Source organism: Lepus europaeus, chromosome 17, assembly GCF_033115175.1.
Source record: "Lepus europaeus isolate LE1 chromosome 17, mLepTim1.pri, whole genome shotgun sequence".
NCBI lineage: Eukaryota > Metazoa > Chordata > Mammalia > Lagomorpha > Leporidae > Lepus > Lepus europaeus.
In genome coordinates this window covers 61,162,474-61,450,831 of record NC_084843.1, presented here as the reverse complement: position 1 = coordinate 61,450,831, position 288,358 = coordinate 61,162,474, and the positions used below count along the sequence as shown (strand labels likewise).

The window sequence follows — 288,358 nt, the reverse complement described above, 5'->3', positions numbered from 1 at the left end:
GAAGAATAGCAGCCAGGACTAGAATCAGCTCCCATGTGGGATGCCAGCACCACAGGCAGAGGCTTAGCCTGCTATGCCTCAGCACCAACCCTGGCTTGGAGTGTTTTATGGAGTTCTATCACTCCTGATTACCAGATTCCACCCAAGAGTCCAGCAGCATAGTTTGGTCTTTGATTTCTATCCAATTCCCAAGTTAGGTTACTTTGTAGGTGAAGGGAGAACCCTACATTCCTTAAAGGCAAGTAGCACTTTCCTTTGATTGTTCAGTCATTTGCTATCATTTTTAAGCTTCAAGTTTCAGCTTAGCAACTGCTCAAAACTCACTTCAAGGACCAACTCTAAGACCAGGCTGCTAGACCCCTCCTGGGGAGGTGGACACTGTCGTACTATATTCTTAGTTACTGACACATGTGAAACTAAGAACAAGTGCATACTCACCTCACCCACAGAAGCACCACAATCATTTCTAATGCAACAGTGCACCCAGCCAAATCCAAAGGGCAAATGGGAAATATTTTGAAGTAAAACCAAAATCAGGAGAAAAAACAGCAGGAGGGTATACATTGAGAACAATCTTTCCACAAAGAGCAGATTCAAAGATAACAGGTTCCAAGGGAGCAAGCTTAGCCATAGCACGAAGGTCCTTGTAACTGGGAATTTTAGAAAACTTGCATCATGTAACTATAATTATTATGAAGTTCGTGCGCTCAGAAGAAGTAAAACACTTTCAAAGGAGAAGGAGAATCAGGATGAAGAGAATATGGCAATTTTAGGCCTGGTGGTGTAATTGTCTAAATGTTTGTGTCCCCCCCGAATCCACATGTTGAAACCCTATCTTTCCAATATGATGATGTCACCATCTCTCTCTCTTCATAAAGCCTCCAGGATTCAATTGTTGGAACTCTATGAGAACAACCTAGTCTAATATAACTTCCCGAAGGCCCTGCCTGTGAACAGCATAATTGGATTAAATTTCTACCTTCTTAGTACCATTGATCTAAGACTTTGGGGACTAAGCACCTGTATGAGTTCAGGAGCCAAATCTTTTTTTTTTTTTTGACAGGCAGAGTTAGAAAGTGAGGGAGAGAGACAGAGAGAAAGGTCTTCCCTCCGTTGGTTCACCCCCCAAATGGCCGCCACGGCCAGTGCACTGCACTGATCTGAAGCCAGGAGCCAGGCACTTCCTCCTGGTCTCCCATGCAGGTGCAGGGCCCAAGCACTTGGGCCATCCTCCATTGTCCTCCCAGGCCACAGCAGAGAGCTGGACTGGAAGAGGAGCAACCAGGACAGAACCGGCATCCCAACCGGGACTAGAACCTGGAGAACTGGTGCCACAGGCAGAGGATTAGCCCAGTGAGCCATGGCGCTGGCTCAGGAGCCAAATCTTTATCAAACCATAGCAGGACCCTCACCAGAACCTGTCCATGCTGGTAATGTGACATTAGGCTTTCACCTTCTAGAACTATCAGAATAAATTTCTGTTGCTTAGAAGCCAACAAGTAATGGTAATTTGTTAAGACATTTTGAGCTAAGATGGCAGGCAGAAGGGTCAGGGGGCAGATTGATTTTCATTTTTAGACAAAACATATTCAGTACTCTCTAGGATGAATCATTATGGCCTGAGAAATAATAGTATTATTACTAACAGTAGTAAGAGTTAGTAATTATTGAGCACTTATTTTACAAGGTACTTACAGTGCTTTACAAGTATAATGCCATTTAATCCTCAGGACAATCCCAATTACTTTTATTTCCATGTTCTTCACGAGAACAATGAAGTTTACAGAGTTTGAACAACTTGCCTAGGGTAACACAGTTTATCAGTACTTAGGCTGGGATTTCAAACACAGACTTTCCTGACTCCAAAACCCATGCCTCTAATCACCGCATAACTCTCTGTCCTAATCTATGGCTAGAAATTATATGGCCATAGCCATCAGGCTCAGAAAGACTTCTACTACTTTTAAGATCTTCTTAAAAAGATTTTATTTTATTTACTTGATAGGTAGAGTTACAAACAGTGAGAGGGAGAGATAGAAAGAAAGGACTTCCATCCACTGGTTCACTCCCCAAATGGCAGCAACAGCTGGAGCTGGGCTGATCCGAAGCCAGGAGCCAGGAGCTTCTTCTGGGTCTCCCACAAGGGTGAAGGGGTCCAAGAACTTGGGCCATCTTCTACTGCCTTCCCGGGCCATCATCAGAGAGCTGGATCAGAAGAGGAGCAGCTGGGACTAGAACCAGTGCCCAAATGGGATGCCGGTGCCGAAAGCAGAGGATTAACTTCCTGCACCACAGCACCAGCCCCAACTTTTAAGACTGCTGTACCTTATGCAGTTTCCCTGGTGTTCTGCATCCTGTCACCGGTGATAAGAAAAGCTCTAATGGTTATTAGTGCATTGGCAGGCAGTGATGAATAGGAACCAGTCTGTAGCTGCTGGGTGTACATTGCACAAAATTTGAGGGTTCCAAGTTCTAGCTGGGCATTTAAAGCAAAATCCATCAATATAAATTATGATAACTAGTTATAAGAAAGACTATTTCAAAGACTAATTGTTCCAACTTTAAAAAGTTAGAAAGCTATAGATGTTAAATACCTATCTTTTTATTGAAAAGCAGTAAACACACACACACACACACACAAACAGGTCCTGATTATTTCAGACATTGTTAGCTTAATGGGGAAGTTAGATGTTCTGAAGTATCCTCTATTGGGACAAATTATGCTATTAATGTGATAAGGAAGTAATAATTTTCAGTAAATAATTTTTAAAAAATGAAGTTTCTCTGGTAACATCAACTCCTTTATATTGCACCAAGTGGAATAAGCTGACTTCAGTGCAGTTGTGAGTTACTAATAGACAGATTTTAGTCCATGATATACTTGAGCAGTTGACATGCATCCAGTGTAAGTCTCCATTCAACCTCTGAATTTTAAAACCTCTTCTATTCAAAATTCATCACTCATAACTTCAGGTTGAACATATTTCCACGACATTTAACTTCCATGCATATATTGGAAAGGTTTTTTTTTTTTTTTTAAATCACTCAATCAGGAAAGAAAGAATAGAATTTTCAGTGATAAACTGAAGAAGTTAGAAATGTGCAGATGTGGGGCTGACGCATGGCTCACTTGGTTAATCTTCCACCTGCGGTGCCAGCATCCCATATGGGCACCGGGTTCTAGTCCTGGTTGCTCCTTTTCCAGTCCAGCTCTCTACTGTGGCCTGGGAGGGCAGTGGAGGATGGCCCAAGTGCTTGGCCTCCTGCACCCACATGGGAAACCTGGAGGAAGCACCTGGCTCCTGGCTTCAGATTGACACAGCTCCAGCCATGGTGGCCATTTGGGGGCTGAACCAACAGAAAGAAGACCTTTCTCTCTCTGTCTCTCTCTCTCTCACTGTCTATAACTCTACCTGTCAAATAAAACAAACAAAAAAAAACCCTCAACTCCATCACTTATTTAAAAGAAAAAAAGAAATGTGCAGATGTTTAACTTGCTTTGTTAACCTCTAAAATATTCATACAAGGAAACATAATCAAAAATAATCAAATAATCAAAACAATCAAAAAAGTTTTTGATGAATATTTATAGAGTGCATTGCTTATATCTGAAAATCCAGGGTCACACCCTCAAAGTTGATGTTGCTGCCAGGTTCCACAGTTCCACAGTGGCTGAACCCAAGTGTGGTGACACAGAGAGGTTACAGTTTAAACACAGGGCTCTGGCAATGGCAAGTGATCTAGAACAGAGCTTCTCACACTTCAGGCTGCATAAGAGCCCCTTGGAGAGCTCGTTAGAGCAGATCATTAGTCCTTACACCACAGACTCTGATGCCATCGGTCTGTGGTGGGAGGAAGAAATTTGAATTTTTGTGAAACAATGCAGATGAGATGGAAGCAGCCTATAGAAAAACCACACCTCGAGTAGCATGGATCTAAAAGTATCCATAAATTTAAACTTCACAAATTCTGAAGTTCTATCACACTTCTATCTGAATTCATCTCTTGACTGTAGAAGGTAGACTCTGGAGAAAGTAGAAGCTAGTAAAAGGTGCATATCCATTGGCTGGATAGAGCCATGATTCTTAGGATGGCAGAAACCTACAAATCTCTTTTTTTTTTTTAACTTTTATTTAATGAATATAAATTTCCAGTGTACAGCTTATGGATTACAATGGCTTCCCCCTCCCATAACTTCCCTCCCACCCGCAACCCTCCCCTCTCCCGCTCCCTCTCCCCTTCCATTTGCATCAAGATTCATTTTCAATTCCCTTTATATACAGAAGATCAATTTAGTATAAAGATTTCAACAGTTTGCACCCACATAGAAACACAAAGTGAAACATACTGTTTGAGTACTAGTTATAGCATTAAATCACAATGGACAGCACATTAAGGACAGAGATCCCACATGAGGAGCAACTGCACAGTGGCTCCTGTTGTTGACCCAACAAATTGACACTCTAGTTTATGGCGCCAGTAACCATCCTAGGCTGTCGTCATGAGTTGCCAAGGCTATGGAAGCCTTCCAAGTTTACCGACTCTGATCATATTTAGACAAGGTCATAAAAGACAGAGTGAGGATAGTAACCAATGATCCTAAGAGTGGCATTTACCAGGTTTGAACAATTATACAGCATTAAGTGGGGAAGAGGACCATCAGTACACACAGGTTGGGAGTAGAGCCATTGGTGGTAGAGTAGAGGTTATGATTACAAAGGAATGAGGCCCAAGTGCACTAGACAGGGCCTAGAACAAAGGACAGAGTCATTATTAGAGGAGCTAGGAAAGGTGCTGTCTAAGCTACAATTAAGTTTTCTGATTGAGAGGCAAATAGAACCTGATAGAAGGGGCTTGATAATAATCTGGTGGGCTTTAGGCCTTGTAAATTCAGAGGCCCAGACCTATCTATCTCTTCACATGGGGTATATCCTAAGGGAGGTGTGAACCTCCTAGGGGAAGGCACTCTGTTGACTTTCATTACTTGGCTGGCCTGGGAGGAGAGCTGGCCAGGTAAAGGCAGGGGGCATCTCTAACAAGAAATTTACAGTTCTGCCTGCAATGTTGCTGACCCTACTTGACCATCCCCTCAGCTGCAGTGGTCACTTTGGAAGTTGGGCTGAGTGAAGGGCTTTTCAGCTTAGAGCCAATAAGATCTGTGGCTCTGACCTGGGCATCCTTCGACTCCAGGGCAGGTCCATTTCCAGTGATCCAACTCTTGGCAGAGCTGCCAGGGCTCTTCACAAGCTGACTTCTGCTGAAGCCCAGGCTTACCTCATTGAAAGCCACTGCAGTGGACTGGCCTGTTGGGTCTCCTTGAGGGCAGATCACTGTACAGATCAGCCATTAATAGGCCTGCCACCCATTGCTTCTGATGCCTAGCTTTCTTTTCCTCCTGGTTTGTGTTAAAGCAGACCAGAGGATGCAAGTCAAGGGAGTGCCCAAGTCCCATCTCTAATCTTCGGTGGCCTGAACTACAAGTCTATAGTCACAGGCATGTTCTGTAGTAGTTTTTCTAAGGTAGACAATGCCCATGAGGAAAATTATATTCTCACTTTAAAACTTTCTTTCCCTTTGGTCTGAAAGGGAGGTTTTTTCTACTTACTGTATACTTCGCTGATGGCGAAGTGAATCTAGCTATGAGATTATTATTTAAGTTCTTATTTTGGCTATGCTATTATAGAAAAATGTTAGCCATCTCTTTTATAAGGTCTAAAGATTAAATTGTGCATCCTACAGATTCCTTCATAATAGAATTAGTTTCCTACCTTGAAGAGAATAGAGAAATGAAAGAACAAGTTGGGCTTAGAATAGAGAAATGAGGGAGCAAGTCCTAGATCGCTTGCTGACAATAGCAATATCACATGAATACTTAGCAAACCGTTTCAACCACTAGATAACAACTTAAGAAAACATTTACCAGAAGGTCCAATGCCTTCTATAAATTTTAAGAATCATGTATTTGAAAACACCTCTTAAATATCTAACATGGTATAGTTTGTTTAGCCAGTAAACTTAAGCACAACCATCTAAAATGTTTTTAGTTTCTTTCTACCAACACGTTTAAAACATATGATACACAGATTCAGGTCACTCAAATTAAAATGTATCTTTGATTGATTTTAGCAGCTTAAATTTATGGACAATCTTATCTATAAGCCATTTAAAATAAAACTCTTAATAAAATTTCCCCATGTGGACATACAATATGTACACACATATAATATAGCATAATAGACCAATATAGCAATTTTAATAATAGCTTTTAAAATCTTTAACTCTTTTTGTAGATTGCCAATTGATTTGAATTGCTTTTTCTTTTTAGTAACCTCAGTTAACCATACTTTCTCTCAGTTGGTACTGTTAATACATTATTGGCTTCATCTGTTTACAGAGCCATCCCAAAGTACTGAATACAATAAAAGTGGCTGGAAAAAGTCCATAGGAACCTATAGGAGGACAGCTAAACACAGAACCAACAACGCTTTAGTTTTATGAGCAGCAGATCATATATAACTGTGGATGACAAAAGACTTTAAGTCGCCATGTTTAAAATTATAAACTCATCAACCAACAAGAGGCACTTGCTTACTTCACAGTATTTTTGAAAGCACCTGTAGGATTTTACAAGTATTTAACCCTTTAGGCCTCTGGGGCTTTCTCATTAAGATAACTATCATGTCTAGTAACACAAGATCATTAGACTTTTTAATTCTCAAACATTTGTATTAATAGCATTTTCCATTATAGAAACTTAAAGTCTGGTACCACATCACATCTTGACAGTCCTTCTAATATAATCCAAATAGACTGATTAGTTGGTGTCTCTATAAGATGAGAGACATAGGTCCTTCGATTTTTTCAGTTGGGCCCAAACTGGAAGAACCAAAGTCCAGGATTTACTGGAAATTTTAGAGACCAGATTGTTTGAAACTTTGATTTTTTGAAGAAACCTACAAATCTCAAATAGAAATACTCCTTGACACAATTAACATAGGTCTTTTAGCTACATGCAGATGCTGGTATAACAGAATATTGGAGACTAAGTCACTTATTAAACAGAGATTTACTTCCTATGGTAATGGAGCCTGGGAAGTCCATGGTCAAGGGGGCCACATCCGGCAAGGACCTTCTTGCTGCATTATCCCATGGCAGAAGGCAGACGGTTAAGAGAGCACAGACACACAGAAATGCCCACGGCAGAGGAGCAGAACACATCATACAGAGGATGCCACTCCCACGATAAGGAACCCATGCCTGGGATAATGACATTAATATATTCATAAGGGTAGAGCCCACAGGACATAATTGTCTCTTAAAGGCCCTACCTCTCAACACTATGTACTGGGAATTAAGTTGTTAATACAGAAACACTGGGTAGGGGCACAATCAAGCCACAGCAGATCATGGACACAGAGATCAACGAGAGTCTTTTTTTGATGGGTGGGTTTAAGTCTAAATTAGAGAAATAATTCAGTTTGAAGCAATTATCCTGATTCTAAACCCTTCACAGTTGTAATCTGAAGTTACTTGACCAGTATTGGGAGACCTGCAGCAAAAGCATCACTTGGGAATTTATCAGAACTAAAATCCTAGGCCCCTCCCCACACCTAACACTTAAGATCACTGCCAGACTAGCAGTTCTCAGATTTAGTGTGCATCAGAGTCAGAATTACCAGGGAACACTTGCTTATTTTTGTAAAAATTTTTTCTGGTTTATTCTCTAAGACCTTTTGATAGCTCTACTTTTTTATGATTTATTTATTTAATTTATTTGAGAGAGAGAGCAAGAGTTTCCCTCTGCTGGTTCAGTCTCCAAATGCCCACAATAGCTGGAGCTAGGCCAGGCTGATGCTGGGAGCTAGGAACCCAATCTAGGTCTCCAATATGGCTGGCAGGAACTCAACTATGTGAGCCATCACCTGTTACCTCCCAGGGTGCACATTAGCAGGAAGCTGGAATCAAGAGTGAAGCCAGCTAGGACTCTCTCTCTCTCTCTCTCTCTCTCCTCTCTCTCTCACATACACACACACTTACACATGTAAACACTTCTGGGAATTCCAATGTAGACAACATTTTGATAAACTCTGCCCTTAACCAGGGGCTGTCAACCATTTTTTTAATCAGGACCCACATTTTGCATGAGGACTCACTGAATATAAATACACTTGTAATAAGAGTTTCCCAAAACAACACTTATTCTTACGCATGCAATGCACTCTGATGTTTCTGTTCTACTTTGTTTTAAAATTGCTGATGAGAGAGCCACCAGACTCATTTGATGACCCACTAATGGGTTGCAACTGTAGCTTGAAAAACACACCCTGGATCTTGCTTCTCAAATTTTACAGTACATTTGAATTACCTGGAGATCTTGTTAGACTGCAGATTCTAATTCCGTAAGACTGGAGTGGGGCTTGAGATTCTGCATTTCTAGCAATCTAACCTGTCGCTAATGCAGCTAAGCCATATATTATGCTTCTAATAGCAAGGCCTGGACCATTGGGAGTGCCAAGAAGTGACAGCACACTGTCATGAACCCACCTCTCTTTACAATAGTAAGCTTTAGAAGAAATTGCAACTAGACTAACGGTATTGTTCTATCCAGATGTGTTGGGCAGTGAGCTGTCCTTAAGATCATTGCACTATTTATTTTTTTAAAAGATGTATTTGTCTATTTGAGAGGCAGAGAGAGAGAGAGAGAGGGAGAGAGAGACAGAAGGGTCTTCCATCTGCTGGTTCACTCCTCAGGTGGCTGCAATGGCCAGAGCTGGACCCATCTGAAGCCATGAGCCAGGAGCTTATTTCGGGTCTCCCACATGGGTGCAGGGGCCCAAGGACTTGGGCCATCTTCCGCTGCTTTCCCAGGCCATAGCAGAGAGCTGGATCGGAAGTGGAGCAGTCAATCTCGAACCGGCACCCATATGGGATGCTGGCACTGTAGGCGGTGGCTTTACCCGCTATGCTACAGCGCTGGCATGCCCCTATTTATACAATTCAAACTTATATAGGTATAAATATACCGATTCTCTGCAGATTGCTCACATTTATGCATTCCTGAGCACCCAAAAGCAGATTTTTGTCTTTATCTTCTACATTATTTAATCTTGGAGTAGGAAAGCCTTGCTGACTCTTGGTCAAATGCAAGAAATGGAAAAATGAAAAAACTTGGATCATGCAGTTCTAGAACAATGATATGTTTTGAATCACAATATTAAGATACTCCTTCAGGTAGGTGTTCAGCCTTGTGGTTAAGGCTCTGGTTAAGACACTTGCGTCCCATATCAGAACAACCAGGTTCAATTCCCTGTTAGTAAAATGGCACAGTCTTATCTATGGCGTAATCTATACCCTGACACCATCCTAGGCTCTAGCCCCCGCCGCCATTGCTGGAAGCCAGGTGGCCACTTGGCCCAATCACCAGTGTCAAGCTCCACCCCCATCCTAATGGGGCTCACTACTCCCACTTCCTTTCCTCTGCAAAGCTATGTAAGACCTATTCTCCCAGCACAGGCTGCTGTTCTCTCTGTGCACCGGGAGGCAGCCTGTCGGGCTTCCCCCACTCGACAATAAACCTTTTCCCTTACTCAGGTGTGTGGTGTGTTTTGTGGCCTTTCCTTTCAGCCCCTGACTTCAGCTTCCTGCTAAGAAGCAGTGGTGATGGTTCAAGTAATCAGTTCCTGCCACTCACATGGGAGATCTGGATTGTATTCCTGCCTCCTGGCTTTGGGCCCAGCTCAGCCCTGGCCGTTGCAGACATCTGGGGAGTAATGAGTGGACGGAAGATCTCTCTCTCTTTGTCTGTCTGTCTGTCTCTCTCTCTCTGCTTCTAAAATAAATAAATAAAAATAAATAAATGCTCCCTTCATATATAAATGAGAAACTTCAAAGAAGGACATGGTATTGTCACAAGCTGGCTGCCTGAGCCTGGCAGGTAAGAATGCAGAGGCTAGGAGCTGGCCCCGAATCCTGTGCCTCAGAGGCCTGATATGTCAGCCACATAACAGTGCCGAGCCTCTCAGAGGACTGACGGACACTAACTTTGCTCACAGAAATGAGTGAGAATATGGCACTGGAATCCTTTATTTTAAAATGAAAAGCCCAACTGCCAAGAGGACTGACACTTTTGCCCTTAGACTTCTGTTTCTTTCTTTTTTAGGAAGTTTCATAAGGGAAGGAAAATTCTGTAACTCCAAGGTTGCAGGGTGAGCAAGGAATCAGAGGCATATGCATATCTCAAAGGCACACACATCGGGTCCATAACAGAGAATCTTCTGAGTCAAGGGCACCTTTCCCCTTGGCCAGCCCATGGAGGGCCCCCAGTGCACCTCTGAGTCTCAACTTTCTAGCCTTCTGGGGGGGGGGGGAGCGGTCCAGCTTCTGGCTAGTGCACGGAGGAATTGAATTTTTCTTTTACCATATGAGTGCATTTAATCAGTACTTCAAGTATGATAAGCATCTGCCTTTGGTTTTGATTTTTTGCATCTCTCTGTGATAACCCATTTATGTGTTATTTGTGTGGTTTCCCAAAGGGAAAATGTAACTTATTTTTAAAATTTTTAAAGGATATTTCATTTACCTCCTTTTATTAATTACTACAGGTTTAACTACTGGATTATTGGTTTCAAGGAAATATTCTCACCCTACTTCCACCTGACTATTTTCCAGCATTTTTAACATTTTATTTTTATGAAAGCAATGTGTTACATAGATAAGAGGGCAGTAGTGGGAAAGATTAGGCACAAAGTAATGGGACACTAGCCCTGCGGATGAGCCAGGCCAAAGTCGGGAGCCTGGAACTCAGTCTGGCGTCTGACACGGGTGGCAGGGACTCAGGTACTCAGGACATCGTCTGCTGCTTCCTAGGTGCACTAGCCAGAAGCTGGATTGGAAGTGGAGGAGCCAGGACTCAAACCAGGCACTCTGATATGGGATGCTGGCACCCCAAGCAGCAGTTAACCTGTTGCTCCACAATGCCTACCTATCACAAAGTTTTATTTTAAGTCACCGAGTAATGTTTACATTATGAGCGTTATATGAATTCTATTCACTACTTGGCCATGGGAAATACAATGAAAGGATTTCCTCTTCCGTAAAATTTCTTGACTTTCCTGAAGCTCATGATTGCTTCTTCCTCCTTTCCACTCCCATTTCTTTAAAAAGCACACACACACACAGACCCAGATAACAGGTGCACATACTTCCTCTCGCACTCTCTCTCAAGTGGTGTCTTAAATGTTGTTCCAAATGCCTGCCCTATTGTTCATCTCTGTATTCTTGTGTTGCCTTATAGGAAATTCTCTTAAATTTTTAATTTTATTATTAGGTGTTTAGTTCATTCGAGCTGTTTGTTGCTCTTTATATATATATTTTAAAAGATCTTGGTTCCTATTTCATGAATACAATATCTTTTTTAACTGAGGATTCAAATTCTTAAAAATGTTTTTTCTCCAGGCCAGCGTTGTGGTGCAGTGGGTTAACATCCTGGCCTGAAGCGCCAGCATCCCATGTGGGCACCGGTTCGAGACCTGGCCACTCCACTTCCGATCCAGCTCTCTGCTATGGCCTGGGAACGCAACAATGGAGGATGGCCCAAGTCCTTGGGTCCCTGCACCCACATGGGAGACCTGGAAGAAGCTCCTGGCTCCTGGCTTCGGATTGGTGCAGCTTCGGCCACTGTGACCCATTGGGGAGTGAACCAGCGGATGGAAGACCGCCCCTCTCTCTCTGCCTCTTCTCTCTGTGTAGCTCTCTGTGTAAATAAATAAATCCTTTAAACAATGTTTTTTCTCCACACGTTCCCTGAACTCTGCATTTCCTCCAAGTTCCTTTTCTCTGCATCTGTTTCTTTCTTAGCAGAGCTGCTTCATTTCTATAATGATCCCTTGTTGCCCATTTATATTTACGAGTAAGGAACTGCGGGTCAGTGTTGTGGCATAGTAGATAAAGCTGCTGCCTGTGTCCCCGGCATCCCATATAGGTGCCAACTTGTCTGGCTGCTCCACTTCCAATCTAGCTCCCTGCTAATGGCCTGGGAAAGCAGTGGAGGATGGCCTAAGGTTTGGGCTCCGGCTGCCCACATGGGAATCCCAGGTGAAGTTCCTGGCTCCTGGCTTCTGCCTGGCCCATCCCTGGCCACCATTGTAGTCAGCAGATGGAAGTTCTCTCTCTCTCTCTCTCTCTGACTTTCAAATAAAAAACATTTTAAAAAATTTTCAAATGAAAATAATAAAAAAGAGCAAGGGTCTAAAAACCTTGTGTGCAAGTTTGTTGAGTACAGGTGAGACTTACTGCCTGGTAGGCATTCCCATAGAAGAAAGGTGGGTGAGAGGCTTCTGCCTGGGGCCACCTGACTGGCTCCTAACATTCCAGGAGCAGAGCACCAGCTGAGCAGCTGGGGGTAGATTCAGATTTGAGGAAACTCTCACTCAATCTTCCTTTTAAATTTTATGCCTTCTACCTTGCCTCACATCTCTGAGTTCAAGGCCTTTCTAGTTCAATTCAAAGGGAATCGCTTGGGCACAGGAGATACTTCCAGGGGACAGCAGGCCCTGTCTATGCACCATGTACTCCGTGTCTATGCACTAGCCATTATGCACGTATCTTCAGTTCACTCAGCTTCAGAAGCACTTAGAAACTCCAATTGCTGAATCATTTTTCAAAAATCTTCCGGGTAGGAAACTTAATGACTAATATTTATTTATTTTTGTTTTTTTTTTTTACAAGATTTTTTTTTGAAAGGCAGAGTTACAGAGAAGCAGAAACACAGAGAGAGAGAGAGAGGTCTTCCATTCACTGGTTCACTCCCCAAGTGGCTGCGCCGATTTGAAGCCAGGAGCCTGGAGTGTCTTCCGGGTCTCCCACAACGGGTACAGGGGCCCAAGGACTTGGGTCATTTTCCACTGCATTCCCAGGCCATAGCAGAGAGCTGGATCGGAAGTGGAGCATCCGGGACTGGTGCCCATATGGGATGCTGGCACTGCAGGCGGCAGCTTTACTTGCCATAGCTCTTGGCCCCTACTGAAGATTTTCAGCACCTGCAGCATCACCAACTTGCCTTTTGCATTTTTCCTTTGGTAAGGTGTTTCCATTTCTCTTTCTCTGTTTCACAAAATTGACTACCCTTCCATCTATGTTGCATCAGCTTGGTATCCTGGGTTTCTATCTTCATCCACATCCAATAGATCACTTGAATCTTTTGATTCCACCTCCTGAATTTCAATGAAACTATCCTCCCTATCTCTCTTGTTCAGTTGTCACTGTTTTAGTTTACCCCCTTATCATTCCTCCCCTACATCATTACAACAAAAACTGACCTATTTTCCTGTTTTGTGTGTGTGTGTGTGTGACAGGCAGAGTTAGACAGTGAGAGAGAGACAGAGAGAAAGGTCTTCCCTCCGTTGGTTCACCCCCCAAATGGCCGCCGTGGCCGGCACGCTGCACCGATCCGAAGCCAGGAGCCAGGCGCTTCCTCCTGGTCTTCCATGCAGGTGCAGGGCCCAAGCACTTGGGCCATCCTCCACTGCCTTCCAGGGCCACAGCAGAGAGCTGGACAGGAAGAGGAGCAACCGGGACAGAATCCTGCACCCCAACCGGGATTAGAACCCGGTGTGCCAGCATTGCAGGTGGAGGATTAGCCAAGTGAGCCGCGGCCCTGGCCCTATCTTCCTGTTTTTAATCTTTACCCATCTCCATAGCCTAATCCATTTTTATCTCTCAAAATTTTCTCTCTAAAATAGATATCTAGGGCGCCACTGTGGAGCAGCAGGTTAAGCTACCATCTGGGATGCCTGCATTCCATAGGGGAGTGCCTGGGATCAAATCTAGCCTCTGCTTCTAATCCAGTTTCCTGCTAATGTGTCTGGGAGGCAGCACATGATGGCCCAAGTACTAGGGTTCTTGCCATTCCTGTGGGTGACCCAGATGGAGTTCCCAGCTCCTGACTTCAGCCTGGCCCAACCCTGACTGTTGTGGGCACTTGGGGCGTGAACCAGTGGAGGGAAAGTCAGCCTGTCTGTCTCTCTCTCTTTCTCTCTCCACTCTTTCAAATAAATGAATGAATAAATCTTTTCTTTAAAAATGACAAAACATTCTTGTCAGAAAAATCAACATAATTTTAAAAAATGTACAAAACATAGATGCGATTTTTTTACTTCTCTATTTAAAATTCTTTACAGGGTTTCCTGCTACTTCCTGGAACAAAGTTCAAAGTCTTCATGCATGACCCTGTTCAGAATCTGTATGCCGCACATCTTTCCCCTCTCTCCCGTCTTATCCTTGCCACTCTCCCCAAGGTAGAGCTCTGGTCACACAGCTAAGCAGATCACTTGTCATTTTTCTGACACACCTTTACGACATTTTTCTTTTTTCCATTTTACTTGAAAAAGAGAGAGAGAGAGAGTGACAGACAGACAGACAGTAAGAGATCATCCATCTCCCAGAGCTGGGCCAGGTTTAAGCCAGGAGTCTGGAACTCCATCTGGGTCTCCTGTACGGGTGGCAGGCACTCAAGTCCTTGAGCCATCGTTTGTTACATTCCAGGGTGTTCATCAGTAGGAAACTGGATAGGAAGTGGAACAGCTGGGACCAAACCAGGCATTCCATTATGGGATGCAGGCATCCTAGGCAGCAGCATAGCAGCTGCATGAAATGCCCACCCCAGGATATTTTATAAACGGCTTCTCCTTACTAAGCATCCTTCTTTTTTCCTCTTCTGGCAAAGTGATAATTATCCATCTAAACTCTGGTCAAAAATCACCTCTAAGAAGTCTTCCTGGATCGCCAAAATGAGTTGGTGCTTGTCTTTTCTTTACTCCCAGAGCCCTTCCCACAGCCTCTGCTGTAGCCTTTCTGTATTGTGCAGTCCATGTCTCACACAACCCGTCCCCCTCATTTGTGTACACCCTGTCTCTCCCCACCCGCCACTGCTCAGTACACGGGATGACACCCAGAATAGAACAGCAGGCAGCTACCCTGTGTCGAGAACACAGGCAATTGATGCACATTTGTTGAATAAAGGAAGACCATTCTTGAGAACTCTGCGAAAGTCTAAGGGAATTCCTGCTCTTAGGATTTCCTGAAGCCCTAATTATAGGAGCTGCCACAAAAACCTGCTTGCAGGCACATGTGTTCATTTCCTTAATTGGGACTAATGACAAGAAAGGCACAGAAACTTCAGATGGGCAAGCTAATAGCTACGCAGGTATCACTGCGAGGCATTTTGAAATTGTCTAAAATGCAGTCTCCAGAAAGCAGGGATTTTTTGTTTCTTTGTTTACTGCCGCATCCCCAGTGCCTGGTACATAGTATATTAGGGCACCAGCAGGAAACAGATGGCGCACTCAAAATAGGCTAACTTGAAGAGAGACCGTTTATAAAGGTGTAGGGGAATCACGCACCACAGTGAAGTAACCAAGGGCTTCTGACTGCGGGGAGCTGTGACCAGGGCCCCGCCTGAATGCAGGAATGACTGACCTGATGAGGGCAACGTTAGTCCAAATCAGACAAACTCAAGCTTACAGAGCTGGCGTCAAAGTATAAGGAATCCAATCCAGTACGGGCAGCAAGCAGCAGCAGCATTGGAGCCACGGCTGGCAAATGTGTGGCATGTTTGCCACCATTCTTCCCTTCCACATTCCCCAACCTGGCTCCAAGGGCAGATCTTTTAAAAAATCAGATATGATTCTTTTTCCTACTTGACCCAAAAAAGTCCCTGTGGTACTTCTCAACATAGTGTTCCAAGCAGTGACTACCATTGAATTACTGTGACTTCACATAAAACCTACCAAACTGGCACTAGTCAAATAAGGATACTACCGGGTGTAGAGGGTGGATCTTTCTAATTTGGAAACAGAACCCCAGCCATTAGCTGGGGAAGTGGAGGTTGGGTCAGCTCCCACGAGAAAGGACTGCCAAGTGCTGGAAAAGTAGATTTGTGTGTGTGTGTGCATGTGTGTCCAGGATAACGTTCAAGTTAGGATTCTGATCTTAAGCAGAGAATTAAGAATGCAAATCAGCAAAGTAAAAATTCTACAGACTGGTTAAAGCAAATGAGAGTTGAGGGAGCAAGACTCATTTCAGACTCACGCTGGCAGAAATGATGTTTCCAGTATACGATTAGGCATAATGTGAACTGACTCTGAAATTTGGTCCCACTGACTCATAATGATTATTACCTCTTAGGCACCTGCAGCTGAGCAGAGCAAGATAGGGAAAGGACTAATATGCTGCTTTCTCCCTATTTATTCCCTCCCTTTTCCAAACTTTCTAATTTAAGCTGAAAGCTTTTGCTGCAAATACTTAACTAAAACAAGCACATGGGATCACAACCACCACTTATTCAGTATCTACTATATTTTATGCTTTAGTTGTATTCAGTAATCTAACAACTCATAACATAGATATGATTATTCTTTACTAATGAGCAAATGGACATTTAGAGTAATAAAGCATATATTGCAGCTCCAGGGTTTCAATCCAGGAGCTCTAAAACCTGTCTGAATCCTGACACATCAGCCACCTCTGATCCTGTAGAGATAATGCTTTCAATCAACCTCACATCTTGGATTTGTCAGGGTCATCATAAATGTGCAGGCAAGCTGCACATCATAACATCATAGGATGGTATAGATTAGGTTACAAACAAATATATAATGATGTAATACATGGTTAGTAATAGACTGTTTTAGTCATCTTTAAATTTTTTCACATCAATTATTGTACCTGCTATAGTCAAACTACTTCTTAAGAGATGTCATTGTACTCATGATCTTAATATAAATATATCAGTAAGAAGGGCCAAAAATGAAGATCTGGTCAATCATGGCAAACCAAAGCAGAAGTCCTGAGATTAAAAAAAAAAACTATAAAATCAGCCACAGATGGTCCCCAATTTATGATGGCTTGACTTATAATTTTTCACCATCATGACTGGATGAAAGCATATCCAGATAGACATTCTGTTTTTCACTTTCAGTACAATATTCAACAGACTACAAGAGTTATTCAGTAGTTTACTGTAAGATAGGCTGTTAGATGATTTTGCCCAACTGTACATTAATGGCTAATTTTTTTTTCAACAGGCAGAGTTAGACAGTGAGAGAGAGAGAGAGAGGTTAATGGCTAATTTAAGTGTTCTGTGTTTGGCTGAGCTATGACATCCAGTAGTTTAGGTATATGAACATTTTCTTTTTTAAAAAAAATTATTTTTAAAAAATTTTATTTAAGTTATACAAGTTTCATGTATTTCATATATGCAGATTTAGGAACATAATGATACTTCCCACCCTAACCTCCTTCCACCCACACTCCAACTTTTCTCCTCCCTCTCCCATTCCCATTCTTAATTTTTACAAGTTCTACTTTCAGTTTATTTAATAATGGCAAAGTTAACCCTATATTAAGTGAAAGAGTTCAACAAATAGTATGAAGGAAAAAACCACTGTTCCTCAACAGAAGAGACAAAGGCTATAAACTGTCATTGAATCTCAAAATGTCCATTTCACTCCAATACATTACATTTTAGGTACTCTGTTAGTTATTTCGGATCAGGGAAAACCTATGGTATCCATCTTTTTGGAACTGGCTTAAGAAAATACATTTTCAACTTAATATTTTCAATGCAAAATGGGTCATAAATAAAGGAGCATCTTATAGCTCAGGGTCCTATCAGGGCACAAATGGCATATGCAAATCAGGATAAATTGAGGAGAGCTTATCTTCAAAGATACTAAATACAAATGTGTGGGCAGGGTGTAGGGATAGTGGACACAACAGTGAATGAACCAGGTCTAAAGAGCAGATTTGAAGGAACCCATAGACCTGAAGCCATGAAGTGGGCTTCAAGAGGTGGGGAGGAGAGTTTTGTAGAGGGAGCCAGCTTGAGAGGAGCAGTGACTTTGGGTTGAGGGATACAGCTGCCTAAAGTGACCTTCCAGGGAGGGAGCCAGGAGAATAAATACACTGACCTCATTCTGCTGCTCCAATCCACACCCACCAGGCTGCCAGGAAAGAGGGCACTGTGGAGAAGGGCGGAGAGAGATCTGCAGGGGCAGACTGGAGGTGGCTTAGGCACAGCAAGATGCAAAGAAACTAAACAGTGAGTAGATGGAGGACAGAGTGGACATGCAGAGAAAAAAAGTGTTCTATACGAGAGAGCGGGCAGGTGTCTATGAGAGACTCTCCAAAAAGGAAGCTCACTCCCAGCACGGCCTCAGAGCCTGACGACTTTCCAGTTTGAGATCCTCTTCCGGTTTCAGTCGGGCAGCTCTACAACAGTTCCCAGCTATGATGTTCATAGGATCTGGCTCCCAAACTGATGTGGACCTGAAATCCCAAAGTCATGAACTGATGGCATTAAGATCATGGAGACTTAATGCAATTATAGTGTCTAAGAGGTGCACCTCGTGGGAGGTCCTGGGTCTCTGGGGGTGTGTCCTCAGCAGGGAGTTCTCACAACAGGTTGGGTCTAACCCCTCTCTGCTTCCTGGCAACATGAGATTGTCCCACACCCTTGCCCCACCATTGCTGTTCTCCAGCCTCACCAGATGGCTGAACTAACGGGGCTCACCGAGTCTTAGACTACAAGCCTCCAAAACCATGAGACAAAATCAGCCTACTTTCTTCCTCAGGAGCGCTTGTCGGGTATTTGTTACAGTGAAGAAAACTGACTAATAAAACCCTTATCCTTTTAAGTACACTAAGACTAATTTTCTGTTCCCTGCAACTCCAAAAGTCTAATAAAATGCTGGGTACAATTAGAATAGTTTATTCCTCTTAGAAATGCAAAGGCATTTCAGACAGGTAGGCCACTGACTGAGAAAGAATTATAACACTCTCCTCAGCTTTTTGTAAAGTGTCCAAATTTAAAAATAAAGGTGCCAATTCATGAAAACCACCCACTGTCAAAACCGAGAAATCACGATGCTGACCTAATTACATGGGCTCCTTTGGATTATGGAAAACACAGGCCACTCTTCGAAAGAATCACAGACCATGCTGCAGAAAGCTGATGGTACAGTTTCCCTGTGCTCACCTGCTCCCCTCACTCCCTCCTCTCAGATTTACTGGCTAACTGATAGGCTAAACTACAAACATTTAAACTATACAATTTGATCAGTTTTGATATCTATACTCATCACCACCATCAAAATAATATCTCCATCTGCTCTAAAAGTTCTTTGATTAATTCAAAAGTTTTACTGAATTTTTTTTTGTTTATGGTTTGCCTTATTTATTTATTTATTTGAGAGGCAGAGAGCTCCCAGCTTTTGTTCGCACTGCCCCAGATACTTGCACTGGCTCAGGGGATGAAGCTTGGAGCTGGGAACTCCAGTCTTTCACTTGGCAGCAGGAAGCCAACTGTTTAAGCTGTCACTGCTGCCTCTCAGGGTCTGCATTAGCAGGAAACTAGAATCAGGACCTGTAGTCAGCTACCAAACCCGCGTACCCTAACATGGGACACAGGTGTCCTAACCAGCATCTTAACCAGTGGCCAAACACCCACCCTTTAATGTATTTGAATTGACAAATAATACTTCTGTGTGTGTATATATGTGTTTTATATATATATGGTACAATGCAATGTTTTGATATGTGCATACATTATAGAATGATCACATCAGGCTCATTAGTATATTGGTAAATTACCTCAAATACTTATCATATCTTTGTGCTAAGAGCACTTACAGGGAAGATTTTATGGTCCCTATTAGCTATTTTTGAAATACAAAATACAAAATACAAAATAACAAAGCCAGCTCTCCATAACTGCAGGCTCATTGTTGGTTAATTCAATCAACTGTGCATTGAAAATACTGGGGGCGGGGACTGCATCTGTATTGAACATGCACAGATTTTTTTTCTTGTCATTACTCCCTAAATAATGCAGTATACCACCTATTTATGTACATTTGCATTGCATTAGGTATGATAAGTAACCTAGAGATAATCTGAGTATATTGGAGGATGTGCATGTCTTCTATGCAAACACACCATTTTATATAAGGGTCTTGAGCATCTGTGGGCATTGGAACCCATAGCGGGGGCATCCTGAAACAGATGCCCCACAGATACTGGGGCATATTACTATTAGCAATTACTGTTAGTAATTATTTAGTCACCCTGCTTTACAAGAGAATACCCTAATTTATTTTTATCTACAACTTTGTAACCAAAAGTTTCTTTGTGTACCTTCATTATCCCTCCCTCCCTCTACTCACATCCTGATACTAGGGACTCACTTTCAGTCATTACAGATTAGTTTCCATTTTCTAAAACTTTTTATAAATTAAGGGGGGAGGGAGGAGGGAAGGAGGGAGGGAGGAAGAGAGAGAGAGAGAGAGAGAGAGAGAGAGAGAGAGAAATAGGGCTCCCCTCCACTGGTTCACTCCCCCAAATGTCTGCAACAGGTGGGTGGGGCTGGGCCAGGCCAAAACCAGGAGCCCATAGCTTAATTCGGGTTTCCCACATGGGTGGCAGGGCCCCAACTATTAAAGCCATCACTGCTGTCTCCCAGGGTGCACATTGGCAGGAAGCTGGAATCAGGAGTAGAAGCAGAGGACTATAATAAGACACTTTGATATGGAATGGAAATGTCTCAATGGACGTGCTAACCTCTATGCTGAATGCCTGTCCCCTGTATACATCCTTTCTTGCATGTTTTTTCTCTTAGCATAATTACTCTACGATTAATCTATGTTGCTAAATGTATCTACCAAAACCTTTTAAAAATGTTATTTGTTTATTATTTTTATTTGAAAAGCAGAGAGAGAGAGAGAGAGAGAGAGAGAGAGAGAAATTGATCTTCTATCTTCTGGTTCACTCCCCAGATGCCTGCAGTAGCCAGGTTGGGCAATGTCTAATCCAGGAGCCAGGAATTCAATCCAAGTCTCCCACAGGGGTGGCAGAGACTCAAATGCTTAAGCTATCACCTGTCACCTCCCAGGATGCACATTAGAGGGAGGGTAGACTCTGAAACAGAGCCAAGACTCACCCAGGAACTCCAGGGTGGGATGAGATATCCCAAGTGGCATCTTAACTTCTGTGGCAAACAGCTGCCCAGTTCCTTCCTTCCTTCCTTCCTTCCTTCCTTCCTTCCTTCCATCCTTCCTCCCTCCCTCTCTTATAAGATTTATTTATTTATTTATTTGAAAGTCAGAGTTACATGGAGAGAGAAGGAGAGGCAGAGAGACAGAGAGAGGTCTTCCATCCACTGGTTCACTCCCCAATTGGCCACAAGTGCCAGAGCTGCGCCGATCCGAAGCCAGGAGCCAGGAGCTTCTTCCGGGTCTCCCACGTGAGTGCAGGGGCCCAAGGATTTGGGCCATCTTCTACTGCTTTCCCAGGCCACAGCAGAGAGCTGGATTGGAACTGGAGCAGTTGGGACTCGAACCAGCACCCTTATGGGATGCCGGCACTGTAGGTGGCAGCTTTACCTGCTACGCCACAGGGCCGCCCCCCCCCCCCTTTATTTTTTTTTAAGATTTCAGTTCTTTCTTTTTCATTGCTTGTAGTATTCTTTGTATGGGTTTACCTGATTTTTCTACTCCTCTGTTAATGGAGTTTTGGGTTGTTTGTAATTGAGCTATTACACAACTAGAAACTAGGTACACAAAGAAAGGTCTTCCATCCATTGGTTCACTCCCCACATGGCTCATGGGCTGGAGCTGGGCTGACTGAAGCCAGGAGCTTCTTCTGGGTCCCCCATGCAGGTGCAGGGGCCCAAGTACTTGGGCCATCTTCTACTGCTTTCCTAGGCCTTTAGCAGGGAGCTGGATCAGAAGTGGAGCAGGGCCAGCGCCGCAGCTCACTTGGCTAATCCTCTGCCTGTGGGAGCCGGCACCCCAGGTTCTAGTCCCGGTTGGTGCACCAGATTCTGTCCCGGTTTAACAAATAACTATAAGGAGTATACTTTGAAATTAGGTTAAAAAGTATAGCTGGTTGGCCAGCGCCACAGCTCATAGGCTAATCCTCCGCCTGCGGCGCCGGCACACCAGGTTCTAGTCCCGGTTGGGGCGCCAGATTCTGTCTCAGTTGCTCCTCTTCCAGTCCAGCTCTCTGCTGTGGCCCGGGAGGGCAGTGGAGCATGGCCCAAGTCCTTGGGCTCTACACCCACATGGGAGACCAAGAGGAAGCATCTGGCTACTGGCTTCGGATCGGTGCAGCGCGCCAGCCGTAGCCCCCATTTTGGGGGTGAACCAACGGAAAAGGAAGACCTTTCTCTCTGTCTCTCTCTCACTGTCTAACTCTGCCTGTAAAAAAACAAAAGGAGTGGAGCAGCCAGGACATGAACCAGCACCCATATAGGATGCTGGTACCGCAGACTTAGCCATAGTGCCGGCCCCACAACTGTAAATTTTAAGGTAGAACAGGAATGGTAATTTTCTAAGTGACTTAGAAGCAATTCCTCCAGTAAATGGAAATTCAGATTTGGGTTGGTTCTTTACTGGTTGTGGGGATTGGGGGCAATAACTAAGTTTTCTGAGCTTTGATTTCCTGTTCTGTAAAAGAAGATTAATAATACCTACCTTCCAGTTTTGTTTTGGGGATTAAACAAGACAATGTGTATGTTTAACCTAACATTTAAATATTAGCTATTGGTACTGAAGAAGTAGGAAGCAGTGCATTGAGAAGTTAGGGACTGGGCCAGTGCCATGGCATAGTGGGTAAAGCCTGCATAGTAGGTGGCATTCTGGCCCATCTTCCACTGTTTGTCATAGGCCATTAGCAGGGAGCTGGATCAGAAGTGGAGCAGCCAGGACTCAAACCAGTGCCCATATAGGTTGCCAGCACCACAGGGGGCAACTTTACCCACTATGCCACAGTGCCAGCATGCCAGGCTCTACTGTCATGTTTCTTAACTTGATATTCTCTCAGATACTCCATGAACATTTATTGAGACAACAATAGGTACTACACGGTGTTCTGTAGATACAATGCATTTGTAGATACATGATCTCATTCAGTGTCTCAAAGTTCCCCAGGAAACTATTGTCTGATTATCAGATGGGGAAACTAAGGCCTGAGATAATAACCCAGCTCCTCGAATCCAGGCCAGATCTTCCACCTTCACAGCCCCCATCTGCTTGTTCACTCCCCAAATGACCACAACAATCCGCGCCCCTGACTGGGGCTGAAACTGGGAGCTGGGACCTCAATCCAGGTCTTCTATCTGGTGACAGGAATCCAATCACTTGGGCCATCACCTGCTGCCTCCAGAGTCTGCATTAGAAGGAAACAGGGTGAGTGGCTGAAATTAGGAACTGAACCCAGGCACTTTGATGTGGGAGGTGGGTGTCTGAACTGTGGGCCCAGTGCCCGCTCCAGCACCATACTGGATGGGATTCAGGTGAATGCTTTGGTCTCCAGTTAATACAGCATTTCTTACAAGATAAAAGACCAAACTTTATTTTTAGAAAACTAACAGTTGGTGGCATTTTGATACTTACACTGAAATATATGCTTTCACGTGGAAGCACAGGAGATCTGAAATTGTCAGGATGTAGTAACAGGATTTGTAACTATTTGCCAAATTTGAAATAGATATAACTATTACTCTCCCTCCTCCCAGATACAATTCTGGGCTGAGTAAGAATTTAAACTTACTATAAATACTCCATACCAGTTACAAGTAATTTCTTTCTCACATACTGTTTCTAATTTAACCAGAATACTAAACATTGTCTCAAGATTAATTATTTCCCATTTTTTCTTTGCTCCTTTGAAATCTTACTAAAAATAGTTTTTTTGGTTTATTACAAGTGTGTAATAACTGACAACATACAGTACATCTACTTCACATTTTTATCTGTGTCGAAAGCTCAGGTTTCCAATTTTCTTTTGGGCTGATCATCCTTTTCCTCAGTCCCTCTTGGAACAAAAAAAAAATTCTTTTTCTGTAGATAATAAAACAAGAAACAGTTGGTGATCCTTTTTAGACAGTCACTCCTATTACTATTTCATGGTCTTAAATTAGATGTTATCTCATAGGATCTAAATTGGTATCTTTTGCGGTTAGCACAGGACAAAGGGCTTAGCAAAGTGCCTGGTACAGGATAAGCTGGATTGTGTACTCCTCATACTTAAAGCTCTGGAGATTATTATTATGTATTCTTATTTTGAAAATATAATCTGAATGAACAATAAAGAGGGAGTTAGTCTACCTGGATTATAATAATTTTTATCCTTCTCTAATAAAAGTGAATTGTTACAGAGATATAAAAAAGGTTTTTGGCATTTTCTTATTAATTTTTGTTTTTTTAAGGATAATTTATTCATAAGGCACACACACAAACACACACACATAGAGAGAGATAGAGAGATAGAGATAGAGATAGAGAGAGAGAGAGAGAGAGAGAGGCAGGCAGCTTCTAACTGCTGGTTCACAATGGCCAGGACTAGGCTGAGACAAAACCAGGAGTTGAGCACTCAGTCCAGATCTGCCAAGTGGATGGCAGGAACCCAGTCACCTGAACTATCAATGTTGCATCTCCAGGTCTGCATTAGCAGGAAGCTGGAGACAGGTATGGGCCAGGCACTCCAATACAGGACATGGGCATCCTAACAGCATCATAACCACCAGTCCAAATGCTCATCTCTATTAATTTTCTTATGAACAGGATTTCATATTTCATATAGAGTCTAAGTTGGTAATATATTAAATTCTTCTCAAAATCTAGAAATGCCATAACCTGAGGTGAATTTTTGGTTAGTTCAACACTAAGAGCTTCATTATTTTAAGAATACTAATAGTATTCAGCTTTGTAGAATTACTGCTAATACTTTGAATTTTTATTCTTTTAATTTGAGAAGCAGAGAAAGAGAGAGGAAGGGAGAGAGATATAAGCATGTATACAGAAAGAACTGCCATCTATTGGTTCACTCCCCAAATGTCTTCAATGGATGAGGTTGGGCTGGGACCAGAGCCAGAGGCCTGGTAAACAATCCAGGTGTTCCATGTGGGTGACAGGAACCTAATTACTTGAGCCATCACAGGCTACCTCCCAGGGTCCATACTACCGGAAAGTTGAAGTTAGGATCCAGAGTTCAGCTTTGACCACAGGCATTCAAATATCATACACTGGCATCTTAATAGCTAGCATAAATGCCTATCACTAAGTATATAACTTACAGTTATAAAATAACCTCTGGAAGAACAAAACAAAAACTGAAGGGAGAAGGAGATAAGGAAAAAGGAGAATTTAAGAGTGCTAAATTTCATATGTTGCATGATTAACAATAGATACTACTGAAAGTTGGCAAATCAGGGAATGGAGATATCTTTATTTCACACCTCATAGTATTATACAAATTAGTCACATGGGCACAGGCATTTGGCACAGCAGAAAAAAACACTGGTTGGGACTCTCACATTCCTTATCAAAGTGCCTGGGTTGGAATCTCAGCTCTGCTCCTGATTCTACCTTCTGCTGATGCACACATTGGAACACAGTAGCTACTGGCTCAAGTGAGCCTTTTACCCACATGAGAGACCTGGATTAAGTTCCCAGCTCTTGGCTTTGACCTGGCCCAGCCATCCATTACAGGCATCTGGAGTGTGAACCACTGTATGGGAGTTCTCTTTCTCTCTGATAAATAAACAAGTCATGTGTACATACTACTTTCAGAATTGGAAAATTAAAACAGATAATACTACTATGAAATCTAAACCTTATTTGTTTTTTCTTTTTCTTTTTTTTTTTTTTAAGATTTATTTGATTTATTTGAAAGACAATTACAGAGAGAGGTCTTCCATTCGCTGGTTCACTAACCAGATGGCCACAATGACCAGCATTGGACCCGGCCAAAGCCACGAGCCAGGAGCTTCTTCCGGGTCTCCCACATGGGTGTAGGGGCTCAAGTACTTGGACCATCTTCTACTGCTTTCCCAGGCCATAGCAGAGAGCTGGATCAGAAGAGGAGCAGCCCGGACTAGAACCAGCACCCATATGGGATGCCGGCGCCTCAGGCCAGGGCTTTAACCTGCTGCACCACAGCTCTGGTCCCTTACTTGCTTTTTCATGACTTAGGTAGGGTAAGTATTTTGAGCTCTAAATTCCCATCCCTAAACTAATTCAGAAGACAGGAGGGTAGCTTCCCAGGGAACATGGTTGTACTTTAATCACTGCTGAGAATAAAGTCTTATCTAGATTGCAGAGTTATAGTCATTACTCAGCTTCCCTGAGAAATTAAAGTGAACTTTGCTATCTCTTGGCAGTGAGCAGGACAAATGGGAGTGATTTGTCAGTCTCTGATCAAGAAATACCAGTCACCTGGAAAAAAAATATGTAGTGCTCTTGCAGAGAACTAGGACAAGCAAGAGATTGAGGTTCCTACGTGTATGTGGTTAATATTGCTGCCTACACAGCTTAGAAAGAACCTAAGTTTTGGACAGACTGAAACTGTAGAACAGTATTTTGCACAAAATGAGCACCTAACAATTTTCTGTTGAACTGAAAGAGGCATGCACGATGATTGGTAATGATGCTTACACTGGGCCCATCCCCTTGGATCCAAAGTCACCTGAATTAAGAGATGAACCTGAGAGGCTGGTGCTGTGGCATCCTGGGAAACTCACTGCTTGTGACACCAACATCCCATATGGGTGCTGGTTCAGGTCTTGGCTGCTCCATTTCAAATCCAGCTCCCTCCTGGTTTTGGAATGGTGCGGCTCTGGCCATTGAGGCCATCTGGGGTGGCACAGTTGGAAGACCTCTCTCTCTCTCTCTCTTTCTGCCTCTGCTTCTCTGTAATGCTGTCTTTCAAATAAATAAATAAATCTTTTTTAAAAATGTAGCACCAAAATAAACTTACCTTTTAATTTCATTTTCCATGAACTTTTAAAAATACCCTTCATATACTCAATTTTCTCTAGAGTATCCCCATAAAAATGACTGGATTTTTCATGAAATTTGTTATAATTTTTTCAGGATGGTCACCTTTATCTTGGGTCTCTTATCCTGCTGGGATTTATCTGTGTCTACACTATGAGGTAGGGATCTGAAGGAGTAGGGAAGAGGGAATTTTCCCCTCTGCCCTCTGAAGTTTCACTGGAATAAACTGTCAAAGATTGGGGCTGGTGTTGTAGCATTGTGGGTAAAGCAGCTGCCTGCACTGCTGGCATTCCATATGGGTGCTGGTTTGATTCCCAGCTGCTCCACTCTGATACAGCTCCCTGCTTACAGCTTGGGAAAAGCAGTGCAAGATGGCCAAGTACTTGGGCCCCTGCACCCACATGGGAGACCTAGATGAAGCTGCTGGCTCCTGGCTTTGGCATGGCCCAGCCCCGGCTATTGCGGCTATCTGGCAAGTGAATCAGGAGATGGAAGATCACTCTCTCTCTCTCTCTCTCTCTCTCTCTCTCTCTCTCTCTCTCTCCCTCTTGTCTCTTCCTTTCTGTATGACTCCGTATCCTTCCTTTATGATCACTAATTAACCACATACTAAGAGTAACTCAGTGAATTGTGGAAGCGGTACAACTGGCCCTGAAAAATGTTCCAATAATTAACACTTTGGTGGTCAGTATTGTCTCAGGGGATTTTGTTTCATGGAAATTCTGGCACAGGGCAGGATGTAACTACTACCTGCATGGAGCCCCCAGATGGTCTGAAACCCACTTTTCCATCATAAAGAACACAGAACCACTGACCAATCGAGAAAGGCCATGAGCACTGGGAAACTGAACATGCACTGAGCACACACCCTCATCATCCAGCTTTGAACTATAAAATCCACTGCCTTTACTTCCTCTGGGAGTCGGAATTGAGTGATGCTGCCCAGCTCTTTGAACTGAGCAAGCAATAAACACCTACTTTTTCCCACCATTTCAATGTCAGTGATTGACATCTGTGCATCAGGCAAGTGAACCCCGTATGGGGGTTATACAGCAACTCTTCAGTTAGTTTTGGGAGCTGTTTAGTATCATCTCTGATTTCTGGGTCACTATGTGGCTGTTCTGTATGCAGTCTACCACTGGCCTCCACTGCCCTCATCTGAGGCCAAACCAGTGGGGCTGCTAGTCTTGGACCTGAACCTCCAAAGCTATGAGCTAAATAAACCTCTTTCCTTAATAAATTAGCTTGTCTCAGGTATTTTGCCATAGTTATGAAAAGCTAATTCAATGTGCAAAAGGGGAAAAAAATCACAACACAGGGAAAACTCATAGGAGTGTGATTACCTACCAGCTCAAATTTATTTAAAAATGTATATATGACGTTACTATAGGAGAGGGAATAATAGAGAACATCAGCAATTTTTAGGGCTTGTGAATGATTACCGGGGGAATGAATGGTTGAAGGATCTTGATTCTGAACCTAATTTTAAGGCCCTTTGACTTTCTTTGGATCAAATGGATGTGGGCAGCCAAGGAGCTCGTGAGCAAAGAGGAGCTGAGAGGCTGCCAGCAGCCTCTGTGCTCGAGTCACACACTGCACAACCCGCCCCCTCTGTGCAGATCCAGCGTGGCTGCAGGTGACACATACCCATTTCCCATCATGCAGCTGAGCCTCATATCCCCTCATGCACAAGCCACCACGATGTCCACATGTATACTCTAGACCTCCATGGGGATGCCATGATGTCTTCAGAATTACCACCACCACCACCCCAACAAAGGGGGGAGCATGGAAGTGAGTGGTACTCAAGCCCTGTCCAAACCTCTCCCAATTTGAATATTCAATTAGGGTACCACCCCTTACCCTATAAAGTAATAACCCTAACTTCAATGGGAACTACTGCCCTTCCTTCTTTATGGAGAGAGGTTGCCCACACTCATGTCTGAGTGTAATATCCTTTTAAATAAATCCTACTTTCCTGTATACCTTTATTTCTCCTCTTTGAATTCTTGCACACTTGGAGAAAAGAACTTGGAAGAGGCCCAAGAGAGGGCCTCATAGACTACAACACAATTAGTCAGCATGATTTTTAAATGCCACATTTTGGGGCCAGCACAGTGGTTCAGTGGGTAAAAGCCATGGCCTGCAGAGCTGGCATCCCATATGGATGTCAGTTCAAGTTTGAACTGCTCCACTTCCGATCCAGCTTCCTGCGAATGCACCTGGGAAAGCAGCAGAAGATGGCCCAAGTACCCGGACCCCTGCACCCACATGGGAGGCCTGGAAGAAGCTCCTGGCTCCTGGCTTCAGCCTGGGCCAGCCCCAGCCATTGCAGCCAATTGGTGAGTGAACCAGTAGATGGAAGGTCTCTCCTCTCTGTAACTCTTTCAAACAAAGAAATCTTTTTTAAAATGCCATCTTTTTATACCATCTTTTTGATGTGTTCTCTGACCCCCAACGTGATCAAATTTTATCTTTTTCTTTATGAAAAAAATGAAACATTTCTCTTTTTCACATGAAATTGAAATACTACAGAGAAGTGTGTCTCTAATGGATAGATTTAAGCATAAATATAGCCACAATGCCATTATTATACTTAATAAATTAATATTAATTCTTTAATATTATTTAATCTATGTACAAATTTTCTAAATTTTTTTACTTTAATGTTTATATATTTTATTCATTCGAGAGGCAGAAGGACAGAGCTCTCCCTTGAGCTGGTTCACTCCTCTAAATGCCTGCAACAGATAGGACTGAGCCAAGGCAAAACCAGGAGTCAAGAACTCGATAGGATTTCCCACAAGGGAGGCAGGGACCCCAGTATTTGAGCCACTGTCACCAGCTAATGTCTAAGCAGCACAAAAGCCTTTAATGCAAGCCATTTCAAAAACCTAAAAGTTTCTGATGTTCTCCAAAGTTGTTTTTCTGGTTTTCAGTTACATTTCAGGGAGAGATGCAATCACCAGCCAGCCTGAACTGGTCCTACTGTAACAGCAACACCTCACAGAGGGTCAGAAAGTATACAAAGGTCAGTCACCCTTTGCTCCATTTTCATGCTAAGATTTCTGCCCCAGGAGAAGCGTAAGCCTTATAACCATATCATACGACCTATGTTGGAGCATGTTTCTGAACTCTGCCTAAGTGGGCTTACAACCATGCTAGCTGTGAGGACACGACCTTTCCTCTCTTACACACCCATTTCCCCATCTTGAGGAGGAATGCCTTTGGAAATGACTCCTGGTGACTTCCTCATGTGCTGCAAATAAGTCACTTTGCGTGATAACTCCTTCTGCTGCCTTTCTAGAACCAGGAAGCAGGCCCTCAATTCTGGGTGAGGAATACCATCACCTGCTGACTCCCAGGGAGTGCACTAGCAGGAAGCCGGAATGGGAAGTGGAACAGAGACTCCAATATGGGATGCATACATCCCAAGCCTGACCCTGCAAGTTTTTGTTTGTTTGTTTTTGTTTTTTTTGTAAAAGATTTCTTTATTTATTTGAAAGGCAGAGTTACAGAGAGGCAGAGGCAGAAAGAGAGAAATGTCTCCCATCTGCTGGTTCACTCCCCAGATGGCCTCAACAGCTGGAGCTGGGCCGACCCGAAGCCAGGAACCAGGAGCTTCTTCTGGGTCTCTCATGCAGGTGCAGGGGCCCAAGGACTTGGACCATCTGCTACTGCTTTCCCAGGCCATAGCAGAGAGCTGGATCGGAAGTGGAACAGCCAGGACTTGAACCAGCACCATAAGGGGTGCCAGTGCTGTAGACTTGGGCTTTAACCCACTCCACCACAGCACCAGCCCCTCAAATATCTTTTTGTAGTTGACTTCTTCAAATCAAGATTCAGACAAGATCAACACATTCCATTTGGCTGATAACATCTGTGAAATCTTTAGTCTACTTTCAACTCCTCCTCTCCCAACCATTCTTTAAAAATTGTATTTATTTATTTATTCATTTATTTATTTAAGAGGCAGCGAGAGTCCAACTCTACAGAGAGCTTCTATCTATTGGTTCACTTCTCAAAGGCTGCAGCAGCTGAGGCAGGGCAGAAGGTGAAGCCAGGAGCTGGGAACATAATCTGGCTTTCCCACACGGGTGGCAGGAGCCCAATTATCTGAACCGTCACTGCTGCCTCTGAAGGTCTGCGTTAGCACGAAGCTGAAATCAGGAGCCAGGGCTGAGAAGTGAACCGGGGACTCTGATGTGGGACACAGGAGTCTTAAATGACAATCTTAGTACCTACTCTCTCTCCCTGAACTTTAAAAAAAAAAGATTTATTTATTTATTTGAAAGAGTTACACAGAGAAGGAGAGGCAAAGAGCGACAGAGGTCTTCCAGCCGCTGGTTCACTCCCCAAATGACCGTAATGGCTGGAGCTGTGCCGATGTGAACCCAGGAGCCAGGAGCCTCTTCCCGATCTCCCACGCGGGTGCAGGGGGCCAAGGACTTCTACTGCTTTCCCAGGACATAGAAGAGAGCTGGATCGGAAGTGGAGCAGCCAGGTCTCAAACCGGGACCCATATGGGATGCCGGCACTGCAGATGGCAGCTTTATCAGCTATGCCACAGTGCCGGCCCCCTACCTAAACTTTTATGCCACTTACTTAAGACACTAGGTCATTTGTAAAAAACTCACATTCTGGACTTAATTGATTATGTCCTCATGGTACTATTAACTTAGTCATTTGCCCATTGCTTTTTTCTATTTGCTATTTAATTGATCTAGAAGCTTCCAATACTTTTGGCAAGAATACTTTTCAGGTTGTTCTATGTATTTCATATTTTACTAGTTAGGAGAAACATACTATCTGGTTTTCTACATTTTTTACTAATGGACTTTATTTTTTATTATAGTTTTAGATTTGCAGAAAGAATGGGCAGATAATATAGAGTCCCTATATCACCCTTCACCTCAGTTTATTACTAATATCTTGCATGAGAGTGGTATATTATGAACCAACACAATACTGATACTGTCTATCAATTCAAACACAGAAATTAAAAATAGAATGGACTTTATTTAGAGTCTTTGGAATTGCAGTTGGGGAAACACTGGTTCAGACAGCTTTGCATCAGTGTTCCAGGGAATAGCAGGAAAAATGGGAGCTTATATGGACTATTTAAGGTTAGAAGGTGAGACTATGGGCAAGAGATCCTCCACCCTTGTTTAACAGCAAATTTCCCTTAGCTGCCTAGCATACTAACAACCCATAATAGTCATTCGTCTGCCCGTTACATGGTAACTTGCTATCTCACAATAGTTAACATTGCTAAAAATTTGCTGAGCTGTCTTAGTGTCCCTGATAAAACTAGACAAAACTGGCTGCAGCCAGCATAGTACCTGAAGCCTGTACAGGTCCACTCAAACAGACCAGAGGTACCTTACAGTTCACGATAATGTTAAATGACGGACCTTCCGAGACATTTCCGCAGCCATCTTTGAGCATGCAATGTGCCTAAAAGCATGACTTGTGGTGCTTGTGTTGTGGTGCAGTGGGTTAAGTCACTGCCTGTGATGCTGGCTTACTATAGCAGCAATGGTTTGAGTCCTGATTGCTCCACTTCTCATCCAGCTCCTTGCTAATGTGCCTGGGATAGCAGAAGACAATCCAGGTACCTGGGCTCCTTCCATCCATGTGGGAAATCTAGATGGAGTTCTAGGTTCCGGGCTTTGGCCTGTCCCAGCTCTGACCATTGTGGCCTATTGGGGAGTGAATCTGTGGGTGGTAGATATCTCTCTCTCTCTCTCTCTGTAACTCTGCCTTTGGAAATAAAGAATATTTTTTTTAAAAATGCATGATTTTTAACGTGCATGCTCAGAGGACCTTCCCCACTCCTTTTCTCTGCACCAATCATGTTCTGTACTATATTTTGCCCAGTTACTCCATTTACCCTAACTCCATAAATTCCCAACCCCCTTTCTGAATAGGGAGATTGATTTGAGCTTTGATATGACTTGCCCCTTTACCCTTACAGGCCTGCATTAATACAAGTTCTCTTTCTCAGAAGATTAATTCAGTGTTTTTGTAATAATAACAGTGTGTGCAAAAGTAGTAAAACTTGTTGTCTGATAACAAAGGAACAGGGCTACATGACCTGTAGTAGATAAAGAAAATAATGTATAAATGGAATGGAGCAAGAGCCTGATAACCTACTGATATGCATCTCGAGCCTCTGCACTGTATGATGGTGTGGTCCTCCCAGATGCCTGTGGTCAAAGTGCACAGGCAGCAGCAGGAATCACCCCTGAACCCTGTTTCCTGACAGCCGGCCTCCCTATTTCCTGATGGCCGCCACCAACTCCAATTTGAAAGGTTCTTTCAATGATGCTTTCATCTTGTTTTTCCTTTTCTTCACCAAACATTGTTACAAATTAAAAGTCCATAGAGGATTCAAAGTTCCTTCAAGTTTACCTAATGCCCTTTATCCGTTCCAGGACCTCAACCAGAATACTAGTGTTAGAGTAGGCAGCTAGAAAACCATGAGTGGGGCTCCCAGGCTAAGATACCTCATTACAGCTAAACGTGGTTAAAACTGCAACCAATCAGGAGCAAGGGAGGCCGGCGCCGTGGCTCAATAGGTTAATCCTCTGCCTAGCGGCGCCGGCACACCATGTTCTAGTCCCGGTCGGGGTGCCGGATTCTGTCCCAGTTGCCCCTCTTCCAGGCCAGCTCTCTGCTATGGCCTGGGAGTGCAGTGGAGGATGGCCCAAGGGAGACCAGGAGAAGCACCTGGCTCCTGCCTTCGGATCAGCAAGGTGTGCCGGTCGCGGCGGCCATTGGAGGGTGAACCAACGGCAAAGGAAGACCTTTCTCTCTCTCTCTCTCTCTCTCTCTCTCTCTCTCACTGTCTACTCTGTCTGTTCAAAAAAAAAAAAAAAAAAAAGGAACAAGGGAGACGGGGTGTGTAGTCAGATCTTCTATCCTCAAGGAGGTCTCTACCTTCAAAATCTCCATAGGCTTCTCCTCTTGTTCCAGGAAATCCTGCCCCATGGGAGGAATATCCCACAATTGAGATACAGGCAATAAAAGACACTCCCTGGTAGCTGACTGAGGCAGCTTGATCCTGCTCACTCAGCTCTCCCGAGTGCACTCCACTTCTTATCTTCCTCAAACTGGCCAAGATCAAGAGCAGAGGTGATGTCTTCTTTGCCTAAGATCCATTCTCACCTTTAATGATGTGAATTTTGATCCATGGGTTCAAGTGGTTTAGGTGGATGGGTCCATTATAAGGCTTGCATTCCAACTTTTCTTTTAATGGTTTCAGCATTGATCACTGCCTAGGTCCATTATTTCATTAGGCGCAGCAAAATCATGGCTTTTAAAATTCTGTACTTTTCTGCAATTATTAGCAAGAATTATCCTACAATGAACTTTCTTTCCCTTTTCCATTATTTGGTTGCTCTGAAATACTGTATAATTTATCTTGCATATATTTTAATGGTTTTCTAATTGTTAATGATTCTAATGCACCTCAATGGTATGTGTAAGAAATTCCAATTACTTTGAGATTTTAAAATTATTTTTACAAAAGTACAAAGAAAATATTCTATTTAGCTAGTCAAAAAGTTTGGTTTTCTTTTCTGTGATATTGTGAAATGCATATTTGGTCTTTACTCCATTTCCTGACTTACACATCTGAAAATCCTTGGAATTCCAAGAGTGAGGAGTGTCTTGTATGGTAATGAGATGACAAGTCGGAGCAGCCGCTAGGTGACTGTAGGGTAGGGACTGGGCACAGCAAGCACCAAAGCATGATTAGAGGATTGGGACTTGTAGGCATCCCAACCCCCAACCTCTGCAGAAGGGAAATATGCAGAAGGGGAAGTTGATCATCAACGGCCAGTGATTTAACCATTAAGACCTTACAATCAGAGTTTCTATAAAAATACAAAAGGATTTAGAGAACTTCTGAATAGCAGAATATGTGGAGGTTCCTGGAGGTTGGTGTACCTAGAGGCAGCATGGAAGAGCTGACCCCTTAGACACTGCCTAGAGTGTGGTTAGATACCCCAGTCTCCCAGTCTCCCTCCCTTAGCTTGAAGTTATCATGACCGATCAACCACTCACTAAAATTAACTCACTGAATTGAGCAAGCAGTACAGCAGGCCCTTACAAGGTTCCTGGTCACCAGACCTCTGAGGTCATTTCTTTCTCCCAAAGATAACATCTTGATGTTCAAGCTTGTCTTGAGGAATTTCTTTACCAGGAATTACAGGCCTAGACCAAAAAGTAACTACCACCTGCATGTAGCCCCCAGACATACTCAAGTCCACTTTGGCATCATAAAAATTTTCTAAAGGACGTGATATTGTGACCAAATGAAGGAAGGTCATGAGCACTGAAGTCCAGCCAGTCTGGACATGGTCTGAACACGTATTTCTCAGGCCCAATTTCAATATGTAAGAGGGGCTGACGTCTGGGCCGCTACTGTGGCACAGCAGGTTAAGCTGCTTCTTGTGACACCAGGATCCCATACTGGAGTGGTGGTTCAACTCTTGGCAGTCCTGCTTCCAATCCAGCTTTGTGCAAATATGCCTGGAAAAGCAGCATATCATGGCCCAAGTATCTGGGCCCCTGCCAGCCACGTGGGAGACCCAGATAAAGTTCTTGGCTCCTGGATCCAGCAAAGGGAAGCTTGTAGTTAATTCCACTAATCTTCTAAGTTTTCCCTTAGAAAAAGAAATTTACGAGAGCCATGAAAAATCTACTTCCAGAACAGATATGGAGAAATGAATCAGTGCAGAACAAAAAGTGGGCTTTGCTAGCCATGGGGGTACCTCACCTAGACCTCTCTTCAGGAGTACCTGCTGCAGGGAGCACAGCTGATTGACAGCTGACTACTCGTTGGTTTCATTGGTTCATGATAGGCAGTGCTTCCCCTGGGTGGCTCCCAACCAATGACAACACAATAAGGGGTAATAGCCAGTCCATTCATGCACTAAGATTCTTCCACTCTCACTCAGGAAATTCCCACTGGTCTGAGTAAGTTTTGCCCAGAACTGCTCTAAGATCTAGAGCTCTAACCATCTAATCCTTTCTCTCCCGTCTTCTGTTACAGATGTTGGACCTGCATTACTCTCCCTCACTACTACTGTTCCCTTCTCCTTTATCTTTCATAAGCATTTTCTCCAATAAATCTCTTGCATGTCTAATCCCATCCTGGGGTCTGCTTCTTGATGAATTCAAAGCAATATGGATGGAAGAGCTGTGTCTCTCCCTCTTTCTTTGTAACTCTGCCTTTCAAATAAATAACATAAATCTTAAAAAAAGAATGTAGCTTTAATCTTACTAGGCTACATTTCAACTGTAGATAGCACATCTAAAAACTTTCTAGGAAAATTAAATCAATAGATGATTAAGATCAAAATATGTACTTTAATTTGAAAATAATATTAATACAAATTTAATATAAATTATTAAATGAGAAATGGAGTATGTGCTGGGCCTTTGGTCTTTCAAGGTAAACCTTTTGACTATATAGGTACCATTCGTTATTTTATTTATTTTAAATTTTTTTAAAGATTTTTTTATTTTATTTGAAAGTCAGAGTTACAGTGAGGCAGAGAGAGAGAGAGAGAGGTCTTCCATCCGCTGGTTCCATCCATCCCAAGATGGCTGCAACAGCTGGAACTGCACTGATCCAAAGCTAGGAGCAAGGAGCTTCTTCCGGGTCTCCCACGTGGGTGTGGGGGCCCAAGCACTTGGGCCATCTTCTACTACTTTCCAAGGCCATAGCAGAGAGCTGGATTGGAAGTGGAGCAGCCAAGACCTGAACTGGCGCCCACATGGGATACTGGCACTGCAGGCAGTGGCTTAACCCATTGTGCCACTGCACTATCCCTGCTATCCTTCTTTAGTTTCAGGGTGGTGTGGTTATGTTTAATAGAAATCTCCTTCTAAAACTTATAATGAATTTTCTACAAAAAATCAATTCAGAATTCACAACCATTTTTTCCCTTAAGGGCATATATTTCTATGTGCTGTTAGGTAAGCATATTAGGAAAAGTACAAAGAGAGGCTAGCACTGTGGCATAGTGGGTGAAGCTGCCTGCTAATGTACCTGGAAAAACAGCAGAGGATAGTGCAAGTGCTTGGGCCCCCAAAACCCATGTGGGACACCCTGGATGAATCTCCTGGTTCTGGCTTCAGCCTGGCCCAGCCCCAGCCATTGCAGCCATTTGGGGAGTGAACCAGTGGATGGAAGATCTCTCTCTGTCTCTCTGTAACTCTGATTTTCAAAAAAATAAATACTCTTCAGAGAGAGAAGAGAGAAGCAAAGAAAGAAAAGAAAGAAAAAGAATGGAGGAGTTCATTCATAGTTTGTGGCTTGTTAACAATATTTTTCTTTTTAGCAAAAATACTTTAACTTGAGCTTGCTTTTCTCCTAGTGTAGAACAAAGATGGAAATAACCCCCAGGCATCCACAAGGAGAACTTACCTAATGTCTCAAATATTCTATACCATGCTTAGAAAGCTCTAAGATCCTGGAGTATTTTTGTTCTGGTTTATTGAAAAGAAAAACAAGGCATTTTTACTTGGCTTTGGACAAAAATCATTTGAAATGCATCAAGAACAGTGAAACAAGGGCAAGGGTTTGGCACAGCAGTTCAGACGCCTGCCACCTGAGACACCCATGCTCCATATCATAGTGCCTAGAGTGGAGTCTCTGCTCCACTTCCAATTCCAGTTTCCTGCTAAGTGCACCCTGGGAGGCAGCAGGTAATGGGTCAAGTGGTTAGGCTCCTGCTGCCTATGTGGGAGACCCAGGCTGAATTCCAGACTCCTAGCTTTGGCCTGGCCTAGCCCAGCTGTTGTAGGCATTTGGGAATTGAATCAGCACATCAAAGATCTCTTTCTGTCTCTCTCTCCACCTTCCAAATAAATATAAATAAATAAACATTAGGAACAATGAAATACAATTTGATTTGGGGGAAAAGGAGCTGTTAATTATACATTGTTTACTTTTCTTGAAAACAAAACCAGATTAAGCACAAATTTTAAGAGCTCACTGTGGCCAGCACCACGGCTCAATAGGCTAATCCTCCGCCTGGGGCGCCAGCACACCGGGTTCTAGTCCCGGTTGGAGCTCCGGATTCTGTCCCTGTTGCCCCTCTTCCAGTCCAGCTCTCTGCTGTGGCCCGGGAGTGCAGTGGAGGATGGCCCAAGTACTTGGGCCCTGCACCTGCGTGGGAGACCAGAAGGAAGCACCTGGCTCCTGCCTTCGGATCAGCGCGGTGTGCCGGCCGCAGCGGCCATTGGAGGGTGAACCAACAGTAAAAGGAAGACCTTTCTCTCTGTCTCTCTCTCTCACTGTCCACTCTGCCTGTCAAAAAAAAAAAAAAAAAAAAAGAGTTCATTGTGTATTAAAAACCATTCACAAACCAGAGACTCCAAACCAAAAGTGCTAAGAAGCTTGGTTCACAGCAGTTACAGCACAGCTTATAAAGCGTAAATGAGGAGACATATTGATCTTTATTGTGACTGACTATTGAGACTGTCTCCTTTTTTTTTTTTTTAAGATTTATTTATTTATTTGAAAGTCAGAGTAACAGAGAGAGAGAAGGAAAGACAGAGAGAGATCTTCCATCCACTGGTTCACTCCTCAAATGGCTGCAACAGTGGAAGCTGGTCTGGTCCAAAGCCAGGAGGCAGAAGTTTCCTCTGGGTCTCCCGCGTGGGTGGAGGGGCCCAAGCACTTGGGCCATCCTCCACTGCCTTCCCGGGCCATAGCAGAGAGCTGGCCTGGAAGAGGAGCAACCGGGGCAGAATCCGGTGCCCTGACCAGGACTAGAACCCGGTGTGCCGGCGCCACTAGGCAGAGGATTAGCCTGTTGAGTCACAGCGCCGGCCTGAATTTCATTTAAATATCTGATTTTTGGGGGAAGCTGGAGTTGAGGGAGCTCAGGTGGGACGGATCAGGGATCAAAAGGTTTAGAGGATTTGGAATAATCAGATAGCAGAAGGGTCTGTAGAGCCTTTAATTTTTCACTACTGTGCGGGGAAGAGTCATTTAGAGAGGTTGTTTTCTGGTTATTTGTCTTTTGGACATCACTGAATATCAAAGAATTCATTCCATTGTTTGTGATATCCTCTTTTCAAGAGCACCCTTAATTTGAACCATATTGTTTAAGTTGAAGGTTCTTCAAAGTGGCCACGGCAATTCTACATCATCCATTTTAAAGTTCACCTATTTTTCCAAATGTGCACAAGTCTTTTTTTTTTTTTTTTTTTTTTTTAGATTTTATTTATTTGAAAGACAAGTGGACATAGAGAAAGTGAGAGACAGATCTTCTACCCACTGGTTCACTCCCCAAAAGGCTGTAATAGTAGGGGCTGGGACAGTCCAGAGCCAGGAGCCTGAAACTCCACTCAGGTCTCCCACAGGGGTGGCAGGAGCCCAGATCCTTGGACCATCTTCCACTGCTCTCCTAGGCACACTAGCAGGGAGCTAGATCAGAAATGGAGCAGCCAGGACTCGAACCAGCGCCCATAAGGGATGCTGGCATCATAGGTGGTGGCTCAACCCATTGCATCACAAGGCCAGCTCTCTGGAACAAGATCTTGTTCTACAGAAAGCAAACATATAGGGAGTAGGAGGCGTTTAAGGAATGTGAGAAAAAGGGCTTGGATCAAATAGAACACATTTTTGCTTTAGATTACCTAAAGCAACCATATTTAAAGGGAGACTAGTAGTTCGGCTAAAGTCTAAAATCCAAAACATCATAATTTCCTTCCTGTATAAACAGAAGGGTGACTTACCAAGAAGCTTAGCAAAAACACAGGTAAACACAGTAACATTAGAAATGTCAAAATCCAAAAACATCTGAGCTTAGATCCCAGAGAGACTTACCCTAGAACTCCGGAGTCAGGGAGAGAGCCGCGAGCGCTGTGGCTCATGAAGGGTCTTTTGAGGTTCCCATTTCTGACAGCAAAACTGTTAAAAACAAAATGAGATCATGTCCAAAGTTTCCAAGATTATCGCACATAAAAAACAGTTCACTAACTGGGAGAATTCAAAGTGACAGTGGTTAAGAGGCTTGGCTCACCTCAGTTCCAGTACAGCTTATAAAACATAAATGAAGTAATTTGAGACCATTACTCTGATTGCCTATTATAAACTTACATTTCTTTGAGGGCAACTAGAGGCATAGAAGCTTACTTGTCTGCGGCTGATTTATCCAATTTTAATAACTTACATTACTGATAAGAAAGAACTGCATCAGTTTTGTCTGTGTTGAGAATAGGCATTTTGGGGGGAACTCAGCATACATTTTTGTTACATGGCAGTGGGCAGTTGGCTCAGAGGAATGTCCAAACTGTGCCTTCAATTTTAGATTTTCTTTAATACATTTAACTCCTCACTTTGAAAAACATACAGCACAATCAAAAAGCTTTAATATTACATTGTTGACAATATAAAAATAAAACCAAAATGTTGAAATATCAAAAATGATACATTTTGTATAGCAGCAAAATAGCTCCCTTCCCCCTCAAAGTAATAGTGATTTGTGGTTACAGATTGACACAGAGAACATGTAACAAAAATGTAAATACTAGATCTTATTATTTTAAATATTCTAAAGGAAAAAATGGAGGGCTTTCTAGAGACAATACTGGTTGGTGAGTGGTATGTGTGCAGTATTATATTCTATTATCTAATTAGTATACTTAAGGTCCAATGCTTGTGAAGGATATCCATTCACTAAATTACCATTTAGTAATTTTCCATAATATGCCAGATACTGTCCTAGGTTTTGGAACACTTGAAGATTACTTCCTGTTTGGCTTCAAAGATCCTTTTAGTTCAGCTATTCCTAGAGTGACAGCCTACTGATTTTCCCTATTGCAGGATATGTATGTACGTATTATTGTTATAATTAAATGTTGGAATATGTTGTTTCCTTCAATTCTCTTTCTACACTACTGAACAAATATCTAATAAATAATTGTGACACCAATCTGCCAAGTCCTTTTGAAAAGAGATGTCATAAACCAAGGAAGAAAAACCAAGGTATACAAAGATTAGTTGAACGGCCAGATCATTAAACAGGAAAAGGATCCACAACATGGCACATCACTTTCTGGCAGAAAAGAAGAGAAGACTCAGAGGTTTCAGAGGGTAAGAATGTGGTACAGCAGCTTGGTCATTGCTTGGGACATCCTTATCCTGTATCAGAGTGCCTGGTTCAAGTCCTGCTTACTCTGCTTGCAATCTAGCTTCCTGTTAATGCACACTCTGGGAGGCAGCAGGTGATGGGTCAAGTACTTGGGCCCCTGTTTCTTGATTGAGTTCTGGGCTGCTGGCTTTAGCTTGCTGGCCCAGTACTGGCTGTTGTAAGCATTTGAGGAATAAACTAGCACATGCAAGATTTCTCTTTGTTTTTCTGTCTCTGTGTGTCTCTGTCAAATAAAATGAAAATTATTAAATCAATTTTTGAAAAGAACTTTCAGAGAAACAATATTTAAAAACTAAAGAATCAGGGGCCAGTGCTTTGGTGTAGAAGGTTAAGCCTCTGCAGTGCCAGCATCCCATATGGGCACCAGTCAGTCCTGGCTGCTCCACTTCCCATCCAGCTCTCTGCTATGGCCTGGGAAAGCAGTGGAAGATGGACCAACCACTTGGGCCCATGTCTTCATGTGGGAGACCTAGAAGAAGCTCCTGGTTCCTGGCTTCAAATCGGCTCAGCTCCAGACGTTGTGGTCATTTGGGGAGTCAATCCGTGGATGAAATCTCTCTCTCCTTCACTATTTCTGCCTTTTTTTTTTTTTTTTTTTTTTTTTTTTTTTTTTTTTTTTTTTTTTTTTTTGACAGGCAGAGTGGACAGTGAGAGAGAGAGACAGAGAGAAAGGTCTTCCTTTTGCCGTTGGTTCACCCTCCAATGGCCGCCGCGGTAGCGCGCTGCGGCCGGCGCACTGCGCTGATCCGATGGCAGGAGCCAGGTGTTTATCCTGGTCTCCCGTGGGGTGCAGGGCCCAAGGACTTGGGCCATCCTCCACTGCACTCCCTAGCCACAGCAGAGAGCTGGCCTGGAAGAGGGGCAACCGGGACAGGATCGGTGCCCCGACCGGGACTAGAACCCGGTGTGCCGGCGCCGCGAGGCGGAGGATTAGCCTACTGAGCCGCGGCGCCGGCCTATTTCTGCCTTTTTAATAAATAAAATAAATCTTTAAAAACAATAACGAATCAGAATTACATTGCACTCCTAGAGATAACACTAGAAGCTAGAAGACAGAAGTATGATATCTTAAAAATCCTCAGGGAAAAGGTTTTTTTTTTTTTTTTTTTTTTACTTTTTGACAGGCAGAGTGGACAGTGAGAGAGAGAGAGAGAGAGACAGAGAGAAAGGTCTTCCTTTGCCATTGGTTCACCCTCCAATGGCCGCTGCAGCCGGCGCACCGCGCTGTTCCGAAGGCAGGAGCCAGGTGCTTCTCCTGGTCTCCCATGGGGTGCAGGGCCCAAGGACTTGGGCCATCCTCCACTGCACTCACTGGCCACAGCAGAGAGCTGGCCTGGAAGAGGGGCAATCGGGACAGAATCCGGCGCCCCGACCAGGACTAGAACCCGGTGTGCCAGCGCCACATAGCGGAGGACTAGCCTGTTGAGCCATGGCGCCGGCCAGGGAAAAGTATTTTCAATCTAGATTTCTATACCCCGTCACACTACCAATTAAGCATACGACTGAACTAAAGGTAATTTCAGACGCAGAAGGTGTCAAAATTTTTGCTTTGTTTCTTTGGAGACTACTATAGAAAGAAAAAGAGAAGAGGAATGCTTATTGAAAAACAAAGAATGATGATGACAAAGAAACAGAAGTAAATTATTTACTTATTAAGTAAGTATTTAATTTTGGCACAAAAATTTTGTATAAAGATTTTATTTATTTGTTTGAAAGGCAGAGTTACAGATAGAGAGAGGCAGAGACAGAGAGGTCTTCCATCTGCTGGTTCACTCCCCAAATGGCCGCAACGGCCAGAGCTGGGTCTATTTGAAGTCAGGAGCTTCTTCTAGGTCTCCCATGTGAGTGCAGAGGCCCAAGCACTTGGGGCACCTTCTACTGCTTTCCCAGGCTATTAGCAGAGAGCTGGATCAGAAGAGGAGAAACCGGGACACAAACCAGTGCCTACACAGGATGCTGGCTGCTGCGGGTAGAGGTTTAGCCTACTACACCACAGTGCCAGCCTAATGGTACAAAAAATTTTTAAAAATTCATGCAAACAGGCATCTTTTAAAAAGTTCATGGAAAATGTGTATTATGAAAAATCTATGCATGGATTTCAAAATCACTTTACACCAAAAATAAACTTTAATTTATTAGTCTTTAGATTATTATTCATTCATTAGATAGGTAGAGAGATAAGAGCACCCATCTGTTGGTTCACTCTCCAAATGCCTGCAATGGCTGGGACTGGGCCAGACTGAAGCTTGGAGCCAAGAAGTCAATCTAGGTCTCCCATGTGAGTGGCAGAAGTCCAATTACTTGAGCCATCGCCTGTTGCTCCCAGGATCTGCATTAGCAGGAATGCTGCAATCAGAAGTCAGAGCTAGCAGTTGAATCCACACTCTGATGTAGAATGTGGGCATTCTGACCTTTTTTCTTTTTCTTTTTTAAAAATTTATTTATTTATTTAAAAGAGCTACAGAGAAGGAGAAGGGAGAAGAAGAGAGAGAGAGAGACAGAGACAGAGAGAGATTGTTTTTCCATTCATTGATTCATTCCCTCAATGGCCTCAAGAGCCAGGGCTGGGCCAGGCAGAAGCCAGGAGCTTCTTCTGGGTCTTCCATGTGGGTGCAAGGGCTCAAGCACTTGGGCCATCTTCCACTGCTTCCCCAGGCACATTAGCAGGGAGCTGGATTGGAAGTGGAGCAGGCAGGACTTGAAACAGCGCCCATATGGGATGCCAACACTGCAGATGGTGGCTTAACCCATTACTCCACATTCACCAGTCCCCTAATTGACATCTTAACCATTAGGCCAAATGTGCATTCCTAACCATGTTTCCATTCTACCCTCCATGAATTTCTTGAAGTACCCTTGTATGTTCATTCACAGTAAATATTTATCGAGTATCCACTTTAAGTCACAAGCAGGGAGTCATTTTCATAGAGCTTTCAGTTTAGTAGAGGAAGATAATTAATAGTTATATAATATAGAAGAAGGCAATGCATGCCATGAATAAATTTAAAAAGTAAAATAGGAGGTGGATTAAAATTGCTATGATTGGTAGGAGAGTACAGTGTGTATTATAATTTAAAATAAGATGGTCAGCGTAGAGCTCACTGTGAAGTAACATCTCATGGCAGACCTGAGAGAAATTAGGGAATTAGTCACATGGTACAAAAAGAAAACCAGTCACGTGGTGTGTGCCGGTAATGGTGGAGAGTCATGAAAGCAGGAGCCCGTGGAAATGAGGACAGAGACACAGTGGGGAGGGATGTGACAGTTCCTGGAGGGCCCTCGCAATCACCAATAACTGGCTTGAGAATAGACTATAGTCAGTCAAGGGCAGAAATGGGGAGATTACAAGTGGGCAGTAGGATTGCCTCATAAGGAAGCAATTATCCTGATAATTTAGGCAAGAGATGTCTGTGGCACAGACTACAGTAGTACATCTGTTCAAGAGTTGGAGGAGAATTGGTGCCAGACACAGAGAAAACAAAGCATATTAAAGAAATAAGCCAATTGTTAACTGCAGGAAAAGAAGAAAATGGTGTAAGAGGCGGTAACTATAATAGTCCACATGACTCAGTTGTGAATAATATTTACATAACCATAATATTTTAAACATAAAATGTTAGTTTAACAAAATATTATATGGTTAGATTGGGAGCGGGTATGGTGAGAGTATGGCTAATTTATCTAGCATAAAATTTCTATATCTCACTTAAAATTTTTTAACACAATAGAAAAATGTGCAAAGAATATAAATGGACAATTCAGAGAAATACACAGTAAAAACACATATGAAAATTCATTTAAATTCCCTTAAAAATGAACATTTTTTTAAAATAGGGGAAATGGGCTAGCATTGTGGTGCAGCAGGTTAATCCACTGCTTGCGTTGCTGCCATCCCCTATCAGAATGCCAGTTCAAGTCCAGCTCCCTGCTAATGATCTTGGGAAGTCTGAGGAAGAGCCAAGCACTTGGGCCCCTGCACCTATGTGGGAGACCCAAATGGAATTTCTGGCTCCTGGTTTCAGTCTGGTAAAGACCTGCCTGTTGCAGCTATTTGGGGAATGAGTGTATGGAAGATCCCTGTCTCTTCCTCTTTCTCTTTGCCTTTCAACAAAATAAATAAAACCTTTTTTAATAAAAAGGAAAACTAAAAACACAGCCATGAGTCTCTTAATGACAGATATACCTTCTGAGAGCTGCATCATTCGATAACTTCGTTGCTGTGTGAACATCACAGAATGTACCTGTACACACCTAGATGGTGTAGGTCACCACGTGAAGTGGTCTCTTGGTACAATACACAGATACAACAAACACAAGATGTACAAGGCTGCTGCTGTAGTAAATGAGTATATGTTTCATGATAAAATAAAATAAAAAAATAACTATAGGGGCCGGCGTTGTGATGTAGTGGGTAAAGCTGCCGCCTGCAATGCCAACATCCCCTATGGGTACTGGTTCAAGTCCTGGCTGTTCTATTTCCAATCCAGCATCCTGCTAACAGCATTAAAAAACAGCAGAAGATGGTCCAAGTGCTTGGGCCCTTGCCACCCATGTGGGAGACCCAGAAGAAGCTCCTGGCTCCTGGCTTTGATCTGGCCCAGCCCTGGACGTTGTTACCTTTTGAGGAAGTGAAACAGTGGATGGAAGACTGATCTCTCTCTCTCTCTCTCTCTGCCTTCCAAATAAATAAAAAACATATTTTAAAAAATAACTATAAGGAGTATACTTTGAAATTAGGTTAAAAAGTATAGCTGGTAGGCCGGCGCCGTGGCTCAGTAGCCTAATCCTCCGCCTGCGGCGCCAGCACACCAGGTTCTAGTCCCGGTTGCTCCTCTTCCAGTCCAGCTCTCTGCTGTGGCCCGGGGAAGGCAGTGAGGATGGCCCAAGTGCTTGGGCCCTGCACCCGCATGGAGACCAGGAGAAGCACCTGGCTCCTGGCTTCGGATCAGCCGGTATGCTGGCCGCGGTGCGCCGGCCGCAGCGGTCATTGGAGGGTGAACCAACTGTAAAGGAGGACCTTTCTCTCTGTCTCTCTTTCACTGTCCACTCTGCCTGTCAAAAAAAAAAAAAAAAGTATAGCTGGTAAATACATAAACCAGTAACAGAGCCATTTATTATCAAGTTTTATGTACTATAGGTAATTGTGTGTGCTATATTTTTATACGACTGGCAGCCCAGTAGGCCTGTTTATACCAGCCCTACCACACACATGTGAGTCATGCTTTGTGTCACAACATTAGGACAGCCAGGACACCCCTAGGCGACAGGAATTCCTCAGCTCCATTACAGCCCGATGCAGTCCACTGTTGACTGAAACGTTGCTGTGCACACACAGCTGTACAATGAGATATCACATTTCACCCAATGAGACTGGCAAATACAGAGAAGTTTCACAGCACATTATGTCAGGGAGGATAATGGGTAAACAGACACACTCATGCATTGTTTGCAGAACATAAATCTATATGGCAATTTGGTAAAGTTTATCAAAATTACAAAATGTAGATACTTCTTTCCAGAAATGTCTGTTGCCCAGACTGCTGGGAATTCTGTCAGCAGATAACTTTCACTGTCAGCCGCTTCATGATTTTCTGGGGCAACCCACATCCAGTGACTGAGGTAAAGGCCCGGCCATTCCTACCCAATGCAGAACAGCTCTCATGAGTCAGTTCGTTCCGTGGCTTCCCTCTGGGGCTAACAGAGGCTGAGCGAGTGCATCACAGGTCAGCTTCTTCCTCTGCTTAATTCTGCCTCTGCTTCCTCCCTCCACAGCTGTTGAACCCGAGGGCAGCCTCTCATAAACAATCTTAAACTTGAAAATCTGCCTCAAAGTATGTTTCCCAGAGAAACCAGGTTGCAGAACTTCAGACTCTACCGTTCTGGCCAGGAATTAATTCCAGTTACTCGCACACAGCCAAATGATGTATTTTCAAGATTATTCATTGCAGATTATTTGTAAGAGCAAAGATCAGAAATAACCTAAATGTTTAATGACATAAACCAGGTGGCTGATTAAATGAAGGTATAGGTGTGTGTGTGTGTGTGTGTGTTAAAATGTAACACTATATACTAACAAGAAAACCTAATGAAGTCTGTTATCCAGTGATATGAAGTGATTTGTGTGAATATGAATGAAGGATGCATAAAAACTAGTTTTGCTGGTTGCCTATGAGTAGATGTGATGTCTCAGGGACAAAGGTATGCAGATTTGTACTTTAAAAATTTTAAAACTTGTGAATGTGTTGCATAATGAGTAGAAGAAAATTTTTTCTAGTTCCATTTGTTTCATTTTTTTTTTTATTGACAGGTAGAGTTGTAGGCAGTGAGAGAGAGACAGAGAGAAAGGTCTTCCTTCCGTTGGTTCACTCCCCAAATGGCCGCTGTGCCGATCCAAAACCAGGTGCTTCTTCCTGGTCTCCCATGTGGGTGCAGGGGCCCAAGCACTCCACTGCCATCCTCCATTGCCTTCCCAGGCCACAGCAGAGAGCTGGACTGGAAGAGGAACAACCAGGACTAGAATCTGGCGCTCGTATGGGATGCCAGAGCTGCAGGCGAAGGATTAAGCAAGTGAGCCACGGTGCCAGCCCCTCAATTGTTTCACTTTTAAAAGCTGGGGCTGTCGCGCAACAGGTTAAAACCTTGGCTGCAGCACCAGCATCCTATATGGGCACCGGTTCGAGTTCCAGCTGCAAGGCTTCTGATCCAGCTTCCTGCTAATGTACCCGGGAAAGCAATAGAAGATGGCCTAAGTCTTTAGGCCTCTACACCCACGTGGGAGACCCTGAAGAACCTCCTGGCTCCTGGCTTCAGATCAGCTCAGCTCTGACCATTGTGGCCATTTGGGAATGAACCAGCAGATGGAAGATCCCTCTCCCTCTGTCTCTCTTTCTCTACCTCTCTCTGTAACTCTTTCAAATAAATAAAATAAATCTTTCTTTAAAAAAGGAATAATATTTTTTTAAAATGTTGCTTTGATAAAATAAAAATTAATAGGCCTGTCAAATAATAAACAAAAGAACATGTTGTACAGAATAAGTCCCAATTAAAAGACAAAAGTTGTGTATATTTACAGCTACACACACTGATAGAAGCTTAGAAAATGGAAAGACACAAAAACTTAGCACCGATTATATTTGTGGGTAACATTAGATTGGAAAAAAATCATTTTTTATTTCAAATGCTTCTCAATTGTTTAAATTTAAGGGTATGCTACCTTCATAATTTATAAATGTTTAAAATTGATAGGGCCATTAACATTTTTTTTAAACAGGCAGAGTTGGACAGTGAGAGAGAGAGAGAGAGAGAGAGAGAGAAAGGTCTTCCTTCCGTTGGTTCACCCCCTAAATGGCCGCCACGGCCGATGCGCTGCGCCGATCCAAAGCCAGGAGCCAGTTGCTTCCTCCTGGTCTCCCATGTGGGTGCAGGGCCCAAGCACTTGGGCCATCCTCCACTGTCTTCCCGGGTCACAGCAGAGAGCTGGACTGGAAGAGGAGCAACCTGGACAGTGCTCCCTAGGGGTGTTTTATGGTGGTGAGCAGAGTTGCCTTCCAAAGTGTTCTTTGTTTTTCAATGCATGGTTACCACTCTGCCTTGCAGAAAATACACAAGCTATTGGGGGATAGTTGGAAAACATGAAATATCCTGCTTCTCAAAGAACTTCACTCTGCTCTTCCTGACCGGGATTCATTATCCATTGATAATGTTTACCCAAACAATCATTACTATGATAGTTGTAAAACTGTGATTTCCCTACTCCACTACTCTCTCTAGATTTATCAACAGGAATTCTACTTCAAGGAAAACAGCACTCCCCCCCCCCAATTTTTTCTATTAGATGAATGGATTTTTAACTTATTCAACTGGTTGTAATTCATTATTCTTATTTTAAAACCCCAATTATCCTAGATTTGGCCAGTGAGAAGTACTTTATACTGGCTTTTTTTTTTTTTAATTTACTTGAAAGGCAGAGTGGTCTCCAACATGGGTATCAGGAACTCAAGTTCTTGAGCCATCATCCATTGCTTCCCAGGCACATTCGCAGGGAGCTGGATCAGAAGTGTTGTGGCTGGGATTCCAACTGGCACTTTGATAAGGGAAGCAGGTGGGTGTCCCACCCACATGGCGACTTAACCTACTGCACCACAAAGCCCCAAGCTGGCTACTTTGGATGTGCCCCCTTTTTATTTTGTGAGTACTTTCCTACTCTGTGCCCCAACTGTATGTTCTAGGTCTTCTTCCACCTTCCTGCCCCAGCCCTGAAGTCAGGCATTCCTCCATGAAGCCCCAGTTCCTTTTTGTGGGGAAAGGTATTTAGAAATGAAAGTCTGGGCAGGGTTTCTTTAACTCTGAAGTCAGTTTCAATGAAGAATATGCTTCCACTTTTGAAAATCAAATTTATGGTTTATTTAGCTATTCCTCCCCCCAATCCTCTTTGTAAGGATTTGAAAGGAAGGAGTTAAGCTTGTTTTTAGTTTTTTTTTCTTATTTATTGAATATAATTAATTCCAGTCACAATTATTAGGAAAGAACACTCATTGTAATGGCGACTATGAATAATAAGTCTCTAGGTAGCTTACTGGAGCATAATACAATCCTCAAGAGAAATCTGTGATGGGAAAACTGCATAGGTTTTGAAATACCATAATCTACAGAACCTCAAAGATAAGCATAATGAAAAAAGGGACATCTCACTGAACTTATTTTAAACAAGTTGAATCAAGCTTTATAAATGAACATTTTTTTGATAGTTAAATGCTTGTTGCAAAAGTTGTTTTGCTTTTTCCAGTGGTATAATATGTTGGAGACTGTTCATCAATGGATAATATCTCATATTTTTATGTAATAAAGGTAGATGAACTATAAAATTTCAAAAATGTATATCAACTTGCATTTTAACTGAATGAAATTAAATACTCTCTTTTGATAGCACAGGTCTTTCAACAGAATTTACTTTTGAAATACCAAAGATGAGACAGAGATCATATTTTATGTGAGACAGTATTCAGGCAAAGACCAAATCTACTCCTTTGTGGCATATAAGGGATTTAAAATTCACTCCCAATGTCATCCTTGCATGGAAATTACCTGGGACTTTCAATATCCCGATTGTTTTTTTAAGAAAGATTTATTTTTTATTAATTTAAAAGGTAGAGTTACAGAGAGGGAGAGAGAGGGAGAGATCGATTTTCCATCTGTTGGTTCACTCCCCAAATGGTCACAATGGCCAGGGCTGTGCCAGGCCAAGGCCAGGAATCTAGAGCTTCTTCTGGGTCTCCCATGTGCATGCAGGGGCCCAAGCATTTGGGCCATTCTCCACTGCTTTCCCTGGTGCACATGGGAGACCAGGATGGAGTTCCTGGCTTCTGGCTTTGGCCTGGACAGACCTGACTATTGTGACTACCTGGGGAGTAAACCAGCAGATGGAAGATGGGTCCCTTTCTCTCTCTGCCTTTGAAATAAGTAAATAAACCTTTAAAACCAAAACAAAACAAAACCCAGCATTATCTCATAATCCAGTAATTTGTAATTTTTAAATCCCCACAGATAATTCTGAGGCATCTGATCACCAAACTCATTTGGAAAATATTAGGCTTGGCAAAAAATAAAAAATAAAAATAAAAATTGCACTTATACCAGGATACAAATCTCATTCCATACAGTTGTCCTTACGTAAACTTGGTTTCTGCATCCATGATTTCAACCAACTGCAGATTGAAAATACTTACTTCTGTATTAAATATACTCATATATTATTTCCTAAAAACTACAATAAAACAACTATTTACATTGTTTTAGGTATTCTGGATAATCTACAGATGATTTTAAGCATATTGGAGGTATACATACTTTTTTGCTATGCAAATACTATACCATATAATATAAGGGACTTGAACATCCCAGAGATTTTTGTATCCTTGGAGGTTCCTGGAAACCATTTCCCTATGGTTATCAAAGGATGACTATTTATAAGTTGCCCAAGGGCAAAAAGTGAGTCTATAAATTTTAATAAGCCCAGCTCCTGTTATGAACCTTGCATATAGTAGGAATTCAATATATGCATGTGTATGTGAAATGAATTTTAATCCAAACTATATTGGTCAACAAAGGGGTCTTAGTATTAGATTGTGCAGAGGCTATAAAATTCCATTAGTGATATTATGTATCTTGCATGGCAGCCCGAAGTACACTATTAGGTGGGGGGACCAATTTCTAATGTAGACTGTGCCTATGTATATTTATGACCCTGAATTATGCTTTCTAATATCTTAAAAAATTTTTTAAATTAAACTCATTTATCTGAAAGGTAGAGGGAGAGATATTGAGACAAAGAGAGGCAGAGATGTCCCATCTTCTGGTTCACTCTCCAAATACCTGAAACATCCAGGGCTGAGCCAGACTGAACCCAGGAAGCAGGACCTCAATCCGGGTTAGGGGGCAGGAATCCACGTCCTTGGGCCGTCAGCTGCTGCTTCCCAGAAGCATTAGCAGGACGTTGGGTCGGAGTGGAGGTGGGGTTTGATATCAGGCTCTACAATACTGGATGCAGGCATCCCAAGCTGCAGCTTAACCCACTGCACCACAATACATGACCTTTATTTGTTTGAAACAGAGAGACACAGAGAGTTCTCCCATCATCTGATTCACTCCCCAAATACCTACAACAACCAGGACTGGGCTAAGCCAAAGCTGGGAGCCAGGAACTCAAATTGGTTGTCCCACATGGGTGGCAGAAACCCTTGTACTTGAGCCATGACTGCTGCCTTCTAGGGTGCACATTACCAGAAAGCTGGAAGGGATAACAGAGCCAGGACACAAACACAGGCATTCTGCTTTAGGATGTGGGCATCTCAATGGCGTTTTTACTGCTATGCCAAATGCCCACCCTTACTCTATATTCTTGAGTAATAAAGAAAGAATATTCACTTTTAAAAGATTGGTCTAGTCTCTAGTCTGCAAGTTGTCTGTCATTTCTGCTTTCTGTTAAATGTTCCACTGGGTGCCAACATGACCAAACAAAAAAGTAACAATAGTTTAAAACAGAAATTTTTTTTACAGATTTATTTTATTTATTTGAAAGGCAGAGTTACAGAGGGCTGGGCCAGGCTGAAGCGAGGAGCTTCTTTCTAGTCTCCCAAGTGGGTGCAGGGGCCCAAGCACTTGGGCTGTCCTCTGCTGCTTTCCCAGGCTATTAGCTAGGAGCTGGATAGGAAGTGGAGCAGCCAGGACTCACTGGTGACCATATGGGATGCCAGTGCTGCACGTAGCAGCTTATTCTGCTACACCACAAGGCCAGACCCCCTAACAGAAATTCTTGAAATGTACTCAGAGAACTCCTAGGGGATCCTGAAACCCTTTTCAGTCACCTGCAAACCAATATTTAATAAAATACTGTTATTTACCTTTATCACTCATTCTGTCTTGAGTGTAGAAGATACATATGTCAAAGAGCAACATGGAATGCAGAAAAGACAGGACAATCTGCTGTGTTCTATTAGGCTAGCTATTAAAGAATGTAAAACTATGCTATTGTCTTTTTAAAAGTTATTTTTCATTAAGTGTTATCTAGGTCCACATATAATGGATTTGTTATTTTAAAATGACTAAATAAACATTAGAAATTTTCAATTTTAATTATCAGTATGGTAAATACTGATAGCTATAGCATACATAAAATTCCTTTGTAGTCTTCAGTAATGCAATGGTGTAAGTCACGCTTGGGATGCCTGCATCCATACCCCAGCACCTTGTTCAAGTCCCAGCTACTGTGCTTCTTATCCAGCTTCCTGCTAATGCTCACCCTGAGAGGCAGCAGGCAGCGGCCCAAGTATGAGACGCGGATTGAGTTCCAGGGTCCTAGCTTTGGCCTGGCCCAGACCTGGCTGTTGTGGCCATTTGAGGAGTGAACCAGCAGATGGAAAATCTGTCTCTGCTTTTCAAATACAATGGAAGAAAAAATCCCTGCTTACGAGTTCCAACCTTAGTGTCCCAGCCCCAGTCCCAGCCCCTATCGCATCACTCAGGGGTCTTCATCTGGTTCCTACCTGCAAGTAAGGGAAGGGCTCCCTCCCACAGGCTGGGGTGAAGAAACCCGTGCTGGGGGAGAGTGTCGGCCTGGGCCACCAATACAAGTTTGTGTTCTTAGGTTAGAGGGGATGGAGGGTCCTCTCAGAAAAAAAAGGAGAAAATAGTTCATTTTGCCTACTTCACAGCTGAACGCCAGCGACAGTTTGTCTTCCTTTTGTTTCCTGGTCGTTGCCTTTTTCACAGCTCTGCTAAGTAAATTCTCAATCACAATTTTATTTCAAGGCTCTCTGGTATATTTTCACTCTATTAGCACAGCAGGAGAGAGGTGTCACCAGCAGTCCAGCCTTACAAGAAATTCTCAAGGGAATCCTACTTCGGAAGCAAACATCATGAAACACAGGATACTACCAAATTCACTGGCAGAGCAGGTACAATCAGTAACCAGTCAACAAAATGAAAGGTATTAGTTCTTAGTTATTAACACTAACCTTGAATGTAAATTGATTAAAATCACCAGCCAAAAGACTTGGGTTTGCTGAATAGATTAAAAAAAACCCAAGACTTTGGCTCAGCGGGTTAAAGCCCTGGTCTGAGGCTCCAGCATCCCATCTGCGCACCGGTTCTAGTCCCGGCGGCTCCTCTTCCGATCCAGCTCTCTGCTATGGCCTGGGAAAGCAGTAGAAGGTGGCCCAAGTCCTTGGGCCCCTGCACCTGCAAGGGAGACCAGAAGAAACTCCTAGGTTTGATTCAGCACAGCTCTGGCCATTGCAGCCATCTGGGGAGTGAACAAGCGGATGGAAGACTCTCTGTCTCTACCTCTCTCTGTAACTCTGTCTTTCAAATAAATAAAGTAAATCTTAAAAAAAAAAAAAAAAAAAAAAGGAAAACCCCAAGACCTAACCATATGCTGCTTTCTCTATCCTTAACTTCAGGTAGAAACATTTTTTTTTTTGCTGGGGGGTGGGGCGATTTTAGTAGCTCGGGGACTAAACTCTACAATAATATTAGATTCAAAATAAACACTCCAAAAACTCAGAGAGCGATGAAGAGGTTTCTAGGTCTAAAAAAAGCTTCAAGGTTAGAAAACAAGGAAATTTCACTGGGAACTTAAACCTAAAAATGCAGTTCCAAAGAAATAATTCCCAACTCACTGTGGTCCAGTTTTCTTTCCAATAGTCAACAGGAAAACAAATACCTAACAGGTGGCAGCAGACAGAATGACATTTCTTAACTGACTCCTAGGCTGCCTGTGGAGAGGAAACCCCGCAAGGCTTCCGAGAGCCCGGCCGCCTTCCCGCCTCCACAGCGAGGGGGCGGGGCCCAAGGCCGGGGCGGGGCCCAAGGCCGGGGCGGGGCGAGTTGCTTCCCCCGCCCCTTCCCGCTCCTTTTTCTGCGTGCCCCTCCCACACGCAGTTTGCCTCGGTCCCGACAGGCCCTGCGACTAGGAGAGTCACGTGAGGGTGGGCGGTGGAGGCAGGGGCTGGTCCCAGCTGTTTCTTCGTCTCTATGGTTGCCGGAGGTGGGCGGCCTTGACTGAATTGCTGCCGGCCCTCTGCCGTGGACGGGTGAGTGCTGCGCATAGCGTTTTAGGGAGGGCGACGCGGGGAGGAGAGTGGCGAGACAGCTTCAGGGTCCTGGCCTCCGGGGCCGGCCGTTTGTCAGCCCCGGGAAACCAGCAATTTCTGCGGTCCGGCGGCGTCGCCCCGCTCGGGGTGCTGCTGGGAGAAGTATTTATTCCCGCCAGCTCCGGTCCTCCGCTTCCCTTCACGGCACCCAGCCGCGTCCCTTCTCCTGGCCTGGGAAAACTTTTGTCAGTGCCCGGTTCCCAGCCGTAGGGTCTCCTGGCCGCCAGCGTCGCTTTGCTCACGGGCGAGCCGCAGCCCCGACCGGCTCTCTTGGAATTTGTGGATGTGGCTGGAAGTGGGCGGGGGAGCTTGAAGTTGAATGTTGATAGGAAGAGATATTAATCACCGAATCGGAAAGAAGTGGAAGTCGCTGGGGACGGAGGGGAGCAACGCAGAGTGCAGACTTCTTGGACTGTTCGGCTGTAACCTTTTGCATCGCTTTCGCGTTCTCGTCTGTTTCATATTTTTCGTCTCACATCTCATACTATGTTTTGCGAATGGGCGGGGTGATGTTGACTCTCGGTGTTGGGAGAAGAGGTTAAAACGGACTGCTGTTGAAGTTCTGGTCTCTGTAATCTTACGGTTTCTTACCTTCGCTTCTAGATGGCTAAAAACTGTAGGTATTAAGTTCAAGTAGAGTAAACATTTGCAGCTAAGGGGCGAGGGGAAAAGATTTTATTCTCCCTGTGATACCTTGGAAAGATCCATTTTCTTCCTTTTTAGGATAGATGTTCTGTCACTTTTCTGGGTGGCTTCTTTGATAAACATTAAAGCATCCCTTTGGGTCACATGTGAAAGTGACCTGGCGGTATAAGAAAGGAGTTTGCAGAGGAGTTGTAAGATTTGGTGTTGAATATAGAGTGTAAGGTGAAGTTTCCTAGAACCATGTGACAAGTTAATAAGATGGTAGCATGTTGACACAAAGGTGTTGGCCACTGTGACCGGCCTGGTGTCTCTCTGGTGTGGTGCAGGTCGTGAGCTGGCTGAGTATTGCCTCTCCTAAAAACTTTATAACCTGTCTGTGAGAAGGTGACACTGGGCCTGGGCTCCAGCTATCTTTGTTCCCATTCTTTTTTTTTTTTTTTTTTTTTTTTGACAGGCAGAGTGGACAGTGAGAGACAGAGACAGAGAGAAAGGTCTTCCTTTTGCCGTTGGTTCACCCTCCAATGGCCGCCGCGGTAGCGCGCTGCGGCCGGCGCACCGCGCTGTTCTGATGGCAGGAGCCAGGTGCTTCTCCTGGTCTCCCATGGGGTGCAGGGCCCAAGCACTTGGGCCATCCTCCACTGCACTCCCTAGCCACAGCAGAGAGCTGGCCTGGAAGAGGGGCAACCGGGACAGGATCGGTGCCCCGACCAGGACTAGAACCCGGTGTGCCGGCGCCGCAAGGCGGAGGATTAGCCTAGTGAGCCGCGGTGCCGGCCTGTTCCCATTCTTGATTGTCTCCTGAGCTTAAGGAGATCAGGACTAAAGTAATTAACAAAGTTTTTAAAACCTAGTTGTGCCACTTTCAGTCTTTGTGCTTGCTTTTACTTCTTGAGCAGGTACTTGCCGAATACTATGTTTTCCATATAGATTTGTTTAATATATCTCTTTTTAAATGAGAATCAGTTTTAAAAATTGTTTTTCTTACTTGAAAGAGAGACAAGAGAGCCAGCCAGATAGAGAAGACTCCCATCTGCTGGTTCACTCTCTAAGTGCCTGCCCAGGCTGAGGTTGGGAGCTGAGAACAGTCCAGGTCTCCTATGTGGGCAGCCAGGGCCCAACTACTTAAGCCGCCACCTGCTGCCTCACAGGGTGTGCATTGGCAGGAAGCTGAGCTGGGACTTGAATCCAAAGCACTCTAACAAGGGGTGCAGATCCAAAGGATGCAAAGGTTTACTCATGGCTTTTATCCCCATGCAAAAGTGAAAATAGCGGGCCAGCGGCCGTGGCTCAATAGGCTAATCCTCCACCTGCGGCGCTGGCACACCGGGTTCTAGTCCTGGTTGGGGCACCGGATTCTGTCCTGGTCGCTCCTCTTCCAGGCCAGCTCTCTGCTGTGGCCCGGGAGTGTAGTGGAGGATGGCCCAAGTGCTTGGGCCTGGCACCCACATGGGAGACCAGGAGAAGCACCTGGCTCCTGGCTTCGGATCAGCGCGGTGCACCGGCTGCAGCGCGCTGGCCGCGGAGGCCATTGGAGGGTGAACCAATGGCAAAGGAAGACCTTTCTCTCTCTCTCTCTCACTGTCCACTCTGCCTGTCAAAAAAAAAAAAAAAAAGTGAAAATAGCTTTGTTTTGTTCCAGGAGGAAAAGGTGAGTATTTTTAGACAGAAGTCATGTCTAAGTTATGAGAAAATTGTTAATGCTTTTTGGATGCCTGGTATTGATACCTGAATGTATTTGAGGAGAAAAAACAGGGATAGTATTTGTAAATGTTTTGTATTTCCTATTATGTAAGTAATATATGTGTATCTTTGTTAATGGAAACATAGCAAGTATAGCATTGAAAGTTGAAAGCTGAAATCCAGAGCCAGTGCTGTGACAAAGTTGGTAAAGCCATAGCCTGCAGCGCTGGCATCCCATATGGGTGCTGTTGCAAGTCCTGGCTGCTCCACTTCTGATCCAGCTCTCTGCTGATGTGCCTGGGAAAGTTGAAATCCTATTAAATCTTTTTGCTTCTTACTAGATAACCCCTAATTCCCTTTGCATATTTGAAATTCAGTGTGGCAAAGTAATGACTCTGGGATCAGACTTCCTGGGAAAGATGGTAATAATAGCACTAGGCTTACAGTCTACAACCTCAGCAGCCCCAGAAGAAACAGAGCTTCCTTTTTGCTGCTGTTCCAGCCATGTATTATAAACAGGTCTCATTGGCTTGCCTTAGGTCTTTGTCCATCCTAGAGACAGCCCCTACGATCACTGATGGAATGGTTTGTTGTCCAGGCGTAGGTTTTTTCCTTATCTTGAAGTTGGGATGTAAGGAAATATAGTTTCAAATCACATGTTTTTTTTTTTTTTAAAGATTTATTTATTTATTTGAAAGAGTGAGAGAGGGAAAAATAGAGATCTTCCAGCTGCTAAGCCACCCCCTAGATGGCCACAAAGGCCAGGGTTGAACCAGGCTGAAGCCAAGAGATTAATCTGGGTCACCCACATGGGTAGCAGGGACCCAAGTACTTGGGCCATCTTTTGCTGCTTTTCCCAGGTCATTAGCAGGGAGCCAGATCAGAAGTGCAGCAGCCAGGACAGAACTGGTGCCCCTATGGGATGCTGGCATTGGAGACAGCTGCTCTACCTGCTACACTACAAGGCCAGCCCCAAGCCACATGAATAGCTGACAGATAGTTCCTAAAGGAATATTGACATGTTATTTTCTGGTGAGGTCAGAATGGTAGCTGGACAAAAACAACAGATGTTTCCTAAGATGATTTTATATGCATTTGGTTTTTTATTGCTTTCCTATCAAGATATAAATTAACTATATTTATAATTTTTGTGTTGATTTTTCCTTTTTGAAATATTTGCTTTTGGGGTAGGCATTTGGCATAGTGGTAAAGAATGCCACTTGAGATGCCCATATCCCATATCACTGCCTGGGTTTGAGTTCCATCTCTGCTTCTTTCTAGCTTCCTGCTAATGCAGAACCTGGGAGGCAGTAGATGCTGTCTGAACTACTTGGGTCTCTGCCACCCACGTGGGAGACCCAGATTGAACTTCTGGCTTCTGGCTTTGACTGTTGGCAGGCATATGAGGAGTGAATCAGCCCAGTGCTTCTCTGTCTTTCTCTGTTGCATGCTATCTATCTGCCTTTCAAAAAGAAAATGGTTAACTTAAAAACTTGAAATTTAAACTCTTTTAATGCATGTATTTGTATTGTTGCATGTATAGTGCCATTCATTGTTCTGGAATATTCAGGTTTTATGAACTTAAATATATTGTATATTTGGTTAGTTTGTTGAAATTGATTATTGATGTTTTTATTGCTGTGAGTGAAACTAACAAATTATAATTTATAAATGGTAAGTAAAAATGTTTTAAATATTTAGATACATGTGGTTGATACAATTGAGTGCCCACTTCTTACTTAGAAATCTATTAGCATACAGGGTGGGCATTTGGCACAGTAGGTTAAGATGCTGCATGGGACACATCTTATATCGAATTCTGGCTACTTTGCTTCTGATCCAGCTTCTTGCTAATGCACCTGAGAATGCAACAGAGGATGGCCCAAGTACTTTGATCTCTGCTGTCCATGTGGAAGACCCATATGGATTTCTGGGCTTCTGGCTTTGGCCTGGCCTGGCCAGTGTGTTGTAGGCATTTGGAGAATGAACCAGCAAATGGAATATCTCTCCCTGTTTCTGTCTCCCTCTGTATCACTCAGTCTTTCAAATATTTTTTTAAAAATATTTTTTAACAAATATTTTTTTAAAAAAATCTGTTAGTCTACAAACCACTTTATTTTGAACATTGTGTAAGAAGCAAATCAGTATAATTGTCACTAATTGCTGTCACTGGGAGTTAACTTAAAAACTGTAGTTAACATTAATGCCTGTTTTTGTGTGTGTGTGTGTGTGTGTTTGTATCTACATGGCTTATTCTAATGGCTCATTTCATACATATTTTTAAATTTATTTATTTGAGAGAGTGAGTACACACACACTTATCTACTGATTTGCTCCCCAAATGCCCACAGTAAATGCCGGGAGCTGGGAAATCAGTCCTGCTCTCCCATGTGGTTGGCAGGAACCCATTACTTGTGTTATCACCACTGCCTCCAAGGGTTTGTATCAGTAGGAAACTATGAGTCAGGGGCTGGGGCTGGGCATTGAACTCAGACACTGATTTGGGACATCCGTGTCTATATCACTAGGCTTAACTCCTGTCCCAGTTCCTTACTGTCTAAGAGGAAGTATAACTGAAGCACTTGTTTACTCCACTGTCTTGTTTTCAGTGGAAAAAAAATGTTAACAGCTCAATTCAATGGATTTTGAACTCTGATTTCTAACATTGATGGCATGGGTGTTAGATCAGTAGATCTATGTTCTAACATCCAACTTTATCATTTCTTAACATTGAACAAATTATTTATTTTTAAAATTTTTATTAATTTTAAAAGATTCCATGTATTTCGTAGGTACAATTCTAAGAAGATAACCATGCTTCACTCCCTTCCACTTTCCCTTCCTCAATCCCCCTCCTTCGTTCCTTCCTTCATTTTTTTCTTTAGTTTTTAAAAAAACATAATTTCAGTCTACTCTGTAGTCACAGTCTGAATGCAGCACTAAATAATAATCAACACTGGGCCGGCGCCGCGGCTCACTAGGCTAATCCTCCGCCTTGCGGCGCCGGCACACCAGGTTCTAGTCCCGGTCGGGGCACTGGATTCTGTCCTGGTTGCCCCTCTTCCAGGCCAGCTCTCTGCTGTGGCCAGGGAGTGCAGTGGAGGATGGCCCAAGTGCTTGGGCCCTGCACCCCATGGGAGACCAGGAGAAGCACCTGGCTCCTACTATCGGATCAGTGCTGTGCTCCGGCCGCAGCGCGCCTACCGCGGCGGCCATTGGAGGGTGAACCAACGGCAAAAGGAAGACCTTTCTCTCTGTCTCTCTCTCTCTCACTGTCCACTCTGCCTGTCAAAAAATTAAAAAAAAAAAAAATCAACACTAAAAAGTATAAAGACCGCAGTTCCACCGAGTACTAACAAAGTGAAGCAAGTATAAACAAGAAAATCAAATCACAAGATGTCCACTTCATTCCTATACATTTTTTTTTCATTTATATTAATTTCCATATATCAGAGTAAACATGATATTTGTCTTTTTTGGGACTTATTTCACTAAGCCTAATGGTTTTCAGTTGCATCCATATTATTTTTTGCAAAAGACAAGATTTCATTCTTTTTATGGCTGAGTAGTATTCCATAGTGTGTATATACCACATTTTCTTTTTCCAGTCATCTGTTGATGGACATCTGGGTTGATTCCATATCTTAAGTATTGTGAACATTGGAGTACAAATAACTTTCATATGCTGATTTGATTTCATTTGGGTAAATTGCCAGGAGTGAGATGGCTGTGTCATATTGTAGATCTATTTTTAGATTTCTGAGGAATTTTCCTACTATCTTCCATAATGGTCATACTAATTTACATTCCTACCAACAGTGTATAAAATATCTTTTTCCCTAAATCCTTCCTAGCATTTATTATTTTTTTATTCTTGGATGATGGCCTTTTTTGTTTGTTTTATTTATTTGAAAGGTAGAGGCAGAGAGAGAGAGAGAGAGGTCTTCCATCTGCTGGTTCACTCCCCAAATGACCTCAATGGCTGGAGCTTGGCTCATCTGAAGCCAGGAGCCAGGAGCTTCTTCTGGGTCTCAAACATGGGTGAAGGGACCCAAGGACTTGGGCCATCTTCTACTGCTTTCCCAGGCTACAGCTGGATCAGAAGTAGAGCAGCTGGGACTTAAACCAGCGCCCATATGGGATGGTGGCACTGCAGGCAGTGGCTTTAACCATTGTGCCACAGTGATAGCTATTTTAACAGGGGTAAGGTGAAACCTTTTTCTGGTTTTAATTTGCATTTCCCTGATGGCTAGTGATCCTGAGCATTTTTTTCATGTGTCTGTTGGTCATTTGTATTTTATCCTTTGAAAAATGCCTGTTCATGTTCTTTGCCAGTTTGTCTTGTCTTTTCTTTTCTTTCTTTTTTTTTTAAAAAACGATTATTTATTTGAAAAGGCAGAGTTACACGGAGAGAGAGAGCCAGGGATAGAGAGAGAGAGAGAGAAAGAAGCCTTTCATTTGAAGGTTTGCTCCCCAAATGGCCACAGTGGCCAAGACTGGACTGGGCGAAAGCCAGGAACCAGGAGCTTCTTCCTGGTCTCCTGCATGGGTAGCAGGCACCCAAGCACTGGACCATTATCTGCTGCTTTCCCAGGTGCATTAACAGCGAGCTAGATTGGAAGTGGGGCAGCCAGGACTTGAACCAGCATCCCTTTGGGATGCCAGTACTGCAGGCAGCTGCTAAATCTGCTACACCACAATGCTGGCCCACTTTGCCCACTTCTTAACTGGTTTGTTTTGTGGTGTTTGAGTTTCTTGAGTTCTTCTTAGATCTTGGATATCAATCCTTTATCAGTTGCATAGTTTGCAGATATTTTCTCCCAATCTGTGGCTTGCCTCTTCACTTTGTTGAGTGTTTTCTTTGCAGTTTAGAAGCTTCTTAGCTTGCTGTAATCCCATTTGTCTATTTTTGCTTTTATTGCCTATGCTTCTGGGGCCTTTTCTAAGAAGTCTATGCCTATGCCAATATCTTGTAGAGTTTTCCCAATGTTCCCCAGAAATGGTATCATGTCATAGATTTAGATCCTTGATACATTGTGAGTTGATTTTTTAAAAGATTTATTTATTTATTTGAAAGGCAGAGTTACAGAGAGGCAGAAAGGGGGGGGGGTGTCTTCCATTTGCTGGTTCACTCCCCTAGATGGCCACAACGACTGGAGCTGCACCAATCCAAAACCAGGAGCTTCTTCCAGGTCTCCCACACAGGTGCAGGAGCCCAAGGACTTGGGCCATCTTCTATTGCTTTCCCAGGCCATAGCAGAGAGCTGGATTGGAAGTGGAGCAGCCGGGACTTGAATATGGGATGCCGGCACTGCAGGTGGCAGCTTTACCCACTACGCCACAGTGCCGGCCCCTGTGAGTTGATCTTTTTGTATAAGCTGTAAGGTAAGGGTCTTATTTCATACTTCCACATGTGTGGATCTGATTTTCCCAATACTGTTTGTTGAGGAGAATGTCCTTTCTTTAGGGATTGGTTTTAATTTTTTTTTTGAAGATTAGTTGGTTGTAGTTGCATAAATTAACTTCTGGGATTTCTTTTCTGTTCCCTGGGTCTACATGTCTATTTTTGTGCCAGTACCAGGCTGTTTTGATTATAAGTGCCTTGTAGTATGTCTTGAAATCTGGTATTGTGATGCCTTGGGCTTTGTTTTTGTTGTTTAAGATTGCTTTGGCTGGCTGGTGCCATGGCTCAACAGGCTAATCCTCCGCCTAGCGGCGCCGGCACACCAGGTTCTAGTCCCGGTCGGGGGGCCGGATTCTGTCCCGGTTGCCCCTCTTCTAGGCCAGCTCTCTGCTATGGCCCAGGAGTGCAGTGGAGGATGGCCCAAGTGCTTGGGCCCTGCATCTCATGGGAGACCAGGAGAAGCACCTGGCTCCTGCCATTGGATCAGCGCAGTGCGCCGGCCGCAGTGCGCTGGCAGCGGCGGCCATTGAAGGGTGAACCAACGGCAAAGGAAGACCTTTCTCTCTGTCTCTCTCTCTCTCACTGTCCACTCTGCCTGTCAAAAATAAAAATAAATAAATAAATAAAAAGATTGCTTTAGCTATTTTGGGTCCCTTATGTTTCCATATGAATTTTAGCCTTGTTTTTTGTGGATCTGAGAAGAATGTCCTGAGTATTTTGATTGGGTTCACATTGAATCTGTAAATTGCTTTAGTAGGGATATTGTGATATTAATTCTTCCAATCCATAGACATGGAAGATTTTTCCATCTTTTTTTTGTGTGTTATTTTCTATTTCTTTCTTTAGTGTTTTATAATTTTCATTGTAGAGATCTTTTACATCTTTGGTTAAGTTTATTCCAAAGTATTTAAATTTTTTTGTAGTTATTGTGAATGATACTGATCTTACAAGTTCTTTCCCAGCCATGGCATTGTTTATGTGTATAAGGCTGTTAATTTTTGTGTGTAGGGTTTATGTTCTGCAACTTTACTAGACTCTCTTAGGAATTCCAAAAGTCTCTTAGTGGATGGAGTCTTTTGGTTCCCCTATATACAAGATCTTGTCATCTGCAAATAGGGATAAGTTGACTTCCTCTTTTCCAATTTGTAAACCTTTTGATTCCTTTTTCTTGCCTAATGGCTCTGGCTAAAACTTCCAGAACTATATTGAATAGCAGTGGTGAAAGTAGGCATCTTGTCTGTTTCTGGATCTTAGTGGAAATGCTTCCAGCTTTCTGCCATTCAATATGATGCTAGCTGTGGGTTTGTCATATATTGCCTTAATTGTGTTGAGGAATGTTCCTTCTATACCCAATTTTGAGCAAGTTATTTAATCTTTCCCAACTTGAGTTTATTCCATATGCAAAATGGAAATGATGACTAATCTCTTGGGGATCTTGTGAGATCTGAATTAATTATGTATGCCAAATGCCTGGGATGTTTAGGCTCTCATTAAATATGATTTTAAATAGCAGTAATGAAAACAATTCCTGAAATTGTTTTTCCAATTTCAGAATGTTTAGCCCCAGGAAGTTTAAAATATATAGGTATCTAATAAGTTAACTAGATTATTCTTCAGTTTATCTTGATTTTATGATATTTTTGATACCGTGTTACCTCTATAAAGAAACTGGAACATTGTTAAACTGCTTAGTTAGTGAAGGTTACAAGTGTTTGAAGACTGCCCAATCCAAGTATGTTAACCATAAGGCTGGTAGAATGTCTTGAGGGAATCATATGAACTGTGACCTCAGTGTAATTTAATGTTAAATGATAAGATAGCACATTTCTTCACTGTCCAAGGGAAGCTATGTGTTGAGCATCTGGGAAGTTCAAATCAGAGTTGATGGTGACTTTGGGTATTAGACAGAAGTGATAAAAATGGTTTTGTTGTTATTTTGAGGAATAAGTCCAGGTAATACTCAGAGAACAAGTAATGCTTGAGAGCTGGTTAGACTGGATACCAGTAGGAAGAAGAGATAATAGTTTAGAATGTTATTTGAAAAAGACAGAAAAGGCAAGTAGAATTGGACAACTGTGAGAAGTGAATGACAACTGATCTAGCATTAGGAAGTTAAATATTTTTACATTGGAAGAGAGAAACTAAGGTGGATTAAGAGAAACTAGAGAGCAAAGCCAAAGATGATGATACTTACTGTTTGGATTCTGGTTTGAAAAATTGCTATAAATTTTGGGGATATTTGAATACATACTGGTATTAAGAAAATTGAGGGTCCAGCGCCATGGTTCACTTGGTTAATCCTCTGCCTGCAGCACCGGCATCCCGTATGGACACCGGGTTCTAGTCCCAGTTGCTCCTCTTCCAGTCCAGCTCTCTGCTGTGGCCCAGGAAGGCAGTGGAGGATGGCCCAAGTGCTTGGGCCCCTGTACCCACATGGGAGACCAGGAAGAAGCACCTGGCTCCTGGCTTCAGATCGGTGTAGTCCCAGCCATAGTGGCCATTTGGGGGGTGAACCAATGGAAGAAAGACATTTCTCTCTGACTCTCTCTCACTGTTTAACTCTGTCAAAAAAAAAAAGGGAAGTTTTTGTTAACTTGATTATGTTTGATAATGGTATTGGGGTTATATGGGAAAATATAAAAATACTTTGGATTAAAGTATTACAATGTTGGTAACTTAAGTTAAAATTGTTCAGCATAAAAAGTCATTTGTTAAATGTATTAATAGATGGGGGCCGGCACAGTGGTGCAGTATGTTAATCCTTCACCTGCAGCGCCGGCATCCTATATGGGCACCAGTTCTAGTCCTGGCTGCACCTCTTCGATCCAGTTCTCTGCTGTGGCCTGGGAAAGCAGTAGAAGATGGCCCGAGTCTTTGGGCTCCTGCACCCACATGGGAGACCAGGAAGAAGCATCTGGCTCCTGGCTTCGGATCGGCACAGCTCTGGCTGTTGTGGCCATTTGGGGAGTGAACCAGCAGATGGAAGACCTTTGTCTCTCCCTCTCACTGTCTGTAACTCTACCTCTCACATAAATAAATAAAACCTTTTTTTAAAAAAGTATTGATAGATGAATCAAATATAGCAAAATGTTAATTCCTCAATCTAGGTAATGCAAGTATGGTTTTTTTATGATTTTTTTAAAAAGATTTATTTATTTATTTGAAAAGCAGAATTATAGAGAGAAGAAAAGGCAGAGAGAGCTTCTATCTGCTGGCTTGCTCCCCAAATGGTTGCAACCACCTGGGTGGGACCAGGATGAAGCCAGGAACCAGGAGTGTCATTTGCGTCTCCTATGTAGGTGGAAGGGGCCAAAGTACTTGGGTCATCTGCTGCTTTCCTATATGCATTAGCAGTGGGCTGGATCAGAAGTAGAGTAAGGGCAACTCAAACTGACATTCACATGGGATGCCAGCATTGCAGGCAGTGTCATAAGTGTCCACACTACACAGACTCCATAATAGGATTATTTGAAGTTTGGACATGTTTAAAGGTTTTAGAGTAAGTTACGAAGGCTTGATGTTAATCTCATTTCCAAAAGAGTCCATTTTTAGTATTTGGTTTTATTTTTATATGTAATTTCCTTTACTCCCTAATACGTATCGGTTCTTTGTTATTAATTTTATGGATTTTGTCTTATGTGTACCGAATTTTTAATTTTTAAAAACTCTTTGTATGTAGTTAGCATTCATTTTAAGAAGAGATTTTTGTGTTTTCTCGACCAGTGGAGGATGCTTTCTTCACATACACTCTAGCGTCTGAAGGAGCAATTCAGCTCTCATAGCTTTGGCATGACTCCCATACTCTTTCCGCCTCAAGGTTTTAATTTCATGCTCTATAGGAAAATGGCTCCTAACTCATTAATAATTTCTTTCTTGACTGCATATTTTCTTTAGACTCACATTAAAGTCTCTAGTCAACTCCTAAGCACTGTATGTACTATATTAAGATTTATAAAGTGTCTTTATGGTTGTTGTTAATAAGGTAGATGGCAGAATCTCTATATTGTGGGAAATTTAGGATTTCGCAACAAGAAATTAAACATTCTAACGTTCAGTCTGGGCTCTAGTTTATTTGTTTAAGCCTATTTACTGGTTCATTTTCCTGATATTAAGCATACTCATATTTATTTCTGAGCATAGTATGATAAGAAGAAAATAATTAGAACAGAAAAACAAAGGTGGGGGAGAGGGCATTGTGGTATACCAGGTTAAGCTGCTGCCCACTATGTCGCTGGCATCCCATATGGGTACATTTCAGTCCTAGCTGTTCTACTTCTGAACTAGCTCCCTGATAATGGCCTGGGAAGAGCAGTAGGAGATGGCCTAAGTGTGTGGGCCCCTACCACCCATGTGGAACACCTGGAAGAAGCTCCTGGCTCCGGTCTTCTGCCTTCAACCTGACCCAGCCCTGGCCATTGAGACCATCTGGGGAGTGAACCAGCAGAGGGAAGCTCTCTCTCTCTCTCTCTGTCTCTCCTCCACTGCCTCTGTAACTCTACCTTACAAATAAATAAAATAAATCTTTAAAGAAAAGAAAATTAGACCCTGAGTTCTTAGATGTAGTTTCTGTTTTCAACATTGGTGCTTACTAGCTTTGTGATCTTGATGAAATTGCTTAAAGTATCATCTTATCTGTCCCATTTCTTCTTACGTTAATTGAAAATTCCTAAGATCTCCTTCTCTCTCTCTTTTTTTATAAGCTTGTCATTTAATTTGATACTTAAAGAGGATTGGGACATCGACAGCTTTGATTTATTTATTTATTTGAAAGGCTGAGTTACAGAAAGAGAGAGAAAGAGGGACAGAGAGAGAGATCTTCCATTCTCTGGTTTACTCCCCAAATGACCACAACAGCCAGGTTAGGGCCAGGCCGAAGCCAGGAGTTTCTTCTAGGTCTCCCACATGGGTGCAGATAGGCACTTGGGCCATCCTCCACTGCTATCCCAGGCACATCAGCAGGGAACTGGATTGGAAATAGAGCAGCTAGGACTTGAACTGGTGCCCATATGGGATGCTGGCATTTCAGGCAGCAACCCAACTTATTGAACCACAGAGCTGGCCCCCTAAGATCTCTCTTTTATATATATATATATATATATATATATATATATATATATATATATCTACTTGACAGATAGAGTTAGACAGTGAGAGAGAGAGACAGAGAGAAAGGTCTTCTTTCTGTTGGTTAACCCCCCAAATGGCCGCCATGGCCGGAGCTATGCCGATCCAAAGCCAGGAGCCAGGTGCTTCCTCCTGGTCTCCCATGCAGGTGCAGGGGCCCAAGCAATTGGGCCATCTTCCACTGCCTTCCTGGGCCACAGCAGAGAGCTAGACTGGAAGAGGAGTAACTGGAACTAGAACCCGGTGCCCATACGGGATGCCGGTGCTGCAGGCAGAGGATTAACCAAGTGAGCCATGGCACCGGTGCCCCTAAGATCTCTTTCAACTCCAATATTCTAGTATTTTGTTTCTCCTCCCCACTCTACCCCTGTATATCACAATGTGAGCCTTATGTCGCATTAGGTTAAGCCAACACTTGGGATGCTTGCATCCCTCATCAGAGTGCCTGGGATGGAGTTGCACCTCTACCTTCTAATCCACCTTCCTTAGAGGCATCTGGAAGTCAGCAGTACTCAAGTACTTTGGTCCTTGCTGCCAGTGTGGGAGACCCACATTGAGTTCCAGGGTCCTGCGTTCTGCCTATCCCAGCCCCAGTTGTTGAGAACGTTTGGAGAGTGAACCAGCAGGTAAAGTTGTGCTGTCTCTGTCTCTCTTACTCCTCCTTTCAAATGAATAAGTATACTTTAAAAAAAAAAAAAAAAAAAAAAAAAAAAAAAAAAAAAAGACAGCATTTAAAAAAGAAGTCTGAGATTCCAAGGCAGGTTTTGTTGTGATAGTTCAGGCTGCTGCTTGGGCTTCCTGATTCACATTCCATTTGCTTCCCCACCAGCTTCCTGCTTTTGCACATCCTGGGAAGCAACAGATGCTGGCTCAAGTGCTTGGATCTCTGCCACCTGTGCTGGGAATAAAGTTTGAGCTCCTGGCTGCTGGCTTTTGCCTGGCTCAACCCTAGCTGTTGCAGGCATTTAGGGAGTGAACCAGTTTCTCTCTCCCTCTCCCTCTCCCTCTCTCTTTCTCTCTTTCTCTTTTTCTCTCTTTCTCTCTTTCTCTCTCTCTCTGGCTGGCTCTGGCTCTGTCTCTGTTGCTTTGCCTTTCAAAAATATAAATTATTAAAAAAACTTTTAAAGTTTTTTTTCTCTCTCTTTTTTTACACAACAAGAAAATCATTGTCTTTTTAACCTAGTGACTTCTCTACTTTTTTGTGGCAACAGGAAATTTTCCTTTTCCTGCAAAAAGACACGTATTACAGTTCTTCGTATGATCAGGAAGTGGGATGGCAGTGCTGCAGGCTGAGGCTTAACCCTCTACACCACAGCGCCAGCCCCCTGGTAACTACCTTCTGAGCCCATTAAAGGGTAGTGGCTTCCCACTGTTTTGTTTTGTTTTAAGATTCATTTTATTTATTTGAAAGACGGAGTTACAGAGAGAGAGGGAAAGACACACACACACACACACACACACAGAGAGAGAGAGAGAGAGCTTCCATCTGCTGGTTCACTCCCCAAATGGCCACAACAGCCAGGGCTAAGCCAGACCAAAGCCAGGAGCCAGGAGCTTATTCTGGGTCTCCCACCTGGGTATAGGGGCCCAAGCACTTGTTCATCTTCCTCTGCCTTCTCAGGCACATTAGCAGGGAGCTGATTCGGAAGCCAGGACTGAACCTAAGGGAACCTGCACCTATATGGGATGCAGGCATTGCAGGCAGCGGCTTAATCCACCACAGAGACCCTCCCACCCCCACTGTTCTTTTGTCCAGGGTCCTTTACTATCTTTTTGTGGTGGTTATTAACTCTTTGTAAACTGCTCTTTCATTAAATTTTTCTTAATTATACCACTGTAACAATTTCTGGTCTCTTAAAAATTTTTTTTTATAAATTTTTTTTTAAGTTTTTTTTTTTTTTTTTTTGTTCTCTTAAAATTTTAAATCTCAGATAAATGATGACCCCAGTACCATATTCTTCATAATAAGCTTTTTGGACCAGACCGTTTTTTATCTCTCTTTTTTTATTGCAGTAACCATTTTAACCACTTTTAAGTGTATAATTCACTGGCATTAAGTACATTCACTGTGTTGTGCATTAATTGCCTTTATCCATGTTCAGACTTTGTTATTATTCTAAACAGAAACTCTACATATTAGTACCCTCTGTAACCCCCTCCTCCCAGCCCTTGGTGACTACTGTTCGTTCTGTCTCTATGAATTGGATTACTTTAGGTATCTCCTGTGAGTGGACTCAACAGCACTCTTCCTTTAATTTCTGGTTTATTTTACAAAATCCCTTCAGGGTTCATTCATGTTGTAGCATAAGCCACAACTTCCTTCCCTTTTTAACGTTGTGTAATATCCTCCTCTATGTAAATGCCATGTTTTGTTTGTCCGTTTTTCTGTTGATGAATACTTGGGCTGTTTCCATTTTTTGGCTGTTACGAGTAATGCTGCTATGAACATTGATATACAGATACCTGTTTGAGTCTCTGCGTACAGTTATTTTGGGTATATACCTGGGAAAGAAATTGCTAGATTATATAATAATTCTATTTTCAACTTTTAAATGAAGTACCAAACTATTTTCCTCAACGATTGCACTGTTGTACCTTCCTACCAGCAGTATACAAGTGTTTTAATTTCTTCATGTTTTTTCCAATGCTAGTTACTTTCTGTGTTTTTACTAACAGACATCCTAATGGTGTGAATAGTAACTCTGTGGTTTTGATTGGACTGACGGTATTGAGCACCTTTTCATGTGCTTTTTAGCCATTTTTATATCTTTGGAGAAAAATCTATTTAAATACTTTGCTCATAGTTGAATTTGTTTTTTTCTCTTGTTGGTCTAGATAATTTTTGACTCCGAATATAAGCTTTTATAGAAATGGAAAAGTGATTCCATGGATTTGTTTCTCTTTTTAAAAATTAATTTGTAAGGCAGAGTGACAGAGAGAGAGAGAGCTTGAGAGAGAAGTTCCTTCCACTGGTTCACTCCCCAGATGCCTGCAACAGCCATGGCTTTGCCAGGCTAAAGCTGGGAGCCCAGAACTCCATCCAGGTCTCCCATGTGGGTGGCAGGGGCCCAAGTACCTGACTTATCATCTGCTACGTTCCCAGACACATTAGCAGGAAGCTGGATCTGAAGCAGACTAGCTGGAACTTTCACCAGGCCCTCCAATATGGGATGTAAGTGTTCTAAGTGGTGGCTTAACTTGCTGTTTCACAATGCTTTTAATCTATGGATTTGAAATGGTATTTATATTAGAAGAGAATAAAAAGTGTCTATTTCTTGGATAAGAATAGGGATTAAGACATTAGTTAAGATGCCCACATCCCACGACATAGTGCTTGGGTGCCGTATTCCAGCTTCCTGCCATTGCAGAGCCTGGGAGATAGCAGGTGATATAGTTTAAGGGATTAGGCACCTGCCACTAATGTAGGTGACCTGGATTACATTCTTGGCTCCTGGCTCTGGCTGTATGTACCCCAGCCTCTGCTTTTGAAGGCATTTGGGAGAGCAAAAGTGCATAGGTTTGATATTTCTCTTTCTCTCTAATAATATAAAAATGAATAGTATTAGAGAAAGCAGATGTTTTTCCCTATATACTCCTGCTCACAATACTTAAAACTTCACTCTGATACCAGAAATGTGGATTCCCCCCCACCCCCATGCCTACCAGTTTTCCAGTACTAGCTAGGTGGCCTAAAATTCAGTAGAACATTGACCGAAGTTAGACTGTAGACCCCTCCACAAGTTAAGGGTTTAGTTTCCCTAGATTGCCTCCCACTTCAGATGCTATTTACAAGCAGTAGGCTCCCAAGTGATCCATAATTCAGTTCAACTCTGCTGTAAGTTGGAGGTTCCCACTACCCCCTTTTCAGATTTGATCATTTGCAAAAGCAGTTAACTTGGGGCAATGTTTTTGTTTTGTTTCTTTTTAATTTTTATTGATTTATTTGAGAGACAGAGTGAGTGAGTGAGCTCCCATCTGCTGGTTCATTCCCAAAATGTATGCAATGGCCAGCCAGGGCTGGGGCCAGAGCTGAGAGCTGGGAACCTAATCGTGGTCTCCCATGTCAGTGGCGGGGTCCCAATATTAAAGCCATCACCACTGCCTCCTAGGATCTACATTGGCGGGAAGCTGGAATTGGGAACTGGAGCTGGGAGTTGAACCCAGGCACTCTGATGTGGGATCGGGTGTCTCAAATGGAATCTTAATTGCTAGGCCAAACACCTGTTCCCAGGACAGCATTTCACTTACAATTATTCATTTATTATGAAAGAGCCCACTCAGGAAGAGCTAGGTAGAAGAGCTACATGGGGCAAGGGTATGGGAAAGCATGCAGAGCCTCTCAGGCTGGGCCAGCCTCTTGCTGCCTCCATGTGTTCACTAGCCTGGGGGCTGTCTGAAGCCTGTCCTTTTAGGTTTTTATGGGAAAGATTGATAAAATCATTGGCAGTGGTGATCAACTTACCCTTCATCCCTCACCCCACACCCCACCAGGTTGAAATGTGAGGTTGAGTCTTACTATTTTGTAATCCCAGAGTTGGTTCCCTTGACAAACAGCAGCCTTTCTGAGGCTATCCAGGAGCCCCCAGTCATGGGGCATCTCATTAGCATGGGACTAGACACTGTCACTTCAGAAATTCCAAGGGTTTAAAGAATTTTGTGCAGGGATAGACCAAATACATGTTGCTTGTTTTAAATCACATTATGACTGGCTGGTGTCTGAAGCAATGGTTAAGATATTGGCACCCTATCAGAATGCCTGGATTTGCATTACAGTTACCTATTCTAGTTTCCTTCTGATGCACACCTGGGTAGGCAGATGTCATGGCTCAAGAATTTGGGCCCTTGCCATCCATGTGAGAGACCTGCATTAATTTCCTGGCTCCCAGCTTTGGCCTTGCCCATTCCTGGCTGTTGTGGGCAATTGGGAAGCAAACAGCAGATGGAAGATCTCTCTTTGTTTCTAACTTTCAAATAAAATAAATAAGTAATTATTTGAAAAAATAATTCACAATGTCATAAATAACAGGGCAAGAAATGGGCAAGTTTATGATTAGAGTATCTGGATTTTACTGAATGTTGGCATTAAAAGGGAGATATTTAGGTTTATATGTTCATATAACATTTTAGTGAAAATTATATCAGATAATACAGTTTTTAATTTAAATTATCATTACCATCTGTAGCATTCTCTTATAAAACATACCCATTAATACTTTGTACAAGTTAAGCATTATACTCAATGTATTGTTTTTTTTTTTTTAAGATTTATTTTTTTGAAAGAGAGAGAGAGAGAGATCTTTCTTCACTCCCCAAATGGTAGAAATGACTGGGGCTGGGCCAGGCCAAAGCAAGGAGCCAGGAGCTTATTCCAGGTCTCCCACGTGGGTGTAGGGGCCCAAACACTTGGGTGATTTTGCATTGTTTTCTCAGGCATATTAGCAGGGAGCTGTATTGGAAATGGAACAGCCAGGACTTAAACACCCACAAGGGATGTTAGTGTTGCAGATGGAGGCTTAACCTTCTATGCCACAGTGCCGGCCCCATCATCTTTTTAATTTTAACCATTCTGGTGGGCTTGAAGTGTTGTTGCATAGTGGTCTTTTGTTTTTTTTTTTTAAGATTTATTTATTTGAGGGACCAGTGCTGTGGCATAGCAGGTTAAGCCACCACCTTTGGTGCTAGCATTCCCTATGGGAGCAGGTTTGAGACCTGGCTGCTCCACTTCTGATCCAGCTCTATGCTATGGCCTAGGAAAGCAGTAGAAGATGGCCCAAGTCCTTGGGCCCCTGCACCTGTATGGGAGACCTGAAAGAAGCTCCTGGCTTCGGATTGGCCCAGCTCCGGCTTTTGCAGCCATCTGGGAAGTGAATCACCAGATGGAAGACCTCACTCTCTCTTTCTTTCTGTCTCTGCCTCTCTGTAACTCTGCCTTTCAAATGAACAAATAAATCTATTTTTTTTTGGGCCAGCGCCGTGGCTTAACAGGCTAATCCTCCGCCTTGCGGCGCCGGCACACGGGTTCTAGTCCCAGTTGGGGTGCCGGATTCTATCCCGGTTGCCCCTCTTCCAGGCCAGCTCTCTGCTATGGCCCAGGAAGGCAGTGGAGGATGGCCCAAGTCCTTGGGCCCTGCACCCATATGGGAGACCAGGAGAAGTACCTGGCTCCTGGCTTCGGATCAGTGTGATGCACCGGCCGCAGCAGCCATTGGAGGGTGAACCAACGGTGAAAAGGAAGACCTTTCTCTCTGTCTCTCTCTCTCACTATCCACTCTGCCTGTCAAAAAAAAAAAAATCTATTTTTTTTTAAAAAAGTACACAGTTGCCAAGTCAGTCATTGTAGTGGTCTTATTTGTTGCCATAAGAAAGTCCTTGGGGCAGGTAACTTATAAAGACAAGAGATTTATTTAGCTCACAGTTCTGGCTGTGCAAGAGTCTGGCACTGGCTTCTGATTGGCTCTAAGAGGCTTAATGATTGATGGCCTCACATGGTGGGAGCATTTATAGAAGAGATCATATGGCAAGCTTGCAAACCAGAGACTGGAGAGAAGTCAGTCTTGCTCTTTATATGACAGCATTCTGTCTCAGGAACTAACTGGGATCCTGAGAAAACACATTAATCCCTTCCAGGGCCATGCCCCCAGTGACTCAGTCATCTCCTGTTAGCTCTAGCTCTTTCTTTTTTTGTAAAGTTTTTGGGGTTGTTTCTACCTTGTACTTTATTTCTTTTCTTTTGAAAGGCAAAGAGGTGAATGAAGAGAGATCTACTGGAAGCCCCACAATGGCTGGGACTGGGCCAACCTGAAGCCGAGAGCCTGAAACTCAGTCCGTGTCTACCACATGGGTGGCAGGGACTCAACCAATTGACCCATCACCTGCTGCCTCCTGGGCTGTGTATTAGCAGGAAGCTGGGTGGGAAGCAGAGGAGTTGGTTTTGAACCAGGTACTCCGGTACTGCTGCACCAAATGCCCACCCCAGGCTCCACCTCTTAAAGATTCTACCACCTTTCCAAATTGCCACTCTGTGGACCAGACTTCCAGCATATGAACCCTTAGGGGAGATATTCAAATCATATCTACACCATGAAAGGAATCAAAAACAGATCTGACTGCAGGATTGATGGCCAGTAGAAGACAAATTAATTAAGATCTAGCATCTAGAATTAATTAACTAGCTGGATTACATAGAGTAAGACATTAACTTTTGGCTGGTGCCATGGCTCACTTGGCTAATCCTCCACCTGCAGCGCCGGCACCCTGGGTTCTAGTTCCGGTCGGGGTGCCGGATTCTGTCCCAGTTGCTCCTTTTCCTGTCCAGCTCTCTGCTGTGGCCTGGGAAGGCAGTGGAGGATGGCCCAAGTGCTTGGGCCCTGCACCTGCATGGGAGACCAGGAGGAAGCACCTGGCTCCTGGCTTCGGATCAGCGCAGCGCGTCCCGGCCATTTGGGGGGTGAACCAACAGAAAAGGAAGACCTTTCTCTCTCTCTCACTGTCTAACTCTGCCTGTTAAAAAAAAAAAAGAAGAAGAAGACATTAACTTTCTGGATCTAAGCTTATTAAAACAAAATATATATTCAGTAGCATTTTCACATGTGGTCTTCCAGTTTTGCTTTAAGTCTCAAAGTTTAAAAGAAAATCTTCAAGTGGTTAGCGCTGTGGCATAGTGGGTTAAGTCTATGCTTGCTCACCAGCATCCCATATCGGTGTTGGTTCAGGTTCCGGCTGCTCTGCTTCTGATCTGACTCTGTGCTGTGGCCTGGGAAAGTGGTAGGGGATGGCTCAGGTGCTCTGGCCCCTGTGACTGTGTAGGGGAATCCAAGGGGAGGCTCTTGGCTCCTGGCTTTGGATCAGCCCAGCTCCAGCCGTTGCAGCCATTTCGGGAGTGAACTGGTGATGGAAGATCTTTCTCTCTCCCTCTCTCTGTTACTCTGCCTCTCAGATAAATAAACAAAATCTTTAAAAAAAAGTCATGAAGTCAACAGTGGATATTATTTTTTAAAATATGTGTTCATTTTTATCTGACAATAGTAACTGTGTGCTTGTTTATAGGGCACAGTGTGACATTTCAGAACATGTATGCAATGTGTAATGATTTCAGGGTAATTGGCCTGTCACCTCAGATGTTTATTATTTTGTGTTGGCAACATTCCAAGTCCTCGCTCCTGTTATGGAATATTCAATTAATTGTTGTCAGCCACAGTTATTCTTTCTGTCTCTACCTTTGTACTGGGAAATCCTTGTTTAAAAGTACCTGAGTCACTGGAGGCTGGTATAGAGATAAAAAAGACAGGAAGATGTCCAGTGAAATATCTATCTAATATTACTGTCAATATAGCGGGTTTGTTTTTATGGAGAACATAAATATACAGATTGTTATAAGAGTTCCTATAAAGATGTCTGTTCCTGTGAATACTAGAAAAAAATACCACTGAAATAGTTGTATGGGAAGAGATTCCCTTTGGCAGATATATAAAATCATACATATATTTGCATACACAACATATTACATTATCCTTACAGATTGGCATGTACTGCTAATCAGTTGTTGGTGAAATGAGACTGACATCTCACTGACTCAGGTGAATTCTGTCATGGAATTGTTATTATATTTTAATACAAGTATGCCATTTTCCTTGTCTGGAAATTGAGAGTAACGCAAATGAGAAATAATTCATAGGAGCACCTAACAGAGTTCTCTGCAAATATTAATTGGAATGCTTACTCTGTCTTCTATATCATTTGTACACCAGAGTAGGACTTAAACTTTTAAGTTTTTAAAAAGATTTTATTTATTTGAAGGAGAGATAAGATACAGATCATTGTTGACTGGTTTACTCCCTAAATGCCTCTAACAGCTGGCTTCCTGTAGTGCCCACCCTGAAAAGCACCAGGTGATGACTGAAGTACTTGGGTTCCCACCACCCATGTGGGAGATGTGGATTGAGTTCCTGGTTACCAGTTTTTCCTGACTCGGTCCTGGACAGTGTGGGCATTTGGGGAGTAGACCAGTTGATGGGAGATTCTCTCTCTCTCTTCTCTCTCTCCCCCTCTCTTCCCCTCTCCCCCTCTCTCCCCCTCCCTTCCAATTAATAAAATAAATAAACAGAATAATTTCATAATTTCTTTCTTTTTGATATATGTTACATTTAACATATGGATGTGTTTTTGAAGGGTACTTCAAAAAGTTTGTGGAAAATGGAATTAAAAGATAAATTTAGGTAGGACGCTATAGCACAGTGAGTTAAGCTGGATTTCAGAACGCCAACATCTCATGTTAGAGTGCCTAGCTCAACTTATGGTTGCTCTGGGCCTTTCATTCAGCTTACCCCTAATATACTTGGGAAAACAGCAAATGACAGCCCATTACATGGGTTCCTTTCACCCACAGAGGAGACCTGGATGGAGTCCCTGGCTTCTGACTTTGCCCTGGCCTGGTTCCAGCTGTTGTAGGCATTTGGGGAGTGAACTAGCAGGTGGAAGATCTGTCTTTCTACCTCTCTGTGTCACTCTGCTTTTCAAATAAATAAATCTTTTTAAAAAAGGGATAAATTTTATTGCAAAAAATTTGAAATATGTGCATAGGTCCTTCATAAAGTTCGAGAAAATTTAAAATTTCAAAAGATTTTTGTAACAAAATTTATCTTACACTTCCATTTTCCGTGAACTTTTTGAGGCCTCTCCTCATATGTTTTATTTTGGAGTTAAAATCTATATATTTTAATGAAGTTATAAAATGATCACTTTTTAATTCATTATCCAGGTTAGGAATTAAGACATTGCCTGCTCTCCAGACCTCACCACCTCCTCTGCCATTGTTTTGTCCCTGTCACAACTCTACTTGAAGTAACCCCAAGTATGACTTTATGATGAACAGTTTCTTGGTTTTCCTTTATTTTTATACCCCTAAACACTATAGTTTAGTATTGCATTTTGAATGTCATATAAATAGAATATAGCTGTGTCTTGCTTTTTTGCAAACATCATGTTTGTAAGATTTAACCTTTGGTATTCAGTGTAGTTCAGTTGCTACCAAGTAGTATCTCAGTATGTGATTGAGTATATTAATATTTTTATCCATTTAAGTGTTGTTGGACATTTGAGTTGCTTTTAGCGTTTGACTATTAGAATGTTGCTAGGAACATTTCTCTAAGAATTTCGTAAACTTTAAAATAACAGGGTTAAAGGTTTTCATTCACATTATTAACTTATCAGATGGTACCAGACTTTTTCTAATGTGACTGAACCAATTAATATTTCATGAAATATGATAGATAGGATTGCTCTGTATTTCCCTCAGTTCTTAATATCTTTGAACTTTTTAAATTTTACCCTTCTAGTAGGTATAAAATGCTCTCTAATGGAAATTTTAATTTGTATTTTCATATTTGAACATCTTTTTACATGCTGATTGACTGTTGGATTTCTCTTTTACTCATTTTGCCTTTTGATTTTTTTTTTCTTTTTAGCAACTATTGATATAGTCAGGCTCTTAGTCTTTTGATGATTGTGAATAGCAAATATTTTGCCCATTTCTGCAATTAACTTTTCACTTTCTTCATAATATTTTTTCATGTGTCTCTCATGATGTCTTCTGTGGTATCTTTTATGATGTCTGCCAGTGTTTTTCAGTCAGTTTTAGTATCATATTCTTTATCAGTCTCTTATAATTAATGTTATAAGTAATTGATGTGGGAGGGCAGTTCATAAGGAGAAATATTTGTTTCTGGGTTGGCAGAGCTGTGAGCAGATGTGATGGCACCTGACGATCTGCAGCCCAGGGGTTGAGTCAAGGTTTTAACACACACTCAGGAATCTGGTGGGTAGTTCTTCTGTTGGTCTGGCCTGCAGTTGGTAATGGATTAACTCCCTTACTCCCTTATCTCCAACCACCTTCACCGCCTCTGACCCATATAAGTAAATGTAGGACATCTCAATTTTTCACTCATCAATTTTATTTGTAAGGGACTTTCGGAGCTTTTCTGTTGATTTCTTTGTACTTCTGTGCCAATACTACAGTCCGAAATACCAAGATTTATAAGATTTAGAGCAAATTCCCCTACCTTGTTTTGTTTTTCAAACAAATCTTGGCTGTTCTTAGCCCTTTATACATCTGCATTCACTTTAGGATCAGCTTATCAAATTCTACTAAAATCTCTTTTGGATTTACATTGTAATCGTGTTAATTTTGTAGTTAAATACTTTGGGGATAATTGTCATCTTTACAAAACTTCATTTTTTTAGTTTATGAACCTGGTATATCTCTACATTTATTCAGATTTCTTTAAAGAACTCTTTTATTAAAGAAAGAAATAGAAGAGAATATCAAAAAATGGAAAAATCTTCCATGTTCATGGATTAGAAGAATCAATATCATCAAAATGTCCATTCTCCCAAAAGCAATTTATACATTAATGCAATACCAATCAAGATACTGAAGACATTCTTCTCAGATCTGGAAAAAATGATGCTGAAATTCATATGGAGACACAGGAGACCTCGAATAGCTAAAGCAATCTTGTACAACAAAAACAAAGCCGGAGGCATCACAATACCAGATTTCAGGACATACTACAGGGCAGTTGTTATCAAAACAGCATGGTAGTGGTACAGAAACAGATGGATAAACCAATGGAACAGAATAGAAACACCAGAAATCAATCCAAACATCTACAGCCAACTTATATTTGATCAAGGATCCAAAACCAATCCCTGGAGTAAGGACAGTCTATTCAATAAATGGTGCTGGGAAAATTGGATTTCCACATGCAGAAGCATGAAGCAAGACCCCTACCTTTCACCTTACACAAAAATTCACTCAACATAGATTAAAGACTTAAATCTATGACCCGACACCATCAAATTATTAGAGAAACCCTGCAAGATATAGGTACTGGCAAAGACTTCTTGGAAAATACCCCAGAAGCACAGGCAGGCAAAGCCAAAATTAACATTTGGGATTGCATCAAATTGAGAAGTTTCTGTACTTCAAAAGAAACAGTCAGGAAAGTGAATAGGCAACCAACAGAATGGGAAAAAATATTTTCAAACTATGCAACAGATAAAGGGTTGATAACCAGAATCTACAAAGAAATCAAGAAACTCCACAACATCGAAACAAACAACCCACTTAAGAGATGGGCCAAGGACCTCAATAGACATTTTTCCAAAGAGGAAATCCAAATGGCCAACAGACACATGAAAAAATGTTCAAGATCACTAGCTATCAGGGAAATGCAAATCAAAACCACAATGAGGTTTCACCTCACCCCAGTTAGAATGGCTCACATTCAGAAATCTACCAACAATAGATGCTGGAGAGGATGTGGGGAAAAAGGGACACTAACCCACTGTTGGTGGGAATGCAAACTGGTTAAGCCACTGTGGAAGTCAGTCTGGAGATTCCTCAGAAACCTGAATATAACCCTACCATACAACCCAGCCATCCCACTCCTTGGAATTTACCCAAAGGAAATTAAACTGGCAAACAAAAAAGCCATCTGCACATTAATGTTTATTGCAGCTCAATTCACAATAGCTAAGACCTGGAACCAACTCAAATGCCCATCAACAGTAGACTGGATAAAGAAATTATGGGACATGTACTCTATAGAATACTATACAGCAGTCAAAAACAATGAAATCCGGTCATTTGCAACAAGATGGAGCAATCTGGAAAACATCATGCTAAGTGAATTAAGCCAGTCCCAAAGGGACAAATATCAGTTGTTTTCCCTGATTGGTGACAACTAACTGAGCACCAAACGGGAAACCTGTTGAAGTGAAATGGACACTATGAGAAACAGTGACTTGATCAGCCCTTGTCCTGACTGTTGATGTACAATGTAATACTTTATCCTTTTTTGTATTCTTTGTTCTAGAACTGGTGGTTGAACTCTGTAATTAACACACAATTATTCTTAGGTGTTGAAATTTAACTGAAAAGTGATCCCTGTTAAATATAAGAGTGGGAAAAAGAGAGGGAGGAAATGTACAATTTGGGACATGCTCAGTCGGACATGCCCCAAATGGTGGAGTTAGAAACATGCCATGGGATTCCAATACAATCCCATCAAGGTGGCATGTACCAATGCCATCTCACTAGTCCAAGTGATCATCTTCAGTTCACAGTTGATCACACTGATAGGTCTAAGAGTCAAAGGGATCACACAGATAAAGCTAGTGTCTGCTAATACTAACTGATAGAATCAAAAAGGGAGAGAACGATCCAACATGGGAAGCCGAGACACAGCAGACCCATAGAATAGCAGATGTCCTAAATAGCACTCTGGCCTCAGAATCAGCCCTTAAGGCATTCAGATCTGGCTCAAGAGCCTATGAGAGTATTTTAGGCATGGAAAGCCAAGACACTCTGTCAAAAAAAAAAAAAAAAAAAAGAAGAAGAAGACCTAAATGAAAGATCTCTGCGAGTAAGATCCCAGTGGAAAGAACGGGGCCATCAAAGAAGGAGGTACCTTTCTCTGAAGGGAGGAGAGAACTTCCACTTTGACTATGACCCTGTTGGAATAAGATTGAACTTGGCGAACCCTAAAGGCTTCCATAGCCTTGGCAACTCATGACTAGAGCCTAGGGAGATTACTGATGCCATAAACAAGAGTGTCAAATCAACAACAGGAGTCCCTGTGTACTTACTTCTCAGGTGGGATCTGTCCTTAATGTGTTGTCCAATGTGAAGTAATGCTCTAACTAGTACTGAAACAGTATTTTTACACTTTGTGTTTCTGTGTGGGTGCAAACTGATGAAATCCTTACTTGGTATATACTGAATTGATCTTCTGTATATAAAGATAATTGAAAATGAAAAAAAAAACCCTTGGTTTTAAATTGGAAATTGCATAGAAAATTAATCAATTTTTAAAAAATATCATGTAGGATCTCTGCCTTTAATGTGCTGTACACTGTTATTTAATGCTACAACTAGTACTCCAACAGTATTTTTCACTTTGTGCTACTATGTGGAGGCAAACTGTTGAAATCTTTACTTAATATATACTAAGCTGATCTTCTGTATATAAAGAGAATTGAAAATGAATCTTGATGTGAATGGGAGTGGAGAGGGAGCGGGAAAGGGGAGGGTTGCAGGTGGGAGGGAAGTTTGGGGGGGGGGGAGCCACTGTAATCCATAAGCTGTACTTTGGAAATTTATATTCATTAAATAAAAGTTAAAAAAAAAAAAGAAATCTTTTAGCAAGGTCATAATTTTCTCTATACATTTTTACACATCCTTTCATAGGTTTGTTCCTAGATCCTTTGTATTTCTGCTTTTATTTCCTCGTGCTTGCATTTTTGTTTATATTTATTGTGTATTTTTTTCTCTTGTGTAATCTACTATCTGTTTATTTCATAGACTTAATTATTGAACCCAAGGGAAAGTTTTCTCTCCCCTACCTTGAGATTTGTTCTTCTTCTCTGTGCTTCCTGCTAACATTTACTTTTCAAAGTTTTCAGATAGCTGTTCCTTATAGCTTTTAGTTGCTGTCAAATACTGGGAGAGACAGAAAGGAATGTGCTTCATTTAACTAGAACCAGAATATTTGCAGTGAAGTTAATAAAAAAGTTTTAAAGGATAAATCAGGAATTGGACATTTCTAGAAAGGCAAGGCCATGGAATTTTGTTTAGAAATTAATGTACCTGGAGGGAATAATAAACTGACAAATGTTTTCTTATATTATACTTGACAAGGTAATGGCAAGGGTTACTGGTTGAAATTATCAGGCAAGCAAATTGAAAATAGAAAAGGGGCCGGCCCTGTGGCGCAGTGGGTTAAAGCCCTGGCCTGAAGCACAGGCATCCCATATGGGTGCCGGTTCCAGTCCCGGCTGCTCCTCTTCCTATCCAGCTCTCTGATTTGGCCTGGGAGAGCAGTAGAAAATGGCCCAAGTCCTTGGGCCCCTGCACCGGCACGGAAAACCTGGAAGAAGCTCCTGGCTTTTGGCTTTAGATCGGCGCAGCTCTGGCCATTGTGGTCATTTAGGCAGTGAGCCAGCGGAAAGGAAGACCTCTGCTTCTGTCTCTACCTCTCTCTGTAACTCTTTCAAATAAATAAAATAAATTTGTAAAAAAAAAAAAAAAAGAAAGCAAAAGGGAAAAAACTCTTTAAATGTCTTGCTGTGTGTATCAGCAAGATGTTAAAATCAGAATCAGGGGCCGGCGCTGTGGCGCAGTGGGTTAACACCATCCCATATGGGCGCCAGTTCGAGACCTGGCTGCTCCACTACTGATCCAGCTCTCTGCTATGGCCTGGGAAAGCAGTGGAGGATGGCCCAAGTGCCTGGGCTTCTGCACCCATGTGGGAGACCCAGAAGAAGCTGCTGGCTCCTGGCTTCAGATTGGCACAGTTCCAGCTGTTTGGCCAGTTGGGGAGTAAACCAGCGGATGGAAGACCCTTCTCTCTCTGTCTCTCTGCCTCTCCTTCTGTCTGTGTAACTCAGACTTTCAAATAAATAAATAAATCTTAAAAAAAATCAGAATCAGTGATTTTTATTCCCTCAAATATTTACATTTTATTTTAAGAATGTGGTGTTATTGGTAAAGTAATTAAAGTGGAGCGAAAATACTTGAGGCTGGACCAGCATTGTGGCACAGTGGGTTAAGCCTCCATCGGTGACACCAGCATCCTCTGTAGGCATCCCACATCAGAGTTGGTGTGAGTCCAGACTAGTCTGCTTCTGACCCAGCTCCCTTCTGATGTGCCTGGAACACAGCAGGAGGTGGACCAAGTACTTGGGCCCCTGCTACTCACATGGGAGACCAAGACAAATTTCCTGGCTTCGGGTTGGCCCAACCCCGGCTGTTATTGACATTAGAGTGTGCCAGCAGATAACGTATACACATGCTATCTCTCACTCTTGTCAGGCTCTTTCTCTCTCTTTCTCAGTTGCTCTGCCTTTCAAATAAATAAATATATCTTAAAAAAAAAAAAAAAAAAAAAGCAAACCTTGAGTTCCTGGTGCTGTGGTATAGCTGGTAAAGCTGCTGCCTGTGAGGCCGGCATCCTGTATCAGAGCACAAGTTCGTGTCTCAACTGCTCCATTTCTGATCCAGCTCCCTGATAAAGTGCCTACAAAAGCAGAAGAAGGTGGCCCAAGTGCTTGGAGACCCGGATGGAATTCTAGGCTTCTGGCTTCAGCATGGCCCAACCCTGACTGTTGTAGCCACTTGGGGAGTGAACCAGTGGATGGAAGATCTTCCTGTCTGTCTATTTCTGTCCATCTCTGAATGTGTGTGTGTGTGTGTGTGTTTGTTTATTTCTTTCTGTCACTGTGCATTTAAAATAAATAATAAATCTTTTTAAAATTTTAATTTATTTGGAAGGCAAAGTAACAGAGAGGAGGAGAGACAGAACTTCTACCGGCTGTTTCATTCCCCAAATGGCTACAACATTCTTTTATTGCAAGTTAGTTGCTTTTTTTAGGAAAACTATGACCTGATTTATGTTTTCATAAAGGCTTTATTGAGATAAAATTCATAAACAGTTTCATTCACCTATTTTTATATACAGTTCAGTGGCTTTTGGTAGATTCACAGAGGTGTCTAACCATCACCAGAATCAATTTTAGAACATTTTCACTGTTGCAAAAAGAAACCTGAGGTGCAGGTGTTTGCCACAGCAGTAAAGACTCAGCTTGGGGTGCCTGCGTCCCGTGTTGGGGTGCCTCTACTTAAGTGCCTCAGTTTAAGGCTTTGCTTCTGATTCCAGCTTCCTACTAATGTACACCCTAAGAGGTAGCAGACGGTGACTGAAGTGCTTGGATCCCTGCCACAAACATGTAAGAGCTGGACTGAATCCCTGGCACATGGCCTCAGCTTTTGCTGTTGCAGGCATCTGGGGAATGAACCAGTGGATCACATAGGTCTGTGTATGTTTTTTTGTGTTTCTATCTCTCTGCCTTTCAAATAAATTTTAAATGTTTTTAGAAAGAAACCTGGTACTTAGCACTCACCACTGATTTTCTACTATCTTTCCCTCTACCCTGTGTAACTATTATTCTGCTTTCTGTTGTATAGATCTGCCTCTTATGGACAGTCTGATTTGTGTTTTTACAATATTATTCTGGCGGCGCCGTGGCTCAATAGGCGAATCCTCTGCCTTGCGGCACCGGCACACTGGGTTCTAGTCCCAGTCGAGGCGCCGGATTCTGTCCCAGTTGTCCCTCTTCCAGGCCAGCTCTCTGCTATGGCCCGGGAGTGCAGTGGAGGATGGCCCAAGTGCTTGGGCCCTGCACCCGCATGGAAGACTAGGAGAGGCACCTGGCACCTGGCTTTGGATCAGTGTGATGCGCCAGCCGCAGCGGCCATTGGAGGGTGAACCAACAGAAAAGGAAGACCTTTCTCTCTGTCTCTCTCTCTCTCTCTCACTGTCCACTCTGCCTGTCAATATATATATATATATACACACATATATATGTATATATATATATTATTCTGGCTTTTGTAGAGAATGAAAACACGAAGAACAATTAGGAAACTTGCTGAATTCTAAATATGATAGGGCTGTAGTATGAACTTGGATGCTGATATGGAGGTAAATGTTAATGGATTAATATATCATTTGGAAAGAGAACTCAAAGGGATTTTTGGTAAATTCTACATGGAGGTATAGGAAGGAAAAGTCAAGGATAATGCACTCCTAATTTTGAGCTTCAGTAACTAGATTCTAGACTATGTTATGATTTCAGGTGATGCATGTAATAGGCATGAGTTGATAAAATTCAAGAATTTTGTTTTGGCCTCAGCTAAATTTGAGAAGCCTATTAAGTAGTGAGTAAAATACATAGGATTAGATCTCTGTGGAAGGGACTAACTGAGATACTATTTTGGGAAGAATTAGTATTTAAGTTGTTTTAAAGTCATATAACTTAAGGTGATTGTCTAGAATTCCCTGGACACTCCTAAGGCAGTTTAACTTTTAGAGGGTACTCTCCAAAGGAAATCAGAGAAGTAGAATTAAGATAAAGAGAATGCAGTCCCATATCAAGTATAACAAGTACCGTGTTGCGCCACTTATTGACAAGGATGTCTTAGGAATGTGTCATTAGGCAATGTATTGTGTAAAGATCATGGAGTGTACTTGAACACACCAAGAAGGCTACAGCCTCACTAAGTGATAGTTGAATGGGCACCACTGTTGTAGATACAGTCCATCGTTGACCACAGCGTTGGTATGTGGTATGTGATTGTATTGTAAGGATGAGTGAATAATCATCTCAAGTGCTGCTGAAAGGCCAATTAAGTTCAGACCAGAAAATTGCCTAGAATTTTGCAATATGAAAATTATTGTGATTACATAAAGTGGTTTCAGCACATTAGTGAAGCTGGAAATCTTATTGGAGTGGGTTAAAGTGAATGGCATGTGAGGAGACAACAGCTGTAGAAAGTCTGTAAGCTTGGCTGTAAGAGAGAAGTGGGGAGATGAGACAAGAGGTACAAGAGAGTATTCAATCAAGTAAAGATTTGTAAGGTAGGAGATACCTGAATATGTTTGCATGTTGATAAAATGACCCAATAGAGAGTGAAGACATAAGATCTGTCAGGGTAATTTGCTTTTATTCTTCTGTTTTTCCTTCTCTCTCTCTCTCTCTCTCTCTCTCTCTCTCTCTCTCTCTCTCTCTCTTTACCTTTCTTCCTCTCTTCCTTTTGGAGTTTGCCTTTTCTGGCCATTTTCTGAAGGCTAGTTTCCTACTACTAAAATTTCCCTTCAAGGTATTTTGTTAAAGAAAGGCTTTTCTACCTTCAGGATAGAGTTGTGTAGCTGACTGCAAATGAGTGTTGTCCAATAGAAATATAATATGAGCCACAAGTATAATTTTATTTTATTTTTTTAAAGATTTATTTATTTATTTGAAAGCCAGAGTTACACAGACAGAAGGAGAGGCAGAGAGACAGAGAGAGGTCTTCCATCCACTGGTTCACTCCCCAATTGGCCGCAATGGCCGGAGCTGGGCCGATCCAAAGCCAGGAGCCAGGAGCCTCCTCCGGGTCTCCCATGCGGGCGCAGGGGCCCAAGGACTTGGGCCATTTTCCACTGCTTTCCCAGGCCATAGCAGAGAGCTGGATTGGAAGAGGAGCAGCCGGACTAGAACTGGCGCCCACACGGGATGCCGGTGCTTCTGGCCAGGGCGTTAACCCACTGCACCACGGCGCGGGCTCCACAAGTATAATTTTAAAATGTCAATTAACCACATTAATAAAAAGAAATGAGTGTAGGATAGGAGAAAACAGTTTTTCTTCTAATCTGTCTGCATTCTTAGCTAGAGCTCTGTAAGAAAATACAGATTAACAAGAGACAAACACGTTTATTAACATGTACACCTCTTGTATATGGGAAATCTTAGAGGGGTGACTTAGAATTCCGACTTTAACACTCTCTTTTTTAAAAAAAAACTTTTATTTAATAAATACAAATTGTGTGAGTGCAGCCTGTTGAAATCCTTGCTTAGTATATACTAAGTTGATCTTCAGTATATGAAGGTAATTGAAAATGAAACTTGATAAAGGGCGGGATGGGAGAGGGAGAGGGAGAGGGGAGGGCCACGGGAGGGAGGGAGGTTGAGGGGGGAAGCCAAAACAATACAAAAGTTGCACTTTGTAAATTCACATTTATGAAATAAAAAATTTAAAAAAAATGCCAATGACAAAGTGTAATAATCATAGCTTTAAATGATCTTATATACTCTTTGTAAGTAAAGTTTTTTTGAACACAGCTATGCTCATTAATTTACATTTTGTCTATTGTTCCTTCTTAAAAATTACTGCTTTACCTCTGTTTTTCAATTGACAGAAAAAATTATATTTATTGTATATATTATTTTTAAGTATATTTAATGTTGATTTAATCTAGATAATTAACATATGTAACACATCAAAAAATACAAATTTCAAAAGTACAACTTTTGGATTATAGTGGTTTTTCCCCCCATAACCACCCTCCCACCCGCAAACCATCCCATCTCCTACTCCTTCTCCCATCCCATTCATTAAGATTCATTTTTAATTATCTTTATATACAGAAGGTTAAGTATATACTAAGCAAAGATTTCAACAGTTTGCACCCACACAGACACACAAAGTATAAAGTACTGTTTGCATACTAGTTTTACCATTAATTCGCATAGTACAGCACATTAAGGACAGAGATCCTACATGGGGAATAAGTGTGCAGTGACTCCCGATGTTCAACACTATCTTTTACTGAAACAAAGAAGGTGGGGTTCTGGAAGAGGTTACCCGAAATGGCCTGCTAAGAAGTTTGTAAGATTTTATATGCAGATTAAACTCAGTGCCTTCCTTATTGTTAAAAATCTCTATTGATTTAGTCCTCCTTCTTTTCCTGGTGCGCAGGAGGAGACACCCTAAAATTGGGGATGTCCTTGTCACATGTAACTTTCTATTACTGAAGGGCAGCTTGCCGTGTTTTCTCTTGTGTCTGCTCTTTCTCAGACCAGCTCAAATGATCCTTATGCAGTAAAGGCATATTTTGGTGTTGCGTTTTTTTATGCAACTGAAATTGATACTACCATTTCAGTATCACCTGTATAGAATTATTAATGAGTTTTATCTCATTTTTTCTACTGAGCTTTGAAATATTGTGCGTATTTTGCACTTAGAGTTGATCTAGCCACATTCAAAGTGCTGAATAGCTAATGTGGCTAGTGGCTATCATACTGAACTGAATTGTTCTAAACTGTTTTTTGCATATTCATTAAAATAAGAGTTGTGAGATTGAAGTTTTGATGATTTTTACTTCACATAAATCTTTGTTGTTAGTGACCTATTACTTCTTATATGGAAAGGCAAGTAATTATTTTTTTCCTCATCCATCACAAGGCTCATGGTTGCCACTCATGTACAAAAGACAGGCTAATAAGAGAAAAGGTTACAAATTTATTTAATGTGGTTTTTGCGGCATAAGAGCCTTCAGAAATGAAGACCCCCTCCTCCTCTCCCCCAAAAAAGGGAAATATGTGTGTTTTTTACACTTAAAATTGATGAAGAGTGGACAGTGGTACAGAAGTGTGATTGTCAAAGGTGATATGACCTAAAGATACTAGGGTAAGATGGAAGTATTTAGCAAGATCTTTTTAGAGAGCCCCTTCTGCTGCTGCTGTTTTCTCAGATGCCAAGGTGCTGTATACTAGGTTATGTGTCCTGAACCTTGTCAGTGTCAAAGTCCTTTATTCAAACATAATCACTAAGAAATGAATGGGCCATAAACTGAAAGTAGTGTGATAGCTGTGGCAGTAAGTACAGTCAGACCTACATGTCTGTGCATTGTGTATATCTCTGGGTTCCATAACCTTGAATTCATGGATAGAAAATATTCAGGAGAAATATTTGCATCTGTACTGAACATGTACAGACTTTTTTTCTTCATGTTTTCCCCTAAACAATGTGAGTACAGTTTAACAACTACTTACATAGATAGCATTTACCTTGTGTTAGGTGTTATAAGCAGTGTGGAAATGGTTTAATGTATATAGGAGGATATATATATATATAGATTATGTGCAAGTAAAGTATATTGTCTTTTTTTTTTTTGGCAGGCAGAGTTAGACAGTGAGAGAGAGAGAGAGACAGAGAGAAAAGCTTCCTTCCATTGGTTCATTCCCCAAATGGCTGCTGTGACTGGCGATGCACCAATCCGAAGCCAGAAGCCAAGTGCTTCCTCCTGGTCTCCCATGTGGGTGCAGGGCCCAAGGATCTGGGCCATCCTCCACTGCCCTCCTAGGCCACAGCAGAGAGCTGGATTGGAAGAGGAGCAACCGGGACTAGAACCCAGGGTGCTGGCACTGCAGGTGGAGGATTAGCCTAGTGAGCCACAGCGCCAGCTTATACATTGTCTTTTTATATAAGGGACTTGACCATCTATGGAGTTTGATATCCTTAAGGGGTCCTAGAACCAATCTTTTATGAATATAGAAGGATGACTGTACAAATATAAGACTGGTAAAATTGTGAATTTATATTCCCCTTTGACTTTCCAAATATTTTACAACATGAGAAGTAGAAAGGGAACTGCCCAGAGGTAGTGTGGGAAAAAAGAATCTTTTCCAGAGATTGAAACGTCTTCCTTTAACTTGGTCAGAACTGCATGGTATACTCTATGGGCATCCATAGAGATAGCAAAAAAGTTTACTACCACAACAAGAGCAAGGGTTTTGATTTTGTGATGATAGTGGCAGAAGTAAGAAGTGCTTGTTCAGGTTGGTATGGATCACGTAGTGATGTTGGCCATTTTTCCAGAATCTGTGTATGCTTCTGCTTATAATTTTTGGCATTATTCTTCCGAGTACTACTCTTATCTTTGATGTGTATGGTCATATAAAATCGGAATGACAGGTATTATTGATTTCCCCAGCTAGCTTTTTATTCTTGGGTTTCACATGTGGGAGAATTTAGAGTTTCAGTTCTTTTCTTTAGAAGAACAGTGTTTGTAAATTTATCTGGAGCTTCTTGCTGATACTCCAATATGCTTGTATAACCGTATCATAACTGAAACTTTTTCTGTTTTCTTTTGAGTGCTTTATTGTTTCTCAGTGACTTGTTAATCTTATTTTATCTTTTTAAGCTTTTACATTGAAATAATTTTGGACTTACCAGAAGGTTGCAAAAGTACTATATCACTCCACACACCCTAAACCTAGTTTCCCTTAATGTTAAAATCTTACTTAACTATAATTCAATTATCAAAGTGAGGATATGTGTAGGTGTCATTCGTTCTGAGAGGAGGAGCGCAGCAGGGCAAGAAGCGGAGTCACCACACAGACCCTGGGAGTCGGGTGAAAAGGGGCCAGAGGCGAGCAGCCGGCAGACTCGTTTATTTCAGTTGGTACAGCAGCTTAAATAGCCAAAGCAGCCAATCCAGTCAAGGGGCGGTTTATGCCCTAACCAATCATAGCCCATTGCCAGGCAGGCTCTGTTGCCAGGTGGTTTCCAAGGGGGTTTCCGAAGCCACTCTTGAGTAACTGACACTGGCTTGCCAGCGGCCATCTTGGCATGGCCTTCTCATTCCACCACAAGGATATATGTTATGTTTCTATTAAATAATCTTTACAAAATAGAAATTACTCATATTTCATATTTCTTCCGTTGTCCTGATGTCCTTTAGCTGGTACAGGATGTAATCAGGATTTTACATTGTCTTTGGTTCTGTCACCATATTTGGTTGCTGTCATTTATTTGTGGTGGTTCCTCTATCTTTTCTTTCTCATTTTTTGTTTCATGACCATGAGTCTTTTGAAGAGCCCTGGCCAGGTTTTTTTTTAGAATGTATTTCAGTTGGGTTTGTATGACTTTTGCATGTAATTAGATTGAGATTGTATAGTTTAGCAAGAATGATACAGAAGTATTTTTATGTTCTTCTCAGGTAGAAAATGTAAACAAGTCTTAATCTTGGTGATACTGACTTTGATCACTTGTTCAAAGTTGGCTCTGGGGTTGGGCATTTGGCACCACAGCTTCAGTCGCCACTTGGGACACCCGCATCCCATATCAGAGTACCTGCATTCAGGTACCTTCTCTGCTTCCAATGATAGCTTCCTGCCGATGCTCACCTTGGGAGGCCATTGTGATGGTTCAAGTAGTTGGCTCCCTGCCACTCTACATTGGGTTCAGGGTTCCTGATTTCCATCTGTTCCAGCCCTGGCTGTTGTGGAGTGAGCCAATGGATGCAAGAGCACTCTCTTTCTCTCTCTCTCTCTGCTTTTCAAATACATTAAAAAATACAATTAATTTTTAAAAGTTAAATGGGCTCTTCTACTTTTTACTTCTAGAAATGAATAGGTATCTTGTGAAGTTTTTTTTTTAAATGAAATTATTTTTAAATTCTATCTTTCCATGAACTTAAAAAATTATTTATTTAACTTACTTGAAAGGCAGAGAGACAGAGAGATAGGGAGAGAGGGAGGGAGAGGGAGACAGAGACATACAAAGAAATCTCCCATCTGTTGGTTTGCTCTCTAAATGCCTGTAATACCAAGGCTGGGTCAGTCTAAAGCCAGGATCCAGAAACTCAATCCAGGTCTCCACCGCAGATGGCGGGGACCCAAGTACTTGTGATATCACCCCTGTCTTCCAGAGTATCAGGAAACTGGAATCATTAGTGGGGAGCTGGTACTTGAACCCAGGTGCACCAAAATGGGATGTGGATGTCCCACACAGTGACTTAAGCTGCTGAGCCAAATACCCAACCCCAGAGCCCATTTTGAACAAGTGATCAAAGTTAATATTGCCAAGATTAAGACTTGTTTACATTTGGTACCTCCAAATGTGATCCACTGAGAAGGGCATAAAACTTTCTGTATCATTCTTGCTAAACTATACAGCATCAGTCTACATTAAAATTCACAAAAACCCAACTGAATGGCCTTTTGCAAAATACCTGGCCAGTGCTCTTCAAAATTCTCATTGTCATGAAAGAAAAAAAGAGAAAGAAAAGACAGAGGAACCACCACAAATAAATGACAGCAACCAATAATGGTGACAGAACCAAAGGCAATGTAAAATCCTGATTACATCCTGCACCTGCTAAAGGATATTATTACAATGTCCTATTTAAAATTTTAAATTATTTATTTTTATTTTATTTGAAAGAGAGAAGTCAACAGCCCAGGACTCTACCCAGGTCCTGCGTGTGGATGACAGGGCCCAAGCCCTTGAGCCATCATTTGCTGCCTTCTGAGAGGTGTTATCAGGAATCTGATTTCGAAGTGAAATAGTTGGTACTCGAACCAGGAATTTTGATATGGGAAGCAGGCAGAATCAAGCTGCTGTGCTAAATGCCCACTCACCCAAGTTGTCTTTATATAAAATACATATTTATATGAACTTTATATATATATTATACATATAAATATATATATTTCAATCTAACAAATTGACTTCATATTTTCATTTGATGATAAAGACTAAGGTTAATATTGTAGAGAGTTTAGTTTTAGGAAATCCTACATGAATAATCAAATAATAGTTAATAACGCCTTGTTGGACTAACCCTGTAATAAGAATTATTTAAACAAAAACACTTAAAGTGAAAATTTATGTTGTGTATTAAGATTATTGACAGCCAATGTTGCTACAAAGTATAACAAAGACCATAAACCATTTGAAGCTTGTTATTGATAATGTGTCTTAGTTTTAGATAGAAAAGAGAACATAAGCCAAAGATATATGGCAGAGATTTAGAGTAAAAAAATTCTTTTTTTCTTTTGTTTAAAGATTTATTTTATTTATTTGAAAGGCAGAGTTACAGAGAAAAGGGTAAGGAGAGACAGGGAGAGATCTTCCATCCGCTGGTTCACTCCCCAAATGGCCACAATGGCCAGAGCTAGGCGAGGGCAAAGCCTGGAGCTTATTTTCCAGTCTTCCCCATGGATGCAGCGGCCTAAGCACTTGGGCCATTTTTTGCTTCTTCCCAGGCACGTTAGCAGGGAGCTGAACTGGAAGTGAAGCAGCTGGGACTTGAACGGGTACCTTTATAGGATACCAGTGTTTCAGGCTGTCAGCAGCTTTCCCTGCTGCATCACAATGCCAGCCCCCTAGAATGTTTTTCTACCAGTACTTCTGGACCATTCTTCTTCTCTTACTTCTACTCACTCTAACCTTTGCCTCAACAGGTCAGTACTTTGTTGGCATTAATTTCTTTTAGAGTTGTTTTTTTTTTTTTTGGACAGGCAGAGTGGACAGTGAGAGAGAGAGAAAGACAGAGACAGAGAGAAAGGTCTTCCTTTGCCGTTGGTTCACCCTCCAATGGCCACCACGGCCAGTGCGCTGCTGCCGGCGCACCACGCTGATCTGAAGGCAGGAGCCAGGTGCTTCTCCTGGTCTCCCATGGGGTGCAGGGCCCAAGCACTTGGGCCATCCTCCACTGTACTCCTGGGCCATAGCAGAGAGCTGGCCTGGAAGAGGGGCAACCGGGACAGAATCCGACGCCCCGACCAGGACTAGAACCTGGTGTGCCGGCGCCGCAAGGCGGAGGATTAGCCTGTTGAGCCACTGCACCAGCCTTTTTTTTTTTTTTTAAAAGAGTTACAGAGAGAGAGGAAGGGTCAGAGAGACAGAGAGATCTTTCATCCACCAGTTCACTCCCCAGATGGCTGCCACGACTGGAGCTGAGCTGATCCAAAGCCAGGAATCAGGAGCTTCTTCCAGGTCTCCCACAAGATTGTAGGGATCCAAGCAGTTGGGTCATCTTTTACTGCTTTCCCAGGTGCATTAGCAGGGAGCTGGATTGGAAGTGGAGCAGCTGGCACTTGAACCAGAGTTCATATGGGATGCTGGTACCATTATGCCACAGTGCTGTCTGGGCCCATAGAGTAGTTTTTAAACTTTCTGTTTTGGCTGGGTATTTTTTGTTTGTTTTTAAAATCATGTAGTGTTCTAATGGTTCTTGACTGTTAAACTGTATAGCAGGGGCTAAAGTGGATCAGCAGGTTAGGCCACTACCTATAGTACCTGGCATCCCAGCTACTCCACTTAAAATTCAGCTCCCTGCTAATGGCATTGGAAAAGCAGTGGAAGATGGCCTAAGTGCTTGGGCCCCTTCCATCCACAAGAGAGACCCAGATGAAGTTTCTAGCTTCAACCTGTTGCAGTGCTGGCCGTTGAGGCAGTCTGGGGAATAAACAAGCAGATTTAGGATCTCTCTCTCTCTCTCTAACCCTGACTTTCAAAATAAATAAATAAATCTTAAAAGAAAAAACTCTATAGCTACCTCATTTCCAGTCCTCAAATTGAAAATTGAATTAGAGATGATATTTTATGGGTATCTTAAATATGGAAGTGTACTCAAGATTTTAACCAAATAGCACATTTTAGAGCTCTTAGAAAATTTATATAGGTCATCATTGCTTCTATAATTTTCTGAATTGTTAATTTCTTTTTGTTTTAATATATTGTTTCTTGGGGCCAGCGCCGTGGCTCACTTGGTTAATCCTCCGCCTGTGGCGCCGGCATCCCATATGGGTGCCAGGTTCTAGTCCTGGTTGCTCCTCTTCCAGTCCAGCTCTCTACTGTGGCCCAGGAGGGCAGTGGAGGATGGCCCAAGTCCTTGGGCCCCTGCATCTGCATGGGAGACCAGGAGGAAGCACCTGGCTCCTGGCTTCAGATCAGCGCAGCTCCTGCCATAGCGGCCATTTCGGGGGTGAACCAACAGAAGGAAGACCTTTCTCTCTGTCTCCCTCTCTCACTGTCTAACTCTGTCAAATAAATTTTAAAAAATTGTTTCTTTTTTTAAAAAAGATTTATTTACTTGAAAGTCAGAGTTAGAGAGAGAAGGAGAAGCAGAAAGAGAGAGAGAGAGAGAGAGAGAGGCCGGCGTCGTGGCTCAACAGGCTAATCCTCCACCTTGCGGCGCCAGCACACCGGGTTCTAGTCCCGGTCGGGGCGCTGGATTCTGTCCCGGTTGCCCCTCTTCCAGGCCAGCTCTCTGCTATGGCCCGGGAAGGCAGTGGAGGATGGCCCAAGTGCTTGGGCCCTGCACCCCATGGGAGACCAGGAGAAGCACCTGGCTCCTGCCTTTGGATCAGCGCGGTGCACTGGCCGCAGCGCACCGGCCATGGCAGCCATTGGAGGGTGAACCAACGGCAAAGGAAAACCTTTCTCTCTCTGTCTTTCTCTCTCTCTCTCTCTGTCCACTCTGCCTGTCAAAAAAGAAAAAAAAAAAAAAAAAGAGGGAGAGAAGGAGGGAGGGAGGGAAAGTTCATCTATCTGCTTTTTCACTCCCCAGGTGGCCACAACAGCCAGAACTGTGCCAATCCAAAGCCAGGAGCCAGGAGCTTCTTCTGGGTCTCCCACGTGGGTGCAGGGGCCCAGGGACTCAGGCCATCTTCTACTGCTTTCCGAGGCCATAGCAGAGAGGTGGATCAGAAGTGGAGCAGCCGGTATTTGAACTGGAGCCTTTATGGGATGTGGCACTGCAGGGCGGCAGCTTTACCTGCTGTGCCACAGTGCCAACCCCTAATATATTATTGCTTTAGGTGATTTATTTATTTCCTTTTCTACACTTTGTTTTCCATGCAGTTTTTTGGGGAAGAAAATTTATCACCTTTTACTTCCCTTTCCTTCACCAGGTAAAAGGTGTGGGTTTTTCCTATTGCAATAAAAATGATGTGTGTGTGTTTGTGTGTGTTAACTAACATAAATCTTGGAGGTATTCACTAGATAAAGGAATATTTCAGAGCATATCCAAAGGTGAAGTGCCATTGAAGTACTACAGGATGTTACCCTGTTTTTTCGTAGCACCATTGGTTAGCAAGAATGTGTACAACAGTTTTATGCCAAACCTGACATTTCTGTGAGATTACTCTGTTTTTATAATTATCATTTTATGCTGTTAGAAACTTACATGACTTAAATTAACTTTACATTCTCATCCAGATCATTTAAAATGGCTCTTTCTCTGATCAGAACAGGCTCAGCTGAGCTTTCCTCCTTGATTCTTTAGGAATGTCACTCTGAGCTATGAAGTGCATCTTTTCAAGACCTGAACATTTATCTCTGCTGTATTTTGGCAATCATCCTGGTCTTCAGTGCAGAACTTCATTCTGATTCATTTCATCTAAAAGAAATGTGTGAAGATACTTTAAAAATTATTTGGCATAATCAATATCTAATATGGTGTTGTATTTTGAGCAGGATCATAATTGTGCAGTAGAGATTGTTTCTAGTAGCTTATCTCTGCAGAGAATTTCACATGTGCTATTATCTAATGATAAAATGACAGACTTCTTATTTATTTATTTATTTGAAAGGGTTACACAGAGAGAGTAGGAGAGGCAGAGAGAGAGAGGTCCTCCACCCACTGGTGCACTCCCCAACTGGCCGTAAAGCCAGAGATGCACTGATACAAAACCAGGAACCAGGAGCCTTCTCCAGGTCTTCCCACGTGGGTGCAGGGGCCCAAGGACTCGGGCCATCTTCCACTGCTTTCCCAGGCCATAGCAGAGAGGTGGATCGGAAGTGGAGCAGCTGGGAATTGAACCAGAGCCCTTAAGGGATGCCAGCACTGCAGGCAGCGGCCTCACCTGCTACACCATAGCACCAGCCCCGACAGACTTCTAAGATAATGCATTTAGCCAACATTTTTTTTTTATAAAGAATATTTATTTTTTCCTACTCTGAGTAAATAAAAAAAAAAACTTCCTTGTAGCCGTCTTGAACCCTTTCTACTTCTCAACCAAATGTAGTTGAATCCCTACTAATATGTTCTTGTAACTTACATTTTTTTCCTGAGTTGTGTTGTAGTTGAATTGTAGTATCTCTACTGCCAAATTATGAGGTGTTTGTGGACAGGGACTGTTTTACTCATCTTTGTGCCTCTTGCAGTGCCTTTGCACACACACACACACAGATACACACTCACACCTAAGGTGACCAATACTTTAATCAATTACACCCATATAATGGAACTTTTTTTTTTTATGAGTACCAAAAACTTTTTTATTTGTTGAATTCAAATTATTGCTTCTATTTCTTTTTTTTTAATTAAACTTTTATTTAATGAATATAAATTTCCAAAGTACAGCTTATGGGTTACAATGGCTTCCCCCTCCCAAAACTTCCCTCCCACCCACAACCCTCCCCTTTCCCGCTCCCCTCTCCCCTTCCAATCACATCATGATTCATTTTCAATTATCTTTATGTACAGAAGATCAGTTTAGTATATATTAGGTAACGATTTCAACAGTTTGCCCCCATATAGCAACACAAAGTGAAAAAAAAAAATACTGTTGGAGTACTAGTTATAGCATTAAATAAGAGTGTACAGCACATTAAAGACAGAAAGCCAAGATACCATGGAAAAGAAAAAAAGAAGAAGACCTAAATGAAAGATCTCTGTGAGTGAGATCCCAGTAGAAAGAACGGGGCCATCAAAGAAGGAGGTACCTTTCTCTGAAGGGAGGAGAGAACTTCCACTTTGACGGTGACCCTATCGGAATAAGATCAAAGTCAGCGAACTCTAAAGGCTTCCATAGCCCTGGCAACTCATGACTAGAGCCTCGGGAGATTACTGACGCCATGAACAGGAGTGTCAAATTGTTAAGTCAGCAACAGAAGTCACTGTGTACTTACATCCCATGTGGGATCTGTCCTTAATGTGTTGTCTAATGTGCAGTGATGCTATAACTAGTACTGAAACAGTATTTTTACACTTTGTGTTTCTGCGTGGGTACAAACTGATGAGATCTTTACTAATTATATACTGAATCGATCTTCTGTATATAAAGATAATTGGATATGAAAAAAAAAAAAAAACCCTGGTGTTAAATTGGAAATGGCATATAATGGAACTTCTATGAAGACCTTGGACGAAGGGATTTCTGAGCGCTTCCCAGTTGGTGAGCACATGGCGGCACTGTGATTGTGTCGTGCTCTGAGTGGGCATGGGTGCTCTGTATCCCTTTCCACATACCTCACCCTGTGTCTGTCTCCCATTGGACTGTTCCTGAATTGTACCATTTAGAATAACCTAGTAGTAGGAAGTAAACTCCCCCCCTCCAGATTCTGTCAGCCATTCCTGCAAATTATCACACCCAAAGTTTGGATTGCAGGAACCCCAATTTATAACTGGTTGGCCAAAAATATGGGAAGCCTGCCTTTACAGTTGACATCTAAAGTAAGAGTAGTCTTCTGAGACTGTGCCCTTAACCTGTGAAGTCTGTGATAACTCCAGGTAGGTAGTGTCACAGTGGAATTGAATCTTTGGACAAATAGCTGGTTTCCAGAAAATTAAAGACTTCTTTATTAGTGTGTAAAACATCCCCACATTTAATAGCAGAAGTGTTGTGAGTATAAAAAAATTCTTTTATACCTAATTGTTAAATATTTAAATTATGCAATAGTTATATAATGAAATACTGTGCAGCAGTAAGAAAGAGGTAGATCTGTATATCCCTTGATGGAATGATTTTTTAAAAAAGATTAAATAGGCCGGCGCCGTGGCTCAACAGGCTAATCCTCCACCTTGCGGCGCCGGCACACCAGGTTCTAGTCCCGGTCAGGGCGCCGGATTCTATCCCGGTTGCCCCTCTTCCAGGCCAGCTCTCTGCTATGGCCCGGGAAGGCAGTGGAGGATGGCCCAGGTCCTTGGGCCCTGCACCCCATGGGAGACCAGGAGAAGCACCTGGCTCCTGCCATCGGATCAGCGCGGTACACCGGCCGCAGCGCGCCAGCCGCGGCAGCCATTGGAGGGTGAACCAACGGCAAAGGAAGACCTTTCTCTCTGTACAGTGATCTGCCCTCAAGGAGACCCAGCAGGCCAGTCCACTGCAGTGACTTTCAATGTGGTAAGCATGGGCTTCAGCAGAAGTCAGCTTGTGAAGAGCCCTGGCAGCTCTGCCAAGAGTTGGATCACTGGAAATGGACCTGCCCTGGAGTCGAAGGATGCCCAGGTCAGAGCCACAGATCTTATTGGCTCTAAGCTGAAAAGCCCTTCACTCAGCCCAACTTCCAAAGTGACCACTGCAGCTGAGGGGATGGTCAAGTAGGGTCAGCAACATTGCAGGCAGAACTGTAAATTTCTTGTTAGAGATGCCACCTGCCTTTACCTGGCCAGCTCTCCTCCCAGGCCAGCCAAGTAATGAAAGTCAACAGAGTGCCTTCCCCTAGGAGGTTCACACCTCCCTTAGGATATACCCCATGTGAAGAGATAGATAGGTCTGGGCCTCTGAATTTACAAGGCCTAAAGCCCACCAGATTATTATCAAGCCCCTTCTATCAGGTTCTATTTGCCTCTCAATCAGAAAACTTAATTGTAGCTTAGACAGCACCTTTCTTAGCTCCTCTAATAAGGAGATACTTTTTAAAAAAGTGATCATGAGAGTGAGGCCTCCTGAATGGCATTTATGATCTTTATTTTTTAAGTTACTACTTTTTTAAAATAAAATATTTATTTATTTGAAAGGCAGAGTTTTACAGGGTGCAAGGTAAGAGATGGGGGGTGGGGAGGGTTGGGAGACAGATTTTCCATCCACGGGTTCACTCCCCAAATGACGACAACTGCTGGAACTGGGCCAAGCTGGGCCGGTCTGTATCCAAGAGCCAGGAGTTTGTTCTAGGTCTCCCACATGCATGGCAGGTTCCCAAGCACTTGGGGCATCTTCCACTGCTTTCTCAGGCATTTTAACAGGGAAATGGATCAGAAGTAGAGCAGCCAGGACTCAAACCGGTGTCCATATGGGATCTGGTTGGTGTCACAGGCAGCAGCTGCACCACAGCTCCAGTCCTGGCATTAGTTATAAATGAGGTTGAAGGAGGAGATACCTTGCTTCTTCTACGTGTGAAGATTCTACAAAAACCTCTGTTTCTGAGGAATGAGCCTTTATTGGACATTGAATCTGTTGGCACTGGTTCTTGGACTTTCCAGACTCCATAACTATGATAAATTTCTGTTGTTTATAATTACGTAGTCTGAAGTTTTTAAAATTATGACAGCCACGTGGACTATAATAATATGTACTATTTATGTTAATGTATAGAAATATCTCAGGAGAGGGCCGGTGAAGTGTCATAATGGGTAAAACTGCTACCTGTGGTGCTGGCATCCCATATGGGCGGCAGTTCGAGACCCAGCTGCTCCATTTCTGGGTCAAGATTTCTGCTATGGCCTGGGAAAGCAGTAGAAGATGGCTCAAGTACTTGGGCCCCTGCACCTGCGTGGAGAACCCATAGGAAACTCCTGGCTCCTGGCTTCGGATCGGCCCAGCTCTAGTTGTTGTGGCCATTTGGGGAGTGAACTAGCAGATGGAAGATCTCTGTCTGTCTCTGCCTTTCTCTATGCCTCTGCTTCTCTGTAATTCAAATAAATAATAAATATTATGCCTTTCAAATATTGCCTTTCAAATAAATGAATATTTTTATAAAGGAAATATTTCAGGAAAGATGCTTACCAAACTGCTTTCTGAGTTTCTTAATTTCTTTATATACTTCTCTGCAGCATTTACACATGAAAATGTATTTCTGTATAATTTAAAGCTATTAAAATGTAAGAAGTATAAGTACTCTTGCTTGTTTCACACAAAGCCTGTAACATGTCAGACAAATCAATTTTCCCTTCTTGAGGCTCTTCATTTATTGCTTTCCACTAACCTGATGACACCAGGGCAGAAGGAAGATTAATGTGGTACCCCAGGTACAATGGCTCTAGCCATATAAAACCGTGGGGAAATGATCTCTGGCATCTCTTCCAGGGTAGAAGTTCGAATGAAATGGCCAGGCAGAGGGAATAGATGTTGCCACAGTGCAAAGTTTGGCCAGTGAACCTTGAAAGTCACCAAACTTGCTTCTTTCAGTGTTTAGGAATTGATAGGATTTAGTAGCTTTTTAGCTAATTTCATAGGAGACTTAAACTATAAATCAGATTGCCAGTTTTTGATTTACCACAGGAAATACAGCTGCTATGAGAACTGGACACTTGTGTTTTCTAGTCAACATGTTCTCTCTTCAAATGCATTCTCCATAGGAAGGTAAATTATTATCATAAAATGTCTTAGCACAGAAATAGAATAAAGGAGAATTAAGTATATCATTTAGATACTTAATGATTGGGGCTCTGATGGCCTACAAAATCTAATTGTATGATTCTTACGTAGCAGCCAATATGATGAATAGTTGTGAATCTATGTCCCAGAACACTCCAGATAGTGCATTTTACAATTTGGTTCTTTTTTAAAGATTCAGTTAGTTATTTGAAAGTCAGTGTTACAGAGAGAGAGAGCAAGAGACAGAGAGAGATCTTCCATCCTTTGATTAATTCCCTAGATGGCTGCAATGGCCAGGGTTGGGCCAGGCCAAAGCTGGGAGCCAGGAGCTTTATCCAGGTCTCCCACATAGGTGGCAGGGGCCCAGAGACTTGGGCCATCTTCTGCCGCTTTTCCCAGGCCATTAGTAGAGAGCTGGATTGGCAGTGGAGCAGCTGGGATGAGAATTGGCACTCACGGGATGTCGGTGCTACAGGTGGTTACCACAGTGCTAACCCCTACAGTTGAGTTCTTAGTTTTCAAGTTCATAGGCTGCATGCAGCAGTTGCCCATATGTACTGGCTATAACAGACACTGTGTTAGACAATAGGAAGTGCAGCGAAGCCTTGTTTTCCCATGTTCTTTGTTCATATAGATCAAATGTTCTGGGACCTTGATGTTTGGTTTAACTAAGTTCTGAGTTTTGCTGATAGACAGATTTGGGTAGATCTCAGAAATGTCATCTTGGCCTCCAAATAAGTAGATGTTGCTTTCAACAATAGTGTTGAGGATACTTAGTTAATAGTACAACAGAACTTTGTTTTGGCCAGTGCCAGACTGGAAGAACCATGCAGTCCTTTCGATGTGTTGATGTCAGAAGTCAGAAATATGTGGGGCAAGTCACACTGAGAAGTGAAAACAGATGTTGTAAGTCAGGATAAAGATACGGGATGGAATTCTGATAGTTTGGTAGATTGAGTGAGGATGTATCAACACTTAGTGTACTGGGATATGAACTTGATTTAAATAACATTTATCTCACTGGGACACTTAAGCCTCATATACATTGATAGCTGAGATGTTATTGGGCGTGAGCTCAGCAGTAGGGCTGGTAAATGATAGTTCTTGGCTGAGAAGAATGAGGTATCAACCTTTATGGGCCTGCCTGTATCTTTCATTAAATGAAAATGCTTGAAGAAAATTATCCCCAGGGGAACATTAAATTTTGTTTTGCATCATCTAAATATTTTTTATAAATAAAGAAGACACAGGTGAGTATTTTACAATTTTAATTGGTATATTGAATCTTGTATTCTGCCTTCCAATTTAATGGAAAATGCATATGTGAAATACTGTATATTTGCATGGATAAATACATAAACATAATTATAAAGAAATAGTGTATCATAAAAACCTCTCTGTATCTTTTTTCCCCCATTTATTTGCTTTATTTTTACTTGAGAGAAAGAGATCTTCCATCCTCTGGTTCACTCCACAAATGCCTGCAAAACAGTCAGGACTGGGCCAGGCTGAAGTGATAAGCCTGGAACTCAATTCAAGTCTCCCACATGGCTACCTGGGATCCAAATACTTGAGCCATCACCTACTACCTCCCAGGGTAAACATTAGCAGGAAGCTGGATCAGAAGTGGAGGCTGGACTTGAACCCATTCATTCTGATATGGGATGTGAGCATCCCAAGCTGTATTTTAGCTTTGTGCCAAATACCCACCTCCCCTCCCTTTTACCTTGCTTATTTTCCACCCCCACCTGCATCACTACTACTGTTTTTTTGTGTCCTTAGAGTTATTTGATAAGTACATAATATTTTTATTTCTGCTCTTTTTACATAAAAGGTAGCAGGCTATATATGATAGTTCATAACTTGCTGTCTTTTGATAATAGTATGTCTTGGAACTCTTTTTCTTTTTAAAGATTTTGTTTTATTTATTTGAAAGGCAGAGTGACAGAGAGGAGGAGACACACAGAAGAGAGATCTTCTGTCTGCTGAGTAACTCCCCAAATGGCTGCAGTGGCTGGAGCTGGAGCTGGAGCCTGAAGCCCAGAACTCCAAACAGGTCTTCCGCATAGATGATGGGGACCCAAACAGTTGGGGCATCTCCCTTTGCTTTCCCAAGCACATTCACAAGGAGCTAAATCAGAAGCAAAGCAGCCTGGACTCAAACTGGTGCTGCAGTACAGGATGCCAGCATTGAAAGAGGCAGCTTAATCTGCTCAGCAACAGTGCTGGCCCTTCTGGAACTCATTTCATATCGAAACACAGGGTTTTTTGTTCCATTTTTGTTGCTATATGATATTGCTTTCTATAGGCTTATAGTTTAACCAATCCTCTTGTGGTGAACATTGGGGTCATTTTTAGTCTTTTGCTATGAAAAACCATGATACAATGAATAGCCATGTACGTGGGTAGAATTTCACAGATGTGCATCAATAGAGTGTACTTGTATTTTCAGAAGTAGAGTTGCTGGGTCAATGCATGCAATTTCTAAGTGTACTTTTCATGGATATTACCAAATTGCCTTCCAAAGATGGCACTAATTTGCGTGTTCATCAGTACTGCCTCTTCCGCATTGCCAGCAAGTGGGTTTTTAAATTTGGATTTTTGCCAGCCTAATGAGTAAAAAAGCAGTATTTCAGTATAGTTTTAATTTGCACACTACTATTGTAAGTGGTATTAAATATCTTTTCATAATTTTCAGGGCCATTTTGGACTGTATTTATATGTTTAGCCCAGAGTTTTGTTGATTTATGAAATGTTTTAATAATATCCTATGATTACCATTTTAATATTTGCATTATATAGGGTATATCATTGGTTATCTTTCTATAGTTAGACATTTGATCTCCTTTTTTTTTTTTTTTTTTTTTTTAAGATTTGTTTATTTGAGAGACAGTTACAGATAGAGAGAGGGAGAGACAGAGAAAGAGGTGTTCTATCCACTGGTTCACTCCCCAAATGGCCATAACAGCTGGACCTGGGCTGATCCAAAGCCAGGATCCCAGAGCTTGTTCCAGGTCTCCCATGTGGATTCAGGGGCCCAAGCACTTGGGCCATATTTTACTGTTTTCCCAGGGCATTAGCAGGGAGCTGGATTGGAAGTAGAGCAGCCAGGACTCAAACCGGCAACATGTAGGATGCCAGCGCCGCAGGCAGCAGCTTTACCTGCTACGCCACAGCACCAGCCCCTGATCATTTAGAGTGTGGATAGTCTGTTGAGAATAGTTACTTAAAAGAAACTTTCCTGTTTAGGTTATTTGGGAGTCAATAGTTCTAGGATTTATTATTGATTTTTGTATTAATTAGCTATGAGTAAACCACCTGACTTACCTGGATCTCAGTTTCTTCATATGTAAATCATAATATTGAATTAAATGACTTCTGATTCTGTGAGCCTTTGAAATTTACCAAAATCAATACATTAGTAGTCTTAGTGTAATAATGTTTAAAAGTAGCAATATTATACTGTTACTGATTTTTAAGAATCTTGTACTTTGTAAATTTACATTTATTAAATAAAAAAAGAATAAGAATCTTGTTTTTGCAGTTTCTTGTTGGATAGATAATGCTTTTTCTTTAGTAACAAAATTATCTTTAAGTTGCCTGCCTTGACATTTCTTGGTTAGAAATACCACTTCATCTTTTTCCAGCTTACGTCATAGTTATGTTTTCTAGAGGTGTGCCTTTTGTTGTGGGGGTGGCGGCAATGGGGGTGGCAGTGTTTTGGAAGAAAAATGAATTCCTTTTGACTTGACTTAACCTGTCTGTCATGGAGCATGTCAGTCTCCATTAACTCCTGCCATTTAACTGTGGAGCTTTCCAGACTCCGCTGGAAAGCTGGTTTCCTTAAATCTATTTCTTATCAGAAATTATTCCATTCAACTGGTTGGACTATTTCTTCAATACGGAAGTTGGAATCACATTATAATAGAGCTTGTTCTCTGTAGTTCAAAAAATTTAATTGGCATCTATGAAAATACCGCTAGAAGAGAAGACTAGACATATCTTTTGTTGTATACTTTGGGGAATGAGATTAAAACCAAAGTAAAATGACATGTAAGCCCTAACATTTGAAATACACTATCAAAATTTAAGCGGAGTATTAGTGAAACAGAATTTCCAAAGTTTGAATTCCTCTGGAATGCTGCCATTCAGAAGTGCATTCTCAAAACTAACAAATATTTATTATTTACTTGAAAGGCAGAGAGGCAGACATGCGTACACACAGAGGGATAGATCTTCCATCTTCTGGTTCACTCCCCAAATGCCTGCAACTACTGAGGTTGGGCCCAGCTGAAGCAGGGAGCCAGAAACTCAATCCAGGTCTCCCTGTGGGTGTCAGGGACCCAAGAATTTCAGTCATCACTGGCTGCCTCTCATCTATAGGAAGCTGGAAATGGGAGCAGAGCCAGGACTGAACTGCTATTCCAAATGCTTATTCACACCAAACTAATACATTTTGAGCAGATAATGTTTTAGTCCCTTCCCCCAAGCGAGATAGATTAAGTTTTAGCATAGTTTTTTTTTTTTTTAACCATCATCATGAGAAGAGTAGAGATTAAAAAAAAAAAAAACAAAAACAAAAAACCCTAAGCTCATCTAGGTAATTTTTTCATTTTGCCAGTGGGTGAATTTTCCCCCAAGGGAAGTACATGAGCTTTCTTTGTGCACATAGCTGTTAATAGTAGAGTTGAGACATCATGTTACTGAACCAGGCAGGTTTGTGGCCTGATGTGTGCAAAACCCAATCCGTGGCGCTGGTATTTTGAAGAAAGAAAAGCTTTTCCTGTGTGACCAGCCATCAAAGAGATGGATAAAATGCAGACCTGTCTCCCTGGTCAGATGTCGGGGTCCCAGAGTTTTATGGGATCAGGAAAGAGAAGTCAGGACACAGACACATCCACAGAGCAATTTCTGATTGGTGGAGCCTGTGGCAGAACCACATTATGTATCAGTATGAGGAAGAGTCCTGTCAGCAGATGTTATAATCTTTGGGCCCCTCCCATCCTAAAGTTCTCTGGCTGTCCTGTTTTCTGTTCATTCTCTGGTTTTTGGTTCCAGAGAGGGGCCAACTTTGTTTTCAGGTGTTACTTGTAGGTCATAGTCTTCCCTTTTGTGCATGTGCTCCTCAGCTGTTCAGCCTCCATCTAATTGAAACTGATTTAGGCCAGCTTTGTGATGAAGGCTGTAAAAGAAATTAAGAAATAGTGATTTAGTCACTCAACTTTTATGGCTGGAAACTATTGTTAAAGAGTGGGGATAGAGGCCAGCGCTGTGGCATAGGGAGTAATGCTGCCACCTGCGAGGCTGGCATCCCATATGGGCACTAGTTCAAGTCCCAGCTTCATTTCTGATCCAGCTCCCTGCTAATACGCCTGGGAAAGCAATAGAAGATGGCCCAAATCCATGGGCCCCTGCACCCATGTCAGAGACCCAGAAGAAACTTCAGGCTTTCGTCTGAGGAAGCCCTGACTGTTGTGACCGTTTGGGAAGCAAACCAGCAGATGGAAGACCTCTCCCTCTCTATTTTTGTTACTGTGCCTTTCAAATAAATAAAAATATTAAAAAAAAAAAAGAATGGGAGTGGCATGTGTTTTTCCTTGCAGTTAAGACACCAGTGTTCCACACTGAGTGCCTGAGTTCAAGTCAAGCTTCCTGCTAACGTGGACCCTGGTAGGTAGGAGTGACGGCTCAGGTAGTTAGGTTCCTGCTTCCCACATCCAAGACCTGGATTGAATTCTTAGCTCCTGGCTTCAGCCTGGTTTCTGCCAGCCCCATCTGTTTTGGGTAATTGGAGTGAAACAGCAGAATGGAGCACTCTCTCAAATAATTTTTTATCTCAAATAAATTTTTTAAAATTTATTTTTCAAGAATAACGTGGGAGGCTTAGAGGGAAGGAATAGGGAGACATGGCAGGGGGATTATGAGTTGCAGTATGTCAGGGGGAGACCTGATTTAGGGGGCAACAACCTGGTTTCAGTCTTGGGTCACTGGATTCCTAGTCCACTTTGCTTTATACCATAATGCTTAGTGTTGTCATTATTGTTATAACCTCTCCCCCCTTTTTATCTTTTTTGTCTCTTATGCAGAAGACTTTGGTGTTTCTGGTGGTGATATCTGATTGTTTTGTTTCTCCTTAAAAAATGTTTTGTTTAATTCTGTTTTTGGTTTCTTCACTTGACCTGATCTTGGCTCCGCCCAGTAGATAGGGTTATTGTCTTCTGACTGTACTCACCGCTTTCCTGTTAGTTCACTGCCTTTGGGCTTTTTTTTCTTTTTTTTTTTTTAAAGATTTATTTTATTTATTTGAAAGTTAGAGAGACAGAGGTCTTCCATCTGCTCACTCCCCAAATGACCACAACGGCAGGAGCTGAGCCGATCCAAAGCCAGGAACCAGGAGCTTCTTCTGGGTCTCCCACATAGATGCAGGGGCCCAAGGACTTGGGCTATCTTCTGCTGCTTTTCCAGGTGCGTTATCAGGGAGCTGAATCAGAAGTGGAGCAGCCAGGACTGGCACCCCTATGAGATACTGGCACTGCAGGCCGGGGCTTTAACCCTCTGTGCCACAGTGCCGGCTGTCTCCCCTGGCCCAACTTTTTTTTTTTTTTTTTTTTGACAGGCAGAGTGGACAGTGAGAGAGAGACAGAGAGAAAGGTCTTCCTTTTGCCGTTGGTTCACCCTCCAATGGCCGCCGTGGTAGCGCGCTGTGGCCGGCACACCGCGTTGATCCGATGGCAGGAGCCAGGTGCTTCTCCTGGTCTCCCATGGGGTGCAGGGCCCAAGCACTTGGGCCATCCTCCACTGCCTTCCCTGGCCACAGCAGAGAGCTGGCCTGGAAGAGGGGCAACCGGGACAGGATTGGTGCCCCGACCGGGACTAGAACCCGGTGTGCCGGCGCCGCAAGGCGGAGGATTAGCCTAGTGAGCCACGGCGCCGGCTCTAAAGATTTATTTATTTGAAACACCGAGTTACAGAGAGAAGTAGAGAGAGAGAGAGAGGATACCTTTGGTTCTTTGCAGTTTATTCCCTGCTCTGCTGGTAGATAGTGATTTTCCTTCCTTCCTTCCTTCCTTCCTTCCTTCCTTCCTTCTTTCCTTCCTTCCTTCCTTTCGAGTGATTTTCTTTAAACAGTATTTTTGCCATGTTCTTTTCCTACTGAAGAGCTTGAGAGGCTATTTTATTTTTTTATTTGTGGTCTTTTTTAAAAAATTTTTTCAAAGTTATTCTGGCCTTCTAATAATCTTTCAAGGATATAGCTTACCTATTTGATCATATGTCTGTTCTCCAGATCTCATCAGATGTTGTAAATTTACCTTCCAGTCGTGTATATCCTTTCCCTCTTCCAATTTTTGAATCAGTTTTGTTTTTCATTTTGAAACTTCCAAGTGCCATTTCTTCCTGTTGATAGTGGTAAATAATTATTCTTCCAGATTTGTATGTTTTAGTTGTGATTACTTTTGCTGCAGCCAGAAGCAATGCTATATATGTGAACAGGTGTACATTTGGGGAAAAAAAGTACAACGAACAGCTTCCTGGTTACTGATTTTGCTTGAGTATATGCAATAAATTAAAATGACTTTTGGGACTGTGGGGAGATAGAATTGTTGCCAAGGCTCAGGTCATATAAAATAAGAGGAAAAATTAATCCGTGGGAGACAGGATGAAGCTCCTGGCTGCTAGCTTTGACCTGACCCAGCCATTGTGGCCATTTGGGGAGTGAACCAGTGGATCAAAGACTTCTCTCTGTCTCTCCTCTTCCCTGTAATTCTGTCTTTCAAATAAATTTTTAAAAATACTAGTATTGGCTGAGGCGGAACTGATAGCAAAATTTACTTAGCAGTAAAGGTCCCAGGGAAGAGTCAGTAACTCAGTAATATTAGGAGACAGCTCAGTCGTTGAACCTGACTTGAACCAAAATAATGAAAAAGTTTTCTTAGTAAATTAGAGACTGAGAAATGTGCTTACATATTAGAAGCCGGCCGGAGCCATGGCTCACTAGGCTAATCCTCCGCCTGCGGTGCTGGCACCCTGGGTTCTAGTCCCGGTTGGGGTGCCAGGTACTAGTCCCGGGTGCTCCTCTTCCAGTCCAGCTCTCTGCTGTGGCCTCGGATTGCAGCAGAGGATGGCCCAAGTGCTTGGGTCCCTGCACCCGCATGGGAGACTGGGAGGAAGCACCCGGCTCCTAGCTTCGGATCGGCGCAGCGCACCGGCTATAGCAGCCATTAGGGGAGTGAACCAACAGAAGGAAGACCTTTCTCTCTGTCTCTCTCTCACTGTCTGTAAAACTCTCTCTCTCTCTCAATGTCTAACTCCGCCTGTCAAAAAATTAAAAAATAAAAAAATAAATAAATATTAGAAGCCAGTATGTATATAGTTTGCACCAAGACATTGTTGGTTTTAAAATGAAATATATTTTACAGATATTTTAAACATCTATAATATAACAACCCATGTGCTAGAAAATGAATTTAGATGGAGCTGGCGCAGTGGCGCAGTGGGTTAACGCCGTGGCCTGAAGCGTCAGCATCCCGTAAGGGCACTGGTTCGAGTCCCGGCTGCTCCACTTCTGATCCAGCTCTCTGCTGTGGCCTGGGAAAGCAGTAGAAGATGACCCAAATCCTTGGGCCCCTGCACCTACATGGGAGACCCGGAAGAAGCTCCTGGCTCCTGGCTCCAGATAGGCGCAGCTCCGGCCGTTGCAGCCCGTTGGGGAATGAACCAGCAGATGGAAGACCTCTCTCTCTCTGTCTCTCCTCTCTCTTTGTAACTCGGATTTTCAAATAAATAAATCTTAAAAAAAAAAAAAAAGAATTTAGAAAGAAGTGTTGGGGATCAAAGACTTTTCTCTTTCCTCCTCTCCCTGTAATTCTTTAAAAAAAAAAAAAATTGGATCTAGATTAGATGAAGGGGGACTAGGAGCAAGATTTATTTAGGAGATTACAGGTATAGGTCCCAGGGAAGAATCAGTAACCGGCACAGGCCAGCTAAGCTGCTTCTTTAGATGCTGTATGAGAGTTCCGATGTGAGTCCCTGTTAGCATGTTTAATCCAGCTTCGTGCTGATGCAACTGGGAGGCAGTGGATTTAGGTATTTAGGTTCTTGCCACCCACATGGGGAGATCTTGATGAAGTTCTTGACTCTTGGCTTTGGCCTGGCCTACCCCCATTTGTTGCAGGCATTTGGGGAGTGAATCAGAGAATGGAAGATATCTCTCTGTTTTCCTTCTGTGTCACTTTTTAATTTGGCCTTGGAAGAAGTTTAAGCTGAAAGGAGGAGGCAAACTTATGTATGAAAAGATATATGAACTGCCATAAGATGTGTTCCAAACACAGGATTTAAATTAGGAAGCAATGAACTATGCTTTGAGAAAAATGAAAGGGGGAGACATGAAAACTTTGTGTAGTCTGAATGAATTAACAGTGTAAAGGTCATAGAGCCAGAAAGTAATGCCCATTCTCCTTCAGTGTGCTGTGTGTAATAAAAGAACGTCGGGCTATTCTGTGACCTCAAGGTCGTTGTCTAGAGGGAAAAAAATCCACATTACTTCCCCAAATGGAAGTACTTGAATTAATCCTTTTGGAGTACTCTTGACATTTCTGTCATTTGATGAAAATCCTACACTATTCTGAGGCTTAAGATCAAACAAAAGCCTTTACTGACTGGCCCAGTCTAACCCAGTTTTCTTTTGTCTTTAATTTCCTACCATTTATCCCATAATCTTTTATATTTCTTCAAGATGCTCTTGTAGAAATGTGTTCTTTCAGAAAATGTTTTATGTGTATCTTGCCTAATTAGAATGTAAAAGTGTTTTGACCTAAAAAAAAGTAACACAGTGCTGATTATGTATATAGAATGAGCTTAATCAATTCTGCTGAATTAGAATTTCCCAGTAATTCTCTTAGATGCTGAATTAGTCAGCTTTTGCTTTGGCAACAAACAACTCGTCATGGCTGTAACGTTGATTTCTACCAGCATTCTGCAGCTGTGCTCAGCTGGATTAGCTGGACTTGACAGTGGTTTATTTCAGGCTGAGGTCTGTTCTTTATGGAACCCGAGTTGAAGGATCAGTGTTTCCTTGAGGCATGATCTTTTGGTGGCGTACAGGAGCACAAGGCGGCCAACAGTAACTCCTCTTAAAATCATTTGATGGTAATGAGGATCAGGTGTTGTGGCACACCAGTTAACTGCTGCATAGAATGCCTGCATCCCAGATTGGGGTGCTGATTCAAGTTCTAGCTACTTCACTTCTGATTTAGCTTTCTCTATATACATCCTGGGGGGTAGCAGGTGATGACCCAAGTGCTTGGGTCCCTGTCACCCATGTGGGAGACCTCGAAAGTGTTCCAGTCTCCTGGCTTCAGTCTTGCCCAGCCCTGACTAATGGGAACATTTGCAGAGTAAACCAGTGAATCGAAGATCTCCGCCCCCCGCCCCGCCCCGTGTGTGTGTGTGTGTGTATCTGTGTGTCTGTCTCTCCTTTTCTCTCTGTGAATAAACTTTAAAAAAAAAAAAAGGAGTTCGTGGAACTGGCCTATATTTCATTGCTCAAGCAAGGCACATGGCGAGATACGCAAAATTGAAAGACTTGGAAAATAGTCTTTGCCTGTGGGATGGAGAATGGGAAAGTGAATGTTCATGGGCAATAATATGAACTAATACAGGAGTCTCATATGAATAAAATATTAAAGGAATTTTTTTAGTGAAGTTTTAAGTATGACATGAGAGCATCTGTTTGGGAGGAAGACTTCTAAGGGCCTGGGTATGAGAAAGACTTAATGAGTACTTAAATTCTTTTCACAGAAGCAATGTCAGAGTTATCAGAGGAGGCAGCAGCATTTCCTAGTTAAAAACTTGGACTCTGGGATCCTAACTGCATGCTGTGGGGCAAGTCACACATCGCAGCTGTAACATCGGAGTGCTAGTATCGATGTGCTGCTTTTCAGTTCTAAATCCATCTTTTATTCCCCTGTTTGTGATTCTGAAAATTTCTCCCTTGCCAGTTATTGTTCAACTTTGTCAGTAGAGGGACTAGAGGGGCACTGGAGAAGGAAGGGCTGTTTCTGCCTGATCCTAGTGTGTTCTTGTCTGCTGGCTCCCATGACATGCAGGGGCTACTGGGACACTTAGTGGTGCTCAACCCTGTGGGAGCTTTGACAGCAGCACTCCCACATGCAGTTTTCCAGTGAATTATGGCATCTCCCCATTATGGGTGGCTTTACCTAGCACCCTGAAGTCCACCTTCCTCAGTTTCCCTGATGTGAGACCTCCCAGTAAATGGCCTGCTCTGGCATCTCAGACAGTGGTTTTTCTAGTGAATTCTGCTGGCATAGTACCTTGCTAAATTTCTCAAAATGTCCTTTAATGTGTCTCCTCCACGAGGTCTGGATCTCAGCCCTTTGACAGGTTTGATCCTATCTGGGTAGCTATGCGGCAGCCCAAAACTGGTGGCTGCTCCCTATCTTTGCTGTCTCTCTATCCCCTAATTATTATGTGGTTTTTGTCTTCCAATTGTACTTTAATGTACTAGGGTTATGAGTAGTAGTGATTTTTCTGCCAAGATTGTTTTCAGGATTAAATGGGACAATGCATGCCAAGTGTTTAGAATAACGTGTGCCATAGAATAAGCACTTCGTCAGCGAGTGATGTTGATACTGTCAGCGTCATAATCATCATTGTCAGTCGCTACCGGTAGCCTTGAAGTGACATTTCTACTTTTTGCCCCCAGGATGTTTCGTCTTAATTCACTCTCTGCGTTGGCAGAGCTGGCTGTGGGCTCTCGATGGTACCATGGAGCCTCCCAGCCTACTCAGGTCAGGAGAAGACTAATGATGGTGGCGTTCCTGGGAGCATCTGCAGTAACTGCAAGTACTGGGCTTTTGTGGAAGAGGTGAGAGTTCCCCAGCCTTCCTGTTCCCGCATGGACGTTCATTCTTCCAGCTGTCTATGTAATCAGGAAGGATTCATTTCGGGCTTAACTTTGTATTCGAAATCATTTGGTGTTGATACTGTTTGTTCAATGAAATAAGATATTTTAGAGAAGTCAGCTTTTATGCCAAGACAAGAAATGGAAAACATTGTGGTTCAGGATATGTACATTTTTAATAATGTTCCAAAGATATCTGTAATAGCTTTAGAAAATGCTTTCTGAGACCTCAGAATTTCATGACCATATGTTAAATTAACTAATGAACCTTAATACCTTTTTGTCACCTGATAATTTTCTTTTAGTTATTGAAACTTCCCTGAGGAAAGTGAGAATGCAGTGAGCCATAGTTTTCTCTTTCTTAAAATACACATGTACTGTGTTTCTAACTCTACCATTCCCTATGGCTTGTTGTCATTGTTTTGATTGGATTTTTAATTTTATCTGTTGAAAAGATAGATAGAGAAAGAGAGAGAGCAAGCTTGAAAGAGCACTCAGATGCCTGGGTTCACGTCCCAAATACTCACAAAGGCCTGGGTTGGGCCCATAGCTTGAGCAGGTTCTCATGTGGGAGGCAGGCACTCAGCTAATGGAGCTGCCACCTGCTGCCTCAGAGGATCTGCATTGGCAGGAAGCTGGAATTGGGGGCTGGAGCTGGGAATCAAACCTGAGCTCTCCAAATATAGGATGTAGACATTTTATCTAGTGTCTTAATAATTAGACCTAATGCCTGCCCCTCCCTATGTGTTTTATGGTTTATCTGGTTCACCCTCTCTTGCAGTTGCTTTTCATTATGTTTGGCTTCTTCAAAGAACTATATTTTTAAAAAATCAGTTTAGTTTTGTTGAAGAATAATATAAATAAAAATGTACTCATTTTAAATATATAGATTGTTAATGAATCTGTGTATTATGTAAGTATCCCTAAATCAAGATACAGAACATTTCCATCCACCCATAAAGTCCCACCACTCCAGACAACTACTGATCTGATCCATATCACCCTAAGTCAGCTTTGAATTTCAAGAACTTAATGTAGATGTAATTTTGAATCTGAATTCTTCACTCAGCCTAATGTTTTTGAGATTTATCCATTTGTAGCCGAAGTTCATGTCTTTTTAATAATTGAAAAATATTCCTTTGTATTAATATATCACAATTTGTTGATCTAATTTCTAGGTGAAGGACTTTTACACTCTGTTTTTTTTTTTTTTTTTTTTTTTTTTTTTGACAGGCAGAGTGGACAGTAAGAGAGAGAGACAGAGAGAAAGGTCTTCCTTTTGCCGTTGGTTCACCCTCCAATGGCTGCCACGGCAGGTGCGCTGCGGCAGGCGCACCGCGCTAATCCAAAGGCAGAAGCCAGGTGCTTCTTCTGGTCTCTCATGGGGTGCAGGGCCCAAGCACTTGGGCCATCCTCCACTGCACTCCCAGGCCATAGCAGAGAGCTGGCCTGGAAGAGGGGCAACTGGGACAGAATCCAGTGCCCCGACCGGGACTAGAACCTGGTGTGCTGGCACCGCTAGGAGGAGGATTAGCCTGTTGAGCCACGGAGCCGGCCGTCTGTTCAGTTTTTTGTTCTCATTATAAAACTGCTTTGAAATTCATGTAAAAGTCTTTATTTCTTTTGGTTTAATGCCTAAGTGGAATTACTAGGTCCTATGGCAAGTATATGAACTTTACTGAGATCCACCAGTTTTCCAAAGAATTTATCCCATACACATTCCTGCCAGCAATGCATGAGGACTTACCTTGAGTCTTTTAAATTTAGTTTCTCTGGTCAGAGTGTTGTGGCATTTTACTGTGGTTTGAATTTCTGTTTCCCTGATTACTAATGAGGCTGAACATCTTTTTATGTGCTGGTTATTTCTTTGTCCTCTTTTCGGAGGCATCTAGTCAGTTTGCCTATATAAATACTGAATTATTTGTCTTATTATTTAGCTCTAAGAATTCTTTATATATTTTGTGTATAAGATCTTAGTTAAATATATGTTTATTGTAATTGTTTTCTCCCATTAAATGGCTTGCCTCTTCATTTCATTCATAGTTTCTTTGAAAGAGCAGAAATTTCTGATTTTGATGAATTCTAGCTTATCAAATTTTCTTATATAGTTAGTGCTTTTTTTCTAGCTAGGCAGTATTATTGTCCCGATGTAAAGATTTTCTCTTGTGTTTCATAGGTTTAGTTTTATATTTAGATCAAGAACTGATTTTGAATTAATTTTTATGTTTAGTATGAGATTAGAGGTTCTTTTTTTTTTCCGTCCTAAGATATCCAGTTATCCTATTAAAAAAACACCCTTTTACCACTGAATTATGTCGGTGTTCTTGTTGACAATCAGTCATTAGTCTATGGCCATACCACCCTGAATGGCCAGATCTTGTCTCAGTCATTAGCATAGGTATGGGCTTCTTTCTAGACTCCCTTCTGTTCCCCTAATCTGTCTTGGGGTGGGGGGGGCTCTTCCATATGATGGTTCAATCCCCAAATGGCCGCAATGGCTGGAGCTGGACTGATTCCGAAGCCAGGAGCCAGGAGCTTCTTCAGGGGCCCAAGGACTTGGGCCATCCATCTTCCACTGCTTTTCCAGGCCATAGCAGAGAACTGGATCAGAAATGGAGCAGTCAAAACTTAAACCAGCGCCCATATGAGATGCTGGCACTGCAGCTGGTGGCTTTACCTGCTATGCCACAAAGCCAGCCCCTATCATTAAGTCTTAAAAACAAATATTTAAGGGGCCTGCGCTGTGGCACAGTGGGTTAAAGCCCTGGCCTGAAGCACCAGCATCCCATATAGGCACCAGTTCTAGTTCTGGCTGCTCCTCTTCCAATTCAGCTCTCTGCTATGACCTGGGAAAACAGTAGAGGATGGCCCAAGTCCTTAGGCCCCTGCACCCACATGGGAGACCCCGGGCGAAACTCCTGGCTCCTGGCTTCGGATCGGATCAGCTCTGGCCGTTGCTGCCATCTGGGGAGTGAACCACCAGATGGAAGACCTCTCTCTGTCTCTACCTCTTTCTGTAACTTTGTCTTTAAATACATAAAATAAATCTTTTTTAAAAAAACAAATATTTAAGTCCTGCAGTGTTTGAGTCCTTCTTCTTTTTCAATCTGTTAGGTTTTTACATTTCCATATAAATTTCATAATCAACCTTTCAGTTCCTGAGAGGATCCTGCTAGGACTTTGATTAGGACTTTGAATTTGCATTTAGTTTCCAGGGTGACTCCCCAATTGAATGTGGTAAATATCTTCTTCTTCTTCTTCTTCTTCTTCTTTTTTTTTTTTTTTTATCACAGAGGAAGTTTGTTCAGCTCTATTGTCATAGTTTCACTCTCACCCCTTCTACTCTAAGGAAACCAGTGCCTGTGTGCTAGCCCCAGTGGGTACAATACTCATCCACATTGCCACAAGATCCACACAAAGGATCGGTGCACTCCTTGGTATGAGCACAGATCCCACAGTAGTGACCCTCAGCAGGTAATTAGGGAGCCCCCCGAGTGTGTGGAGCTTCCCACAGTGACTTCCCAAAGACCCACCCATGCTCTGTGTGGCCCTCCCACACAGCAAGTGTTTTCACAATCCCAGCACACACAGTCCCCACAGTCAAGCGCACCCAGCCCTCTGTCAGATCTCCCAGCCAGACTCAGGTGTCTCTGCTCAGCTGGTTGCTGGGTGTGTGGACAGGAGCTGGCGCAAAATGGAGCCTGCCCACTCTTGGCTAGTTATAGGACACTGATTCTGGGCAGTTGTGGAGAGAGAAATTTGCCCCCTTTTTCTTCTAGGTTGGCAAGTATACTGTCCCTCCCAGGGCTCCAAGCCAGACTCACACCAGGCTCTTCTGCAGCTTAATGCCAGTGGCTTGGGCTGCTGCATTCTGGCTCATCTTGCTCTCCAAAGCTGGTGCTGACGCCCTCTGCTGTTGGGGTCCTGAGCTGTACACATCCACACACTCCATGTAGGTCCACAGCGTCCTTCTGATTTGCGTGGAGGTTCCTCTGCCATTTTCTCCCTAACTCTTCCCTGAGATTGCACTCTCCACATTTTTTTATAACTATCTTCCCCTAGACTAGAGCAGTAAGCTCCCTTCCTATTCCACCATCTTGATGCCTCTCCTGAATAAAATCTAGGAAGGAAGGAAGGGAGGAAAGGAGGGAGAGAGGGAGGGAGGGAGGGAGGGAGAGAGGAGGGGAAACAAAAGAATCCCTGGGGGCTTTTGCAGTCACCTCATTTTCCCCATCCACCAGCCTTAGGTAATCAGTAATCTGTTTTCTGCATGTAATTTCATTCTTTGTGCACATTTCATATAAATATAATCATATTTTTTGACTGGCTTCATTCACTTTGTATGATAATTGCAAGGTTCATTTGTGTTGTTTCATTAATTAATACGTTACTCCTCTTTATGGCTGAATAATATTCTGGTCTATCATTGTATCACATTTTATTTACCCATTGATCTGTTGGTGGATATCTGGATTCCTTCTGCCTTTTGGCTGTTGTGAATAATACTGCTGTATACATCTACTTATGTTCAAGTTTTTGTGTGGACTATGTTTTATTTCTCATGAGTATATATCAAGAAGAGAAAATTGCTGGATCATATAGTAATTCCCTGCAACTCCTACAACATTTTGAGGAACCTGAACTGTTTTACATTCGTGCAAGTGTGCGTGTCTGTGTGGGCATGAGTACATGCATGTGCGCTCTGTGTGTGTGTGCTCTTGGGATTCTTTATTTGTAAAGTCAGGATAATAATAATACTGATCTCATAGTGATGTTTTGATGATTAAATGAGTTACTGTTTCTTCACTGCTTAGAACAGTCCCTGGCACATTGATTTCTTGGTGGATAGTGCGTAGCAGGTAGTCAGCCACCATGCATGTCATTATTGGGCATATATGCAGATAAGTGATGCTGAGGAAAGAGAGCATTGGCAGAAAAGACTGGCTTTCTGAACAAGTTGAGACCACCATATAAAAGACCTTGTGTACTGATAAGGAGGTCAGTGGTGACCAAAGAGGTTTTGAAGCAAGAGATAAAAATAGATATTGAAGAGATTAATATAACAATGACAATGGGAACAACTCGATTGGGGAAAGGCTACTGAGAGACACTAATACAACTATGAGATAATGATATGTGAACAGAACCATTAGAAAGTCTTAGGTGGTCTTGGAAAATACTTGTGGTAGAGCTGACAAGAAGATGTGTACACACACACACACACACACAGAATTCATATTTTTGTTGGTATAGCATTTGTAATTTGTAAATCTAAAACATCCAGAAACAAAAAACATATATGTTAACAGGATATCCTCAATATTAGGATTTTTATAAAACATATGTTTTTGTCACAGATTCTGATTTTATTAATTTTCAAAATCATAAATATACTGAGCACCAGGATTTTAGTGCTGTAAGATTGCTTGTCTTATGCCTGCCTCTCCTGCTTTCCCCCTCCCTTCCTCATAATTGCTGTAAAACAGGAATGGCAAACATTTCTATAAAGGATTAGAAAGCAAATACTTTATACTTTGCAGATAATAAACTTTATGTCCCTACTTCTGTTGTGGTGCAGAAGCAGCCAGAGATAACACATAGGTGAAAGAGAATAGCTGTATTCCAGCAAAACTTTATGAACACTGAAATTTGAATTTCATGTAATTTTTCATGTATCACCAAATATTATTCTCTTGCTTCTTTTCAACCATTTAATAATGTAGGAACCACTCTTAGCTTGAGGGCTATACCAGAATGGGTAGGAAGGGCCGGCTCTGTGGTGTAGAGGGTAATGCTGCCGCCTGCAGTGCAGGCATCTCATATGGGCACCAGTTTAAGTCCTAGCTGCTCCACTTCCATTCCAGCTCTCTGCTATGGCCTGGGAAGGTGGTGGAAGATGGCCCAAGTCCTTGGGCCCCTGTACCCACATGGGAACCCGCAAGAATCTCCAGACTCCTGGCTTTGGATTGACCCAGCTCTGGCCGTTGTGGCTATTTGGAGAGTGAACCTGTGGATAGAAGACTTTCTCTCTCTCCCTCTCCTCCCTCCCTCCCTCCCTCCCTCCCTCCCTCCCTCCCTCCCTCCCTCCCTCCCTCCCTTCCTCTCTCTCTCTCTCTCTCTCTCTCTCTCTCAATGCTTCTCTGTAATGCTGTCTTTCAAATAAATAAATAAATCTTTAAAAAAATAAAGTGTGCTGGCCGGCGCCGCGGCTCAATAGGCTAATCCTCCTCCTGTGGCGCCGGCACCCCGTTTGGGGCGCCGGATTCTGTCTCAGTTGCTCCTCTTCCAGTCCAGCTCTCTGCTGTGGCCTGGGAGGGCAGTGGAGGATGGCCCAAATGCTTGGGCCCTGCACCTGCATGGGAGACCGGGAGGAAGCACCTGGCTCCTGGCTTTGGATGGGTGCAGCGCGCCGGCCCTAGCGGCCATTGCGGGGGGTGAACCAACGGAAGGAAGACCTTTGTCTCTTTCTCTCACTGTCTAACTCTGCTTGTCAAAATAAATAAATAAAATGTACTTAGACAATATTTAAAAAAAAAAATGGAAGAGACTGAATTTGAGCTGTAGAACCATAGTTAACTAACTCCTAACTAACTCCATAGTTAACTAACAGCTTAGTTAACTAAGCTCTAAAGCTTACAGCATACATCTTGAATTTGTCATAACTACCTTCAAATAATACTGCATCACTTCTCATAAGTGTAAGAACTTTACAGGGCAGGTTAATACTCCACTTAAGGCACCCTTGTGCCGTGTAACAGTACATGGATTTGATACTCGACTGCAGCGCCTGACTTCAGCTTCCTGCTAACGCAGACCCTGGGAGCAGTGGTGATGACTCAAGTAATTGGGATCCTACCACCCATGTCAGGAGGAGACTTGGATTGAGTTTCCAGCTCTAGATTTCAGCTCCTGCCCAGTCTTGGCTGTTGCAGGCACTTGGTGAATGAGCCAATAGATAGAAGCTCTTTCTGTCTCTCTATCTTTCAAAAAAATAAATGCAAAAGAAAAACAACTTTGCAACATTGTTTTTTTATTTTCTTTCTGCTATTGCCTTTATATATTTTATATCTACATATGCTATAAACCTCATACATCATTATTACTCATACACCACTCATACATTGTTATTACTTTTGTATCTTTGCTTTATCAGTAGTGAAGAATGTCTAGCCTGCAGGCCATGTAAAAAGCCAACAAAATCACCTGGTTTGGCCCTGCTAAGGCAACCACAAGCCAGGATTCGAAATTCAATAAATCTGTAGCAGGCTAATTTTTAAGTTGATAATTTTCTATGGCCTGTGAATGATGTCACAAATATCCAAATTGTCTTTGTCAGAATAAGTTTCCCCACCTCTGCTAAATAGTCCAATATATATTTTTAATGAATTATTTTCATTTTTATTTGAAAGAAAGTTGGACATACAACTGCCATCCACTAGTCCATCTAGTATCCTTCTTCTTTAGCCTGGTATGGGAACATTTCCTTTGATTTTTCTAAAAGTGTTTGTCTGCTGGCAGTAGATTCTATCAGCTTTTGTTTGGAAATATCTTCATTTTTGCCTTCACTGTTGAAGGAGATTTTCAAGAGTGTTGAATTCTAGGTTGACCTTGTTTTCTTTTTTTATGAAACTCCTTAAGGATACCCTTTAAGTGTGTTCAAGGTCACCGTTTTTTTTTCTGCAGTATTTTAATGTGTTGAGTTTTTTTCTTTTAGCAGTTAATTTAGTGGAGAACCTGCTTGATCTTCCAAAGCTTATTCAATTAAACTTTTTTTTTAAAGAATGGTCTAGAGCACCCTTTTCTTTGTGCTCATTTAGCCCAATAACATGACATGACACTTCTGGGGGTTTTTACTCGGTTGTTCTGCTCTGACTTGTCAGAACTAGAACGTTTTCTGCTTGTGAACTCTGGAAATGATTTGACCCACTGCTTGCTCTCTGATCATTTTTCTGGCTAGTTTAACCTAAGAATGTGCTGCTCAATGTGCTTAGTGTGCACTCAGTTCTCAAGGGCACTTCGTGGAGGTTTTTGGAGCTCTTTTTCTGTGTGATTTCTTCCTCTTGGGTCCTCTGCCTCACCAATTCCAGTGCTTCTCTGAACTTTGCTCAATTTAGTGAGGTCGTTGTATTTGGTTTGGATCCTACATGTGGAATGGAAAACGTCTGCAGACAAATTCAGGGCATGTGTAGAACTCACTTTTCTCAGCGTTTCTGACTGATGTGCAGTGTCTCAAAACAGTTGTTTCATATATATTCTTCAATTTTCTCTATTTTAGCTCCAATGGAAACTCAAATCTAGTACAGTTACTCCATTGTGGTTGGGAACAGAAGTTCTTTTTTTATACATCATTGTGTTTTATTAGTTGTGTAATAATTATTTTATGCATTACAGCAATGGGAAAAAAGAGTGACTCTTGTAAGCATGAATTGCCCAAGGTGGAGTCACGTGGGTAACCAGACTGTAGCCAGTCTACTATACGAGAGCAGTCAGAGGGTCATGGACAATAGCCCCTAGGTTTTTGTGCATAGATTTTGAATGCTGGTTAATTAATTGAACTGATTGAAGGAAATATAGTTAGGAGAGTTTCTGTCATACCAAATTATTTTTTAATAGCTGTAGCTTTTCTTTTGTAGAACTTCAGGTTTATAAGTTGGGAAATAGGGGACTGAGCATTGTGGCATAGGGAGTAAAGCCACTGCCTGTGACACCAGCATCCCACTGGATGCCAGCTTGTGTCCCAGCTGCTTCACTTCCAGTCCAGCTCCCTGCTAATGGCCTAGGAAAGCCGTGGAAGATGGCCCAAGTGTCTGGACCCCTGCACCTATGTGTGAGACCCAGATGAAGTTCCTGGCTCCTGGCTTCCACCTGGCCCATCCTTGGCTGTTGCAGCCAGCTGGGGATTCAATTAACAGATGGAAAATCTCTGTCTCTCATTCTCTCTATAGCTCTCCCTTTCAAATAAATATATAAATCATACTTTTAAAAAAAGGCTGATCATAAATCACTCTTTTTAGGAAGTTTTTCTTGATCTTCTTTCCTGTCCTTATGTGTTCCCTTGTTTTACTTGTCTACACTCTGTACTGACTCTCAACTTCTTGGAGACAAGAACAGTCCTATTCAGGTCTTAATTTTAGCAATTAGTGTAGCTACTGTTGCACTTGAAGAGTGGATTGAGTGAATGCTGTCTTTTGCTTCCTTAGATAAATAAATTGGGTCTCCCCTTTAGCAGACCATCCATAATTTTTTAGTTACAGGAGATTTTTCAGAGGGAAATAGAGCAATGATGTGATCCTGTACATCATTTGATCAAGGTTAAAAAAAAGTTTGAACCAAAGTAGAAAGTTACTTGAGGGATAGAGAGGGTGTGCACTTTCAGCCGTTGGTTCACTCCCTTAGTAGCCTCAGTGGCCAGGAGTCAGGCTGGAGCAAAAGCAAAAGAGCCTGGAACTCAATCCAGGCCTCCCACATGGGTGACAGGAACCCAACTACCAGGACCATCACCCTTGCCTCCCAGGATACACAGTAACAAGAAGCTGGAGTCAGGAGCCTGAGCTGGCTGTCACACCCGGGCACTCAAACGTATGGTATACAGGTACCTTAACCAGCATCTTAACCAGTAGGCCAAATGTCTGCTCTCACGTAGAATTTTTTTACATGTTTAAGTTTTTATTTGAATGTTTTTTATTCTTTTAGGCTCCCATTTTTTCTTTGTTTGTATCCTTTTTTGTTGTCGTGTTGAGAGACATGTAACATAAAATTTACCATATATTTTTTTAAGATTTAATTTATTTATTTGAGAGGGAGAGTTAGAGACAGTGAGAGGGAGAGACAGAGATAAAGTTCTTCCATCCACTGGTTCACTCCCCAAATGGCCGCAACAGCCAGAACTGAGCTGATCGGAAGCCAGGAGCCAGGAGCTTCTTCCGGGTCTCCCACACGGGTGCAGGGGCCCAAGGACTTGGGCCGTCTTCCACTGCTTTCCTAGGCCATAGCAGAGAGCTGGATCTGAAGAGGAGCAGCTAGGAATAGATCTGGTGCCCATATTGGATACCGGCACTGCAGGCAGAGGATTAACCTCCTGCACCACAGCACCATCCCCAAAATTTACCATCTTAACGATTTTTAAGTATGTAGTTTACTTATGTTAATCATATTCTCATTGTTGTGAACAAGTCTTCAGAACTTTTGTCTTTTGCAAAACTCTAACTCTATGCCTGTTAAAAAGCCTCCTTTCAGTTCCTAATAACCACCTTTCTTCTCTGTTTCTTTGAATTTAACTGTTCTGAATAACTCTTGTAAGTGGAATCATATAACATTTATCTTTTTATGAGTGGCTTATTCCATTTCATGTAATGGTCTCAAGGTTTATCCTTGAGATGTAACAATTTCCTTACTTTTTAAGTCTGAAAAATCTTGAATTTGTATACTACATTTTGTTTATCCATTTATCCACCAAAGGACACTTGGGTCACTCCCATGTTTAAGCTATTTTGAGTAGTGCTGCTGTGAACATGAGTGCATAAATATCTCTTTGAGACCCTATTTTCAATTCTTTTGGATATGTAACCAGAAATGGGATTGCTGGGCCATGTGATGAGGGACCTCTTCATTTAGATATTGTGATAACTGTCATTGCTGTTGCTCCTGCTAAGCCATCTCTTTGGGTGCTTCTTTGCTTAATGTCATGGATCATCACAACTAACCTAGGCTTTTGTTCTTGTTTTTGGTATCCAGGGCTCATGCAGAATCTCCACAATATGTGAACAACCTAAAGTCGGAAACTGGTGATAATGGGAAGAATAAAGATGAAGGAGAAGCTTACAACCATGAGAAAAAGGCTGCAGATACTTCTCTTGAGCCTTATCCAGAAGAAAAAAAGAAGAAACGTGGATTCAGAGACAGAAAAGTATGGAACACAGTCATATAAGTCAATCAAAACTATAACCTCAAGTAGAAGAATGCAGTTCACTATTTTTTACTGTGCATTTCAGATGATTCATACTCACTTCCAGGTTATTCACCTCTGCTATTTTCATTGTTCTAAGCCAAAGGTTAAAGGTTCTCTCTCTCTCTCTCTCTCTCTTTTTTTTTTTTTTTTGACAGGCAGAGTGGATGGTGAGAGAGAGAGAGAGACAGAGAGAAAGGTCTTCCTTTTTTCCGTTGGTTCACCCCGCAATGGCCGCTGCGGCTGGCACACCGCGCTGATCCAAAGGCAGGAGCCAGGTGCTTCTCTTGGTCTCCCATGTGGGTGCAGGTCCCAAGGACTTGGGCCATCCTCCACTGCCTTCCCAGGCCATAGCAGAGAGCTAGACAGGAAGAGGAGCAACCGGAACAGAACCGGCACCCCAAACGGGACTAGAACCTGGAGTGCTGGCGCTGCAGGCAGAGGATTAGCCTATTGAGCTGTGGCGCCGGCCCAAAGGTTCTCTTGAATTTGAGGTTAAAGGGGGTAGTTAAGAGGACCTAAGGTTGGTAACCAGAATTAGCATATTCTTTCTTAGGTCCTTTAATTCACCTACCTAAGTTGATGCTTGGTTTCTGCATCTTCCTTAGGCTAAACATTGTCATGTACTCATATGTTGAATCTTTGTAGTATTTCTTATCTAGGATGTCAGGTTGTAAACAGAGAACATAATCTCTTTGTAAATATCTAGTCTCTAGAAAACCAAGGAACTTTGAGGACAGCATAAATTTCAAGTGATTGTCAAGATTTATTTATATTTACTCCAGATTTTTTAAAAGAAATGAAAATTAAAAATACATTGTTTGAATTGCTTCTCAGCCTTTTGGCTAAGATCAAGTATAAAAATACATTGCTTGCGTACTCCTCCCTAAACCCATTCTTCTCTCTGCCTCTTCAGAGGTTAATCAGTACACTGAATTTGCTGTTTATCATTTCCATGATGAAGTGATAGATTTCTGTGTTTAATTTTATTTTAAATTTTTTAAAAATTCTTCTATAAAAAGGTTGAGTCAGTCATACTGTTTAGTTCATAGCATCGTATGTTAGTCTATGCTTACTACTTTTAAATTTTGTTTGATTATAGTTTGTATTTTAATTTTTAAATTTATTTTCATCTGCTTGAAAGGCACAGTGATAGAAATAAGAGAGAAATCCCCTATTCACTGGTTCATTCCCCAAATGCATGTAATAGCTAGAGCTGGGCCATGCCCAAGCCAGGAGCTGAGGACTGCATCCAGGTCACCCATGTAGGCAGCAGGTACCAAAACACATAAGCCATCATCTGCCACTTCCTACGTGCATTAGCAGGAAGCTGGATAAGAAGTAGAGGAGCCAAGACTCAGCCGAGACTGGATCAGTCACCTCAATATGGGATGTGGGCATTGCCAGTGGCTGCTCACCTCACTGCACCACACTGCCCACCCCAGTTATATTGTTTTTAGTTTTTATTTTATTGTTCTTTATGAAATTCAGGACTTCAGTTCTGGAAAATTCTCACAACTTGCTTCAATATTACTTTCTCTTTTATTTTGCAACTCCTGTTAAATTTATGTTGACTCCTCACATATCCTTTTTGTATCTTAACTGTTCTTTCATGTTTTTTCTCATTAGTTCTTTCTGCTGCGTTCAGAGTTAATTCTTCAAGTACTGTCCTATAATTTGTCAGTTGCCTTTCTACATGTGTATTCTAGAATTATGCCATTATCCTAGAAAAAATTTAACGAATAATTTTTAAAAAAATTTTATGATACTGTGGTAAGTTTCCAAAATTTATTTTCTTTCCCTTTTACTATACTGTTTCTGCACATGCCTGCATAAGTGTGTGTATTTTCCCTCCAGCAGGTCTTTCCACATTCTAAGTGCACTGTACTTATTCAGGTCATTTCTAGGTTGCTTCATTATTTCCTTTTTGTCAGAAATGACTCTATCTGATTTTATGCTTACTTTGCATTTTTCCGTAAGTGTTTTTAGAATATTTTTGTGCAGCTCTGTTTTGTGTAGGAGATTATTGTGCTTTTTGGGTTCCATAAAATAAGCAATATATGCCAAACATTTAAGCTAAAGAAAATTGGTAAAATGACTGAATACTCAATTCAACTTACTTATTATACAAATAACAGAGTGATTAGAAAATGGCAAGGAAGCTAATATTTGTTGAGCATTTCTGTGTGTCAAGTATTGTATCTACTTATCTATATGCGTGCATATGGGTATATATGGATATGTATGTGTATGCGTGTCTGTGTACATACCTGTTTGCTAAATCGCTTGGAACAGTTAAGTGGCTTTTGTAAAATACAGTTGCTTACTCTAGAGGCAGGAATAGAAATCCGTGCTCATTCTACTGCATTCTTCCAGCATAGCATACTTTGACCACTTGACTTTGTGATATAGCCTAGGTCAGTTAATGTCATGCCATTTCAGTGATCTTAGGATTTCTTTAATGAGACCTGAGCCCTGGTTTCTCACTTTATGCACTGTGGTGGAATTGGCTAGTTATCTATTAAATGGGAGTGACTTCAGGCTCTTGTAGACCTGGCATAAAAAGCTTCCTGCAGGATTTTTCAGTGCTGTTTCTCCCCTTCCTGTGTAATGACTAGGACTGACCTCGGGAGCCACACATCAGCTCCTTCAGCTTGAGTATGAGGAGGAATTTATGGTGTTCTACCCTTGCACTCTGCATTGTTTGCTAGAAATCAACTTTGATTTTGTTTGAGCCATTGTATTTTGGATGTATTTGTGATATTGTTTTAATCTACCCTAACTAAGAGTGTGCTTGTTTTAAAAGGCCAAAAATGAAGGCCACAGAGTTTTTCCACATAATAAATATGTGTTTATGTAATTTTAAATATTCCAATAAAAACATAGAAATTTTCAAAAACATACTTTTATAATGAATAAGATACTATAAATGAGAAAATATAGTCTTTAATAATGCTAGAATTTGTTCTGAGTGATATTTAAGAATGTCACTATAGTAACTCATGTTTCGTATTGTTAGTTTTACTGACCAATTAATTTTTTTAAGATTTTATTTATTTATTTGAGAGGTAGAGTTACAGAAAGAGACAGAGACAGGGAGAAAGGTCTTCCGCTGGTCCACTTACCAGTGGCTGCAATGGCCAGAGCTGAGCCGATCCTAAGCCAGGAGCCAGGAGCATCTTCCAGGTCTCCCATGCTGGTGCAGGGTCCCAAGTACATGGGCCGTCTTCTACTGCTTCTCCAGGCCTTAGCAGAGAGCTGGACCAGAAGAGGAGCAACAAGGACACAAACTGGCGCCCATATGGGATGCCAGCACCATAGGCAGAGGCTTAACCTACTAAGCCACAGAACCGGCCCTGACAAAAATTAATCTGTGGGGGCTGGCGCTACTGTGTAGTGGGTAAAGCCACCACCTGCAGTGCCGACATCCCATATGGGTGCCAGTTAGAGTCCCTGCTGCTCTACTTCTGTTCTAGCTCCCTGTTAATCCACCTGGGAGAATAGCATATGATGATCCAAATGCTTAGGCTCTGCACCGACATGGGAAACCCAGAAGAAGCTCCTGGCTTCTAATCAGCCCAGCTCTGGCTGTTACAGCCATTTGGGAAATAGGCCACCTGATGGAAAAAAATTCTCATTCTCTCTCTCTCTCTCTCTAACTACATTTCAAATAAATAAATAAATCTTTTTAAAAAAATTCGTTTACTTCTTACCCAATGAAACTGGTATCCTAGAACTTGGAATTGTGGAGAACTTTAAGAGGTCATTCTGTGACAGATGGTTATTATTGTAGATGACCAAAAATTAACTAGAGGAAGAAAAGGAAAGGAGTCTTTAACATTGAAGACAGATGTTGGCTTATAAATAAGGGTGTAAGTCACCTCATGAGACAATGCATGCTGAGCCCATAATGTATTTCTAAAACCTTTATGCCTGCTACCTTTTCTAAGTCTTGACTCCAGTCTTCATTCCATGCTTGGGCATTATTTTTGACATCAGGGGCCACAGAGACTCACTCTAACTTGCATTCACTTGTTGGGCTCAAGATATTACAGCATAGGTTTTTCCATAGGCACTACACAAAAATTAAGCCATTGAATGGTATTAGGACCAAGGGAATCTTTTTTCTGACAGGCAGAGTTAAACAGTGAGAGAGAGAGAGAGAGAGGGAGACAGAGAGAGACAGAGGTCTTCCTTCCGTTGGTTCATTCCCCTAATGGCTGGCGCTGCGCCGATCCAAAGCCAGGAGCCAGGTGCTTCCTCCTGGTCTCCCATGCAGGTGCAGGGCCCAAGCACTTGGGCCATCCTCCACTGCCCTCCCAGGCCACAGCAGAGAGCTGGACTGGAAGATGAGCAACCGGGACAGAATTTGGCACCCCGACCGGAACTAGAACCCGGAGTGCTGGCGCCGCAGTTGCAGGATTAGCCTAGTGAGCTGCGGCGCCGGCCTCTTTTTTTTTAAAACATTGAAAGAGCTCATCTCCCACCTACCAACCTCCATCCTTCAATCCAGTTATGTAAACCCACTGAAACAGTTAAAATATGTGGGCTTTTGAATCAGAGGCCTGCTTATTGTGGTGACGTGGAATGAAAAGCAAGTAGAGACACCAGCCACTCATCTCATCTCATCTCATCTCATCTCATCTCACAACTGTGGTGAAAAGAGATACTCTTGTGGAGAAAGGGCAGTTGGGGATGGTGGCACTGTTAGCCACACCTCCTAGACCACCTATAATCCATTCCTGAACCCACAAATTAAATGCATCTCATTCAGGGGGACATCAAGGGATTGTACAGCACCATTTGCATGATGTACTTATTGCATCAGCACCAGCTGGAATCTAGACTTTTTGTATTTTATCTGTAAGTCTTGTTCTGCTATTCAACATAATACAGAATGTCTGAATTTTTTAAAAATGATTTTTACTGTAAAATAAAAGATAGATGCAGGAAACCACTAAACTTATTTTTATAATAATTATCTTGTTTCATTCCTTTTTATCACCCTGAAGTTCATCCCTAAATGTATGATTTAATCTTCCCTGTTTTGTTTTGATACTGTGCCATTTCAGTCCCATAAGCTACAGGTAACAGAATCCAGGCCTTTTATCCTGTAAATTTTCCATGATCTAGATTTTGTTGATGTTTATTGTCAGTGCCAGTCAGCCTATTCCTCTGTTCTCAGTAGTACCTGAATGTTGGCAACTGGATTCTGGGCTTGATCAGACTCAGGTTTTGTTGTCCACCTAAATTTGTAGTCATGCTTCTTGATGAGTTCTAAGAAATTCACATCAAGAAGTTGTCATGCAAAGTAACTTGTTTACAGCAAATAAGTGATCATGGGAAATAATTTTCAAGCCATGCTTCCTCAGGCAGGGGAAAAGGGTATCTTTTTTTAGGATAAATGAATATGTACAAGGGGAGGTTCTCGTCAGCGCATGTAGGACTGTGTACAAGTTCATACAGGTACAGTTCAGGAATATGCACCAACATAGGTTGTACGATATGGTAATAAGGCATAAGTTCCTCCTGTGGTGATGATCTTAGTATTATAATGAAGCAAAGGGTAACCTTTGGACGCTCTTTGACCCAGCTAACTAGGTGATGCTCTTGAAGTAGGATCTGGCCCAATTCAGAGAGGCTGGGATTGCAACTTTTCCTAGGATATAATGAAAACCAGAAAGATAACCTTGGATAACATTAGGATATTGAAATAGAGATGAGTTGCAATAAGAACTTTTGAGCTGCTCAGGAGCATTTAGCTGGTGACAGTTTGATCCCTATGGCAAGACTACAGGTGGTAGTATGTCCTCCCTCCCTCCCTCCCTCCCTCCCTCCCTTCCTTCCTTCAAGATTTATTTATTTATTTGAAAGGCAGAATTACAGAGAAAGGTAGAGACAGAGAGAGAGAGAGTTCTTCCATCCTCTGGTTCACTCTCCAAGTGGCCAGAACAACCAGGGCTGAGCCAGACTGAATCCAGTAGCATTTTCTGGGTCTCCCATGTGGGTGCAGGGGCCTAAGCATTTGGGCCATCCTCTGCTGCTTTCCCAGGCACATTAGCAGGGTCCTGGATCAGAAGTGGAGCAGCCAGGACTTGAGCCTGTGCCCATTTGGGATGCCAGTGCTGCTGGTTGGGTCTTTAACTCACTGTGCCGCTATGCCACAGCATCAGCCCCAGTATGTCCTTCCATTAGGAGACACCTAATGTCTACTTTTCTTCTTGTGATATTAGCTATTGATGTTCAGTGCCTAGATCTGTTCATTCATTGGAGTCACAAAATGGTAATACTATAATTTCATCAGATTCTTTTCATTTTTTAATTGGAATATTTTATAAAGAGATACTGTCATTCATCTACTCTTTGGTTACAGGCAGTATTTAGCTTCGCTTTAGTTCTCATGAGGGGAATTTAAAGAGTTCATGAAAATGGAATTAAAATGCTTATTTTAGTTAAAAAAATTTTGAAGTTGTGTATAGAGGGTGTTCAAGAAGTTCAAGGAAGATGTATACTATAAAAAAACCTTAAAAGATTTCAAACTTTTAAATTACAATTGTAGTTCAATATAAAATGCCTTTAAGATATGTAGTTAAGTCTCATAGCTGCTTAGAAATTGAAAAGCTTCTTACTATGTTTGCTACGTGCTTAATCTTTTGATAAAATATATCAAATCTGAAATCTATTTAGAGTTTAATGGAAGCTAGCATTGAAGAGATTCTTTTTGTGACAAATTAGCAGTCCCTTGTCAGTGGCTAAATCATGTCTGGGAGTGGAATTGAGATCATTATTACGCAGCTGCTGCCAGTAACCTCAAAGTGACATCTAAGTAGGATTGATAGCTCCAGTAATAGCTATGTTAATATGGAAAATTTAAAACATTTATAATATTTTTCTTTGTATTAATGAGTTGTTATATGAGCATAGTACTGATGAGTTTTTACATCTTATTGCCTTAATATATTTTCTAGATTATTATTTATAAGATGTTATTTGTTGTTGACTATCTCAGCATATGAAATTCAGGTATGTGAGAAATTTTCTCACCAAAATATTACATAATTGGTTTTGTATTTGGTATGTTGCATGCATAGATTGAGGGCTTGTAGGTCAGGTCAGGGAATGAGCTTTTATGTTAACCTGACAAACATTTAGTTAAAAGAATATGCAATGCTTGATTTTGTTGCTTTTAAAAGTTTGCTTATAGGCTTCCCAACTCTGCTCCTTTCTAAATGTACTGTATGTAAAGGATCTCTGGCAATTTGCATGATTCTATGGTCAAAAGTAAGCATTTGTTGCTTCAGACCTAGTAATAAAATTGAGTTTCCATAATATGTAATTTTATTTTTCTATGCCATTGTTTATCTATTACCATCTCTACCTTTTTCTTTGCTAATTATTAAAAAATATGAAATCTCAAGTCTGTTTTGTTTTAGGACTCAGGAAATCTCATATATATTGCATTTGGGAACTGGGGAACTGTGTAATGAACTCCCTTTTAAAAACAATATTTAAGAACTGATATATATCTGGATTTTTACTTGTTTCTGAGATCTTTTGAGTTTTCTTAGGGTATTTTTCAGTTTTACTAATTTTCATTGATTGGTTACTATCCTCACCCTGTCTTTTATGACCTTGTCTAAATATGATCAGAGTCGGCGAACTTGGAAGGCTTCCATAGCCTTGTCAACTCATGACGAGAGCCTAGGGTGGTTACTGGCACCATAAACTAGAGTGTCAATGTGTTGGGTCAACAACAGGAGTCACTGTGCACTTGCTCCTCATGTGGGATCTCTGTCCTTAATGTGCTGTACATTTTGATTTAATGCTATTAACTAGTGCTCAAACAGTGTGTTTCACTTTGTGTTTCTATGTAGGTGCAAACTATTGAAATCTTAATACTAAATTGATCTTCTGTATATAAAGAGAATTGAAAATGAAATCTTGATGTGAATGGAAGGGGAGCGGGAGAGGGGAGGGTTGCGGGTTGGAGGGAAGTTGTGGGAGGGGGAAGCCATTGTAATCCATAAGCTGTACACTGGAAGTTTATATTCATTAAATAAAAGTTAAAAATAAAAAAATAAAAAAAATGAAAATTCAAAAAAAAAAAAAAAGAAAGTAGAAAATTCCTCAGAAAATGTTCTTAAGAAGTCCCATAGCATTGCCTCAAATGGGGTGTGAATGGTATATTGCATGAAAGAGATTCAAGAAATTTTGAATTCAGTTTTTTAAAAATTTATTTTATTTACTTGAAAGGCAGAGTTAGAGGGGGAAGAGAGAGGGAGATCAAGATCTTCCATCCACTGTTCACTCCTCAAATGGCCGTAGCGGCCAGGGCTATGCCAGGCCAAAGCCAGGAGCCAAGAGCTTCATCTGGGTCTCCCACATGGGTGTAGGTGCCCAAGCACTTGGGCCATCTTTTGCTTCTTTCCCAAGCACATTAGCAAGGAGCTGAATCAGAAGTGGAGCAGCCAGGACACCAGTCAGCACCCATATGGGATGCCTGTATTGCCAGCAATGACTTAACTCTCTATGCCACAATGCTGGCCCCAATTCAATTTTTTTGTAATATAAAAAATACTGTTAAGGGAGGAGATGTATAGTTTGGCACACACTCACTTGGACTTACCCCTAATGGTAGAGCTAGAAATGTGCCAGGGGATTCCAATTCAGTCCCATCAAGGTAGCATGTACCAATGCCATCTTACCTGTTAAAGTGATCATTTTAAGTTCAGAATTGATCAAAAAGATAGGATTAAGTGTCAAAGAGATTACATAAATAAGACCAGTGTCTGCAAATAATAATTGATAGAATTAAAAAGGAGAGAATGATCCTACATGGGAAGTAGGGTACACAGCAGACTCATAGAATGGCAAATGCCCTAAACAGCACTCTGGACTCAGAATCAGCCCTTAAGGCATTTGGATATGGCTAAAAAGCCCATGAGAGTTTTGCAGGCATGGATAGGTAAGACACTCTGGGGAAAAAAAATAATAATAATAAAATAACCTAAATGAAAGATCTCTGTGAGTGAGATCCCAGCAGAAAGAACAGGGCATCAAAGAAGGAGGTACCTTTCTTTGAAGGGAGGGGAGAACTTCCACTTTGACTATGGCCTTGTCTAAATAAGATCAGAGTTGGTGAACTCAAGAGGCTTCCATAGCCTTGGCAGCTCATGACCAGAGCCTCAGGCGATTACTGACTTCATAAATAAGAGTGTCAATTGTTAAATCAACAACGGGAGTTACTGTGCACCTGCTCCCCAAGTAAGACCTCTGTCCTTATGTGTTGTACTATGCAAATTAACAGTAAAACTACTACTCAAGCGGTACTCTATACTTTGTGTGTCTGTGTGGGTGCAGTCTGTTGAAATCTTTACTTAGTATATACTAAGTTGATTTTCTGTTTATAAAGATAATTGAAAATGAATCTTGATGAAGAATGAGATGGGAGAGGGAGTGGGAGATGGGATGGTTGCGGGTGGGAGGGAGGTTATGGGGGGAAAAGCCACTATAATTCAAAAGTTGTACTTTGGAAATTTATATTTATTAAATAAAAATTGAAAAAAATACTGTTATAGAAAAAATGACAATAAAATTTTCTAGAAAATGAGTAATATAACTGATAAGTATTGATGATGAGAATTTACAAGTAATGCTTAGTAGAGTGATACTGTGAAATTTATGATTTTAAGGTGATGGAATATGAGAACAGGATTCGAGCCTACTCTACACCAGACAAAATCTTTCGCTATTTTGCTACCTTGAAAGTAATCAATGAACCTGGTGAAGCAGAAGTGTTTATGACTCCGCAAGATTTTGTGCGATCCATAACACCTAATGAAAAACAACCAGAACGTAAGTTGCTAAAGTGAAAAATAAGATTGTGATACTTATTTTATTATAAACTACCTTGATTTTTGTTTCTGTGAGTGGCTTAGATTTTATAGATCCATGCAATAATTACATTCACTGTGTAACTACAGAATGTTAGGCATTGTACTAGGCTTTAGGAGTATAAAGGATGGGAGCTTGCAATCTAATGTGGCAATCCTCAACCACGGCAAGAGGTTGAGAAATTGTACTCAATTGGCTGAGATTCATTGCCTGAAGTTGGAATGTTTTAAGGCGATACATTACACATATGGCTACAATCCACTTACTCTTTAGTAAGGGAGGTAGAGATGGTAATAGATAATTTCAGAAATGTGGTGATTTGTAAAAGAATATTACGTAAAGTCCTATGGCAGTGAGAAGAAGAGGCATTTAACTCAATCTGGAAGTTTGAAGACTGCTTTCCAGAGAATAATCTAATTAGGATGACTAAGAGTCAGACAATCAAAGGTTAGTGAAAAGGGTGTCTTGTGTAGAGGAAACAGCCTGGGCAAACATAAGAAATGACCTGTAGGGCGAGGGTTAGGGCTCAGCAGGTTGAGCTGCTGCTCAGGACACCTGCTTCCCATGTGAGAGTGCCAGTTCAAGTGCCAGCTACTCTGCTTCAGATCCAGCTCCTGCTAATAAAGTGCCTGGGAAGGCAGCAGATGATGGCCCAAGCACCCAAGTCCCTGCTGCTCACGTGGGAGACCTGAATGTCATTCAGGCTTTAGCCTGGTGCAGTGCCAGCTTTTGCAGCCATTTGGGGAATAAACTAGCAGGTGGGAGAACTCTCTCAGTCTCTCCCTGTCTCTCTGTCACTCTGCTTTTCAAATAAATTAATAAATCTTAAAAAACTACAAAATTCATGAAAAATGGAATTGGAGGATACATTTAATAGAAAAATAAGTGGCTTAATATTACAAGTTAAATATACCAGGCCAGCGCTGCGGCTCAATAGGCTAATCCTCCGCATGAGGCACCAGCACACTGGGTTCTAGTCCCGGTCAGGGCGCTGAATTCTGTCCCGGTTACTCCTCTTCCTGTCCAGCTCTCTGCTGTGGCCCAGGAAGGCAGTGGAGGATGGCCCAAGTCCTTGGGCTCTGCACCCGCATGGGAGACCAGGAGAAGCACCTGGCTCTGGGCTCCGGATCAGCGCGGTGTGCCTGCCGCAGTGCGCCTGCCCCAGCGGCCACTGGGGGGTGAACCAACGGAAAAAGGAAGACCTTCCTCTCTGTCTCTCTCACTGTCCGCTCTGCCTGTCAAAAAGTAAACAAACAAACAAGTTAAATATACCGATTTAAGAATGTATTTGGGAGACTCTGTAGGAAAAATGATGGAGTACGGAAGCTCAAAGATTCAGACATTCCACCAAAGCAACCATTAAATTAGCAAAAACAGGAACTGAGATTTTTGGGACTCTACAGTCTAGTCACAAACTTACACAGTGAGGCGAGTGGCTAATGAAGAAGAGGGCTGCTAAATTTTGGTAAGAAAGCACTGTGGCATTTTTGCCTACCCACCAACCATGGCATCTGGTTTGTTTTTGTTTTTGTTTTTAAGATGTATTTATTTCAGAGGCTGAGCAACAGAGAGAGAGAGAGAAATGTATCTTCCATCTGCTGATTAATTTCGTAAATGGCAGCAATGGCTGGGCCTGGGCAAAGCCAAAACCAGGAGCCTAGAACTCCATCTGGATCTCCCACATGGGTGGTAGGGGCCCAAATATTTGGCTCATCTCCTGATGCTTTCCCAGGTATGTTAGCAGGGAGCTGTACTGGAAACCAGCTGGGATTTGAACCACATTGCAAGGGGCAGCTTAACTCACTGCACCACCATGCTGGCCCATATTGTTTTATTTTGATTTGTAACTTCTGTTTTTGTTTGCTATGATTTAAATGACAAATTCTTAATTCAAGAAAATAGTAATTGCAACATATGATAATATGCATATAATGTTTAAAAAAGAAGAATGGAGCTAGATAAGAGCAGAGTTTTTACATGCTACTGAAGCCATTGTAGCTATTAATTTCATGTAGATTATTATCAATTAGGGATTGTAAATGTAATCCCAGAGCTACCACTAAGAAATAACTTCAAAATTTGTGGAAAAGGTAATGAGGAATAGCTGAAAATGGTGATAGAGAAAAAATAGTCAAACACTAAAGAGGCCAAGATTGGAGAAATTGAAGGACAAAAAAGAAGATACATAGAAAACAAATACTAACAAAATGGTAGAAGTTGGTTTCTTTTCTTTACTCTTTATTTCTTCAAAGATTTATTTATTTGAAAGGCACAGTTACAGAGAGGGAGGGAAGGAGTGAGGGAGGGGAGGAGAGACAGGAACAGAGAGAGACAGAGAGATGTTCCATTCACTAGTTTAGTGACACAGCAGGTGCCTGTGACACTAACATGAGCATTTGTTTGACTCCTAGCTGCTCCATTTCCTATCTAGCTCCCTTCTAATATGCCTGGGGAAGCAGTGGAAGATGGCCCAGGTGTTTGGGCCCATGCTACCCTTGTGGGTGATCCAGATAGAGTTACAGGCTCCTGGCTTCAGCCTGGCCCAACCTTGGCCATTGCAGCCATTTAGGGGAGTGAATCAGTAGATGGAAGATCTCTCTCTCTCTCTCTCCCTCTCTCTCTCTCTCTCTCTCTCTCTCTCTCTCCCCCTTCCTCTCCCCCTCCCTCCCCTTTTCAAATAAGTAAAATAAATCTTAAAAACAAAAAAAGATTTAATAGTTATGAGTATATACCCACCAAATGCCAGACCACAGTATATGTGAAGAAAACACTGAGCAAAGGGAGAAATAGATAATGGTTGGAAACTTTTACATGCATTTCAGTAATGGGTAGAACCTCTAGACAGGGGATGAATAAAGAACTAGAGGAGTTAAACAACACTATAAACCAACTAGACCTAGTAAACATACAGAACACTCCAAGAGCTGCAGAATACAGTCTTCTCCAGTGCACATACAACAGTGTTCAGGATATACTGTACTTTAGACCTCAAAACATAGTTTAAAAGATTGAAAACGTACACAAGTTTTTTCTAATCACAGTGGAATGAAACAAATCATAAATAGAAAAATAAAAACATGTATGAAATGAAACAGTACCAATGAATAAAAGAAGAAAAATTAGAAAACACTTCCAGTTGAATGAAAAGGGAATCAGAACCTACTAAAACTTGGGCGGTGCCACAAAAGCAGCTGTCATAGGGAAATTTTATAGCTATAAACACCTAAATTTGAAAAGAAGAACAATCTAGGGGGCCAGTGCTGTGGTGCGGCAGGTTAAAGCCCTGGCCTGCAATGCCACCATCCCATATGGATATAGTTTCAAGTCCCAACTACTCCACATCCAGTCCAGCTCCCTGCTAGTGCAACTGGAAAGTAGCGGAGGATGGTCCAAGTCCTTGGGCCTCTGCACCCATGTGGGAGACCCAGAAGAAGCTCCTGGCTCTTGGCTTCAGATTAGCTCAGCTCCAGCCGTTCCAGCCATTTGGGTAGTAAACCAGCAGATGGAAGACCTCTCTCTCTCTGCCTCTGCCCCTCCGTAACTCTGCCTCTTGAGAGGCAGAGTTAGAGAATGAAAGGCAGAGAGAGAAAGAGAGGCCTTCCATCCGCTGGTTCACTCCCCAACTGGCCGCAACGGCCGGAGCTGTGCCAGTCCAAAACCAGGAGCTTCTTCTGGGTCTCCCAAGCGGGTGCAGGGGCCCAAGGACTTGGGCCATCTTCTGCTTCTTTCTCTGGCCATAGCAGAGAGCTGGATTCGAAGTGGAACAGCCGGGACTTGAACTGACACCCATATGGGATGCTGGCACTTCAGGTGGCAGCTTCACTCACTACACCACAGAACCAGCCCCTATACTCCTGATTTTATAAGAGTAAATATTTTCATTCCTGCTAGAATATTTCTTCTGTGCAGATAAAATCTTATGTTTGAGTAACTTTAAAAAGGATGTATTTTGGGGCTGGTATTATGGCACAAAGGGTTAAGCCTCCACCTGCAGCACCTGTATCCCATGTGATGTCGGTTCATGTCCCAGCTGTTCCGCCTCTGTTCTAGCTTCCTGCTAGTGTACCAGTGATAGCAGCAGAAATAGCCCAAATATGTTGATCTCTGTACCCATATGAGAGACCTGGATGGAGTTCCAGGCACATAGCTTGTTGCAGCCATTGAGGTGGTGAAACCAAATGGAAGATCTCTGTGCTTTTCAGATAAATAAATATTTTTTAAAAATATGGTTTGCTTCCAATGTAACAAAAATAATGAACTAAGACTTCAGACAGGCCACTAAAAATCATTACAATGTTTAAGGAATATTATTTTTATACTCTTGGAAATCATTATATGTTTTAATTGCTTCCACATATTCTAGCATTTAACTTTGTAGTATTGTGGGTTTTTTTTTAAATTTTTTTAAAGATTTTATTTATTTGAGAGATAGTGTTACAGACAGAGAAAGGAGAGACAGACATAAAGGTCTTCCTTTCTCTTATTCACTCCCCAAGTGACCACAACGGCAGAAACTGGGCCAATCTGAAGCCAGGAGCTTCTTCTGGGTCTCCCAAGTGTGGACAAGGGCCCAAGCACTTGGGCCATCTTCTACTGCTTTCCCAGGCCATAAGCAGAGAGCTGGATTTGAAGAGGAGCAGCCAGTTCAGGAACCAGCACCCATATGGGATGCCGGCACTGCAGGCAGAGGCTTAGCCTCATGGGCCATATTGCCAGCCCCAGTATTTTGTGTTTTTTAATTATTAAAAGACCTAATATAGTTTAGCTACTAAATGTCTAATATACCAACTACATTTCTGGTTTAGAATAGGGAGTAATTGCTTTTCTTCTAGGATGATAATCTTCAAGGGAAATTTTGACACATTAAAATGAAATTCAGTGGGAAATTTGGTTTCATTTTTATTTACCCATGAACAGGAATTTCCACAAATGTTGATACAGCAGAAGTAAAATATATATTATTCCTGTATAAGTTAAAGTAAAGAAAAGAGTAAGGCTGTAGAATTTTTTTGTAGTTTGAATTTCTATCATCAGATGCCTGGACTCTAGCCAGTAGCTCATATTTCAACTTTTTTTGGTCATATCTTCACACATACTGTATTCCAGGATATCCAGCAGTTCTAAATTTGTGAGCTTTAGTTTTAGAACAATTTAAAAATAATCATGTAGCACAGACTACATGAAGGTCTAAAATTAAAGTCTTAAAATGAATAGAGAGCTATTGAATGTGAGTGAAAAGCTGAATAAGAATAGTTTGGTACTGAAACTCAAGAAAATTCAACATAGCCTTAGTTAAGTAGCAAGGGTGTAAAAGAAAAAATATCTTATGTGACTTTAGCATGTCTCATCTCCCTTTCTGTAACATCTGAATTGCCTTGCTTGGATATTGTAAATCAGGCAGTTGTTTCAGGCTCTGGTCTTTGAATGACTCTTGCTATTGCAGTAACCAGTTCTGTGTAGCTGGCCAGTGATTTGAATTACCAACTGCATGCAGAGAGTATTTTAAGTTCCAGGTAGAAAAACATGAGCTTTGGTCTGAGCAAAACATACCTTAATTTCTTTCCACTCTGTCTAGTTGCTTACCCAATTCGTCTTGATGTGATTTCATCTGCATGGCATGTAGAATGCAGATAGAGAAACACAGACCATACTGAGGTTTGCTTGTTCTGCATTCCTCTCTGACCCTTTAGGCCCTTAATAATAATCTTCCCAGAGCTCTTTGTTGGAAGTACATGGTTTTTACCTAACTGTATAATGCAGGAGATAGATTTTGAAAGCATTAGTGCACTGATGTTTTCTCTACTTAATCTACTGTGTTCTACATTTAATTTTAATTCTCTGCTGTGCTAATATTTAGTATAGAATACTACTTGGTCAACTTCAACCAACTGGTTGTTTCCATATGGCCTATGAACAGAGAATGTTTTGTCTGTTTTTAGATGAGTGAAATAAAAGTCACAAAAATATTTGTGATACCTAAATATTGAAATAAATTTCAGTATGCACGAGGAGTCTTATGATTATAGCCATGCTCATTCATTTTTGTGTGATAGCTTTTGAGCTACAAAAGTAGAGTTGAGTAATCTCAACAGAGACTGTAGCCCATAAAACCTAAAGCATTTACTTTCTGTCCATTTACAGAAAAATACTTGCTAGCCCCTGGTGTAAAGCATTATGTGGGATCTTAAAATGGGCTATATTTACACAGAATACATGAGTCATGGTATTCTTTCTCCAAAAGTTAATGTGCCATGTATTATGGGATTCTAACACAAATGTTCTGAAATCTAAGTGCCTTCAAAACAGTGCTAATTTTTTAGATGTCAGCTGATGTGCCCTTAAACTAGGGAATAGCAAACTTTCCTTAAAAGATCAGATAGTAAATATTTCAGGCCTTGCAGGCCAAGAGGCAGAATAGTAATCATTATTCTTAGTTTCTAGGCCATAAAAAGAAAAGGAAAAATAAATAACCATGGCTAGGCTGCATTTGGCCTGAAGTCTGTAGTTTGCCAACTCCTGCCCTGTGTACTTGCCAGGAGGACTGAATTAACTAATATTATGGATTACGAACGATATCTACAACATCACAGATGCTCAGTAAAGTAAATGCTAGATCTTGGCTAATGCTGTTTTTATTGTTGTGTTTGGATTAAACTGCTGATATGAGTAACTTGCATGCACATATTTATTAAGTACCAGGGGAAAGCAGTGCACAAAGACAAAAAAAGTCCCAGCTTTCAAGGGCCCCTAATGCATGCAAACACTACATCTTTCACAATGCTCCAAATTCAAAGCTAGGTAATCTCAAATAAATATTTAATGTTTAACGCAATTTTGAAAGGTAAGATGGACTAATCTATTTGTAGCTGTTTCAGTATTTTGCAAAAGTTCTTTTGGCATTGAACTTTCTTTTTAAGATTTATTTATATGTTTGAAAGAGTTACAGAGAAGGAGAGGCAGAGAGAGAGAAAGAGAAAGAAAGAAAGAAAATGAATGATCTTCCATCCACTGGTTCACTCCCCGAATGGCCTCAACAGCCAGGCAAGACTGGGCCAAGCCAAAGCCAGGATCCAGGAGCTTCATCTTGGTCTCCCACATGGGTGCAGGCCCCAAGGACTTAGGTCTTCTGCTGCTGCTTTCCCAGGCACATAAACAGGGAGCTGGATTGGAAGTGAGGCAGCTGGGACTCAAACTGACACCCATATGGGATGCTGGCACAGCAAGCAGTGGTTTTACTTGCTATCTCCAACACCAGCACCTGATTTCTTTTAACTTGATACCAAAAGAATTAATAAGCAATTGAATTAAACTAATAGCTCCCTCGCCTTAGGTAGAGGTACCACAGCACCTTGTATAGTGAAAAGAGCACTGCCGTGGCAAGAGTCCAGAGCTGACTTCTCCTGCACTGTTGACCAGATTTGCACATGTGCCCATTACCCTCTCAGAGCCCCTCTTTTCTATTATGTGAAATAAAAGGGCTGATATCGCTTCGCATGGACTCTTTGAAGTGTGGCAAAAATATTAATTCCTGTGGCCTTTGGACAAATGTTGTGGCTAAACCTCCAAGTACATTGCATTGAATTATTGGAAACAAAACAGGGCTGTCATTTTCTGTGTTTGATTTGAATTACAGTCAGTGATAACTTCTTTCTTTTATTTTACAGACTTGGGCCTGGATCAATATATAATAAAACGCTTTGATGGAAAGGTGAGCAAAAAAGGACACATATAATGTGAATCCTATTATTTATTGAGATTTCCAAATCCCTCTAGCATTATCTGTGAGAGATCCCAAATACCCACTTATCCTAACAAAAAAGTGTGGTCAGTTTAGCAAGTCTGTACCTTCAGGTGCTTCTCAGAAAGAACCAAGGAGACTCTTCATATTTTTCCATGCAAGGTAACTCTCATGAGTTGCCTTGGAGCTGTATTAAGGACTAATTCAGTGTTTGCTGACTTGAATATTAAGTCAACAGTCATAAAAAGGTTAATATACTCCCCTATATTACATTTGAATGTCTTGCAAAACACATCTGATTTGACCTTCCTTAAACTTTGTTAGTATATAGCATTAATTCTAACTAGAAAATTACGAAAATCCTTACAATGCTTTTGTCATAGCTAAAGAGGATACTCCAAATGTGCATATGTTTGCATTATACTTATTTTCAATTCTTTATTTTATTTTCTTTGATAAATATACAGACAGAGCTTCCATCACTCTGGCTCACATTATTTGGTTCACTCCTCAAGCCCACAACACCAAGGGCTATGCTAGCTCAAAGCTGAGAGCTGGGACCTCAGTCCAGATCTCATATATGGGTGACATGGACCCAGCCACTTGAGCTGCCTCTCAGCTTCTGTGTCAGTGGGAAGCCAGAATCTGGAGCTGGAGCAGGGAGTCCAACCCAGGCATTCCCAGATAGGACTTGGGCATCTGATTCAGTACCCCAAACTGCTAGGCCAAAGATTGCCCCTCAGTTACTTATTTTATAACTGTGTAAATCTTGTAACAAATCATTCTTAGGCATGGAAAATGAAACTTTGAATTTTATTATCTCAAAGCAGTCAGTTTAAACATGTTTTTCCCTTTCAGGCTAAAATCTCCAAAGAGAAAAAGAAACTATTACACAGGGTCAGAAAGAAAAGTAAAGGGTCAATTTTAAAGAGGAGGAAGAAAGCCCGTCTGAAAGAAGAAGGAGTCAGGCATGGCTCTACAAAGAGTAATGAGAAGGAAATCAGAAGGAAAGTCATGGAGTGGCTGAAAAAGGCAGGAGCACAAAAGAGGGTCTAATGGGCGGAGGTTAGGAGTAGTGTAAACCGATTCTGCAGGAATGTGGCATTCCCTGCAGCACTGCATAGACCTCCATAACCTGATAAGGTGAACAGCTTTTTTTGCAGAAGTGATAAGAATGAGTGGCTGCTTTAAGACTGGAAAGATCAAGGCTACCAGCCTAAAAATTACTTTTCTTGTTCATGTGGCACAATGCCTGAAATGCTTCCATCTGTGAGTATCCTCTCTGTAAAGTCCTATGTTCTGAAGGATAGAATGATCAAAAGAAAGGGCGTTGAACTAAATGTTGGGAGCCCTGCACTCAGAGGCCTGGCTGTGCTTTGGAGCAGCCACAACTTCTCTTTGATCCTCTGTGTCTCTGCTTTTTGTGTTTATGATAAGGCTCCCATGTGTCTGTGTGAGGGTTTGATTTCAGAGTTTGGCAAATGAGGTCTCTGTCCTACCTGTCTTTGTGTCACCTGGAGTCCAGCACAGAACTGGCACACAGGAGGCAACCAATAAATAAATGTTTAATGACTTGAAAAATGTCTACTAGTCACTCATATAACCCCTAGGAGGTATGAGTCATTAAATCTGTATTTTAGTAAAGTCAGTTTAATAATTACCTTCTTTTTTAGTCACTGAAGGAATACAGAGAACATGTAAATGGGTGGAATTTGTGTGAATTGAACAACAGAATTACTTATTAGAAGAACTTCCATTCCTAGAAATTTCCCAAATATAAAAGCCCTCATGATAATTCATGTGTCATATATGACCAGTTTTTTTCTGTTGTGATTCAGTAATCAGCTGATCCAGTTGAAGATGGGAATTTTCAGCTTTTGGTGTAGCTGATGAGTTTTCTTCTTAATTTTAGTTTTATTAAATTTATGAGCTCTTACCATCAACATTTTTCTGATTTCCATTCATTTTTATAAAGTAGAGTAAAATGCAGTAAAACATGAAAGTATGTTAGTGCTCACCTTCCTGTGGAAGCACAAATGGCAGTGCTTCTGCTTTGGAAAGCCAACTGAACAGGTTAGAGTTGGGTGTGTTTATTTGTGCATTGCAGTGGAGACTTCTAAAATTACAGTAGGAAAGGCAAGATTTAGGAATAAGTATGCCTTGTATGAAAATTAGGCATATGGAAGTTGACTTTGTGCTTCCAGAGTAATAGGTTCGGAAAGAGAAAAGAGGAATAGGAGACTCACACAAAGTGGTGTAGAATTGAGCCCGTGACCCTCAGCCAGCAGTAAGTGGCTTGTTGCCTAGCAAGAAGTGAAGGATCTAGATTTCCCTTTCGTCCACCTCTGATAAGCACAAGTTTTTCCAGAGTTTCTGGTTATGTATTGAAGTCCTTCACTTGGTAATTATTTTCCTTTAGATCTTTATGACTCATTTGGGCTCTCAATCAGAAAAAAAAAATATATATATATATATATAGTTAAGATTTTTAAAAATATAGATATTAAGATTTATTTATGTATTTGAAAGAGGTACAGAGAGAGAAGGAGCGGCAGAACGAGAGAGAGAGATCAATCTGCTATCCTCTGGTTTACTCCCCAGATGACTGCAACAGCTGGAACTGGGCCAGGCTGAAGCCAGGAACTGGGAGCTTCTTTCAAGACTCCCACATGAGTGGGAAGGGCCACTCATGTTTTTCCTAGGCTGTCAGCAGGGAGATGGATTGGAAATGGAGCAGCCAGGACGTATTACAGGCAGTGGCTTTACCCACTATGCCACAATGCCAGCCCCCAGAAAATGTTAATTCTTAAATAACAGCTCTAGAGTATATAAATCCTAAGATAATTTCTTGTTTTACAAAACAGATTTGAGTTCTGATGATAGGAAATTTTTATTTGCATTATGGCCATACTCTTAAATTTAGTTAGAAAACTAAATGCACTAGAGGAATTTCCTTTGATATACTTTGACTTTTAGATGGATGATTTTCTCTTCCACCTTCCCCTTTCTTTAAACTTGGAAGATGAACTAGCTGTGGAATGCTTAGAGAAAGAGTAATTTACTCCCAACTTCCTAGCCCCCATATTTTGACTATTAACACAACTGCTTCACCAGTAGCAAACGCTAGCATATTTTTTGCCTTCTAATTGAATTATAATTTAGCTTTTCTGTCTTGAAAGCAAGAACAAATGTAGAAATGTTGTTTTTTTGGATGCTTTTCTTTTGTAATTTAATTTCATAGAACCTTGAGGTATAGAGTAAAAAGATGGCCCAACTGATATTGATAAACACTTGAGTAGTTGTTTCTTGTTTTATCATATTTTCTCTTGTTCTATTTAATTAACTCAAAAATTCCCTGTAAGAAATAAAGGAAACATTTCTGATTCAACTAATGTTGAAACAAGTTTGGTTAAGCAGATTTTGAATTTTGCCAGGATATTTTTCCATAGGCAGTTACTACCTTATGTTAATAAATATTAATCCTTGCATAAAAGTCATGAACTAGTTTATTACTGGCATTTGTATTATTTATTGCTTTTCAAGACTATCTACTATCTACAAGCTTTGGGTCTTACTGGTCTTAAGAATATATTTTGTAGATAAGTGATGATTTTTTTTTATTTATTTATTTGAAAGGCAGAGTTACAGAAAAGGAGAGAGAGATCTTCTATCTGCTGGTTCACTCCCCAAATGGTTGCAATGGCCAGGCTGAAAACAGGAGCCTAGCACTCCATCCAGGTTTCCCACAAGTTTGGCAGGGGCCCAAATACTTGGGCCATCATCTGCTGCTTTCCCATGCACATTAGCAGAGAGCTGAATCAGAAGTGGCTCAGCCAGGACTTGAACCAGTACTCAAATGGGATGCCAACATTGCAGGCAATGACTTAACCTGCTGTGCCTCAACACTGGCTCCTAAGTGATGATTTTTTAAAACTGCTCAGACTAGGTGTAAAAGTTTTAAAACTAAAGCTTGAAAGAATTCAGATTTTCCCTTAGAAGGTGTTTGAAAATCATCATAAATAGCTTATTAGCACTGTTGTAGAGATAGTAATAGAAAATATGGTGTAGCTTTTGTTTTAGTGGATTTAAAAAAATCTATTCCACCCTCAATATCCATGTATTCTCTTTATAATTTGTTAATGTGGTCATTTCATGAATTTTGAATTTCTTCTGTAATGAAAACAATATTTTTTCTTCACTTAATTTTTGTCATTTAATAATTGGCCTATAAAACTAAAGTTTTTTTCTAAGTGGAGCCTTTGCTTTACATTATTGTCAAATATTTCTTGGATTTGACCGTTTAGATATTTTTATTGGTGTAATTTATTTCAAGTGTTTTATATTGTTTATTGTCTTATGTTTTAGTTATTTATTTATATGAAAGGCAGAGTGACAAAGAGAAAGCCAGGGATCTTCCATCTGTGATTTACTTGCCAAATGCCTGCAACAGTTGGAGCTGAGCTAGGTTGAACCCAGAAGCCTGGAATTCCTTTCTTTTTTTGTTTTTAAGTCTAAGAGATGACTACTAATGCTATGATGTAACTAGGTAGTTGTTTTGTTTTGTTTTGTTTTTTAAAGATTTATTTATTTATTTGAAAGGCATAGTTAGAAAGAGGGAAAGACAAAGAGAGACCTTCCATCTGCTGATTCACTCCCCAAATGGCCACAATAGCCAGGGCTGAGGTGGGCCAGGTTTCACACGTGGATTCAGGGGCTCAAGTAGTTAGGCCATCTCCCACTGCTTTCCCAAGAGCATGAGCAGGGAGCTGGTTCATAAGTGGGAGCAGCCAGATTCAAACCGATGCCCATATGGGATGTAGGCACTTTAGGCAGCAGCCCTAGGGGCCTGGAATTTCATCTTAATTTCCCCCATGGGTGGCAGGTACCCAAGCATTTTTACTATTATTGGTGATAATTCCTTCACAAGACAAAGAAGTATTTTTTATTTGGAAATTTAAATTTAAACCACAGAAACAAACTACTGACAACCAGTGAATGAATATATTAATGGGTTTTTTAAAGGGTTTTTTAAGGGCTAAAACATAACCCCCAAACCACCATGTGTCTATGAAATACTTTTGGGGGACTGAAATGTTATGTGCATTCTCTTGGGATGTATTAGACTTTTTTTAAGCCAAGAGTCTCTCTCAAAAAATGCACTGTTGTCTGTATTTGGCATCTTGGGCCTTTGCTTATAATAATCAGGATAATAGAGAACATATTTCTATTGTAAAATAAATATTTATACTCTCAGATATTGATGATGCCACATGTTAGCTGTGGCATCATTTGATAGGGGCTGATCACTAGCCCTATATCTTATTTGTTTTGTTTGGAATGTAATTAAGAGTTTGGAATGTAATTAAATTACCAAAGTGAACTCAGATACTAATGCAATCTTTTTGGAAGTCTTTTGACCCCTAATGGAATTTTCTGGTTTATTGTTAGCTGCCAGTTTTTTTCCCCCCATCTTCCTTCTTGTCCATCCAGTATTTTTTGTTTTTAGATTTATTTTACTTATTTGAAAGGTAGAGTCATAGAGAGAGAAAGAGAAAGAGAGAGAGAGAGAGAGATCTTTTATCTATTTGGTTCACTCCCCAAATGGCTGCAACAGCTAGGGCAGTGCAGGTGGAAACCAGGAGTCAGGAGCTGCTTCTGGCTCTCCTACATGAGTTCAGGGCATCTGCTGCTTTCCCAAGTGCATTAGCAAGGAACTGGATTGGAAGTGGAGCAACTGGGCCTTAAACTAGTGCCCCTGTGGGATTCTGATGTTCCAGGTGGCAGCACTTCAGTTCTTTTTTACACACCATAGTCCTGGGGGGGAAAAAAAAAAACCTGGCTTTGGTGTTTGAAATATTTTCCAATGAATTTCTATTTGGAGTATTTGACAGCTGAGTGTAAATGATTAATAGATATTATAAAGTATGCTGAATTGAGTATGAGAAATACCACCTATGCATTGCTGTACTTAGTGTGCAGTAGAACAGGGTGAGAAGAATTGTGGACTTTGGATACAGACAGTCATGTCTTCAAATGTGATCTCTGCTGCATAGTTGACAGGGAAACGTGGGCAAGAGACCCATTAACCTCCCTGTCGTTAAAATCAGGACAAAAGGTAAAAAGTACCTTGCTCTGCAAATTTTGGCTCTTTTGCGTGACTTTGAGTTCTTTTCCCAGTTTTTAAATGAAGTTATCTGCTATTATAAAATATTCTTTCTTAATTTGTATGAAATGCTACAAAATAGCTACTCCCTGTATAATTGGTCTTCCACAGTGCTTTGGTTCTCAGTTCAATCACTTATAAAAATCCCCATGTGCTTTCTCTGTGAAGAGCTGTTCCCAGGGTTAAATAGCTAGTCTGTTAACCAAAGAGACCTCTGGTTTGATTTCTCATGTCTGAGCTATTCTGTGTTCACAGCAATTCCTCTCACCCCCTGCTGTAAAACCCTTTGGGTCCTGTCAGCTCAGTCCCAGCTGTAGCCTTGTAAAAGGCTAATAGCATCTGTTTTTCTGACAAGAACTACTGAGCATGGTGTGAAAAGGGTGGTGAGGTTAGGTCAAATTTTATTTCACACACAGTGAAGTATATTTATTGAAAAACATTCAAAAAACCATTTTGTGTTTGGGGATATTTTGAAATGGTACGCAGTTAAATTAAGAATCCTGAACTGCTTTCTTGAACACCAGTGTCCATGATGACTGGTTTTTATTTCCAGTGTGGGTAGCCCTTCATTTAGTGCAGCATGGTTTTGAGAACTTACTTCTAAGTAGTTATTCGGAACCCTTACTTAGAGTAGTTCCTGAGTTTGGTTTACCTGTATGTTAATATGCATGGCAAAGTCACTTAGTTATCATGAAATTTTTAAAAAGTTCATGAAGTTATAGTGAGGCATCCTTATAGGAAATATTAAAGAAGTGCTTTTACTACCCATGGAAAAAGATAAAATGTTTGCTTTCCCTTTTCTTTAAGAAATAAGTAATTGTATATTTTGTTTTTATAGAAATAATAAGCTTTTTCTACAACTGTGTCCTTTTGGGGAGGATAGGAATTGAGCTGTTGAAGTATTTTGTCTTATTGTGTGTAGCAGATAATGTCAAAAACATGTCTGTGTATTTCTTATTTTTCTATTTTCCAGATGTCCAATGATATTATCGGTTTTAATTGGTCCTTTATATATTGTTTTTTGATGTGTGCATTTGATTTGGAAGTATTGTAATCAAACAATGTTGATTTTTTTTTCCTTTTTCTCATCTTCTGATCAGGATTTCTGGCAGGTACCGACTCAATAGCATGTGCTTTAAATTAATTAATGCGCCAAGATTCATAGCAATGCTTCAGGGACAAAAGTTCAGTGCATGCTCATGTCCTTCCCATGCTCCCTTCAGAGTGATACAGTTCCTGTCACTTTAAATTAACATATTTTGTCTTTAATATGACAATTCATCCACTACACAAGTCCTTCAGAATATAGTACCCAGCATAATTTAAAAGGAAGTGTTAACGTTAGGTGTTAAGCAAAAGGTCGAGAAACTTTGTTTTGATCACTATATTGTATAAAGGATTAGTTGGGTCCTTTACATAGCCTTATTTGGAGTGATGAAACAACAGTAAATTCATGTTAAGAATTAGTAGGTTTATTTTTTTGAAACTTCTTATATAATAAGTACAGATAAGCAGTTGCTTAGTTGCACTTTGCTCAGTAAAATAGCCTTAGGGAAACAGATGGAATATTTAGAAAAATTTCATTACTTTGTTCATTTAAGCTAATCAACAACTTTGACTTGGAAAAACAAGCAAACACTTGGAGAAAACCATGAAAAGAATATGTAGCTGTGGGCTAACAACAGAGATTTTCAAGAATACTCCTAAGAAAGTACTTTTGAATTGATCTTCAAAGGTTTAGACTCTTTAATTGTAATTTATAAATTTTTAAAGTTCCTTTTCTTAAAAAATTACTCATATTTCTGATGGTTGACAGTCTTAATAGAAATGTAAATTTCACAGAACTAAAAACGTTTAGTTTAAAATAGTTAATGATATAATTAAGACTTCTTTATTTTCATGGTATGTTTTTTCTGTACTGCTTTGTTTTTAAAATGGAATGTATTATTGGTAGTCCTCTTACCAACCCAAAGACCAGTCATGCTATTGTTGGTGTATAGGTTCTCATCCCAAGTAGTTTTGCCTTTAACTACATTCTGAAACAAACTAAGAAATATTTTTAACATTACATCAGAATAATTTGTTGGTGATGCCATTACCAGTGTTTCTAGTTCTAGGGATTCTGTTTTAAAGTAGCTGTGACACATACAGACAGGATGCTAAGAGTCAGTCAGATGAGATGGAAACACCTATGGTTGAGAACTTCCAGTTCTCCAGTTATGATAGGACAGTTTGTAGGAGGAAGCTAAGAACTGTTTTCTTAAATAATTGTATGGTCAAAATGCCTCCTTTCAAATAAATGTCCTTACCAGAGAGTTAGGAATAGAAAAGAAAAGCAGGAATGGCTAAGTTCCTGAAAGTTTCTGGAATCTACAGCATTAAGTGGTCAACAGCTACAGGTGACAAAGGATCATCAGTTTATACTTTCACTACTTAAACATAAAACCCTTGATTGATCAAGGATTCAGAATCAAGTTTTACAGTGCTTGCTTTGGCAACGCATATACTAAAATTGCAACAATACAGATAAGATTAGCATGTCCCTGTGCAAGAATAAAACACAAATTTGTGAAGCATTCCATATTTTTATATCAGCAACCCATTCCTGCACCTATTACAGTTATTGGGAGAAGTTAATAAAAAGTAATGGAAAGCAGTATACAGAGACTATTTAATGAAATTTTAATGTTTGAGATACATTTTTTAAAAAAACTTTTTATATTGAAAGTAATAAGTGTTTTCTTAGAATAGATAGTGAGGGAAATTGTTTATCTGTATTGCTGGTTTTGGTAAACTAGTGTGAATCTTTTAAGCTTGCAAAGGTCAATGAGCAGTTCCTTTACAGAAGAGGCCTTTCTTGCTTGCTTCCTTGCAGGGTTTTGTTCTTTGCATGCTCGGTTCTTGTTGCCTGTGGGAAGGCTGGAATCATTTTGTTTTCCTGGTAGCATAGAGTGCTGTTCTTCAGATGCAATTTACTAATATGTTAAGTACTTACCGTATTGCTGTGAGGAGTATCCATAATGTCTCTTTCCAGTCTCTTGAGTTCTGCCATTACTAAAGTCTGTTGATGTAACTAATTTGTGTGTTTGGTTACCCAAGTCAAGACAAGAATAGAGAATGCAGTTACTGTGCTCTAGAGGGGAGTGTTATTTACTTGGTTGTCCCAAATATTCAGACACCTGTTAAGATTTCCTTAAGTACATTTTACTTTCTGTTTTGCTGTGTTTGACTTTGGGATCAATCAAACACATTTGATTTATCATTGTTGATTTGAAAACATGAACATGACTAACCATTGCATTTCTGACACTTTCATGTTTAGTTTTTCACCGTAAAACAAGATTCGAAATTCACTTTGACATAAGACTTTTTCCAGACTAACTGGAGTTCCATAAAAGCTACTCAAAACAAATTATTTCTCCTTCCATTCTTGTAAAACAGGTTCTCAACTTAGCTTAAACATCTGCTGATGGTCTTCGGTGATAGAGAATGGGTGAGGATAGTTCTCGGTTTGTGTATTTGTCTTGAACTTCCTTCAGTTTCAAAAATTTATGCTGGAATAAAAATGCTCTGCAAATACAGATTTATGTGGCATTAATTAGAAGAGTATAAAGAATATTACATTCTTGAAATGATACACATTTGGAAAATAATTAAAATAGGGATTTGGATAAGTAACGGTATAAAAAGAGGTATACTTAGATCACTGGCTCAGTCTTTCCTCTTCAAGTTAATTTAGCTGGTATAAGGTTAGCTCCAAAGTTCTTTTCCACATTAGCTAAGTTGTGCTTCAAAGTCCTTGCAAACATTTTCAGAAATTGTAAACAGTAGACACAGGGTTTGCTCCTGAGCATTTGCTACAACCCATCAAGTAGCACTTCATGGGGTGGGGACTCTAAAGTCAGAACTTGGCCTTTCCTGTCACTTAATAATGCTGTCACCTTGGCTTATGTATTTAACCTGAGTCTTTTCCATCTGTAAAATGCAAACAGTAGTATCTGTACCTGATAGAGTAGAGAAAAGTCGAGCGTTAATGTGCCTGGCACAGTACCTTGCATAGGATATGCAAAGAAACATTTTCAAATTATTGATATGTCTTTAATGGTCATTGTTGGGTACCAGGGGATACCTATAAATGTTTGGTTTCAAAATCAATTCAAAGATTCTTCATTTGAAGTATTTCCTGGGAGGTGATAGCTACCAGAACAGTTAAATCAAGGGTGTGAGCAGTAACTTTTTCTGAAACATTTTTATGAATAGTTTTATCGGTTGGGGTATGAAATTACTATATTCAGTTTGACTTATTTTTCAAACTTTGTACTTGAGATTGCTTTTAGCATTAAGTGGCAGGGAAGGCTTCCATACTCCATGTCCTATTGCTGAGCTCAGTACTGTTCTTTTTAGCACCGATACAGTTGAGTGGCCTGACTTCAGTATTCATTTCTTGGATTTGTGTAGCGAATGACCAAAAATGATAAAACATTGATTCTCCCACCTAGAGGTGACTGAAGCAAGAGCATAGTCATAATATGATGGACAAGTAGAGTTGAAAATTTTCTCCATCTAGAATTTTTATACTATTTCATCAGATGCTAAGGGTTAAAAAAAAAAATCATCTCCTAGAGTTGTGTCATTTCCTCAAAGTTAATGTCATTCCAGTAAATTTCTTTGAATTTTTTGTGATTGATTTAATCAAATCATCTGCCGCTGTTTTTTAAGCATCTTCATTTGTGTCATTTCCTCTAAAACCATTATGAAATAAGAAAACATGGGCATTCTAGGAATTTGGAATTATTCTCAGAGTTAAGGTGGATAGAATTGGGACTGAAAAGAGAATTGCTTTCTGGCAGAGTGAAGTGGACAGTATCTTAAGCATTCACCTTCCACAGTTTGTTGCACAGTAACTTATGTTTGTTTGCAATATTACCTTCAAAAAGCTTAGAAGAAAATGTGAGTTGGAAGGGGAAGTCATAAACTATTCTAATTAGAAACATCTCAATTTAATTTTTATCTGACATACTTCCAAATTCTACCTTTCTACAGCTTCAGATATTATGTGGGGAAGAATAACATGTGTATTTTAGCTGTGCAACAGTCTCTGTTTGATTGGGAGTATTGTGATTGTTTAAGATTGGTATGTTACCAAGGCTTTGGCATCTATCTACGCACCAATTACATGATGAGATGTGAACATTAATTGCATGGGAAAACTGCTGAATTTTCTTTTTCTTTCTAACACTCCCTTCCTCCTTGCCCTGACCCCAACCTTGGGTGGAAATACTATTTGTCATTTGGAAATGGTATCCCAAAATTACATTTTCTGGAAGATGCATAATTTATCATTATTTTGCTTTTGAAATAACAACCTCAAATATTATTCAAGATATTTAGAAATGTAGCCTTTGGGATGTATTTCAGCACTACAAAGAAATATTAATATTAAAATAAGATTTCCACTTCTTTAATGATGACATCTTAAATAGTAAAGCTGAATTCTTTATCAGATTTTTTATATATTAGAGATGTTTTCAGTTGCTGTATGATATGTAGTATGTATTTTGCATAGTCCATTGATTTCTGTTAGCTAGAAGTATTTTATTTTGAACTTTACAACTTGAAAAGTGGGTCTTAATTAGAAGAAATAATGATATTAAATTCCTAGATAAAATTTTTCTCTTTAGGTTTACCTAGTTGAGTCTCAGAAGGCAAAAGTTTTGGTTCTGTTTTGATCAATGCTGTAACTGATTCGGATTCACTGTTTGAGCATACTGGGTGCCAAGTGTTGAGTTGTATATGGAGAACTCTGTCCCAGAGCTTCTAATGGCATTTGCCATTTTAAAAGTTTACAAGATTGGTCAGAAACCAAAAGTTAGCACAAAGCTATCTGGTAAAACAGTGCTAATTTTTTTAAAATTTATTTATTTTTTTTTTTGACAGGCAGAGTGGACAGTGAGAGAGAGAGACACAGAGAGAAAGGTCTTCCTTTGCCGTTGGTTCACCCTCCAATGGCTGCCATGGCCGGTGCGCTGCGGCCGGCGCACCGCACTGATCCGATGGCAGGAGCCAGGTGCTTCTCCTGGTCTCCCATGGGGTGCAGGGCCCAAAGACTTGGGCCATCCTCCACTGCACTCGCTGGCCACAGCAGTGAGCTGGCCTAGAAGAGGGGTAACCGGGACAGAATCCGGCGCCCCAACCGGGACTAGAACCCGGTGTGCCGGCGCCACAAGGCGGAGGATTAGCCTAGTGAGCCACGGCGCCGGCCAACACTGCCAATTTTTGACTCATTTTGAAGTAGAATGATTAAATAGGGTATGATAATAAGTTTTTCTGCTTAATCTAAAAAAATAAAAGGGTTGATAATATGTTACCATTGAGATTACTAACAACCCATTATAAGGGTATTTATTTGCCTTTACTTGAGGTTAGTAATTTGAATACCTTAGTGATGTTAGTTCTGAAATAAGTAAGACTACATCATGTAAGTGAATAATGAAATGATTTTAGATAAACAGTTCATTTAAGTCAATAAGCTCATCACTTTGAAATATTTTGTGGAATTTTGTTCTCTAAAAGAGGATAACATTTATCCCTGTGTTGACCAGAAATGCTGTCCTAATAATGTAATTTGCATTCTGCTTTCACACCTTAATTTCAGAAATTCAGGTGTTTGTAATAGAGTTCGATATGTGACTTCTAAGCTGCACAAAACAGCATAATATTCTATAAGGTATCTGTAGTTACAGTCTCCAAAATAGTTCTATTTGGATAGTTTTCAGCATATATACTGAAGTACTGTTAGACTCTTACCTCAAGAACTTAAGATGAAACAAGTTTTCATAGATCTCTTACTAATTTTTTTAACTGAACTCATACATTACCTAATCTCACAGCATATACACCTAACAAGAGAATTGAAATGTATTCTATTTCTTTGACTTTTATATAAAAATATTTCTTATAATTTATTGTATGAAATAATTACATATAGTGGTTATTACATTATTTATTATATTTATTTTGAATTTACTGCTTATATTGAGTTAAATAGAAATCCTCCCTTCGATTTTCTTAGTAAAAAAATACATATTGGTATAAATCTTAATTAATAACAAAAATGAAAATAACCACTCTGGAGCAGTGAGAGAAAATGAAATTACTACCAATCTGATAAGGAAAATTGTTTGCCTTGGATGCCTCCATGTAGCTCCTGAAGTGTATGCATCATGTTTGCCTAGAAGAGGAAAAAAAAAGCCTTGAAACTTAATCAGAGATTAAATAGAATCTAAAAGGTTAAGTAAAGTAACATTTTACTTGACACTAATATGAATTTTAGAATAAGAAAAAGTAAGGAAAAACCTTATCTGTACTGTATTTCCTTCCATCTTGATTTTTCAATTTTCCCATACATTTGGGGGCTTTTTATCTGATTTTCACAGCTTCCCTCTGTGCCATAGCTAGTTCATTTGAGGATAACATGTATGGAAGAACCAGATTTTTTATTTAAAAAGACACAAATTCTAAGCTGGTTTTCAGTAACTCCCATTTCTTCTCAAATTTCCATGTTTATTTGGTGCTCCTCGTAGCTTCAGGTAAATTGAAATACCAAATTTGATGATTTTATGTTAATTAATGCCTTGCATTTTCTAAGAATCTTTTTGGCATTTTGGATCCTAGGACAAATCCACTTAAAATTCTTAAGTTGATAAGTAGATGTGTAATCCTAAAATGAGTCATTCTTCAACAAGTGGATGCTTCCGAAAATGTTCATAGAAGTACTCTCCTTTCCCCCTTGCACTCTGACTCCAGAATCATGAAGGGACCATGTAGACCTTTACTAAGGACTTAGATTATATTACACAGCATATCACAACACACAAGTCATTTTTAAGCCCTCTTTAAATATATTTCTTTTTCATTTTTAAAGATATTTGGAAAAATACACATATTCACTATCTTTTTGCTCCCTTTCTGGTACGCACATATATGCACGCACACGCATGTACCTTTCTCTTTCCTTGTTTTTTTCAACCCCTCTCTTGATGTGTCTCCTTCTCTTTTTTGTTTATCTTTCAAGAGCCCTTGTCTCTTCTGTGTGTTGTCATCCAGGTATGTTCTTCAGCTTTTTCTTATACAGAGCAATTTGGCCCTCTTGATCTTTTCTACTCCCTATCACTCTACTCCCTACAGCAGAGGTCTCACCTACGGCTACACAAACATCTCTCCTCTAAGGAACACAGGGTTGCAAGCCATGACCATGCCTGATTTATCTATTAAAGTTTTTTAAAAAGATGTACTTACTAATATGAAAGGTAGAGTTAGAGAGACAGAGACATCTTCCATACACTCATTCACTCCCCCAGTAACTGCAGCTTGGGCAGGGCCAGGCCAAAGCCAGGAGTTTCATCCAAATCTCCCACGTGAGTGGCAGGGGCCCAAGTACTTGGTCCATCTTCCACTACTTTCTCAGGCTCATTAGTAGGGAGGCAGATCAGAAGAGGAGGGCCTGGGTCTTGAACCAGTGCTCACATGGCATGCTGGTGTCCCAGGCCACTGCTTAACCTGCTGCGCCATGATTCTGGCTCCCAATTCATTGCTGAGAATCTCTATGCTATTGAAAACCCATTTACTTTATTATTATTATTATTTCTATAGAGTTTATAATTCTCATAGTGGTGACATGGCCAGGCCTAAACCATGACCCCCCCCCCCCACATGCATCAGGTACTCAGTTTCTCAAGCTGCCTTTTTTTTTTTTGACAGGCAGAGTGGATAGTGAGGGAAAGAGACAGAGAGAAAGGTCTTTCTTTTTGCCGTTGGTTCACCCTCCAATGGCTGCTGCGGCCGGCATGTCATGCCGATCCGAAGCCAGGAGCCAGGTGCTTCTCCTGGTCTCCCATGCAGGTGCAGGGCCCAAGCACTTGGGCCATCCTCCATTGCCCGGGCCATAGCAGAGAGCTGGCCTGGAAGAGGGGCAACCGGGATAGAATCCGGCGCCCCAACCGGGACTAGAACCCGGTGTGCCGGCGCCGCAAGGCGGAGGATTAGCCTGTTAAGCCATGGCGCCAGCCAATCAAGCTGCCTTTTTAACCATTTAAATGATTCTCTGTTTATTTTCCCTTGAAAAACAGTTATATACTCCTTTAGGAATCAGAAGACCTCCAAAATGAAAATGGACTAATAGCAGAAAATACCATAAAAGAATAATCTATACCTATATAGTCAATTTTTAATAAAGTTAACAAAATAATTCAGTGGGAAAAGAAAGTGTTCTCAACAATTTGTTGAGAAATAAATATATATCTGTGCTTTTTGAAATGAACCCCTGACCCTCTACCTCACCATACACAGAACTCTCTTGAAATGGCTCATAGACCTAAATGTCAAATCTGTAACTATAAGACTTTTAAAAGAAAATATAAGAGAATACTTTTATGGACTGGAAAGGGAACAAAATTTGTTGGATAGCATATGAAAATATTAACCATAAAAGAAAGGTTTGAGAAAGTTGACTTCATGAAAATTAAAAACTTTTGATTATAAGAAAAAAAAATACAAGTCACATTCTGGCTTGTTACTTGCTAAGTAACAAATATATCCAAAGCTTAGTATCTTATAACAGTAATAATTATTTTTCACGCTGTCTGTGACTCAAGAATTTGGGAGCAGTTTGGCTAGATAGTTCAGATTCAGGTGGGGACAAGCAGCGACAACCAAAATGCTTGGGGAGGAAGAGGCTAGTCAGAATGCTACTTGGGAGAGCAAGGTCCTTGAAGTACTCCACCAGGTACTGGGAAATCCTGAGGGTCAGCGCTCAATGAGTGCTCTGAGGAAACCTCAGATGGCTCCAACTAGCTTTCTTGTCTGGCTTGTCTAGGCCCCAGCTTGGGGACCTAAGGCCCAGTGCTTAACCTTCTGCTAAGACCTTGAGAGTAAATATTATATCCAGGCATTTAAGAAAATCTCCGTTGCAATACCAGTTGAATCATAGACCTGAGTTACCATGTGTGACAAAGCACAGTCTACAAAAAGAATTGGAAATTGACAAACAACTTCAACCCACAGTGAGCACTACAACACACCTTAAAACAAGGGGGAAAATTTCATTTTCATAGTTTCCACATTTGATGTACATCATGCTGCATTTTCAATAAGAAATTGTACTTGCATTGAAATAATAAAATATGGCCCAATCACAAAGAAAAAGAAAAATCAGAATTATTCTGGAGGAAGCATAGACATTGTACTTCCTACTTAAAGACTTAAAATCAGCCATGTTAGTCAAATAGTTAAAAGAAACAAGGAGAATGATGTGTGAAGTGGAAGAGGTTATCATAGAGAAACAAAATATAGAAAGTCACCAGGTAGAAGCTGTGGAACTGTAAACTGTAATAGCTGAAGTGAAAATTTCACTAGAGGAGTTCTCTGAGCAGATTTAAATAGGCAGAACAAAGAATCAGTGAACTTGATGTTATCTAGCCTGAGGCAGAGAGAAAAAAGAATAAAGAAAAGTGAATAGAGCTTAAGTAGCCTAAACTTTGAAAAGGTCACAGTGGTAAATTTTATATTCTTTGCATTATATAACTTTTAAAAAATATATTAATAAAGTATGTGCTGGCATATATGCAACAATTAACTGAAAATAAACCAGTGGCTTACGAATAAGAGCGAAAACTATAGAATTCTTAGAAAAATACTGATAAATCTTTGTGAGCTTGAATTTGCTAATGGAGTTTAAGATACAACATCAAATATACAAGCAATGAAAAAAATTTGATAAATTGGGTTTCACCAACATTTACATATTTTATGAGTCATAGGACATGACCAAATTAAAAAACAACACTAGTTTGTGAGACAATATTTGAAAGTTGTATATGTGATAAGGGTCTAGTATCCAAAATAAATATGGAATTTTCATGAGTCAACAACAAAATGACGCATAACTTATTAAAAAATGGGCAAAGGACTTAAATAGACCTTTCTCTAAAGAAGATACTGAGATGGCCAACAAGCATATGAGAAGATACTCATCATCATTAGGCACTAGGGAAATAGGAATCCAAACCACAATAAGAAATCATTTTATACTCACAGGATGGTTAAAGTGAAACAAACAAAAAGTGTTGAGAATGTGGAGAAATTGCAGCCCTCTTACACTGCGGATGAGAATGTAAATGGTGCAGCCACTGTGGAAAACAGTTTGGCCATTCCTCAAAAACTTAAGTAGCTGCCATGTGACCCCGCAGTCCAAAGGAGTGACAACATCCACTTGTACATGAATGTGTGTAGTAGTTGTTCTATGCAAATAGCCAAAAGGTAGAAATAACCCAAATATTAAGGCATAGTATATAAACAGTGAGTAACATTTGGCAGTAGAAAGGAATTAGTACTGATTCATGTTGCAGCATGGGTAAACCTAGAAAACATGTTTAGTGAGAGAAGTCAACAGAAAGGCCCACATACTGTGTTGATAAATGGTTAACATGGTGAATTTTATCACACTCATAAATGATAAACCTAAAAAGGAAGAAAGAAGAACAGAGAAATTCTGTTCTGGTTTCATGGAAACTCAAGTCACGTAACAACTAGCTGCAGTTTGTTATTGCGGATTATAGCCTAGACCAGGGAAATACTTAGAAAAGAAATTATTGAGACAAGTGACTAAATTTGATAATGGGTTGAGATAGAGAATAGTATGCTTATCAATATTAATATTAAAATTCCTGTTTTTATTAAATTTCTCCCAAAATACTACATTTTCATTTCTATAGCAGCCTCTGCATAAGTTTTTAACGTAATTGTTGTTAGTTACTCAACTTCTATACATATTTGTTTCGCGGGCTAGTAATGGTATACTGGGTACTTTCATTTTGTGTATTTTTTCTTATTCACATACTTCACTTTTGCAATATCTTAGGTAATATAAAAATGTAACTGTTTCTTATATTTTGAGATATTTAAATACTAATTTAACTTCATAGTGATTAGCTTCACTGTTCTGGTTCTTATTCAGTAGTTTTTTTAGTCTGGTATTTATATTAGCTCTCTTGGTAGAAGATCACATCTGGTATTAAGATGCAGGTTTAGAACATAGTAGACAACAGGCTCATTTTTGCTGTCAGCTCAAAGAAGTAATCTCCAGATGCTGTTAAGTGGGACCATATTTCCTGTCAGCCATAAATGAAGCCAGAGAAGCCCTTTCATACAAGTATAAGCTGCCGTCACAACCTAGTACAGCTATATTGGCATTCAGCTGTGGGTTTTTACCTGTCCGTGGTTACTATTTTTTTTATGAAAAAGCATATTACTAGCAGAGGCCATTTTGAACGGGTTTCAGAAGATTATGCAAACTGACTTCATGATGATTCACGTGGTCCTTGTGTTTTCAATTGGTTAACCAGTTTTCTTTCCTTTGTGATGTATGATGGGATCTCCACTAGACAGAGGTAACCCACTGGGTAGTTGTGTCCCTGGATGCTGGTGTCATGGTGCTTGTTGGTTCAGTTCTCATGATACTCCTCCTGCGGTTATGCCTGCGATGCTGCCTCTTACCGTGTGCCTGCATGATTTTCTTACTTTAATTGTGCTGCCTTGGTTTGGGTTCCTAAAACCTCCTGTACCTTTTTTTGGCACTTAGAGTAAGTCCTTGAATATCTTTGGTTGGTCCAGAACTTGCAGGAGTTAGCTCCAAGTCTAACTCTTTAGTGGATCCTTTTCAGTTTTTGAAAATATTATCAATGTCACCACTAAGTTTATGCTTTGGCTAGGAATTCAGAAAGCAGGATAGGTTTCGTTAAACACCTAGGAGGAGACTGCTTGCCAGACAGGCCATTGCTGAAGCTAAGAATGAATTTTCTGTATGCAAGTTACAGATTAAAGAAAAGAAACACAGGAGGGGGCTTGAAATGGTTCATGGCAAAAGGAAATGAAAAGATAGTATGACTTTTCCATGAACTTTTGAACCCTCTCGTAGATTTAGAATAAGAGCTAAGTTTTGGGAGGTAGTTTCTTCAAATATTTGAAACTTAGGAGCTTCTACTAAGGCAACGGTAGATATGACTAATTATGCCTGAAGCTTGCTGTGCGTGTCTGATTTGGCATTAGATTTAGAGATGCTGTTTACACCACGTATGATTCCGTATACCAGGAATTAAGATCGTTAGGAGTGCATGTTAAAAAGTTAAACATCATTTTATAAATTAGTTTTCTAAGAATTTCAATGGGCCTGGGAACTCGCTGCTTTTCTCTTGATTTGTGATCATTGGTGGTATAGTTTTTCTTGAGCAATTAGAAATTATTTCCTTTTAGTTTTTTCATTTCTTTGTTTTGATTTTTTTCTATATAACATGCCTCTATAGAAGAAAGTGAATGCTTTTTACACTAAGGAATGAAGCCAGTTCTGTGCAGGCCTGCACTCCTGAACGTTCAGTAGCAGAGAGTGATAAGATTGAAGTTATCTTTAATATTATTATTGAAGCAGTGTTGAAATGAAAAAAATAACTTTTGTCTTAGAATTTTCATAATCTTGAAAACTGTAAAGGATCCATTGATTTTGAATGGCCATCAGAGAAATGTTTAGGATAAAACTGCAGTAAATGATGATTCATCTCTAACTGTTTATATTCTAATTCATTTATATCTTCTTTTTTATCTTTTGGTGGGAACCATACTTTTAATAGAAAATATCCCAAGAACGAGAAAAATTTGCTGATGAAGGCAGCATATTTTACACCCTTGGAGAATGTGGGCTCATATCCTTTTCAGACTACATTTTCCTTACAACTGTTCTTTCCAGTAAGTATAAACTTTTTTCTTCATTTATTTGTAGAAAACATACAAGACTATAAAAAAGAGTTAAGTTGATTGTAAGGGAAAGCAAATTACATTACATAAAATTTCATTTGTCTTTGAATTCTCTATAACTCATGTTTAGAACCACCTGAGAAAAAGGAGGAAAAGAATACTGAAGTTTTCGGCTAAAGTTAAACATACAATACTGTGAAGTCGTGTTTGCGTTTAACTGTCTGAAGCTCTGTATTCTAACAAGATGAATCATGCGGCATTGCCTGCTGCTGTAACCTTGGCTCGTGTTACTGAAAACTACTCCAGTAAAACACATTTTTAAAACGATTATTTATTTATTTCTTTGTTTACTTGAGAGGTAGAGTTACAGACAGACAGAGGAGAGGCAGAGAGAGAGACAGGTCTTCCATCACTGTTTCATTCCTCAGATGGCTGCAGTGGCTGGAGCTGGGCAGATCCAAAGCCAGCAGCCAGGAGCTTCCTCCAGGCCTCTCACATGGGTGCCTGGGCCCAGGCACTTGGGCCCTCTTCCACTGCTTTCCTAGGCCATAGCAGAGAGCTGGATCAGAAGAACAGCAGCTCAAACCAGCGCCCATATGGGATGCCAGCACCACAGGCGGAGGCTTAGCTCATTGTGCCACAGCACTGGCCCCTAAAACACACTTTGACCCATCATTTCCTCCACTGAAGAAGAAAATTGGCATAGTTGTTCTAATTGTGATGATACTAAACTCAAATTTGACTCATTTAGAGTGCTCTGAATTTGATTTTGTAAGCTAAACGACTTTGTTGATGAGTATGCTATTCTAAGTGGCTTTTTATTTTTATTTCTTTTCAACTGTTTAGCCATTCAGAAAAACTAAGCAAAATGTATGCTTATACCTCTCTACCTGAAGTGGGGAGCGGGCATCTCTAGCCTCGCAGTTAAGATGCCCATAACCCCTTTCATAGTGCCTGGATCCAGTTCCTGCCTCTGGCTCTCTGACTCCAGCCTTCTTACAGTGCAGACCCTGGGAGGCAGTGGTGATGGCTCTAGTAACTCTGTCCCTGCCATTCACATGGGAGAAACCAGACTGAGTTCTGGACGCCTGACTACTGCAGGCACTTCAGAAGTGAGCCAGCAGATGGGAGGTTTCTCTCTCTCTCTGTCACTCCTTGTCTATGTCTCTGCTGTTCAAAAATCCATGTGACCCAGTGCTCTAACAATGAAAATGTACATTGATTTGTTAAGAAAATCTGAAGGGCTGACATTATGGCACAGCAGTTAACACGACCATCTGTGATGCTGGCATCCCATATCTGTACTGGTTCTTGTTCCAGCTCCTCCACTTCTGATCCAGCTCCCTGCTAATGGCCTGTGAAAGCAGTGGAAAATGGCCCAAGTATTTGGGCCTCTGCCACCCATGTGGGAAACCCAGATGAAGCTCCTGGCTTTGGCCTGTCTCAGCCCTGGCCATTACAGCCATCTGGGGAATGAATCAGCAGATGGAAGATCTGTCTCTCTCTCTCTCTAACTCTGACTTTCAAATAACTAAGTCTTTTTTTAAATATTTATTTAATTTACTTGAAAGTAACAGTTACACGGGGTGGGGGGGTGAGGCAGAGAGAGAGAGCGAGGTCTTCCATCTACTGGTTCACTCCCCAATTGGCCACAACAACAGGAGCTGCATCAATCGAAGCCAGGAGCCAGGAGTTTCTTCCAGGTCTCCCATGCAGGTGCAGGGGCCGAAGAACTTGGGCCAAATTCTACTGCTTTCCCAGGCCATACCAGAGAGCTGAATCGGAAGGGGAGCAGCCAGGACTCAAACCGGCGCCCATATGGGATGTCAGCACTGCAGGTGACGGCTTTCCCTGCTACACCATGGTGCTGGCCCCGTAACTAGATCTTAAAAATAAAATTCTGAGAGCTGGCACTGTGACGCAGTAGGTTAATCCTTCACCTGCAGCCCCGGCATCTCATTTGGGTGTCAGTTCTAGTCCCAGCTGATCCTCTTCTGATCCAGCTCTCTGCTATGGCCTGGGAAACCAATGGAAGATGGCCCAAATCCTTGGGCCCCTGCACCAACGTGGGAGACCCGGAGGAGGCTCCTGGCTCCTCACTTCTGATCGGCTCACTTCTGGCCATTTCAGCCATCTGGGGTGTGAACCAACAGATGTAAGACCTCTCTCTCTGTCTCTCCTTCTCACTGTCTGTAACTCTCTCTCTCAAATAAATAAATAAAATCTTAAAATAAAAATTAAAAATCTGAAACAGTAAGCTAAATAAAAGTACACTTGCGATCTTATGTTCTGTGTTAGTGTGTTGATTAAGGATAGTTTTTCAAAACAGACTTCAGTTCAAATTCTGGGACTACTACTTAGATTTGGGATTTGGGGCAAGTCAATGATGTATTCTTCCATTTGACCTGAAAATTATGATAATAATATCAAACCTGAATAATTTAGTTGAAGATTGTTAGATCATGAATACAAAGTGCCTAGTTCAGTTTTTGGTATTTAATAGGCATGAATCCTGTCTTGGGTTATATTCCTCATATCCTATCACCATTTGTTATTTTATATCCAATCCATAAGTACCATCTTTTTCTAATGGCCAGAATTTGTGGAGACTTTTTTTTAAAGATTTATTTATTTCGGGGTCAGCGCCATGGCTCACTTGGTTAACCCTCCGCCTGCAGTGCCGGCATCCCATATGGGCGCTGGGTTCTAGTCCCGGTTGCTCCTCTTCCAGTCCAGCTGTGCTGTGGCCTGGGGGGGGGGGGGGGTGCAGTGGAGGATGGCCCAAGTGTTTGGGCCCCTGCACCCGCATGGGACACCAGGAGGAAGCACCTGGCTCCTGGCTTTGGATCGGTGTAGCTCCGGCGGCCATAGCAGCCATTTGGGGGGTAAACCAACAGAGGGAGGGCCTTTCTCTCTGTTTCTCTCTCTCACTGTCTAACTCTGTCAAATAAATTTAAAAAAAAAAAAAAGATTTATTTATTTATTTGAGAGGAAGAGTTATATAGAGAGGGAGGGGGGGTAAAGGGGAGAGGAAGAGATAGAGGTCTTCCCTCTGCTGGTTCATTCCCTAAATGGACACAACAGCCAGAGATGGGCCAGTCTAAAGCCAGGAGCTTCCTCCAGGTCTCCCTCATGGGTTCAGAGGCCCAAGCACTTGAACCATCCTCTGCTGCTTTCCCAGGCCATAAAGAGAGAGCTGGACCAGAAGTGGAATAGCTGGATACAACCCAGTGCTCATATGGGATGCTGGCGCACAGGCTGAGGCTTAACTTACTATGCCACAGCACCAGCCCCTGTGGAGACTTTTAAAACTTTTTGTGACTTTAGATAGAATTTACATTAAAAAGACACAATATGGCAGGAAGAGTACTGCATTTAATGAAGAGACCAACTTGGGAACTGCATTGGTACATACATAGTACCAACCGTGGAGGTCATCCTTTGTAGGTGTTTTGTTTTTGTTTTTGTTTTGTTTTGTTTTGTTTTGTTTTGACAGGCAGAGTGGACAGTGAGAGAGACAGAGAGAAAGGTCTTCCTTTTGCCGTTGGTTCACCCCCGCAATGGCCGCTGCGGCTGGCGCACCTTGCTGACCCGTAGCCAGGAGCCAGGTGTTTCTCCTGGTCTCCCTTGCAGGGGCAGGGCCCAAGCACTTGGGCCATCCTCCACTGCACTCCCGGGCCATAGCAGAGAGCTGGACAGGAAGAAGAGCGACCGGGACTAGAACCTGGTGTGCCGGTACCGCAGGCAGAGGATTAGCCTAGTGAGCTGCGGCACCGGCCTTGTAGGTGTTTGTTGATCTGAATGAAATTTTAACTTAAGTCCTCTGCTTAGTCCTTCCTGTGTTTCTCAGTGTCAGAAGGACCCCAGAACAGAACTTTCAGAATACCTATCATGTTGTTAACCATTTAAAGGCATGTTTTTAAAGAGTCACATTGCCCATTAATTTTTAGAAGCCTCTCCAAATGGCTCTGCTGGGCCCAGCACCTTTATTTCATGTTGTGTTACTACTAGTTTGAATATGGTGAGTGATTTGCAAAAATGTAATAAGGACTTAATTTGAAGACTTTTTATTATAGGTTTTGAGCATTTGATTATTATAAGCCATTGGGGTTTCTCAACCTTAGCACTTTCGGTATTTTGAACAGGGTAATTCATTGAGGGTTGTTCTGTGCATTAGAGGGTGTTGAGCAGCATTCCTGACCTCTGTGGACTGGATACCAGTAGCACAGCCTCCCCCTCCCCCCTCCAGAGGATGCTAAATTAGTCCCCTGGGGGATGCGGCCGAGAGGAGTCAGCTCTGGTTGACAACCACTCATGTAGTTTTTGGCAGGTTTTTGTTTTGTTTTAATTTAGTTTTCTTCCTGTTTCTTGTCTTGGGGTTCATTGAACTTTTTGGATCTGTGGGTTTACACTTTTCATCAAATTTTCAGCCTTTATCTCCTCAAATACTTTTTCTTGTGATCCTCCTCTCTCTCCTTCAGGGATTCCAATGACATGGGTTTTCCTCACATCAATCCTGTAATTATTATATTCATTTTACAGAAGAGTCATTTGAGGCATACAGAGGGTTAAAGAACTTACTGTTCAAGATTTGAACCCAGGCTGGCCCCAGCATCTGGTTTCCTGTCATTTGGCTTTACTCTATACTCACATTTTAGGTCAGTGAGGAGCCATAAGTTAGATAGTGCCTCTTCTTTCCCTGAGGCTGAGTTGCAGAAAGCTGATCATAATAAAGTCTCCTGCAGATATGGGCAGTTCAAGCATCCTTGCAATCTGCGTGTTGCACACTGCATTGTCTACTTTATCTAACAAACCATGGGAGGAAATATACAACGGACATTGCACTGACATCATTTCTTTCCCATGTTCAGTTTGCTGTAGGATGGCAGGACATGAGGCGCTCGGTGGATCTCCTTCCTTGGATAACAAGGAATCATTACAGTCTAACTACAAATGACTTCCAGAGTACAGCCAATTCCCTAAACTCCAGATGATTGGCCAAAGAGTGGCTCGGGATGAGGAAAGTGCGTTAGTGTATTCATTCATTTATTACTCTGTTACAACAGCAAGGGCCACCAAAAATCAGCTGGAACAGGAAAAGGACATCACCCAGATGATAGAAGGTTGTCATGTTTCTTTTATTTTTTCTTTATTTCCTTTTTTAAAGTCAAGAGTTACAGAGAGAGGGGGAAAGACATCTTCCATCCACTGGTTCAATCCCCAAATGGCCACAAAGACGGAGGCTGGGCCAGACTGAAGCCAGGAGCTTCTTCCAGATCTCCCACGTGGGTAGTAAGGCCCCAAGTACTTGATTCATCTTCCGCTGTTTTCCCAGGCCATTAGCAGGGAGCTGGATCAGAAGTGGAACAACCAGGACACAAACCAGTGCCCAAATAGGATGCTGGTGTTGCAGGCAGAGGCATAAATTGTGCCACAACATTAGCCCTGGGTTGTTACATTTCTGTTTAGCTGTTTTCATTCAAAGTTAATAGAGTAAATGGTACTCAAGAAATCACCATCATTTTGAAGAGTAAGAACACCCTATCCTAATGAATTGAAACTTGGAACCTCAGAGTACCTTAGAAACTCCACTATTTGTCTAAAATAAATTCAGTAACTATATATAGCAGATCATTCATTTATAATATCCTCTGCTAAAAATAAAATTAAGAAATCAGATATTTTTGGAGCTGGCACTGTGGCATAATGGGTAAAGCTACCACCTGCAGTGTTGGCATCTCATATGGGTGCCAATTTGAGTCCCAGCTGCTCCACTTCTGATCCAGCTCCCTGCTAATACACCTGGGAAAGCAGCAGAATATGACCCAAGTGCAGGCCCCTGCATCCGCAGAAGAAGCTCCTGGCTCCTGGCTCCTGTCCGGCCCAGCTCCAGCCATTTTGCAGTCATTTAGGGAGCAAACCAGTGGATGAAAGACATCTCTTTCTCTCACTCTCTCTCTTTTCTGAGCTAGCTTCCTGCTAATGCAACTGGGAAAGCAGCGGAAGATGGCCCAAGTCTTTAGGCCCCTGCTACCCATATAGAAGGCTTAGGTGAAACTCCTGGCTTCTGGCTTTGGCCTGGCTCAGCCTTGGTTGTTATGGGGGGTTAACTAGTAGATGGAAGGTGTCTCTCTCTCTGTCTCTCCCTCTCTGTGGTTTGAACTTATAAATAAATAAGTAAATCTTTTAAGAGAGAGGGAGAGAAAAAGAGAGTCCTAGCTGTTGATATCTTCGGTCTATAGCCAATACCGTGAAGTGAAGGAAATGTACTTTTTAATTAATCAATCCCCATACAAGCTTGGCATATTACAGTAACTCAGAATTTATATTCCTCCCTCATTCCTTTTTTAAACTATTTATTTATTTATTTTCACTTTACAAAAGGCAGGGAGGGAAGGAAGAGAGAGAGAGAGAGAGAGATACCTTCCATCCACTGATTTACTCTCCAAGTGTTTACAACAATGGGTCTGGGCTAGGCCAAAGCCAAGCATCCAGTACCAATCTGGCTCTCTCACCTGGCGGCAGGGACCTAAGTACTTGAGCCGTCACTTGCTGCCTCCCAAGATGCACATCGTTGGGAAGCTGAATCAGCGGCAGAGCTCAGATCAGACTTGCACCAGCCACTCCATATGGGAAGCAGGTATCCCATGAAGCATCTCACCTGCTGAGAACAAGCACTCATCACTCTTCTCTATTTCTAATTCACAAATTATATTGCTTTATACCCAATCTCTCTGATCAGCTTTGATGGATCAACTTGAAAATTTTCAGCATGAACCATAGCTTCTATATTAAGCAGAATATTAAGTATTTGCTTGGTAAGTACTCATTAATAAAATAAATTTAGATTCTGAGCAAGATGGAAACACTATTAATTGTTATTAAATAATTTCCAAAGAGCCTCTGAACCTTAAAATAGGTTAATACAAATTGAGTGAGAATATACAGCATGGTCATTAATGGCTTTATCATCTGCACTGAGCAGCTGCAACATTAGCTCATGGTGTTAAATCTCATACTAGAGGTCACAGATGTTTCCGCATCACCACATGTAAAGAAGGTTTATAAGGATTTATCCAGAATGCTAAATACTGCTTATTGATCTGGACTATTCTTCCTAATGCTAATATTCATTCAATAATGAGAATTTAACTTAGAATTTGGATTTTGGCCACTGATAATTATGAAATATTTTTGTGTTCTTCATTTTTATGTATGTTCTAATGTTATTAATGCTGTGGGCTAGTAACATGAAAACATTTCTAGATAGCTTAATGGGAAGATATGGAGACAATCATAAAACACAAAAGCTGATTATTAAGCATCTTCCTTATTACTTACTGTTGATCCTTAAAGACTCCGAAGGGATGGGTACTAAGCTGATCAGTTAAAATAACCACATTCCAGAATCCTGTGAAGTCAGACACTGGGAGGCCTCAGTGAAGACTCAGATGGTTGAGTTCCTACCAGCTCCTGGCTTCAGCCCCAATCAGAGGCTATTGCAGCATTTGGGGAGTGAACAAGTGGATGAGCGTTCTCCCTGCTGTGGCACGCAGGTTAATCCTCCACCTGTGGCACCTGCATCCCATATGGTTGCTGGTTTTATCCCGGCTGCTCCTCTTCTTATCCAGCTTTCTGCTATGGCCTGGGAAAGCAATAGAAGATGGCCCAAGTCCTTGGGCCCCTGCACCCACGTGGGAGACCCTGAAAAAGCTCCTGGCTTCTGGCTTTGGATTGGCCCAGCTTTGGCCATTGTGGCCATTTGGGGAGTGAACCAGAGGATGGAAGACCTCTCTGTCTCTCCCTCTAACTGTCTGTAACTCTGCCTCTCAAATAAATAAAATCTTAGGCCGGCACCGCGGCTCAATAGGCTAATCCTCCGCCTGCGGCACCAGCACACCGGGTTCTAGTCCCAGTCAGGGTGCCGGATTCTGTCCTGGTTGCTTCTCTTCCAGTCCAGCTCTCTGCTGTGGCCCAGGAATGCAGTGGAGGATGGCCCAAGTGCTTGGGCCCTGCACCCATGTGGGAGACCAGGAGAAGCACCTGGCTCCTGGCTTCGGATCATTGCGGTGCGCCAGCCGCAGCAGCCATTGTGGGGGTGAACCAATGGAAAAAAAGGAAGACCTTTCTCTGTCTCTCTCTCTCACTGTCTAACTCTGCCTTTCAAAAAAATAAATAAATAAAATCTTTTCTAAAAAATAGCAGATTACATAGTACATATGATTGGGAAAGACTGAGAGTGATGATTGCCATGCCATCTAACAAAATGAAGTTAGAGAAATACAGAAAGTTTTTCAGTTTGAATGACCCATTGAAAAATACAGACAAGGCCTAATAGCTGAGCTCTATCAGAAGCTATAAAGCAGTTACAAATCTTTTGTACTGAGACATCAGGGTTAGGGAAGTTATAGAGGAATTTTGGTTTAGCTATTCTTCAACTTTTTAAAGGTTTATTTATTTATTTGAGTGAGATAGAGAGAGAGATCTTCCATTCACTGGTTCACTCCTCAAATGTCTGCAACATCCAGGGATGGACCAGGCCAAAACCAGGAAGCAGGAGCTTCTTCTGAGTCTCCGACACAGGTGTAGGGGCCCATTTCCCAGGCATATCAGCAGGGAGCTAGATTGGAAGTGGAGCAGTCATATGGGACGCCAGCAGTGTAGACGGTGACTTAACCTGCTGTGCCATAGCATCAGCCCCTAAACTCAGATTCTTAACCCTTGTCATTTACAAAGCTTTCCCAATTGCCAGTCAGTGAGTAAATCACACTGAGAGGCAAAAACAAGTACTTTTTAGCCATTGCAGAGCCTGTATATATTGTTAATAATCTCCTAAACAACTGTTTCATATGGTATTATTATGTTAGGGTTTTCACATACTCATATAACCAAGACTGAGTCAATATGAATTTTTTTAAAAATTTATTTATTTATATGAAAGGCAGAGAAAAAGAGAAAGAGGGGAAAACAGAAAGATCTTCCATCTGCTGGTTCATTTCTCAAATGGCCGCAATGACTGGAGCTAGGCCAATCCAAAGCCAGGAGCTAGCAGCTTCTTCTGGGTCTCCCATGTGAGTGCAGAGTCCCAAGCACTTAGGCCATCTTTTGCTGCTTTCCCAGACACATTAGCAGGGAGCTGGATTGGAAGTGGAGCAACTAAGACTTGAAGCAGCACCCATATGAGATGCTGGCACCACAGGCCACAGCTTAACCACTATGCCACAGCACTAACCCTAGTCAATATGAATTTTTAAGTCTGTTCTAAAGCTACATTGAATTTTTAAGCATTTTTTCTTTATGTTCAGAATTTTCTAAAGTAGAAAAATAAGGATCTCCTGACCAGATTCTCCTAATAAGTGCTGCTGAAAATAGGAACTTAGCTTCCAGCTTTCTGTTTTAATGGATTTCTGGCTGCCCTGTGATTGACCAAAGACCAGTAAATCACAGGGTTTGTGTAGGAGCTACATAAAGTGTGGATGTTATGGCTGGACTTTGCACCTTGGGTAGCTTCACTAGCTAGCAGGTCTACCCTAAGGTTAAGTTGGCCTAGAATTCCACAATTCCACTCACTCCCCAAAACTATTGTTAGGTTAAGTCTGTCTTAAATTTAGACCTCCCAAAGGACTAAAGGACTCCAAGAAACTGAGTTAAAGTTTTAGAGTTGATTACCTCTTTTTAAAAGCATATGTATTGGCTGGCGCTGCGTCTCACTAGGCTAATCCTCCGCCTTGCGGCGCCGGCACACCAGGTTCTAGTCCCGGTCAGGGCGCCGGATTCTGTCCCGGTTGCCCCTCTTCCAGGCCAGCTCTCTGCTGTGGCCAGGGAGTGCAGTGGAGGATGGCCCAAGTGCTTGGGCCGTGCACCCCATGGGAGACCAGGAGAAGCACCTGGCTCCTGCCTTCGGATCAGCACAGTGTGCCGGCCACAGCGCGCCAGCCGCAGCGGCCATTGGAGGATGAATCAACGGCAAAAGGAAGACGTTTCTCTCTGTTTCTCTCTCTCACTGTCCACTCTGCCCGTCAAAAAATTAAAAAAAAAAAAAAAGCATATGTATTATTTGAAAGACAGAGAGACAGAGATGGAGAATGTGGGCAGGGTGGGGGCCATCTGTCTTCAAACCTCTGGTTCATTCCCCAGATGCCCACAACAGCCAGGACTGGGCCAGGCCAAAGCCAGGAACCAGGAACTCAACCCAAGTCTCCCAAGTGGGTGTCAGGGACCCCACTACATGAGCCATCACCTGCTGTCTTACACAGTATACATGAGCAAGAAGCTGATCAGATGCAGAGCTGGGATTTGAACCCACAAATTCCGATATGGGTGCAAGCCAGCTCTTCCAGTGCAGCTGTGGCACATACCTGCCTCTTCATTACCCCCTTGAAGAGTCAACTTGTTGTTCTTTCTCTCAGTTGACTACTAAGTCTGTAGTGTTCCCAAATGACTTGTATGCCAAAATTAAGTATTTGGATTGACATTTTAATTGTAGGTAGTATTGATGATAGCATAAATTACTGTCACAACATCTTTTAGAGTGTTTATCAAACAGTCTCATAAAGAGCTTACTGTTTGGCCCAGGAATTTATTTTCTATAAGTTTTGGCTAATGAAATAATCAAATATATAATGATGTTGATGGTCAAAAAATAAATAGAAAAGAATTCAAATATCAAACAAATAGCTGAACCAATTACAGAAAACCTACGCAGTAAAGTTCCATGTCATCCTTAATATGTTATACAGACATTTATTAGCATAGAAAATTCTCATAATATACTGATGAGTCAGAGTGTACTTATTTATTATATGATTCCATTATAGGAGGAAAATGTGTGTGTACACATGTACACACCTACATAAACATTTTTAAAATAGTCTGAATATGTGTATTTCTAATCTGTCAGGAAATGCTGTCAATTATACCTTAAATAATCCAAAACCCCACCTTTTTTCACTACACTCACTGCTACTATCCTTGTCTAAGATGTTTTTATATCTCACTTAGATTATTATTTCAATACCTTCCTAATTAATTACCCTTCTTTTAACCTTGATCCTCTAAGCCTACTTAGAACACAGTAGCCAGAATGCTCCTGTTTAAATTTAAATGGATCATATCATTCATTTGTTCAGAAACCCCCCCAGAGGCTTCAAGTCTATCTCATAACAAAAGCCAAAGTCCTTGTTTCCAGGCCTATAAAGCCATATCACCATTTCTTTCAAGAAAAACACAGATATCAACAGGCACAAGAATGCACTACAGTTAACTGTTTTTTTTTTCTTTTAGCCACAGTGACAAAAGGGTAGTTACTCTAATTACTTGCCAATTCACAGTAGTGGTTAAGGATATTTGGAGTGGTAAGCCCAGCTTCTTGAATGGTTTTTGAAACTGTTGTCTCCCTTTTCACACCTCATAAAATTAATTTTTAGTGTTTGTAAAGGCCATCTTTTAGCCATGTCTATTTATTGATACTGTAAAATTCAAAAGTTCATTTTTATTAATCAACAGAAATTGAAAGGGAAAATATGTTAGACTCTTATCGAGAAGAGAAAAAAAAGCAGAGACTTAGAGTTACAGTTAAATGCATTCGTGTATTTGTGATAGCTCCATGGACAAGATACTTTGGATGTCTAGTATGTTATCTTAGATTAAGTTACATATCTTAATTCTTGAGGCCTCTGGACAATCACATAATTAACTTCAGTCTTCCTTTGCTCACTCTTCTGCCACAGAGTTGCTTTTAAGAGTATGTGTGTTGAATGCCTTATGTTAAGAAAAGCAGTGGTGGGTTGGCATTTGGCCTAGCAGTTAACCACTGGTTATGATGCCTGTGTCTCACATTGGAGTACTGGGTTTGAGTTCAGTCTCTAGTCTTGATTCTAGCTCCCTGCTCATACAGACCCTGCAAGCCAGTAGTGATGGCTCAGGTAGTTGGGTTCCTGCCACCTGTATGGCAGACCTGGATTGTCCTGGCTCCCTGCTTCTGCTCTGCTCAGCCCAGCCCTGTCCATTGTAAGCATTTAGAGAATGGACCAGTGGATGAGAGCTTCTCTCTCTCTTTTCCTTTCTCTCAAAGAAATAAAGAGAAACAAAGAAAAGCAATGGTCCAAAACCCAGATTTATGAAGCAGGCAAATTAAAGAGTGATTACTTTTCTCACTGAAGAAATCACTGCAGTTTCTCTAAATAGTCTCAGTTCAAATCTAGGCTATATATTAAAGTAATATTTAACTGCATTTGGTTCTTTAAAAAAAAAAAAAGATTGATTAATTTATTTAAAAGAGTTAAAGAGAGAGAGAGAGAGAGGTTCCCCATCCGATGGTTCACTCCCCAGCTGGCCACAATGGGAGGAGCTGCGCCGATCCGAAGCCAGGAGCCAGGAGCTTCTTCTGGGTCCCCCATGTGGGTGCAAGGGCCCAAGGACCTGGGCCATCCTCTACTGCTTTCCCAGGCCATAGCAGAGAGCTGGACTGGAAGTGGAGCAGCCGGGTCTACAACCGGTGGCCATATGGGATGCTGGCACTTCAGGCCAGGGCGTTAACCCGCTGTGCCACAGCACCAGCCCCCTGCATTTGGTTCTAATGAAAAGAAATTATTTTATAGACTCAGGATAATATATTATTTAATGGGGGCTTATTACAAAATAGTAAATAGTTCAACTTGCTTCAGTACCCAGAGACAAAAATGTTAAAAGCAAAGCATTGTTTTATAATAAGAATACTTTTCTCTCACAGTCAAGGTCATCTGTCTGTTATGCTAAATTCATCAGGTGATCTTTCTTTGCCTTTTATAGGACCAACCCTGCTCATGCTTGTTTTGTGCTTGGCTTCCTACACTTCGTAGTGGTAGAACATTTGTCAGACACCAGGGCTCTTTCCACTAACGGGAGGAAGCCCTTAGATCTGGAACAAGACAAATTGAGAACACACTGGTCCTTAGTAAAATGTCGAAGTAGACTAAATTTTCTACCTTTCGGGAAGTTTGTTATCCAACAAAATTACTTTCTCTCCTTTGTGCAAATGGAATATGGATGGTTTACCACCAATACTGTGGATGTGTAAATGTAATCTAAAATAAGGTCTAGTGGGGAACCTTCACACGCAGAAAAGTAGTAAAATTTTCCATCTTGCTTAAATTGAGCAGAAAAGTTTGCTTTGTTGGGTAAAACACAGCTGAACACACCGTGGAAAGGACCCTCTGTACATAATTTCCCCAATAGTAACAACAATGAGAGGCACAGAGCATTCTGGAGGCTGTGTTACAATAGGAGCATTCCTTTTTTTTTTTTTTTTTTTTTGTTTAAGATCTGTTTATTTATTTGAAAGAGAGAGGGGAGAGATTGATCTGCATCCACTGGTTCACTCCCCAAATTCCAACAACAGTGAGGGTTGGGCCAGGCTAAAGCCAGGAGCCTAGAACTCCACCCAGGTCTCCTGCATGGATAGCAGGAGCCCAAGCACTTGACCATTGCCTGCCACCTCCCAGGATGCATTAATAGGAAGCTGGGTTGGAAGTGAAGTAGCCAGGACCCAAACTGACACTGTAATGTGGACTGTGGGTGTCCCAAGTAGAGGCTTAACCCACTCTACTAGAGTGCCCACCACCATGATGAGAGCGTTCTGGTTGGTAAAGTGGGCTTATTAGAAAGAGGGAGGCTCTGGAGCCCCATGGATAGAATCAGCCTCTTCCTTTAAGCTAATTCAGCTGAGCAGAGCCAACTTTTTGCTAAGCTACCAAAGGTATATCTGATTTGTCTCTTCTCACCCTTCCTTCCATGTATTTTTCTAGAATTGTATTCTCCTCAACATCAACATCAAGAGTCCAAAGAAAAATTTAGGGGATAAATCTGATTTGTTGTTCTTTTTGGTTCTTTTACCAACATCTTAGCAAATACGCACATACATATATGTATATATTTGTAGAGCAACTTGGGCTGATGAAGAGGGAGACGTATAATACAATGATCAATACATATTATAAAAATACATCTTAACTCCTATGTATAAATGAATATCATCCTCGTCAAAATTTTCTTCCTTTCCCTCTTCCAGGGCTAAGGACAGCTTTATATATTAAATAAAAGTCACCATTCTTCAACTTTGAAAGTTGTTCCAGTCATTGGTTTGATTCATTCTATTTTTCTCCCCTGAGTTTTAGGAAGAACTTTCCAGTTGTATTTTCCACATCTTCCAAATGTGACTGACGTTTCTTAGTCATTTATCTTCCTGTTCTTCTAAGTAATCATTTAAGCATATCTTGATTGTGATCATAGAGATAATCATTTAATTTAACAAGTCTTGCCTTTTTCCTGTTATTAAAGATTTTAAGTTTAGTTCAGAGTAACTCAAGTTTGGAAATTACAGATTATCTAGTCTGATTGTACTGTTTATAGGGAAGAACACATTTTTAGGTAATATGGTATGCTATTTGTTTCATTGTGACAGCCATCCTTTGGGATTCTGGACCTGTACCACTAGGGTTCACGTTCCAACTCTTCTATTTCCTGGACACGTAAGCCTCAGTTATCTCAGTTACACTACTACAAGTTGAGTAGTCCTCATCCAAAATGCCTGGGACCAGAATTATTTCAGATGTTGGATTATTTGTATAGACTTTTCTGATGGAGAAACCCTAATCCAAAAAACCAAAATTTTGAGGATTTTGTAGCATTTGGGATTTCAGATTTTTAGATCACGGATTAGGTTTTTAGATCAGCTATACTACCTACTTCATAGTGGGTTTTTTGGTTTTTTTTTGAGAATTAAATTAGTTACTGCATGTAAATTATCTAACACATGGTTAACCTTCAGAATTATTAGTTACTGTTTAATTTTTTTCATGCAAATGGAATTTTTTTCCCAGAAACTTTCTATTTAAGTTATACAAACTTCATGTATTTCAAAATACAACTTTAGGAACATAGTGATTCTTCTCACCGTACCGGCCCTCTCGCCCTTCTTCCTCCTCCTGCTCCTATTCCCATTTATTTTTTACTAAGATCCATTTTCAATGAATTTTATACACATAGAATTAACTCTATGCTAAGTAAAGAGTTCAACAAATAGAATGGGAAAAAAAGCTGTTCCTCAACAGTCGGGACAAGCCTGTTCAAAGTCATTGCATCTCAGAGTGTGGATTTCTCATCTGTAAATTACCTCTTGGGCACTATTAGTTAACACAGAGCAGGGAGAACATATGGTATTTATCCTTTTGGGACTGGCTTATTTCTCTAGTATAGTGTTTTCCAGTTGCATCCATTTTGTTGGAAAATGGGTATAAAACAACAGAATTTCATTTTTTTTTACCGCTGTGTAGTAATCTGTGGTTTACATTTCCCATAATTTCTTTATCCAGTCTAAAGTTGATGGACATTTAGGTTGATTCCATATTTTAACTATAGTGAATTGAGCTGTAGTAACATGGGGGTACAGGTAACTCTTTCATATGCTGAGTTCATTTCCATTGCATGTCCCAGAGCAGATCCTCTAAGGCCAATGTAAGGAAATGATGGCTTTGCTTTCACTGGTTTCTTAGATTGCACTTATTTTCCCTCAGGACTCCGTGGCCTATGCGCTGTAGTTTTCAAGTGTTGTGGAGGAATTACACAACCTAATACTTTCTTCTTTTTGTTAGGAAATTTTTTCCCTCCTGCATATTTGAGAATTCTTTTTTCTTCATCTTTGGCAGCTGCCTTTCATTGGGGAATCTTTTTTTTCTATTCTTTGTTAAAGAAGAAAGACTAAAAAGAACTAGGTTAATGTGTTTACAATTTTAGCTCTTTCAGGTTGCCTTGTTTCCCACCAAGGAACTTGCTAGAGACTTTATTCCCAAAGATAGCAATGAAAATTTCTTACCATTTTGTGATTTCAAATTGCATATCATGTGGGAAACTAGGGATTTAAATGGCAAGATGCTGTTTCACATTATGTAGTGTGATCCTCCTGTCGTGCAGTTGAATGGGGACATGCAGCTGTACAACCACAGAAAACATAGTCAGGAAGTGGTCTGATTAATTTGCCCTTGTTTGAGCATTTTAAATCACTAAATGGTAAGACGCTGTAACTTAACAGTCCAGGCAAAAGGTTGTTAATGTTTTTCATTGTAATTTTAGCACAACCAACAGAGACAATCTGGATTTTACTTAACTTTATAACATGATGTTTTACAAAAAGTCCTAATTGTTAAAGGAAAGAAGGTAGCAATGGTTTCTGGATACCACTCATGTGGGAGATTTGCATTACGTTCCTGACTTTACCCTTGCCCAGACTAGCTGTTAGGGGCATTTGGGGAATTAACCAGTAGATGGGAACTCTTTTTTTTTCCCACTCTAATAAATAAAATTTTTTAAATATACTTTAAAAATATTTTAAAACAATTAACCTGGGAATCTGAAGAACTTGTAACTCCTCATGTGATCTTTTAGGCACAGGTGTAAATGTCAGAATTTCTTTGAATAAACTAGAGAAGACTCCAGAAGAAAACCGTTAGCAGCAGAGGACTGACTCAGAAACAGTGTGTTAGTGCTGGCCAACTGTGAAATGGAAAACTCCTGAAGCAAACTTACGGAGCCAGGACCTCAGTGCTGTGTTGTCCTGTTCCATCCTTATCTACAACCCAGTAGGCCAGCGTAGCTCTCACATCATTGTGCTCGATGTGAGAATAAGCAGGCATTCTAGAACTGTGAAAAACTCCTGGCTTTTGGTAAACTTTCACAGGTCTGGTCTTTCCCAGACAGATCTGCAGAATCATGAACTCTTTTTTTTTTTTTTAAAGAGAAGATGGCTGGCGCCGTGGCTTAACAGGCTAATCCTCCGCCTTGCGGCGCCGGCACACTGGGTTCTAGTCCCGGTTGGGGTGCCAGATTCTATCCCGGTCGCCCCTCTTCCAGTCCAGCTCTCTGCTATGGCCCAGGAAGGCAGTGGAGGATGGCCCAAGTGCTTGGGCCCTGCACCCGCATGGGAGACCAGGATAAGCACCTGGCTCCTGGCTTCAGATCAGCGCGATGAGCCGGCCGCAGTGGCCATTGGAGGGTGAACCAACGGCAAAAAGGAAGACCTTTCTCTCTGCCTCTCTCTCTCTCACTATCCACTCTGCCTGTCCAAAAAAAGAAAGAAAGAGAAGGATAACACAAACACACACACACGCACACATAAAATCTTCTATTTGCTGGGTCACTCCCCAAAATGAATGCAACAGCTGGGGCTGGTCCAGGGTGAATCCAGTAGCTCAGAGCTGTATCTGTGTTTCCCACATGGGTGACAGTGCCTCAGGTACTGGGGCCTTCCTCACTGCTTTCCCAGGCACATCATCAGGGAGCTGGATCAGAAGCAGAGCAGCCAGGACTCTGAACCAGTGCTCTGATGTGGAATGCCAGCCCTGCAGCAACAGCCTGGCTTGCTGTGCCAGAATGATGAACTCCTGATCCCAGCAGTTCCCAGTGTAGTAGGCCAAGTGCTGCTTGCTGCTGCTGCTGTTAGTGTCAAAGGCTGCTTCATGGAGTAGATGACATGTGGGTAGAATCCAGTGCCATTATACTCTCAGACATTAATGGTGCCAGTGATATTGAAGGTTCTGGATGACAGTGGGCCATCTAAAGTTCTCAGAGGTGTAGAGCTGAAGGTGTCTGAGCTACGAAGACCAGCTGAAGGAAGGCAAGAACTGTTTTGGACAGTTCACCGTGGGAGAAATCCTTCTCTCAGAATGAGGGTCTTGGAGGCAAGATTCTTTCTGGCCTCACCAAAAGGGATAAGGAAAGTGACATCTCCTTGGTCTACCTCCTGTGTGCTGTGTCAGTTTGGATCTCTGAGCAGTTTAGTGTGGAGACCTGTAAGTTTGTTTCTCGTCCTATCCCCAAATCCGCAGCTTCTGCTCCTATGGTTCCCTTGAATCCCTTCTCAACTTTCGATTCCAGAGCCTGGGGACCTCCTAGAGCATGCATGACATCCTGGGATCATGAGCGTGATGGTTCCTTTTGCCCAGTTCAGATAGTAGAGACTGCACCTCTCAGTCTTCGCCTGAGAACAGGGAGCCTCAGATAGCTGGCTGTGGGAAATGAAATGAGTCGTTTCCTACTTTTGTTTCTTAAGGCATTCCACCCAATCTCCTTCTACAGCTTCAGGGTCACCTTCACATCTGGACAGGGACCTGGTAGCTGCTGTCACTCTCTTCTGTTTAGGAGCAACATGGCTGTGATTGGAGAAGCGACGCTCACTTGTGACATACTCTGAATCAACAATCCACAGCAGAAATGTGGCCACCGAAGGCTCTTCCAGGGCACTTGTGAGGAGGGTGGTTTAACTACTGCTGGATAATTTCTGGCCTTAGTAATGTTGCAGTACAAGGTGGATCCAGTCAGAATCTGACAACTTGCTGAATGGTAATAATACAGCATTGCAAGCAATACGTTCATTCACTGCAGACTTCGAGTCTGCATCTTAAGTGAAGTTGGGGAACCAGCCCTTGAAGCAACCAATCTGTAATGGGTGGCCTCAGCACTGGAGCTGTGTGCACAGCATGTAGGGCAGTAGCCCTGCCCTGCAGGAGGCCTCCTAGGGCTAGGAGGGCTCAGTTGGACCAATCTGATTTCCTCCCTTTGCCTCATTTGCCTAAATATAGCTCTACAGGTGACAACTACCAAATGAGAACCCTCTAGAAGAGAGTACAACTGGCCTCCATGACCATCCTCCTCCAAAGCTCCTGGACCAACCCTTTCATAGGTCTCTTCCCAAAAAGCCTGGCTCCTGGCTTACAGTAAAAACATAATAACAAAGTCCTAAATTTGAATAATGTAGTTGCTCTATTCCAGTTACCCTTTTGCCTCAGGGCTTGGAAAGCAAGTTGCCAATGGGATGAAGCATTCATGATATAAGCAGCCTGTCAGTCTGTAGCCCGCAAAGTGACATTGGAGCCCAGCCATCCTCCCAGCACCAGTAGCCACGCAGAAGCCACACTTGAACCAGAAGGTGGATGACCAGGAGCCAGATGCACAAGACTTACACTCAACTCTCAGCTCCCCAGCCGTCAAAATGAGATTCTGGCTACTGATGAGGGCCTTGCAGCAACAGCTGTACCTAGCTAAGGTCTTCTGGAGTGGAGCCACTTGCTCCATCTTCATGATCTGAGGACCAAGTGGCCTCCCAAATGACTGCTCTTGTTCTGTTTTACTTTAGAATTCTGGAAGAAAGCTTGCACCATGTCCTGATTACAAGGAAATCTGAGGTGCTATAATGGGCAGCCAAGGCTGTGGGCCTTTGAAGTCCTCCAGGCGCTGCAAAGCAAAGCAGCTGTCCTGCTTCTTGCTTCTCCCCCTGGTGACCACCAACAGAGTCATCCAGCCAGCTTCTTCTAGCAGAGACGCTGCTTCTGAGGCCCTCCCCCACCAACATACACACACACACACACACACAGCTAACAGATTACCAGAGTATCTAAAAGAGTTCCCACCAGGAATGAAACCAGACTTTGACAGGCTAACTGTGTCAGTGAAAAGCAAGTTGGTCTGCTATTGCTTAAGTGTGTTTAAAATAATTCTTAAGATATTTTCGTTTCCTGTGGCGTTCTTCCGAAGTTGTTACCCAAGGAAATGCTACTACAGCTGCAGCTTAACTTTCCCCCACTCTGCCTGAAGGACAGCAGTGCTTCGGCACAGACTGTACCTAGCCGTCAGACACCGAAGCATTCAGAGGAACCGAGGAAGCTTTTTGGGAAATCTGTTCTTGCAGGGTTTTCTCCCTCATTCCCCAACCCTAGTGTTATGTGGAAAGCAAGATGCCAGGACTTCATACAATAACGCTAGTCCACTAGTCTGCAAAGACACCATCCTGTTACTTCTAGAAAGTGTGCCATTTCTCAGTTAACTATATTAATACTCTAAACAAGTTCTGAAAAACCTTAGTAGAGAGATAGTAGTTTGTGTTGATTCAGAGGGCCATCATGTAGGTGAGGAAGCACATACCTGCTTTTCTTTTTCTAAAAATTTAAACTATAGGGGCCAATGCTGTGCTATAGCAGGTAAAGCCACTGGTGCCAGCATCCAATATGGGCAACAGTTCGAGTCCTGGCTGCTCCAATTCCAATCCAGCTCTCTGCTATGTCCTGGAAAAGCAGTGGAAGATGGCCCAAGTCCTTGGGCCCATGTACACACTTGGGAGACCCAGAAGAAGCTCCTAGCTTCTGGCTTCGGATCTGCCCAGCTCTAGCCATACCAGCAATTTAGACAATGAACCAGCAGATGGAAGACTGATCCTTCCCTCCCTTCCTCCCTGCCTCCCTCCCTCTGTCTCTCTCTCTGCCTCTGCCTCTGTTTCTCTATAACTCTGCCTTTCAAATAAATAAATAAATCTTTTTTAAAACAATTAAACTACAGGGGCCGGCGCAGTGGTGCAATGGGTTACAGCACTGGCCTGAAGCACCAGCATCCCATATGGGCACCAGTTCTAGTCCCGGTTGCTCCTCTTCTTATCCAGCTCTCTGCTGTAGCCTGGAAAAGCAGTAGAAGATGGCCCAAGTCCTTGGGGCCCTGCACCCACGTGGGAGACCCGGAGGAAGCTCCTGGCTCCTGGATTCGGATCAGTGTAGCTCTGGCTGTTGTGGCCATCTGGGGAGTTAACCAGTGGATGGAAGACCTCTCTCTCTGTCTCTGCCTCTCTCTGTAACTCTGTCTTTCAAATAAATAAAATACATCTTTAAAAAAATAAACTACAGTGGATTATAGGGGCTACACAGAGAAGATTTGGGCTCTGCATGAGAAAAAAGCTCAGTTAATATGGTCAGCAATACTTGGGCCTGAGACATGGGCTTATATATAATAAAAACAGAGAAATAAGCAGAGAGAGGATATGTGATTGAAGAGAAGATCATAAAATTTTTTCTTACTCAGAGTGTTCTGATGTTGTTTGTTATCCTATGGTACTATTTTAAAACAAATGGTATATGTAAGAATTTTTTGGTAGAATCAAATCAGCAGAAAATAAAACTTGTGGCCCACATTGTAGCACAGAGGGTAAGCTGACTGGCAGAGCACTGGTTTGAGTCCCAGCTGCTCCACTTCTGATCCAGTCCCCTGCTGATATGCCTGGGAATGCAGTGGAAGATGGATGAAGTACTTGGGTCCCTGCCACCATGTGAGAGACCCAGATGGAGTTCCACGTTTCTGGCTGCAGTCTGGCCCAGCCCTGGCTATTGCAACCATTTGGGGAAGTGAAACAGCAGATGGAACATCTCTGTATCTCACCCTGTTTCTCTGTAACTAAATAAATCAAAGGAAGGAAGGACTTGTTAAAAACCATCATGTTCACGTTTGCACCATTCTGTCAGTATTACCAAAAAAAAGAATTTAAAGTATAAAGTGTCTCATTATGTGGTTGAAAAAGCCTGATTTGAACCCTAGTCTTTTAGAATATTTATTTATTTATATAGGTTCCCTAGTATTGTGTATTTTCTATTAAAGAACAGTAAGTGAAATAACCATGACAGCTAGTGTCATTGTTCTCTTTTTATCTGACTACAAATAAAAATAAAAGTTTTTAAATTACTAAAGAAAAGTAAAAAGATCTTGTGCTTCAGAGAGCATGGGGTTATTACCGTTATTATTATTACTAATAGAACAATTTTTTTCAATCTCAAGAAAATATATTTTTTTCTCTGCTTTCCACTGCAGTCCTGAGCCACAATACTGGGCAGGACACAGATATCCTGTTTCAGCTTCCTGCTCACTGTTTCTGTTGTTCTCTAGATATTTTTTCCTTTATTTTTTTATTTTCCCCCCAAAGAAACCTTTTATTGAAGGAATGCAGACTTCATGCATTTCATAAATACAACTTCAGGACTATAGTGATTCTTCCCACCATACCCACCCTCCCACCCACTCTCCCACCCCCCCCCTTCCATTCCCAGTCCCATTTTCCACTAAGATCCATTTTCAATTAACTGTATACATAGAAGATTAACTCTAATAGAACAATATTTTAAAAGGGAATTCTTAATCCAAACAGACCTATCTCAATATCATAGTAGCAAAAATTATCATGGAAATCTAAGTAAATCTGTGAAGTAATTAACTTTGTGTAGAGTCTAACAGTTTTAATCAGTTCCAGTGTCTATTAAGGTTGTTCTGGAAATTGTGAAGAAAGTGGTTGATGCTGTGTTCAGTAAGGGGAAGCTTCACTGTTCACTCTGCAGCCTCAGGTTCCAAAGAATTCCTCTCAGATCCTTTCTGTGGAAACTGGATTTGAGCTAACCTAAACCCAGGATACCTGGAAGCTTTCCAGAATAGCTCAATTTAAAAATAACCCTGAAGTCTGCATTTAAGAGGAGATGGGGGAGTTTACAAGAGAATTGCCTGACAGGGTGTTCTGTGTAGATGCTTCACTGAGAGCAAGCTGGGTTTTCGGCTTCTTTGTCTCCTGTGCTTTGATGTGATCAGCAGGTGAGGATTCACTAGGCAGAGAGACTACCTCCTAGGAGGGCCTTCCCCACTAGACTGGTAAGGCCCACGTGAGACTGTGTGAGGCTGCTGCCCAGCTCACCTCCACAGCGGGCAGAGCACAGGGCCACAGCCTCCAGTGTCACAGCGGACACCTTGGCCTCCACCTGCAATGCCAGCATCCCTTATGGGCCCTGGTTTGATTCCTGGTTGCTTGTGCTTCGAATCCAGCTCCCTGCTGGTGCCCCTGGGAGGGCAGCAGAAGATGGCCCAAGTACTTGTGCACCCTCACGGGAGACCGGAAGAAGCTCCTGGCTTCTGGCTTTGGCCTGGCCCAGCTCAGGTCATCGCAACCATTTGGAGACTGGGCCAGCAGATGGAGACTTCCTCTCTTTGCCTTTCTCTCCTTTCCTCTTCTCTCCTCACCTCTCCCCTCCTCTGCTCTCTCCTATACTCTCCTCTTCTATAACTCTGCCTTTCAAGTAAATACAAAATAAATCTTAGAAAAGAAAAAAAAGCACTCAGGGCCGGCGCTGTGGCTTAACAGGCTAATCCTCCGCCTTGCGGTGCCGGCACACTGGGTTCTAGTCCCGGTTGGGGCGCCGGATTCTATCCCGGTTGCACCTCTTCCAGGCCAGCTCTCTGCTATGGTCCGGGAAGGCAGTGGAGGATGGCCCAAGTCCTTGGGCCCTGCACCCGCATGGGAGACCAGGAGAAGCGCCTGGCTCCTAGCTTCAGATCAGCGCGATGTGCCAGCCGCAGCGGCCATTGGAGGGTGAACCAACGGCAAAAAAGAAGACCTTTCTCTCTGTCTCTCTCTCTCACTATCCACTCTGCCTGTCAAAAAAAAAAAAAAAAAAAAAAAAAAAGCACTCAGAGTAACTCCACGTGAAGCACATACTCTGTTCCAAAGTAACCACTCTGGGCTAAAAAGAACCTCTAGCAGTGTGGGGTATGTGTTGTTTGGTAAAATGAATTTATCCTTGGTTGTTGGAAGAAACACTAAGTGTGATTCGATAGAATAAGGGTTTCAGTCATTTAAATGATCTGGGATCATGCTTTTAAGGAAATCCCAGGACAGAATAAAAGATAATGGCAAAGCTGAGATGTTAAGCATTCTGTGAAACCGCCGTGGTCAGTGGAAGTAGGGAATGCTGCTTTAGTTCCTGTTTGGGAACAGACTGCCTTGGCTCACACCACATTGTTTCCTAATTGTGTTCATTTGGACCGTACTCCTCCCTGTGCAGTAGTGCCACCTCCACCCTGCCACTGCTGCCCTTCCCTTTCTCTGCACCACAAATATTGGGGTCCACCTGTATCCTGGCTTCCCTCACCCTTCTCCTTGGCCCTCAGCTCTCCTTGTGCAAGTGTGTGTCAGGCTCTTTGCCATAACCACGAGTATGCTGCTAAGTCCCAGCCTAACCCTCTGTCCTGAGCCTGAGCCCCATGCTTCTAGCTATCTCCTGAACATCTCCGTCTGAGTGTGCTGCAGACCTCTTGGATTCAGCAGATCCTGTCTGAGCTCCTTCTGTGTCTCAGCCCTTTCACATCTATTTTATCTCTTAGGTAATGACATGCAGGCTGCTCAGGAGTGCAAGGCAGCCGTGCTGTCATCCCTTTTCCCTCGCAAAACCTCACAGCCAACTAATCATTAGGTTACATAATTTTTGACTTTTTAAGGTATTTCAGATTTGTTTCTTCCTCCCTGTTCCCACCGCCGTCGCCTCAGTTCCCATTTTCAGCATTTACAAGAGCTTCTGTGGTGTCTGACACTGGCTCTTCTTTTCCAACCCATCCTTCACAGTAGCAAGAGAAGCCCTTTCTGGGCCCGATTGCGTCACTCCCCTGCTTAAATCCCTTCAGTGGCTTCATATTTTCTGCCATCATTACCATCTCAAGTATCTGTGGAGATGAGGCAGATAACTCCTATGAGTGAAGTGGGCCAACTGTGAGACGGGGGGAATAGCAGAGCACATTCCTGTCTAAGAAGATTTGTTGTAGAATTTCAAACTGCGGATCCTGAGAGTCCCCTGTTTGCTCTGAGTCCCCAGTTAGTACAGCCACATCAGGTGACGGAGCATCATTTATGCACTGTTTCTTTAACATTGAGTTTCTCCTTGAGGTGAGCAACTTGAAAGTCAGCTTTTACAGAGACTTGTGAAAGCAGCAAGTCGGTTGTTTCTAGGTCAAGATATGCCAGCGTGAAGAGTGTGTTTCTTAACCTGAGTGCTTCCGTGTTCACAGTGCAGGCCATGAGCATCATGAAAAGTCTCTGGCTTCAGTGTCAGTGATGACTAAGCCAGAGTGCAGTTCTGCCACATATTTGCTCTGTGATATTTGAGCTAGCCATTTACTGCTGCCAGCCCCAGTTTTCCTCTCTGTTTAAACATTATATGAAAACTTTTGGCATCACAAGTACAAAATCAGATAATAACTTAAAATTATCTAGTTCAGGGCTTGGTACATAGTAACTCCTCAGTAAATGATATTCAGACAGGTAGAAAAAGTTTGAGAAGTAGCCATAAATATTCAAAAAAGTAATTCTGCCAGGTGCTTCCTTCCCTGCAAATAATCATTGTGGCCTCAAGAAGAGCAACCCTGTTGGAAGCCAATAGCAAGTGAGGCAGACAGCTAAGAACCAGGCACTCACCAGCCTAGCTGGCTATCTGTCTGAGGATTGTTTTTAAGCCCAGAAAGTATAACTATTGACAAATTCCTGAGCAAGATTGGAATAGAGACATGCTATGATTTTGCATAGTAAGCACTTTTTAGTTTCATTACCTCACAGATAATCTCTATGTCTTATTTAGTAAAAGTTATATTACTTAAGATTTAATTCAATGACATTAGGGTATATGTGATGCTTTTTTCCCCTACTGTTGTGTAAAGTTGAAGCATCAAAGGAAGAAAAACAAATGATGTAGTTTTCTTTACCAAAACATGTAACATGGTAAGGGAGGAAGAAGCCTGTTAAGTTTATTTTATTCCAGGACCTAGATTATATTTCGATTGATCTAAGAACACTAAAAAAGTAGTGGGAAGCTTTCAACATTCATTTAAGGGAAAGAAAATAAATCATCTTGTCAAACTTTGCATTTTTCATTTTGTTTTTTAGACCTCAGCTTAATTTTAACAGTTAGGTATACTTTATTCATGACTTGTATGTACAGCTGACATGATTGAAACAGGGGACCAAATCACCTATAGGATGCTCTTCTGCCTTGCGCAAAGCTGCAAGGATAATGAGTAAACCCCCAAGGAAACAGCTTTCCATCATCGCTGCTGGCAGAATGACACGCACAGATCTCCTGACTGTCCTGACAATGGAGAGACTAGAAAGAACTAAGTAGGAAGTCAGCTTGTTTTAAAGGCAAGACAAAGCCTTCAAATTTCAGCTTCTTTGCAGCAGTGTTATCTCAGACTTTCTTGCCTGGATAAATAAAATGAGGATTTATGCAACAGAGCAACAATATTAATATGACACAGCTCAGAGGATCATATCTACCAAAGCAAAACTGGGGGCCTGTGTTGTGGTACAGCAGGTTAAGCTGCTGCTTGCAACTCCCAGCATCCCATTTCAGAGCGCCGATTCAAGTCTTGGCTGCTCTACTTCAGTTCCAGCTCCCTGATGACGTGTCTGGGAAAACAGTAGAATGTGGCCGAAGTGCTTGGGCCCCTGCCACCCACGTGGGAGACCTGGATGGAGTTCCAGACTGCCCAGCTTCAGCCTGGCCCAGCCCTGGCTGTTGTGGCCAATTGGGGAGTGAACTAATGAATAGATCTCTGCCTCTTTCTGTGGCTCTGCCTTTCAATGAAATCAATAAATGTTTGGGGGGTGGGAGGGGGGAGCAAAATGGAAAATTTTAAGAAAAAGAGTATAGAAACACAAAGATGAAGTGCTGTTTTTGCGGGCCCCAGTAAAATTCTCTTTGGGTTTTAAGAAGTGTTACTAAAAGGATGATCTAGAAGATAAATACAGTATCATCTACATGTTAGTGTTCATTTCTTTTTGGTCGAAGTCGTCTAAATATTTTTCTTTTCCCTCACTTCCTGTCTTCCTTTCTCCCTTTTTGCTTGCAGCTCCTCAGAGAAATTTTGAAATTGCCTTCAAGATGTTTGACTTGAATGGAGATGGAGAAGTAGACATGGAGGAGTTTGAACAGGCAAGTTGTCCTGGAGCATGCTGTTAAATACGTTAGTATTTAAAATGCATCTTCACGTGCCTTGGAGTTCCTTTACCCTCAGCCTATTGCTCAGAGGATGTTCCAGTTTTTGAAGTACCTAATTTCTCAAAAGTCTTTGAAAAGATGGGTTGCAAGGTCAAAGTAGGTTTTTTTTTTTTAAGATTTATTTATTCAAAAGTCAGAGTTACACAGAGAGAGAAGGAGAGGCAGAGAGAGAAAGAGGTCTTTCATTTGCTGGTTCACTCCCCAGTTGGCCACAGCAGCTGGAGAAGCCAGGAGCCAGGAACTTCTTCCGGGTCTCCCACATGGGTGCAGGGGCCCAAGCACTTGGGCCATCTTCTACTGCTATCTCAGGCCATAGCAGAGAGCTAGATCTGAAGTAGAGCAGCCAGGACTCAAACAGGCGCCCATATGGGATGCTGGCATTGCAGGTGGCAGCTTTACCTACTCTGCCACAGCGCCAGCCCCCAAAGTAGTTCTGATTCTCCAACATGAATTAGATTACAGTGCTTCTACTAGGAGGCCAGATTGTGACGGATCAGTCATATACTCATTCAGCATTTATAAGAAAGCTCCTCTGAGCCAGGCACTTGCAGAATACAAGGATGAATTACATAATTTTCTTAAGTGATTCTGTAAGAAAAAGAAAAATGATACCATGCCTTGACTAGAGTAGCTTCCAGCCATGAATGTATACAGTTTCTTCTGAATTTTCAGAAGAGATTAGAAATAGAAATTCTGCCTTTGGAGAAGCATGATACCTCTTCAGTTTCAGTTGTTATGATTGCCAGAAGTGGTTTCAAAAATGAAAGAAAAAAAATGTATGTAGGAGAAAGCAATATCCTCAGTCTCTAAATGAAGAAAAGGGAAGCTATTCCACCAGACAGGGAAATCCCTTGTACAGAATATCTTTAAAGTAAGAAACTGTCCAGAGAGACACTTCGTAACACCCAGAGATGCTTCTTTGTATTTGTACATGAATCTCCCTAATCTTTTCACTTCCCATAATCCTATATTTTATTTGTATTACGTGAGACCCTGGATAATTATAAAGACAAAGAGGTGGCCAGCTGACCTGATGGTTAAGGAAACTCAGGTCCGGTATCAGAGTGCCTGGGTTTGATAGCTGCTTCTCCTCCTGTCTCCAGCTTCGTGCTAATGCAGACCTTGAGAGACAGTAGTGATGGCTCAAATGATTGGCTTCCTGCACTCACGTGGAAGACCTGGGTTGAGTTTCAGCTCCCAGCTCTGGAGGCCTTTGCAGGCATGTGGGGAGTGAGCCAGGGAATGCGTTCCCCACCCCCCCCCTCCTCTGTCTGCCCTTCTCTGCCCTCCAAATAAATGTTAAATAAATAGAACTAACTTACTTTGCTCTTTTTTTTTATTTACCTTCCATTTTTTCTCATTCTATATTGGTGATACACTACTTTGAACTATGGCCGTCTTATTTGTAGCCCTGAAATGAGAATTGCAGTGCCTCAGGTTCTTTTTAACTTAGGAAACTAGTTTTTTCTTATGGAATTTATCCTTTGGTTCATGAGTCCTTCTTAGAATACTTCTTTTACCTTCCTCTGGATTTGCCTGAGTATCTTTTCAGTCCATCAAATTAGACTCACTTGTGAATTGTTTATTAGCATAATGTTGTCATAATGTTCCCTAATTATTTGTTTAATGGTTATGTGATCTGTAATGATAACTACTTCTTCATTCCTGGTAATGAGTTTCCCTTCCTTTTGTTTATCCCATCAGTTGTGGGATTTATCAATTTTGTTGATATTTTCAATGAACTACACTTGGTTTTGTTAGTTTTCCTGTGGTTCATGTGTTTTCTAATTAGTTGATTTTTTACTTTTATCTTTTTACTTCCACTTACTTTGAGTTTACTTTTTTTTTTTTTTTTTTTTTTTTTTTGACAGGCAGAGTGGATAGTGAGAGAGAGAGGCAGAGAGAAAGGTCTTCCTTTTGCCGTTGGTTCACCCTCCAATGGCCGCTGCGGCCGGCTCATTGCGCTGATCTGAAGCCAGGAGCCAGGTACTTCTCCTGGTCTCCCATGCGGGTGCAGGGCCCAAGCACTTGGGCCATCCTCCACTGCCTTCCCGGGCCATAGTAGAGAGCTGGCCTGGAAGAGGGGCAACCGGGATAGAATCTGGCACCCTGACCGGGACTAGAACCCAGTGTGCCGGCGCCGCAAGGTGGAGGATTAGCCTGTTAAGCCACGGCGCCGGCCGAGTTTACTTTTCTTCTTAAAATTCTTAAAATGGTACATTGATTTGAAAATTTTCTGACATTTGAATTTAAGGATGCGTATTTCTCCCTGTACTATCGCAGTAGTCTCACAGATTTTGATATCTAGTATTTTTTTAACTTTTATTTAATAAACATAAATTTCCAAAGTACAACTTTTGGATTAAAGTGGCTTTTTCCCCCCATAACCTCCCTCCCACCCGCAACCATCCCATCTCCTACTCCCTTTCCCATCCCATTCATTGATACATAGTACTATTTTTATTATCTATCATTTTTTAAATATCTTATATTTCCTATGACTTCCTTTTTAACCAGTGTATTTAGAAGTATTTCTTTTAATTTTCAAATATTTGGTTTGTGTGTTTTTTAACCTGTGTTACTACTGATTCCTAACTTAGTCTATAATCATCTTTTTTCCCTTACTCTAAAGTAAATCTTTTATAAATAGTCTATAAGAATCCAAGTGAGTTTTGCTTTTTTATCCATTTTTATAATATCTGCCTTTTAATTGGTGTGTTTAGTCCATTAACATTGAACATAATTGTTGATTTGGTTGGATTTAAATGTATTATTTTTGCTATTTGATTTCTGATTTTTATTCCTGTGTTCCATGGCGCTACCTTCCTTGGGATGAAATTTTTTAAAATTTTCTTAAGAATTCTATTTTCATATATCTGGCTTTCAGCTGTTTTTATTTATTTATTTTCATTTTATTTGAAAGACCAGAGCCAGTGCTATGACAAAGGGGGTTGAACTGCCATCTTGCAGTGCCAGCATCCTATATTGGCACTGGTTTGGGTCCCGCTGCTTCATTTTCTATCCAACTCCCTGCTAATGCATCTGGGAAAAGCAGTGGAAAATGGCCCAGGTATTTGAACCTCTGCAACCCACGTGAGAGACCCATATGAAGCTCCTGCCTCCTGGCTTCAAATTGGCTCAGCTCCAATCATTGTGGCTATTTGAGGAGTGAACCAGCAGATGAAAGATTCATTCATTCATTCTCTCTCTCTCTGCCTTTCAAATAAGTAAATAAATCATTTTTTAAAAAATTATTTAAAAAAAAAAAACAGAGAGAGAACTAAAAAGAGATTTTCCATCTGCTGATTTAATCTCTAGAAGCCTGCTGCAACAGCCAGGACCAGGCCAGGCCAAAGCCAGGATCCCAGAATTCAATCCTGGTCTCACATGTGTATGGCAGGGACCCAAGCACTTGAGCTGTCTATCATCTGCTGCCTCCCAGGGTATGCATTTGTAAGAAGCTAGAGTCAGAGCCAGAGCTGGATGCAGAAATTGAACCCGCGAAGCTTTCTTCTTATGGGGATTTCCTCCTCACTTATTGTGGCTATGTTGCTTCAAATTCTATTGTGTAGTTTTTCAAATCAAAAAGACCAAAGGATTCTTACTGCAATTTTAGGTAATTCTTTCTTTTTTTAAAAAAAGATTTATTTATTTATTTGAAAGGCAAAGTTACAGGGAGAGATGGAAAGACAGAGAGGTCTTCCATCCACTGGTTCACTCCCCAGATGTCCAGAGCTGGGCCAGGCCAAAGCCAAGAGCCTAGAACTCCATCTGGGTCTCCCATATGAGTGGCAAGAACCCAGTCACTTGGGCCATCTTCTGCTGCTTTCCCAAGCACATTAACAGGGAGCTGGATCAGAAGTGGAGCAGCTAGGACTTGAACCAGCGCCCATATGAGATGCCAGCTTTGCAGGCAGCGGCTTTTCCTGCTGTGCCACAATGCAGGCCCCTGTCAGTAATTCTTGTAGGATACATACTGGGGACTTTCGGGCTGAAAGTGATCTAAAGTAAGAAATGCATCCAGTGAGTGCCATTTCTCAGCTCCACTCCCATGTCTGCCCATGATCTTTCTCTAGTGTCTGCAGTATTGTTGTCTTTCATCTAGTATACAGTGGTCATTTTAGGACGGATTGGCTGGAGAGGAACTACTGACATTACCAGAATAAGGACTTTCAAGTATTAAATGCTAAGAGAGGACTTCCAATGAACCTAAAAGCAAGAGGGAAAGAAATAAAAGGGCAGGGTACAAGGAAAGGCGAAGAAAAACCAAATACAAAAAGAATAAACGTGGTTTTAAGATACCCTCAGGGGCTGGTGCTGTGGCGTAGTGGGTAAAACCATTGCCTGCAGTGTATCCTGTATGGGCGCTGGTTCAAGTCCTGGCTACTCCACTTCCGATCCAGCTCTCTGCTATGCCTGGGATAGCAATGGAGGATGGCTCAAGTCCTTGGGCCCCTGCACCCGCATGAGAGACCTAGAGGAAACTCCTGGCTTCTGGCTTTGGATCAGCACAGCTCCAGCCATTGCAGCCATCTTGGGAGTGACCCAGCAGGAAGACACCCCCCCCCCACCTCTGCCTCGCTGTAACTCTGCCTTTCAAATAAATAAATCTTAAAAAAAAAAAAGATACCCTCAGAAATTACTTAGTATATCCCTCAGGAGCAAAACTGCTTAAATTCCCTACTCCTGTTGCGGACATTTGGTTTCAATTTAGGGCGCATGGGCTTTGCTGTTAGCATTGCTGCTGACTTGCTGACTGCATTGGAGCCGTCGCTTTCCTATTCTCTTTACTTGTGAGGGCAGGGAGTGCTGACTCTGTTTAGTATGATCTCTTGGTTAACTACCTTGTTAAACTGGTATAACTTGTGTTATTGATCACAGGGATATCTGATATTAAAACTCTTTAACAGAAAACCAAAACATAATTATGGGTGTGGGCATGGTGGTGCAGTGGGTTAAGCCACCCCTTGGGATGTTCATCCCATATCAGGGTGCCAGTTTGAGCCCGGGCTCCTTTACTTCCAGTCCAGCTGGCTACTAATACATCCTGGGAAGCAGCAAATGGTGACTCAAGTTCTTGGACCCTTGCTTCCTGCATCGGAGACCTGGATGAAGTTCAGGCTCTTGCCTTCAGCCTGGCCCAGCCCTGCCTTTTACAGGCATTTCAGGAGTAAAGCAGCAGGTGATTGATTAACCTGTTCCCTCCCTCCCTCCCTCTCTCCCTCCCTCCCACCCTCTCTCCCTCTCTCCCTCCCTCTCTCCCTGCCTTCCAAGTAGATGAAAACAAACATTTAAAAAAATTATTATTTCAAGGTGGCTCTTTAAAAAAAAAAAAAAGATTGATTGATTGATTTACTTATTTGAAAGAGTTACAGAGAGGGAGAGACAGAGAGATCTTCCATTAGCTGGTTCACTCTCCAATTGGCCACAAAGGCCAGGGCTGGGCCAGGCCAAAGCCAGGAGCCAGAACCTCTTCTGGGTCTCCCACATGGGTGGCAGGGGCCCAGGCACTTGGGTCATCTTCTGCTGCTTTTCCCAGGCCATCAGCAGGGAGCCAAATCAGAAGTGGAGCAGCCAGGACACAAGCCAGTGGCCATATGGGATGCCGGCATTGCATGCAGCAGCTTTACCCACTGTGCTATAGCGCCAGCCCCTATAAGGTGACATTTGAATAAACAGCTCTCCTTGGATGTTTCTCTGCTTCATTTTTCTACATATCCCATTCTTAGGAAATATGCTGATTTATTAATTTGAAAATACGATAGGCTTTCATATATTACAACTTTGTTCTGATTTCCCATGTGAGCGATCAGTGGGATTGCAGCTTACTCATCAAGTTTATCAAAAGTTAAATGGAATCACAATGAAGATCTCAGAACATTTCATCATCACTCTCCTTAAAGTTAGTGTCGCCTGACACAAGCTATGTGTAACAGCTAGGCTGAGTGCCCACCCCGCAGACCAGTACAGAGTCACTTTTCCAAGCTTCTGCTCCCAAAAGCACTTTGATGACACATAAGCACAGATTACTAGAAAGCGCTAATCAGCTGCAAGTACTAAGTGTGAGTTCTCTCTGACCTTTCTATCAGAGATTCCTTTCCTTTACCCATTTTAAGGTGAATCGTAAAACAGAGTTAACTTAGCAAGAAATATTTTTTAAAAAAGAATCTCATAGGCTGGCGCCGTGGCTTAACAGGCTAATCCTCCGCCTTGCGGCGCCGGCACACTGGGTTCTAGTCCCGGTTGGGGCGCCGGATTCTATCCCGGTTGCCCCTCTTCCGGGCCAGCTCTCTGCTATGGCCCAGGAAGGCAGTGGAGGATGGCCCAAGTCCTTGGGCCCTGCACCTGCATGGGAGACCAGGAGAAGCACCTGGCTCCTGGCTTCGGATCGGCATGATATGCCGGCCGCAGTGGCCATTGGAGGGTGAACCAACGGCAAAAAGGAAGACCTTTCTCTCTGTCTCTCTCTCTCTCTCACTATCCACTCTGCCTGTTAAAAAAAAAAAGAAAGAATCTCATAACTGCTTATACTGCATTTACTTCAAAGCCATGACCAAAACAGTTTTTAGTATGAAGATGTCATCTGACAAGTGCTAAGTATCAGTTGTGAGACAGAAGAAATGGAATGGAATTTTATTTCAGAACTGTTTTCTATTTCTCATGGCTTTCTCCATAGCACATGGCATACAGAAAGAAGTCTTATGACTAGTTGAACTGATTGGAGTGAATTTCATGTGATGCCCTTAACAAAAGGTTTCTAAATATGTTTTATGAAAATATTTGCCACCTGAAAAATTGTAATTGTGCCCTCCTTCCCCACACACATGTATACTTGCAGAAACCTAGTGATTCTTAAATTTTTTCATATTTAAACATTTGAGATGATGGGGAGAGAGTGAGTGCAAGAGCAAGCACTTCCATCTGTTGGTTTATTCTCCAAATGCTTGCAACAGCCAGGGCCAAAGCCACTAGCCAGGAACACAATCCAGGTCTCCCACATGAGAGGCTGGAACCCAATAATTTGAGCTACCTCACTATCTCATAGGGACTGCACACATGGGAAACTGGAGTCAGGAGCCAGAGGCAGGAATTGAAACCGAGTTTTCCAGTGCGGCACATGATCATCTTAACCACTGAGCTAAATACCCACTATCGATGTATGCTGTTTGAAAAGGTTTTCAGTGAAATTGAAGGACACTTGAAGGCATTAATGGTTTACACATAAATGGACAGTGTTTGGACTGTGCTGTGAATAATTGTTAATGAAGGTGCTGTCACAGTAGCCTATTTTGCTAAAAGCACTCCTTTTTCTCTGTCACACACACATACACACACACACACACTAACTTGGCCTTGCACTTTTGCTGCTAATATGCACATTTTCTGTGGAAGAAAGACATTAAAATGCTGCCATAGGAAGGATGTCAGCCGCAGTATTTACAGCCACAGGCAAAGATTTATATCCTGGCCGGTCCTGACACTGATGCTCAATACCAGTTCACTAGCATTAGAAAGTTCTTCAGTTCTCACACCCTGGCGGGTAAATGAATTATGCATTGCCCTCAAATAGAAGAAGCTTTGTTCTCATGTCTCTGTCCATTTTCTGTCACGCTAACAGAATATCTGAGACCAGTAATCTGAAAAGAGTAAAGGTTTGGGGCAGGTGTTGACACAACAGGTTAAACTGCCACTTGCGATACCAGCATCTCATGTTGGAGTGCTTATAATTGAATCCCACCTCTGCTTTCAATACAGCTTCTTACTAATGCACAACTTGGGAAGCAGTAGATGATGGCTCATGTACTCGGGTCTCTGCCACTCATGTGGGAGATCCGGATGGAATTCCTGGCTTCAGCCTCACTCAGCTTTGGCTATTGTGGGCATTTAGGGAGTGAAGCAGCAAATGGGAGATATTCTCTCTCTCTTTTTTTTTTTTCCTTAAGATTATTTATTTGAGGCCGGCGCTGTGGCTTAACAGGCTAATCCTCCACCTTGCGGCGCCGGCACACCGGGTTCTAGTCACGATTGGGGCTCTGGATTCTATCCCGGTTGCCCCTCTTCCAGGCCAGCTCTCTGCTATGGCCAGGGAGTGCAGTGGAGGATGGCCCAAGTGCTTGGGCCCTGCACTCCATGGGAGACCAGGAGAAGCACCTGGCTCCTGGCTTTGGATCAGTGCGATGCGCCGGCCGCAGCGGCCATTGGGGAGTGAACCAACGGCAAAAAGGAAGACCTTTCTCTCTGTCTCTCTCTCTCACTATCCACTCTGCCTGTCAAATAATAAATAAATAAAAATAAAAATAAAAAATAAAATTAACATGACTTTAAAAAAAAAGATTATTTATTTGAAAGCATTACAGAGACACACACACACACACAGAGAAATCTTCCAACCTGGTTCACTCCCCCAATTTAACAGCCAGGGCTGGGCCAGGCCAAAATCAGGATCCAGGAGCCTCATTTGAGTTTCCCACATGGGTAGCAGGGGCCCAAGTACCTGGGCCATCTTCCAGTGCTTTCCCAGGCACATTAGCTGGGAACTGGATTGGAAGTGGAGCAGCCAGGGATTTGAGCCAGTGTCCATATGGGATGCCAGCACTGCAAACAGCAGCTTAACCTGCCACGCCATAGTGCTGGCTCCAGAAGATATATTCCCCCTCTCCCTCTCTCATCCTCCCTCCCTCCCTCTCCCTCTCCCTCTCCCTCTCCCTCTGCCTCTTATTTTAAAATAGAGGTTTATTTATCTCACAGTTCTGGAGGCTGAGAAGTCCAGGGTTAAGGTGCTGGTATCTGGTTGAGGGCTTGCTTGCTGCTTCCTAGCGTGGCAGGGGCATCACGTAGTGAGAAAGAGTAAGCTTGCTGGCCCAGGTGTCTTCTTACAAAGCCACTAATGCCATCCTGGGGGCCCCACCCTCATCACCTCATCTAGTCCTAATCACCTCCCAGATGTGCCACCTCCAGATACTGTCATGTCATGAACTTTTGTCAAATTTCCCTCCCTGTTACTGCTGCCACATTGCCAGCCTAATTTCAGCACATGAATATGGGGGAGAGGGATGGGGTACATTCTAAGCCTCTGATTTTCTTATATTTTCAACTTAAAGTCTTGAGATCTTCAATTTAGATAACTGTAAATTTCATTGTATACCTATCTTGGAAGTCTTCACATGCATGAGACATAAACATCAACTAATTTTATTTACATTGATGTAAAATGACCCCAGAAAAAAAGTCATAGTTACACTATTTATGATATTAATTTAGGTTATATGAAGCCTTAGAGATAATATACTGTAACTTTGCATTTTTCCTGTGGAAAAATAAAGTCTCAAACAAGTTAAATGACCTGCCTCAATTCTGATTTCACTACAAAATAACAAAATCAGACCCCATGTCTCCAGATTGCCCGTGAAGTGTCTTTCAGTTTTACTATTCCACCCTGAAGAGCCAGAGTTGTTTGTTCTTCATAGCGCACAGTTTGACCTACAGAATGATGGTGCATTCTTACTGAGATACTACCTACAGTAGATTGTTCATTGCAAAGCCTTCATCTCTGACTCTTTTCACCTTTAACACTTCAAAACCCACATTCTTTTAGGTATACTTCACTGCTTCCTTTAGAACTTTTTGCTATAAGAATATTCCAAAATGGGACCAGCATTGTGACACAGGGGTTAAGCTGCAGCCTTCAGTGCCAGCATCCCATATGGGCTCTGGTTCCTGTCCTGGCCACTCTACTTCCAGTCTAGCTTACTGCTAGTGTACCTGGGAAAACAGCAGAAGATGGCCCAAGTCCCTGGGCTCCTGCACCCATGTGGGAGACCTGGAAGAAGTTCCTGGCTCCTAGCTTTGGCTTGGCACAGCCCTAGCCATTATGGCCATTTGAAGAGTAAACAGTGGAAAAAGATTCTCTCTCTTTCTCTCTCTCTCTCTCTGTGTGTGTGTGTCCTTCTCTTTGTAACACTTTCAAATAAACACATAAATCCTTAAAAAAAAAAAAAAAAAAAAGCTTCCTTAGGCCAGCACTATGGCATAGTAGGTAAAGCCTCCACTTGCATCACCGCCATCCCATATTGGCACTGCTTCGTGTACAGCTACACCACTTCCAATCCAGCTCCCTGCTGATGGCCAGTGAAGGATGACCCAACTACTTGGGCCCCTACACTGGTGTGGGAGACCCAGGGGAAGCTCCTTGCCCCTGGCTTCAGATGGGCCCAGCTCCAGCCATTGCAGCCATTTAGGGAGTGAACCAGTGAATGGAAGTTCTCTGTCTCTCCCTCTCTGTGGTGCTACGTCTCAAATAAATACATAAAAATCTTTTTTTAAAAAAAAGATTATCCCAAAATTAGGGCAAGATTTGGCCTAGAAGTTAAAACACTTGTTGGGATGCTTGCACCCCATATCAGAGTCCCTGGCTCCATTTCCAGTTCCTGCTTCCTGCTGATGCAGACCCAAAAAGGCAACAGATTATGGCCCAAATAATTGGGTCCCTGCCTCCCACCTGGAGACCTAAATTGAGTTCCCAGCTCCTGGCTTTGACCTGGCTTAGCACTTGCCATTTGTGGTTATTTGAGGATTAAACCAGTGAGTGAGAGTCCTGTCTTTGTCTCTGTCTGTCTCTCGCATTCTCTCTCTCCCCACCCCCATCTGTGACAGTAACTAAATAAATTTTTAAATGGTAACCATTAATATGAGGAACTTAAAAGATTTTAAAAAGAATATGCCATAACTCTTTATCCAAAGAAGTTATGGGACATGTACTCTATAGAATACTATATAGCAGGCCGGCGCCGCGGCTCAGTAGGCTAATCCTCCGCCTTGCGGCGCCGGCACACCAGGTTCTAGTCCCGGTCAGGGCGCCGGATTCTGTCCCGGTTGCCCCTCTTCCAGGCCAGCGCTCTGCTGTGGCCTGGGAAGGCAGTGGAGGACGGCCCAAGTACTTGGGCCCTGCACCCCATGGGAGACCAGGAGAAGCACCTGGCTCCTGCCATCGGATCAGCGCAGTGCGCCGGCTGCAGCGCACCTACCGCGGCGGCCATTGGAGGGTGAACCAACGGCAAAAAGGAAGACCTTTCTCTCTGTCTCTCTCTCACTGTCCACTCTGCCTGTCAAAAAAAAAAAAAAGAATACTATATAGCAGTAAAAAACAATAAAATCCGGTCATTTGCAACAAAATGGAGGAATCTGGAAAACATCATGCTGAGTGAAATAAGCCATTCCAAAAAGGACAAATATCATATGTTCTCCCTGAACGGTGACAACTAACTGAGCACCAAAAAGGAAACCTGTTCAAGTGAAATGGACACAATGAGAAACAGTGACTTGATCAGCCCTTGTCCTGACTGTTGATGAACAACTTAATACTTTATCCCTTTTAGTATTTTTTTTGTTCTACTTAATACTATTGGTTGAACTCTGTAATTAACACACAATTATTCTTAGGTGTTTAAATTTAACGGAAAAGTGATCTCTGTTAAATATAGGAGTGGGAATAAGAGAGGGAGAAGATGTACAATTTGGGACATGCTTAAGCTGACTTGCCCCAAATGGTAGAGTTAGAAATGTGCCAGGGGATTCCAATTCAATCCCATCAAGGTGGCAGGTACCAATGCCATCTCACTGGTCAAAGTGATCAATTTCAGTTCACAGTTGATCATAATGATAGGTCTAAGAGTCAAAGGGATCACATAAACAAGACTAGTGTCTGCTTATAGTAAGAGAATGATCCAACATGGGAAGCGGGATACACAGCAGACTCATAGAATGGCAGATGTCCTAAACAGCACTCTGGCCTCAGAATCAGCCCTTAAGGCATTTGGATCTGGCTGAAGCGCCCATGAGTGTATTATAGGCATGGAAAGCCAAGACACTCTGGCAAAAAAAAAAAAAAAAAACACCTAAATGAAAGATCTCTTTTTTTTTTTTTTTTTTTTTTTTGACAGGAAGAGTTAGACAGAGAGAGAGACAAAGAAAGGTCTTCCTTTTTCCGTTGGTTCACCCCCCAAGTGGCCGCTACGGCCGGCACACTGCGCCCGATCTGAAGCCAGGGGCCAGGTGCTTCCTCCTGGTCCCCCATGTGGGTGCAGGGCCCAAGGACTTGGGCCATCCTTCACTGCCTTCCCAGGCCACAGCAGAGAGCTGGACTGGAAGAGGAGCAACCGGGACAGAATTCAGCACCCTGCCTGGGACTAGAACCCAGAGTGCTGGCGCCGCAGGCAGAGGATTAGCCTAGTGAGCCGCGGCACAGGCCTAAATGAAAGATCTCTGTGAGTGAGATCCCAGTGGAAAGAACATGCCATCCAAGAAGGAGGTACCTTTCTCTGAAGGGAGGAGAGAACTTCCACTTTGACTATGACCTTGTCTAAATAAGGTCGGAGTGGTGAACTCAAAAGGCTTCCATAGCCTTGGCAACTCATGACAAGAGCCTCACGTGATCACTGACGTCATAAACAAGAGTGTCAATTTGTTAAGTCAACAACAGAGGTCACTGTGCACTTACTCCTCATATAGGACCTCTGTCCTTAATGTGTTGTTCAATGTGAATTAATGCTATAACTAGTACTCAAACAGTATTTTACACTTTGTGTTTCTGTGTGGGTGCAAACTGATGAAATCTTTATTTAATATAAACTAAATTGATCTCTGTATATAAAGAGAATTGAAAATGAATCTTGATGTGAATGGAATGGAAGAGGGAGCAAGAGAGGGGAGGGTTGTGGGTGGGAGGGAAGTTATGGGGGGGGAAGCCATTGTAATCCATAAGCTGTTATTTGGAAATTTATATTTATTAAATGAAAGTTTAAAAAAAGAATATGCCAAAATGACAGTTTATTTTTCACTTGGATACAAGTCAGCATCCAGAATAACAAATCAACATCCCCCAGCAGATTGTATTCCTTAGCAAGCAGGCACACAGTTTATGATCAGTATATATTTGTCAAATTGATTTGTAAAACAATAAATAAATTTTATAACAAAATTTAAATTGCAAAAAAATTGAAATATTTGCTTGTTCTCTTAGTTCTTATAATTAATATAATGTTCTTGTGGGAAGGAAAATTCTTAACATTTTAACAATATAGTGTACCATTGATCTTTATTAATGGGATCTCAGCGTTACGTTAGTCTGAAAGACAGTGATGGGTTTTGTTTAAATCAGAGTGATATATGATGATGTGTCTGATCAAAATGGGAATAATAACTGATTTGTTGAATGCTCTTCCCATGGAAAACTCTTTAGGATATTAGCACACATGCATTGTCTCTCATTCTCACAACCACCCCGTTAATACAAAAAGTTCTGTTCCCATTTTATCAAAAGAAACTGAGTCAGAAGGGCTGAGTAGCTTGCCCAGATAGACATGACCAGTAATTTCTGCATTTGAAAAGGTCTTTCCTGACCACAGTCTTTTGCTCTTTCTACTTCATCATGCTATTATATGCTCAAAGATTACTCAACAAATTAGGAACATATAAGGGCATTGCATTTTTTTATTTCCTCATCTTTATTTCTTGGAAATGTTGTTTTTTATTTAAAGACAGTTTTTATTTAATAAATATAAATTTCATAAGTATAGCTTTTGGAATATAGCAGTTCTTCCCAACAATACCCACCCTCCCACCACCACTCCCGTCCCACCTCCTACTCCCTCTCCCATCCCATTCTTCATTAAGATTAATTTTAATTAACTTTATATACAGAAGACCAACTCTGTACTAAGTAAAGATTACAATAGTTTGCACCCACACAGACACACAAAGCATAAAGTACCGTTTGAAGACAAGTTTTACTGTTAATTCTCATAGTACAGCTCATTAAGGACAGAAGTCCTCCATGGGGAGCAAGTGCACAGTGACTCCTGTTGTTGATTTAACAATTGACCCTCTTGTTTATGACGTCAGTAATCACCTGAGGCTCTTGTCATGAGCTGCCAAGGCTATGGAAGCCTCTTGAGTCCCCAGACTCCGTCAGTATTTAGATAAGGCCAAAAGCAAAGTGGAAGTTCTCTCCTCCCTTCAGAGAAAGGTACCTCCTTCTTTGATGCCCCATTCTTTCCGTTGGGATCTCACTCACAGAGATCTTTCATGTAGGCCATTTTCTGCCACAGTGTCTTGGCTTTCCAAGGGCATTGCATTTAATGAAATAGATTACTGATGAGGTAAAATTCTTGGACAAATACATGATTTAAACTGTTTATAAAACACCTTTAGCATTTCAGTAGCAAAACACAATAGGCATTTGTTTATTCACTCCCATAAAATTTAAAATGAGTGATGGATAAACAGTCTCCAAGCATTTATTCAGGGACTGAGGCTCTTTACTTCTTGTGACACTGCCAACCTCATGTGGCTTCCCAGATAGAAAGAGCTTAGAGAACCATACTTGGATGGTTTTTATGGGCAAAGCCTAACGTGACATATGACTTGCACTTGCATTCTGGTGGCTAGAACTGGGCTCTGTAACCATATATCATCCCAGAGCAGATTGTGGAATAAAGTCTGCTGGTACCCAGGAAGAAGAGGAAATGAGTTAGGGAAACAGCTGGCCAGTCTCTGTCATAGCATCCTTCATATTTACACTGTACTGTTTAAACCGTATAGGCAAATAGTAAATAAGAGTTGTTATTCTTACTTTTCTATATTCTTTCACTTTGTAATGTTTTTCTGGATGGGGATTTGATTCTGTTTTAGGTCCAGAGCATCATTCGCTCCCAAACCAGCATGGGGATGCGTCACCGGGACCGCTCTACCACTGGTAACACCCTCAAGTCTGGCTTGTGTTCAGCCCTCACAACCTACTTTTTTGGAGCTGATCTCAAGGGGAAGCTGACAATCAAGAACTTCCTCGAATTTCAGCGTAAACTTCAGCATGATGTTCTGAAGCTAGAGGTAGGTGATCCTGAGACTTCAGGAGATCTATCACGTATACACTTAGGAGGGCCTGTGCTATAGGCATTCACTCGTCTCCCTCCTGCTGTGCAGCCTGATTGGTTTGAACCTTATCAGTGACAGCAGGTAGGTAATAACACGTTCTGTGAAAATGTCAAGGAGTAATGAGACTCTGGAACGGGGAGCCAACAGCGTCTAAATTGAAAAGCTTAGATGCCTTTGGATGCCCTGGCTGAGGGAAGAGGTTCCGGGGGCTGAGCGGTCCTCAGCCTGAGCAGATCTCCCCGGTTTTGTTAATGTGTGAAAGACACTAGAAGGTGATGGGGGTGAGGGGATTGGGGAATAATGTGTAAGCCTTGCTATCAACGTTTATGAATACCAACAGCTGGAAACACAAAATGTCAGAATATGTATGCTTGAAGTTGGAAAGGGATCTTCCTATGTTTGGGGAATGATGAAATTACTTTTCCACTTTTAGACCTTCATGCTAAAAGCTCTTTAAGAGGATTAGTATTTTCAGTATTTTTCCCCATGTGTGTTGAATTAAGTACATTTGGGGTTAATTGGCTGTTGGTTCTGTTCAATTCAAAACATTCAGCAACTGCATCTATGTGTATATACATTTCTGTCTGGACACAAAAAATGAGGTTTTTAATTTATTGATATTTTAAAATATTCTCTTTACGTGGGTATTTTTCAACCTCTTCTTTTGTTTCAATAGATGCCCTACTTTAATACTGTTTGAAATTTCCATTATGTACTGTGACTAAAAACACCAGAAAACATTGGAAGAAAGTGCTACTTTGTCTTGTTTTTAAAGATTTATTTTATTTACTTAAAACGCAGAATTACAGAGTGAGCTTCCATCCGCTGGTTGACTCCCCAAATAGCCATAACAGCCGGAGCTGGGCCAGGCCAAAGCCCGGAGCCAGGAGCTTCCTTTGGGTCTTCCACACGGGTCAAGGGTCAAACCCTTGGGCCATCTTCTGCTTCCTTCCCAGGCACATTAACAGGGAGCTGGATGGAAAGTGGAGCAGCCAGCCAGGTCTTGAACTAGTACCCATGTGGCTGTGCTAGTGCTGCAGGCGGCGGCTTTACCAACTACACCACAGTGCCGCCCCTCTAGTTTGTTTTTAAAACATGCATTTCACTTTGTTATCTGCTCTTCCTTCTTTCCCTGAGATTCTGATCACACCTTTTCCACCCACCTGACTGAGTTCAGACAGTTCGAAAAATCACAGCCAAATTCCAGTTATCCATAAGAATGCTGTTCTGTGTTCACACTCTAGGAGAAAAGCAGAAAGACGAGTAATAGGAAGGGTCAGATCAAACCTTAAATGTGCTTTTGTAATTGATTTTTGAAAATGATATAATTTATACTCAAGGGGCTGGTGCTGTGGCATAATGGGTAAAGCTGCTGCCTGCAGTGCTGGCATCCCATATGGGCGCCAGTTTGAGTCCCGGCTGCTCCTCTTCTGAGCCAGCTCTCTGCTATGGCCTCGGAAAGCAGTAGAGGATGTAGAGCAAGTCCTTGGGCCCCTGCAACCACATGGGAGACTTGGAAGAAACTCCTGGCTCCTGGCTTTGGATTGGCGCAGCTCCAGCCGTTGCAGCCAATTGGGGAGTGAACCAGCAGATAGAAGACTCTCTCTCTCTCTCTCTCCTTCTCCTCTCTCTATATAACTCTGACTTTCAAATAAATAAATCTTTAAAAAATAATTTAAGAATTTACCTCAAAAAATAACTCAAATAATGGAGCTCTGCAGTTGTTCCAGAGCTTCTTGTGCAGGCGCTTGTAGCCTCCTGATGGTGGCAGGTGCTGCGTGGATACGGAAGTCAGTGAATGCTGCCTGCGTTGAGCAGCTCCACAGCTCCCCGTCCCAGTTCCCTCGGCGCTGGCCTGTAGGTAACTTCCTCTGTCTAGTGCAGACCCGAAGCTAAGGAAGCATCAGGAAAGGAGGCCAGGTGGGTGCGTTTCAGCAGCTTGTCTCCGCTGCGTGCAGAGCAGTGTGATACATCAGCCTCGCTAACTGTTCCAAAAGAATTCAACAATAATTGAGGCAAACCCGATTATTGGGTCAGCTCTTCATTAACCACAAGAGTAATCATAAAGCAACCAGAAAACCTCAGTTTCCTAGTATTCTAGTTAGCTGAAGCTTTGTTTTTGTCTAGTTATACACAGAGAGCTTTCTCTCCAGGATAACCACCGTACTCTGGTTCTTGCCAGTTACCTTGCCACAGTAAACCATAGCAGATAATCAGCCTCAAAATAAAAGCTTACCGGAGCCAGCACTGTGGCCCAGTGAGATAAACCACAGTCTGCGGTGCCAGCACCCCATATGGCACTGGTTCAAGTCCCAGTTGCTCTACTTCCAATCCAGCTCCCTGCTAATGCACCTGGGAAAGCAGCAGAAGATGGCCCAAATCCTTGGGTCCCTGCCACCCACTTGGGAGACCTGGAGGAGGCTCCTGGATCCTGGCTTCAGCCTGGTCCAGCCATGGTCTTAGTGTGGTCCCATCTGGGGAGTGAACCAGCAGATGGATGATCTCTCTCTCTCCCTCTCTCTGTATCTATCTCTATCTCTCTCTCTCACTTTGACCTTCAGATAAATAAAAATAGATCTTTAAAAAAAAAATAAAAGTTCACAGAATGATTATATGTCTAACAGCATTGAAGCATTAGGCTTTTAGAAGTTTATTTAGAAATGTTAATGTTATCACATTATCTGAAATACTTGATACCAGCATTTCAGATTTCAGATTGCTTGGGATTTTGGAATATCTGCATATACATGATGAGATATATTGGAGATGGGACTCAGGTCTAAACATGAAATTCATTTAGGTTTCATGTATACTTTACACACATTACCTGAAGGTAATTTTATGTAATATTTTTAGTGCACTTGCATTTTGACTCCAACCCATCACAGGCAATCAGGTGTGGAGTTTTCCACTTCTTTTGTCACATCAGTGCTCAACAAGTTTGGGATTTTGGAGCATTTTAGATTCTAGTTTGTGTGTGTGTTTTGAAAGACAGTGATATGGCTGGCGCCGCGGCTCACTAGGCTAATCCTCCGCCTTGTGGCTCCGGCACACCGGGTTCTACTCCCGGTCGGGGCGCCAGATCCTGTCCCGGTTGCCCCTCTTCCAGTCCAGCTCTCTGCTGTGGCCCGGGAGTGCAGTGGAGGATGGCCCAAGTGCTTGGGCCCTGCCACACGCATGGGAGACCAGGAGAAGCACCTGGCTCCCGGCTTTGGATCAACGCGGTGCACCGGCTGCAGTGTGCCTGCCACAGCGGCCATTGGAGGGTGAACCAACAGCCAAAGGAAGACCTTTCTCTCTGTCTCTCTCTCTCTCTCACTGTCCACTCTGCCTGTCAAAAAAAAAAAAAAAAAAAAAAAGACAGTGACAGAGAGGGAGACAGAGGAAGAGATCTTCTAACTACTACTCCAAACTCAAATGGCCACAACAGCCAGGATGGCCCAGGCTGAAGCCAGGAACCAGGAATTCCATCTGGGTCTCCCACATGGGTGGCAGGAGCCCAAGCACTTGGGCCATCTTCAGCTGCTTTCCCAGGCACACTAATAGGGAGCTGATTTGGAAGCAGGGCTGCTGGGAGTCTAACTGATGCTCTGATATGGTATGCCAGCATCAGCATTGATAGTGCCACAATGCAGGCCCCAGGTTATAGGGTTTGGGGTTAGAAATGTTTAACCTATATTTTCACTCTAAGGAAATTGTGTTTTGTTCATTGATTTATGTTGGACTGGGTTTTTTTTATATAAAATACAGGGATACTTGAAAATGTGGAAAAATGGATATGAAAATTTAAGAAATTTTGGAATTTTTGTGTTTTTTCGTAATATGCAGTTTTCATGTACTTTTTGAAGTTTATGTAAGGATTTCAAAGTTCTTACACCAAAACAAACATCTTTTAATTCAGTTTTCCATGGACTTTTTGAAGTGCTCTTAAAGATGCTACAATAAAAAATACATATGTAAGTATACAAACTTAACTTTGTGAAGTTTGCATTCTTATAGGAATATTCCCATATATTTCTCAGAGTATAAAAGGAGTAGGTCTTGTCCAATAATTGCTGTGTAAGAGTTGTGGTGTATTCTGCTTCAGGTCGTATGCCATGGTCCCCAAGTATGCATACCCAGACTGGCCATCTTTGGAAACATTATAGCATCATCCAACAGTATCAATTATTTAACTTATAAATTATATAATTACAATTTAACCTAGAGATCCATAAGATGTAGTTACAGACTAAAGCACACAGTAGGATAGTACTTTTAACAAACTTTGAAGAGCAAATATGAGGTCAACCAACAGGCTGAGTAGGTGCTATTCTGACCACAATGTGGCCCAGTTCTCATTCCAGGAGTTTAGAGATAGTCCATAGGATTTTTACCTTATATTCTGAGATCAACTACAACTGAAAACTACTAACTTACTATATAGATTGCCAATGAGGTAAAAAGTTACATAGCAGATGAGAGATTTTATACATGTGTCATTTGCACATAGCCTACATCCACATGCAGAAGAAAAAAGAAGTAAAAGGCAGTTTATCTAAGATACTTATTCTAGAAGGCTCCCTTATGTTTGACATTGATTTAGGATTACCTGTAAGCATTTGACCAAGACACTCTAATTTCCAGTAAACAACTCTTCATATGAGAGGACTTATAAACTCTTTTTTGAAACAAACTAACATAATCATAATAAATAGTAAGCGTTCTGTAAGTGGTTATTAATCCTGAATTCTTTCTAAGTAATGGCATAAGTCTAGTGAATATGTACTTGTGTATCCATAGATCCTTATTTAAATTCTCATCATTCAGTACTATGTCTTCCCAACTAGATTTGTATTTCTTTGAAGAAGTAGAAATAGCAGAAAAAGGGGCAGCGCCGCGGCTCACTAGGCTAATCCTCCACCTGCGGCGCTGGTACCCTGGGTTCTAGTCCCGGTTGCCCATCTTCCTGTCCAGCTCTCTGCTGTGGCCTGGGAGTGCAGTGTAGGATGGCCCAAGTGCTTGGGCCTTGCACCCGCATGGGCGACCAGGAGGAAGCACCTGGCTCCTGGCTTCGGATAGGCACAGCGTAGCATCCGTTTGAGGGGTGAACCAACAGAAGGAAGACCTTTGTCTCTTGTCTCTCTCACTGTCTAACTCTGCCTGTCGAAAAAAGAAAAGAAATAGCAGAAAAAGCATAATCTTTAGTGCTAATGATACCTTGGTTAAAATTTTGGTTCTGTCATTCACTGGCTGTGTAACATTCGATGTGTCTTGGAGTCTGAGTTCTCATTTGTAAAACAGAGCAGTTGGCCGGCGCCGTGGCTTAACAGGCTAATCCGCCTTGCGGTGCCAGCACACCAGGTTCTAGTCCCGGTCGGGGCACCGGATTCTATCCCGGTTTCCCCTCTTCCAGGCCAGCTTTCTGCTATGGCCCGGGAAGGCAGTGCAGGATGGCCCAAGTCTTTGGGCCCTGCACCCACATGGGAGACCAGAAGAAACACCTGGCTCCTGGCTTTGGATCAGCACGATGCGCTGGCCGCAGCGGCCATTGGAGGGTGAACCAACGGCAAAAAGGAAGACCTTTCTCTCTGTCTCTCTCTCTCTCTCACTATCCACTCTGCCTGTCAAAAAAAAAAAAAAAAAAAAAAACACAGAGCAGTGTTTGAGATGACCTTTGTTAGGGGCTGAATTTATTCCCCCCAAATTCCCATGTTGAATCTGAAATCACAGGACCTCAGAATGTGAATGTATTTGGAAGTAGGGCCTTTAAAAGGTAATGAAGTGAAATCGAGGCCATCGAGGTAGGCCATAATCCAAGCTGACAGTTGTCCTTATAGGAAGAGGAAATTTGGACGTGCAGAAATACAGGATATAAATGTACAGCGGGAAGTGTGAAGAGGCAGCCGGAGGGCTGCCATCTGTAATCCAGGGAGAGAGGCCTCAGAGGAAACCAGCGCTGCTGTCACCTTGTCCTGGAGCACCGCCTCCAGAACCCTGGAGAAGTGAGCGCTGTGTAGTCTGCCCTCCCAGTCTGTGTGCTTATGGCAGCACTGTCAGACTAACGCTGTGTTCCTTCCTCACGCCGGTTGGCTTGTGTAGTATACATTTTTTTGTTTGGTTGGTTTTTGTTTTTTTAAAGATTTAATGTATTTATTTGAAACAGAGTTACAGAGAAAGGTAGAGAAAGAGGTCTTCCATCCGATGGTTCACTCCCCAGATGGCCGCAATGGCCAGAGCTGAGGCGAGCTAAAGTCAGCAGCCAGGAGCTTCTTCCCAGGTCTCCCACACGGGTGCAGGGGCCCAAGTAGTTGGGCCATCTTTCACTGCTTTCCCAGGCACATTAGCAGGAAGCTGGATCGGAAGTGGAGCAGCCAGGACTCAACTGGCACTCATATGAGCCAGGGCTTTAACCTGCTGCACCACAGCATCAACCTCATGTAGTATACCTTTTATTTTTATTTTATTTTTTTTAAAGATTTATTTTATTTATTTGAAAGACAGAGTTACAGAGAGAGGTAGAGACAGAGAGAGAGGTCTTCCATCCGCTGGCTCACCCCCCAGATGGCTGGAACCACCAGAGCTGCTCTAATCTGAAGCCAGGGCCAGGAGCTTCCTCCGGGTCTCCCACGCGGGTGCAGGGGCCCAAGGAAGGACTTGGGACATCCTGTACTGCCCTCCCAGGCCATAGCAGAGAGCTGGATTGGAAGAGGAGCAGCCAGGACTAGAACCGGTGCCCATATGGGATGCCGGCGCTTCAGGCCAGGCCGTTAACCTGCTGTGCCGGCCCCTGCATGTTTTTACCTTTTTCTGTGTGCCTTCTGCCATGGCAGTGGGCTTGTAGTATGTGTTGTCTCAGTTGAGTGATGGGAAGCCCCAACTTTCGTTTTGAAATGAGTTTCTGATAAAATATCTGGAAAATGGCAGTAATTTCTGTTTTTATGAAGCACTTCTAATTTCATTTTTAAAAGTTTGGGTAATTTCTCCCCTCACTGCGTTTGAAATGCAGTCTCACCACCACAGCTGAGAGGAAAATAGCAGTGATTAATAGTATCTTAATAACTTTTGTATGGGTTTTACAATTCATCCATTCATTCTGTCTCTTACAAGTTTTATTTCATTACTTATCTTCTTATCTAAAATTGCAGATAAAAGAGATTGATTGTTCCAAAGTTTTTCTGTGTTTTTCTCACAACAGTAGCTTTCAGACTGAAGAGAATGCTAATAATCTTTGCAAATTTGGTTTCCAGAAGGGTCAGGGAGTAGCCCATGAATATTTACTGAGTACCCACTCTTGGCCAGATACTTTACGTTTATTACAAGCCTTCTTTGTTTTAATTCTCATCAACCCTATCAGATTTGGTGGTATTACACCCATGTTCCACATTCAGGAGCTGAAACCCAAAGAGGTAAAATACATAACTGTTGGCCGGCGCCGTGGCTCAACAGGCTAATCCTCTGCCTTGCGGTGCTGGCACACCGGGTTCTAGTCCCAGTCGGGGCACCGGATTCTGTCCCGGTTGCCCCTCTTCCAGGCCAGCTCTCTGCTGTGGCCCGGGAGTGCAGTGGAGGATGGCCCAAGTCCTTGGGCCCTGCACCCCATGGGAGACCAGGAGAAGCACCTGGCTCCTGCCATCGGATCAGCGTGGTGCGCCAGCCGCAGCGCACTGGCCGCGGCGGCCACTGGAGGGTGAACCAACAGCAAAAAGGAAGACCTTTCTCTCTGTCTCTCTCTCTCTCACTGTCCACTCTACCTGTCAAAAAAAAAAAAAAATACATAACTGTTATATTATAGAGCCAGGATTCCAGTTCAGGTCTGTTCCACACTGTGTTTTAGGCTAAACTCTCTCTGCTCGTTATCTGATTAAAGTTACTGCTTTTGGTTGGAGATAAGGTCTCTGTGCCTTTGCAGGGAGGGAGGCTCTAAATAAAAAAAAAAAAAAATTTAAAGAAAAATAATTAGGAACAGAAAAAAGCTAAATTTCTACAGTCTCCTTTTCCCATTTCCCTTGCTGCTCAAATTGAGTCTTTTAAGTTAAAAGAAATCCACTGTTCTGGGCCCAGTGCTGTGCCATAGCAGGCTAAGCCCTTCTGTCTGTGGCCTGGCATCCCATATGGGTGCTGATTTCAAGTCCCCGCTGTTCCTCTTCTGATCCAGTGGAAGATGGCCCAAGTGCTTGAGCCTCTGCACTCATGTGGGAGACCCGAAAGAATTCCCTGGCACTTGGCGTTGGATTGGCCCACCTCTGGCCATTGCAGCCTTTTGAGGAGTGAACCAGCAGGTGGAAGACCTCTCTGTAACTCTGCCTCTCAAATTAAAAATAATAATAATAATAATAATAAAATCTGTTCTTTTGTTTATAAAATCTTAACTAGCTCTTGAATTTTTTTTTTTTTTTGACAGGCAGAGTTAGTGAGAGAGAGAGAGAGAGAAAGGTCTTCCTTCTATTGGTTTACCCCCCAAACAGCCGCTACAGCTGGGGCGCTGCGCTAATCCGAAGCCAGGAGCCAGGTGCTTACTCCTGGTCTCCCATGCAGGTGCAGGACCCAAGCACTTGGGCCATCCTCCACTGCCTTCCCGGGCCACAGCAGAGAGCTGGACTGGAAGAGGAGCAACCGGGACAGAATCCGGCGCCCCAACTGGGACTAGAACCCGGTGTGCCGGCGCCGCAGGTGGAGGATCAGCCCAGTGAGCCACGGCGCCAGCCCTTGAATTATATTTCATCATGAGAACCATTAACTTGTTAGATTTATCTTAAAGTATTTGAGAGAGAGTGAGCTAGCTAGGTCGATCCCTTTTGCTTTTAAACTGCCCAAGTGCTTACAGAGCCAGGAGCAAGGAATCCAATCCAGGTCTTCCATGTGGGAAGCAGGAACCCAATTACCTGAGCCTTCAGCACTGCCTCCCAGGGTCCCCACTAGTGGGAAACTGCAGTCAGGAGCCAGAGCTGAAAATCCAACCCAGGCTATCCCATGTGGGACACGGTTATCTTAATTGCTGTCTTAATTACTATCTTAATTGCCCACTCCCATACAAGATTTTTTTTTTACCTGTTTTAATATCCTTAATTCTGATGTATCTGTTTTGTTGTACCCTTTTTCTCCTCTGAGAACTCAAAACACATGGGTATAAAAGAATGCCTGAAGAATAGATGGTTGGATAAGATTGCAAATCAGGTCTTTTAGTGGGTTTTGTCCTTGCCTTGTAACTGAATGTCAACCTGATTGTCAAGTTTTTTTTCTTCCCCAAAATTGTGCTTAAAGATCCCACTACCACCAGCCTCTTCAGGTTTTTACCTCTCTTGGAGCCCCCTCCTCACCACTGTGCCAGGAGGTCTCTGACTTAAATAAATCTTGCTTTTAAATACAAAAAAAAAAAAAAAAAAAAAAAAAAAAAAAAAACCTGGTTGGGCTTTAAAGCTCTGTTTTGAAGTTTGTAAAAATTCCATCTGAAGCTGCTGAGGACTGTTGAGTTGAGTTCCATGGAGACAAGCGCCAAGTCTAATTCCAGTTAATATATTCATTAATTTCTGAAGACTGAAGCAAGCAGGATGTCAGTCAAAAATGAAAAGTAATAGAAAATTCTTTTGAAGAGTATGATTAATTTTAGTTTGGGGGAGAAAGGAGAAAGGGAACTGTCATGTAAAAGAAAAGCAAAAACTAATTTATACAAGAAGGAATAATCCAACTCCAGAATATAAAACAAAGGAACTGAAAAGTATTGACTGATAGAATTGCAATCCATAACGTGATCTCTTTTGTAAATTGGGGTTAACATGCTTATTTTATAACCAATCATAGTGCTGCATTTTAAGGGGGCATGAATATCAATTATCCAAAGGGAAGATGTGATTCAAAGGTTAGCAATAACTGTCATATATTCCCAGTCTTCAAGGAACAAAAATATTGAGGGGCCGGCATTGTGACACAGCAGATTAAGCTGCCACCCATGATGCTGGCATCCTATATGAGCACTGGTTCAAGTCCTAGCTGCTCCACTTCCAATCCAGCTTGCTGGTAATGCACCTGGGAAAGCAGTGAAAGATGGCCCGAGTGTTTGGGCCCCTGATACCCAAGTGGGAGACCTAGATGGAATCCCATGCTCCTGGCCTTACTCTGGCCCAGCCCTGGCCACTGGGGCCTTTTGGGTAGTGAACTAGCTAATGAAAGATCTTTCTCTGTCTCTCTGTAACTCTGCCTTTCAAGTAAATAAATAAATCTTTAAAAAAAAAATTGAGATGCCAGTGCTGTGGTTATGGGTTAAGCATCCACCTGTGGTGCCAGCATCCCATATGGGCACCAGTTCAGGTCCCGGCTGCTTCTCTTTCAATCCAGCTTTCTGTTACAGCCTACGAAAGCAATAGAAGATAGCCCAAGTGCTTGGACCCGTGCATCTGCATGGGAGACCAGGAAGAGGCTCCTGGCTCCTAGTTTCAGTCCGGCCCAGCCCTGGCCATTGCAGCCATTTGGGGAGTGAGCCAGCAGTAGATGGAAGATTTCTCTCTCTTTGCCTTTGCCTCTCCCTCTCTGTAACTCTGCCTTTCAAAAAATAAATACATCATATATATATATATATATATATATATATATATATATATATATGTGTGTGTATATCTATATATATATAAAACTAAATGATTAAAAGTGCCTCCAGTGATTGTAGACTCACCTACCCTTCAGGAATGGTTTTTTTTTGTTTGTTTGTTTGTTTGTTTTGTTTTCTGGGAAAGTGACTCCATTATGTAACCTCAGTGATGAGAATTGAATCAGTTTAATTAAATCTAGTAAGCAAATGAGATATTCAGTGGAATTTCCTTTAGCCTATTCTCCCATTTTTGCCTCTACAACACAAAATGTGGATCTCGCATTCTTAGCTCTTTCACCTTGAATTTTCTTTTGTTTTAAAAGGTTTATTTTTTATTTATTTGAAAGACAGTGTTACAGAGAGGTAGAGACAAAGAGAAAGGTCTTCCATCTGCTAGTTCACTCCCCAGATGGCTGCAATGGCCAGAGCTGCGCCAATCCCAAGCCAGGAGCCAGGAGCTTCTTCCCGGTCTCCCACATGGGTGCAGGGGCCCAAGGACTTGAGCCATCTTCTACTGCTATCCCAGGCCATAGCAGAAAGCTGGATTGGAAGAGGAGCAGCCAGGACTAGAACCGGTGCCCATATGGCATGCCGGCGCTTCAGGCCAGGGCTTTAGCCCACAGCACCACAGCGCTGGCCCCTCACCTTGAATTTTCCAGAAATCATTAGAAGGGCTACTTGTACTTATCTCTTTTAGATATTTATAACCAAGTATATATTTAAACGGTCTTTTAAAAAAGAACGATAAAGGTAACAATAATGACTGTCCCTGTAGAAAATTACTTTTATATTTGATTACAATGGTAAGATTCTTTCATTAGTACATTTTTTCTAGGAAACATCAAGCACTTAGTCAACATGGAGAGTTTTATCCTTTATAAACTCTGTCACAGACTAAAAAGGAATCTCTTACAGTAGTTTATATTGCAAGTTGTGGGGAAAGATGAAAAGTAGAACTCTGGTATGTCTCAGTCTCCATTCCTCCCAGGAAGCATTTTTTGCCTCCTAAGCAGTGTCATTATTCCAAATACATACGAAATGTTTTACTACTTGGAATTCTTTCAGGTTATTTCTTTTGGTGACTTATTTCTTATGTCCAAATAAGCATTTATCCACTAAAAATTAATAAACTGTAGCAGGAACATCATCCATCCAACCTGATCGTCTTTGTTTGTTTAGACATCATGGGTTATAAGAAAATAACTGTTGCCTTAAGAAATACACAAGTATGTATTTGGATAAAAACTAATTTTCTTTAATAATTCTTTTTAAGTTGGTAAGCCATGGCTTGATATCAGCCTCTTTGAGACTAATTTTATTTTCTCTCTGTACTGTATATCATGGAGTAGGTCCAAAATCTTTCCCTGGTGAGACTAGGTTAGCTCTCAGGGTAAGCTAAAATAAAATAAATAAATAAAATTCTGAACTCTAATTTTTAAGATTAATTTTTTATTTGAAAGAGTTACAGAGAGAGAGAGAGAGAGAGAGAGAAAGCATGCTTCCACTGCTGGTTCACTCCCCAAATGGCCACAACAGTCGGAAGCCAGTGCCACTCTGAAGCCAGGAGCCAAGAGCCTCCTCTGGGTCTCCCACATGGGTACAGGGGCCCAAACACTCAGGCCATCCTCTGCTGCTTTCCCATAAGCACCAGTAGGGAGCCAGATCAGAAGTGGAGCAGCCAGAACTCGAACCCACGCCCATATGGAACACTGGCACTGCAGGTGGCAGCTTCACCTGCTGTGCTGCAGTACCAGCCCCCAAAGTCTGATTTAATCTGTAGTTTCCTTTATTCCCTCTAGCACAAATTTTCCATCATCGGTGGCTTATAGATTCTCTGGCTATAGAATGTCTGTGTGATGTAAAGCTCTTTTGACATTTTAAATGCAACCTCTATGATGCCTTGCTAATCACTCAATAAAAATGTGAGAGTGCTACTTTGTTTTTAAATATGTTCTGTGGCCATGATTTTTAAAAGGCTTTAGCACTTCTGAATCTGACCTTGCACGCTGATGCTGAAGTGCAGAAAACTGTTAGATTGATACTATTCTTTGATTTGCAAATTACTTTGCAATTCCAGAGTCAATGATGCTAAGTATACCTTTGTAATACTTGGCAATCTCTAGAATTTCATGTCATGAGATATCTTTAACATTCTAAGTTCATTTTAAACTGGCCTCAAGGAAAAAGGAGCTCATAAATAAATCAGGGAGATTTGATCTTTCTCTAGTGATAAGTTTTCCTCAATCTATCATTCAAGGAGTCTTAGCAACTGTTTTTCAGTAGATTTCAGATGCTTCTCAATTTATGAATGAGCTTTTTACCAGTGTGCAAAAAGTTCAAAGGTCATTTGCTTGAAATTTATCATGCAGGCATAGTTAAATTTTTAGTTTCACACACAACATTTAATTTACAATAGAGTTGACATGCAATACAAAACAAAAAGTGGTATCTAGGAAGCTGATTGCAAGTTTATGGTCCCTTGTCTGATTCCCCCTGCAACCATCATTGGGTGTAAACCTGTAGCAGTCTCAAGCATTTCAACAAAAGTTTGAGTGCACATTACATAATAAAAATAGTTTGCCATGAGCCGGGCGCTGTTCTCAGTGCTTTATATGTGTCCTTTCATTTGATCTTCAGAAGGCTGTGAGGTTGGTACATAGAGGTTAAATAACATGCCGAAAATTTCACACATAATAAAGGAGGAGGGGGCTTACACTGTGGTGTATCAGTAAAAGCCACTGCCTCCAGTGCCGGCATCACATAGGGGCGCTGGTTCTAGTCATGGCTGCTCCACTTCCAATCCAGCTCTCTGCTATGGCCTGGGAAAGCAATAGAACATGGCCCAAGTACTTGTGCTTCCAAGAAGCATAGAAAGGCAAGATAAATTGACCAGAAATTCTTCCCACTGCTATGAGTACAGTGCTAGAGAGATGTATAGTGTGAGAGAGTGCATAGTGAGGCGTGTCCATCAGTCTGCGAAGTAGGAGGGCAGGCGAATTTGCCCAGAGGTGGCATTATTGGAATTACTTCTCTTTCTGAAATTCATTTCACGTGAAGAATAGGGTGGGCAATTTTCATTTGCTCTTTGTTCAGTTCCAGAAGAAATGAGAAGAGGCGAGGAAGTGCTGAGTAATGCTGGGACTGGAGCCAGAAGAGGGAATGACCTTGCTGATCGCGTCTGTCCCAAGCCAAGCTAAAATTAATACATCCTCTGAATGTTCTCATGTTGTAAAGGGACCCTATGCCCTCAAGGCTGGATCTGCAAAGATCGTTAAGAAACAGATGAAAATTGGGCAGGACAAGAGGAGAGAAACTTTATCTACGTTTATATAAGGTTTCTGTAGGACCTAGCTGAGCCTAAAGGCAGATCACATTTATCCTCTCCATCACACTTAGAATGAGGAAGCAAGGACAGAACTTTGCCTACAGGGGACAGGCATTGTGGCACAGTGGGTTAAGCATCGTTTGTGATGCCTGCATCCATATTGCATTGCCAGGGATTGATCTGCCTCTGATCCAACTTGCTGTTAGCATATACCCTGGGAGGGAGCAGATGATGAATCAAGTTCTTGGATCCCTACCACTCACAGGAGAGACCTGAGTGGAGTTCCAGGCTCCTGGCTTTGGCCTGGCCCAGGCCTGGCTGTTGCTGGCCTTGGAGTAAAACAGCAGGTGGAAGCTATTTCTCCCTCTTCCCCTCCTTCCTCCCATCCCATCTCTGCCTCTCAAATAAAAATAAACTTTTTAAAAAATGATATGGTATCTGAGTAGGTCTTTTTATTTATTTATTTTTAAGATTTATTGTTTTATTTGAAAGGCAGAACCACGGGGTGGGGAGGAGGGGCGGCAGAGAGCACTTCTGTCTGCTGATTCACTCCTCAAATGGCTGCAACATCTAGGTCAGAGGCAGGCCAAAACCAAGAGCCCGAAACTCCATCCTGGTCTCTCACATGGATAGCAGGGGTCCAAGGTCTTGGGCCATCTCCACTGCCTTCCCAGGCACGTCAGCAGGAAGCTGGAGCAGTCAGGACTTGAACCCGTGCTCTGAAATGGGATGCCATTGTCACATTAGGTGACTTGGCCCACTGGGCCACAATGCTGGCCTACGTCTTTTTATTTTTATCTCCTGTGTAGCCATCTTTAGCTACAGATACTTGTCAAAATTCTGATCTTTGAAATTTATGGACATTTTAAAATAATTAGGGCTAATGATGACTGTGTAGCAGAGTGGTAAAACACTTTGCTTTTTTTGTTTTCTTTTTTTATTTTAACTAATTTGGCCTCAATTAACTAGTAGATCCAATTTTTTTCTTACTTACAAGAAAATGAGTTTTTTGAAAAACTGCTTTAGCCTGTAGCCTTGCTCCACAGCTTTATAGGAATCCAGGAGTCTAGACAGCATCTTGGGAAGCAGAGCGAGCTTTGCAGTAATTTGTGAATAAATAATGCATTATGTACAGCCTGTTGACTTCATACTCTAGGGAAATGCCACTTAGGATAGAGGGCCATACATTATATCAGATTGTTATCTCCTCAGTTCCGTTAACAGCACACAAATGACTATTTGTCAAGTCTCTTTAAGTTCTCATTATTGAATGCCTTTTCTCTTCGCATCTCCTCCCACCCCCAGCACTCTCCTTATTTGTTTCATATCAGTCTATCACAGTCTACTGTAACATTAACTTCAATGTGTTTTTCCTATTAGAGCTGTTTGGGGGGCAGGCATTGGGCACGGTTGGTTAAGCTTCCACTTGGCACACCTGCATCCCATATTGGAGTACTTGGGGTTGAGTCGTTCCTCTGCTTCTGATCCAGCTTCCAGCTAATACACACCCTAGAAGGCAGCAAATGATAGCTCAAGTGCCTGGGTCCCTGCCACCACTCATAGGAGACCTGAAAGGAGTTCCTGGGCTCCTAGCTTCAGCCTGGCCCAGCCCCACTGTCGAGGGCATCTGGGAAGTGGATGGAGGATCTCTCACACTCTCTCTCCCACTCCCTCTCTCTCCCTTTCAAATCAATAAAAATAAACTTGAAAAAAATAATAATGGGGAAAGAAGCTACTTGGACTAATGAAGTAGAAACTACTTCAGTCATTTCTTAGCATTAGAGAGAAAAAGGTTTGTGCAAAATAGCAGCAAAAGTGCATTCCAGGGGAAGAGCAATAAGTGCATAGAAGGAAGAAAAGAAAAGATGGTACTTCCAGGAAACAAAGTAGAAGATCACCATGTGCTCTGTGCACCGTGCTGTAGGGTTTGGACACATTATCCTGAAAGCTACAGGGAACCATTGAAAGGCTTAAAGAAGGAGGTAACATGCTTTGTTTAGAAGCAGCAGATTTGGCATGACGGTTAGCGATAGTGGCTGAAGATACAGCGGTGGGATTGTTAGCATATAGGGCTCTGTTGATGTACTGAGAATTGATGAGCTCACTCAAGGACGGTGCAATTTTTTAAAATTTATTTGAGAAAATGAGAGCTCCCATCTGCTGGTCATGCCCTCATTGCTCAAAATGGCTAGGGTGAGGCTGAAGCTGGGAGCCAGGAGCTCAATCCACGTCTTCCCATAGGTGACAGAAACAACTGTTTGATTAATAACTGCCGCTTCCCAGGGTCTGTTAGTGGGAGCCAGAGTGGGGCCTGGAACTGGGAGTCAAACTCAGGTACTCAGATGTTGGACATGGGCATCCTACCTGGTGTCTTAACTGCTATACCAAATGCCTGCCCTGAGAGTGCGTATTTACCTGAAGAGAAAAGAAAGTCGGGGACAGAAGCCGTTCTTATATTTAGGTTGTACAAATACAGGAAGAGCCTCTGAAGGACACTCTAGAGGTTGGAGGCGTGGGTCTCGGGCAGATCTCCCTCACATCCAACAAGAGGTGTGACGCTGAGTGAAGGAACCAGGAAATCGACTGGATTACTGAGACAGAATGTTAAAGACATGGCTGGAGGCAGTGTTTCAGCGTCACAGTTTTTAGAGTGACCTGGTCATTTTGTTTAAAACTGGTCCTTTCCCTTGTCCCAGTGTTCATAAGACAATGAACTGTCTGTCTTGTCTGACTGTTTGGATCATGTTTATCACAGAGTAGATACACAATAAATATATGCCAAAAGAATAATTAGTATAATATAATTTTTTTTTGACAGGCAGAGTGGACAGTGAGAGAGAGACAGAGAGAAAGGTCTTCCTTTGCCGTTGGTTCACCCTCCAATGGCCGCCGCGGTAGGTGTGCTGCGGCCGGCGCACCGCACTGATCCGATGACAGGAGCCAGGTGCTTCTCCTGGTCTCCCATGGGGTGCAGGGCCCAAGCACTTGGGCCATCCTCCACTCATTCCCGGGCCACAGCAGAGAGCTGGCCTGGAAGAGGGGCAACCGGGACAGAATCTGGTGCCCCGACCAGGACTAGAACCCGGTGTGCCAGTATAAAATACTTTATACTGGCGCCGGCCAGTATAAAATAATTTTTTTAATTTGACAAGTAGAGTTATAGACAGAGAGAGAGACAGAGAGAAAGGTCTTCCTTCCATTGGTTCACTCCCCAGATGGCCACTACGACCGGCGCTGCGCCGATCCGAAGCCAGGAGCCAGGTGCTTCCTCCTGGTCTCCCATGAGGGTGCAGGGCTCAAGCACTTGGGCCATCCTCCACTGCACTCCCGGGCCGCAGCAGAGAGCTGGACTGGAAGAGGAGCAACCGGGGGCCGGCACCGTGCCTCAATAGGCTAATCCTCCGCCTTGCGGCACCGACACATCGGGTTCTAGTCCCGGTTGGGGCGCTGGATTCTGTCCCGGTTGCCCCTCTTCCAGGCCAGCTCTCTGCTGTGGCCAGGGAGTGCAGTGGAGGATGGCCCAAGTGCTTGGGTCCTGCACCCCATGGGAGACCAGGAGAAGCACCTGGCTCCTGGCTTCGGATCAGCGCGGTGCGCCGGCCGCAGCGCGCTGGCCGCGGTGGCCATTGGAGGGTGAACCAACGGCAAAGGAAGACCTTTCTCTCTGTCTCTCTCTCTCACTGTCCACTCTGCCTGTCTAAAAAAAAAAAAAAAAAAAAAGAAAGAAAGAAAAGGAAAGGAGCAACCAGGACTAGAACTAGTGCCCATATGGGAAGCCAGCGCCGCAGGTGGAGGATTAACCAAGTGAGCCATGGCACCGGCCCTTATGAAATAATTTTGTTTCTGTTTTTTAAATGGTTATGAATTTGAATTTTACCTCCATGACCTTTGGAGCCTTAATTTGTTATATAGAATTGAGATAATACCTGTTTCACAGGTTTGTAAGAAGGGATTCTCATTTACAAAAAATGTTTGTTTATTTGAAAGACAGAGTGTCAGAGAGAAGGGGAGAGACACAGAGATCTTCCATCTACTGGCTCAATCCCCAAATGACTGTAGTGACTGGGGCTAGTCTAGGCCAGTGCAAGGAGCCTGGAACTCCACTGGGCCTCCCACATGAGCAGAGCCATTGTCCACTGCCTTACCAGTATATTAGCAGCACTGGATCATCAGCAGAGCAGCCAGGACTCTGACCTGCACTCCAGTATGGGATGCTGGCATTGCACTCAGTGTCTTAACCCGTTGCACTACAGTGCTAGCCCTAAGGAGAGATTCTTAAAATAAGAAACACACTGCACAGTGCAAGTGTTATGACGCATCAGGCTAAGCCATATCCCATATTGGGATGCCAGTTCAAGTCCCAGCTCTTCTGCTTCAACCTAGCTTCCTGCTTATGTGCCTGGAAAAGCAATGGAAGATGTCCAAGTATTTGGGTTCCTGCCACCCATGTAGAAAATCCAGATGGAGTTCTAGGCTCCTGGGTTGAACATGGCCCGGTCCCAGCTGTTGCAAGCACTTGGGGAATGAACAAACAAATGGAAGATCTCTGTCTCTTCCTCCCTGTCTCTCATTCTGACTTTCAAATAAATAAATGAATCTATCAAGCAATCTTTAAAACAAAATAAAAAGAAAGACACTCAGCAGAATACCTGGCACACATTGTGCATTCTCAAGGGATTTGCTCCTTTATTCATTCGTTCCTGGCCACACATTTGTTGTTTCGGTGCTTGCCATTGGACCACTCCACAGAGCGCCTCCCCAGAGACTGTTGTCTCCTGTGCTTCTTTCTGTATTAGAAGAGGAAATGAAGGAATAATCAGTGAACTGTGCGTCCTGGCATCTCTGAACAGGCTCACTACTTTTTTCAACTTCGTAGACTTTAATTTGAAGAACTTCTAGAAAAAAATGCCAATTTATAGTTATATAGGTTATATTTTAATTTCAAGCCAGTGATATCCAATATATCCAACTAGAAAAATAAGTGTGGTATATTGAATTCATGGTGCTGAAATATATTAAGATTTTTTGATAATTTTCAGATTTTCATGTGGCTGTATTATAGAGCATGATATCAGAATTGTATAAGATTTATTTATTTATTTATTTGAAAGGCAGATATATAGAGAGAAGGAAAGAGAGAAAGAGAGCAAGAGAATGCATTTCCATCCACTGGCTCACTCTCCAAATGGTCCCAACAGCCAGGGTTATGCCAGGCCAAAGCCAGGAAGCAGGAGCTTCTTCTGGGTCTCCCACATGGGTGCAGGGGCCCAGGGACTTGGGCCATCTTCCACTGCTTTCCTGGGTACATTAGCAGAAAGCTGGATCAGAAGAGGAGCAGCTGGGAGGGACACAAACCTGCACCTATATGGGATGCCAGCACTGCAGATGGAGGCTTAATATTCGACGCCACAGCACTGGCCACAGGTATCAGAAATTAAGGAAGACACTGAAATAGTTTCCTTAAATACAGGATTAATCACTTTCTCCTTGAACATCATACACGGAATCGTTAGTACCGAGTGTTGCTGGTCACTGTTGCTAGGGATATTGATGTGCTATTGTTTTCCTCCCGATATAGAAACAACTTTCATGGTTGCTGTGAAGGTTGGGAGGAACAAATTGTAGAAGCATCTCATTTGCTGTAGTGGAATTATCCATTTGGTGGGTTTGGTTGTTGTGGTGGTGGTCTTGGTGGTGGTGGTTTTTTCCATCCAACCCCACCCTCCAGCAAAATATTATTTGGGATAAGTTAAAGGTAATGGTGTTAGTTATTTGAATCATTTCTCTTGTCCAGGATACTCTGGTGCCCAGGCTGTAGTGGTTCTTCAAAGAAGAAAGAAAGATGGTTTATCTAACCCCTTCCCTTCAAAATTGGAACAATGCCTGTCTGGATTAGTTAGCTATTATTGCATAAGAAATTACCCAAAACTTACAGCTTAAAACAAACATATCCCATCTTTTTTTTTTTTTTTTTTTTTTTTTTTTTTTTGACAGGCAGAGTGGACAGTGAGAGAGACAGAGAGAAAGGTCTTCCTTTGCTGTTGGTTCACCCTCCAATGGCCGCTGCAGCCGGTGCATCTCGCTGATCCGAAGCCAGGAGCCAGGTGCTTCTCCTGGTCTCCCATGGGGTGCAGGGCCCAAGCACTTGGGCCATCCTGCACTGCCTTCCCGGGCCATAGCAGAGAGCTGGCCTGGAAGAGGGGCAACCGGGACAGAATCCGGCGCCCCAACCGGGGGTAGAACCCGGTGTGCCGGCGCTGCAAGGTGGAGGATTAGCCTGTTAAGCCACACTTATTCTTTCAAAAAAAAAAAAAATCTTCTGGGAGGGAAAGGAAGGAGGCTGTGCCTCTTTACTCATTATTTACTCATTAGACTCAAAGCCAAGGAAACATGGGGGAGGACTGTGGTGATCCTGAGCACCGCTGAGTGGTACAGAAAGAAACAAGGCATTGAAATAAAACCACAGGATAAACTGTTGGGATGGCCTCTGCAGTGAGCCACTGTGGGGAAAGGCAGGGTGCGTGCTGGCTCCACGAGACGGCAGTATCGACGGCAAGTTACTGGAATGGGTCTTGACCCAGCCCCACTCAGCAAAGTGGCAAGTGAGCAGATGGGTGACTTTGTATACACGTCCCTTAATATTCCCCTGCTCCTAATATTCACTCTTTTGTAGTTCTTTCCCACAGCAGACCAGCAGAGCTCTGTGACCAAAAGAGTACAGCAAAAATGGTAGCAGGTCCTTCTGAGACTGGGCTATACCAGCCAGCATGGCTTCCCCCTGGGTCTCACCCTCTTGGATCACTTGCTCTGTGGGAAGCCAGCTGCCAGTCACCAGAGGCCTATGAAGATGTCCACAGAATGAGCAACTGAAGCCTTCTGCCTCTAGGTACCTGAGTGGGCTTGGAAGAAGATTCTCCAGCTTAGTTAGTCTTTTAGCAGACTTCAGTTACGGCTGACATCTTGGTTCTCCCGCATGGGAGACCAGGAGAAGCACCTGGCTCCTGGCTTCGGATCAGCGCAATGAGCTGGCCACAGCGGCCATTGGAGGGTGAACCAACGGCAAAAAGGAAGACCTTTCTCTCTCTCTCTCTCACTATCCACTCTGCCTGTCAAAAAAAAACAAAAAAAAAAAAAAAGAAAGAAAGAAAGAATAAGTCAGAGAGAGAGGGGCTTCCACTTCCATCCACTGGTTCACTCCTTAATGGCCGCAACAGCTGGAGCGGAGCTGATCCAAAGCCAGGAGCCAGGAGCTTCTTCCGGGTCAGAAGTAGAGCAGCAGGGACTTGAGCTAGCACCATGTGGGATGCCAGCACTGCAGGCTGGGTTGTAACCCGCTTTGCCACAGCACCTCCCCCCAGAACACTCTTGCTTCCTGGGAGCAGTAGTATTTGAGTGCTGTCAGTAGTTCCTCCCGCACACCAGACACCCAGGTAGGTGTGTCCTTATGATCCAGACTGTTCAAGTGCTTGTCATATTCCAGTCGCAGTCCCATTCATCTCCAGAGAAATGTGTCCTACCATGCAGCTTTGGAATTGACGAGGAAGGCTCCTCTCAGTCTGTAACACTTGACTAACCCACTCACTTTAACGGCGGCCCTTTGGGTGTCTGGAATTTTTTTTTTTTTTTTTTTTTTTTTAGCCTAATGAATGTAAAGCTTTTTAGCTACTGTTTGGTTATCCTCTTAAGTAATTCTTCTTAGATGTCTTAGATATAAACTCTTAATCTTATCCATCTGTGGTACTAACCAAAGACATGAAAACAGCTCTGCTCTCTGTCAGGAACCCACCCAGCCCTTACACTGAATTAGATTTTTTGCAGAACTCCCAGCGTTTCTCACTAAGTAGTGTATCGGGTAGAATTTGAGATGGCTTTTTACATTTGAATCTAAAGTAATGTTGGAATTTTTCCATTGTTCAAGAGATTGAACTGGTGGATGTACTGATCTTACCTTACCCTGGCTGTGAGGAGCCCGTGAGTGTTTTTTCTTTCCTCTACTAGGAAAGGTTAACTAAAGCCCTCTTAATATGATACTTGTGTCATATTGTGGTACATTCTTGTGCCAGCTGTGAATTTGAGTTAAGTTTTAACAGTCTCTGGTTCTCCTCACTTGTGAGTGTATATAACCTCAGATGTGATGTTAATGTAGCTTTGCATTCAGTTTCTGCCAGAGAAAAATAACGTATGGTGGAATTGCGTTATCCAGTGAGTATACTGAGGCCATTTGTTGCAGCAAGCAGTCATGAACTCAGCAGAGCTAATCGGGTTTTACATAGACAGCTGTGTCCAGGAGCCCACTGTGCCTGGTGAGACAGGAGCACTTCAGAGTGCCTGATGGCACCTCGGCTCCCAGGCCTTTCTGAACCTGCTATGTGGAGGACTCACCTCTCACCTTCCCACCAGGTTTGGCAGGAGGCCCCAGGCCCACCTGCTGAAGGGCGAGACAAGGCAGGTCTTAAGAACAGAGTAAAAGTTTTATGATTTTGTAAATGAATATTACAATCTGTAATATGTCAAACCCTAGTTACATATTAATCATAGTTATGAGATTGCTTCAGATAGTTGAGATAACTGCCTCTCTCTGCCAGTGTTAGCTGGTAAATGTGTGACAGAAGAGTGTGCCATTTCCCTCACTGTTACCATGGTGGCATAGTTGTAAGTGTATCCAGTCGGTTGGCTCTCATCTGAGATATTGATTGACTTCCTCTCCGCCTTCAGACTGGCTGTGGTATTGGCCTCATGTTTCTGTTGCAGTCCTTGCTGAGGTTGCCCGGTCATGGGTCATGTGGGTCTTCCCTAGATAACCTGAGGCTTATTACTGCCCGAGGGGAAAAGGTGGAAATGAGAATTGTAGTGAAGGGATGGCATTGAGAATGACCAACCAGAAAATTTCTTCTGCTGTGCTACATCCAACTTTTCTTATTTTTTTATTAAGATTTATTTATTTATTTGAAAGAGTTACACAGAGAGAGGAGAGGCAGAGAGAGAGAAAGAGAGAGGTCTTCCATCCGTTTGTTGGTTCACTCTCCAAATGGCTACAGTGGCCGGAGCTGCGCCAGTCCGAAGCCAGGAGCCAGGAGCTTCTTCCGGGTCTCCCACGCAGGTGCAGGCGCCCAAGGACTTGGGCCATCTTCTGCTTTCCCAGGCCACAGCAGAGAGCTGGATGGGAAGTAGAGCAGCCAGGGCTCGAACTGACGCCCATATGAGATGCCGGCGCTTCAGGCCAGGGCGTTAACCCACTGCGCCACAGCACCGGCCACAACATCCAACTTTTCAAATTAAATACCCTTAAAAATAGGGATCTTTGCTGTCCCTGAGAGCTACAGGAGATAACAGGGGCAGCTTCTTTAATGGTTGCCACTTCCCCTGTCACCTTGTACCAGTCATTCACATTGCTATATCAGCTGTTGCAAGTCTAATAGGTCTCTGAAAGGAGGCATAAAAAACATGTACAGGTTGAAGGAAGTATGATTTCAAACAGAAATACTTTGCTAGCACCAACAAGAGAAAGACCTGTGAGGCAGAAATGAGGAATTATCGGACTCTTCCAGTAAAGGCTTAGGGTTAGCATTGTTCTTGGCATAAAGACTTGAACCCATGCCCACAGGCTCTGTGTAATTTAACTTCCTGCTCCAGCTCATCCTATTCCAGTCGCTCACTGGTGGAACACTCTTCCACCTCGGAGCTTTTGCACTACCCGTGATTTGCTCTGGACACATCTTCCCCTTCGAGGCCTACTTAAACTCACTCAATTGCAGAAGCCTTTCCTGCCTCCCCACTTCCCCACCCCAAAGTAGATCACACTTGTTGACCATTTCCAGAGTAGCCTGTACTTTGTCTGCAGAACACTCAATTATACAGCCATCCTGTTGTTTGTTAAATACCTGTCGCTCCAAACCCTCAGGAAGAACTTCTGAGAGAGCACTGGGGTCACCATTGTTGCCTTAGCGCCTGGCAGGTGCCAGACACAAATCAGATGCTCAGGAAATAGCATGGTCTCGATGTCTCAGCAGATGGAGATGAAGGCCTGGCAAAGGTGCACACACCTGTGCGTGCGCACTCCCCCACCCCCGTGGCACATTCTGAGCAAGTGTGTTGGGCACCTTTAGGATTATCAGCCCTACTTTCCACAGCTCTCTTTCCAAGCGTTTTCCCATTCTGCCTCCCAAACATTCATGTGGGCTCCTGAAGGGCCTGTGTATGCCTCGTCACCCACTCTGCCTCCTCCTATCTCAGCTAAGTGGACCGGGACGGACATCCAGTTTGGGTTGACTAGAATTTCTCTGCTGGAAATTTGAAATTGGACCCAGGGCTGAAAGTTGAGAGTAACTGTCTCCTTCCGCTGTGCACACACAAGATGCACAGGGGAGGAAAGGCTGATGGACAGCAAGGACAGAGCAGCTGCGCAGAGTAAGAGCCCTGCCCCTGCCGCCTTTCCAGTCCCGCCCTCAGTCCCTGTCTCTCCTTGGCTCCTGCATTTCTTTTTTGGCTTAAGCTAGCTTGTGTGGATTTTCACTGTAACAAAAAGAAGTCTTAAGGGCCAGGCTTTATGGCACAGCAAGCTAAGCTGCTGCTTGGGATGCCTGCATTCCTTAATAGAGTCCTGGCTTCCACTTCCCACCCAGCTTCCTGCTGATACACCTGGGAGGTGTTTGAGTCGCTGCCACCCATGTGAAAGAACTGGACAGAGTTCCTGGTTCCTGACTTGGACCTGGCCCAGTTCTGGGTGTTGCGGGCCTCTGGGGAGTGAACCAGCCAATGGAAGACATCTCTGTCTTTTGCTCTGTCACTTTGCCTTCAGATAAACAGATAAATATTTTTTTTAAAGTACATAAGATGTCCTGTAGGTTCTCGTTCTGGTTATTTTTCATCATGAAAGGACGTAATGGCTTTTCTTCATTTTCCATTCCCAGGGAAGAGGTGTTCTCTTCCTTTTCTTCCAGAAAGGCAGATGACACTGATACAGTGTAGCCCCCCCACCCCAAACTCTGCTCATCAGCTCCTCACCCACCTGTGTGAGGCTGCTCCTCCTCCCTTTGCTCCTTAACCCTTTAGTGAGCGCTCTCCCAGTCCTTCTGAAATTTGACCTTAGGTGCCTCCGTCCACTTAGTCTGAATTCTGATTTCTATATATTGTTTTTTGCTCTCTAGCCATCCATCTGTTGTTGTAAAATATTGACACTCAAATTGAGTGTTGAGAAATATTACCTGCCTCCATAACTCCCAAAGAGAATGAGCTCATTGCCTGTGCAATGGCTGTCTGAATGGTAGAATTAAAATAAGTGCTAAGATTAGACCAAAGAAGGGATCAGTCACTGCAAGAAGTGAGAGCAACAGCGCTGGCGCCACAGCTCAGTAGGCTAATCCTCCGCCTTGCGGCGCCGGCACACCGGGTTCTAGTCCTGGTCGGGGCACCGATCCTGTCCCGGTTGCCCCTCTTCCAGGCCAGCTCTCTGCTGTGGCCAGGGAGTGCAGTGGAGGATGGCCCAAGTGCTTGGGTCCTGCAATGGGAGACCAGGATAAGCACCTGGCTCCTGCCATCGGAACAGCGCGGTGCGCCGGCCGCAGCACACCAACCGCGGCGGCCATTGGAGGGTGAACCAACGGCAAAAGGAAGACCTTTCTCTCTGTCTCCCTCTACTGTCCACTCTGCCTGTCAAAAAAAAAAAGAAGTGAGAGCAACTGAAATTCGTGCTCTGCAAACTGAGGGATAGTATCTACTACTGGTTTTACACATGATGTCCTCAAACTAATTTTTTGGTGTGGGTAGAAATTTAAGAATATGCAACTTATTATCGAGCTCTAGCTCGTATGAACAAAAACAGATATGCCTTGCCTGTCTTATTCATATAATAGACCTGTGTTTCAGTTAAACTATCCATCTTCTGGCAGCATGGGGAGTTACTATGATGGATTCTTTGAACATGGCCATTTTTCTCACTGAGCCACAATTGATTTTTGTCATATCATGCATCTATGAAATTGCTCCTGTAGAAAACTTCAGGCAGGAAGTGTTTTAATGAGACTGTCTCCTCCTGGGAATAAACTAGGAGTTTAACCTCTAATTGCCTACCACGGTTTCTTTTCCGTATTTATTAGGAACATGTGTACTTACATGATCTACAGTCAACCTCTCATCACGGGCTTGTGAAGTCATTCAGTTGTACAAACACTGTAATTTTGCCGTGGCTGTAATCATGCCAGTAATATACATCCACATGGAGTAATTAAAAATCTCAACAGACTGTGTTGTAGGCATTGTCCTATTAGCTTTTCAAATCACAGGTTCCTCTATTGTAAATGAAGACAGTAGCTATTACACCTATTTCAAAGGGTACAGTAAGACTCACATGACAGAGTGAATTGGAAACATTTTGTATGATGTGACCTGTCATTCTGTTCATTTGTGTCCCACGTAGTGTAGTTGCAGGGTTTATAGTTTATTCATACAGCTCTTATTTCCATACAGTTTTGCAGAGGTCTAGTTCTTACTGGAAAAGTGAGCTTTTCATTCCGTTTCCCATGCCTTAAGCACGGTTGCACCTTTATCTGTCTCTTTTCCATCACTTCCCATAAACACACAGAATGTTAGTGTGAAAGTGGAAAGGAGAGGATTTTTAAAATTACTTAGTTGTGGCTTTCTTTAGTTCCTCAATCTTTTAGTCTACAACAGGTCTTCAAAAAGTTCATAAAAAATGCAGAGTATGAAAAAACTGAATAGATATCAAAATTTTTTTCACCAAAGTTATCTTTCCAGTAATACCATTTTTCCTGAGCCTTTTGAAGTCGCCATGTATGTTGTCTTTGTAGAGGAAAGTTTGTTTCTCTTTAAATGGAGCTAAAGTTAGCAGAAACAAGTGCAAACCTATCTTTATTTGTAGCTAACGTTCATTGTTATTGTTACTCATGGCAGCTAACATGTACTTCCTGTCTGTTGCTCTTAGTATGTGCTGGGCATTGCATTACAGTAATTCATTTAATCCAGAACAAACAATGGTAAGATATACCATTTTTTAAAAAAAGATTTATTTATTTATTTGAAAAGCAGAGTTGCAGAGTTACAGAGAGGCAGAGAGAGACAGATCTTCCATCTGCTGGTTCACTCCCCAAATGGCCACAATGGCTGAAGCTGGTCCAATCCAAAACCAGGAGCCAGGGGCTTCTTTCCAATCTCCCTCATGAGTACAAATGCCCAAGGACTTGTTCTATCTTCTGCTGCTTTCCCAGGCCATAGCAGAGAGCTGGATCAGAAGTGGAGCAGCCGGGTCTCGAACCAGCACCCATACGGGATATCAGCATTGCAGGCCGTGGCTTTACCTGGTGTGCCACAGCGCTGGCCCAAGAAATACCATTATTTTCTTTATCTCTAAGAAAAGGGGGAAAATGCTGTCAAGTAAACCTTCTTTACTCTAAGAGTACTCAGCTAATATTAAAATGTTCCTTTATGCTTTCATTTTTATTATGTCATTTTTGCATATACTTAAAAGGACACTATAAGCAAAATCAATAAATTGGCCCAAAACTTCTTCATATTCAGGATCCCAACTGTTCTGAAATTCTATTTGCCTATGAATCCTGAGTGTCAGTGTTTTGTACCCAGTGTTGTCCTTTGGGCCACCAAGAACATTACTGATGCAGTATGTCTAGAAAGAATTCTCCAGTGTTATCTAGGGTTTTCTTCCAAGCCACTGACACCTATTCTGCAGGCTTTGACATGTTCCACAGGCAGTGATAATCATGTCACAACTGCTGCCTGAACAATAGGAATTGTAAGTAGCATACTCATTTCAGAGGTGTTAAAACGTGAAGAAAATATAAGGAGATGTGTCTTAGACAAGGTTGTATAGAGTAATTATTTCACATAAACTTCACAGTAATCCCAAGAGGAAGGTATGAGCACTGTTACATTACCTGCTTTACAAAGGAGGGAACCAGGGCTTAGAAAGCTTAGGTTGCCCAGTAATATACAGTTGGTAGGTGGTCAAAGAGAAACCCAAACCCAATACAGTGTGACTGCATATCCTGGGTTCATGCTATTGTACTATACTGGCTTTATTGCATTCCTCAAGTGATTAACATCTTTAATATGGGTGTAAGAAGAATATCCTCATCCTTCCAGAGAGATAAAACAAGGAGTACACAGGGGAACTTCAAAAGGGTCATGGAAAATGCAAATTATGGGTTTTTTTTTTTAATGCTACTGTTTTCTGTGTGTTAGTTTTCTTTTTTTAAAGATTTATTTTTTATTTATTTGAAAGGCATAATTACAGAGAGAGGAGGAGAGACACAGAGAGAGGGAGGCAGAGAGAGAACAAGATCTTCCATCCAGTGGTTCGCTCCCCAAATGACTGCAGTGGCCTGGGTTGGGCCAGGCTGAAGCCAGGAGCCAGGAGCTTCTTCATTGGTCTCCCACATGGTGGCAGGTGCCCAAGGACTTGGACCATCTTCCACTGCTTTCCCAGGCACATTAGCAGGGAGTTGAATTGGGAGAGCAGCAGCCAGGTATCAAGCCAGTGCCCATATGAGAAAATAGTGTTGTAGGCAGAGGCTTAACCAGCTACACCACAATGACAGCCCAAACATATTATGTTTTAAAAAAGGAAAAAAACTTTGAATAAACTTCAAAAATCTTCTGCACCTAAATAAACTTACCTTTCAGTTCCATTTTTAAAGATTTATCTATCTATCTATCTATCTATCTATCTATCTATTTATTTATTTGAAAGGCAGAGTGACAGAATGAGAAGAGACAAAGAGAGGGAGAGAGCTTCCATTTGCTGGTTCACTCCCTAAATGTTCACAAATTCAGGTCTGGACCTTCTGTGTGGGTGGCAGTGGCTCAACACGTGGGCCATCTTCCACTGCCTTGTCAGGCACCTTAGCAGGGAGCCAGATTGCAAGTGGAGCAGCAGGCTCTCAAACTAGTACTAACAGGGGATGCTAACATCACAGATAGTTGCTTAACCAATTGCATCGCAGCACCAGCTCCTCAGTTCCATTTTTTACATGAACTTTTTGAATGTCCTCATATATGTAATATAAAATATTTCGCATAAGTTACAAAGCAAGCATGTGAGTGAATGAAAACTAAATGAAAGAATTCCCACAAATATCTCCAGCTGAGTATAGATTCTGGTATTCAGATTTCTAATTTAGATGAGTGGTTCTCTCAGTGTTGTGATCAAAATATTCTCATTTTCCTAATGGGCTACAGTGTGACTCTAATGATTTTCACACATCTAGCTGGGCTTGAATTTTATGAAAATTGATGATGTGGTAGATTTTTCTAATATCAGGTGACAGAAGAGGGGAACTTTACTGATGGATTTTTTTGGTTTTCACTTGAGTGGATAAATGGCCCTGCGTTCTCTCCTAATTTGTCACCCTGGCAGAGTATGAGACTGAGCTGGTCTACAAAGCATCGCCTGCAACTTCCTGTGTGATGCTGATACTCTTACCTGTTTTGATTGTCTCTTTTAGTCTGTCAGATGTGAGCTGAATATTAATGAGACGTGTTATCTATAGCAGGACTCACTAAAGGAGCAAGTGGGCTTCTTTGCAGAGCCCACAACAAATCCTATCCTTGAAACTGTTGGAGCAGCAGTGGAATTTTTCTGTGAGCATAATGATAAATTCTAAAGAAGTAGCACAATCTCTCGTTAGGTATTCAAGGGTATAGGCTGCACAGTGTGTCTTGTACACATATTAGGTGATAAGTGCAGAAGGGGTAGGTTAGTTTTATAAGTGAGGTAGAGATTTAGTCAGCCAACCAAAATTATTCATTGAGGCCATGTTATGTGACCCAGCCATGTATGAAATACATGTCATTACAAGGCATCCCTTCAAGAAGTATATAATGTTATGAAAGAACCACTTTCAGAAAAGGAAAGATAATATAATGCAAAGCTCTGAAAACACAAGAAAACTCAGTGTGTTCTGGAATAATCAAAAGGGTCTTAAAGAAGAGTTCACAGGGCTGACATTGTGGCATAGCCAGTAAAGCCACCCCCTTCTGATGCTGGTGTCCCATATGGGCACCAGTTTGTGTCCCAATGGCTCCACTTCCAATCCAGTTCTCTGCTAATGGCCTGGAAAAGCAGCGGAAAATGGCCCTAGAATTTGGAGCCCTGCTGAAGCTCCTGGCCCCTGGCTCCCAGCCCTGGCCATTTCAGCCATCTGCAGAATAAACCAGCAGATGAAAGATACCTCTCTCTCCTACTCTGACTTTCAAAGTAAATAAAGAAAAAATGAAAAGGAAAGTTGAGGGAAGGACAGGGTTTATCCAAGCAGATGAAGGGGGACAACGTCTCTAGCAGGGAAACAACACGAAGAGAGGTCCAAGTGCATGGCATAAAACAAGTCTTCTCCTTTTTTTTAAATTTTTTTAAAATTTTTTAAGATTTATTATTTTTTATTTATTTGAAAGACAGAGTTATAAAGAGGTAGAGAGAGAGAGAGAGTCTTCCATCCGCTGCTTCACTCACAAAATGAAGCAACGGCTGGGGCTGGGCCAATCCAAAGCCAGGAACCAGTGGCTTCCTCCAGGTCTCCCATGCAGGTGCGGTGGCCCAAGGACTTGGGTCACCTTCTACTGCTTTCCCAGGCCATAGCAGAGAGCTGGATCAAAAGTGGAGCAGCCGGGACTAGAACCTGCGCCCATATGGGATGCTGACACTGCAGACCAGGCTTTAACCCGCTGCACCACAGCTCTGGCCCCACAAGTCTTCCTTTTAGAGCCACAAGTTACTCCGGGCCCTGCCACAGCTTATGAAAGCCTGCCTTGGAACACAGAATGTCTCAGATTGATTGTATTTTCCTTGCTATCAAAGGCTTTTTATATTTGTATTTTATTGAATGAGAAAGCGTTAGGCATGATCAGCACCACTTGGGGGAATTTATGTTTTGTATTTTAGTGACTTGATGACTGTTTTGCATCTGACTGGATACTAAAAACACATACATCTTTGCCTCTATTAGGCAGATTTTAATACTTTCATCATCAACAGCTGATAGTTCACTGACTTATTAGAGAGTTTTCTCCTTTTATCAGATGACAGATGAAAAAAATTTTTGCCTCTATCTCCAGTATTGCTTTGCAAAGTTATCTGACTTTTTTTTTAAATTTCTTCATTCACTATAATGAAAAAGCAATCAATTATGAATCACCAAGCCCAAAGTAAATTCTGTGTCTTAATGTTTTCTTTTTTTTTTTTTTTTAATTTATTTTATTTATTTGAAAGGCAGAGTTAGAGAGAGAAAGGGAGAGAGAGGTCTTCAGTCTGCTGGCTCGCTCCCCAAATGGCTGCACCATCCAGGGCTGGAGCTGAAGCCAGGAACCAGGAGCTTCTTGCCGGTCTCCCACATGAGTGAAGGGGCCCAAGCGTTTGGGCCATCTTCCACTGCTTTCCCTGACACACTACAGGGAGCTGAATCATAGCAGCGAGCTTAATCAGAAGTGGAGCAGCTTAGCCCACTACCACACGGCACCAGCCCCTGTCTTTGTTTTTTCAGAGCTTTCACAATGACAGCTTCCTTCCACACCTTTATGTAAGATCAGCACATCTGGCCAGGTATTGGGGGTATTAGGTATAGAATAATATAAACAAGCTAAATCTGCAATTCTCATGAATGCTGACAAGCTATCAGCGATGCCAGGACAGAGTGTGTGGAAATCGATTATATTTTCACCTAGACTGTCGATCCCAGAGCTCTGTCCACAGAACTGATAGAGGAAAGCAAACTGCTGTTTTCTCTTACCTGAGAGTCACTGGCAAAAATAGCAGTTTGTTTTCCTACTGTGATTAATCCTTGGATCTTATCTCCTAAAATTGGAGCGTTTATATTTTTTCCCAGCAATCTGTTTCCAAAACCCTTGTGATCTCATGAAAAGCAGAGTCCCTTGAACTTTGAATAATATTGGGTCTCTTAAATCTCACAGGAATATATAATGCAGGGTTAGAGTTTTTTCATGTTATTGAAAACCAAATTGGATGTAGTAAGATCCGCTTGTTGAAAGAGATATCTTAGAGGAAAAAAAGTAGCTTGAAATCTCTGGCCATTTTATGTGGTAATATTCATAAATTAGTTGGAATATTAAATAGCAGTTAATTTTGTCAGAGTTTAAGCCTTGTTCTTATTGATATAAGTCTTAAAGATAATATAAATTTTCTATAATTCAGAATGCTATGTGAGTAATTTATGGTAAGCAGTTAGAACAGGATTCGGCACATAACAAGTGCTATGTCAGTGTTTGTTTTTACAAATGATAGAATATAGATTATTTATTAGCAGCATGCTATTGATAGTTATTTTTTCTTTTTTAATGTTTTTATTTTTCATCTACTTGAAGGATAGAGTGAAAGAGAAAGAGAAGATCCTCATCCATTGGTTCACTCCCCAAATGCCTGCAAAACAGCCAGGAGCCTGGAACACCATCTGGGTCTCCCTTACAGGTTGCAGGTGCCCAAGTGTTGAGGCATCATCTGCGGCCTCCCAGGATGCATTAGCAGGAAGCTGGGTCAGAGGTGATACAGCAGCAGCAACCTGCAACACAACAGCTGCATGTAGACTATTTTGTAAGTTAGAGAGGTTTTGGAAAGAAGGCTAATAGCCATTTTAGGCTCTCTTTTCTTTTTCTAACTGAACTGTTTGTTTTTTCCTGCTTTTTTCATCACTCCATAGTAATGATATACATTTAAACTAGAAGAAAAAAAAGAAGTATAACTAACTGAATTTACTCAAGATTATTACCTCCTTGGAGACATCTGATTGATTAGGCTTAAATTATGCCATTCTAGCCTACATTCCCAAACTTTTAAAGTGGTTAAGAAGTCAGCAAAGGATCCAGCGCTGTGGTGTAGCAGGTAGAGCCACCACCTGTAGTGCCATATATGCATCCCATATAGGCACTGTTCCCAGCTGCTCCACTTCCAATCCAGCTCTCTGCTATGGCCTGGGAAAGCGGTAGAAGACAGCCCAAGTCTTTGGACCCCTATACCTGCATGGGAGACCCAGAAGAAGCTTCTGGCTCCTGGCTTTGGATTGGCTCACCTCCAGCTGTTGTGGCCATTTGGGAAGTGAACCAGCAGATGGAAGATTCTCTCCCTCTCTCTCTCTCTGCCTCTGCCTCTCTGTAGCTTTGCCTTTCAAATAATAAATAAATCTTTTAAAAAAAAGAAGAAGAAGAAGAAGAAGACAAGAAAAAGAAGTGAGCAGAGGGGCCAGCGCTGTGGCACAATGGGTTAAGCCACCACCTGAAACACTGGTGTCCCACATGAGTGCCTATTTTAGTCCCAGGTGCTCCAATTCCAATCCAGCTCCCTGCTAATGCATCTGGGAAAGAAGCAGAAGATGGCACAAGTATTTCAGCCCCTGCCACCCATGTGGGAGACCTGCATGAAGCTCCTGGCTTTGTCTTCCACCTGGTTCATCCCCAGCTGTTGCAACCATTTGGGAAGTGAGCCAGAAGATGGAAAATCTCTCTCTTTCTCTCCCTCTTTCTGTAATTCTGCCTCTCAAATAAAAAAGAAGTCAGCAGACAGAAGACTAAAATGAATGTATTCTTTTGTTCTAAAGATTTAATTATCATAATCATTGATTTATTTTTAGGAATATGTTTTAATATTTTAAGTTGTGTTTGTTTAAATTAAACTATAGGACAGTATTTAATTATCTAATAAGGAAACAGTTCCTAAATAGGAACCAGGAAAAAAAAAGATTCATACACTTGACTACAATAAAAATTTATTAAAGATTCCATACATAAGACCGACTTGGGCAAAATTTTTAAACAGGGCAAAGAAAAATGCAGCAATATTTACAAAGGGTAAATATTTTTAGTCTTACAAAGTAAAAGAAATATCAGCTGGGGCCGGCACTGTGGCTTAGCGGGTAAAGCCTCTGCCTGTAGTGCCGGCATTCCATAAGGGTGCCAGTTCGAGTCCTAGCTGCTCCACTTCCGATCCAGCTCTCTGCTATGGCCTGGGAAAGCAGTAGAAGATGGCCCAAGTCCTTGGGCCCCTGCATCCATGTGGGAGACCTGGAAGAAGCTCCTGGCTCCTGGCTTCAGATTAGCACAGCTCTAGCTATTGCAGCCAATTGGGGAGTGAACCAACAGGTGGAGGACTTCTCTTTCTCTCTGCCTCTCCATCTCTCTCTGTGTAACTCTGACTTTGAAATAAATAAATAAATCTTAAAAAAAAAAATAAAAGGGCTAGCGCTGTGGCACACTTGGTTAATCCTCTGCCTGCGGTGCCAGCATCCTATATGGGCACCGGGTTCTAGTCCCGGTTGCTCCTCTTCCAGTCCAGCTCTCTGCTGTGGCCCGGGAGGGCAGTGGAGGATGGCCCAAGTGCTTGGGTACCTGCACCTGCATAGGATACCAGGAAGAAGCACCTGGCTCCTGGCTTCAGATCAGCGCAGCTCCAGCCGTAGAGAAATCAAATGAATGTGTGTTTAAAAAAACAGTCAATAATCAAAGAAATATTAACTAAAATGAGTTACCACTTTTCCTCTAGCAGACATTTTTTTCTACTAAGTGTTGTTAAGGATACTGAGAAATGTGTACTCTCATTGTCTTAGTCCATTTTTTGCTTCACAAAATACCCAAGGCAGGCTGACTCTCTATAGAAAATCGCTCACATTTGGCATTTCAAGGATGCAGCGTCAGCCCTGCTCTTGCAAGGGCCTCATGGTAGAGGGTGGATGAGCAGAGGGCGTGTGAAGGAGAGCCTGAGAGCGACTCAGGGTTGCACCTGCTCCTGTGAAGGCTCGCTCTCTTGTTCTAGTGGCAGCTCAGTGCAGGAGACCAGCATTCCCTTCCAGTGGCTTCAGGATCTTTAGGCCCTACCTGCTACACCTTCCACACTACCATGCTGAGGACCAAGCCTACAGCACATGAACCTTTGGGGGATAAGCCATAGCACTCATATGAGTATCTTTAAGAATAGCAATTCTATATAAAGATAATTGGAAATGGAAAAAAAAAAAACTGGTGTTAAATTGGATATGTCATAAAAAATTAATTAATTTAAAAAAAAAGAATAGCAATTCTAATTCTAAACATACAAGGGTATTTCAAAAAGTCCATTGGAAAGTGGAATTTTTTTTTCATTTTCAATTCTCTTTATATACAGAAGATGGAAAGTGGAATTTTAAAACAACTCTATTTTGTTGAAAAACAACTTTAAAATCCATGCATAGTGTTTTATAATACACATTTTGCATGAACTGTTTGAAGTACTCTCCCATAGAATTCAGAACTCTTTTTGCTATTTTACTAAGATATGTATACAGTAACATTCATATTAGCAAAAAGCTACCTGTAACTCAAATGACCATTCATAGGATATTTGGTAGATAAATAGTGGTGTTTTCAAACAATAGAAATCTGTAACAGTAAAAATGAAAGAAGCACAGTTAAATGTGTCAACATGGATGCACCTTCAGAATGATCACTGAAAAAAGTCGAATACATCCAGTCTGATACCATCTTATAAAACTCAAAATCAAGCAGAAGTAAACAGTCTGTTGCTTAGGGATACAGACATTGGTGTTAAGCTCCTCAAAAGAGAGTAGAGCAGGGGCTGGCTTTGTGGCATAGCAGGTAAAGCCGCTGCCTGCAATCCTGGCTTCCCATGTGGGTGCTGGTTCATTTCCAGCTACTCCACTTCAGATCCACTCCCTGCTAATGACCTGGGAAAGCAGCAGAAGATGGCCCAAGTGTTTTGGCTCCGGCATGGGAGACAGGAATGAAGCTCCTGGATTCTGGCTTTGGCCTGGTCCAGCCCTAGCCGTTGCTGTTGCAGCCATCTGTGGAGTGAACCGATAGATGGAAGTAATGCAGCAAATGGAAGATCTTTCTATATATATATATCTCTTTGTCTCTCTCTCCCTCTCTCTCCCTCTCTCCCTCTCCCTCCCTCCCTCTCTATAACTCTGACTTTCAAATAAATAAAACTTTTTTAAAAAAAGGCAATAAGGCAATAGAAAATGAAATCCAGATGGTGGTTACCTCTAAGGGGTGGCAGAACATGGTTTCAGGCAATGTGCTGTTGATTCCTCTCTGGTTCAGCAGAGGTTCATGCTCTTTGTTTTATTTTCATGCTTAGTAGGTTGTCTATTATGATGTTATTTTATATATTTAAGATATTTTATAATAAAACTTATAAGAGCCCCAGACTTTTATTTTTATAAAAATCCTAAAGTAAAGATGAAAAATTAAGTACAAAAGAAGTTTATCACAGTGGTATTTATTTCAGCCCCAAGCTGAAACTAGGGTTTTTGTTTTTTGTTTTTTGTTTTTTGTTTTTTTTTTGTCAGGCAGAGTTAGACAGTGAGAGAGAGAGACAGAGAAAAAGGTCTTCCTTCCGTTGGTTTATCCCCCAAATGGCCGCTACGGCCGGCGCGCTGCGCCAATCCAAAGCCAGGAGCCAGGTGCTTCCTCCTGGTCTCCCATGTGGGTGCAGGGCCCAAGCGCTGGGGCCACCCTCCACTGCCTTCCCTGGCCACAGCAGAGAGCTGGACTGGAAGAGGAGCAACTGGGACCGAACCGGCGCCCCAACCAGAACTAGAACCCGGGGTGCCGGCACCGCAGGCGGAGGATTAGCCAAGTGAGCCGCGGCACCAGCCTCAACATCATTTTTTAACATCTTGCCTTATTCAAGAAGATTTTCAGGAAGCCTTAAAGAGTATTCAGTGAGACACAAGTAAAATAAAACTTTCTGAGATGTTAGACAAAGTTAAAAGATGGAAGAAAGTAAGAAGAGGCCAGGAATAATGCTGGTATGAAAAATACATCGTAAAGTCTTCTGTTCTTATTAGAGGTAAGCCACAAACTTGATGCCAGGCTTCGCAATAGCCAAGATTACGGAAATGTGATCCATGATACCTTTAAAATGAGAACAGGAAGGGTTGCCTGCTTCTCATTTCAGGGTACCTGGTTCAGGCCCCAGCTCTGCTTCCAATTCCAGCTTCCTGCTGATGTGCACCTTGGAGGGCTGCAGAAAATGACTTAAGTACTTGGGTACCTACTGCCCACATGAGAGACCCAGATTGAATTCCAGATTCCTGGCTTTGGCCTGTCCAGCCCTGGCTTTTGTAGGCATTTAGGGAGTAAACCAGTAGGTAGCAGAATAAAAATATTAAATGAAATAAGAACAAATAAGCTATTCAGATACTGAGAGAAATTCTCCCAGATTACTGTGTGGGCAAGTTATTTAACTTCTGTCTGGCTGTGTTTCCTTGTCTTTAAAATAGAATAATAATAGGGCCTGTTGTATAGCATTGTGAGAAGTATATAAGGTAAGTTGCCAGGAAAGCACCTGCAGCTAGTACGCGCTCAGATACATTACAGATTAGCTGTTCTCAAGACCATCCTTACAGAAATCGGTATCTTGGAAGCAGAGACTATGAAGGGACAAGCTTACAAGTATTCTTTGCCTTAGATAGAAAATGTCCCCACCAACAGTAGAACGGAAGTGTTGAGCTAACTTTGTGACTTTTTTGTCTTTGTGTATTCAATGTATATTTATTGAGCTCCTCCCTTGTGCCAAGTCTTGTATCTGGTAATTATGGCCAAGGTGAAGGATTCAAGTTGGTGTTCTGCTTCAGCCAGCTCTGAGAATTTAATCTTAAAAGCAGTCAGGTGTTGAGTAATAAATAGTTTTTTGCATTTATTCTTTCTGCTCTTTGAATATGAAAGTTGTAATCAGTAAGTAAAGACTGGGCAAAAGCAATTATAAAAAGAAGGATGGGAAGGAGTAATTGAGCTTAGTTAATACTATGAACAGAGGATCAATTGAGGCTGTTAGCTTCCTAGGCAGTAATACCATGGTGAAAAAAAATATTAATTGTTCTGTTCATTGAGTGTTAACTGTGCTGTCTTTACATATATTATCCCAGTTAAAGTTAATTCGTTCGACAACACTTGGAGGTCATGACTGTTATCTCCCATTTTTGGTAAGGAGAGTTTGAAGGCCTTGAGGGGTAAATAGCACACCAGCAAGCATGGGTCTAAGCCAGAATTTGGGGCACGGGTCTTGCCTTCCAAACACCAAATTCTTAGTCACTTCAGTACATTACTTTCTGAGGAATAAAGCCAAAGTTAATCAAACCTTGAAACTCTCTGTTCCAGATCTAAAATATTTTTCCTGGTACCCTATGTCAAATAAATCCTGATTTTTATTATCCTATAATAAAGCCATATGTCAGACTTATTATCTTCCTGTCTTCCTGTTTTTGGCTGTCAACTGAAAGGTTAATTTTTATGTGTATGGAATTTATTTTTGTTTTTGTTTACTACAAGGTTCACCTTTTCCTAATCTATATGATTGAGACTGTGTCATTTAGTCAGTTGGTCACCAAACAGAACTTCCTTTTTTTTATAGTTTTTTAAGATTTATTTTTATTTATTTGAAAAGTGGAATTTAAGAGAGAGGGATCTTCAATCCACTGGTTTACTCCCCAAATGGCAGGAACAGCCAGGGCTGTACTAGGCAGGAGCCAGGAGCTTCCTCCGGGTCTCCCACATGGATGCAGAGTCCCAAAGACTTGGGCCATCCTCCACTGCTTTCCCAGGCCACATTAACAGGGAGCTGGATAGGAAGTGAAGCAACAAGGTCTCAAACCCAGTGCCCATATAGGATGTATGTGGCAACTTAACCGACTATGCCACAATGCCCTGCCCCCAGAAGTTTGTCTAAAATGGAAGCAATCTTTGGATTTGATGTAGAAGAGTCTAGCAGTTTGGTGATCTAGAAGCATGTGGTCTGAGACTCTACTAGATTACGTTGGCCCTTGCAGAAGGCACTGAACTATGTGTCATCCATTCTAAACTGTGGATCTTCTTCCTCAGCTTGCCAGTTAATCAAAAGACAGTCATATTAGTGTTGACAGTGACAGTGCTGCTTGTATTTAAAGATGAAAAAAGTTCCAGCTCCTGGATCTCTGGTGTCCCCTGCCAATTGCCGAAACACAGATTTCAGTTCAAACCATGAGGTGGCTGTGTCATGCTTACCAGGTGGGTTTACAGTGGAGAACTTTGCCTGGAATCATCTTTCCTTTTGATGGGCATACTAGACAGTTATTCTGAGACTCCTGGTAATAGTAGCCGAGGCATGGGGACGATCTCAAAAGCCATTTACTATCGGGTTGAAGACATAGATGTGTTCATCCCTGTGGCCTGAGATCACTATGCAGTTTTGGGTTGTGCAGTTCAGAAACCAGGAAAAGCCTAACCAAAAAAAAAAAAGTATTATTCTGAAATCCTTGTATGAGGGAGGGATTTACTGTGGGGCTTAGACAGACTGTCCTGAAAGATAACTGTCTGAAATGAGTAGGTTGAGGCTTACATTTGTTGGAATACAGTAACCTCAAAGTCTGTAAGACGGAGACCCACTCACAGACACTGATTTGGTTTTCCTTTCACTGTTTTTCTAAGCTCGTTTTTCACCTTCATTCCTATATATATTTTTGTTTTCCTGGCTTGCCGTCGTCCTCAGGTCATTTCAGTTTGGTGTATCATCTGTCCTTCCCTCAGCAAAGGGCACACGTGGAAATGCGCAGCACGGCACGCCAGGAGAAGTCTTGGAGACAGTTTTTGGCTCCACTTTTCTGGCCCCTCTTGGCCTACTCTGAAGTCCCCTGGGGAACAACAGGGGGACACACAGCTTGTAGCCAGTTCAGAAAGTGGCAGTGACTGCAGAGAGAAAAACTAAGCTGTTCAACCCTCCTCCTAAACACAGAAAAGCAATGCAGGTGGTGGGCGGTGCTGGGATGCATGTGCTCTGTGCCTCGGGATCCTGTAGAGTAGAATTCCTCAATTATCATAGAAATGGAACATAAGAGGTCCCAACAGAAGAAGAACATGTGTTTGGCTAAGTAAAATACAAGCCAGTGATTTAATTGCTTCCAAATGTACAATAATAAGGCTTTTTACTGTGTGATACTGTTGCAGTGAACTGTGTCTGACCCTCCCCTGCAGTGGGCACTGATTGCATGTGTATGGCAACCTGGGAGCACACCAACAGGATTGTCCAAGCTTAGGGTGATGTCTTTGTTCCCTAGAGCCTCAGAATGTTTCACTTTTGCCTTTGAAAATCTACTCCTAGGGGCTGGCATTGTGGCACAGCAGGTTAAGCCACCACCTGCAATGCCAGCATCCCATATGAGTGCTGATTTGAATCCTGGCTTCTCCGTTTCCCAGCTCCCTGTTAATGTGCCTGGGAAAGCCATGGAAGATGGCCCAAGTACTGGGGCCCTGCCATCCATATGGGAGACCCAGATGAAGCTCCTGGCTTTGGCCTGGTCCAACCTTGGCCATTGGGGCTATTAGGGGAGTGAATTAGCAGATGTAGTTATCTCTCTCTGTCTCTCTATCTCCTCTTTCTCTTTAACTCTACCTTCCAAATAAATAAATGAACATATAGAGATATAGATATAGATATAGATATAGATATAGATATAGATTGGCTTAGCATATAGGTCTTCAGTTAATACTTGTTGAATGAATAGGAAATGAATTCTGTGTTTCCATTATCAGCTTTGTGTGTAAAGAGAAACAGCCCTTCTGTCCCGGTTGCTCCTCTTCCAGTCCAGATCTCTGCTGTGGCCTGGGAAGGCAGTGGAGGATGGACCAAGGGCTTGGGCCCTACACCTGCAAGGGAGACCAGGAGGAAGTACCTGGTTCCTGGCTTCAGATCGGCACAACGCGCCAGCCGCAGCGGCCATTTGGGGGTTGAACCAATGGAAAAGGAAGACCTTTCTCTCTGCCTCTCTCACTTTCTAACTCTGCAAAAGAAGAAAGAAAGAAAGAAACAGCCCTGTGCAGGCATGTTTAAGGCCTCAGAAATAAGGCAGTGTTGTTTCCTTAGAAGAATCTAGAAACCTTAAAGGAAAAGTGCTGCCTAGAATCAAATTACAGAGCTGAAGTAGTAAGGCTTAACATGGGCCATACTATATGGAAGAGCTGAAGTTTATAGTTTTTAAGATCTTTTGGGTTTCAGTTACCTAAAAATAGTGACAGTAGGGGCCAGTGCTGTGCCTTGACGAGTGAGTCTGCCACCTGCAGTGCTGACATCCCATTTGGGCACCAGTGTGAGTCCCGGCTGCTCCACTTCCAGTCCAGCTCTCTGCTATGGCCTGGGAGGGCAGCAGAGGATGGCCCAAGTCCTTGGACCCCTGCACCCATATGGGAGACCCGGAAGACTTGGAAGAAAGGTCTTCCATCTGCTGGTTCGCTCCCCAGGTGAGCGCAATGGCCAGAGCTGCGCCGATCTGAAGCCCAGGAGCTTCTTCCGAGTGTCCCACGTGGGTGCAGGGGCCCAAGGACTTGGGCCATCTTCTACTGCTTTCCCAGGCCACAGCAGAGAGCTTGATCTGAAGAGGAGCAGCTGGGGCTAGAACCGGCACCCATATGGAATGCTGACACTTCAGGCCAGGGCATTAACCCGCTGCACCACAGTGCCGGCCTCTGTACTTTAGCATTTAAATAGTACTTGGGTGTCTCCACTAGAAATCGCCTGTACTGTCTTTGAAACATAACAGCGGTGATGCTCTATGCTCCCAGGAAAAGAGACTAATGGCCTTTCATAAGCCTTGAGCAAGCTACAGCTGCTGCCAACGTTAATAAACAAAAATCATGTCAACCTCAAATCAGTCTATCTTGCAGGAGAGAGCTGAAAGCCCATCTAGTTCAAGTATACGGGATTGCCCCACCGCTGCGACGTTTCTCAGCGGAAGGTAGAATGAATGCCCTAAATTACTGAAGCCTGTCCTGGGGAGCAGAGACCCCAGCTTTGTTTGCCTTCGCTTGAAGAAGCCCGGGTACCAGATTTTGCTGAAAAGCTGATGTGAGAGTTGCAGAAAGGACACCTATTTGCAAAATTTTGTTAGACGTCCATCTTATTTCAGGATGGTAAATTGAGCCATCAATCAACCTTAAATTGAATCCTTAAAACTTCTGGTATTGTCAGATTAATCAGCTCTATAGAAAGTGATGCCATGACAAACATGAAACAGCCGAGAGGCTGAGTAGACAAGGAGGCTTTCTCTTAATAAGGATGATGCTGGCCTCTTCAGAAATAGTTTTGCCTCTCCCTTAAATATGGCTAAGACACCCCGTAGCTATATAAGTGTGTCCTAAACAACATGGTGCTATCCTGTGTGCGTACTACTGCCTAGAAGTAGGAAACTGGATGACGTGGAGAGACGGTCTCTGGTCCGAGACAGGGCTGAGTTTGAATCTGAACTCTGCCACATGTGCCTGAATGTTGCCTCAGTTTTCTCATCTGCAAAGTGGAACTGACACACAGAGTTGTTGTGGTGATGAAGGAGTAGGAGCCGGTGTTGTGGAGTGACAGGCAAAGCCCGTGTCTGCAACTCTGGCATCCATCTGAGTGGTTCCCACTCCACTTCCGTTCCAGCTCCCTGCTGGTGTGCCTAGGAAAGCAGTGGAAGATGGCCCAGTTACTTGGGCCCCTGCCACCCATGTGGGAGACCACAATGATGCTCCTGGCCCAGCGCCAGCCTTTGTGGCTATCTGGGGAGTGAACCAGCAGATGGAAGATCTCGTTCGCTCTATTCCTCCCTCTCTAACTCTGACTTTCAACTAAATCTTTTAAAAAATCTATATATACACAAATGTAGTACTTGCTACTATGGCCCATAGTACTTGCTCAGTAAATGGTTCCTGTTATTAAAATACAGTTCTTGGGTTTTGCTCACTGAGGAAGCACATTAAGTAAGTATCAGTTTACCATGGTGACTGAGGAAATGAGAATTTAAAGAAAATTCACTCGACTACCAGCTGCCTTATTCTGTGTTTTATAGGTATGTCTGATCTCCCTGCTAGACTCAGATGGTGTCCCAAAGGATAGAAACTGAATTTCCTCCTTTCTCCGTGACTCACACAGTATTAGAACCTTACTCAGTGACATCTTCTGTCTATGCCCTGCTACATAGGCATCTGTTCTTCTCCAGTAAAACCATGTAGAAATGTTACCATCTTCCAGTTTTATTTTACGATCTTCAAATCATCTACCTTCCACCTAGTTGCTGGGCCCAGCTTCAGCCATTGATAACTCATGTACTTGTCGGTATCATTAATACCACAGCAGCGACAGAGCTTCCTTAGCTCCCTTTTTTGATGAAAGTCAGTTTTCTGATATCACTTAGATTAGCTAGGGATTCTTTAGACTTAACCTTTCCATCTGCATATTTAGATAAACTTAATGGTTTTTCTAGCTTTGTGGGGAGCAGGTCTCATGAAGGCATTCTCCACTCTGGATGTGTTTTTCCCTAAGCTCTAATGATGTCTGACATTTGGTGACCATTTTGGGGAAAACTTAAAATGTGTTATACTTCTCTGAAATCCTTAAATATCTAGAGGACTAACAATATCAAATAAGTATTGAGGAATTTATTTGACTATACATCTGTAATTGACCAAATTCATAATAATTAGCTTTTAAGCTTTTTCTGAGAAGCAGGGACATGGATGATCTAAAAAGCATTTCTTATTAAAGGGCATGAATCTGTATGGAGCTTTAAAATTGTTTTTTTGTCCCCACAAGGATGTTCCTGGTTTGTGACCAAATGAGAGGCTTTTAACAGTTTTGTTTTACCTTTGAGGAAATTAAAGCCCAGAGCAGGTGGGTGTTTTTCCTGAAGCCATAGTTAGGAGTGGATCTAGGAGAAGATCTTCTGTTTCTTCATATTTTTTTTACAGATCTTTCAGAGAATTGTAGTCCAAAAATAAAGTCATCAACTGTTTTCTGCCATCTAACACAGTGGGACGTTCCACATCAAAGCATCTCCCACTGGACTCCAAGAATGCTCTTTCTGTTTCCTCCCCAGTTTGAACGCCATGACCCGGTGGACGGGAGGATTACTGAGAGGCAGTTTGGTGGCATGTTGCTGGCGTACAGTGGGGTGCAGTCCAAGAAGCTGACTGCCATGCAGAAGCAGCTCAAAAAGCACTTCAAAGAGGGAAAGGTAAGCAGCTTTGGCTGGAGGAGGGAAGTGATGGGAATGTGTGGTTTTGGTAACAGTACCAACAGCATGATGGCAGCATGCCGTGAGCGAAGGGTTCCCAATTGTCCATCTCTGGTACATCAGGTCTAAAGGGAGAGGAAAAATAAGCAATGAGTGAGGAAGAAGAGAGTCCAGAAAACTCCCAGATTTGTTTTTCAGGCAGAGGGTGGCACTGTGAACCAAAATTGAGCATTTTAAATGCGGCTCCTTTAGGTGGGGAGATCAAGAGTTCGGCTGTGGTTATCTTGAATTTCAGAAGCCTGTGGACCATCCAAGAAGAGATAATGAGCAGACAGCTGGATGTTCAGGTCTGCCTTGGGTCTGAGGTGGATCTGGGAGTCATTAGCAGACTTTTAGAGTGAGAACAGATGGAGTTGCCCAAGGAAGGATATTAGGCAGAAAAAAACTGTGGACCAAGGAGATGATCTAACAGAACATCAACATTAAGCAGCTGCAGCACCAGAGCTGGCAGAAATGGTTAGAGAAATGCCTAGAGAGCAATGACGCCAAATTCAAGCAAGTAGAGGGCCCAGACACCGAGGTGGCCACTGTCCCGTGTCACGGAGAGGATCCAGCAGGTAAGGGTGAAAACCTCCATTTGTTTTGGTGAAGTCACAGTCATTTGCACATTTTGGGACAGCTGTTTGGGTGGCGTGGTCCAGTTGGAAGGCATATTAGACGACAAGTGAGAAAGTAGAGGACGAGGAGGAGGCAGGCCCGGCAGAAGGAAGAAAAGGCATTGTACGAAAGGAAACAGTATCGGCGTCTGCTCAGCTGCTCAGACAGAATATCAGATGGAGCACTTGGGATTTTTTTAAGAATTTTTTTTGAAAGGTGCAGCAGTGGGGGCAAGGCGGAGGTGGGACACAGGTCACTCTTTCCATCTGCTGGTTCACTCCCTAAATGGTTCCAACAGTCAGGGCTGGGGCAGCCCGAAGCAGGAGCCAGGAACTTCATCCAGGTCTCCCACGTGACTGAAGGGACCCAAGCGTTTGGGCCATCTTCTGCTTTCCCAGGCACATTAGCAGGGAGCTAGATCAGAAGTAGAGCAGGATTCAAACTGGCCTCCAGTATGGGATGCCAGCATCACAAGGGTGGCTTAACCCGGTGTGCCACAACTCCAGTCCCAGCCTGGAAGCAGTGCATCAGAAGCAGGGCAGACAAACGTGGCAGGTGTGAGGAACCAAAGGTGGACCAGCGCGGTGAGAGCACTCTGAGCTAGGAGGAGAGTGGCCTGAGGTGAGATGGCCGGGGCAGACGGGGGCCAGAACGTGCAGGTGTGGGAGGAGTTTCCCATTCATTCTCAGGGCAGTGGGAAGCTATTGAAGGGCTGCGAGCAGTGATGCATTTAAAGAGATGACCGGCAGCTTTGTGGAAGATGGTCTGGAAAGAAGCAAGCATAGAAACAAAAGACAGGCAAGGAGGTCAGGAGGGAATTTAGGAGGAGATGATGTGGAGCAGCACTGAGCATGCAGACTGTGGATTTGTGGCAGCGCTGGGCAGTGCCGCTCTGCAACACCGGCTGCACCTGGAGCAGGCAAAGAGGAGCGCAGGTGAGGGAACCAAGTCAGCTTCTGGGGTTTTGTCAGCAAGTGGGATGGACAAACTTGTTTAGAATTCAGGTAAGAGAGTCGGACTCTGAAAAATGAAACACAGAGCAGTGCTAGGCTAGAACCAGATCTTCTCATTCGCAGCCCAAAACCTTGCCACTGGACTATGGTTACCATCTGGTTGTGGCCAGAAAGCTCACCTGGCATTAAAAATATTACCTGAGAAATGAGTAGGTGTGGTGTGGTGTGGTGTGGTGTGGTGTGATGTGGTAGACTTGAAGCTAGAAGATTTGAAATCAGGTCCTGTCTCCTCCGAGGTTTCTGTGATCATAGACAAGTTACTCTATTGACCTTATGCTTTGAGACAAAGGCTACAAAGCTTTGTCTTTAAACACTTGATAACTGAAGGTAAGAAGCAGGATGGTCAGTGGTTGTCCCAGTTTTCTGGGTCTTTTGTAAGGGATCTTGCTGGAACAGCATTGCCCACTTTGGTGGGGAGCACTGTTGTCAGCGAAGCTTGTTCCTGTTTGTCTTGGCTGCTGAAAGCAGGCTGTGAACTGCAGCTGAGGACCGGCTGGCCTCTGACAGACCGCGTCAGCTCCTGAGTGCAGTCCAGCCTGTTCCCACCGCAGGGCTGCTCTTGGCTGTGGGGGAGAAATGCACCATTGATGGAAATGACAGAGAAAAATACTCCTCTCCCAGAGAGCGTTTCTGCACCTCCCAGGACCCAGCCTGAATCTGTTGGGATTTTCTAATTTCAGTAAATTGATTTCAAAGGTCGGAGTGGACTCTGTAGCCCCTTTGCTGAAAGCATGGTATTTGCATTAGAAAACACTCCTTTCTTTTGCCCAGACTTAAAGGTTGGTCCAGGTAGTGTTCTGACCTTGAATCAACTCTCTATCCTGGTAGGCTAATTCATATTTTATTTTGAATTTATGTTTAAAAGCAACAGATTGGGTGCCAGAGACATCTCCCTTGAAGGACTAGAGTATGGGCGGGAGGGAGTTAATGTAGGACCTGAAGACCTTGGTGGAAGAGCTCTGCAGTGAAAGCACAGATTTTGTCAGATGAAGAAAGTGGGGGGTGCTCAGTTGCTTCTGGCCAGAATTTCCTGCTTTAGCAAGGAGATTAAGATTGATTGTCTTCTTGTGTTGATTAAATGGTTGGTGAACATAGCAATTAACTACAATGAGAGTTAATGAAGGGCCTTTGCTCCTAAGGTCACAAGTCCATCTCCCTGGAACCAGAGGGGGATCATCATTTGCTTTCCAATTACTTCTTTTTTTTTTTTTTTTTTTTTTTTTTTTGACAGGCAGAGTGGACAGTGAGAGAGAGAGAGACAGAGAGAAAGGTCTTCCTTTGCCGTTGGTTCACCCTCCAATGGCCGCTGCGGCTGGCGCGCTGCGGCTGGCGCACCGCGCTGATCCGATGGCAGGCGCCAGGTGCTTATCCTGGTCTCCCATGGGAGACCCAAAGACTTGGGCCATCCTCCACTGCCTTCCCGGGCCACAGCAGAGAGCTGGCCTGGAAGAGGGGCAACCGGGACAGAATCCGGCGCCCCAACCGGGACTAGAACCCGGTGTGCCGGCGCCGCAAGGCAGAGGATTAGCCTGTTGAGCGAGGTGCCAGCTCCAATTACTTCTTTTATTCCATTTTGAATTCGTTAACATGAAGATGTAAGGTTTCCTTTGGCTCGCATGAATCAATTTCCGTGTGGGGTTCTGTATCAAGATACTAAGCCAGACCTAAAAGATTGAAAGTCCTGCTGGTGGTATTAAGTAAATGCTTGTGTATGACTTCATGACCACGCAGAGTTTCACATCCGTCGTCCTCCCTGCGTCTAACAGCCTTGTGCCTTTGACAAGAAAGAAGCAGAGACAAAGCGAAGGTCACGACCCACCCAGAGTCTGGACTGAAGTCATGGCTTCCTTTTCCAGATCTTGTCCATTCCAAAGCAGAGTGCTGTTTCTCACCTTCCTCGTCCTCTAGAGCAGTGCCTCTCAACGATAAGGTCACTTGGAGAATTTTCAAGAAATGTAGTTTCTTCAAGCCAGTGAAAGCAGACACTCAGTGGGTGGATCCAGGCATCCGTGTTTGTTAAAGGCTCCACTGCTGTGGAGATGCCACGCTGTGTCAGTGTCTCCAGCTGCGTGATGGCTTGGAGATCCAGGGAACCTGCCCTCCCTGGGAAAAATTCCGCAGTGGCTGTGCAGAGCAACCATCATGTTTTTATAGAACAAAGAGTTTTCTGCAACTTCAAAAATGTGATTCATAGTGATGATCCTCTCTGAGTGTGGAAGCCACTGACTTCTTAATTTCTAGAGTCAAGGCTGAAATTGGAAATTACAGTTCAGTTCAGTGGCAGGCATTGCTGTGTGCAAGTCTCTTAGCCAGGGGCTATGAGCAAGATTAAAGATAAACTTTCCTTTATCATTAAGAAATAATTTGTAATAGTCTACTAAGAGAAAAATCTGTATGCAAAGAACTGTATAATTTCATATTCACATTCATAACATTTATTGAGCACCCACTATATGCAAAATGCTCTTCTAAATATCGGGAATATGGTAATGAGCAAGCAAAGTCTCTGCCCTCATAGAACTTGGCATTCCTAATGGAGGAAGAAAGATTATTAAACAAATGGGCACACATTTACCCTAGCAATTATGATGTCCATGTCCCTATTAGAATACCTGGGTTCAAATCCTGGCTCTGGCTCCCAATTCCAGCTTCCTTCTAATAGGATCCTAAGAGGCACAGATGATGGCACAAGTGGTTGGGACCCTGGGACCCATGTGGAAAACCTGGTTTGAGTTCCTGGCCCCCAGATTTGACCTGGCCTAGCTGTAGCCATTGCAGGCATTTGGGGGAGTGAACCAGCAGAAAGGTGCTCTCTCTCTCTTATCTATGTGTCCCTCTACTTCTCAAAATTTTCTTAAATAATAAATATAACACAGGGCAACTTGGGCAGCGTTAAGCCGCCTCTTGAGACCAGTGTCTTTTTCATCTTTTCGTGTTCAGCGTATGTTGAGTGTCTCCTAGGCAAATGTTTCTCAAATGCAAAGATCAATGTGTTGAGTACTCCATTAAAGGTATAAGATCTTTTTGGAATTCCAGTGATAAAGATCAGAGCCAAGTGAAGACACAGTAAGATTTCTTGGAGGGGGCACAGTGTAAACTTGGCCTTAGATGCCCAGTAGGATTTTGACAAGCACAGGTTATAAAGGGATTTGCTCTATATGTTTCCTCTCAGAGCCCCAATCCCAGAAGCCTGTGTTTACCCCTGATCACTAATACTGTTGTCTGTTCAGCAAGGTTAGAACTTACCAAATTGTTCTTCTGAAACTGTTAGATGATTTACTGTTTTAAATGTCTGTGTTCCTGAGTGTGAACTGTCCCAATTCCTTTATTCTCAATTTCTTGAAAGCTGTACAACATTAGTTATGATGGGATAACAGATGCTAAACACATTGCTAGCATGGCACCTAGAGAGACCTATTAACTTCTATTATTAGGCGACCCCCAAAGTCACTCTGAAATATAGCACCTGAGGTGTGGCCATAAAACTAGAAAGACTTGGACTCTACTAATTCTTTTTCCTGATAAGCTTTGAAACGTATAATTCCCCCATAGGAGACTTAAGTTGTGAATTATTATTGAGAGATTTCATATTAGGGGTTTTCCTTCCTCTTATTTTTCTTTTTCTCGTAATGAGTTTCATGTACCTCATCCTTTCCATTATTTCTTACTCCTCAAGATCTTACACAGAGAACAAAGTCTGTTTCAGAACTTAGTAGAATAAAGTCATTACCACTGCTTCCGTAGTAATGAGCCTGCCACTTGCTGATATACCACCCCCAACCCCCAATTACTCAGCAGCCCTGCTTGGCAGATTAAATCCTTTTTTTTTTTTTTTTCTGGTTAAAAATGCTGTTCTGAGCCTTAGTTATTTTTCTTTTTTTTAATTAATTAATTAATTTTTATGGAATATAAATTTTATATATACAACTTTAGGAATATAGTTTTTCAGAGCTGGCACTGTGGTGCAGCGGGTTAACGCCCTGGCCTGAAGCGCTGGCATCCCATATGGGCGCCGGTTCTAGTACCAGCTGCTCCTCTTCTGATCCAGCTCTCTGCTGTGGCCTGGGATAGCAGTAGAGGATGGCCCAAGTCCTTGGGCCCCTGCACCTGCATGGGAGACAGGGAGGAAGCTCCTGGCTCCTGGTTTCTGATCGGCTCAGCTCCGGCCGTTGCAGCCATCTGGAGAGTGAACCATTAGATGGAAGACACTCTCTCTCTCTCTCTCTCTCTCTCTCTCTCTCTCTCTGCCTCTCCTTCTCTGTGTAACTCTGACTTTTGAATAAATAAATAAATCTTTAAAAAAAAAAAAGGAAAAAAAAAAAGGAATATAGTCTTTCTTCCCACCATACCTGCTCTCCTACCCACACTCCCACTCCTCCTTCTCCTTCCTTTCCCCTTCCCAGTCCCATTCTCCACTAAGATTCACTTTTTTCTATTTGTTTTTTGTTTGTTTGTTTTGTTTTGTTTTGTTTTGTTTTGACAGGCAGAGTTAGACAGCGAGAGAGAGAAAGAGACAGAGAGAGAAAGGTCTTCCTTTTTCTGTTGGTTCACCCCCCACGTGGCTGCTATGGCCGGTGCACTGCACTGATCCAAAGCCAGGAGCCAAGTGCTTCCTCCTGGTCTCCCATGCGGGTGCAGGGCCCAAACACTTGGGCCATCCTCTACTGCACTCCTGGGCCACAGCAGAGAGCTGGACCGGAAGAGGAGCAACAGGGACAGAATCTGGCGCCCCGACCAGGACTAGAACCCGGGGTGCTGGCACCACAGGCAGAGGATTAGCCTAGTGAACCACGGCGCCAGCTCAAGATTCACTTTTTTTTTTTTGACAGGCAGAGTGGATAGTGAGAGAGAGAGAGAGACAGAGAGAAAGGTCTTCCTTTTTGCCGTTGGTACACCCTCCAATGGCCGCTGTGGCCGGCAAGATTCACTTTCAATTAACTTTGTACACAGAAGGCAAACTCTATGCTAAGTAAAGATTTCAACAATTTGCACACACACACACACACACAAACTGTTTGAGAACTAGTTTTACAGTTATCTCTCATAATACAGCTCATTGAGGACAGAGGTCCTGCATGGAGAGTTAGTGCACAGTGACTCCTGTTGTTAATTTAACAATTAACATTCTTATGTATGATATCAGTGACCACCTGAGGCTCTTGATATGAGCTGCCTTGGCTATGGAAGTCTTTTGAATCTACAAACTCTGTCAGTATTTAGACAAGGTCATAAGCAAAGAGGAAGTTCTCTCCTCCCTTCAAAGACAGTACCTCCTTCTTTGATGGCCACTTCTTTCTGTTGGGATCTCACTCACAAGATCCTTCAGGTAGAATATTTTTTTGCCACAGTGTCTTGGTTTTCCATGCCTGAAATGCTCTCACGTGCTTTTCAGCCAGACCAGGAAGCCTGAAGGGCTGATTCTGAGGTCAGAGTGTTACTTAAAGCAATTGTCATTCTATGAATCTGTTGTGTGGACTGCTTCCCATGTTGGAACAGTCTCTCCTTTTTAATTCTGTCTTCTACAATTACCCCACACTTGATCCTATTTATATAGTCATTTTAACACTTAATCCTATCTGTATGTTCACTTTAACACTAATATGATCACTTTAACAGTTAAGATGACATTTTTTTATCACCCAGCTTAATGAGGTTTGGGGTCCCATGACAAGTTTTTAAACTGTATCCTTAAAAAGTTCTATTCCTGAGATCACACATTCTCCTAAGAGATGGCATTGAGATCCTAAACCAGGAAAGGCTGTTTTATTCCAGAGTCCATAATCTTACTTCTTGCTGTTCCTTATTCTCTGTGATTCAAATAAGCATAAGATTTTGAAGAAACGAGAAACCAGTATTTCCAGGCTGTAGTCTCAGGTTATTAGGGAGATAGCTAGAAAGGTGAGTTATGGAAAAAAGTAGTAGAAGACCTTAAATGCTAGTGCTCATCCAGTTGATATTTTGGGAAATCACTAACATTCTGGGAGCAGAAGGGATGAAGATAGGAAAAAAGCGATGCTTTTAGAAGATCAGATACTTACAGAAATGTCAGCAGTGGAGATGGCAGGTTCCTCTTCTGTCAGGTAGCAGTGAAGAGATGTTGGGTTTACACTAGGAAGCAGCATTCCTGGAGCAGGACAGGCTTGGTGATACCTATGAAGAATACTCCGGAAATAGCAGCAGTGGCCACGTGCAGGAGCAGGAGACCGAAGGACAGTTTAAAAAGGATTTCTGTGTACAGAACAGTGTCTGGTACTATATTCATATATAACATGGTATTAAAACAAGAATTAAAACTTTAAAGAAAAAACTAAGCAGGAGCTTCAACAGAGGAGAGATGGTCATGATGAAATGTGTGAAAGGTGGCGTAAGGAAAAAGAAAGGCAGCTATTTTATCCTTTCTGTGGGCCATAGAGGAAGTTGGGCAATTGAGTTGACTGCTGTCCCATGCGTTTGTTCTGCCTGATTAATGGAGAGCAGAGAAAGCATCCCCACCATGCGTTTGCCATCATCAGTGACCTTTCAGCGCAGAGTTCTGCCTTCACAAATGACTCCACCAGAAGCCAATGTTCCTTCCCCTTTTTCTCATCTTCCTGCTTTTTATTTTTTAAACAACTTTATTGAGGCATAATTTACATACCAGATGTCACCTGTTTTAAGTATATAAGTCAATGTAAATTTCCAGTTATGTAATTATCACTGCCATCGGTTTTAGAACATTTCCATCACCCCAAAAAGATCTCTCATGCAGTTTTCAGTGACTCTCCATTTCTCCCCTTGCCACAGGCAACCATAAATCAGCTTTCTGTCTCTCTAGACTTATCCTTTCTGGGTGTTTCATATAAATACAATCACATAATGATGTAGACTTCTGTGTCTGGCATCTTTTATCAAGCACAATGTTTGTAAGGTTTCTCCATGTTGATACTTATATTAGTGGTTTATTTTTTATTGCTAAATAGTAAGTGTTAGTCCATTGTTGGCATACACTGTGTTTTGCTTATTCACTCACCAGTTGATAGATATTTGAACAGTTCCAGTTTGGAGCTATTATGAATAGTGCTGTTTGTTATAAACATTCTCACTTGAGTCTATATAGACCTATGTGTTTGTTTTTCTTGAGGAAATTCCTAAGAGTAAAATGACTGGATAATATGGTAAATTTATATTTAACTTTTTAAGAAACTGCCAAGCTGTTTTCCTAAGTGTCTGTAAATTTTACATTCCCACAGCAATGTGTAAAAGTTCATGTTTGTCAACATCTTTACCAACACTTAAAATAGTGTGTCTTTTGTGTGTGTTAAGATTTAATTTATTTATTTGGAAGGCAGAGTTACACAGAGAGAGAGAGAGAAAGAATCTTTCATCTGATGATTCACTCCCCAAATGGCCACAACAGGTGGGCCAAGCCAAAGTCAGAAGCCCGGAACTCCATCCTGGTCTCCCATGTGAGTGGCAAGGGCCCAGGCACTTGAGCCATCCTCTGCTGCTTTCCCAGGTGCATTAGCAAGGAACTGGATCTTTAGTGAGGCGGTCAGGACTTGAACCAGTGCCAAAATGGAATGCTGGCATTGCAGGCAGTGGCTTCACCAACTATACCACAATGCCAACCTGGTATATCTTTTTTATTAATAATTCCAATAGGTGAGTTGTAGTTTACAATTGTGGTTTTAATTTGCAGTTCCCTAATGAATATTGATCTATAACATCATTTCAGGTACTTGTTAGCCTTTTGTATATTTTGTTTGGCAAAATGTTCACTTAGATTTTTTTAAAATCAGGTTGTTGGTCTTTTCAATACTGAACTATAGGAAGTTTATAGAATTCTATATATAAACCCAATTTTCAAATATTTTCTCCCAACCTATGATTTATGTGTTTTCTCAGTATTTTGAAGCATAGAATTTTTTAACTTTGATGGATTCTAATTTATCAGGTTTTTTTCTTAACACATTATGCTTTGGATCTCATGTATAAGAACTCTGTCTCACTCAAGATCCTGAAGAATTTCCCTTGTTTTGGTCACCTAGAGCCCAGTTTTATATAAGTGCATCCTTTTAAGGGTGGCTAGATAACCAGGTTATTGAACAACTGGTAACAGGATATGGTAACTCTTCACCTTCCACTTCTTCATAGTATGTCAAGAAAACCATTTTGATGCCAAATCTAAGAGAAGCACTCTGTCTGCAACTCAAGTAAACTGCCATTAGATTATGTATAAGCAGTTGCCTTCTGGCCTCAACAGTTCAGCTGCAGTAAGCATATTCTTTCATTTGCCATTTTGCCAACCATAAAGCTCTTCTGTATGGTCTTACTCTAGCTTTCTTCTTGTAGCCCTCTGGATTTTTTACTAAGGCAGTTACCAAGAAATAAGAATTTTGTGGCTGGCATCATCTTTTCTTTAAGGAAGTTATTTAAACTGTAGGCTCCATAAAACCCAGGCACATGTCCAGTGCAATTTTATTTCTCTTCCTGCTGTTGGCATAGTGCTGAGTGGTTAGTAAGTACACAATAAATATTTTTTATTATATCTATGTAATAAAGGCCTAGTGTTATATATTTAGATTTAATAGTGACATAATGTGATTTGTATTCCACAGTTTTTCTAAATCATCAAATGAATAGCCACTCAGTTCATATTATTCTCTCTCTCTGCTCAAATAATAATTCTCAGCATAAGCATTCTGGTCTTCAACTACAGTATTTGATGTTTCACAAGAAATTAATGGGGGCTGGTACTGTGGTGGTTAAACCTCCACCTGCAGTGCCAGCATCCCATATGGGTTCCGGTTCAAATCCCAGCTGGGCCACATCAAATCCAGCTCCCTGCTAATATACCTAGGAAAGTACTGTACTTGTACTTGTACTTGGGCCCTGTACCCACATGAGAGACCCAGAAGAAGATCCTGGCTCCTGACTTTGAATCAGCCCAGCTCCAGCCTTTGCAGCCATTTAGGGAGTGAACCAGCAGAAGGAAGACTTTTATCTCTGTCTCTCCCTCTCTTTCTGTAACTCTGCCTCTCAAATAAATAAATAAGTCTTTAAAAAAAGTTAATGAACATTAGAAGTTATTGATCAGAGTGGAAACATCTACTCTATCATGCCCTTCTGTGTTAAGAATTTTATGTTCACCTTTCAACTTCAAAATCCCTTTCAATAACTCCATCCTCCATCTACCCACACCCAGTGGGAACCCATACCTTATATAGGAAAAGTAAAAGGCTTTAGCATCTGGGATATGTGTGTGTTAAAACACACATCACATAGCACAAAGCCATGGTTGCTCTGTGCTTTGCCTCGAGAATCACACTGATAAAGCTGTGTTTCATCTCCTGTTAGAATTCCGGGACCAGCACTGCGGCATAGCAGGAAAGGCCGCAGCCCACGACTGCCATCCACATGGGCACTAGTTCGAGTCCTTGCTGCTCCACTTCCTATCTAGCTCTCTGCTAATGCATCTGAGAAAGCAGCAGAAGATGATCCAAGTGCTTGGGCCCCTGAACTCACATGGGAGACCTAAAGGAAACTCTTGGCTCTGGCTTTGGCCTGTCCCACCAGGCCATTGGTGGTTATTTAGGGAGTGAACCAGGAGATGGAAGATCAATATATTTTCTCTTTCTGTCTCTCTCCATCTCCCTCTCACTCTCCCTCTCTCTTTCTCTCCCTCCCTCCCTCCCTCTCCCCCCCCCCCCCCGGTAACTCTGCCTTTCAAATAAGTAAAATAAATTTTTAAAAAATTCGTTGAAGAAATGCTTCAGAATCTTGATCCTACTTGTTTAAAGTTTTCATTGAAAGCTCTGTGCTTGTCTGCAGCTGCTCTGAGCACAACGGCTTTGGCATCTATCAAGCAGAAAGTTTGCTTCGCCTTCATTTTCAGTCAGAATTGTGAAAGCTGGGGTAATTCAGACGTCTCCACTGGTGCTGGTTGTTTCCGTCCTGAGTCTGTTTCAGTTAGGGCATGAGCAAGTTTAAATTGTCTTCCTCACAAACCATATGGATTGTCGTCTGCTGCCACCTTCATCTTCAACATTCTCCAGTCCTTTCTTAAAATAATGTGTCCATTTCTAAACTACTAATTTCTTTATTTTATTTTTTATTGAATTTTTCCCAAAAAAAAAAAAACTTTTATTTAAGGAGTACAAATATCATAAGTACAACTTTAGGAGTATAGTGATTCTTCCCAGCATACCTGTACTCTCACTCACACTCCCACCCCACCTCCTCCTCCCTCTCCCAGTCCCAGTCCCAGTCCCATTCTCCATTAAGATTCATTTTCAGTTAACTTTATACACAGAAGACCAACTCTATACTAAGTAAAGATTTCAACAATTTGTACACACACCCCAAAAAAACTGAGAACAAATTTTACAGTTAACTCTCATAATACAACTCATTGAGGACAGAGGTCCTGCATGGGAAGTAAGCGCACAGTGACTCCTGTTGTTAATTTAACAATTAACACTCTTATGTATGATCACTCGAGGCTCTTGATATGAGCTGCCTTGGCTATGGAAGCCTTTTGAGTCCACAGACCCCGTCAGTATTTAGATAAGACCAAAAGCAAAGTGGAAGTTTTCTCCTCCCTTCAGAGAAAAGTATCTCCTTCTTTGATGGCCGCTTCTTTCCACTAGGGTCTCACTCACAGAGATCCTTCCTGTTGGACCTTTTTTTGCCATAGTGTCTTGGCTTTCCATGCCTAAAATGCTCTTATGGGCTTTTCAGCCAGACCAGAATGCCTTAAGGGCTGATTATGAGGTCAGAGTGCTATTGAAAGCATTTGTCATTCTGTGAGTCTGCTGTGTGGTCTGCTTCCCATGTTGGAACATTCTCTCCTTTTTAATTCTATTATTATTACCAGACACTTGATCTTATTTATATGATTACTTTGACACTTAATATGATCACTTTAACACTTAAGATGGCATTTTTACTACCCATATTAATGGGATTTGGGATCCCATGGCAAGTTTTTTTTAAAAGATTTATTTTATTTGAAGGGCAGAGGCAGAGAGAGAGAGAGAGAGAGGTCTTCCTTCCATTGATTCACTCCCCAGATAGACACGATGGAGAGAGCTGTGCCTATCCGAAGCCAGGAGCCGTGAATGTCTTCCAAGTCTCCCATGCAGGTGCAGGGGCCCAAGGACTTGGGCCATCTTCTACTGCTTCCCCAGGCCACAGTAGATGCTGGATTGGAAGTGGAGCAGCCGGGACTCCAACCAACACCCGTATGGGGTGCAGACACTGCAGGCGGTAACTTTACTTGCTGTGCCACAGCACCAGCCCCAGCAAGTTTTTAAATGTACTCTTAGAAGTCAGTCTTTCTATACTACTAATTTATTTGGGGCTTTTTGCTTTTTGTAAGACATCAGTGATTTTACCATTCTTCCACTGAGGCTTCACCACCAATTTGATATTTGCTCCTGCTTCAATTTTCGTAAAATGCATGTTGCTCTTATAGAATCTCTATTCAGACTGATGTCTTATTCCTCTTAGTGCCTCAAACTAGGTTCAGATTAGCCATTGTATAACAAATAGGTGAGTTTATTTTCAGGCAAAATATTTTTGAAATCCACACATGATTTTTTGGTAATATGTGTTTTCCACTAAGTTTTTGAAGACCCCTTGTATAATATTGTTCTTTTGTGGGTGACTTAATTTCACTTGGCATAGTGTCTTTGAAGTCCATCCATGCTGTGGCTTGTGTCATAAATTTCCTTCCTTCAAAAATTTAAGCTCCCATCGGGGGGCTGGCATTGTGTTGTAGTAGGTTAAGCCCCAACCTCTACCCCTGCATCCTCTATGAATGCTAGTTGGAGTCCTGGCTTCTCTGCTTCTTTTTTATTTTTTAAGATTTATTTATTTGAAAGGCAGAGTTACAAAGAGGCAGAGAGAGAGAGAGAGAGAGGAAGGAAGGGAGGGAGGGAGATCAGTTGGTCTTCCATCTACTGGTTCACTCCCCAGATGGCTGCAATGGCTAGATGTGTGCCAATCCAAAACCAGGAGCCAGGAGCTTTCTCCAGGCTCCCTACGCAGGTGCAGGGGCCTAAAGACTTGGGCCATCTTCTGCTTCTACCATAGCAGAGCGCTACCTCAGAAGTGGAACAACTAGGACTTAAACCAGCACCCATATGGGATACCAGCACTGCAGGCAGCAGCTTTACCCACTACACCACAGCACCGGCCCCTGCTCGGCTTCTAATCCAGCTCCCTGCTCATGTGCTTGGGAAAGCAACAGAAGATGGCCTGAGTGATTGGGCCCCTGCCACCTATATGGGAGACCCAAATGTAGTTCCAGGCTCCTGGCTTCAGCCTCACCCAGCCCTGGCCATTGTGATCATTTGAGAAGTGAACCAGCAGATCTCTCTGTCTCTGTCTCTTTTCCTTTCTCTCTGTAGCTCTACCTTTCAAATAAATAGATAAAATTATAGGGGGAAAATATCCCATTGTAAGTATATTTTGCATTTAGTTTATCTACTCATCCATCCATGGATACTTGGATTTCTTCTTTTGGTGAAGAGGGGAGGAAGCTGGTGTCACTGCATCCACCCTCAGGAAGTAATATGGTGGAATCTAGATTTCTAACCCAGTGGCATTCTCCTATGTCAGGTTGATTCTAGTACTTCCAAGGAGTAGCATCTGTACTCATACCAGAAATGATCCTTACTGGGGCTGGAGCTGTGGCATAGTAGGCCTGCAGCGCCAGTATCCGTATGGGCACTCGTTCATGTTCTGGCTGCTCCTCTTCAAATCCAGCTCTCTGCTATGGCCTGGGAAAATAATAGAATATGGCCCAAGTGCTGGGGCCCTGCACTCACGTGGGAGACCCAGAAGAAGCTCCTGGCTTTGGATCGGCCCAACTCCAGCCATTCATTGAGGACTTTTGGGGAGTGAACCAGCAGATGGAAGACCTTTCTCTCTGTCTTTCCCTCTCTCTGTCTATAACTCTACCTCTCAAATAAATGAATCTTATAATGAAAAAAGAAAGAAATGAGCCTTAATTCACAGTGCTCTAAGGCAAGCCCAAGAAAATGACCTCAAATTAGGGAAGAAACACACAATGAAAACCTTCTAGTTCACTACTAAAAATTATGACACTGGGTACACAGTAGATATTCCATAAATGATTGAGTAGATCCTTAAATACACACACCATTGTTCATGATTGTCAAAACCTGGAGATAGCCCAAACAGAAAGGATAAAAACTTGGTATATTTACATAATGAATACTTTATAGCAATGAAAATGAATGAACTGCAGATATACACAAAAACTTGAACAAAGCTTCTAAAGAAGCCGTATGTAACAGTGCATGCTGCATTATTCCATTTGTAAAGCTCAAAAATGGAAAAAATTAAGCTACTGTTTCCGTTTAAGGATGCATATGCAGGTAATAATGTCATTTTAAAAACAAAAACCAAAAACAGGGAAATTAACCTCCTGAAAGTCAGAATAGTGCTTATCACTGGGGGTGAGATGGGGCTGTGACTGGGGAGGGGCATGTTGAGGTGGGGAAGAGTCTTCTGGAATGCTGATAATAGACTTCTGAATGGAAGTTCTATGGGTATTCTTTTTACAACAGTCTGTTGTGCATTTATGTTTCACGCACCTTTCTGTGTGACTGTCATATTCCACAGAAAACATATTCCACAATAAAAAGTTTTCTAAGTTTTATGGTGCTAAGGGAAAAAAATTATAAAAGATCATGAGATGTGATCATGCAAACAGTGTTTTACCTCTCATTCTGTGCTATTTTTATTTTTATTTATGTGTTTATTTAGAAGGCAGAGAGACAGACATATAGAGAGCTTCCATCTGCTGGTTCAGTCCCCAAATGCCCACAATGGGACTAGGAGCCAGGATCTCAATCTGGGTCTCCCAAGTAGGTAACAATGACCCAACTAGTTAAGCCATCACCTCTTGTCTCCCAGGGTGTGCATTAGCGGAGCTAGGACTCAAACTGGCAGGAGTCTAGGTAAAGGTATTTTACGTATAGGTAAAATGCCCTCCCATTTCTGTCAATTTGGTTGATGAGATGAAAAAAGATAAAAGGGGCCGATGCTGTGGCATAGTAGGCTAAGCCTCTGTCTGCAGCGCCGGCATCCCATATGGGCGCCAGTTCATGTCCCAGCTGCTTCTCTTTGATCCAGCTCTCTGCTATGGCCTGGGAAAGCAGTAGAAGATGACCCAGGTGCTTGGACCCCTGTACCCACATGGGAGACCCAAAAGAAGCTCATGGCTCCTGGCTTTGGACTGGCCCAGCTCCTGCCATTGCAGCCATTTGGGAAGTGAACCAGCAGATGGAAGACCTTTGTCTCTGTCTCCCTCTCTCTGTCTGTAACTCTACCTCCCAAATAAATAAATGAAATCTGAAAAAAAGAAAAAGATACAACTGGCCCAGTCTGGACAGTATCTGGAAAGAACTATAGATTTTCTGTATTAAGGATTCCTTACTACTGAGTTGCTGATGTGGGTTCTGGGCTCTGCAGTTTGAGAAAGGAACATCAGGAGGGGAGCAGCGCCACACAGAAGCCAGTCCCCATCTGCAGTCCATTAAGGGCCGGTGCTTCATTATAGGGCTAGGACGGTCCCCAGCGTCTCCACCCCTTAAAAGCTGTATCCGTTTCCATCACAGCATGACATGGGAGAAGTGGGGGAAAAGCAAATAGAGCAAGTCTTCCTCCCTGTCAGGGAGCCCCTGTTTATACAACTCCTTTCTCTTGATCCATCAAAGAAGGAATTCGAGATCAGCACAGCTTTTGAAAAGAATTTGACCATTCACAGAATTTCATCAGATTAAAGTGGCAGATTACTTCATTAGTAGCTTTCCAATTGAGATAATGAACAGCTTCCCCAGTGCTTAGGTTTTGCTAAATACTGAAGCCCTTCCTCTTTCTCACTGACTTTTGTGATTCTTTAATTGACTTGAGTCTCAAAAAGCTTCACTAGCCTGTGAGCAGACTGTTAAAATGGAAGTTCTGACTCTGATCTTACTTCAAATGTATAACTGATCAAGTGGCTCTGGCCCGTAGAGCAAGTGGCATAGTAGAGATTGTGTCCAGTTGGAGAGCAGTTAGAAATCTTTTCATTAGAGGTATCCAGCTATCCCTGTGCGTGTCGGGGGGAAGGAGTTTGACAGTTCAGTTTTCTCAGAGTGAAATTCTGGAGCTTTGTTCCCCGGTTGTGTACAAATTTGGCATTCTCTGACTAATTTGTTCCGTGTCTGTTCTGATTTGTAGACACGGGGAGCTGCCCGAGTTTCTGCATTTTGCCCTGCCTTAACCTTGTTGCCTTGCCTCTTCCAGGGCCTTACCTTTCAGGAGGTGGAGAACTTCTTTACTTTCCTGAAGAATATTAATGATGTAGACACTGCTTTGAGCTTTTACCATATGGCTGGAGCGTCTCTTGATAAAGGTAATGAAACCTGAGGGTTTTTTCCTGGAGGGTATAAAGGTTGACTCCGAAATCTGTTAGATGACTGTCCTCCTCAATAGTGAGATGTAAGTTTTCCTTGGCATTGTTTTATGTTTATTATGTTTTGTTGGCATTGCGTGAGTCTGGCATTTCACCCTGAGATGCCAAGCTCAGCAGATATATTTCCTGCTGCTGAAATGTACAGTCAAGGAAGGCGCCTGTCTTCAAATGACTGGCCTTGAAATAGGCATCTAAGTGATGCATAGTGCAGGAAACTGCAAAGCTTCTCATCTGAACCGGAGCCACAGTATATAGAATGTGAAGCCGAAGTCACTCTGCAGTTTATGTCTTTGCTGAGAAGGAACGGCTTGTTTGTTTATTATAGTAAAGATGTCTTTTTTAAAGATAAAGTCGTGTAGCACCCCCTGTTGGCTAACTTCATATAAATTCATTTATAGCTTGTACAGGAAATGTGAGAGAGCAGAGGGAATGAAAACACAGCTTTTAAATTTTTCTATTTATTTATTATCATTTTATTTGAAAGACAGAAACAGGTAGAAAGAGAGAGCTTCCATCTGCTAACTCACTTCCCCAATGCCTGCATCAGCCAGGACTGGGCCAGGCCAAAGCCAGGAGTCAGGAACTCAATCTGGGTCTCCCACATGAGTGGCAGGGACCCGAGTACTTGAGCCATTACCTGCTGCCTCACAGTGTGCATTTTAGCAGGAAGCTGGGATCAGGAATGGAGCTGGGATTGGAACCCAGGCATCAGTACAGAATGTGGGCATCCTAAGCAGTGTCCTAACAGGTACACCAAACATTCATCTCTGATTTTTTTCCCCAATATTCTATTATGAAAAAATTTAAGCACTCAGAACAGTTGAAATAATTACAGGTTGTACATCTCTCATCCTAAAAACTGAAACCCAAAATGATCTGAGGAGCAGGCATTGGCACAGTGGATGAAGCCACCACTTGGGATGCCCATATCTCATATCAGAGTGCCCGGGATCAAGTCCCACCTTTCTTTTATGTAGCTTCCTTCTGGTGCACACTTGGGAGACAGCAGGTAATGGTTCAAGTATTTGAGTCCCCGCCAGCCACATGGAAGACCCAGATGGAATTCTAGATGCCTGGCTGTTACAGTCATTTGGGGAGTGATCCAGCAGATCAAAGATATATGTATCTCTCCCTTAATCCTTACCCCTGTTGCTCTGCTTTCCAAATAAATAAAGTAACAAACTTTCTTTTAAATTTAGATAAAATATAATTAAAAGATAATGCTCAATTTTTAAAAAACATGCTCTGAAATCCAAAACTTTTCTAAAAGATTTATTTATTTATTTATTTGAAAGGCAGAGTTATAGCGAAGGAGGGAGAGACAGAGAAGGAAAGATCATTGAGTTACTGGCTCCTGCTCCTGGTTTCAGCCTGGCCCAGCCCCAGCTGTTGCAGGCATTTGGGGAGTAAACCATCAGATGAAGATCTCTGTCTGCTTTTTGAATAAGTAGAAATAAAATTAAAAAAAAAAAATAAGTTCGGGGATGATATTGTGGTACAGTAGGCTAGCAACAACAGTGTCTCAGAGTGCCAGTTTAAGTCCTGACTGCTCTACTTCCATCCAGTTTCCTGCTAATGCACCTGGGATGGCAGCAGAAAATGGCTCAAGTGCTTAGGTCCCTGCCACACACGTGGGAGACCAGATGGAGTTCCTGGCTCTTAACTTTGACCTGGCCCATAGCTAGCTGTTGCAGCCATTTGGGGAATGAATCAATGAATGGAAGATTTTTCTGTCCTTTCTCCCCTCCCACAACCCCTGCTGTTGCTCTGCCTTTCAAATAAGTAAATAGTAAGTAAATGTTTTTTAAAGATTTATTTATTTATTTGGAAGACAGAGAGAGATCGTCCATAGCTGGTTCACTTCCCAAATGGCCACAGTGGCCAGGACTGAGCCAGGCCGATGCCAGGAGCCAGGAGCTTCATCCTGGTCTCCCATATGGATGCAGGGGCCCATGCACTTAGGCCATTCTCCACTGCTTTCCTAGGCCATTAGCAAGGAGCTGGATCAGAAGTGGAGCAGCCAGGACTCAAACCGGTGCCTATGTGGGATGCCAGCACTGCAGGTCATGGCTTTAATCTGCTGAGCCATAGCACTGGCCCCAAGTAAATATTTTTAAAAAAGGGGGGGGGGGGCGCGCGGGGTGCTATGGCACAACAAGTTAAAGCCCTGGCCTGAAGTGCCAGCATCCCATACGGGCACCGATTCTAGTCCTGGATGCTCCTCTTCCAATCTAGCTCTCTCCTATGGCCTGGGAAAACAGTAAAAGATAGCCCAAGGACTTAGGCCCTTGCACCCATGTGGGAGACCCAGAAGAAGCTCCTGGCTTCTGATTTCAGATCAGCACAGCTCCAGCTGTTGCGGCCATCTGAGGAGTGAACCAGCAGATGAAAGACCTCTCTCTGTCTCTCTCTCTGTAACTCTGTCTTTGAAATAAATAAAATAAATCTTAAAAATATAAATAAATAAAGTAGTCAGGACTGGGCTAGGATGAATCTGGGAGCCAGGAACTCAATCCAAGTCTCCCACATGGGTGGCAGGGGCCCGACAACATTAGCCATGACTGCTGATTCCTAGGGTTCTCACCAGCAGAAAGCTCAAATTGGGAGCGGAGTCAGGTATCAAACCCAGGCACTCTGATGTGGTTTGCAAATGCCTTCGCCGTGGACCACACGATGGCCCCCATCCCATGTAACTCATAAAATTTTTAATTATGTTAAGTTCTTTATTTTTATTTATTTGAATGGCAGAGAGATAGAGAAAGAGGGAAAGACAGACATCTCCGATCTCTGGGTTCACACCCCAAATGCCTACAACAGCTGGGGCTAGGCCAGGCTAAAGTCTGAAGTCCTCAAACCAAGTCTCCTAGCTGAGTGACAGGGACTCAGCTTTGAGCCATCAGCTGATCCCTGCTAGGGTCGGCATGGGCAGGAAGCTGGAATGGGAAGTGGATCCAGGACTTGAATTCCTGGCCCGAGAATGGATATGAAACATGGGCATTCCAAGCAGCATCTTCAGCCTCTGCACCAAATGCCCATACCCCCACATGCATAACTTTTTAAAATAGTATTTGTTTGCTTAAAATAATACCTCCTGTAATCTTTAGAATCTTTTGAAGTCCAGGATATCTGAAGTTATTTTTGTGTATATGCAGTGTCACTGGGTCCTTTGGCCAGAATAACTGTGGTTACATCTCTCTCTTTCACAAAACACCATTTGACAGCACCTGCAAATTCAAAGATGCAAGATTTGAAGTAGAAATTCATTATAAAAATAAAAATAATTTCCTCTTTATTTGCATACTTAAAAAACAACTTTAAGACAGTAGAATTGCTTTAAAGAACAGTTATATGGGATGAATCACTATCTGTGTTGAAATTATAGAGTATACAAAATAGAATGATTCAGGGTGGTGGTGGCAAAGGGAAATACAACTTAGTGAATAACAAAAATGAATAAAGGGAAGATGTTTCTTTCAGATGATTTCAGGCATTTGCTGGGGTGTTTTGTCCCCATGTGGTCCCCATGTAGTCCATGCCCATTATCCTCACTAACAGAGGCAGCGGTACAAATTACACAGCCATAAACTACATTTGACTTGGAGCCGTATGGTTTGCTTTGACATCTTAGTTTGTTTTATCTGGGTAACAGCAGATTCCCTGGGTGTATAACCATGGCTGTCTAGGGGACATTGGACTAGATTCCTGCTGAGTTGCAGGAGAACCCACATATACTCATTTCCTAGGCTGCCATAACGAGCCACCAGCAACCTGCTGATTTAGGACAACAGGAATGTATCTTCTCACAGGTCTCAAGGCCAGGGTCCAACATGAAGATGTTGGCAGGGCCACAGCCCCTCTGCAGGCTCAGAGAAGAATCTTTCCTTGGCTCTTCCAGCTTCGGGTGGCCCCAGATGTTCCTTGGTTCATGGTTCCAAAAGTGCAGTCCCTAGCTGTGAAATCACGCGGCCTTTCCTTTCTTCTCCCCGTACGTCTTTGTTCTCCATGTCCTTATTAGGACACTTTCACAGGATTTTTAGGTCCCAGCTGGGTAATGCAGGATGGTTTCATCTCTAGTTCTTAACTGTATCTGCAGAGACCCTGTTTTAGAACCTTCACAGATCCCAGGGCCTGAAATGTAGACATAGCTTAAAAAAAAAAAAAAAAAGATTTATTGATTTATTTGAAAGGCAGCCCAGGCTGTTGCAGGCATCTGGGGAGTAAGCCAGTAGATGGAGGATCTCTCTCTGTCTCTGTCCCCTGTTCTCTGTTCTCTGCCTTTCAAATAAATAAAAACTTAAAAAAAAAAGAAAGAAAAGCATACAGACTTTCAAGTCATGCTACCTGAATTTGGATCTTGGCTCCATCATTTACTAGCTGGGTAGCTTTGGGCAGTCTCTCAATTTAGTTTCTATGTATTTAAAATAAGAATAAAAATATGCACATGATAGGGTTGCTGTGAGGATACATCCACACGAAGCACTCGGCTTGTGCCAGTCAAGTGATGAACGGTAAATAAATGGCAGCAGCTTGCACAGGCTTGTCAAGCAGTGCCGGGTCAGAGGGCCTGGGAGCTTCAAAGCAGAGCCCCTGGCCCACAGCAGTGGGAAGGAAAGGCCAGCGGGGATCACAACAAGAATAATTTTGGTCTGGCTGCTGCCGTCGGTCTCAGCTGTCTTTATTTTTTCCCAGAAGGTTAGGACCTTCAGAAGTTGGTGTCTTTGAGAGGCGCTGGCACTGTGTCTTCCTTGGCTGTTTTAGAGCGTTATAAACCAGTTTTTAGACATAATTTAGCACAAAATTTCCCAACAGCATTGTAAAGAACACTGTAGGCTGCAATGTGGTTCTGTGGGTTCAAAAGAAAAAAAAGTTCCAGGGCTCAGATACAAGTTTGGGAAATGCCAGAGTTATGCAGAATTTCTTCACGCAACATTGCTCCTGCCAGCTTTTTAATAGGCTAATGAGCATTATTAATCTCTGAAAGAGGGATGCCATTCCCAAACTTGATTTGTTCTAAAATATGTCTTAACAACCTGGAGTTAATGTTCCTCTGAAGAGCGTGAGAGATCCAGGCAGGCGGCCACTGCGGATATATCGACTTAAGAGCGAGGTCCAGTTCCTCCGAAATCAAAATGCCAAATGCCACTGAGGCTGTTTCTTTGGTTCTGGGTGGCCCCAGGTGAGACTGACACCTCCCAGGTCAGAATGAATTGTCCTTGGTAAACTGGGACCCTCTGAACAAAGAACGTTCTCCATGAAGGGTTGTGTTTCCACCAGGTCATCTCTTTTGCTTTTGTTTAGCACTTAAGATGAACTGGTTCTGCTGCCCATTCGAACACTTACCGGGCATAAAATTCGATGTATGACCTCTCACAGGCTGTCTGCGTGATTTAAGCAGTCTACTACAGAAGGTAATGGGAAATTGAACACGACTTCTTCCTCAGTGGTTGCCTGTGATGAAGAAGTTAGAGATTGGGCTGGAGCTCTGGAATAAATTATGGGCTTTATAACTCGGGCTATTCCTGTTCCTGCCAGGAAAATAAAAGGTTTCAGGTCCAGTAAAGGCCCCAGGAAAATGCCTCAGGATATAATAGATTCAGTAAACTTGGGGAACCAGCTGTGTCCCCCTTGCACTTGGAACTACAGTGCAGGAAAAGAACCTCCCAAGTACAGCCCGTGGACTTTGCTATTCATATCCCAGCACAAATCTGCTTAGATTGAAAACTGGAATTTGTGACACAGTTGTCCTTCATTCTTTAGTCATTCTGTGTGACAGGTCACCTTATGGTCAGTCAAGCTAAAGAGTCCATGGTGAAATCCTACTGGATGCTCTCTGCAGCCCCAGGTATTTTTTCTGAAGGACCACTCATGTCCTCAAACAATCAGGGTTTCTTTTATCTCTGCAGTGACACGGACAGCACAGCTGACCTCAAAGAACCTTTCTGGATTTTGAATTCTTCAAATCTAAGAATTTAGAGTAATAGAGCCCCACTTTGTGGCAGTTAGGTCCCTACTGGGTTGTTGAAGGAGTCAGAAATTCTTCTTTTAAAAACTTTTTATTTAATAATTTTATTGGAACGACAGAGTCTCCATCTGCTGGTTCACTCCTCAAGTGCCTGCAATGTCGGGCTGGGTAAGGGCAAAGCTAAGAGCTAGGAACTCCATCCAGGTCTCCCACATGGATGGCAGGGACTTAACTACTTGAGCCACCACTGCTGCCTCCCAAGGTGAACATTAGTGGGAAGGCTGGTGCTGGGTCTTAGTCCACCCGTACAAGGATGGACTGGGTCCGAGGAAAGGTAAGTGCGCCGCTCGCCCGTTCCCCAGCCTCCCAATCCCGGAGACAATCAGACGCAGCGGGGAGCCAAGTCTAGCAAGGACTCATTTACTTTGTGCAAAACAGAACCTTTTATAGCACAAAACTGCAGAGTCATTGGGGCAGGGCTAAGGACCACCAATCACTTAAACAGTCATTTTACGAGGGGATTTCTATAGGACTAGCCATATGTCTATACACTTGTTACTAGTTTTGTCACCTCCCCTGATGTTGTGCAGCCAATTAGTTTTAGTGGTAAACAACTTTGGATTCCGCCCACTTTACTTCCTTTGGGCACCATCATGTAACTAATTTCCCCACAGGCTGGAATCAGGAGTGGAGCCAGGACTTGAACCCCAGAACTCCAATATGGGAGGCAGGAGATGATGACCCAAGTACTCGGGCCCCTGGCACCCATGTGGGAGACCAGATGGAGCTCCTGGTTCCTTCAGCCTGGCCCAGCCCTAGCCCCAGTTGTTGTGAACATTAAGGAGTAAGCCAGCTTGCAGATCCCTCTCTCTCTGCCTCTCCTTTTCTATCTGCCTTGCAAATAAATAAATAAATCTTACAGGCGGTTAGAGCATGGTACTGATAAGTAAATAAATCTTTAAAAAAGAAATGATTGGAGTAAGCAGTTTCTAATATACTACACATTCTTATATTCTGAACAACCGCCTTGGCAAACAAGCTGCCACCCTCTCCCGAGCCCTCCAGTTCCTGCAGCAGTGGCCTTTGTGGGGTCCGTGGCCCTCACACATCTGGAACACCAACAGCAACGACTGTTTCGTAGCAGCCTCTGCACGCCAGGCATGGTGCCAAGAGCTTCCTCTGTGCTCTGAGTCCTAATCACTGACACCTGAAAGGGGGAGGGACTGTCCCGTCTTGTGGGTGCGGAAGCGCCTTGCTCATGGTGGCCATCTAGGCAGGGGGCAGGGCGCTCTAATCCCAAAGTCCACATCGTGTTGTTTGTCAGTGCAATCACAGTTCTGTTGGTGTTGGAAAATCTTTGCTGAAACAGTCCAACACTGAGCTTTTATTGAGACTTAACTGTTGTGCAAAAAATTGCACGAAGCATACATTTTGGTTTTAAACTCAAATCTAAGTTTGAGTTCCTGCTACTCACTACTTTTGTGACCTTGAACAGATGCCTAAATTCTCAAAGCCTCTGTTTCCTTTAGTGGTAATGGCATGCTTGTTTCAGGATAATCATGGAAATTAAGAGATAATACTGAGTTGATATAGAGACTGATGTAACTACACCCAGCTTCCTGTCCTGGTGTTCATCCCCCGGTGCTGACTTTTCCGCCTGCTTCTCTTGTTAAGGGGCTGATAGACTGGAAACAACCAATCCTATCCAGCCAATATGGTAGCATCCCAAAAAATTTATTTAAAGGAAAAAAAAACAGGGCCAGTTTTGTAGCATAGGGAGTGAAGCTACTTCCAATCCAGCTCTCTGCTAATGTGACTAGCAAAGTAGCGAAGACAGCCCAAGTCCTTGGGTCCCTGCCACCCATGTGGGAGAGCTGGATGAAGCTCCTAGCTCCTGGCTTCGGACTTTGCTAGCCTCAGCTGTTGCAGCCATTTGGGGAGTGAACCAGGGGATGAAAGATCTCTCTGTCTCTGACTCTCCCTCTGTAACTCTGCCTTTCAAATAAATAACTAAATCTTTTAAAAAGAAAGGAAAGGATGAAGGGAAGGAAGAAAGAGACGACCCTAGGGCCTGATGAGGCTTATTTTTTTCTCTGAGGAAATAATGTCTACCGCCTTTTCAGTCACTTCGAGATTCTTATTAACTCTGCCCACGGGCAGATCCTGGAAAGGATGGTGGAATGTCTAAGATGAGCCTCGGGTGAGGGGAGAATGCCGGGACCAGGCCCCTTCCCCTGTCACTCCTTTGACACCTTGTGCAGGTCATCACTTCTCCGGCTGGAGTGACATTAAATATCTAAGTGTTCTTCCGAATTTCAAATTCTATGACTGTGGCTAAACCAGCTTTTTACTGAATGTAATAACGTTTTATAGCCTAAAGCTAAATCCAAATGTATGTGAAGAAGAACTGACTTACAGTTATTACATAGATTGCCTCCCAAGCAAGACTGTTGAATTCCCAGAAGAAGGGTGGCAGTTTTTAATTTATTTTCTTGTTAGGAAATTTTAAACTTAATTAGACTTTAGCCCAGTGCCTCTGTAAAATCTAATTTATGGGGTTTGGTAATATAGTTGCAGAAGAATGCTGTTCAGTAAAATGCACCTAAAATATGAGTGCAGTGAGGTGTTAAGAGCCACTTGGGAAGCCTGTGCCCCCAACTCTGACCCCTGATTCCAGCTTCCTGCTAATGTGCACCTTGGGAAACAGTAGTATGGCTCAAGTAATTGGGTTCCTGCCCCATGTGGGAGACTTGGATTGAGTTCCTGGCTCCCAGCTTCAGCCCAGCCCAGCCCAGCCATTGCAGGCATTTGGGAGTACACCAGCAAATGGAAGCTGTCTGCCTCTCAGAGGGGGGCTGGGGGAAGAGAGAGGGAGAGAGTTGTTTTCAATGAGGGCAGTTATATATAAAATATGATTTTAGGAACCCTAAGACACTATTTCGAAACATAAATACCTCCTCATTGGCCAGCTCTGTTAGCTTTCTCTTGCTGCAAATAACTTAGAAGCTTAAAATGGTACCTGTGTATTCCGTCCCAGTTCTGAAGTCACAGTCTGGGTACAGAAGAGCTGAGTGCTCTGCTCAGGATCTTAACAAGGTGCTGGCATGGCTGCGTTTCTCCTGGAGGTCAGCGTCTTCTCCCAGGGTCATTCTTGGTGTTGGCAGAATTCCGCCCTTGCTGGTGAAGCACTGAGGTGTCTGCCGCGCTGACCGTGGGCGGGGCGTTGCCCTCGGGCCACCGCAGTTCTGTGCCATGCCACGCTCTCAGAGCTTCGCAGCCCACTTCCTCAACGACAGCAGGAGACTCTGCCCAGGCTGCCAAGGTGGATCCTTACGTAGTGGAACCCTGGGAGCACCCGTGCCCTCATCGGTTGCGGATAAAGTAATGTCATCACGGGAATGTTAGCCTGTCGTAGACACAGGTCCTGCCTACCTCGAGGAGAGGGGATTCTACAGGATGTCTGGGCCAGCGTGGGGATACGTTGGGGGCCATCTCAGAATTCTGGCTGTTCTCTGAGGGCTTCTGAAGATATGGACATAACGGATATAAGCTGTTATGTTACCTAAATAAATAATAACATGGCAGTCATTTTTAAAAAAATATTTATTTCTTTATGTAAAAGGCAGAGTGACAGACAGAGTTTGCCCATCCTTTTCTTTACTCCCCACATGGCCATAACAGCCACAGCTGGGCCAGGCCGAAATAGGAGCCAGGAACTCCATCAGGTCTCCCACGTGGGTGGCAGGAACCAAACACTTGGGCCATCTTCCACTGCCTTCCCGGGTGCATTAGCAGGACACTGGATTGAAAGTGGAAGAGTTGGGGGCTGGCGCCGTGGCTCAACAGGCAAATCCTCCACCTTGCGGCACTGGCACACCGGGTTCTAGTCCCGGTTGGGGTGCCGGATTCTGTCCCAGTTGCCCCTCTTCCAGGCCAGCTCTCTGCTGTGGCCCGGGAGTGCAGTGGATGATGGCCCAAGTGCTTGGGTCCTGTACCCCATGGGAGACCAGGAGAAGCACCTGGCTCCTGGCTTCGGATCAGCACGATGCGCCGGCCGCAGCAGCCATTGGAGGGTGAACCAACGGCAAAAGGAAGACCTTTCTCTCTGCCTGTCACTCAGACTTCCACTCTGCCTGTCAAAAAAAAAAAAAAGCTTCTGTGGGTGGCCAGCCTTTGTACTTCTCTTCTTCATTCCACTTTGCAAGAACATTTAGGAGTGAAGAGGAGTGCTGGCCAGGATGCCCTCATTTAAAAAGAACTCATCAACTTTTTTAAGTAAACGTATTCATGAGGTAATGTATTTCAAATTCTGCAATTAGTGTTTGCTTCATGAGGCATTGTCTCTGCAAAGACCTGGTTAGAGACACCTAGCAGTTCTAAAGATTGAGTGTGACTTAACCACATCACCTCTTGTGTATCATGATTTACTAAATTCTCCAAGTGCCCCGAGGAGGAGAGCTGCTTCCAAGATTCACAGTCTGAGAGTGGAGGGTCCGCGTCAGAGAAACTGCCGCCTAAATGGGGAGGGACAGCCGGCATGACGCCCCACTGAGGGAAAGGCCACACTCCCGCCACCACACGTTCGGGCTCTGGGGAAGCCCACAGCCGGACACCACCAAGGAAGTCATTCGATAAAGAGTGGAGAAGGGTGGTTTCTCCTCATGACTGAGGCTAGAATAAGACAGGAACTGGTTCAGTAAATGCTGCGCCTGTCCGTGGAATGCTCTGCAGCTATTAAATTGTGGGAATTCCTTAGGAAGCTGCCGCAGTACTGGCAGGGAGGGATTTCTTTTTTTTTTTTTTTTTTTTTTTTTTTTTTTTTTTTTTACAGGCAGAGTGGACAGTGAGAGAGAGAGACAGAGAGAAAGGTCTCCCTTTTTGCCATTGGTTCACCCTCCAATGGCCGCTGCAGCCAGCGCACCGCGCTGAACCAAAGGCAGGAGCCAGGTGCTTCTCCTGGTCTCCCATGCGGGTGCAGGGCCCAAGAACCTGAGCCATCCTCCACTGCACTCCCGGGCCACAGCAGAGAGCTGACCTGGAAGAGGGGCAACCGGGACAGAATCCAGTGCCCCGACCGGGACTAGAACCCGGTGCCCATATGGGATGCTGGTGCCGCAGGTGGAGGATTAGCCTAGTGAGCCCCGGCGCCAGCCAGAGGGATTTCTAAGACACATTAAGAGGGTGAAGCAGGGGCCGACGCCGTGGCTCGGTAGGTTAATCCTCCACCTGCGGCACCAGCATCCCATATGGCCACCGGGTTCTAGTCCCAGTTGCTCCTCTTCCTATCCAGCTCTCTGCTGTGGCCTGGGAAAGCAGTAGAAGATGGCCCAAGTCCTTGGGAACACTGCACCCACATGGGAGACCTGGAAGAAGCTCCTGGCTTCGGATCAGTGCAATTCTGGCTGTTGCAGCCATTTGGGGAGTGAACCAACGGAAGGAAGACCTTTCTGTCTCTCCCTCTCACTGTAACCCTACCTCTCAAATAAATTTTTAAAAAAATCTTTTAAAAAAAAAAAGTATAAAGCAAACCACCATACCCAGAGAATCATCTTGTAGGGGAAAGGGGGGGGGGGTAAAGAATAAATGTTTGACTCCATATCCAAAACCTATTTCTGGAAACCCTGATAATATGACAACTTGGGCTCTTGCCCAGGAGCCGAGATCTGGAGGGAAACTTCAGCCTTTTATACCGCTTGAATTTTCAAGCAGGTGGATGGGAGAGAAGCAAGTTATCCCGGTCGGTCGATTGTCTGCAGAGAAGCTCTGGCTTTGTTGGAACAGTTCCCTTGCAGGGAGGCTTGCCTGGCAGCTGTACACCCCTCCTGATGGCGCTCGCCCCCACCCCGGCACCCTCAGGCTCTCTAGACAGGCTGCAGCACCCTTTCCTGCTTTCATCACTTCATTCAAACGGACTCCTCCACCCACTAGCCTACCTGCTCCCTAGAACAGGCTGTCACTTTGTCCCTTTAGAATTCAGATCCAAAGACAGGTGCAGTATGTAAGACACCACTTGGATCTCTGTCTTCTGCATTCCAAATAAAATGAAAACTTAAAAGTTTTTTGAAAGCAGACCCAAAAAAGGGGCAGTCATTTGACACAGCCATTAAGCCTCCACATGGGATGCCTGCATCCCATATCCGAGTGCCTGGTTCAAGTCCCAGCTCTGCTTCCTAATCCAGCTTCCTGGTGATGTGCAGAACAGAATGGCTCAAGGACTCGGGGTCCCTGCCACCCATGTGAGAGACCCAGGTTGAGTTCCAAGCTCCTATTGCGGGCATTTGAGACGTGAACCAGCACATGGAAGATCTCTCTGTCTCTCTGCTTTTCAAATAAGATTATTTGAAAAAAATTCCATATCAGAACACCTGCATTTGAGTGCCAGCTTCACTCATGATTCCAGTTTCCTGCTAATGCACACCCTGGAGGCAGCAGGTGGTGGCTCGATTACTTGCGTCCCTACTATCCCCACGGGAGACCTGGACCGAGTTCCTACTCCCAGGCCTTTGGGATTGAGGGAGTTCTTGCTCTCTTAACCTTAAGTAAAACAAATTTAAACTTTTTTTAAATTTCATGTCCAAAATGTACCTCCTACCAAATATACATTCTTCCATTGTCATCCATGTGCATGGACTCTTCTATCAGACGTTCTCCATGGTACGGATATACAGCCTCCCCTGCTAAACTAGGATCAGCTGAAACCACTGACTGCCTAATGGTGCTGGTAGAAATGCCTGCACCTTGTGGACACGATGTAATGGGGAAACAACACTGGATGGTATCAATAAATCTAATTACCAAGTCAGTTGGTACCAAATTCAGCATGTTAAGCCCACTGAAGCCATCATCTGGGATGGTGCTCTGAGGTTCAGAAAACCTGACTAGAGATTTTTTTCTATGGAATGTACCAGAGATTAGGAGGAGACTACTAGTATCCCTGTGACGGGCAGCCTGAGCACATAGAAGAGACAGCCTGCCCAGGGCTCTAACGCACCAGGCAGAACAAGGAACCATTTTCTTTATTGGTGCTCTGCACTGCTCTTGGCTCCCTAAACTGCCTGTTCTAAGTGCCCAGATTCCCCTCCCCCAGCCCTATCCCAGCATCAGGGCGAGATGTGTATGTTGTGTTTGCCTGAGGTAGAAAAGAAAGGACAAATGCTCTTCAAGGAAAAATTCTCCACCTTGTTCTTCCCAAAGCCAGCTACAGATGGACTTAGGAAGCTAAAAGGCTGGTCTCCAGCCGAGCCTCTAGGATACCCATGTCCCAGGTCAGTGTTTGGGTTCAATTTCCAGCTCTGGCTTCTGCTAATGCCGACCCTGGGAGGCAGCGGTGATGGCTCAGGGAACTGGGTCCCTGCCGCCCACATGGGAGGCCTGCACTGAGTTCTTGGCTCTTTGGCCAGGGCCCAGCCCTGGCCATTAGAACTGTTGCAGGCACTGGGAAATGAACCAGTGGATGGGAGGTAGAGCTCTCTCTCATGTGCAGATATCTCCCCCACCCCGCCGCCAATAAATTTTAAAAAAAGGAAAGAAGCCAAGGCACCTGTATCACAGGCTTTTCCAGAGCTGAAACAGAAATGTCCCTCAGTGCACCTTGGCAGTCACAAACCAGCACTTTGATTTTCCCCACTGCAATCTAGTGAGGCAGGTAATCACATGGCCACGCAGCGAGACTGTCAGCGCCTTAGCGTGAGGAGGAGACAGCTGCCGACTGGGTCGTGCTGCCCAAAGCTGTCTGGAGGTGTGAGTGGCAGCGTGGGGAAGAGCCCCCAGCGCCACCTTTGTTACCCACACCCCTCCCTGGCTCGCTGTTGGTTGTGTTTCCAGCATCCTGAGGTTGGCAGCATGAGCTCTGAGGGAAGGCCACGTGCACGGAGCAGGCAGCTGTGTGGTCTGTGACACTGGCTCCGCACAGCTGCTAGCTACTCTCTGATTGAGCCCTGAGACTCCTTCCTCTTGAGGCTTACAGTTCATAGAGGAATCGGTGTGGCTCATGCCAGGGCCCCAGGGGACCCAGTGAATCCAAGGAAGTGCTCTGGGCTGCGTTCTGCAGCCCGCTCTGTCCCCGTCTGGCTTTGGGACCCCGCGCGAGTTACTGAACTTCCCTGGATTTAACGTTTCCTCTGAGGTCTCTCCCAGCTCTAAGATTCTCTGGCTCCTAGTGGACGTTCGGACACTCAGCACTCCGAACACCGCTGTTTAACTGCTACGCGCCACAGTTTTATGTCCCGAAGCTTATATCCTGCCACGCAAACTCGGAATGTGTTTCTTCCTACTGTTGCATTGTCCGGTTAGGAACCGTGCTAGGGAGTAAACTGGGGACCTGCCACGACTCAGCTGCTGCATGGACTCCTCAAAAAGCCAGATGGCCCTAGATTTTAGTGTGCCAGTTGAGCCTGCTTCTACAAATTCTCCCCATCCGGTCTAATAGAAGTGACCCGATCTCATGGCAGCTGGGCCAGATTGGTACCAAAGGACTGCACGGGCCTTGGACACCTAGCCCTTCTCCAGGTGCCTTTGTGCTCCCTGTAGATGTACTGCAGATTAGGAACTGGAATCCCGGCCACCAACCAGTTAGCATCAGCAAATAGGGGAGGCCAAAACGCTAGTACCAACAACTGGTCTGCATAGAGGAGTCTAGATCGGGGTGGGGGAGGGGAGGACTGTTCTGCTTGCTGCGATTTAATTATGACTGTGATTCAGATATGTTGGAAGCAGTAATTGAGCCAACTCTCAGGACCAGCTGTCAAGCTCTTGGCTGGTAATCTGCTGTCAACCCACTTGTCCCAAGAGCTCGCAGAGTGACAGCTCACCAGCTAGTTAGATAGTTGTCTCCTCTGGCTTTGATTGACCCTGGGGTGCCCACCTGAGGATCTTGGCCAGCAAGGGGGCACTCCAGCTAGACTGTTAAATAGCCCGTGCTATCCCAGGGGTTTGAGTCACAATGACTAGCAGCCCTGGTTTTGTCTCCGATAATACAAAGGGTGCCAGAACCCTCTCCGTGTGCAGCGGAACGAAATCTCTAACCGTGTGCAGAGATGGCATCTGTAATGAGGCATGCTTGCACCCCCAGAGTTCCCTATTCTGCAGTCACTTACTACCACTTTAATGAGTCTCACTAAAAATAGGCAGGAGCTCTCACTGACGTCCTTGGATATTGTACAGTTAATGGTTTATTTAGAGGAGACGGAGCCATCTTCCTCGGGAGAAGGATGAGTATTCGGAATGTCAGTACGGTACTCCGAATGTCAGTGCGGTACTCCGAATGTCAGTGCGGTCGGCAGTAGGCATTCTGCCCTGCGAGAATGTGGAACTAGGAAAGAAGACAGCTGTCAGTTACAGCTCAGAGAAGTACAAGATTGAGGTGACGGCGCTGTGTTGTAGCGGGTAAAGCCACTGCCTGCAACGCCGGCATCCTATATGGGCGCCGGTTCATGTCCCAGCTGCTCCTCTTCTGATCCAGCTCTCTGCCAATGGCCTGAGAAAGCAGCAGAGGATGGCCCAATTGTTTGGGACCCTGCCGCCCACACAGGATACCTGGATGTAGCTTCTGGCTCCTGGCTTTGGCCTGGCACAGCCTCAGTCATTATGGCCATTTGGGGAGTGAACCAGCAGACAGAAGATCTGGCTCACTTTCTCTCCCTCTCTCTGTAACTGACTTTCAAATAAATCTTTTTAAAAATTTTTAAAAGAAGTACAAGATTGATGTGAGAGGCACAGAGAGGAAGGGTTAATAAAAGGCATTTGTGTTTGTCCAATACAAAGTCCTCATCGCCTGCTCGGGACCCACCGCCGTGGCACCAGCGGGTATAAGGCAGCAGTCCTGGTGTGAGAGCATCATTCCCCTGCCTCTCATTTTCACTGCACAGTCCTGCGAGGTGCCGTCTCCTTAGTTAGATGTTCCCACTGAGAAACAGAATGACCGGCTGTCTCCGTGCTCCTGACTTGGCCCTCTGATGCCTCTTCCTGCCCTGGGCAGTTTAATTAGCAGGAACCGGTTCTTCCTGGGCTGGGTCAAGTATCCACACCTCGGAGGCTGTATTTCTAAACCCTGCAACTCTGCAGTCTTGTGGATTTCCCAAGAACACATCCTGGGAACGTCCGCCAGTCTCTTCTGCTCCTGTCTTTTCCTTGCAAGGACTGTGGATCCTCACTTCACCCTGACTCACACGCTGGGAAGAGGGCAGTTGGAACAGGAACCCAACACTGCAGGAAGAGGACACTGGCTCTTCTCCCACCCACCCCCACCCCGGAGCAGCCTGGACCCCGCAGACCAGAGCTTGCAGCCAAAACATCTTGCCTCACATCTGTGCCACACAAGAGCGCAGCTACTTCTGTATGCCCCCCTCCATCTTTACCCTTAGATTCCAGAAGACACCACTGAACCCTTCTGTGAGCTGCTCAGCACCTCAGCAGTTACCTTTCCCGCATCCCCGATTTGAATATGAGACCATTTACAGAGGTCAGGTGACTTGTTCAGGGTCACACACCAAGTTGTTGGTGGAGACAGGACTGGGGCCCAGGTCTTTCTTTTTTTATTTTTATTTTATTTTTTTTGACAGGCAGAGTTAGACAGTGAGAGAGAGAGAGAGAGAGAGAGAGAGAGAGAAAGGTCTTCCATCCATTGGTTCATCCCCCAAATGGCTGCTACGGCTGGCGCACTGCGCCGATCTGAAGCCAGGAGCCAGGTGCTTCCTCCTGGTCTCCCATGTGGGTGCAGGGCCCAAGCACTTGGGCCATCCTCCACTGCCTTCCCGGGCCACAGCAGAGAGCTGGACTGGAAGAGGAGCAACCGGGACTAGAACCCAGGATACCGGTGCCGCAGGCAGAGAATTAGCCAAGTGAGCCACGGTGCCAGCCAACACAGGTCTTTCAATCACATTGTTTTGTTCCTCTGTGTTGTTCTGTATTTATAGCTGCCCTGTTATGGATCTGTGAAGGTGACAGAGGTGAAGTGAAAGAGCAGATGCAGAAAAAGAAATGCCAAAGACAGGTTGCCAACAGTCAGTGCTGGACCAGGTCAAAACGAGGAGCCAGGAGCTCCATCCGGGTCTCCCATGTGGGTGGCAGGAACTCAAGGACTCGGGCTTTTGTCTGCTGCCTCCTTGGCACATTAGCAGGAAGCTGGATTGGAAACAGAGTAGCTGAGACTTAAGTTTCCAGAATGAAATAAGCGGCGATGACTCTAGTTTAAGTTCCTATTGCTTCTGAATGAATTGAACCTGAAAGTTACAGAGAGCGCCCCCTCGCTAACTGACTTAATCCTTTTCTGTCCTCCAAGTTTGACCTCAGTTAAGCTCACCTGTAAGTAATAACATAATTGGTAGGTTTAGCAAAACCAGGCTCGAGGGTAAATGAGAACAAAGGCAGTAGAAATTGCCTCGGCTTTCCTGAGACTCCAAGTCTCACATGACTGCTAGTGTTTCACAGTAAATGTCAGAGAAAGAATATGACAAGAGAAAAACAGACCTTGTGCTCACTGGGATAAAAAAAAAAATCTTTTAAAGATTGTAGCATACTGAGCTGGTTGAGACAGGGACTGCACCTCCCTGGTGCAGCTGAACGAAGACTAAGTGGCTGGTGCAAGACTGGGGGCAGGAGAGGCATGGGGGCGAGGAGCTCCCCAGGCAGGTGCAGGGCCAGCGGTCAGACAGCGAGGCGGGACGCTGCTGTGCGCTCCCTGCAGGCCTCCTGGTTCTCCCGCCCATTCCTGGAGCTGCCTGCTTATTTCCTTGAACCTTTGCTGTCATGTTGTTTCCAGTGGGAGGGAAATGCCATGGAGACCACAGTCATATCAGCTATCCTTTTCTCTTTAAAGTTTATTATTACTTGAAAGAGTAGCAGACAGGGAGAGTCAGAGATCTTCCAGCCTCTGGTTCACTCTCCAAAAGCCTGCAACAGCCAGTGCTGGGCCAGGAGCTCCATCCGGGTCTCCTGTGTGGGTGGCAGGAACTCAAGCAGTTGGGCTCTTGTCTGCTGCCTCCCTAGCACATTAGCAGGAAGCTGGATTGGAAGCAGATTAGCTGGGACTTGAACCAGCTGGGATGTGAGTGTCCCAAGTGGTGCCACAACACTCTACTTTTTTTTTTCCTATTTTTTTAAAGAAACTTATAGTAATTTCCTAGAGAAGTTTCCCCTACATGCTGTAGACTTCTAGGATCCCATTTTTAGATATAATGTGGATTTTCACTTTTTTAAAAAAAATCTGTTGTCGAGGCCAGCACTGTGGCATGGCAGGTGAAGCCACCACCTGCAGTGCCAGCATCCCATATGGGTGCTGGTTCGAGTCCCAGCTGCTCCACTTCTGATCCAGTTCTCTGCTATGGCCTGGGAAAGCAGTAGAAGATGGCCCAAGAGTGAAGCTCCTGGCTTCGGATCAGCCCAGCTACGGCCATTGTGGCCATTTGGGGAGCGAACCAGCAGATGGGAGACCTCTCTCTACCTCTGCCTCTCTAACTGCCCTTCAAATAAATGAATAAATCTTTTTTTAAAAAAAAATGTGCTGTGGTAGAATATGAATAGATATAAAATATTATTTCTTAACTATTTTAAAAAGTATAGTCAATGCTATTAATTACATTCACAGTGTTGTACAACCATTGCCACTGTCTACCTATCACCCCAAACACAGATTTTGGGCCCACTAAGCCCTAACTCCCCAGCCCTGCATCCCTGGTAACCTCCAGTGTAGTTCCTTTCTCTATGAACTTAACAGCAGGCATTCCCAGTTATACCCATCTGTGCCTCCCAAAGTGCCAGCAGGAGACAAGCACGGAACCGGGCACAAAAGAAAAAGGGGGTCCGGGATAAAAAGCAAGTCTTCGTGTTCTTAACAATCACAGAGTCCGTCGTGCACGGTCCTTGTGCCTGAGCGGCTTTACCCCCGCGTCGACGGGAAGCAACATGCCAGCCCCTGTGCGCTGCCGCTGACTCGGCGTCTTTCTGTTCTCAGTGACCATGCAGCAGGTGGCCAGGACGGTGGCTAAAGTGGAACTCTCAGACCACGTGTGCGACGTGGTGTTTGCGCTCTTTGACTGCGACGGTGAGTGGAGCCCTCTGAGGAGGGCGAGCGGCTCTCTGCGCTTATGGGCGCTGGGGACCACGAGCCTTGTACATGGCCCCCTTCCTTCTCCGTGTTGCGGTATGGAGAAATACACCCCCCACACACACCCTGCTACGTGTTCCATGCTTTGTCTTGCAATTCCAGCTTTCCTGAAGACCAAAAATGAATTTATGACCATTAGGCTCTTAAAAATGGAATCAGAAGTACTAGACCTAGCTCGTGGCCTGTTGGTAAAGAGCAGCCAAGTATTTTAATGTCCCTGGAAGGCCGGTACTGGTCTCTCCTTGGCACTGCAGCTCGCACACTGGCCGGTGGTGTCTGTGGCCACTCTGATGGGCCCAAGGAAGGGATCCTACTTACACTCTGCGTTATTTTTCAGCTATGTTGGCTGATACAATGGAAAGTCACGTTTTTTTCAGTGCTCACTTCATGCCCGTAAACGACTCTGTTGCAGCTAATCTGCTCACTTAATCTTCTGACATAGGTATTGTTATTAGCCAGATTTTATAGCTGAAGAAGCCAAGTCTCAGGCCCCAACCACACTTGGAAGTATTTTGTCTTTCCCTCTCGCAACCTGGGAGTATGCGGAGGGAGCAAGCACAGGACCTGTTTAGCTCATTCCCCACGCCTGCCCCGGAACCTGGCTTGCACATTTCCTCACGCAGCTTTGGTCACGCGACCCTGATCGGTCGCTGCGTTGCCATCAGATGCCTCTAGGAAGGAGTGAGCTGGTTCCTTGTAAGCTGCAGGCGTGTGCTGGGCTCAGGGGCCCGGGTTCTGGGGACGAGGATCTCTCAAAGGCTGTGTTTCCGGGCCTCCACTTACCCCGTTGTGTTTGCCTCTTCCTCCAGGCAACGGGGAGCTGAGCAATAAGGAATTTGTTTCCATCATGAAGCAGCGGCTGATGAGAGGCCTGGAGAAGCCCAAAGACATGGGCTTCACCCGCCTCATGCAGGCCATGTGGAAATGTGCGCAGGAGACCGCCTGGGACTTCGCTCTGCCCAAGTAGGAGCGCAGAGCTGCAAGGTGGGGCCGCCGCCTGCACCCCAGGCACCCTGGACCCTGGAGCCCCTGAGCAAGAGCCCCAGCATGGCCCTTCACACAGCTGCCTCTGGAAGTAGTGTGCCCTCCCTCCCAGGAGCGGCCTGGCCACTCCCCCTGTCCCCTCTGCTAGGCACTGGCTCTGCCCGTGAGTAGCCCCGTGGATTCTCACAGACACAGTCCCACGAGCTTGGCCCTGTGGCCCGGCCGGCGGCACCTTGAATGGAGGTGCAGGGACCACGCACCCCTGCCAGCCGGTCCTCAGCTCACTTCCGCCGCGGGTTTATACCAGCAAGGATGCTCCTTGCTTCTCCTTGGGCTGCAGTTGTGTCGTGCTTTGCTTTAAGTACAAGCTGGGGAGATCGCTGGCAGGCAGAGCGCAGTCTGTGATAACAAAGCTGACCCAGCCGGCCAGAGGAGGGATCCGTGTCGCAGCCCGGGCTGGCTCTGCAGCCAGGTCCGAGAAGGCCACACGCTCAGTGGGACCAGAGCGGGACTGCAGATTCAGAGTAGCTGCTCGCGGCTCTGCGGGCCGCCGCCCTCCTGCCTCCCCGGCTCAGCTCCCTGCGCCGTGACTGGGCTCACATCCCCGCCAGTGCCACCGAGCAGCCCTCAGAAGCTGAGCCTGTCTGCCCTGTGGCTTAAATACTTGTGGACTATCACTTTCATTATTAATTATAATGGTTTGCAATAAATGCCTCCAGTGGCTCCTGTCGCCTTTATTCTAGGATCGTCTGGGGCCGGGTTTGAGACACTGGAGGCAGCAGGTCCGATCGTAGGCAGACAGAAGGGGCGCCCATTCCGAGGGCACTGGTGGCGCTGTCCCAGGGTCTGGTTCCCAGTGCCCCAGAGGCACGCGCTCCTTATCCACGTGCTCCGCGACGGCACTCTGACAGGGGTGCTGCATGCAGGGTCATCCATGGTGGTGGCCCTCAGTGTGGTGGAGCCGGCTCTGCCGCCGTCCGCGCTGGTCTTGAGCAGGCCACTTCCCTGCTGTTCCTGCATCTGTTCAGTGACGCCGGGGGCCAGTGTTGTGGTGCAGTGGGTTAAGCTGCTGCCTGCAATGCCAGCATCCCACAGGAGCGCCGGTTCAGGTCCCAGCTGCTCCACTTCCCAATCCAGCATCCTGCTAATGCTCCTGGGAAAGCAGCACAAGATGGCCCAAGTATTAGGCCCCTGCCACCTGTGTGTGGACCCGGATGAAGTTCCTAACTCCTGGCTTTGGCCTGGCTCAGCCCCTACCATTGGGGCCATTTGGGGAGTGAACGCATGCATGGAACATCTATCTTTATCCCTCTCTCTGGAATTCTGCCTTTCAAGTAAGAACAAATCTAAAAAATGGAAATTAGTGCAGTAGCTTTGGTGCCCCCACCTGGCTTTTGCTGCAGTGGAGCGTATCTCCCTGACCATTTCAGCCGGGGAGGCCCAGCCCACGAGTGCTCCCAGACAGGGAAGGAGGCACTGCAGCAGCGGGGCCTGGCCTGGAGCTCCTGTCAGCCTTAGCCCAGCCCAAGGAAGGCCACGTGTCAGCGAGAGCAGCTCAGAAAACGGAGCGGAGATGGCTTCAGCTTCCGCCTGACATTTGAAATACAACTCTATTCTGAACGAAAAAGAACGGGAGTGACAGTGACAAGCAAGGTTTCACCAGTGAGCGTCGCGATGTGGCTGTCAGCAGTCTTATGCTGGAAACTTGAAAACAAGTGCATTCCCAAACAGCTGGATATGGCGGGCCAGGAGGTTCAGCTTTCGGACTTGAGGTGCCCCCTGCTGGCAGGAAGGCTCAGTGCAGGGGCTCGCTGGCCCAGAGCAAAGAAGGCTGCATGAGCCCAGCCTAGGTCCAGCCCTACTCCTGCCAACAGAGCTGCCCAGGGGCGAACAGCCAGAGACGGTCATAACCGTGAAGAGACACTATGGGCATGAATATAACTGGGAGAAGGCAGAGAGCTGTTGTCTGGCCCCAGGAGGGGGATTTTGATCGGCACATGAGAAGGTTCATATTCACTGTGTTCGTCCTACAGCTCTTTGCTGATCCCTTACTATGGACCAGGCACTCGGCAAGATTTTCAAGGAGTTTGCATGCCAGTGAGGAGAACGGAGAAGCCACAAGAGAGTAAGCACAAATACGTGTAAGAGCAGGAAGCCAGAGGACCCAGTGCAGACAGGAATGCAAGGCAGGCTTCCAGAGGAGATGGGGTGGCTTATTATTATTACCATTAAAAAAATACTGAGGATCAGCGTTGTAGCATAGTGGGCTAAAGCAGTCACCTGCCGTGCCGGCATCCCATATGGGTGCCGGTCTGTGTCCTGGCTGCTCCATTTCCAATCCAGCTCCCTGCTAATGGCCTGGGAAACCAGCGGAAGATGGCCCAAGAGTTTGGGCCCTTGCCACCCACATGGGAGACCCGGATGATGTTTCTGGCTCTGGGCTGTGGCCTGGCCCAGCCTAAGTCATTGTGGTCATTAGGAGAGTGGACCAGCAGATGGAAGATTTTCTCTCTCTCTCTCTCTCAACTCTGGCTTTCCAATTAAGTAAGTCTTAAAAACAACACTGAGGGACCAGAGGTTGGTACAGCAGGTAACACACCAGCTGGGACAACCGCATCCCGTATGATAGCGGCCGGGTTTGAGTGCCAGCACTGCTTCCGATTCCAGCTGCTGCTGGCGCATACCCTGAGAGGTAGCAGATAGTAACTCAAGGAGCTGGGTCCCTGCCACCTACATGGGAGACTTGGATTGAGTTCCCAGCTCCTGTCTTTGGCCTGGCTCAGCCCTGGCTGTTGTAGGCATTGGGGAGTGAACCATGCTGACTGTCTCTGTCTCTGCTTCTGCCTTTCAAATGAGTAGGAATAAATAAGGAGCCAGCATCTTGACACAGTGAGTTAAACTGTGATGCCATCATCCCATGCAGGGTCTTAGTCCACCTGAACCAGGATGGATTGGGTCCGAAGAAAGGTAAGTGCGCCGCTTGCCCGTTCCCCAGCCTCCCCATCCAGGAGACAGAACAGTGGGGAGTCAAGTCAAGTAAGCAAGAACTTAGTTTGTTGCATGCATAGCAAAGCCTTTTAAAGCACAAGACCACATGATTACTGGGGCAGGGCTTGAGGACCAACCAATTACTTAAAAGGTCATTTTACAGGGCGACTTTTTACAGGACCAACCATATGTCTGTACACTCGTCATCAGTTGTCACCTCCCCTGATGCTGCACGGCTCTGGTGGTAAACGACTTTGGGTACCACCCATCTTACTTCCTTTGGGCGCCATCCTTGAATTGCCACGTGTGCCTAATTTCCCTGCAGGCACCATCTTTGAATTGCCTCCTGTGCCTAATTTCCCCACAAGCCCATACAAACATTGGTTCAAGTCCTAGCTGCTGCCCTTCTGATCCAGCTCCTTCATAATGCACCTGTGAAAACAGCAGAAGAAGGCCCCAGATGCTTGGGCCCCTGCCACCCCCGTGAGAGACCCAGATGGAGTTCCAGGCTCCTGGCTTCCGCCTGGCCCAGGAGACTGAACTTGTAGATGGACTATCTCTCTCTCCCTGTCTCCCCTCACCTTCTAAATATTAAAAAAAAATACTGAGACCTAGGAATTGCATAGGAGTTACAAAGTGGGGAGGAGGGGTAGCAGGCAGAGGCCGGGCGTGCAGAGATGTGGAAGCCAGAACAGTACATTTCACTCTGGGAAGAGCCGCTCTAGAGGCTGTCCGGTAGCCATCAGGGAGGGATTCTGTGACAGGAACCAACTAAGACAGCAGCCGTTCATAGGAAATACGCACACGTAAATAAAGCGGGAAGAAGCATGCTGGAGATGTGAAAGTGCTTAGAAGTGAGCGTGGTCATGAGAACCGCGGATGAAAACGTGAGACCACCGCAGGGAGTTTGCTTCCTAACAAACTGCTGTGCTTACTCAAAGATGGGCTGATAGTTAATAAGCTAAGCATCTGCCTCAAGAAGTTAAAGAACAGGATGAAAGACAATAAGTATTGTGGGTAGTTAGATCAGATGGGGTTAGCGTGGCGATGTGCTTTGGGAATCTCCCCAGAACTTGAGTTCTACCAACCGTAAAGCCAGCTAAGCACGAACACGTGACACCCGCAGGTCCGAGACCAGCATCAGCGCCATCTCTTCCCGCAGGGAGGCGGCCACTAGAGGGCACAGAAGGGAAAGGACTTGACTGCTTGGCAGGACGGCCCAGAGCCAGAGCAGCTGGGCGCCGCGCCCTTCTCCCTCCC

At 42.9% G+C, this 288,358-nt stretch overlaps 1 protein-coding gene and 1 non-coding gene across 2 annotated transcripts; both read left to right on the top strand.

The window, feature by feature from the left end:
* Nucleotides 1-54,464: 54,464 nt before the first annotated feature.
* On the top strand, nucleotides 54,465-284,854 carry MICU1 (mitochondrial calcium uptake 1). The gene is made up of 12 exons (XM_062214805.1): nucleotides 54,465-54,600; nucleotides 112,728-112,889; nucleotides 123,660-123,831; nucleotides 133,563-133,725; nucleotides 141,429-141,472; nucleotides 161,345-161,459; nucleotides 187,968-188,050; nucleotides 202,805-203,002; nucleotides 246,786-246,923; nucleotides 263,894-264,002; nucleotides 282,974-283,063; nucleotides 283,936-284,854. The coding sequence occupies exons 2-12, from the start codon at nucleotides 112,729-112,731 to the stop codon at nucleotides 284,091-284,093; spliced, it is 1,431 nt and encodes a 476-aa protein (XP_062070789.1). The 5' UTR covers nucleotides 54,465-54,600; nucleotide 112,728; the 3' UTR covers nucleotides 284,094-284,854.
* LOC133776482 (U6 spliceosomal RNA) lies at nucleotides 150,150-150,253 on the top strand. The gene has a single exon (XR_009868411.1). It is a non-coding gene; the product is annotated as a U6 spliceosomal RNA (small nuclear RNA).
* Nucleotides 284,855-288,358: the final 3,504 nt, after the last annotated feature.

Bases quoted from the DNA above. Each gene is read 5' to 3' on its own strand.
- MICU1 (XM_062214805.1), top strand. From the start codon at position 112,729: ATGTTTCGTCTTAATTCACTCTCTGCGTTGGCAGAGCTGGCTGTGGGC. The intron at 112,890-123,659 runs GTGAGAGTTCCC...TTTGGTATCCAG, and splicing joins ACTGGGCTTTTGTGGAAGAG to GGCTCATGCAGAATCTCCAC. The intron at 203,003-246,785 runs GTAGGTGATCCT...TTTCCTCCCCAG, and splicing joins ATGATGTTCTGAAGCTAGAG to TTTGAACGCCATGACCCGGT.